General features: G+C 39.4%; 3 protein-coding genes across 53 annotated transcripts; 2 read left to right on the plus strand and 1 right to left on the minus strand.

The window, feature by feature from the left end:
• The first annotated feature begins 24434 nt into the window (after positions 1-24434).
• On the plus strand, positions 24435-78486 carry SLC35D1 (solute carrier family 35 member D1). 2 transcript variants are annotated; one of them, XM_051856391.3, is made up of 12 exons: positions 24435-24897; positions 25738-25771; positions 25864-25950; positions 26624-26691; positions 28306-28377; positions 28897-28965; positions 31004-31106; positions 34038-34130; positions 48749-48816; positions 49517-49595; positions 53613-53695; positions 73982-78486. In XM_051856391.3, the coding sequence occupies exons 1-12, from the start codon at positions 24455-24457 to the stop codon at positions 74088-74090; spliced, it is 1308 nt and encodes a 435-aa protein (XP_051712351.3). In that variant the 5' UTR covers positions 24435-24454; the 3' UTR covers positions 74091-78486. The 2 variants fall into 2 exon arrangements, with proteins under 2 accessions (XP_051712351.3, XP_089193370.1); XM_089337244.1 differs by having other exon boundaries at positions 24680-24897; positions 25844-25950.
• A 12216-nt stretch (positions 78487-90702) lies between these two features.
• Positions 90703-158924, minus strand: MIER1 (MIER1 transcriptional regulator). 46 transcript variants are annotated; one of them, XM_089337250.1, is made up of 17 exons: positions 158660-158905; positions 157469-157569; positions 157332-157373; positions 154437-154510; positions 143415-143439; positions 143226-143262; positions 137119-137264; positions 127185-127346; positions 125263-125395; positions 122574-122638; positions 119568-119640; positions 106269-106420; positions 105573-105654; positions 104057-104151; positions 100701-100828; positions 96404-96543; positions 90703-93694 (listed from the first exon to the last, which is right to left on the minus strand). In XM_089337250.1, exons 1-17 carry the CDS (start codon positions 158724-158726, stop codon positions 93366-93368), a joined length of 1851 nt encoding a protein of 616 aa, XP_089193376.1. In that variant the 5' UTR covers positions 158727-158905; the 3' UTR covers positions 90703-93365. The 46 variants fall into 46 exon arrangements, 39 of the variants coding, with proteins under 39 accessions (XP_089193376.1, XP_069934416.1, XP_069934420.1 ...); XM_070078315.2 differs by having other exon boundaries at positions 154437-154513; positions 158660-158805; XR_011390673.2 differs by lacking the exons at positions 143226-143262; positions 157332-157373 and adding an exon at positions 99137-99315 and having other exon boundaries at positions 154437-154513; positions 158660-158859.
• A 27-nt stretch (positions 158925-158951) lies between these two features.
• Positions 158952-243514, plus strand: DNAI4 (dynein axonemal intermediate chain 4). Of its 5 annotated transcripts, XM_008265088.5 has the most exons (17): positions 158952-159090; positions 169350-169527; positions 174435-174619; positions 175784-175896; positions 181890-182046; positions 195031-195170; positions 200720-200875; positions 205861-206055; positions 208148-208356; positions 222009-222095; positions 223324-223475; positions 225531-225688; positions 225963-226084; positions 227024-227122; positions 228955-229181; positions 231846-232002; positions 242185-243514. In XM_008265088.5, exons 1-17 carry the CDS (start codon positions 159044-159046, stop codon positions 242233-242235), a joined length of 2433 nt encoding a protein of 810 aa, XP_008263310.3. In that variant the 5' UTR covers positions 158952-159043; the 3' UTR covers positions 242236-243514. The 5 variants fall into 5 exon arrangements, with proteins under 5 accessions (XP_008263310.3, XP_017201696.3, XP_089193373.1 ...); XM_017346207.4 differs by lacking the exon at positions 205861-206055; XM_089337245.1 differs by lacking the exons at positions 158952-159090; positions 169350-169527; positions 175784-175896 and having other exon boundaries at positions 174482-174619.
• The last annotated feature ends 279 nt before the right edge of the window (positions 243515-243793 follow it).

Here is a 243793-nt window from a genome sequence, read left to right on the forward strand (position 1 = left end):
TAACTTTAAACACATATCCTATTTAATGCCTATTTTACTCTAAAGAAAACCTTGATTATGTATGTTGTCTCCTTAGAAAAGAGGTAGGACTGTGCATGCATAGCTATAGCAGTGAGGTAAGAGAGAAGCAAAGGAATAGGTAAGTGGAGCACAGTGGTATTTGCAAAGTGGTGTTTAGTTTTTCAACAGAGGCAGTAGGTCATTTGATCCAAAAGCTACACTTTGCTGTGATTCATACATTTAGAAACAGATTAGGGGCTCTCCATTTCAGACATGTCCCACACGTTTAGTGACTGTAGTTGGTCACTGGTACTTCTGAGGACAGTTCTAGTTCATCCTTTTGCATTGTTTTTCCCCCAGCATCCTTACTATCTTGTGCTTTTCCTCTTTTTCATTCATTGTTTTGCTTAGGACCTCAGAAGTAAATTGAGTCTTGAAAATCTTCCAAACTGGAATCATTTACTAGCATGTTCTACAGTGATAGAAGTGCTCTAGATATGTGCTGTTCAATATAGTGACTACTAGCCACATGTGACTACTATAACACTGAAACACTTTTCTAGGGAAGGATTTCTCAAATTTAGCACTATTGACATTTTGGATGGATAATTATTTGTTCTTTTTAAATTTTTTTATTTATATAAGGGGAGCAAATTTCATATGAAATACCATATGAGCATAATGATACTTACCACCCTACTCCCCTTCCTTCTTTTTTCCATCCCTCTCTCCTCCTTCCTTATTTTTCATTTTTATTATATACTTGTAATTTACTTTATAATCACAAGTCTAACCCTCCACTAAATAAAGAATTTAACAAGTAGCAAGTAGAAAAGCCACTGTTCTTAATGACATTTTCTGAGAGAATTCACCTACCGTACAGTTATCACATTTAATGTGAACACCATTCTTCCTGTCCTCAACGAGCACCTTATGAACTCCTGTTAACTTCCTCTCACATATTCCATAATGACTTTTTCAAACTCTCCCACTTTGTTTAAACTCTTGACCTCACAGTGCCCACCAGATCCAAAAATGGTAGTAAAGCAAAACCAGTTGCAGCTGTTATGTGTGATTACTTCCTGATGTAACTCTACAGCTTAAATTCCAGATCCCATGAGGTTGACGGAGAATTATGGTCAACTCTGAATTTTTCTGTGATGTCTTATTATAAGGGGGATTGTCTCCTTGGATCTAAGGGAGGCAGCTCAGAATAATTAAAAGAACATGGAATGGAGATACACAGGCCAGGGTTCTGCAATCAGTTCTATTAATGAATAAAGGTTGGATGGGCAAGACTGCAACTTCTTTTTTATTATTTATTTTTTTAAAGATTTATTTATTTATTTATTTATTTGAGAGGCAGAGTTACAGAGAGGCAGAGGCAGAAAGAGAGAGAAAGAGAGAGGTTTTCCATCCACTGGTTCACTCCCCAATTGGCCGCAATGACCAGAGCTGTGCCAATCTGAAGTCAGGAGCTAGGAGCTTCTTCCAGGTCTCCCACTTAGGTGCAGGGACCCGAGGACTTGGGCCATCTTCTATTGCTTGCCCAGGCCACAGCAGATAGCTGGATCGGAAGTGGAGCAGCTGGGACTCAAACCAGCACACATATAGGATGCTGGCACTGCAGATGGTAGCTTTTACCTGCTAAGCCACAGCGTGGGCCCCAAGACTGCAACTTCTTGAGACCTCAAATTCATCACCTGTGCAACAGGGGAAACTTTAGATGATTTGTTTTCTATGATTGTTGGTGATCTTTTCAGATCTATACCTTCAAGGTTTTATTTTCTTTACTGTTCACCTTTTAATCAAAACGTCTGTTGAGTAAGTGCTTATCATGTGCTGTCACTGAGCTACCTGCTGGGAATTTAACAGTGAATAAAACAGACATGACTTTTGTTCTTATGTAGCTTCAATGGAAACTGACTACATTCCCGATGCTCTACTCTGAGAAAGTTCAACTCTAGAAAGACAATCAATGTAAGCAAAAGACTATATCTAAGCTAACCAATTGGTACCAAGAGGCCGAAACCAGGTTTCCCCTCAGTTCATAGAACATTTCAAAATTCTACATACAGCATGGCCATATTGGTGCATTGCATGAATATCAGACCTAAGTAGAATTAATGAGGTAATATGGACACAGTTGTATGATTTATCAACAACGGGTCTTTCCAGGAAAGGGTCACCAGAAGAAACCTACAGTATCCTCAACATTTCTTAGAGGTGCCTCCTTGTATTTACATATGTAAACCTTCAATCTTTACTTTTCTCTTTTGACTATACCCAAATTTCTACCCAGGACTTCCCTCACCTGGCCCATATCATTGATGCTTCTATTTCAGAGTTCAAAGTAGACTCTAACATTACCTCCTCATTTTGTCATGCTATATTAATATGTTAATTGTTTGGAATCTTAGACTCTCTCATTTGGTCCAATGCCCTGTTCTTCCTTGGAAGTAACTCCAATGCTAGTTGTTTTTTGTCAGGTGCAGTGAAATATTTTCTTTCTTTAATCCAAACTATGCAAAGAATTACTCTTTTTCTTTTCACTTGTATCCACCCCTGTTTATGGAGTTAATATTTCTTGCAGGGAGAGACAGACGTTAAACAAACAAACATAAAAAACAAAAAGTGGACAAGTTAAGAATAAGGATGTGGCAGAATTAGAGGGCAGTGAGTTCAGGAAAAAAAAATCTTTTGTTGTATTTTTTTCCAAGAAATCATTTAGTAAAGGAACACAAAGTTCATATATTTCATAACTAGAACTTCATGAACATGATGATTCTTCCCACCATACCTGCCCTCCCACCCACTCTTCCATCCCTTTTCCTCCTCCTCCTTCTATTCTCATTCTTATTTTCTACTAAGATCTATTGTCAATTAACTTTATACACATATAATTAACACTATGTAAAGGAAAGAATTCAACAAATATATGGGGAAAAAACCTGTTCCTCAGCAGTTGAGACAAGGGCTGTTCAAAGTCATCACATCTCAGAGTCAATTTCACTTCTATAGATTGCCTTCTAGGTGCTCTAGTATTCTCACAGGTCAGGAGGAACATACGGTATTTGTCCTTTGCAGATTGGCTTATTTCACGAAGTATGATGTTTTCCAGCATCATCCATTTGTTGAAAATGACTCAATTTCATTTTTTTTTACTCTTGTGTAGTATTCTGTAGTGTACATATCCCATAATTTCTTTATCCAGTCTTCATTGACAGGCATTTGGGTTGATTCCATATCTTAGCTATTGTGAATTGAGCTGCAGTAAGTGTAGGGGTGCAGATAAATCTTTCATATGTTGATTTCATTTCCCTTTGGTAAATTCCAAGGAGTGGGATGGCTGGGTCATATGGTAGGTCTATATTCAGATTTCTGAGGTATCTCCATACTGTCTTCCACAGTGACCGTACCATTTTACATTCCCACCAGCAGTGGATTAGGGTACCATTTACCCCTCATCCTTGCCAGCGTTCGTTGTTTATTGATTTCTGTATGAAATCCATTCTAACTTGGTTGAGGTGAAACCTCATTGTGGTTTTGAGTTGCACTTTCCTGATGGTTCATGATCCTGAGTATTTTTTCATGTGTCTGTTGGTCATTTGTATTTCCTCTTTCAAAAAATCCTGTTTAAGTCCTTTGGCAATTTTTGAATTCCTCCTTCCCAATTTGTACCCCTTTGATTTCTTTTTCTTGCCTAATGGATCTGGATAAAACTTCCAGGGCTATATTAAATAGCAGTGGTGAGAGTGGCATCCATGTCTGGTTCTGAATCTGAGCAGGAATGCTTCCAACTTTTCCATATTCAATAGGACACTGGCCATGTTGCATATATAATAGTCACATCTCCCTGTTGAATTATCTCTTAACCATTACATAGTGCCCTTCTCTGTCTCTTTTAACAGATTTTGTGTTAAAGTCTATTTTGTCTGATCTCAGGATGGCTACAGCAGCTCTTTATTGGTTTCTGTTAGTGTGGAATATCTTTTTCCCTCTTTCACTTTCAATAAGCATGTATCTTTGTTGGAGAGATGTTTCTTGTAGGCAGCAAAGAGGTGGGTCTTGTTTTGTAATCCATTTAATCAGTCTGTATCTTTTAACTGGAGAGTTGAGGCCATTTACATTCAAGGTGACTACTGATAAGTAACAACTCAACCCTGCCATTTTTCCATTAGTATTCCTACTGTTTACTTTGGATTTCTTTTGTACTTCTGCTGGGAGATTTTCTGCCTTCTCATTCTTTCATAATGATGGCTATTTTTCTGTTTTTCTGTCTGTAGCACATCCTTAAGCATCTTTTGTAAGGCTGGATGAGTGGCAACAAATTCTTTCAATATCTGTTCATTATGGAAGGTTTTTATTTCATCTTCATTCATAAATGAGTTTTACAGGTTACAGTATTCTGGGTTGAGTGTTTTTTTTTTTTTCTTTTAAAATGTGGACTATATCTCTCCATTTCCTTCTGGCCTGTAGGGTTTCTGATGAGAAGTCAGCTGTGAGTCTAATTGGAGATCCTCTGAAAGTAATCTCATGCACATTTTAGAATCTTTTCTTTATGTTTTACTGTGGAGAGTTTGCCTACAATGTGTTGTAGTGAAGCTCTTTTCTGGTCGTGTCTATTAAGTGCTCTATGTGCTTCCTGTACTTGGACATCCCTTTCTTTCTCCAAATTAGAGAATTTTTCTGTTATTATTTCACTAAAGAGACCTTCTATTCCATTCCCTTTTCCACACCTTCCTAAGACCTGTATATTGGGTCATTTGTTAGTATCCTGTAGATCTCCAACAGTATTTTTTAGTTTTCTAATTTCTCCTTTTTTTATTTTTTTATTTTTAATTTTTTTTTGCTCAGACTGTAAAATTTCCAGAGATTTGTCTTCTAACTTGGATATTCTTTCTTCTGCTTTACCAAGTTTGCTATTAAGTCTTTCCACCACAGTCTTTATTTGTTCTATTGAAAAGTTCATTTCCAGGATTTCATTTTGATTTCTCTTTAAGAGCTCAATTTTGGCGCTGTTGCTGTGGCATAACAGGTAAAGCTGCCACCTGCAGTGCCAGCATCCCATGTGAGCACCAGTTTGTGTCCCAGCTGTTCCACTTCTAATCCAACTCTCTGTTATGGCCTGGGGAAGTGGTAGAAGATGGCCCAAGTCCTTTGGCCCCTGTTAAAGATCCTGGCTCCTGGCTCTTGGCTAAGGATCAGCGCAGCTCTGGCCATTGCAGCCAACTGGGGAGTGAGCCAGCAGATGGAAGACCTCTCTCTCTCCCTCTCTCTCTCCCTCTCTCTCTCACTCTCTCTGCTTCTCCTCTCTCTGTGTAAGTTTGACTTTCAAATAATAAGCTTTAAACAAAAAAAAGATCTCAATTTCATGGGAGAAATTTTTTTCATGTCATGTATGGATTTCATTAGTTTGTGGGTTTGCTTCTGATTACTTCTAAGTAATTGCATGATCAATATTTTGAATTCCATTCTGGCATTTCTTCAATCTCTTCATCTTCGCATTCTATTATTTAAGTGTTATGTTCTTTGGGGGGTGATGTCTTCCTTATTGTTTCTTGGATCACTGCATTTATTATTCAGCATTTGTAGAGATATTTGTTGGTTTCTTTTTTGCTTTGTTTTGGTTTTTCCCTGTGATAGCTTTTATCTTTGGAGTATGCCTCTGTGGTTTAGTGTCCAAAGTGACACCCAGGTTAAGCATGGTAAATCTCATTTTTTTTTTATGAGGGGTTTGTTCTGACCTGTTGGCATAGTCTCATGCGCACCTCCTCTCCTCAAAGGAGACCAATGCCTGGCTGATAGCCCCGAGTACAATATTCATCTGTGCTGCCCCAAGAACCACAATAAGGATCTGTGCAATCCTTGGTGTGAGGACGGATCCCAGAGCAATGACCCTCACCAGGGAAATAGGGGGCTCCGAGCATGTGGAGTTTCTCACAGTGACTGCCCAAAGTCCCAGCAACACCCTGCACCCTCCCACATAGCCACAGTGTTTTCACAGTCCTAGCAGACAAGCCTCCCACAGTCACGAGCATCCAGCCCTCTGTTAGTTCTTCCAGCCAGACTCAGGCGTCTCCCCTAAGCTGGTTGTTAGGCATGTAGAGATGAGCCAGTGCAACTGTTATGAATGTCCAAAATGATGCCCATCCTCTTGGCTTATTACAGGATGCCAGTGCAGGATGGTCGGGGAACAAGAAATGTGTCCCTTTTTTTCTCCTCTAGATTAACAGGTATACTGTTTCCCACAGGGCTCCAAGCCGGTCCCATGCCAGACTCACAGCTTTATCACCAGTGGTTTGGGCTGCTGTAGGCTGGTTTTGCCTCACTCTCCAAAGCTGGTGCTGAGGTTCTTGGCTGTTGGAGTCCTGAGTTGTGCGCCTCTACACCTTCCACGTAGGTCTACAGTATCCCTCTAGTTTGCATGAAGTTTCTTCTGTCATTTTCTCCCTAACTCTTCCCCGAGACTGCACTCTCTCATTTTTTTTTTTTTTACAAACTCTCTTCCCTTAGACTAGAGCAGTAAGCTCCCTCCTTATTCTGCTATCTAGGATCTTCCTCTCTATCATGTCAACATCTTTGATAAGTTGAACAAAGAGAACAACTTAAAGATAACATTAAGATTTTATTTGAATTATATCAGTGTTCCACAATGTTATTTTTCTTTCCAATATACAATTTAGGATACCACATTGAATTTAGTCACTTTGTTGCTTAAGCACCCACTGATCTGGGATAGCTGTTCAATCTTTCCATGTTTTTTAATAACTTTGAGAGTTTTGAAGAGTACTGACCAAGTATTTTGTTGAAAAATCCCAAATTGGGTATACTTGTTGATATCTTATGATTAGAAGGGTGTTCTGGCTTTTAGGAAAGAATTCCACAGAAGTACTGGGTCTATATCACATGTCAACAACATGATTATACTGGTGACACCAACTGTGATCATTTGGTTAATGTGGTATCCACCATATTTCTCCATTCTAAAATTGTTATTTTGTCCCTTTCTATAATTTATTTGTCAGGATATTTGGGGGAGTTACTAAGACTAGCACTCATTCAAGAAAAGGAGAATTGGGGCCAGCATTGTGGTGTAGTGGGTAAAGCCGCTTCCCGTGAAACTGGTATCCCTAATGGGCACTGGTTCCTGTCCTGGCTGCTGCACTTCCTATCCAACTCCATGCTGATGGCCTGGGGAAAGCAGTGGGAGATGGCCCAAGTGCTTGGGCAACCACCACACACGTGGGAGACCCAGAAGAAGTTTCTGGTTCCTGGCTTTGGCATGGACAGCCCTGGCCATGGTGGCTTTCTTGTGAGTAAACCAGCAGATGGAAGATATTCATTCTTCCCCCTGCTTTATCTCTCTCTTTCAAATAAATAAATCTTTTTAAAAAAAAAGAAGAAGAAAGCTTAAAAAAGAATAGGAAAATTAAGCTCCAGTTCCTGCAAGGGGGTGGAGATGGGAGAAATATCAACCAATGTAGAGATCCTGAAAAAAGAAAAAAATTCCATGTCTATGTAATTAAAACTCAGTTGATAGTGCCTCAAAATAGATTGTTAAAATCTTAAGGCATGGGGGCCAGCTCTGTGGTGCAGTGGGTTAACACCCTGACCTGAGGCACTGGCATCCCATATGGGTGCCATTTGGGACCTGGCTGCTCTACTTCCGATGCAGCTCTCTGCTGTGGCCTGGGAAGGCAGTGGAGGATGGCCCAAGTCCTTGGGCACCTGCAGCCATGTGGGAGACCCAGAGGAGGCTCCTGGCTCCTGGCTTCTGATTGGCGCAGCTCTGGCCATTGAGGCCAGTTGGGGAGTGAGTTAACAGATGGAAGACCTCCCCCACTCTGTGCCTCTCCTCTCTCTGTGTAACTCTGACTTTCACATAAATAATCTTTAAAAAAAATCTTAAGTCATGTATTTAAGCATCATGGTTACTACAAAATAAATATATACAGAAAACATAGAGAAAAAATGAAAATGGAGGGGCATGTGTGTGGTGCAACAAGTTAAGCCAGTGCCTCTAATGCTGGCATCCCATATTGGAGTGCTTGTTTGAGTCCCGGGTGTTCCACATCCAATCCAACACCCTGATAATGTGCCTGGGAAGTCAGCAGATGAAGGCCCAAGTGCTGCAGTCCCTGCCATCCACATCAGAGACATGGATGGAGTTCCTGGCTCCTGGCTTCAGCCTGGCCAGCCCCAACCATTTGAGGAGTGAACCAGTAGATAGAAGATTGATCAATCTATCATCTCTCTCTGTCTCTATCTCTCTATCTGCCTTTCTCTATATCACTCTGCCTTGTAAATAAATAAAATATTGTTTTTTTTAAAGTTTATTTAATAATCTGAAAGGCAGAGTTACAGAGAAGCAGAGGCAGAAAGAGAGAGAGAGAAGTCTTCTGTATACTGGCTCACTCCGCAAATGACTGCAATAGACAGAGTTGTGCTGATCTGAAGCCAGGAGCCAGGAGCTTCTTCCAGTCTCCCATGTGGGTCCAATTTCCTGCTAATGCCCCTGGGGAGGCAGCAGAAGATGGCCCAAGGACTTGTGTCCCTAACACCCATATGGAAGACACAGATGGAGTTCCCAGCTCTTGTCTTTGGCCTGGTCCACCCCTGGCTGCTGCAGCTATTTGGGGAGTGAACCAGCAGATGGAAGATATCTGTCTCTCTCCCTCTCTCTCCTTTGATTCGTCTTTCAAATAAATGAATAATCTTTTTTTTTAACAAATCACTTTAGATTTAAAGATTAGATAAGCTGAAAATAAAGGGATGAAAAAAGATATCACATGAAATTTTTAATTAAAAAGGAGCAGGTGTGGTCACACATAACAGAAAGAGAGACACTACATCAATTTGTCACAAAGGGTAAAAGGACATTAAATAATGGTAAAAGGGGCAGGCACTTCACTATTAAGATATAAAATTATATATGTAACAAATGTAAACTTGTTATAAGTTGTTTTATGTAGGCTTCATGCACAACTCAAACATCCAGAGAGCTGAAGAAATAGACAGCAACCAAATAATGGTAGGAAATTTAAATACTCTACTTTCAATAGCGCATAGAGCAAACAGAGGGTCAATAGAAAATACAGGACTTGAACAGCTCTAGACACCAAATGAACCTACGAGAACATATATAGTACATTCCATGAAAAGAGCAGGAGAATATACATTTTTCTCAAGTACAAATAAAACATTCCTCATAATAGATCACCTGTTAAGTCACAAATCAGTCTTGGCAAATTTGAGAGAATTAAAATCATGCCACATAAGTTTTCTGACTATAATGAAATGAAACTAGAAATTAATATAAGAGGGGAAACAGGCAACTTGTCAAATATTTTAAATTAACACATTCTTGAACAACAAATAGATTAAAGAAGACATCAAAAGGGAAGCTAGAAAATATGTTGAAACAAATGAAAATGAAAATGCAGAATACTGAAAGTTATCAGATGCAGGAAACACAGCAGGCTGAGGGAAGTTTGTGGCAAAAGGCTACATTTAAGAACTGATTTTGTATAGGGTGAGGGATGGTTTAGGGCAAGGTTTAATTTTTTTGCATTTAAATATCCAATTTCCTCAGGACAATTTATTGAAGAAACTATGTTTTCAGTATGCTTTTGAATGTTTTTGGTTCCTTTGTCATGAGTCAATTGGCTGTAGATGCATGGATTTATTTGAGGTATTACTATTGTTCTGTTGGTCTATGTATCTGTTTTTATTCCAGTACCAGGCTGTTTTGGTAAATATAGGCAAATACTATGTGTTGAAATTAGGTATTTTGTTGCCTCCACTTTTGTTCTTTTTGTTCCAGACTACTTTGTATTTAGGGGATGTTTTGTGTTTCCATATGAATTATTTTTTCTACTTCAGTAAAGAGTGTCATTGGTATTTTTATGGGGAGTACAGTGAATCTATAAATCACTTTGAATAGTATGAACATTTTGACAATATTAGTTCAAGTCCATGAACATGGGAAGCCTTTCCATTTTTTGGTGTCGTCTTCAATTTCTTGCATCATTGTTTTATGATTTTTATTGTAGGGTTTTTCTACTTCATTAATTTATTCCAATGTATTTTATTCTTTCTGTAAGTTATGAATGGGATTGGTTTCATGAATTCTTTCTCAGATAGTTATTAATATAGAAAGATATTACTGTTTTTTAAAAATGTTGGTTTTATATGCTGCAACTTCACTGAATTTATCAATTCGCATAATCTCTTGGTAGTCTTTAGGTTTTTATATATAAAGAGAATCATATAACCTGCAAACAGTTTTAATTTCTCTCTTCCTATTCATATGTATTTATTTGTTCTTGTGGGGAGCAGCTCGGACTAGACTAAGTTACTGGAATTAAGACTTATTCTATACATCTGCTCTCCTCTGTGGGGAGCAGCTCGGACTAGACTGTTACTGGAATTAAGACTTATTCTATGCATCTGCTCTCCTACAATATGGCGCTGGGAGAGGAGAAAACAGCTTCTACCCAGCTGCCTCCAGTTCAACCAATAAACTGTAGGACTTGCTCCTGATTGGAGAGCAGCGTACTCGGCGTGTGGGCAGCCGAGTTAGGATTGGCGGAGGGGGACTATAAAGGAGGAGAGAGACGGCATGCACCAGGAACATCTATGGGGAACATCTAAGGGAACCCGTGCAGCCCCCGACAGAGCCGGCCGGCGGTGTGCCGCTCCCCTGCGGAAGTGGGGAATGCGGCCAGGGGGAACTGCCCTTCCACGGAGGTGGAAGGGATAGTAGCCAACCCGGGAAGAACCAGCAGCAAACCCGGGGAGGGCCGAGCAGACGAAAGAACAGCGCAGGGTCCTGTGTTGCTCCTCCACGAAGAGGGGGAGCGACATAGTGGTGCCGTGACTCGGATATGAAGCCTAGGCAGGGTCCTGTGTTGCTCCTCCATGAAGAGGGGGAGCGACAGTTCTGTTGCCAAATTTCTCAGGCTACCACTTCCAGTATTATACATAACATAAGAAGTGACAGTGGGATACTTGTCTTATTCCAGATCATAAGGAAATGCTTTTAACTTATCTCCATTCAATATGATGTTGGTTGTAGGTTTATCATATATGGTCTTTATTATATTGATGGACAATCCTTCTATACCTAATTTGTTCAGGGTTTTTATTATGAAGCAATGTTGAATTTTACTGTTTTTTTCTGTATCTGTTGAGATGACCATAAGACTTCTATCCTTCATTCTGATGAAGTGATATATTACATTTATTGATTTTCACACATTGAACTGTCAAATAACAATGAAGTTACTTGAACATGGTGAATGAAATGTTTGATATTCAGTTGTATTCAATTTGCTAGGATTTTGTTGAGAATTTTGCATTTATGTTCACCAGAAGGATTGGATTTTTAGTTTTTTGTTGTTGCTGTGTTCTTGTCCTATCTAACAGATCAAAGGCCTATTGTACAATGGGTCAAGCTATTTCTTGAGATGCGGTCATCTCATATTGGAGTGACAGTTCAAGTCCTGGCTATGCCATTCCTGATACAACTGCCTGCTGACATACCTGGGAAGGCAGCAGAGGACAGCTGGAGTACTTGGGCCCTTGATATCCATGTGGGAGGCCAGAATGGAGTTACTGACTCCTGGCTCTAACCCAACCCAGCCTTAGCTATAGAAAGCTTTTGGGGATTGAGCCAGTGGATGATAGATCTCCCTCTTCCTGTGTCCCCTCGTTCCCTGTTGCATTTCTTTTCAAATACATAAAATGAAAAATTTTTAAATAATTCAATCATTTTAATAAAGGTAATTCATTTTTAAAAATACCATAATTCCTAGCCAGAAAAAGATGCAACAGAGAAAGAGAACTGTAGAACAATATCCCTGAAGAATATAGATGCAAAAATCCTCAACAAAATATTAGTCAATAGTATTAAGTAACACATCTGAAAGATCATTCACCTGGACCAAGTGGGGTTTATCCCCAGTGTGCAGGGATGGTTCAACATTCATAAATCCATAAATGTGATGTATCACATTAACAAACTAAAGAACAAAAATCATATGGTTATATCAATAGATGCAGAAAAAGCATTTGATAAAATACAACATTGCATCCTAAAGAAAATGTTAAGCAAACACAATCAAGGCAGTCTATGACAAACCCATGGCCAGCAACCTATCGAATGGGGAAAAGCTGGAAGCATTCCTCTTAAGATCCAGAACCAGGCAAGGATGCCTACTCTCACCATTGTTATTTAATATAGTACTGGAAGTTTTAGCTGGAGCCATAAGGCAGCTGTAAAAAAAAACAAAACAAAACAAAAAAAACAAAAACAAAAACATGAAATCCTGTCATTTGCAACAAGATGGTTGCAACTGGAAACCATTATATTTAGTGTAATAAGTCAATCCCCAAAGAACAGATATCATATGTTCTCCCTCATCTGAGGTAATGGTAACTAGTAGAGTACCTGAAATATAATTTATTGGAGTGAAATAGAGATCTTGAGAAGCAATGATTGCTTATAGCCCTTGTCTCCTTCATTGAGGAACAGTGTTTTTTGTTTTCTCTTCATACTATTTGTTGAACTCTTTTACTTAGGGTAGTGTTAACTATACAGTCATACTGAAAAGAGATCATTGTGAAAACTAAGAGTGGGAATATGTGAGGGAGGGGGAAGAAGGGTTGCAGTGTGGGTGGGAGGGTTGGTGGTGGAGGGGGAAGTATCAGTATGTTCCTAAAACAGTATAAAGGAAATATATGAAATTTGTATAATTTAAATAAAATATTTAAATAAAATATGTTTAAAACCCTTGCAGAACATAAAAATAACAATAAATTAAAATTGTAAGATGATGAAGAAGCATATCCATAAACGATCTGACTTTACATCTTATGGAACTAGAAAAATAAGAACAAACCATTACCACAGAAACCAGAAGGAAGGAAACAATAAAGATTCAAGCAGAAGTAATGAAATAAGAGAATTAGAAAATAATATAAAAATAATAGAAATTGCATTGGTTTTTTAAAAATCATTAACAAAATTAAAAATCTTTAGACTATAAAAATAGAAACATTGAGAAATTTTATTTTTATAAATGATAAAGTGAAAGAGGGGATTTTAGAACTGATGCCACACAAACACTAGTGATTGTAAAAGATTACTATGAATAATTGTATATCAAAAAATTGGCATGCTCATAGGAAGTAATTCTTAGAATCATAAACCATACCAATATTGAATTATAATGAAGTAGAAAATCTGAACATACTGATAACTAGTAAAGAGATTGAATCAATCATTGAAAAACCTCAATAAAAGAAAATCTGGGACAAGATGGCTTCCTTGGACAATTCTTCCAAATATTTAAGGAACAACTAATGCCAGCTTCTCTCCAACTCACCTAAATTGAAAAATGAAAGAAATTTTCCAAACTCATTTTATGGGGACCGCATTATCCTTATATCAAAGCCTGAAAAGGACACCACAAGAAAAGAACAGTGCAGGTCATTATCTGATTAAATAGATACAAGAGTGTTCAACCAAACACTAGTAAATAATTCAACACTACATTAAAAGTATCACTTACCACAATCAAGTAGAATTTATCCCTAGATTGCATGGATGGCTCAATATATGAAATCAATTAATGTGATCCAACATATTTTTTTTTATGGTGTTTTTTTTTAATTTTTTTTTAATTTTTTTTATCTTTTATTTAATGAATATAAATTTCCAAAGTACGACTCATGGGTTACAATGGTTTCCCCCCCCCATACCGTCCCTCCCACCCACAACCCTCCCCTTTCCCACTCCCTCTCCCCTTCCATTCACATCAAGATTCATTTTCGATTATCTTAATATACAGAAGATCAGCTTAGTATACCTTAAGTAAGGATTTCAACAGTTTGCTCCCACACAGAAACATAAAGTGAAAAATAATAGATGATTTTTTTTAAATGATGATGAAATCAGATCAGACCTATTGTCATGTTTAATCCCAGTGAGAGTCAAGTTGGGAATTGATAATTTCTTTTTTTTTTTTTTTTCACAGAAGATCAGTTTAGTGTACATTAAGTAAAGATTTCAATCGTTTGCACCCCCATAGAAACACAAAGTGAAATATACTGTTTGAGTACTCGTTATAGCATTAAGCCTCAGTGTACAGCACATTAAGGACAGAGATCCTACATGAGGAGTAAGTGCACAGTGACTCCTGTTGTTGACTTTACAAATTGACACTCCTGTTTATGGCATCAGTAATCTCCCTATGCACCAGTCATGAGTTTCCAAGGCTATGGAAGCCCCTTGAGTTCTCCGACTCTTATCTTGTTTAGACACGGTCATAGTCAAAGTGGAGGTTCTCTCCTCCCTTCAGAGAAAGGTACCTCCCTCTTTGAAGACCTGTTCTTTCCACTGGGATCTCACTCACAGAGATCTTTTTGCCAGAGTGTCTTGGCTTTCCATGCCTGAAATACTCTCATGGGCTTTTCAGCCAGATCCGAGTGCCTTTAGGGCTGATTCTGAGGCCAGAGTGCTATTTAGGACATCCGCCATTCTATGAGTCTGCTGAGTATCTCACTTCCCATGTTGGATCACGCTCCCCTTTATTTATTCTATCGGTTAGTGTTAGCAGATACTAGACTTGTTTATGTGCTCCCTTTGACTCTTAGTCCTTTCATTATGATGTGATCCAACATATTAACAGTACAAAGGATTGAAATCACCCAATTATCTCAACATATGCAGAAAAAGAATTTGACAAAATTCAACAATCTTTTCTGGAAAAAAAAAACACTGAATAGATTCAAAAAAACAAACAGAAGTAAATTCCCACAATCACCTGGGGTTGTGCTAGATTGGGGTAGTATGGAGTGAGGTTTGGGCTGAGGTCTGAAGCCACCTCTTCTTGAGATCTGACCCTTTCAACAGAAGCGGATGCTATCACCTGTCCGATGATCACAACTCCTCCTTCCCTCCCTTGTCTGTGACTCTACTAAGATCTTGCAATAATCTTGAGTTTGTAATAATCTTCTTCATGGTCAAGTTGCTTCTGTAAATCCTTAGTAACAGTCATAATTTCTGTTCTCACCCCTTTATCTCCTTGGGAGAGGCAAATTCTAGGACTCTGAGATTAGTCAAGATAGCTATGCAGAGAAGTTCAGCATTTATCTCCTCCTCTGAGAAAGGCAGCTACATGTAGAGGTGACTGCCTAAGAAAGAGCACTTGATGCAGTAAGAGAACAGCGGAAACACAGTGGGATACCAATAATAGGCACAGAGAGAAACGAAAGAGGAACTAAGCTAAACCAGGGGTATCTGAAGCCCCAGCCCCATAGCCAGGAGATTTTCTATTGTGAGGGAAAGGGAGAGCAGGAGAGTGTAGGCGGAGCCCATCTGCGCAAACAACTCACATAGGTGATCCTTCTTGGAAAGGAATCCAACCACAACAGACTACAACTCAGTGAGCAGCACTCCCTGGAAAACTTGAGGCTCCTAGGATTCAGAGAGGGAACCCACATGGCTCCCTCTCCCAGTCCTCAGAGAGGGATTTTGGCAGAGAGCCACCATATTGAGAGTAAACATTGCTTCACGAGGTCATTGCCTATCTTTTCCCCAGGGTTACAGGACAATGAAGGAGATCTCAGTTCTTGTCTCACATCGAAGAAGAATTTCCTCACAGACAGGGACAGTGAGCAAAGTGAGATTTATTGAAGTGAAAAACATCCAGACACAAAAGTCATGAGGGATCTCCAAGAAAGGAGTTGCCAGGAGTTGCCTGTAGGCACTTGTTCTTTTATGCACAAAATTGCTCTCTATGATTGGCAGTAGATTTAACCAAACAGGAGAAGAGCAGAATACCAGCTAACAGCCAATCAGAGGGCTAGAATACCAGTCAATCAGGAGGCAGGGAAAAGACCTATCAGAGGTCTGGGATTGATAATCCTGTCTGGTGATATCATGATAAAATTAAGTGTTAATAAAGGTAGCCTCTCATTCTAACAGAGATCTAACCTAACTCTTAGCCCATCTAACTGCTTTACACCAGGGATTCCAAAGACATTCCTGCATTCCAGCAGGGCAGACTGAACCCTAAGTGTCCAGCTGGGACTAACAGGGCAGTGGCAGCCCTAGAGGCCAGGCCCACACAGTGCTCTGCAGTGTGGTAACAATGAAGGCAGGGCAGCTGGGATAGGGACCTGCTCCATCAGAATTGGGTATCATTGGCCGGCACAGCAGCTCAATAGGCTAATCCTCCGCCTGTGGCGCTGGCACACCGGGTTCTAGTCCTGGTCGGGGTGCAGGATTCTGTCCCAGTTGCCCCTCTTCCAGGCCAGCCCTCTGCTATGGCCTGGGAGTGCAGTGGAGGATGGCCCAAGTCCTTGGGCCCTGCACCCGCATGGGAGACCAGAAGCACCTGGCTCCTGGCTTCGGATCAGCACAGCACGCTGGTCGTAGTGGCCATTGGAGGGTGAACCAATGGCAAAAGGAAGGCCTTTCTCTCTGTCTCTCTCTCTCTCACTGTCCACTCTGCCTGTCAAAAATAAAAAATAAAAAAAGAATTGGGTATCATCATTTTTCCTACTGCATCCCCTCCCCCAACCACGTGAAAAATTGCAGGTCATGGCTGGGTTCCCATGAAACCTCCCAGTCTGCCAAATGAGGAAGCTCAGAACTCCCTGCACACTGGGGTCAAATCTCCTAGTGGAGTAGAAGGGTGTAATGCAGAGTGCTTTGGTGCTCTGGGTGGAGGGCACATCTGGGTAGGTGAAGTGTGCTGGCACTGTGCGCTCACTCAGAGCAGTGAGTCAGCTGGTTCATTATTGCACAGTGTAAGCTGGGAATTGAACATACCAGTAGTAGTCAGAAGTGCTGCACCACATCCACCTCAGATATCACTCTGGATTCTTGACCCACAGACAAGGGCTCTCTGGCCCTGCCCAGCACACATCCCTGGAGTTCTGGCATAAGACTTAGGTTCTCTACCTATCTCAGCAATACCTTGCCCACTGGGACTTGCAACTGCACTCTGTCCTGAGTCTAACACAGTACAACACTACAGACTGCTGGGATCTCTGACTAAGCATGCGTCCTCTGCCCAGGCCCAGTGTGGGTCTCAGTGCTGCAAGCTCTAGCCTCTCTCACAGAAGCTGCCAAAATTTTGGTGCTGCTTCTCACTTGATGCTTGAGCCTGAGGAACCTGCACTCTATCCAAGGCAGAAAGCAGCACACAGAGTGGCACATACAGCTTGTCCTGCTATTACAGAGCCAAAGCCACTCTCACCAATCCAGGCACTCTCAGACAGCATCTGTGGGTCTAGCCTCTTCCATCCTGCATTAGTACAACTCTTCGAGCTCTAGATCTGGAAGCATCTGGGAGTCTCTAAGTCTATCCAGCTCCTAGAGCCAGCACTGATCTCACAACTACAGTGCCTGATTTGCATTTGGGAATCTATGTACCAGGCACAACCAAAACATGAGCAACACCAGCTCCCAACACCTATAAAGAGCATTACCCAAGTCCAGTCATTTCCTCAAGAGATGGCAAGAGACCTGCATAACAGGAATCTCAGTGACCACAGGAATGGCCCAGATACTTACTGCCACTACAATGAACTATAGCAAATAAAGGCACAGGGCAGGCTATGCTATAAAATCTAACTGAAACAAAAGACAAAGCACTCTACCAAACTAATACCCAGAGTTATATCTCCAGGAATAAAGATTTCCATCAGCAAAAATGATCCTTTAGAAGTGATAGAAATAAGAAGTCCCCCAGATGTGCAAAAATCAGTGTAGAAACACAAGGAATATGAACAAATGAGGCAAAATGATTTCCTGAAATGAACATGATGATACATTAACATTATACTGTGAAAAAAGGGGAGATTCATGAAGTGCCTGAAAAAATAATTCAAAAGAATGATTTTAAAGTTCCTGAACATGGGCCGGGGCTGTGGTATAGTATATAAAGCTGCCACCTGCAGTGCTGCCATCCCATATGGGCGCCAGTTCGAGTCCCAGCTGCTCCATTTTCAATCCAGCTCACTGCTATGGTCTGGGAAAGCAGTAGAAGATGGCCCAAGTCCTTGGGCCCCTGGACCTGCGTGGGAGACCAGAAGTTCCTGGCTCCTGGCTTTGGATCAGCCCAGATCAGGCTGTTGTGGTCAACTAGAGAGTGAACCAGTGGATTGAAGACCTCTCTTTCTTTTTCTCTTTCTTTTTCCCTCTCTCTCTCCCTCTCCCTCTCCTTCTCTTTCTGTGTAGCTCTGAATTTTAAATAAATAAATCAATCAATCTTTTTTTAAAAAGGTTACTGAACATACAGAGAAACAGTTGAATTAAATTAATAAATCAGTAAATGACATGGATGAAAAATTTAGCAGAGATAGAGGTATTGAATAAGAACCAAAGAGAAATACTCCAAATTAAGTACTCAATCAGTCAAATAAAAAAAAAATCCTTAACAACAGACTGGATAAGGCAGAAGAAAGAATATCAGATCTAAAACATAGGTCTTTTGAAATATGCCATTCAGATAAAAAAAAAAAAGGAGAAGAAAAAAAAAACAGAAATAATGAAAACAATGCTTGGGATCTTGGAGATACCTTTAAACAATGTACAAGCCTTAGGAATTCCTGAATGGACAAAAAATGGTTTGGAAAAGCTATTCAGTGACATAATTGCTGAAAAGTTCCATAATTTGGAGAAATATGTGGACATTCAAAAACAGTAATCACACAGAATCCTAAATAGTCATGATCAGAAAAGATCCTCATCATGACACCTTACAGTCAAAATTTCAAAAGTAAAACATGAAGATCTTAAAATTCACATGAGAGAAATGCTAGGTCACATTTAAAAGATTTCCAATCAGATTGACTACAGATTCCTCAACAGAAACCCTACAGAATAGGAGAGAATGGAGACAGATAGTACAACTCTAAAGACAAGGAAAACATCCTGCCAACTGAGAATACACAGTGAAGCTCTTATTTATAATTGAAGGTGAAATAAAGACCTTCTAAGATAAACAATTGAAAGAGTGCATGAACACCTTGCCACCCTTAGAAAGGGTACTTGATACACTATATGCAGAAGCAGAGAAAGACAACCAGCATCATGAAAGAATGTGAATAACCTTGAATGTAAATTTATAAAATTCCCCAATTAAAAGATACAAATTGGATGAATAGATAGAAACACAAAACCCAATTACATGCTGCCTACAAGAAACACACTTCACCAATAAATATACACACAGACTGAAAGTGAAAGGATGGAAATAGATATTCCATGGAAATCAAAAGCAAGCAGGAGTAGCTATTTTCATATTAGAGAAGAAAAACTTTTTAAAAAATAGACAAGGAAGATCACTATGTAATGAATAAGGGATCAATCCAAAAAGAAGTGACCATAGTAAATGTATATGCACCCAATCTAGGGTACCCAGTTTTATAAAACAAATGTTAATGGATCCAAAGGGAGACATAAGCTCCAATACAATAATACTGGGTGACTTCAATGGATAGATTAACCAGACAAAAATTTAAGAGAGAACAGAGGTAATCTACATTGTAGACCAAATAGACCCAATAGATATCCACAAAATATTTCATCCAACAGCTGCAGAATACACATTGCTTTCATCAGATGGAACATTTTCTAGTGTAGACTGTATATTGGGCTTATATCAGACAAGTCTCAACAAATTCAAAAAAGTCGAAGTCATATAATGTATCTTTTCAGACAGCAATGGAATAAAACTGGAAATTAAGAAAAGAAACTCTAGAAAGTATACATAGAGAAAAATATATGGAGACTGAACAACATGTTCCTGAATGAACAGTGGGTCAGAGAAGAAATCAAAAGGGAAATAAAAAATTCCTTGAAACTAATGAAAATGAAGACACAACATATCAAAATTTATGTAGCAGAACAGAAGTAGTTTTAAGAGGAAGGTTTAAAGCATTAAATGCCTACATGGAAAAAAAAAAAGGAATGCTACCAAATAAATAATCTAACAATGCATCTCAAAGACCTGGAAAAATAAGAACAAAGCAAACCTAAAAATTAGAGAAAAATTTTAAAAATAGAAATGAAAAACTATACAAATGATCAATTAAATGAAGAGACTGTTTTTAGGAAAAATAAAATTGGTTAAAAAATCATTGTCTCAATTAACCAAGAAAAAAAAGGGAGAAGACACAAATTAATAAAATCAGAGGGGTTAGCATTGTGGCATAGAGGGTAAAGTTGCGGCCTGTGACACTGATATCCCATATGGACACTGGTTTGAGACCCTGCTGCTCCACTTCTGATCCAGCACCCTGCTAATGCACCTGGGAAAGCAGTGCAAGATATTCCAAGTGCTTAGGCCTGAACTCAAGTGGAGGACCCAGAAGAAGGTCCTGGCTTCTGGCTTCAGCCTGGCCCAGCCTTGGCTGTTGTGGCCATTTGGGGAGTGAATCAGGAGATGGAAGATTGACTCTTTCTCTTTGGTGCGCGCTCTCTCTCTCTCTCTCTCTCTCTCTGTTTCTTGCCACCACTGTGGCTCTGCCTTTCAAATAAATAAATAATTTTTTTAAAGATTTATTTATTTATTTGAAAGGCAGAGCTACAGAGAGGCAGAGGCAAAGAGAGAGAGAGATCTTCCATCTGCTGATTCACTCCCCAGATGCTGCAATGGCCGGAGCTATACCAATCCAGAGTCAGGAGCTTCTTCTGGGTCTCCCACATGGATGAAGAGGCCCAAAGGCTTGGGCCATCTTCTACTGATTTCTCAGGCCATAGCAGAAAGCTGGATCGGAAGAGGAGCAGCTGGGACTAGAACCAGTGCCCATGTGGGATGCCAGCACTGCAGGCATCAGCTCTACCTACTACGCCACAGTGTCGGCTCCAATAAATCTTTAAAAAGTAAAATAAAACCATAGATGGAAAGGAGATATTACAACTGATATCACAGAAATACAAAGAATCACTAGGAATTATTATAATCAATCATATACCAGCAATTTGTAAAATCTAGAAGAAATGGATAGGTTTCTGGACACATCCAATTAGAAAACATGAATACAATAATAACCAAAGCTGAGACTGACTCAGTAACAAAGAGTCTCTAAACAAAGGAAAGCCCAGGACTGGAAGGCTTCACTGCTGGATTTTATGAAACTTCTAAAGAACTAACACCAATTCTTATTAAAGTATTCAAAACATTTGAAAGGAAGCAAATCCTTACAAAATCATTCTATGAAGCCAAAGTTACCAGAATCAAATTTCCCTTATGAGGAATCATGAGGGCTAAAAGCAATATTGTGATAAAAAAGCATGATCTAACTGCAGAGATTTTTCTGCTAGTCATTCTATACAGCAAGACACAAAACTTATCAACTAACAAAGTTGAACTTTCCAGAATAGCCTTGTATATCAATGAGAACATTTAATGCAGTCTTTCCAATCCCATAAATTTTTTTATATACATGCTTCAATATTTATTCAATTTTATCAAATACGCAAACCCTTATATGTCATTCTTTTTTAAAAAAAATTTATTTATTTATTTGAGATGCAGAGTTACAGATAGAGGGAGAGACAGAGAGAGAGGTCTTCCATCTGCTGGTTCACTCCCTAAATGGCCACAATGGCTGGAGCTGAGCAGATCCGAAGCCAGGAGCCAGGAGCTTCTTCTGGGTCTCCCACGTGGGTGCAGGGGCCCAAGCACATGGGTCATCTTCCACTGCTTTCCCAGGTACATTAGCAGGGAGCTGGATAGGAAGAGGAGCAGCTGGAACATGAACTGGTGCCCATATGGGATGCCAGCAGTTCAGCTATTATGCCACAGGGCTAGCCCCTTTGATATATAATTCTATGATTAATATTATTGAGGGAAATTCAAACAGTTCATCCAAAAACGGAATGAATAGATGTTAATTTTGGTATAAGAAAAATGTAAAATCCCTGCAGCCTTTTCATAATACGCACTTCCATGAACTTTTCAAAGTAACCTCATACCAAACATTACCTAACAGTCTAAGTACCTAAAGATGGGGGAGGGGTGAATTCCTATTCGAGTATGTATGTTATGTATGTTTTCTCTATATTACCTTTATGCTGGACTCCCTTAGATGCCATAGCATTTTGCTGAATGTACATAGCAACCCAATCATTACTGGTGTGGAGAAAATCCAATCCAGCTCTTAGTAGCTCTTAATAAATACTTGTTAATAAACAAGCTAATCATGCTGAGGAAAAACAATAGTAGCTGCTTGGATCATTACTCTTAGACTTATTTTCGTTGTGTGTAATTGCTATTGATTCATTGCAGAAATTTGTACCTGGCATTTCATGCCTCACAGGGTAGAACCTGAACTATTATCTAATTCTTTGTTTTCTCAACTGTTGCCATCTGACTTTATGAAACAGGGTTTCATTCCCGTGCAGTGTTAGTGGAAATACAGAATTGGTACAACCTATTTGGAGATCAATTTGTTAATTCTATTTACCATATATTATGGGTGAACCTGGAAAACCTGCTAAGTAAAAATATACCAGTTACAAAAAGGCAAATAATGGATGATTCCATTTACATGAGGAACTACAAAAGTTCTTGAAAAAAATGGAATTAAAAGATTATTTTGGGGGCCGGCACAGTGGCAGCCGCCTGCGGTGCCAGCATCCCGTATAGGCGCTGGGTTCTAGTCCCAGTTGCTTCTCTTCCAGTCTAGCTCTCTGCTGTGGCCTGGGAAGGCAGTGGAGGATGGCCCAAGTGCTTGGGCCTCTGCACCCACGTGGGAGACCCTGAAGAATTTCCTGGCTCCTGGCTTCAGATCGGTGTAGCTCTGGCCGTTGTGGCCATTTAAGGGGTGAACCATCAGAGGGAAGACCTTTCTTTCTCTCTCTCTCTCTCTCTCTCTCACTGTCTGTAACTCTACCTGTCAAATAAATAAATAAATAATCTTTAAAAAAAAGAGAGATTATTTTGGTGTAAAATATTTTTTGTAGTCTGTGCATAGTTTTTTTCATACTACATACTGAAGACTTATTGTACCTCAGGTAGTCAAATTCGTAAAGACTGGAAGCAGGACACTAATCTGTGGGGGATCAGGGTAGGGAATGGGGAATGGCTGCTTACTGGGTGAAGAATTTCAGTTTCAGGTGGTGGTGGCAGGCATGGGGAGGAGGCAGTGTTCTCAGTATTTGGATGCTGCTGCATCCTGTAGTGTAGTGCCTGGGTTTGAATCTTAGATCTGCTTCCAATTCCAGCTTCCTGTTACTGACAGGCCTCAGGTAAGGGCACAACTACTTGGGTCCCTGAAAACCACATGGGAGACCTGGATTGAATTCTAGGTTCTTGGTTTTACCTGGCCAAGCACTGTCTGCGGTGAGCATCTGGGGGAGTGAACCAGCAAATCAAGATCTCTGCCCACCAAATAAATAAATTAAAAACCATGACAAAAAAAAAGTTTTGGTTTGGGGTGGTGAAAAAGTGCTGGAGATAGATTAGAAGTGCTGGGTGTACAACAAGGTGAATATACTTAATGCCATTTTACTGTGCAATCCATAAAGGGTTTAAATGATAAACCTTATACCTTTTTTATACTTCAAAAATAAGGAAAAATATTTTCAAAGTTATCATCCAGGCACTTAGAGAAATAATTCAAAGTGTTTTTTTGCTATAAAATAGATTTCTTCACTTAAAAGTGAAGATCTGCTTATGTTGTGAAATAACGGCTCCCACTTACTGAGAACTAGCTCCCTGCTAGCTTTACATCATAGAGCTGGGCGCTCCAGGCTGAGAGATTTCATTGGTCCAAGGGCACACAGCTAAGGGTTGGGGACATCTCCAGGAATCTTACAATTGGAACTCAAATCTCCTAGGCACCAAACACCCTGCACTTCCACCAATCCCCAAGCTGCTTGTTTATCATGTTACTTTTTTTTGGGGGGGGGGGGGAGGCTCTGTCAACACTTTTCCTTAAAAATTCCTCCTTGATCTGCAAAAGCAAGCGCTGTTCGGTGTCTTCTGGGTTCAAAACGTGGGAGAAGGCCAAGGCACTGCAGACCGGAATATCTGAGTGCGTACAGTGAGCCGCATCTGCCACGACCCCAGCCGCAGCGGACCCCAGCTACCCACCCGGCCACCTGTTAAAGGAGGGCGGAGGGCTGCACTTTCGCGGGGGCAGTCATCTGGAGATTAGGGCCCTCCAGCCCCTCCGGTGGCCCGCACCGTCCCCTCAGGTACGCGTCCTGCGGAGACCCAGCGCGTACGCCCGCGCAGGCGCAAGGCGACCGCAGCGCTCAGCGTCCGTACTCTGCCGCCTGGCGCTCCGGTGCCCCCGTCCGGTCCCCGAGGCTTCTCCCTCTGCGTCCCGCACTCGCGATCGCCCCGTTCTCCAGGCCCTCACCAGCCCTTGCCCAGACCCGGGCGAGCGGTGGCGTCCCTACCGTGTGACCCCGCGTTGCACAATGCCGCGGAGCAAAGTCTCCCGAGGGTGTGAACCCCAGTGTCCCTGCCCCTGGGCGGGTCCGGGCGGCGGCAGTGCGGGGAGCCGAGGCAGCCAGCGTGCAGCCGCCCGGGTCGCGAGCCCCGAGCCCGCAAGTCCCTGGAAGCCGCCGCAGGCCCCCGCGTTGCTCGGCGCCGCCGCCAGGCCCGCGCGCAGCTCCCCTCAGGCCCGCGCCGCCGCCGCCGCCGCCGCCGCCGCAGCCATGGCGGAAGTTCATAGACGTCAGCATGCTCGGGTTAAAGGAGAAGCCCCCGCGAAATCCTCCACACACAGAGATGAGGAGGAGCTGGGGATGGCGTCGGCCGAAACGCTGACCGTGTTTCTGAAGCTGCTGGCCGCCGGCTTTTACGGCGTGAGCTCCTTCCTCATCGTGGTGGTGAACAAGAGCGTGCTCACCAATTACAGGTAGGGCCGAGGCGGCGGCGCCGAGGCCGCGGAGGAGGAGCGGGCGGCGGCGGCGGCGGCGCGCCTGCTTGCCTGGACTTTGGCTGCCAAAGTTGAAGCTGAACAAAGTTGGGCGGGAGCTGGGCAGGGCGGGCGGCGGACGCGCGCGGCCCGGGCTGCGGGGCCGGCTCGGTGCGCGGGCCTGGAGCGGGGGTCCCGCCGCTCGCGCCCAGCCCCGGCCGGCCCGGCGCGCGCGGCGGGGGCCGCTTTGGGGACAGCGCCTGCTGTGCCCTAGGTGCAAGCGCCCCGAGAGCCCTGCCTTTCGGGGCGTTCAGAGCGATGGAGCGAGTGGCTCAGTGACTTTCTGGTCCCGTGCTCGCCTGCAGGGAGGAGAGGCAGGGATGCCCTCCGTCCTCCGCAGCGGGGACCGGGCTCGCACGCGCGGGCTTCGGTGCCCACCTCGGCGGCTGACAGCCCCCTGGGGGACGGTGCGCATCCTCACGCTCTGGTGCGGTTTATCCTCTTGCTGCCCCCGGGACTCTGCAGCCGAAGTTGCTTTAGATTTTGTTTTTGAAAGGTGTGAGCCCGTTGCTGAGATCTGTCTTAACTTCCTTGAGGAATGCGTTGCAGGCAGGGACAGCAATTGTAGAGTGGGACAGGATGAGACAAGTGACCGCCCGAGGCTACAGAATCGGCGGTGTGGCCTCACAGCCCGCAAGGATTTTTATTTGGCGAAGCGGGTTAGCGGTTGGCGTGAATTGTATCAAGAGGCGTTTGGAGGTTGCCGATGTGCAAGTTACGATTCCAGAGCTACAACTGGGTTTTTCTAACTGTTTTTCTCTCTCTCTACTCTTTTTGTAGGTTTCCCTCCTCACTATGTGTTGGACTTGGCCAGGTTAGTGGGATTCTTCCGCAGGAGGGGTTGGTGTTGTCAGAACTTGTGTGTGTGTCTTTATGTGTGGAACAGTGAATCTGTGTTCTCTGCAGATGGTGGCCACAGTGGCAGTTCTCTGGGTGGGAAAGGCCCTCCGAGTAGTCAAGTTTCCTGACTTTGACAGAAATGTACCTCGAAAGGTAAAAAGAGAGAGAGAAAAAAAACCCACTGATACTCTATGAAAAGAAATCATTGTATATTTTGCATCCGTGTCTTGCATGTTTAAAAATTGCTGTCTCCAAATTGCCCTTCGCAGAGTGGGTATAATGAAGGTAAAGAATTGGTGTGTAGTGACATGGGTTGAAGGGGTCCCTCAATCTCTTTAAAATAAAGAGGAAGAGGAAAAAAAACCCTGAGACTTTTCTGTGGTAGTTGATGCAGACTTGTTGAGAGTAAACAGCTTTGCAGTTCTGTATCCCCCTAATCCATAATCCAGCCAGTGTATCCTGCACTGCTTCTCTGTGGGGTTTATTTTGGTATTATCTCTCCCCCTACCTGACTCTGCTTTCCTGCTGGCATTAAAGTCGAGCACTGTTATCTTATATGTTAAAGCAGATGATGTTTCTGTGCTGTGTTGGTCTTTTCTTGCCTGTCTTCCCCCCTCTGCCTGTTTCTGCCCAGGTAATGCTGTGTATTCACGAAAAGTTGATATGGTTTGTGAATTTCATGGGAGTCCAAGTTGTGTATGAGAACTCATCTTTTGTTTTAAGCAGAAAGAATTTGATCTTATAGCGGAAACTGTTTGTGTTTGAAAGGACCCTATTTGAGCTGTCTTTATTATTGAGTTTTGTTATCCCTTTTTAAATTTTCTAGACGTTTCCACTACCTCTACTATATTTTGGGAACCAAATCACGGGACTGTTCAGCACAAAGAAACTGAAGTATGGATAACTTTATTTTCCTAGTGAGGTTACTGTAATGTATTCTTAAAATTGTACTTGAATGTCAACTGTTTAATACGTTGTAATTGATCCTGAAAAAACCAAAAGGAGCAGAAAGTTTCTATTACTAAGTAATGATGTTTGCACCAAAGATTTTCGTTTAAACTCTTTTCCTTCGAAGAGAAAGAGCCATTGTTGGTTGGTTTTTGTCCCCTAACCCCATTTTAATGGTAGAAGTTGTAAAATGTTATAAAATGGTGTGGCAGGAGATTTTTTATTATTCTTCCAGATCTGCAGTAATGAATATGCTAGCGTTCTGAGATTTCATTTCTTTATGTAATATAGTTCATGCATAGTAATATTAGACCAGTTCCATACAGCTAAACCAGAGGGTGGGCACTAGAACTATCCTTTTCTCTTAACGTGAAGTAGTTAAAATCAGATGGAACCCTGATACAAGTCTGATTGATAGCTTCCTATGGCAGTACAACCATAGAGACTCTGTATTCAGTTTTTCAAAGAAGCAGTAGCTCTCCACTCCACGTCAACACTGTCTTATTCTCTTCGCACCTCGCAATCCCTGGCCTCTCCAGTTGAGGAGTGTAGTATGTATTGGGTGTGTGTGATATTAAAACTACTCACATAGGGAAACCATTTAACGTGGCTTCCCCACTTCCACATGAGCAATTGGATGATTGTAAAACAGACTGGGAAGATGTCTGAGGGTCAATTGTGAGACAGTTTTCATTTCTTCCTCTTTTAAACTCAAGAAACCCGACAGAATGACCAAGGTGACATCTCTGGAGAATGTTCCAAGGAAGGCAGATTTATCTTGGGCGGGGCATCCTTTCCCACATGCTGACCCACTTGCAAAGAAATGCAGGCCTTCTTCGAGGTGCTGCTGGTATAGAGTGTGCTTTCTTCCCATCCATTGTCATCCCTCCGTCGTTCATTCATACTCTACCTGTGATTGCCAGCTAAGTAGAAGGCATTTTAGAGTGAGATAGGGTATATTCAGAAATAATGACATCGTATGAGGCTGCGCATCTGATTAGTGCATGTAAGCCAAATGCTCTGGGGATTTACCAAAGGACAATCAAAGAACTTTCCATAGGCTAGGATTTTCATAGATGTTTTGGGTGGTCTAGGAGATGGGAAGGGAAGACAGTCCAGTGAATGCAGAACAAAGAAGTCTTTTTCAGTGCAAGGTGGGGAACCTTTTTTTTTTTTTTTTTTTTTTTTGCCAAGGGCCATTTGGATATGTATAACGTCATTCACAGGCCATGCAGAATTATCCACTTAAAAATTAGCCTGTTATACATATCCAGTCCCATCTGTGGTTGCCTTGGCAGGGCCAGAAATGATTTGGATGACCACCTTTAAAGACTGACATGGTTACAATTTAAGGTGTTTGCATAATTAGCAGAATAAAATTAAAACTTAGGTGTTATTAGTGCTTGATAATGGATGTATCAGCTCTACCATGCTATAGTAAACAGTTTAGTTAATATGGAATTTCCTAATGGAAGTAAGAGATTAACATTATTTTAAACTACTGATTTGGAAAATCTTGGCTTAAAACCTTATGTTACCTACTTATTTTTATTTCTGCAGCTTGCCAATGTTTACAGTTCTGAGGAGGTTCTCCATCTTGTTTACAATGATTGCTGAAGGAGTTTTACTCAAGTGAGCTAAATTTCTAATGTATCTATTCTTTGAACAATTTTAATCACCTTGAAAAGGTACCTACCACTATGTGAGGTACTAAAATAATTTGTCTTATTTCTACTCCAATTTTTGAAAGTTTAAGCAACTTTCTCCCTTTGGTGTTGGAATTGATAATTTGTGGAGCAGTAGTTGGGAGGGTTATGAATTTGGAGTTGGAAGCCTAACTGAACGTGAGATTTATTTCCTAGAATTCCTGCCACTGGGTCAGAATTGTAGATACAGGTTTTAAATAATATTCATGTCTTAGTACTTTTACTACACATATGTGTGACCTTTTCCTACTTAAAGAAATTCTGATTTATAAACATTCACACTCACTAATAATAACATAGGAAGACTAAAGTATATTTATATAACAAAAATGAGTTTTTGCTTCCTCAGAAGGTTCTTAAATATCCGATGTCTTAGAAATGTTTGTGAATCTATGTAAATAACTAAAGTCACGCCTATGAAAGTTTAAATTATTTTATTTTGTAGGAAAAGTTTTTCTTGGGGCGTTAAAATGACTGTATTTGCAATGATTATTGGAGCCTTTGTAGCTGCCAGGTAAGTTTGGGCTAATATATACCACATAATTGTCAGTAATTATTGCTAATAAATGATCATTATCAGTAAAAATAATTGTTTATAGTCTGAGTACCAAACATATCCTTGAAAAGCACACAAAAAAGTTTCAAAAAAAAAATCTTTCTGGTTCTATTAAGGTTAGGACTGATGACATTAAGATTCTTGGGATCTTAAGAGTTCGTTGAATACAATTAGAATTTGTTACTGTCTTCTTACTGAGTACTTTCCAAGTAGCACTTAATCTGTTCAGTGTTGCACATTTCTGTGTTCTCACAACCACTCCTGAAGTGTGGGTGTAATTTTGCTATTTCATAGCTGAGAAAACTAAAACTTAAGTCAGGAACTTGCTGAAGGTCGCACAGCTAGCCAAGGTGCAGAGCTGGGATTTGAGCCTGTGCCTGCCTTTGTAGCCTGTGTGATTTTATAACCCATGTGGCAGTCTTCCTCTTTGTATGCTGCAAAAGAAATTTAGCGTCTGCCCTTCTGTGAGCTGGAGAAAACAGCAGTGCCTCGTTTGCCTTGTAGAATAATGAATGACAGCATGCTTTATTTGGCTTCCCTTAAGATGTACCACAAATACCGTAACACTATTCGATTAAATGAATACTAAACGTTTCCCTGTGTTTCATAAGTTTCAATTTTAAATATATGGTGAAAGTTTACACCCCAAAACTCAGAAGATTGAAGTGGTGGCTAGAAGGCATCTATGTTGTACTCAGCTCAGGCCGTGCATATATGGCTTTGCTGATGCCACAGAGTCTGTCTGACACGCATTTCCTCTCTGAGAGCTCCAGTGTTCCTGCACTGGCTCATGTACCTTCCTCATGTCCCTGTGTTATAGGCAGCAGAAAATATTGTGAGTCAAATCCTGCTTTACCCCAGCTCTGCAAGTGAAATTTCATTCTAAAAACAAACAGCGGCACGACTGGTTACTAGAATTTAATTATATAGCTGACCGCTCCTCCTTCTAGATTCTGTTTCCTTTCTTCTTCTTCGAGACGCTCGGCTAACCTCTAAATGGTGTGCTTGATGCTGTTGGGATCCACACACGTACACAACAGCAGGGCTTCTTCAGGCTGACTCTGGCCTGGGAAAGCTTCTGAGGGGGATTGCTGTCTGGACCAGCCTTGTCTAATTAGAACCTTTGACTTGGGAAAGGGAATTGAAAGAAGTCAGAGGCTTGTGAGACTGCTTAGGGTAGGTGGCCTGTGCATTAGGCTAGCTCTACCTCGGACTGCAGTGGCGTTGAGCTCCTCAGAAGTCTTGGTTCTGTTTAACAGATTAGCTGGAAGTCTGTAGTATTATCACAGTCATCAGAGGTGAGGCCACTGTTGTAGTGAGGGTGCTAAAGAATGCCGGAGGCATACTTGTCTCAGATTTTCATTTATTCTGTTGAATTTACTGAGTTCTTGTTGTGTGCCTGGTACTCTACTAAGCACCAGAAATTTTCAGTTTTCTCAATCCAACCAGTTAAATCTTGCAGGTTTTTTGAGCAGTTATTTAAGTTCCTGCTGTGTGCTTAGACACTGCTGTAGCTTGATGAGATCAAGAACTAACCACAGTTCACGCTTCAGAAATTCCATCCGGTGACCCGGCTGCCTGTGCTGGATAGTCCTACCTTTTGTGTGAAGCTTTGCACGGTGATACTTAACAACTTCATCCTTTTGATTGCCTTATCTGTGAAATTGAAGCTTCTGTCTGTTTCACAGATTTACTGTGATGGTGGATTTGGTTGCTTGTTCTTTCCTGACTTTGACTTCAAAGCAGTGTTGTTAACTGATATGATTGATTATTGCTAATGCTCTGTTTCAGTGTTAGTGATTCTTGTTTATAAAACAATCCCTTTTTGAGCATGACATTGCAAACTGTGACCAGGAAGCAAGGAATACTAGCAGCTTACAAAACGTCTAATGTTCACTTAGATAAGATGTTCTTGCAGATAGTTTGGAGGTATTTAAAATGAAATGTGTGTTCTTTAAATCTAAGTTGTTCTTAAAGTGTTGCTTATGTTTTGCAGCTCCGACTTGGCATTTGATCTGGAAGGATATGTTTTTATTCTGATAAACGATGTCCTGACAGCAGCAAATGGTGCATACGTAAAACAAAAATTAGATTCAAAAGTACGTAATAATCTAAAGCTTATTTAATTGATGTTTGGGGAATGATAATGTCGATTCATCAAGGAAAAAACCAGGGATAATGAAAAACACTTAGGCATAGGAAAGACATGAGGGGGTCTCTGAGACTAAGATGCCAATACTTGGGTGCTCACAGAAGGAACTATTTTTAATTAATTAGCACTTTAGGCTTTATTGGTGGCTTTTCTAGAAGGGATTATGTGACTGTTGACTTCTTAAGAGTGGGGTAGGGGAAGTCAGGAAGTTCGTTAGAGAAGAATGTCATAAATGTTTGTGGCTGTGTTGTAGAGCAGTTTGCTAAGGAACCTGGAATAAGAAAGAGAAATGGCTGGAATCCCTCAGGTGATTTGAATGCAAGTGAGTGTTGGAAGCGGTTGCAGAGTGAGGGTGGCCTTTGTGTATTTTCCCTCGAAGAAGTGGGATGCTTTAGGCAGCAACCAGGATCTCTGTCCCCCTGTCTCAGGGCAACACTGAGTACCTGTTTGAAATCTCATACACGGGAACTTTGTATTCCTTAGTTCTTCGCCTTCTGCTTGTAGCCTGTGCACAAGGGCTTTTTAAGATTTTTTTGTGTGTTTACTTCGTATTTTGAATATAGTCACATTTAATTTTACTTTTAGATCAGAAAGCTAAGTGTTTGAGCCACACTGTTTTTGGAACATCACTTTCTGAGGTGGCTTCACTGTGAGAAACAGCTCTGGGAGCTCAGCTCTCTGTGTCATGGCTGGTTATTGAGGGAGCACTCCTTGACGTCATGATGTATCCTGTGTGAGGACGCAGAGGAAATGTTTATCATAACTGTCACTGCAGGTTTTCCTGAGTAGCTGCAAGGTTTTTATCTCATAATTAAGTCTTCTAACCATCTGTCTCATTTTGCTATCTGTATTTTCTCTGCAGTTGGATCACCCTCTCTGCTTAGTTTGCTCTGCCGGATGTATAGTGTTTTTTAAACTACTTCAGATCATAAATATAAAAGTCCTACTCAATAGCAGTGTTGGTATCAAGTTGGTGTTATCTCAGCCTGGGGCTTTGCCTTCTCTTCTAGAAAAGAACTGTAGATTGTGTGGCTGTCCCAGCCGATTTCATTATTCTCATAGAATTTTTGTTTTGGAATGACTGTGAAGAATCAAGGACAGTGTGATTTGTTTGCAATACAAAAGTACCCCTTTTGTGTCTTGTCCTATACTTACTTGCCTCGATGACTATGAGAATTGCATTAAAAGTTTTTTTTATTGACAGTATTTATAGATATTCATGGGCCATAGTGCAACATTTCAATGCATGTATACATTGTGTAGGATAATCAACAGTTTTGACATTTCCTTGTAGTTGTTCATGAAATATATAATAAATTATTTAAGGGAAGCTACTACTAAAAATTTTCATGTTGTTTAAATAGAGAAGAGAAAACAATTAAAAGTTAGAATTCTGTTGTTTTCTTTAAGATCTGTTGCTTTGGAAAGCAGATACTAATATTAGTATTTCATTTGTCTGGCAGCTTCAGCTGTCTAAAGCAGCTCCGCCCAGTAGAATTCTCTGTGCTGATGGAAATCTTCTATATCTCTGCTGTCCATTATCAGTAGCCTCCACATACATGGCTGTTGAGCATCTGAAAAGTGACTAATATATTGCTAGGAAAGGAGTTAGTAGTTTTATGTAACTAAGATTAAATTTAAATAGCTACCTGTGGCTGGTGGCTACTATCGTAGCACAGTCTAGAGTACTTAGAACCTAGGAAGAAGTAAAGAAGGTTTCTGTGTGTTTCACTCGTAGGAGAGCCCTTTAGTTCCTCATTCAGAATTGATTGATGACTGACTGGTGTCACAGCTCTTAAGGTCATGGATCTGCTTTTGCAAGCTTGCAAATTGGAAGTCACCAACTTGAAGGTGGAATTCTTTGTAGAGACAAGGCTTACCAACAGTATGAAAAGTCTACTAACGACAAGAAAAATAAACAGGAACACTATAAAAGACAGAAGTACTGAAACAAAGTACACAGGGGCTATTAAGCAGCATTCCAGGCAACACTGTAAAAGAACATAATACACTAACATGTCTCTGATGAAACCCTATGTCAGATTTTTGTCTGTGTAAAAGGTGGGGAGAAAGGCATTCAAAACAGTTACAGTGTGAGAGGAATAGCAGAACAGGTTCGGCGTTTATGGCTTTGTTGTGTGTCAGTTATCTAGCTGGTGCCTGTCTGTGCAGATGTGCCCACATGTACCTCCTCTGCCTCCTGGATGACAGTCATGGCAGGCTGATGGACAGGAAACCTGTTATTTTTCATTTGAGAAACACACACACCCAGAGGAAGTTCCCATCTGCTGGTTCACCCCACAGATGCCTGTCATGGCTGGGGGCTGAAACTAGAAGCCAGGCACTCGGTCCAGGTCTACCTTGTGGGTGGCAGGAGCCCAATTGCTTGAGTCATTGTTCCTGCCTCCCCGGATCTGCATTAGCAGGAAGCTGGATCAGAAGTCAAACCCAGGCTTTCTGATGTGAAGCAAGCATCTCAGTGACAGGCCAAAGCCCTGCCTGGAGCGCCCATTTTTAAAGGTTTTGTCCCAGTATGACTTTTCCTGCTGCCATACACCTGAGGCCCATTTTTTGATGCTTGTGACTAGAAGCAATCCATTGTTTGGTTTATCCTAGAAGCACCATGGCCATACTAAGATGCTCTAAATGAATTGGGAGTTTTATTACCTATGGTTTTACGACTGCACGAGACAAATGGCATAAAGGCATACTGCTGCATTTTAGAGCTAAGTGCAGCTGTTGAAGTTAAAAACACTTTAAACTTTGAAAAGAGTGACACAGAATGATGCATATGTGTATTTGGGGTGGTATTCTATATGAGGCTTTGTATATTTATCTGCCAGAACCAAATGAAACATGTAATTATTTACTATCCTAGGAGCTGGGAAAATATGGTCTGCTCTACTACAATGCACTGTTCATGATTCTGCCCACCCTGGCCATTGCATATTTTACAGGAGATGCGCAAAAGGTAAGACTTTCTAATTATGGTTTAATGGCTTATATGAATGAATTACATTATTGTTTATGATTTTGCAAGATAGACGTTTGGGTTGTTAAAAACAGAAATGTACTTATTAAGTGGTCAAAAGCTGAAAAGGTACTCGTTAGCTTGCTAATGTCTTGCTAACCTTTTTTCTTGGCATAAGCATTGGACTGTTCTAAAATAGCTCAAAACAGCTCTGGCTGTCAACATAAAAATAGTGCATGCTAACTCCTGCTCTTTTGTTATATGGCAGGATAGAGGCAGGAAGTTTTTGTGTTTCTGCTGAACTATAAAACACAAGAATGAGAGCAAACTATCCTTGAATCATAAAAAAAATTCTGAAGCAATAAAATTGTTTAAACCGTAAACAAAATGCTGCACATCACTAGCAATTCACAGTTTTTGTATACTGTTGTCTTTCTGGCTTAAATCCCAGGCTATTTTTCTCCCCCTTAGGAGTTATTTAGCACTGTGTGGTGAATTTAACTGTATAAATGCTGATGCAGTATATTATAATATAAATATAAATAATGTAACTGGTATAGTAGCTTCCTAGTTTTCTTCAAATGTTGAAGTAAGTAAACCCAGAATAGGGTGTCAAAATAAATGCGAAGCAGATTTTTTCTCTAAAATAAACCTATGTTCATAGGACAAAAATTGATACCCTATTAGGATTCACAGAATTTTACAAACTAAATAGAAATCCAGAATTCTACCAAAGATTTCTGCACCAGATGCTGTCTCATAATTCCTCTTACTAGTGGCTTCTTCAGAATAAATAAGTTGATCATTCATTCTTAAGACAGTGACAATTCCCATAAATCAGTGGGAGCTGAAATAAAAAGTTCTAGAAGGCAGTTAGGCTGTTGCACAATTGTTCTTGAACGCAAGGGCAGGAGATTGACAGCTCTTGAAGTTTTATTCATTCATTCTTCATCAAGACATCTTTTAAAGATCTGGCACAGGTCATCTTGAATATGTGTATAAATATTATAATAAATTAAGACCTGGCTACCAGCAGACCTAAACATGGGCCCAAAGTAGGAAAAAACTGTTGCTCTTAGAATGTTGAATATATGGGGCCAGCGCCATGGCTCACTTGGTTAATCCTCCGCCTGCACTTCCGGCATCCCATATGGGCGCCGGGTTCTAGTCCCGGCTGCTCCTCTTCCAGTCCAGCTCTCTGCTATGGCCTGGGAAAGCAGTGGAGGATGGCGCAAGTGCTTGGGTGCCTGTACCCACGTGGGAGACCAGGAAGAAGCACCTGGCTCCTGGCTTTGGATCGGCATAGCTCCAGCCGTAGCAGCTATCTGGGGAGTGAACCAATGGAAAGAAGACCTTTCTCTCTATCTTTCTCCCTCACTGTCTAACTCTATCTGTCAAATAAATAAATTTAAAAAAATTTAAAAAAAAAAAAGAATGTTGAATATATATTTTGTGACTGTGAAAAAAAGTGGAACAAGAAAGTAACATTTATTGAGTCTCTGTTATGTGCTCATCACTTTTGGATATGAAATCTAATGTCTGCCTAGCAGCTCTAGAAAGTTTGAACCACCCCTACTTTTCCAAGGTAAGTAGAACCTCAGAGAGAGTAGCAAAGTTGCTCAAAGTGATACTGTTGGTGCCAGTAGAGTCAGAATTTAAACCCAAGCCCAGTGCTAAAGACCCTGGTCTTCCCACAGTGTTCTGCCTTCTGGAAACCTTGGCAGAAGCACCCTTCCTTCTTCAGTCTGGGGGCAAGAAGGTGACGTGAAATAGCCCCTTCATGGCAGGACAGATGAGCCCAAATCTTGAGACCAATCTGTATGTGAGGAAGTTGGAAGAAGTAATATGGTTATGTATTCTAAGGACTTAGCCCGAGTTGAGATTTTCAGGTTGAAACTTTGACTAGTAGCTTGTAGCCACCTGAAGAAATTGGCCAGGGGAGACATTTCTTCATTCCAGAGTGATGATAGTTTATACTGTTACAGAAGAATTCGTGCTTATTTCAAAGTTCAGCAACTTACATTCCATTTGAAATGCTTTAGTATAATTAGAATTTTTATTCATAGTATAAAAAATTGCTTTGCCACTTATATTAGGATTAGATTTTGATTTTCCTTGGATTCTTGGATTTTTTTTTAGATTTATTTATTTGAAAGTCATAATTACATAGAGGAGAGGCAGAGAGAGAGAGAGAAAGAGAGGGAATTGTTCTTTTCTTCAGTTTTTAAACAAAGGAGTGGAATTTGAGTAGTCTGCTTTTCCAATGAATTTGTTAGAAAGGCTTATTTAGGGGAATGGCATTTCATCTAAATATTTTCCCGTTGGGATGACAGACTAATTATGGGAGCTGAGCTTATTGTTTTGTAGTCACACCCCATCAGCATTTTGGGTTTCACATAAATGTTTGCTCATCCTCACTCTTGCTACTAATTACTGTCATTTTTTTAAAAAGTTTATTGGGGTACGGATGGACTCACTGGCTTCCTTACAATCCCATGCTTTTTCTTTCAACATTCCTTCCTTCTTAACATGCTCTCCCTCAACATGCTCATACGATAATGAGGTGCTGTTGTGTGTCTCACTGTACAAGGCTCAAGAGATAAGAAACTAGATAATGAACCGTGTTCTTACCTTTGAGGACTATCTAGTCTGTCAGGAGAGCAGAACCGCCAGTCTAAGATCAGCCTATTGGTACAGGTTCTGTGGAAGAAGTGTTGTGAGGGCATTGTGGAGAAATCGCAGTGGGTTGGTCAGTTCTACCTCCTTGTTGGGTTTGAGGTCCAGTGTGTGTTCTCACAGCTGACGTGAGCCTAGTGCTCCCTGGTAACCCATGCTGATAAACTGCTGTCACCTGTTAGACCCAGGGCCACTGTGCATGGAAACTCTGTGTGTTGATTGAAAAGATCCAAGCATAAATGATGAAATGGAAAAGCCCATTGCAAAACAGTGTACATGGAATGCTACCTTTGGTTAAAATAAAGAGAGAAAAAAATCATCTTTCTGTATTTATCTATTTCATTCATGTGTTTAAGTAACCAAACTCTAGAAGAAGATACAGTAAACTAATTTTACCAGCAAATTTTTGTACAGGTTTGAGAGAACAGGGTAGGTAGCACAGAAGTGTGAGTGAGACTTTTCAAATTGTTTACCTTTCTATATTTTTTGATTATAGGGCCATGTGTGTGTGTGTGTGTGTGTGTGTATATATATATATATATATATATATAAGATTTTTACTATATGTGAAAGGAACACTAGAAAAAGATAGCACTTTTCTCTAAGTGATGACTGTCCTGTGATTGAGTGCCAAGTTTGGAAGTAACCAGAGGAGGTGGAGCAGATCCATTTGTTCTCTCATTATTCAGAGCTGCAGACTCTTGACCTGGGATGCAAACTGAAGCAAAATCAGACCCAGATTATTTTCTTAAAGTCTCACTGTTCACCTTAGATAAAGAGGGGAAACTTCCCTCTGCTAGTACAGGAATCCCGCAGGAGGCAAGTTTCAATTGAGCAACTCACCCTCGTGAGCCCATGGCACTTGTGTAAGTTCTTGGCAGAGCATTCTGATGAGAAACCAAACCCGTCTGTGGGTGTGTGTCCTTTACTTTTTTTAAAAGTATGCATCTTGAAACTTTCAAACGTTTCTCTTTTTCCTTTTTAAAAATCTGTGTATCCTGCAGAAGCCAGCTCACCGTTCACAGTAGGTGTCTGGTTAACATAGGTGGAGGTGGCATGGACCTCACCAGACCAAGGCCCTCTACAGTGTCAGCACAGATTGCATTTACATGTGTTCATTGCTGCCTCCAAAAGTACATGTTTGCAGCACAAAGACAGCGATTCAGAGTTGCAGGAGTTGGAGGTTGGCTTTCTGGCAGCACACCCTGCTAGGTGTTCTCATGTAGGGACAGGGGAACAGTCCCCTCGCTGTCAGTCTCACAAGGCTAGTACTGTAGGCACTAGTTCCCTGGATAATGTCTTCATTATATCACTCGTTATATTACGTGCCCAGAGGAGTTACAGGGCAAGTTGCCACACAAAATCGTCTACCTGGATGGTCTCTGACTAAGCGCTGGTGACTGAATAACAGATTTTGGGCTGTTGCTTTAGCCTGTCCAGGGTTATTCATCTTTTCTGGGTCACTCATGAGACGATACAAATTGGTTCTCAGACTCTGAATTATTCTCCCCGCATACAGAGATAGATAAATTACCATCTGCCTTTTGGGCCCTGGTGTTTTCATAGGTAAAACCAGTCAATTGGATCAGTCTTAACATTTGGATGAATAGATGTTTTCTCTTTGCCTGTGTATTGTTTAACTGACAGAGTAATGTGTTTAACCATGTTTACCTTTCAAAATATACCATTTTAAGTAAGAGCAAGTGACCTTGTTGGTAAGCTGGAGGCTGAAATTTCTTTTTTCAATGATTTATTTGAAAGGCACAGTTATAGAGAGAGAAATAAAGATCTTCCATCCATTGGTTCATTTCCCAAATGGCCATGATGGCTGGGGCTTAGCCAGAATGAACTAGGAGCCAGGAGCTTCTTCTGGGTTTCCATATGGATGCAGGTGCCCAAGCACTTGGGCCATCCTCTGCTGGTTTCCCCAGGCACATTAGCAGGGAGCTGGATCAGAAGTGGAGTAGCTGGGTCTTGAACTATCATTCTGGTGGGATGCTGGTGTAGCAGGAGGCGGCTTTTACCTGCTAAGCCACAACGCTGGCCCCTGGAGTGTGTAATTTTATCATCATACATAGGTTTTATCTGTGTGGCAGAGCCTACTGAAAGGTAGTGAGGATACCTGGGCTCCAGTTCCTACTGTGCCAGGAGCAGGGGACAGAGCAGGAGGGGTTGTGGCAGATGGTTATAGTAGTGAAGTGTGGGGTGGGTAGCAGCATCCCTGGCTTCGTGAACTCATCTAATTTTCCCAAGGTAGAGAGAGAATCAAGATGATTGTTTATACCACGGACAGTCTCTCTGCCTTACTAAGTTGCCTAGCAGTTTACTTTTGGAAGAGGATTCAGTTTTTTTTCCTCAATGGTTTTTTGGAGAAGAATTTAAAAAATGGAATGATAACTTTCACCCAGTTATATTTCTTTACCATTATGTTCAAAGATGACATGGTTTGCTTTTAGACTTTACGGTAAACAAGGAGGCCTCAAAACACTAAAAAAATAAAAGTCTTAGTTGACACTGGGAATTCAGATTTCAAGTTGATGACTCCCTGCTTAGCAGGTTCTCCTGGAAGTGGGACTGGTTGCACCTAAGACTGAAGTATACATTGAGGATATCATGCTTTTTACTAGAGTAAGGGCAGTACACTGGTGCTAATGTTATCCTATGCCTCTCATAGACATTGCCTAGAAGTCACAATACTGGATAACGTTATTGCTAAACCTAGATGTGGCCTCTGTCTGTTTACCAAGTCGGTGGTCTTGACAGCTAGAATCAAACCGTTGGCGCTGGTAGCAAAGATACAGTCTGATTGCAACTCTGGACTAGATATTAGTTAGTTATTGATTATATAGTTTTAGTGCCTAATCTTGCTCAAGTAACTCTCTCTCTTAATTTCCTTAACCTAGGCAACTAAAGAGCAAACATTTAAAAATTGTCCTTTTTATCCAAGTATTTTCATTTAGCTAAAAATCTTATTCACACCTGACATCTAGTTACAGAAGTTGTAGGCCCGAATAGCCTTTGACCTTTGCTCTGTGACCTTCTCTGCAGGCTGCAGTGTGTCCATGGCCTGCAGTAGAGCTCTATGCTACCAGTACTTTCCGAAAGAAGCCACATCTGTATGCTCAGTCCGCAAACACAGACTCCTTTCGGATGTGACTAAGTTTTCAGGCCTGGGGCAGAACCTGCTTAGTCCTGTGCTGCACACAGAATGACCAGGCAGGTCATTCTTTCCGCAGTGGCCCTTTACCAGAACTTTCCCCAGAGGAAGATGTTTTAATTCTTTTTTTACACGTGCTCTGTGCCTTATGCATTTCCTATTTGCTATGGTTGCATATGATATAGCTCCTGAACTTATAGAAGCTTAAGTCTCAAAACATGGATTGCTGATTTTAAAAGGGTGGTGGCTTGGTCTAGGAGGTGGCCCACTGTGAGGACCCGTAGTCACTGGAAAGTAGTTCTCATGGTTATGAAGCCGGAGCCAGGCCTGGCTGCTCGCGCCTGGTGTCCTGGCTCACCACATGAGCGTTCCTTCACACACGCTCCCACCATTGCCGTGTTCAGGCCACGGGGCCCTCCCCATCTTCCTCATCTTCGACCATGAACCTCTAAAGCTGTAAGCCGAGCACCTCTTTTCTCTTCTTAAATACTTCCTCTCTAATATCCTAGTGACAGAAAGACTCGCTGGCAGATCTGCCCTGAGCGGTAACAGTGGTGGAAGCTCTGGTGGACATTCTGCAAGTCCTGTATACCTGTAAAGTGTCTGCGTTTTGTTCTTAGTTGCTCCTTAGAGAGGGCTTATGGCACACTCTGCCTTCTACCTTTGTCATAGAGAAAGAGGCCCTTACAGGTCAATATTACAGCCTCACAGAAAGTTAAAGGCACAGGTGGAACTGCTCTTTGCTCTCTGATCTGGTGACTGTAACACTGTGGAACCATCAAGGAAACAACTCGAGAGTGTGTTGCTTTGCCTTTGTTTTTCGCAGGTGGCACATATGGAAAGGCTCTTGATTGTGGAGCTGGACAGGCACTGAGAAGCTAGAATAATTTTGCTAAGTTACTTGACATTTCTGAGTGTGGCACGTAAGACGCAGTAGATTTTAAAGAAGTTTTTTCTGCTGTCTTTATGGCAGGGGGAGTAGGCTCGTTTGTACTGTAGGGGCAGTTGTGTCATATTTATCCTACAGCCAGACCTGCACGTGGCTGCTGCTGGTCCTGTGGCAGCCAAAGATCTATGCCCATGGCAGTGAAGAGAATGAGCTGGCTGCTTGTGCCACTGTCGGCTTCTGCCAGAGACAGCCCAATACTTAGGGAAAGGAAAAACCACCTTTTGAGAATTAGTTTCCTATTTTTAAATCTTATATAAATGGAATCATATCAATGAGATCTATTCCTAAAAATGGCCGAAGTCCTTGGGCCCCTGTGCCCATGTAGGAGAACTGGACAAAGCTCCTGGCTCCTGGCTTTGGCCTGGCGTAGCCCTGTCTGTTGGCAGCCATTTGGGGAAAGAACTAATGGATGGAAGAGCTCTCTCTTCATCTCTCTCTCTGTAACTCTGACTTTCAAAATAAATAAATTAAAAAAAAAAAGAAAACAAGGGAGATATTTAGAGCTTCAGTGGCTTTGGAATACATGAATAGCTTATCCAAGATAGGAGAATGAGTTAGAGTTGGAGGAAAGTTATTAGACTTGAGATTCCTGTGATGTGTTTTAGCTCAGGTAAAATAAAGTCTCTGCCTTTCAAGCTGATCTAACATTCATGTCACCATTGAACAAAGCATACAGATGGCCACATCCATACACATACTTAGTCACTTACCTGATAAAAAGAGCACCTAATGTTCGGGATGTGCAACTTAGGTTTTTATTTGAACTTTCCTAGAGAAGCCTCATTTGAGATAGGTTTATATTTCAAATCAAGTATTGAATGGTCTTTCAAATCTTAGCCATTGTAGAAGTCACAGGAGAAGACTTATTTTCCTACCTTAAACTACTGGAGAACCAACCATGTATGAAACAACATAGGATGAGACTAGAAAGCTGTAACAAAGATCCAGTTGGAATTTTTGAGGAAGAAAAATATAATATCTGAATTAAAAAATAAAGCAGAAGGCATTTGAAGATTAGACACTGAAGAGAGAGTAGATAGTAATAGAAGATATCCAGGATGAAGCATATAGAGATAAAAAGACTGTAAAACAACTGAACAGAATTTTTGTGACCTGTGAGACACCATCAAGAGGTCAAACACACGTGTAGTTACAGTTCCTGGAAGGGAAGATAGCAGAAAACATTTTACCCAAATTTTATGAAAATTCTAAACCCACACATACAAGGAGTGCAGTGAATTTTAAGTAGCATACACATAAAGGAAACTATACCATAAAGAAGGACATTTCTTGATGACAAAAGGGTACATTCACCAAGAGGGCATAGCAAGCTTAAATATATTATTCTTGATTAGCTCTAAAATATGTGAAGCTGAAACTTATCAAACAGAAGGGAAAAGTAGACCAACCCACAATTGTGTCTGGGATCTTAGCATTCTTCTCTCAGTAATTGATAAAACCACCAAACTGAATGTTGGTGAGGACAAAGAAGAAGGGATTAACAAATTAACACTTTCAAAATTGATGTAACAGAACACTGTACCGAACATCAACACCAACAGAATATACCTCCTTTTCAAGTACACATTGAATGGAACATTTACCAATACAAATCTTGATAATTTGAAAGAATTGAAGTCAGAACAGAATTAAAATATAATAACGATAGTTGGAAAATCCTCCAAATCTGCCAGTAACGCACTTCTAAATAACTCATAGAAGAAAAAAGTCACAGTAAATATTTTGAACTGAATGAAAAGTAAAATGCAACACAGAAAAATTTGTGGGATGCAGATAAAGCAATGCTTAGAGGGAAATCCATATCTTAATTAAATGCTTCTGTTAGAAAAGAAGAAAGCTCTAGAATCAGTGATGTTAACCTAGAGGCTTAGACTTAACAGTCTGGAAAAGTAAGAGAAAATTAAATGCAAAGTAAACATAGGAAGGTAAGAGAAAAGCAAAAAACTAATGAAATAAAAACAAACTAAAAGCTGCCTTTTTTTTTTAGATTAATAAAATTGCTAAACTAGCCAACTGATCAGGTAAAAAAAGTGAGAATACACAAATACCCTCTCTCAGGAATTAAAGACAGACATCATTACAGAGCCACATAAGTTAGAATGATAAGAAAATAGTATTACCAAGGTTACGTTATTTTACTTGACAGCTGAGATGAAACAAATTCTTAAAAAAGACAAACTATGAAAGCTCACTTAAGATGAAATAGGTAACAAGAATATCCCTCTTCCAGGGGTGAGTTTTTGGCCTAGAGGTTAAGACCACTGTTAATACACCTGGTCCCATATTGAAGTGCCTGGGTTTGAATTCTGGCTTTACTCCCAGTTTTAGCTTCCTGCTAAAGTGAACTGTGGGAGACAGCAGGTGATGGCTCAAGTAGTTGGGCCCCTACCGACACATATATGAGGCCTGGATTGACATCTTGGCTTCTAGCTTCTGTGTGGCCCAGCCCAGTGATCAGAGTCATTTGGGGAGTGAACCAGCAAATGTGATCTGTCTGTGTATGTCTTTCTCTCTCTTTCTCTCTGCCTCTCTCTTGAAAAAAAAAAAAAAAACAACTCTCTATAAAATAATTAACAGACATTTTTTAATGAAAATTAATTAAAGCCCTAATTAATAATGGGGTTATTTAACAATAGTCCTATTTTCTATTAAGGAAATTGAATTTGTAGTTAAAAACTTTCCCAGAAAGAAAACTTCAGGCTATGATTGTTTCACTAGAGAATACTTCAAATATTTCAAGAAGTAATACTAGTTCTATGTAAATTCTTGCAGAAAATAGAAGAGAACACATCTCAGCTGGTTTATATGGCCAGCCTTACTCTCTTTCAAAAGCTGACAAAAATATTACAAAGGAGGAAAAACCATAGTCTAACAATATATAAAGAAGGGACCATACCATGACTAAGTTGTTTTATCCCAGAAATTAAGGATCAAATCCTACTTGATTTTAAGACTTCCTGTAGGCCGGCGCTGCGGCTCAATAGGCTAATCCTCCACCTAGCGGCGCCAGCACACTGGGTTCTAGTCCTGGTTGGGGCGCTGGATTCTTTCCTGGTTGCCCCTTTTCCAGGCCAGCTCTCTGCTGTGGCCCGGGAAGGCAGTGGAGGATGGCCCAAGTGCCTGGGCCCTGCACCTGCATGGGAGACCAGGAGAAGCACCTGGCTCCTGCCTTCGGATCAGCGTGGTGCGCCAGCCATGGTGGCCATTGGAGGGTGAACCAACGGCAAAAGGAAGACCTTTCTCTCTGTCTTCTCTCTCTCACTATCCACTCTGCCTGTCAAAAAAAAAAAAAAAAAAAAAGACTTCCTATAAAGCCATAGTAATTAAGACAGTACAATATTAGACTGAGTACACATAGATTTAGTGAACAGAACAGAGAATCTAGAAATAGAAGTAGGCCATGTAATGAACTGGTTTTTGTCAAAGGTACCAAAATAAATTAATGAGGTAAGAGTAATCTTTTCAATGAATGGTGTTGAACAATTTGACGTTTATATGCAAAATCTTGAATGTTGACCCTGACCTCATTAAGTATTCAGATATCAACCTGGAAAAGTTCTAGTTTGCATTATGTTCTCCCAAAATTCATATGTTCAAGTGCTAACCACCCAGTACCTTAGACTGTGACCTTATTTAGAAATATGGTATCTTTGAGATGTAATTAGTTAAGATGAGATCATAATATTGAGAGGGATTTCTGATCTGTTCCGTTGGTCCATGTGTCTATTTTTTGTGCTAGTACAAGGCTATTTTGATTATAACAGCCCTGCAGTATATCTTGAAATCTGGTATTATGATGCCTATGGCTTTGTTTATATTGTTTAACATTACTTTGTCTATTCAGGGTCTCTTATGTTTCCATATGAATTTTCAAATCATTTTTTGGCTGTGTCTGAGAAGAATGTCCTTTAACTGGGATCCCATTGAATCTGTCAATTTCTTTGGGTACTATGGACATTGTGATGATATTAATTTTTCAGTCCATGAACATGGAAGATTTTTCTGTTTTCATGTGTGCATATTTTTTTAAAAGATTTATTTATTTATTTGAAAGTCAAAGATACACAGAGAAAGGAGAGGCAGAGAGAGAGAAAGAGAGGTCTTCCTTCCAGATGGTCCACTCCCCAGATGGCCGCAACAGCTGGAGCTGCGCCTATCCGAAGCCAGGAGCCAGGAGCTTCCTCCAGGTCTCCCACGCAGGTGCAGGGGCCCAAGGACCCGGGCCATCTTGTACTGCTTTCCCAGGCCATAGCAGAGAGCTGGATCGAAAGAGGAGCAGCCAGGACTAGAACCGGCACCCATATGGGATACTAGTGCATCAGGCCAGGGTATCAACCCACTGAGCCACAGTGCCAGCCCCTCATGTGTGCATCTTAATCTATTTCTTCCACTAATGTTTTTAAATTTTTATTGCTCTTAGAGATCCTTCACATCTTTGGATAAATTTATCCCAAGTTATTAAAATTATTTTGTAGCTATTATGAATGGGACTGACCTTACATTCTCAGCAAGAGCATTGTTTGTGTATACAAATACTGTTGATTTTATATCCTGCAACTTTGCTGAATTATCTTATGAATTCCAATAGTTTCTTAGTAGAGTCTTTTGGTTCTCCTATATATAGAATCATGTCATCTAAAAATAGGGATAAATTGACTTCCTCTTTTCTTTTGTATCCCTTTGATTTATTTTTCCTAATGGTTCTGGCTAAAACTGGCAAAACTATATTGAATAGTAATGGTGAAAGTGGGCATCCTTGTCTGGTTCCAGACCTTAGTGGACATGCATCCCGCTTTTCCCCATTCAATATGATGCTGCCTGTGGGTTTGTCATGTATTATGTTATTGTGTTCAAGTATATTCTGTCTATACCCAATTTTTTTTTAAGATTTTTATCATGAAGGATAAAAAAGATGTTGTATTTTATCAAATATTTTCTCTACATCTGTTGAGATAATCATATGGTTTTTATTCTTCACTCCATTAATGTGATGTGTCATATTTATTGATTTGTGTGTATTGAACCATCCCTGCATCTCTGAGATAAATCCTAATTAGTCTGAGTGGATGGTGTTTTTGATGTTTTGTTGGATTCAATTAGCTAGTATTTTGTTAAGGATTTTTGCATGTATGTTCATCAGGGATATTGGTCTATAATTCCCTTTTTTGTTGTATCTTTTTCTGGTTTTAGAATTAAGGTAATACTGGCCACATCGAAGGAGTTTGGGAGGATTCCCTCCCTTTAAGTTGTTTTGAATAGTTTATGAAGAACTGGAATGAGTTCATTTAGAGTTTGGTAGAATTAAGCAGTGAGGCACTTTATTATTGATTCAGTCTCAGCCTTGGTTACTGGTTTATTCAGGTTTTTGTACTGCAATTTTGATAAATTATGTGCCTAGAAATTTATCATTTCTTCTGAATTTTCCAACTTGTTGCTGTGTAACTGTTTTTAATAACTCCTGCTGATTCTTTTTATTTCTGTTGTGGTAGCAATTGTAACATTTGCTATTTCATTTCTGATTTTATTCATTTGGGTCTTCTCCCTTTTTTCTTTTGGTTAATTGGGCCAGTGATTTTTCAGTTTTGTTTATTTTTTCAAAAAAACAACTCTTCATTTCAACAATCTTTTGTGATTTCACCATCTTATTTCAATTTTGTTTATTTCTTCTTTAATTTTTATTCTTTCTTTCCTCCTCCTAATTTTGGGTTTGGTTTGTTCTTGTTTTTCTAGGTCCTTCAGATGCATGGTTAGAACATTTATTTCATATCTTTCCAATTTCTTTTTTAAAAAAAGATTTATTTTATTTATTTGAAAGAGTTACAGAGAGAGCGTGAGAAGAGGTCTTCTATCTGCTGGTTCACTCCCCAGATGGCTGCAACGGCTGGAGCTGAGCTGATCCAAAGCCAGTAGCCAGAAGCTGCTTCTGGGTCTCCCAAATGGGTTCAGGGACACAAGGACTTGGGCCATCCTCTGCTTTGCCAGGTGCATTAGCAATGAGCTGGATTGGAAGTAGAGCAGTTGGGACTTGAACCAGTGCCCATATGGGATGCCAGCAATGCAGGCCGGGGCTTTAACCCACTGTGCCACAGCACCACCCCTTTCTAATTTATTAATGTAGGGACTAATTGCTATAAACTCTTGCCTTAACACTGCTTTTGCTTATCCTATAAGTTTTGATAGGTTGTGTTGTCATTTTCATTCATTTCTCGAAAATTTTTTATTTCCCTTTTGATTTCTTCTATGACCCACTGTTTATTCAGGAGCATGTTGTTCAGTCTCCATGTGTTTGTATATTTTCTAGATCTTAAGTTTTAATTTCCAGCTTCATTCCATGTGGTCAGAAAAGATACACATACCAAAAGAACCAGCAGTCCCATCTTTTGGGTATTTACAGACATATCCAGAGTCTTGTACTGAACAGATTCATTGTAGTTTTAGTCATCAAAGCAAGTTTTGGAAGCAACCCAAATAAATGTGGACTTGACTTGTAACTAAGTAAACAAATGATGGTTTAGTATACTCATAAGATGGAATACATTTTGACAATAAAAATGAGTTATTGATATACCCTCAGCATGGCTGAATGTCAAAAGCATCATATAAAGTAAAATTCTCAAGACATAAAAGAATACCTGTGATACAATTCCATTTATATGAAGTTGTTGAACAGCAAAATTATGGTAGCAGAAAGTAAATAGAAGTTGCCTGGCGCTAGCAGGTGGAAGGGACTGACTAAAAGGGCAGGGGATAGTTTCTCTCTCTCTCTGTGTGTGTGTGTGTGTGTGTGTAGGGATTTCTTTATCATGATTGTAATGGTGATGATGTGACTATACAGTTCTCAGTACAAATGGAACTTTCCATTAAAAATGGTGAATTTTACTTTTATATGTTATCACAACAAAGAACCATAAACAAACCGAATGTGTACTGTCTGTCCAGTGCTGTTAGGAACACAGAGAAATGTGGGCCCTCCCCACAGGGGGCTCACAGTCTGTGGACACATTGTAGAAAGGGGCATGGTGCTGGAGAGGAGTACTGGGGCGTGGAGAGGGAAGGCGCTGCAAAGGGCCCTCAAGTTGGAATTTGAGGGGAAGTGTGAAATTGTGCATTGGGCTTTATGAACTGCAAGAAGCCTGGTGTGGCTGGAGCCCTGCGGCAGTGAAATGTGCGTGGAAGTGGCAAGAGTGGAAGCTGGACAGGTTGGCAGAGAGATAAAAGGTGGAACATTTTTCACATTTGCTTATCAAGTTCATGTTGTAAAGGAAACTGTGTACTTGAGAGAGAAAGCCTTGCTCCTGGATGAGAGATGAGATACCAATGCACCCTTTCATTTCTCTTTATTCCTTTGCTTTGGATTTAACAAAGAAAACACATTAACTACACACACACACACTTTGCTTTTAGAATTAGCTATTTTTAAGCAGTGATTCCTCACGAATAGACCTCAGCTGGATTTAGCCTTACAAATACGTATTTGAATGTTTGAGCAATTCTTTCATGCCAGCACATCCTTCTGTGAGAGCTGCTGCAATTGGGCAGGTGTTGCTGGTGCCTCCTGGGAGTCTCAGTTTCTTTGCACGAGGTCTCCCCCACATTCCATTTTGGAAAGGAGAAAACCTTCTGAAACCACTTACTTGGTTCAGCTCCGTATCCTTGACATTCTTGAGCATCACTCTGTCATGGGAGTGACGGAAGGAAGTACACGGCTGCACTGTGTATGTCGGCGCAAATGCAGAGAAAGGACTCCCGCAGGTGCATGGGGCAGCTGCTAATGAGGGTCTGCTCTGAAACCGAATGCTCTCTTGTATATTACAGGCGATGGAGTTCGAAGGCTGGGCCGACGCTCTGTTTCTGCTGCAGTTTACCCTCTCCTGTGTGATGGGGTGAGCCTTTGCTGCCTTGTTAATAGATGGGTTTCCTAGAAAAGTTTGTTCTGGACTCCTTAGGGTATCTAAACCATGCCTGTTCTCACCTCCGTATTTTTCTGGTATTTTCCTCAACACATCAGTTGTCGCTGCTTGTGATTGAACCTGGCAGGCATTGGAGCAAGGTGCTTCAAAATAGAGTCGACCTGGGGCCTCAAGACGGAAACCTCAGTGCCAGTCTGAGGGTTCCGCCTGCTGCCACCCAGTTGTTAACTGGCATCCCTTCTTAAAGTGGTGTTAGTTTGTCTTTCGTCCTTAAGGATCACTCTGGCCTTCTTCCTGGCCCAGAGATCCGACTGCCCTCGTGGCATGTGGGCAGCTGAACAAGGGTCTCTAAGCCCTGTGCTGTCTGCCTGGCTCAGGTGGATGTGGAGGAAGCGTGATCTTTGAAAAGTACTCATTGATTACGAGTGATGCTTTCAGGATTTTGGTGAAGATGGCACAGCAGAACACCTGCTGTGGACATGTGTTTCTTTTAAGCAAAGTTTTTAAAAAATCTGAAGCTGCAGCCCAAGCAGCAGGGAGGTGGGGGAGCTCGCAGTTGGTCAGAGGCCAGAATGTGCTAGCTTGGGCAGTGCCGCTTGTTTCTCTTGGCCAGAGATCGTGGAGTAAGCAACTGGCTCCTTCTTCAAACACACTGTTTCTTTCTCCATTCCAGGTTTATCTTGATGTACTCCATAGTGCTCTGCACTCAGTATAATTCTGCTCTTACAACTACAATAGTTGGCTGTATTAAGGTGAGTTGGAAATAAAAAGTCCTGTTTTCTTTTTGGAACGTGCTTTATTTGAAAATTGTGCTTCTAAAGCTCATCTGGCTGTGGCCTCAAACCCCATGATCATGATAGTTTGGCTAATTTTGGTGACAGTTTCCAAAACAATGCTTAAAACCTCAGGCTAGACACAGTTTCTGCTTGCAGGCAACTTAGCTCTGAGGGGTAAGGGAAGAGAACATGGTATTATCTGAGAGTAGAGGACCAAGGAGAACTGGGCCTCCTCCTGCCAGGGCAGCGAGGTCACGTGGCACTGAGAGAGATGGCCCTGGAAAGGCCCAGTAAGACCGCTTCTGTCCTCAGCCTCGCTGAGTTCTGGCTGGCTTATAAGGAGAGGATGCCTGCCACGAGCTGATCGAAGGAGGTTCCTAGCCTGAGCCAGTCCTTCCACGGCCCACTTTTAAAAGCTGGGTCTGGCATTTCCAGTGATATCATTTCCTCCTGGTCCATTTTATTTGAGGGTGACTCGCTGGTCTTTAGCCAGGCAGCCAGGTTGACTTGAATACTGAGTTAGTGGCTTGAGGCCTGAGGACTTCTCGACGGACTTTGTGATTCTGGGGCTTTAGGATCGAAGAGGCCACTGCACATCTGAGTTTCTAATGAATTAGCAAAGTGGACTTGCTTTCCGAAAAAGGCAAGACAAAGAGAGAGGTCCTTGATCATTGGGAAAAAGAGGGCCTATGACGGCCTTTCGGGTGCCCACGCAGTCAGTAGTGAGAGAAGAGGGTTGGAGAGGTAGGGTTTCTTCTGGTGTGCTTCTCTCGGCGCCCCCGCTGCAGTGCTACCCGCTTCGTTACATTTTAGAAATAGAGTGGGTTAAAACTCCAGAAAATCTGTGACTTAAAAATCCTGGAACTGGAAGTGTTTGGCGTGAATAGCGTTCTGTATTAAGCTATAACAAGTTAATTGTGTGACTTCCCCCAGAAAACCTGAGGCCATCTGCATTTGGAGAACTGGGCTGGCCGAGACAGGGTTAGCCCCTAGGTTAGTTTTCAGCTGTGTTTGATTTTGCAGAGTGAATGCTTCAAAAACATAGTAGAAGGCTTGTTTTCACATGAAGAACAGTAAGAACCTAAGAGAGGGGCTGGCGCTGGCGCTGTGGCATAGCGGGTAAAGCCACTGCCTACAGTGCTGGCATCCCATTTGGGTGCTGGTTCGAGACCCGGCTGCTCCACTTCTGATCCAGTTCTCTGCTATGGTCTGGGAAAGCAGTGAAAGATGGCCCAAGTCCAGGAGCCTCACTGCCCAAGAGAAAGAGAAAGGTCTTCCATCCACTGGTTCATTCTCCATGGCCGCAATGGCTGGAGCTGGGCCGATCTACAGCCAGGAGCTTCTTCCGGGTCTCCCACGCGGGTGCAGGGGCCCAAGGACTTGGTCCATCTTCTACTCTCTCAGGCCACAGCAGAGAGCTGGATCTGAAGTGGGGCAGCTGGGATTCCAACTGGTGCCCATATGGGATGGCAGCACTGCAGGCGGCAGTTTAACCTGCTATGCCACAGCGCCAGCCCCAATCTTTTTTTTTTTTTTTTTCAAGATTTTATTTATTTATTTGGGAGGCAGAGTTACAAATGGAGAGACAGAGAGAGAGGTCTTCCATCCATTGATTCACTCCCTAAATGGCTTCAACGGCCAGAGCTGGGCCAATCTGAAGCCAGGAACCAGAAGCTTCTTCTAGTTTCCCACATGGGGGCAGGGGCCCAAGCACTTGGACCATCTTCCATTGCTTTCCCAGGCCGTAAGCAGAGAGCTGGATCAGAAGAGGCGCAGCCAGGACACAAGCTGGTATCCATATGGGATGCCAGCACTGCAGGTGGAGGCTTAACCACTATGCCATAGTGTCTGCCCATAGTTATGTTCTTGTTAACATGAAATCTATACTTTCCTTTTGATGTATGTTCCTCCTCATGGTAGTCCAAGAATTCCATGACTTAGTCAAACTCTAGAGGGAGTGGAAAAACTGGATTGTTTGGTTAGTTCACCGTTGCTCCTGTTTCTCACTGCTGCATGGGATCTCTGTTGAAGCATGGCAGGCACCTTCAGACGCATTGGAGCCACTGGTGCCCTTGCTGGGCCGTGGTGGAGCTTCTACCCTGGCCTCCCAGTCTCAGCCTGTTCTGAATCGTTAAGCCTCCTTCTGTGCTTGAGGGTCCCAACTCTGCAGACCCTGGGATCAGCATTGTTTGCTTCTCTGGCGTGGTGGGAAAATCCCGTAGGAAAACTAGCTAAAAGTGGCAGTTCTTAGGCTTATCCTAGATGTACTGAGACAGAGTCTCCAGATACAGCCTGGAAATCTGCATTTTAAACAAGGTTTCCAAACAGTGCATAGGTATACTGGAGTGTGCAATTTGTAATCTTTAATTTTGGGCCGGCGCCGTGGCTCACTAGGCTAATCCTCCGCCTTGCGGCGCCGGCACACCGGGTTCTAGTCCTGGTCGGGGCGCCGGATTCTGTCCCGGTTGCCCCTCTTCCAGGCCAGCTCTCTGCTGTGGCCAGGGAGTGCAGTGGAGGGTGGCCCAAGTGCTTGGGCCCTGCACCCCATGGGAGACCAGGATAAGTACCTGGCTCCTGCCATCGGATCAGCGCGCTGTGCCGGCCGCGGCGGCCATTGGAGGGTGAACCAACGGCAAAGGAAGACCTTTCTCTCTGTCTCTCTCTCTCACTGTCCACTCTGCCTGTCAAAAAAAAAAAAAAAATTAATTTTGAGCTACCAGGATAGACTCTTTAGGCTTCCTGATACCTGCTGTTTGGGGAATGTTGCTGTCTTGTCCTGGTAGCCTGTCTTGCGTAAGATGCCCTAGTATATATGTACAGGTTTTGTAACTTCTGATTCGGAGCACACACTGGACCCTGCCGCCTCCCTTTCTGAAGTTGTCTGGGCAGCTTATGTAAATTAATGTACTGTCTCCCTGGATCCCTGAATACACAGAGAGGTCTGTTACACACTTTCCCAGCTTTGCCCACTGGCCTGGTTTATGGTTACAGGAATTTTCCCTTGAAATAGTAAGAAAATCTGCTCTAAGGTAACTTGTGTCTTCATTCTTAGAGCCAGAGAGGCTGATGCAATTCTGAATGCTCTCAAAGGGCGCTCCGATATAAAAATAATTTTGAAAGTTGTTTTTGGCCTTTAAGAATGCCATAGCACTTTATTTTCCGTCTCTTAAGCCTAATCTGGAAGATCCCAGGTACTAAAAATGTTCCTGACATTTGCAGCTCATGGCGGTTGCAAGAGCAGAGGGGGAAGCTGTGACTTCCAATAAACATGAAAGAAGAGAGATTGAGAGGGATTGAATAATAACTTTGGAAAGCTGCTTTTCACTTTTGTGGTCTGAGGATGTCTACATGCCTGGCAGTGTTGGGAGAGGTGATTTGGGATGCACTATTTTGAGGCTTATTCCCATGCATTTTTTAAGATACTGAGGACAATTCCTCCAAAAATAAGTCTTCACGTTGATCAAGTCCTCTTTTTCCTTTTTAAAGAAAGATGCAAAGGTGTTGTCACACAAGCAGTTTTCCCATCCTCTGTCTCACAAGCCAACAGTTATCTCAGTGGAGAAGAAAGCTGACTTTCCTAAGACTGCTAAATATGTCTTTGTGTTTCCTGTCCCTGGTAACAGCGGTGCTTCTTTGTTCAGATTCATAATGTCAGCCCATACCACAAGGCAGGGAAAGTTTGATAATCTTGTTAGTATTTTTCATCTTGGTGAAAGCATTTATCTTTTGGAGGGCTAGATCGGGAACAGGTGAATGTCATTGAGTCCTTTAGTGTTCTTGCTCATCCTACACTCTTTCCAGGGTTGGTAGTGGTGGTAATGTGTGTTGATTTTTGTATTTTAAGGATAGGTATCTTGATCACCACATGGATGATTTTGTATATATATATTTGGAGGCCAATGCCATGCTCGTTAGGCAACTGAAGCTTCTGTATTTATATTTTAAAAGTTCAGCTAAATCTATGTGACAAAATATTGCCCTTTTCCATTTTAGAATATATTAATAACTTATATTGGAATGGTCTTTGGTGGAGATTATATTTTCACATGGACAAACTTCATTGGCTTAAATATCAGGTAAGTAAGAATTTTTAATTAAATATAACCATGTTGACTAGTAGAATTTAGATACGAATAGTGTCAAATAGTATCACAGTAAGGTTGCATTATTATTTTTTAAAATTATTCATTCCCATCTGCTGGTTATCTCTCCAAATGTCTGCAATAGCTCGTGGCTGAGGCTGAAGCTGAGAGCTGAGACCTCAATCCAGGTCTCCCACATGGGTGATCGGAACAATTACTTGAGCCATTACCTCTGACTGCCAGGGTCTGAATCAGCAGGAAGCTGGAATCAGGAGCCACAGAGGCATCAGGCATTTTGATACAGGATGCAGGCATCCCAACCACTTGACCAAACAGCCATCACTGGGCTGTTAGTTCAATGGCAGACTTGTTCATTTATGGAATGCCTTCTATGCACTAGATATTTAATGGCTCTACATAATGTATTTTATTTAAGAAGGAGGAGAAAATGCATTCATATGATATGCAACGTTTGGAGAACTTTTTCTGCAGGTTGAACTCCCAATGCTTACCCTTCAAAGAGCAGTCATCCAGTAGTTGTGCCAGATGGCAGTGAGTGTAGTATTGCCAAGAAGTTCAGTGCTAAATGATACTATCTCTGTCACAACTGCTTGTGTCTGACCTTAGACATATCACTGGCTTTCTTTAGACCTTACTTAGCTTTGTTAATGAAGGGGGTGACCTGCATTGTATTTCAGATCTTTCTCAATTCTAGAATTTTGAATGTCATTGCCAGAGATTTGCAAGCAAGGGAAGACAAGGAGTTATTGTTCATTGGGAGTAATGTTATATAGGATGAATAAGTTACACAAATCTACTGTACAACACAGTACTTATGGTTAACAATACAGTGTTGTGTGCTTAAAAATTTGTTAAGAGGGAAGATCTCATGGTAAGTGCTCTTACCCCCAAAAGAAAAACCTGCAGAGGGACATAGGGAACTTTTGGAAGTGATAAAGATGTGGTGACAGTATCACAGGTATGTGTGTATGCCCAAACTCAACAAACTGTATGCATTAAATATTTGCAAGTATTTTTTTATTTCAAACATAACTCAGTAAAACTGTGAAAAAAAATAAAACGGCTAGATGTATCTTTTTGTATTGTAGGCGATTTTTAAAAAAAAATTTAACATACATAAATATCATATTTATGAGATGTGATCTTTTGATACGTGTATAATATAAGGTTCAAATCAGAGTAAACATACCTTTCTTGGAACTGGCATTGTGGCATGACGGGTTAAGCCATTGCCTGCAACTGCAGTCTCCCATTTGGGTGCCAGTTTGAGTCCCAGCTGCTCCATTTCCTGTCCATGCTCCCTGCTAATGCTCCTGGGAAGGCAGTGGAGGATGACCCAAGTGCCTGGGCCCCTGCACCCATATGGGAGACCTGGATGAAGCTCCTGGCTACTGGTGTCAATCTGGCCCAGATTTGGCTATTGCTGCCATTTGGGGAGTGAACCCGAAGATGGAAGAGCTCTCTCTCTTTCCCTCTCTCTTCTCTCTAACTCTGCCTTTCTAATAAATAAAATAAATCTTAAGCCATATCTATCTCATCATGTATTTATCAGTTCTTTCTGGCAAAGAAATCCTTTATCCTAGCTTTTTATTTTATTTTTTTTTTAAAGAAAACTACATAGCCTATTTTTTAAAAAGATTTATTTATGTATTTGAAAGAGTTACAGAGAGAGCAGGAGAGACAGTGTTTTTCTATCAGTTGGTTCACTCCCCAGATGGCTACAATGGCCAGGGCTGGTCCAGACCAAAGCCAGGAACCAGGAGCTTCATCCAGCTCTCCAAATGGCTGGCAGAGGCCCAAGTACTTGGGCCATCACCTGCTGCTTTTCCTAGGCACATTAGCAGTGAGCTGGATTGGAAGTGGAGCAGCTGGAATTCAAATTGGTACCCATATGGAATGTCAGCACTGCAGGTGGGGCTTTGCTTGCTATGCCACATTGCCAGCCCCCACAGTCCATTCTTGTTTTCTTTGGTCACCCTAATATGTAGTAGAACACTAGTGCTTCTTCCTCTTATATATCTTCATATCATTAATCAACTTTCCCCATTCCCTCCTTCTCTACTCTCCACAGCCTTTGGTAATCACTATTCTACTATGAACTTCTAGGAGATTAGCTTTTTTAGGTTCCAGTTGTGAGTGAGATCATGCAATACTTGTCTTTCTGTGCCTAGCTTGTTTCACTTAATGTGATAGCCTTCAGTTCCATCCAGACTATTACAGATGACAAGATCATCCCTATCAGTGGCTGAGTAATTCCATTATATATATGTACTTCATTATCTTTTTAAAAATATTTTATTTAAGGTATACAGATTTCATGTATTTCATATATAAAGATTTAGGAACATAGTGATACTTCCCACCTTACCCTCCCTCTCAACCATGCTCCCACCCTTCTTCCTCCTCCCTGTCCCATTCCCACTCTTAATTTTTACAAAGATCTATTTTCAGTTTACTTAATACTCATAAGATTATCCCTGCACTAAGAGTTCAACAAATAATATGAAGAAAAAAAACCACTATTCCTCAACAGTAGAGACAAGGGCTATAAATAATCAGTGAATCTGAAAATGTCAATCTCACTCCTATATGTTACATTTTAGGTACTCTTAGTTACTATGATCAGGAAAACATATGGTATTTGTCTTTTTGAGACTGTCTTATTTCACTAAATATAATGGTTTCCAGTTGCATCCATTTTGTTAGAAAAGATAGGATTTTAATCTTTTTTTACTGCTGAGTAGTATTCCGTAGTGTATATATACCATAATTTCTTTATCCAGTCATCTATTGATGGACATTTGGGTTGATTCCATATTTCAGCTAATGTGAATTGAGCTGAAATGAACATGGGGGTATAGATAAATCTTTCAGATGCTGATTTCATTTTGTTTGGGTAAATTCCCAGGAGTGGGATTGCTGGGTCCTATGGTAGATCTAGTTTCAGATTTCTGAAGTATTTTCATTATTTTCTACACTTGTAACCCCAGTTTACATTCTCACCAACAATGGATTAGGCTACATTGTTCCCCACATCCTTGCCAGAATTTATTGTTTTATGATTTTTGGATGATAGCTGTTTTAACCGGGGTAAGGTTGAACCTCATTGTGGTTTTCATTTTCATTTCCTGAGTGGCTAGTGCTCCTGAGCATTTTTTATGTGTCTGTTAGCCACTTGAATTTCCTTTTTGAAAAATGTCTGTTTAGGTCCTTTGTCCATTTCTTAACTAGATTGTTGTTGTTGTTGAGTTTCTTGAGCTCCTTATAGATTTTGGATATTAGTCCTTTATCAGTTGCATAGTTTGCAAATATTTTCTCCCATTCTATGGGTTGCCTCTTCACTTTGCTGAGTGTTTCTTTTGCAGTACAGAAGCTTCTCAGCTTGATGAAATCCCATTTGTCCATTTTGACTTTGATTGCCTGTGCTTCTGGGGTCTTTTCCAAGAAGACTTTGCCAATGTCCTGCAGAGTTTCCCCAATTTTCTCTAGTAATTAGATCATATTGGGTTGTAGATTTAGGCCCTTGATTCATTTTGAGTAGATTGTCGGGTAAGGTGTAAGGTAGGGGTCTTGTATCATACTTCTACTTGTAGAGATCCAGATTTCCCAGCACGATTTGTTCAAAAGTCTGCCTTTCTCCAAGGGATGATTTTAGCTCCTTTGTCAAAAATAAGTTGGTTGTAGATTCGTGGATTGATTTCTGGGATTTCTATTCTTTTTTTAAAAAAGATTTATTTTATTTATTTGAGAGACAGAGTTACTGAGACATAGAGCCAGAGAGAGAGAGAGAGAAGTCTTCCATTCTGCTGGTTCACTCCCCAAATGACTGCAACAGCCAGAGCTGAGCTGATCCAAAGCCAGGAGCCAGAAACATCTTTTGGGTCTCCTCTGCCCAAGTAACTGGGCCATCTTCAACTGCTTTCCCAGGCCTTGGCAGAGAGCTGGATTGGAAGTGGAACAGCCGGGACTCAAACTGGCACCCATATGGGATGCTGGCAATGCAGGCCGCAGCTTTACTGCTATACCACAGCACCTGCCCTGTGGAGTTTCTGTTCTGTTCCATTGGTCTACGCGTCTTTTTTTTTTTTTTTTTTTTTTTTGGCCAGTACCAGGCTATTTTGACTCTAACTGCCCTGCAGTGTATCTTGAAATCTGGCATTGTGATGCCTCCAACTTTGTTTATGTTGTATAAGATTGCTTTAGCTATTTGGGGTCTCTTGTATTTCCATATGAATTTTATTTTAGTTTTTTTTTATTTTTTTCAAATTAAATATTTATTTAAAAATTTCATAATCTTCAAATCATTCATATATGTTAACAGCATATGCATTTTAAACTGAGATGTCCCCAAAATCAGTGATCTCAAATTTATGACTTCAGTCCATCATTGGTCCCGGATGGTAATAGTGGGATGATTTTGCTTTAGGATGGATAAAGGTTTTCTTATTTTTTTCCTGTTTAACCCCATTCCAGCCTGCTTACTTTATTTTTTTATTATTTTTTTTAACTTTTATTTAATGAATATAAATTTCCAAAGTACGCTTATGGATTGCAATGTCTTCACTCCCCCATAACTTCCATCCCACCTGCAACCCTCCCCTTTCCTTCTCCCTCCCCCCTTCCATTCACATCAAGATTCATTTTCAATTCTCTATATACAGAAGATCAGTTTAGCATATATTAAGTAAAGATTTCAACAGTTTGCACCCACATAGAAATACAAAGTGAAAAATACTGTTTGAGTACTAGTTACAGCATTAAATCACAATGTACAGCACACTAAGGACAGAGATCCTACATGAGGAGTAAGTGCACAGTGACTCCTGTTGTTGACTTAACAATTGACACTCTTGTTTATGGCATCAGTAATCACCCTAGGCTCTTGTCAGGAGTTGCCAAGGCTATGGAAGCCTTTTGAATTCACCGACTCTGATCATATTTAGACAAGGTCGTAGTCAAAGTGGAAGTTCTCTCCTCCCTTCAGAGAAAGGTACCTCCTTCTTTGATGACCTGTTCTTTCCACTGGGATCTCACTCGCGGAGATCTTTCATTTAGGTGTTTGTTTGTTTGTTTGTTTTTTGCCAGTGTGTCTTGGCTTTCCATGCCTGAAATACTCTCATGGGATTTTCAGCTGGATCCGAATGCCTTAAGGGCTGATTCTGAGGCCAGAGTGCTGTTTAGGACATCTGCCATTCTATGAGTCTGCTGTGTATCTCGTTTCCCATGTTGGATCGTTCTCTCCCTTTTTTATTCTATCGGTTAGTATTTACAGACGCTAGTCTTGTTTATGTGATCCCTTTGGCTCTTAGTCCTATCATTATGATCAATTGTGAACAGAAATTGATCACTTGGTGGACTAGTGAGATGGCATTGGTACATGCCACCTTGATGGGATTGAATTGGAATCCCCTGGTATGTTTCTTTTTTTTATTTATTTATTTTTTTGATAGAGTGGACAGTGAGAGAGAGAGACAAAGAGAAAGGTCTTCCTTTTGCCGTTGGTTCACCCTCCAATGGCCGCTGCGGCCAGCGCGCTGCGGCCAGTGCACCGCGCTGACCCTGGTATGTTTCTAACTCTATCATTTGGGGCAAGTCAGCTTGAGCATGTCCCAGATTGTCCATCTCTTCCCTCTCTTATTCCCACTCTTATATTTAACAGGGATCACTTTTCAGTTAAGTTTCAACACTTAAGAATAACTGTGTATTGATTACAGAATTCAACCAATAGTATTAAGTAGAACAAACAAAAAAATACTAAGAGGGATAACGTATTAAGTTGTTCCTCAACAGTCAGGGTGAGGGCTGATTAAGTCACCATTTCTCATAGTGTTCATTTCACTTTAACAGGTTTCCTTTTTGGTGCTCAGTTAGTTGTCACCGATCAGGGAGAACATATGATATTTGTCCCTTTGGGACTGACTTATTTCACTCAGCATAATGTTTTCCGGATTCCTCCATTTTGTTGCAAATGAGCGGATTTCATTGTTTTTGATTGCTGTATAGTATTCTATGGAGTACATATCCCATAATTTCTTTATCCAGTCTACTCTTTTCCATATGAATTTTAGCATCCTTTTTGCCAGATCTCAGAAGAATGTCATTGGTATTTTTTTGTTTATTTGTTTGTTTTTTAAAGATTTTATTTTTTTATTTGAGAGGTAGAATTACAGACAGTGCGAGGGAGAGACAGAGAAAGGTCTTCCACCTGCTGGTTCACTCTCCAATTGGCTGAAATGGCTGGAGTTGTGCCAATCTGAAGCCAGGAACCAGGTGCTTCTTCCCAGTCTCCCATGCGAGTGCAGGGACCCCGGGACTTGGGCCATCCTCCACTGCTTTCTCAGGCCACAGCAGAGAGCTGGATCAGAAGAGGAGCAGCCAGAACTAGAATTGGCACCCATATGGGATGCTGGCGCTGCAGGCGGTGGATTAACCTACTGCACCATAGCGCTGGCCCCTCATTGGTATTTTGATTGGAATTGCATGGAATCTGTAAATTGTTTTCAATAGCATGGACATTTTTATGATATTAATTCTTCCAGTCCACAAACATGGAAGATTTTTCCATTTTTTTGGATCTTTTATTTAATGTTTTATAATTTTCATCATAGACATTTTTTACTTGGTTAAATTTATGCCAAGATATTTGATTTTTTTGTAGCTATTATGAATGGGATTGATCTTAGACATCCTTTTTCAGGCATGGCATTTCTGTGTAAACAAAGGATATTGATTTTTCTGTGTCAATTTTATATCCTGCCACTTTACCACACTCCTTTATGAGTTCCAGTAGCCTTTGAGTGGAGTCTTTTGGTTCCCCTATATGTAGGATCATATCATCTGAAACAACAACAAAACGAACAAACAACAAAAAAAGAATCATGTCATCTGCAAATTGGGATAATTTGACCTCCTCCTTTCCAAATCACTTTAATTTCTTTTTCTTGCTTAATGGCTCTGGCTAAAATTTCCGGGACTGTGTTGAATAGCTATGGTTTGAGTGGACATCCTTGCCTTGTTCTGGGTCTTAATGGAAATGCTTCCAGCTTTTCCTCATTCAATAACATGCTAGCTGTGGGTTTGTCATAAGTTGCCTTGATTGTGTTGAGGAATGTTCCTTCTATATCCAGTTTGCTTAAGGTCTTCATCATGAAATGCTGTAATATTTTATCAAATGCTTTCTTTGCATGTGTTGAAATAATCACACAGTTTTGTTTTTCAGCTTGTTAATGTGATGTATCACGTTAATTGGTTTGTGAATGTTGAACCATCCCTGAATACCAGGGATAATCCAATCCCATTTGGTCCGAGTGAATAATCTTTGTAATGTGTTGTTGGATTCAATTAGCTGATATTTTTTTGAGGATTTTTGCATCTATGTTCATCAGGGATATTGCTCTATAGTTTTCTGTGTGTGTTATTTCTTTTTCTGGTTTTGGAATCAAGGTGATGCTGCCTGCATAGAAGAAGTTTGAGATGATTCTCTCCCTTTCAATTGTTTTGAATAGCTTGAGAAGAATTGGAATTAGTTCTTCTTTACCTGTCTGGTAGAATTCAGCAATTAAGCTATCTTTCCTGAGCTTTTCTTTTTTGAGAGAGTCTTTATTACTGATTCAGTTTCTGCCTTGGTTATTGGTCTGTTTAGGTTTTCTGTGTTTTTGTGACTTAATTTTGGTAGATCGTATGTGTCTAGTAATCTGTCCATTTCATCCAGATTATTTGATTTGTTGGCATGTAGCTCTTTATGGTAATTCCTGATGATTCTTTTATTTTTGTTTTATCTGTGTTACATTTCCTTTTTCATCTATGATTCTATTGATTTGGGTCTTCTCCTTTTTCTTTCTTTTTTTTTTTTTGTTGGTTAATTGGGACAATGGTGTATCAATTTTTTTTAACTTTTATTTAATGAATATAAATTTCCAAAGTACAGCTTATGGATTACAATGGCTTCCCCCCCATAACATCCCTCCCACCCGCAACCCTCTCCTTTCCCACTCCCTCTCCCCTTCCATTCACAGCAAGATTCATTTTCAATTCTCTTTATATACAGAAGATCAGTTTAGCATACATTAAGTAAAGATTTCAACAGTTTGCACCCACACATAAAGTGAAAAATACTGTTTGAGTACTAGTTATAGCATTAAATCACAATGTACAGCACACTAAGGACAAAGATCCTACATGAGGAGTAAGTGCACAGTGACTCCTGTTGTTGACGTAACAAATTGACACTCTTGTTTATGGCCTCAGTAATCTCCCTAGGCTCTTGTCATGAGCTGCCAAGGCTATGGAAGCCTTTTGAATTCACCGACTCTGATCATATTTAGACAAGGCCATGGTCAAAGTGGAAGGTGTATCAATTTTATTTTTTCAAATAAATAGCTCTTCATTTCACTGACCTTTTGTATTGTTTTTTGGTTTCAATTTAGTTTATTCTCTAATTTAAATATTTCTTTCCTCCTACTAATTTTGGATTTGGTTTGTTGTTTTTCTAGGTTCTTGAGATGCATTGATAGCTCATTCATTTGGTGCCTTTACAGTTTCTTGATGTAGGCATCAACTGCTATAAGCTTCCCTTTTAACACTGCTTTTGCTATATCCCATAAGTTTTGATATATTGTATCAAAATGTTACATGATACAAAATGTTGATATGTTGTATATGCTGTATAGCATTCATTTCCAGGATTTTTTTGATTTCTCTTTTGATTTCTTCTGTGACCCACTGTTTGTTCAGGAGCGTGTTGTTCAGTCTCCATGTATTTGCATGTGTTCTCCAGATTCTTGAGTATTTAATTTCCGGGTTCATTCCACTGTGGTCAGAAAAGATGCATGGTATGATTTCCATTTTTCTGAATTTGCTGACACTTGCTTTATGGCCTAGAATATGGTCAATCCTAGAGAAAGTTCCATGCACTGATGAAAAGAATGTGTATTCTGCAACTGTGGGGTGAAAGCTCTGTAGATATCAGTAAGGTCCATTTGGTCCACAGTGTAGATTAGCTCTGTTGTTTCTTTGTTGATTTTGTCTAGTTGGTCTGTCATTGGTGATAGTTGGTTTTTTGAAGATGACATGGTCATCCCTTTTCATGGATGATTAGTGTTCCGTTGTATAAATCCTGTATTTTTTTATCCATTCATCAGCTGATAGATATTTAGCTTGTTTCCCTTTCTCAGGTATTGTGAACAGAACTGCAATAAACTTGGGAATGCTGATAATCTTTCTTCAACAGAGTGAATTCCTTTCCCTTGGCTGTCCACTCAGCGGTGTGGTTGCTGGGTCACATGGTAGTTCTGTTTAATTTTTTGAGGAGCCTCCACCCTGCTTTCCACAATGATGGTACTAATTTGCACTCCCAACAGCGGGTTGGCAGGGCTTCCCCTTCCTCTACACCCTTGCCAGCACTTGTTAGCATTTGTCTTTTTGATAGTAGCTGATCAAACTGGAGAGATGTGATGTCTCATTGTGGTTTTGATTTTCATTTCCTGGTGGTCGGTGGTGTTGAGCCTTCTTTCAGGTCCCGGTTGGCCGTTTGCATGTCTTCCTTTGAGAAGTATCTACTTAGATCTGTTACTCCTGCAGCAGGTGTCCCACGTTGGAGGACCTGGATTTGATTCTTGGCTCTGGCTACCGACTTCAGCTTCCTGCTGGTTCAGACCTTGGGAGGCAGCAGGGATGGCTCTGGTGTTTGGGTTCTTGCCACTCACTTGGAGACTTGGACTGGGTTCCCTGCTCCAGCTTTGTTCCCAGCTTGGGGCTGTTGTTGGAGATTAGGGAGTAAACCAGTGGAGCAAAGCTGTGTGCGTGTGTGTGTGTGTGTGTGTGGCGGCGGGGCGGGGGGGGGGAGTGCTTCTCAGATAAAATAACAATCGATTTATTGCGCATCTTTCAATTGGACTGTGGCTTTTTTTGTTTCATCTTGTTTTTGCTATTGAGTTGTTTGAGTTCCTTGTATATTTGCAGGCTATTTAGAAAATAAAACAACTTTCTAGGAGCCTGAATATGTTGGAATATGACAACAAATGTTAAAGTAACATGTCAAAACGAGCATCTTTAAAATTCTTCTAGAACTTCTTTTTGTGTCATTCTCTGCTTTCATATTTTTAGTAATTTCTTATTGTTTTCATATTTTATTGTAATGATTTTGCATATCATATCTCCTTTTAAATTCCTGTTTTATTACAAATATAGAATAAGTGAAATGCTTTAGTCATCCAGTTAGCGTTCAGACTATTTGCAGAGTTTGGAGTTCGAATCATGGTATCTTTATTCAGGTATTGTTTTCATTACAGTGTACTTTTTAGCTTTTAACTAGAAGAGATATGTCTCATTTCTTTCCTACTTTTCTCTGTAAGATGAAGAATATGATTTTATTGTTGATAGTTCTTTTGATTTTCTTCCACTAGACAGAAAGCAGAATCAGAGGTAGGCATTCCACAACCCCACTCTCGGTCACTTTTTTATTTTTTAATGCAAATAACAGATTCATGAGCTACTGACTAGATTTCTCTTTGCTTGAAAATGATGTCGGTCAATTTCTGGTAAACTGTGCTTTGAAGGACATCTCTAACTGAACTCCAATTAAATGTAGACACATCTAACTCTCTGCCTCATTTTTTTGTTGTTTTAAGAAAAGTTCCGAAAGTCCTCTCTCTGGTAGGGTTCAAGTGCAGGAAACAAGAGCCTGCCTCTCGAGCTCTACCCAACTTTGTGCTTTATGGAGGTTTTTTTCCCATCACAGATCTATTCAGAGCTTGTCTTTCTCCAGCTCCCCTAAAGGCCTTCTTTCCAGTAGCTGATTCCAGAGTGCTCAGCCAAGCCAAAAAAAGCAACAGAGAAGGTGGAGAACAAACAGGAGCTCAGACCGAGCATGCTCCTGAGCGCCCATCACGCTCCGGGCCCTGGCCTGGGGCGAGGCCTGAGTAATGTTGCCTTTCCTGATGCTGACGTCATCGGCCTCTCAGCTGTGCCTGCTACACTTAGAATTTCTGGCACTCATCTTTGTCTGTGATTCTTTTCTTTTTACTCCACTGAAGAAAAATAATATATGGTTAAGTACAGTAAAAAATCATCCTTTCAAAAGTAGAGTTCTGTGCGTTTTGCAAATGCATACAGTTAACGTAGCCACCACTGCCATCACAAAGTAATTCTGTTACACACCTCAAACCTCTCCGTAGTCTCTGGATTGAACTGTTTCCACTTCCCTGGCGAAGATCTGTGTTCTGTCTCTATACTCTCCAGAATGTCATGTGGCTTTTGAGGCTAGCTTTTTCACTCAGCATACTGCACTTGACTTTCAATCTGATGTTGCATGTATCAGTTTTTACATTTTTATTGCTGAGTAGTAGTCTGTTATATAGATGTATCACAGTTTGTCCTTTTACCATTTGAAATATTTTTTTTTTTTTTTTTTAGTTTTTAGCTATTGTGTATTAGCCATAAACATTTGCTTAGATGCTAGTGGGTGAACCTAAGATTTAGTTTCACTTGGGTCACTGTGTTTAGTGTTGATATGCTAAGCGTATGTTTGATATCATAAAAAATTGTTTTCCAAATTGTCAGGACCATTTTACATAACTGCCAGCAACATGTGAGAATTTCAGTTTCCCTACATCTTGACCCATGGCATTGTCAGTTTTCTTAATTGTAACCATTTTTCTAGACCTGTAGTGGTATTTCATTATATTTTTAATTGAGTACTTAATGGTTAATGATATTGAGCATCTTTTCATGTGCCTGTGTATTTGCTATCTGTGTATATTCAGGTAGGATGGCTATTTAAATATTTTCCCCACTTTAAAAAAAATTTTTTAGCTAAGTTCTTAGAGTTCTATATATATTGTGGATACAAGTCCTTATCAGATATGTAATTTGGAAATACTGTTTCCCAGTTTGTGGCTTTTTTTTTTTTTTTTTTTTGACAGGCAGAGTGGACAGTGAGAGAGACAGAGAGAAAGGTCTTCCTTTGCCGTTGGTTCACCCTCCAGTGGCCGCGGCCGGCACACCGGGCTGATCCGACGGCAGGAGCCAGGTGCTTCTCCTGGTCTCCCATGGGGTGCAGGGCCCAAACACTTGGGCCATCCTCCACTGCATTCCCTGGCCACAGCAGAGAGCTGGCCTGGAAGAGGGGCAACCGGGACAGAATCCGGCGCCCCGACCAGGACTAGAACCCGGTGTGCCAGCGCCGCAAGGAGGAGGATTAGCCTAGTGAGCTGCGGCGCCAGCCGGTTTTTTCGTTCTCTTAACAGTCTCTTTTGAAGAGAAAAATTTTCGGGGGCTGGTATTGTGGTATAACTGAATAAGCTACCGCCTGCAATGCCAGCATCCCATATGGGTGCTGGTTTGAGTCCCAGCTTCTCTGCTTCTGATCCAAATCTCTGCTAATGCAGCTGGGAAAGCAGCAGAAGATGGCCCAAGTCTTTAGGCCCCTGCATCCATTCCGGAAACCCGGATGGGGCTCCTGGCTTCTGGCTTTGGTCTGGCCCAGCCCTGGTCATTATGGCCATTGGGGAGTGAACCAACAGACTGGAAGATCCTCTCTCTTTCTGTCATTCTGCCTTTCAAATAAATATCTAAAAGAATTTTTTTGGCCGGCGCCGTGGCTCAATAGGCTAATCCTCCGCCTTGCAGTGCCTGCACACGGGGTTCTAGTCCCGGTTGGGGTGCCGGATTCTGTCCCGGTTGCCCCTCTTCCAGGCCATCTCTCTGCTGTGGCCAGGGAGTGCAGTGGAGGATGGCCCAGGTGCTTGGGCCCTGCACCCCATGGGAGACCAGGAGAAGCACCTGGCTCCTGGCTTCGGATCAGCGTGGTGCGCTGGCCGCAGCGTGCCAGCACGGCAGCCATTGGAGGGTGAACCAATGGCAAAGGAAGACCTTTCTCTCTGTCTCTCTCTCTCACTGTCCACTCTGCCTTTCAAAAAAAAATTTTTTTTTAATTTGAAAGGCAAAGTGACAAAAAGGGGAGAGAGACCTTCCAAGTTTCCTGGTTTACTCCCCAGTGGCTGCAACAGCTGGAACTGAGCCAGGTCAAAACCAGGAGCTAGGAACTCTATCTGGGTCTCCTTTATGGGTGGCAGAGACTCAAGTACTTGAGGCATTGTCTTCCGCTTCTGAGACACATTTTCAGGAAGGTGGATCAGAAGCAGAGTAGCCAACATTCTAAGATGGGCAGTGGGTCACAAGCAGAGTCTTAACCACTGCACTACAATTTGTGTTACAATTTTTAAATTTGATAAAGCCCAATTATCTGAGAAACCTTTGCCTAGCACAAGGTCATACTGATTTTTTTGTTATGTTTTCTTCTAGATATTATTTTATAGTTATATATATAACCTGTTTTGGATTAATTTTTGTATGTAGTGTGAAGTATGAATCAAGGTTCTTTTATATGTGTTATAAGATAGTCATTTGTTCCATTACCTTTTGTTGAACATATGGTCCTTTTTCCATTGAATTGCCTGATTTCTAGTACTATTCTTTTGCAGTTTTTTGTAGTCACCATTTTGTAAGTGTGAGAGTTAGGGAGGCTGAGTAACTTGAATGCATTCCAAAGGTGTGTATCGAGCCTGTTTCTATATGCCAGGCATTCTGCTCCAGAAAAACTTGGTGATTTCCTTTCATAGATCTGCTGATGCTACCCAGCTAGCAAGTATTATAAACCTGGTGGGCTGGACTTGAAGCCCAAGTTCTCACCCATTAATGTGTTCCCCTTAAGTAAACAACTGAACAAGTGTAACGTAGCCTAGTAAATCATACATGTGTTTATTGTCACTTTAGATTCTCAGCTATATATAGAGGACAGAAATCACTTGTTTTATTTATATTTGTGCCCATAAATCCATGCCAGGTCCATAATAGGCATTCAAAAATAAGAATACTATCCTATATTTTTCATGCTTACTTTGTGCAAGGCACTATCATAAATGCTCCATGCTTCATATAGTTCTGTGAGGCAGATTCTGTGACTGTTCCATTTCACAGAGAAGCTAAGACGCATTCCCTGCGTTACCCAGCCATTTTGTCTTCTCGTTCTTCATTCTAAACCTCAGAACTGGTTAGTGAATGATGAATAGATGAATGAGTAAATTTCATTTTCATGTTCCTTCATAATTACGTCACCACATTGATTACAAACCCTTTTTTTAAATAAAAGATTTATGTATTTAGTTGAAAGTTAGAGTTAAAGGGTGGGGAGAGAGACAGAAAGGTCCTCCATCCCCTGGTTCACTCCCCAAATGGCCACAACAGCCAAGGCTGGGTCAACCGAAGCCAGGAGCCAGGAGACTTCTCCTGGTAGCCCACGTGGATGCAGGCACCCAACCACTTGAACCATATTTCACTGCTTTCCTGGGCACACCAGCAGGGAGCTGAATTGGAAGCAGAGTGGCTCAGATTTGAACCTGTGCCCTCATGGGATGCCAGCACTGCAGATGGTGGCTCAGTCCGCTGCACTACAGCGCCAACCCCTCATTAAAAGCTCTTAAGCTAAGATCCTTTTGTATAACATAAACCATTTTACTATAGTCTGTGTGACCAGACCAGGGTCTGCACAGTCTCTGGACTGGGACATGGTGCAGCTCAGACTGTGAGGTTGATAGAGCTGGCTTCTGAAGAGTTTGGTCTAGCTACCTCTGCCCAGCACCTGGACCCATGACTCCTTCATTTTTGGAGCAACTTTGCCTGTTCCCTGGAAGTGTATGCTACTTCCTAGCTCCAGACTGCTGCTCCCTGGAATAATTTGATTCTCGTGGGACTCTTCTGGTTCCAGCCTTCTCCTGAAGTGAAGGCTTCGGCTTTGCCATCACTTGGTGGCTGTCTCATTTGGAGAGAAAGAAAGACATCTTTTGTGTTATCAGTTAGTCGCTCTTGATGTAACATCTTCCAGGCTCATTTGTAGAGTTCTGTATCTGAGATCTCATCAGAAAAACTTGTACTTTTGAGAAGGTTGTAGGGAGACCAGCTAGCCCCTGAATTTTATCATAATTCATGACCAGAGAGAACTACTCCGAAATACAGCAAAACTAGTGTTGTTTCTGATGGTGCCACTAGCAAACCATAATTCACTTTTCATAAGCTCCGTTTTCTCATCTAAGTATATAAAACGTGGGGTCTGAACTAGAGTTGTATATTCTAATTCTACCACTAACCTTCTGTGATTCAGCCTGGAAGTCCAGTGGGAAATGTGTCATGTGGTCAGTAGGTGTGAGGCTATTTTTAGGGAGAATTAGCAATTTGAAGGAACCTTTTCCAAGTGTGGAAAACACATAAAATGTGTTCTCCTTCTAGTTGTAATGGGAATCCTCCACCCATGCTTAGTTTTTTTTGTTTTTTTTTTTTAAGATAAAGAGCACGGAGGAAAGGGAGAAAATGATGGAAATATATAGGTAGTTTAAAGTGTCAAAGATACCGGTAAAGAAGAAAACTGTTCCTAATCATTTAAGAAAACTTCTTTTAAAAAGATAACACTGAACAAAAGGATAAGTGGGGAACGTGTACTTAAACCCCTCATCATATGTACATGGCTATCTTACCAGAATTCTGATCTCAGCATTGGCTGACTCCTATCCATTAATAAAGCAAATCATATCCCTGTCAAGGGCTTTGAGTTCCAAAGATATCGCAGCAATATCAGGGAGTCTTTTTTTTTTTTTTTTCTAATTGTTGAGAAAACTTCTAAAACTACTGGCAGATTGAATGTTTCACATCCTGGCCAGACTTCTATGACTTAAAGTTCTTCTATTTTTAAAAGTATGTGCACCAACCAACCAACACGTAACCTTAGTATAGAGATGACATAAATGATAGATATCTGGGAAGGCAACAATATTTGTTGAACACCTTATATCTGATGACCATCTTTTTTTTTTTTTTAATTTATTAATTTATTTATTTATTTGAAAGGCAGAGTTAGAAAGAAACGGACAGACAGATAAGAGATCTCCATCCTCTGATTCACTTCCCAAATGACTATACCAGCCAGGGCCAGGCCAGGCCAAATCCAGGAGCTTAAAAGTCTGTTTGTCTCCCATATGGGTGACAGGGGCTCAAGTATTTGGCCATCTTCTGCTGCTTTCCCAGGCATTAGCATGGAGCTAGATTGGAAGTGGAGCAGCCAGGAGTTAGCCAGTGCTCACATGAGATGCTGCGCTGCATTCGGCAGTTTAACCTGGTAGGCCACAGTGCTGGCTCCCTGATGGCCATCTTTTGCTGTGTCATTTTGTTAAGTCATTGCTCATTTCACTTCATAATAAATTGAGGCTCAGAGAAGTGATATAACTTGGTCACAAAGCTACCATAGTTCAGAAGCAGAGCTGAGGTTCTGATCTTGGTCTTCTCCTTCTTGTCAGCATCCTGTTAGTCATGGGAGAGTTTATGGGATAAGAGATGAAAGTGACTTCTTGTTCTAAACATTTCGAGTCTCTTTGCTTGCCTCCTGCATGATTAGTGGTTTATTTTTCTTTTCTGATCTCCCTTTGCAGGCAGGGTGAGAATCAACTGAAGGAAGTAACTGCTTAGTGCATAGCCAAACTCTATACACATTTCCTTCTTGAGAGAATGTATAATCTAGCTAGGAGGATGTATTTAATCCTAAACAAGTATTTGCTGGGTGCCCTGCACACATCACACAATGTTTCAGGCAGTGGGTATAGAGTGGCCATGGAAACTGATTGGAATCTTTGCCCCCTGGATACTGATCTGCACCCTGAAGCCCTGGGGCTGTGTCCATCACTTGGTTTCATCTTTCTAGGCCTGGTACTACATCCTGGACTTAATCCCTTGTCCCTCCCCAAGTGGGAAGCATCTCTCTCCACACTGTGCTGCTTGGAGGTGGAGGAAGGTTGACATGACCAGCTCCTTGCTTTCTGCCTTCTTCAGTGCTTCTCCACCAAGACCAGGCACAATGGTCTCTAGCTCTTGTAGACTGGTGCGTGAATAGTTGCCCAAATTGGTGTCAGCAGAAGGTCTTACTAGCCACTCTCTTGCTCTGCCCTCCAAAAAATCTTTTATTGTTGCTAAGAGTTGACGTTCATGACAGTTGAACAGACTACCAATAGTCTCTGTTTTTCTGTTCTATAATTGATTTTATGTATTTTTTCATTAATATAAGAACAGATTTCATGTGGTTCATAGATATAATTCTGAGAATATAATGGGACTCCCCTCCCTGTGTTTTGTTTTTGCTGTGGTTCTTTGAGTACCTATGTGGCAACATTCTCCCTGTGTGTTTTGTGCTGTGTTAATTCCCCTTTGTTGGGTTTGAATGTTTGTGTCCCCCCAAGCTCCTTTGTTGAAATCCCAGCCCCTTGGGTGATGGCATTGGGAGGTGATTGGCTCGTGGGGCTGGAGCCCTCGTGAGTGGGATTAGTGTCCTCGTGAAAGGGATCCCAGAGAGCTCCCTCAGCCCTTCCTCAATGAGAGGGCTCGGTGCAAAGTCCCTGTCCATGAACGAAGAGGGTCCTCCCCAGACACCACATCTACTTTAATCTTAGACTCCCCAGACTATAGAACTGTACAAAATACATTTCCGTTGTTTATAAGCCCCCTGGGTTAGGGAATTTTGCTTTGGCAACCAGACACACTAAGACCCTTGTTAGTATAGTGCCCTGCCTTTGGTTAACAGTGCCTCTGCCCTGTGCTGTGTGACTGTCAGGGCTGACGAGGAAGGTGGTAGAGGGGGATGAGTATTCACTGACTGCCTGCTGTGTTCCAGATGTGGGGCCAGGTCCTTTGGCATGGGATTTCACTTAATCTCAGACAAGCCTGGATACATGGTAGTTTACTTATGTCATTTAGTACAGAACTGGAATCTCAGAGAGATTACTTAATTTCCTTAGGATTTCAGAGTTAGTAGTCTATTTAGGGTTTGAACCATCCCTAACAAGGGGCCATTTTTGTTGTTGTCGCACTGACTATAGTAGCATTGTGGGGTCTAGGTTCATCTGAAAAACTAAGCCTGGAATAAATTCCAGGGTATTCCTTGTCATTTTTCTTAAAGATTTACTTTATTTATTTGAAAGAGAGAGTGATATAGTGTGAGAAACAGAGAGAGAGAGAGAGAGAGAGAGAGAGAGAGAGAGAGAGAGAGAGAAAAGAGATCTTCCATTCACTGGTTCTTTCCCAAATGCCCTCAAGGGTTGGAGCTGGGTCAGGCAGAAGCCAGGAGCCAGGAACTTGATCCAGGTCTCCCACATGGTTGGCAGAGGCCCAAGCACTTGGGCCATCTTCTGCTGCCTTCCCAGGCACATTAGCAGGGAGCTGGGTTAGAGCAGAGCAGCTGGGACTAGGACCAGCGCTCTGATATGGGATGCTGGCGTTCCGAGAGGCACTTAAGCCACTGCGCCACAGTGCTAGTTCCTCCTTTGTCACCTTGTATCTTGTACTTCCCTGTGACCAGCAAAGGCTGTGTGGACAGGAAGAAGAGGACGTTGTGATACTTTAGATTGTTGTGGGAGGGGGGCACTAGAGAAGGAGCAGGCGAAAGAAAGCAGTGGCAGCCGTGCTGCTGTTCTGGAGGCAGGGTGGGGTTAGGGGGCTAAGGGCAATTGAGGATACACTGGAACTTCCCAGAATTTTTAGCTTCGGTTGGGCAGGTTTCAGGAAGACGTCTCCTGGGGCCCAGCCCAACTGCCAGGGAAGTCATAGGCTGGAGGCACCAGAAATTTCCAGGAGAGTCTGTCAAACTCCAAAAAGACCAAGTGGAAAAAACCTGCCAGATTAAGGAAGGATGAAGCCCAGTGAACACCAGTGTGTCAGGACTGGCTCCCGACGGCCCTTTGTTGAGTGGGCTCCTAAGGGACGGTCAGCTCGCCAATTACTGTGGTGCTCCAAAGTGCCGGTCCCTGTGCAAGAGACCCTGTGGAGTTAGAACAGGGACTCGGGGAATCTGCAGCCTCCTGGGGACAGAATAAGGCCAACTGATGGAAGTATCAGATGGAGTAGGGCCCATAAGGGATACAGCCATTGCCGTGGTGAAAGACTGACCTGTGTTTTATTAGGAAGCTTTGTGATCCTGAACAAGTTATGGCTCTGGGACTCAGTTTCCTCGTCTGTAAAGTAGGCATCTTGCAGGAGTAGTGACCTTACAGGAATATTGCAGTGGCAGGAAACATGGAACGTGCCTGACACATACCAGACTTGACTAAGTGGTCTCTGTTTGATTATTAAGGGCTGTGGGGTTCAGATAGGACGAGGAAGAACCTGGAGGTTGGAGGAAAGTTAGATAGTTAGGGTTGACCAGGGTCTTAGAGAAGGGGTAATAATTTATAGGCATGTGCAGTCCAGAGCCAGTACCAGCTCTCTCTTCCTTCACAGTGGGAGCAGGAGCTGCTCTGGGGTTGGACTGTCAAAGCCCAGAAGAAAACAGAACAAATTTCACTTAAGCAGCAAGTTGATGAGTCAAGTAGGCAGAAGATGAGGGCCAAACCCAGGGCACGAACATCCAAAAGCAGAGCGCAGCCCAGGCATCCAGCTGACTGGGTCCTGGGAAGAGGTCTCCCAGAAAAGCAAGGCTGGCCAGGCCGGGCCATGCCTGTCAGCTCTGGTGGCTCCTCCAGTTCACTTTCAGCACAGTGATTGGGGCAGGAGTCTGTGGATCCCAGGTGGGTTTAAGATCCCTGCAAAGAACAAACAGAATAATCACTGTCCCCGAAGATGATCCTTCATGGTGACAGGTGTGATGGGAAGTGTGGGAGACTGGAGACCAGCTGTCCAGTGCGCAAGGCTCAGATGCTGAGCTGTTCCCCACAGACCAGCCAGCTCTGGGACTCTCCCAGGGTCTGCGTGTTCACTCACTAGTTGCAGTGTTTTCCATTCTTAGTTTAAATAACTTTTATCTTGAGTCTTGACTGCTTACTTTTAAAAATTCCAAAAATACAAAAAAAAATCACCAGATAAAAGAAGTCATCTCCCCATTCACATGTAACCGCGGTTAATATTCTTGGTGTGTTCCTTCTAGACTTCTGTCTGTTCTGCTTCAGACTTGTGTACGTACTCATGTCTGTTTAATCAAATGGGATTAGACAGTGCTTAATAGTGTGTGAGGTTTTTCTCACTAAAGATGTCATTAGCTGTTTTCATTTGGTATTATTTTTAAGGATGCCTATTAATCCCATTGCAAGAACTTGTATAATCCCCTGCTGTGGGACCTTGGACCCTTTATCTAATGAATTTGCTATTTATGAGTTTTGGGGTTAACACTTTGTAGAGTGTTCCTCCTAAGATGCTACCGTCCTCCCTCTCTGATGGTGCTTTTCTGCTTTGTAGCATTGCTGGGAGCCTGGTGTATTCCTACATCACATTCACTGAGGAGCAGCTGAGCAAGCAGTCGGAGGCAAGCAGCAAGCTGGACACTAAGGGGAAGGGAGCCGTGTGACCAGAGGATTACTGCAGCTCCGTAGGCCCGAGATTGGGCCAGCAGACACTGGCAGTTCCTACGCAGAAACGGAGGTGTCTTGATCATGGAGAAAATACCATTCCTTTGCACTTGTACAATCTGAAGATTGATTGCTGCCTTTTAAATTTTTATGAGAGAAACTTATAATTGACTCTATTTTAAATATGTTGTTTGAATTAATTTATATTAGACGGGAAAATATCCTGGGCTTTTTAATTTATTTTTCTTCTATGCCGACAATGAAACATCAGTGTTTTGCAAATATTTTATTTCCTAGTTTGATATCCAGGGGTCCCTGAGAGCTGCATATTTTCATGTGCTCCAGCTGGAGCCTCGTCATTCAACTTGTCGCTGAGCCTGGAGACACAGCCTTTCTTCTGCTGGAAGTGCAGCCAGATTTTTGGAATTTCTCTGCTTTGAGTTTTATTTCCTACGGTTACGTTGTCTTCATGATATCATCACTGTGGCTGCCATAGAACACAACTTTGGCACTGAAAAAAATAGGTGGGGCTCTGAAGGGTATGGGCTTCCCTGAAAACTCAGGGGACGAGCAGAGTCCATTCCTGGAAAGTATGTGTTCCCTCTTTGTTGTGTGGATTGGGATCATGAAGGGACAGGAGTAGGTCTTTCACTCAGTTTTTGACCGACCAAACTCGCTAATCCAACTACAATGTGTCACGTTTGTGCTGGGCATTGTGCTAAGTGCCAGGGATACAGGGACGTCTTGGGAGGTGGCCGAACGCTGTTACTGCTGCCATAGTGACTGCCGGTAGGATAAAGAACTTGGCTCTGTCAGTCCATCCAGGAGACCTTGTGACTAGAAGCGGGTTGTTTCAGCTCGCAGAAACTGCAGACATGTACCTGGGCCTGGAAGCCCCTGCCCCAGCTCGTCTGCAGCAGCGGGCCTCCCCATCCCAGGAGCGAGGTGAGCGCAGGCGAGGAGCTGCGTTTTGTAAACCAGGGCAGCCCACCACTGACCCCCTTCTTCTCAGAGAAAATGGAGGACAGGCAAGGTGACCGCCATCTGTTTCCGCATGCCACCGTCCATCTGGGTTCCGTGGCTGCTGTTTCAGCCCCGTTACAGTTTAGCATGGCGATGTCCCATGTTTCAGAGCCTAGGGTTTGAGGAGGAAGGCTGTTAGGGTTGGCCTTTCTGTGGCCACGTGAGTGTTACAGCTGCCGTCCCTCCCCTCCTTCTCAGCGAGGAGCACACCTCTCTCCTTTGGACACGCCCGCCTGCATCCCGCGCCCCTGGGCTCACTTCATGAGCTTGTCAGCTTCTCTTCAGACCAGTTCTGTGTTCTGGGAAGGCAGCCTGAGTTGCCTCTTTGGAGGCAGGGGTCGTGAATCGTGCACAGTCTGTGACTTGGTGCTGAGCGTCTTTGCCCAGGCCCATTGTGCGGTCAGTATGTCCGAGGCTGGGTACCTGTAGGCTGGTGTGCAGGCTAGCTTCTGTTTTACTGGTTTTGGAATCCAGTGGGCTCAGCTGACCTGAACAGTTGGTACTTTGGTATCTCAGAAAGAAACAAAAAGGATTTTTTTTTCTATTTCAAAAGTTATATTGAGGTCATTCCTGTCTCCCTGGTTTTGGTTTGTCGCTGTGAAAGCCTGGCCAGTGGTGCTTTGTTCCTAGTGTGAGCCCTGCAGTCAACTCTGAAGTTCCAAGTTCCGTGTGAGAGCCATAGGCCCACTTTTTTTTTTTTTTTTAAAGCATCATCTGACTTGAGAATAGGATAGAATCTTGTGTCATGGATCCTGTTGCCCGTCTTTTACCTGTAAGAAAACAAGCCTCAGAGAAAACTGACTTATCAAAAACCAAAATCCGTGTGCTTGCCCTTGAACCAGGCTGTCATTTGATTAACTGCCCTTCCCCTCTTAGGGGGTCAGGAAACTTTGCAAATCCGAGTGAGTGACAGACAGGTCATCCTCTGTCTCGGAGAGTTCATCTGACTTCCAGGCCGACCTCAGCTGATCGGCATTTCTGGCTGTGCGTGTTGCCTGCCATGGCCTGGTTTTTGCCGAGGTGCACTGGAAGTGCCTGGTGAGAGCTAATTTTGGCCATCTGGATCCTTCTGTCACATATGTGAAGCAGAGAACTTTGACACTGGCAGTGATTTTTATTGAGGAATTTCTTACTGTTTAGGAGGTGTTGGCCTAGAACCTGACCGGGGGCTGAACTGCTTCTTAGGGGTCAGGTTCCCTTGAAGACCTGCCACGGCTCCAGGTTTACTTGGGAAAATCCCGAGAAATACAACTTCACTAAATGTAGGTGACAGGCTTCTATACCTCAGGGACCTTGCTGGGCTGCCCCTGCTGGCCGAACCAAGCCGTGCAGCAACGGGGAGCTTCTTCCCTGTCCCTGTTCCGATTCCTGGATGCCTCCTTCAGCTGCCACCAACGTCTCGAAATAAGAGAGTGCAGCCTGGGTAAGATGGAGATAAAACAGACTGGCCACTGGTTTTGGAGTTGATGTTTTCAGTTATGTGCAGGCCTGTGTAATATACTGGAGAGGTACCGGGTATTCTGATACCCCCCAGAATGTCTACATTTTGCCCCAAGTTTGGTATCTTACCTGGAAAAAAATTCTTTGACCTATTTCTCTGTTGGGGGAAAAAGAAGCAGGTTAAATCCTTGCCCATGAGACAGATGAGCCGTGGTGGGAATTCTGAAAGCCAGATTCTGTGACTATCGACTCCTCTTCCTTGAATTAGTGAAAGTGAAGTCTTCCTTAGCCAAAATGCTTTTGGCAATGCAGGAAGGATTAGAAAAACCCTAGCTGGCCTGACTACAAATAGCCAGCAATGTCTCATGAGTTTCCATTGCCCCACGTGGCTGTTACTCTGAGTCAGTCATTCCGAGGGTTCAGCCTGCAGCACACCTGCTTGTTTTCGGCAGGCCTGTTGTTTCAGGCAGCTGTGGACGGTTTTGGTCGGGGAAGCTGAGGCACAGTGCTCATGGAAAGAATGGCGGTTTCACATGGGATCGGCTTGGCATGGTACCGAGGGCTTTGGGCCTGCCTCTACTTTCCTTGTTACGGCCTCATTCGGCGGGCAAAGACTTGACAAGCAGCTGTTGGACGCATGCCAGGCGTTTTGCTGTGCTTGGGGGAAACAGCTGAATTGGCATCATTCTTATGCTCGAGGAGCGGCTAATTCTCTAGCCAGGGCTGGTGGCCCGAGCCCTGCGGGGGAGAACTGAGCCAGAGGCAGGGTGAGCTGTAGCCAGAGCTGCTGCAGCGTCCTCGGGGTCACTGCTTCTCGGGGTGCCTCACCCACAGAGCGAGCGCAGGTCTTCAGGCTTACTCACTGTTTATGTGGCTCTGAGATGAGCGAGGCGGCTCTTCAGATTGCGAGAAGTGCCTGAGCCTCCTCCTCGGCAGCTCAAATCCTGACTTCCCAGGAACCCTGTGATCCTGCCTCCTCCAGGGAACAAGTCCGTAATGTATTTTTCCCTCCCTGAGGAGGAAATGGAACAAATGAGATAACTTAGCACAATGCCCAGTACGTAGTAGACACTCAGCAGACGTGGCTACCAGCACTATTGCGTGGTGAGACTCCAGGCAAAACAAGGCTGTCCGTTTCTTCTAAGAGGCTGAGGCCTGGGACGTGTGTGTCACTTCCTGAAGGAGGTGGCCTGGACACGCTGCGTCCAGATGCTTGAAGGTGACAGTGGGCCTTCTCTCTTGTTTATTCAATACCTTTCCAGGCAAAATTGTGGCTGTGTTGTGATGTGGGTGATTGACTGTACCTGTTTTTAAAGAAAGAATGAAATTGCTTTCACGCTGTGATGGTAAATTTCAAGTGAGGAAAACTGTTTTCTGCAAAGTACTTAGGTTTCCGAATGGGAGCTCAGTTGGCTTTCCCTGTGTGTCATCTTCGGTAGCTCCTGCACAGCCAGCCACACAGCCCTTTGCCCTCTCTGAATTGACTGCTCTTGACTTGTGCTGCCTGTTCCAGGCTGGTCTCAGCTGTCGGAGATGTGAGCTCTGGTGTTCCACCTGTCTTCTAGGACTTACTGTTTGGGTGCCACGTTGTGATATAAGGAGATATTCTACAGTGTTTTGTTTTTTAAGCTTTATTTTGAAGATAACTTTTTAAAGAGAAATCTACTGGTTAGATTTATTGTCTCACAAAAATATTTTTAGAGATTATTTGTTCACAAATGTTTTCTTTCTCATGCAGATGATCAACTGATTTTTGTCTACAAATGGTAGTCTCTCTCAATATTTTTTCAATATAGATTCTATTTACCAAATGACCATTCTAGTGTTTTTAAAAGGTACTGAGGATTGAGATATGTAAATTGGGTGACATAAACAAGAAATTATGTGCCTAAATATTTTTGTAAGTGTTAAATAAATACTTTTTCCTGAAAACATGTATTAAGATTCCTTCCTATGGGCACACACAGACTACTCAAGAGCCAGCAGTCGGCCTGTGTGTGAGGATGGCGCTCTGGTATGTGATGGAGACCAGTAAGAGAGAAAAGTTGCTTTCCATATGAAAGTTTTGCACAAGTAGTACACACTTGTGGTGGACTGGAAGGAAAGAATACTAACCTTTCTGCTTTCAGCATGTGTCATCTGCATATTCAGGCTTCTTAGTCTCCGAATGATTTTACTAGGCAGTAACCCAAAGTCAAATATGCTCAGCACGGAGAGGCATTTGGCATAGGCAGACTCGGAGAGGCAAGTCAGAGAAGCACATTAAGACATGAATTTTTTTTAAATAAAATTTACTGCCTTAACCATTGTGTAAATTCAACAGTGTTAAGTATATCCACATGTACAAATGATCTCCAAAAATTTCTCATCTTGCAGAACAGAAACTCCATACCATTCAAAAAAACTCGTTTTCCCCTCCCTTAAGTCCCTTGAAACCACCAGTCTTTCCATTTACATGACTTTACTACTGCAGGTCCCTCCTACCAGTGCAGTCTCACGGTGCTGTCAGATAGACGTGCCCGGCTCACCATCATGTCCTTTAGGTTCATCTGTGTGGCATGTGTTGTGTGTCACAGTTTGCTTTCCATTTACAGCTGAGTGATGATTTCATTGTCCATAGACACCACATTGTGTTTTTCCGTTCAGCTACTGATAGATACTCGGGTTGCTTGCACCTCTCGGCTGTCGAGAACAACGCTGCTGTCCCCATGGGCGCACAGATCTCTTTGAGGTCCTGCTTTCAGTTCTGTTCGGAATGTGCCCGGAAGTGAGATTTCAGTGACTGTACTGCTAACTGAGGAACCATCGCGTGGTTTCCCACTGTAACTGAGCCGTTCTCGCCAGCTCTGCCCCCGACTCCTCTGCACCCTCACCAATGCTTGTTTTCCGCTTTTTAGATGGTAGCTGTACTAGTGAGTGAGACGTGATATAACCCCAGTATAGTTTTCATCTGTATTTCCCTAATGACAAGGGATGTGGAACATCTTTTCATATGTGTTGGACATATATATATATATTTTTGGAGAAATATCTGTTTAACTCCTTGCCCATTTTTTTAAAATGATTGGTTTTTGTTGTTGAATTGTAGGAGTTTTTTTTTTTTTTAAGATTTTTTTTTTTTATTTGAAAGAGTTACAGAGAGAGGTAGAGACAGAGAGAGAGGTCTTGCATCCGCTGGTTCACTCCCCAGATGGCCGCAATGGCTGGAGCTGCATCTCTCTGAAGCCAGGAGCCAGGAGCTTCTTCCGGGTCTCCCACGTGGGTGCAGGGGCCCAAGGACTTGGGCCATCTTCTGCTTTCCCAGGCCATAGCAGAGAGCCGGATCAGAAGAGGAGCAGCCAGAACTCGAACTGGTGCCCATATTGGATGCTGGCGCTTCAGGCCAGGGCTTTAACCCGCTGCACCACAGTGCCTGCCCAAGAGTTATTTATATAATCTGTATTTTAACATTTATATTGTTTGCAAATATTTTCTTATTCTGTAGGCTGTCTTTACAAAGGTGGATGATAACATGATGCATAGAGGCTTTAAATGTTGAGGTAACACAATTTATCCACTTTTACAATTGTTGCCTGTGCTTTTGGCGATATATCTAAATCCACTGTCATGGAATTTTCCTGGGTTCTTCCAAGAGTTTTGTAATTTTAATCTTCTATGTAGCTCATATATGCATTTTGAGCTAATTTTTAAAAAAATATTTATTTTAAAGATTTATTTATTTACTTGAATGTCAGAGTTACACAGAGAGATAAGGAGAGGCAGAGAGAGAAGTCTTCCATCTACTGGCTCACTCCCCAGTTGGCCGCAATGGCCGGAGCTGTGCCGATCCGAAGCCAGGAGCCAGGAGCTTCTTCTGGGTCTTGCATGCAGGTGCAGGGGCCCAAGGACTTGGACCATCTTCTGCTGCTTTCCCAGGCCATAGCAGAGAGCTGGATAGTAAGTGGAGCAGCTGGGACTCGAACTGGTGCCCATATAGGATGCCGACACTGCAGAGAGAGAGAGAAGTCTTACATCTGCTGGTTCACTCCCCATATGGCCTCAATGGCTGGAGCTGGGCCAATCTGAAGCCAGGAGCCAAGAGCTTGTTCTGGGTCTCCCACATGGGTGCAGGGGCCTGAGCACTTGGGACCTCTTCCACTGCTTTCCCAGGCCATCAGCAGGGAGCTGGAACAGAAGTGAAGCAGCTGGAACACAAATCTGCACCCATATGGGATGCTGGTACTGCAGGCTGAGACTTAACCTACTATGCCACAGAGCCGGCTCAACCTGGGCTAATTTTTGTATACAAAGAGACTTCAAAAATTCATTGAAAACTGGAATTAAAAAAAAAAAAAGAGTTTGTTTTGTTGCAAACCTTGGAGTCCGTGCATGGTTCTTTCCGAATAGTACTTTCCATGAACTTTTTGAAGTTCCTGCATACAGAAAGCTGAATGGCAAACAGAGCAGCTGGGACTTGAACTGGCCCCTAAATGGGATGCTGGTGCTGCATGCAGCAGCTTAACCCGCTGTGCCACCACACCAGGCTCGGTGCGTGCTCTTTGCTGGGCTATCTCACGTGGCTTCCTCGCAGCGGAGGGTTGTCTGCTTTGGGAACAAGGTGTCACTAAATGGAGCAGGATGTGGAGCTGGTGCCTTTGCCTCCTCATAGCAGGTTGGCAGCTACCGGGTGCCCCCAGTTCTTGTTCCCTACAGTTCTCATGACTTGGCGACATTCTCTCCAGTTATCCATGCATCAGGCCACAAGCATGTTTTACAGATTAAGCTGAAGGGGGTACAATTGCCCTGCATAGTGATGGAACCACATATAAACCTCTGACTCCAAATGCCTTGGCATCTCATGGGCAATGCGAGGTTCTTGTTTCTCTTAGTCTGTCTCTAACACGCTTGGTGGCACGTTCATCACCTGTGCTTGCTTGTCCGATGCCATTCTTCATTCAAAATTCACGAACCATGGGTTGAGCGCTGAAGCGTGGAGTTGGAGGCTGGGTGCATCTGCACGGCAGACAGCCGTGCCTTTCCTGCTGTGCTGCTGACGCCCTCTTGTGGCAACAGCTGGTATTGGGGGAGAAACGCTTTGCTAAGAAGGAAAAGCGGATAGTGTGTAAAGTAGGTTTGCCCTGAAATGAACTTTTGCGTGTTTGGTACTTACAGCCCTTTACTGACGCATAAACGGTAGCTTAAGCAAAGCTAAGGGATTTGTGTCCCTCAGCTGAGAACTTCAAAACCTGCACTTTCATCCAAACACCCTTTTCTTTCCAAAGAGAATACGTTCCCAGCAACATCCGGTGTGTTACAAGGTGGCAGTAGAGGGGTTTTGCAGGAGTGCCTTATGTCTGTGTACCCTCAGGCGATTTAGTCATTTATTTTGAGTGAATATTTTTGAGGACAGTGATAGGATCATCAAAGTGTATTGAGAGACGTGTAAGAATGGATGAGAGGAGAGATCCGGAAGAGATAGGGGAAGAGCAGGTTGCTGCTGAAGCAGCTGTGGCCAAGGAGGAATGTCCTGGGGAATGATCGCCCAGCTCCTGAGTTCACGCCGCTCACCCTGAGCCGCGGGCGGGGCTGAGGTGTGCAGGCGCCCTGCACCTGCTCAGCAGTTCCCACTGCAGACCCGGCTCCAGCTCCCTCTGCTCGGCCTCTGAGTGGGTCGGAGCAGCCACTGAGTGGTCTCGTGCTGCTCTTCAGTGGCTGAAGCAATAATGGAAACAAAGATGGTGGAAAATAAATACCAGTTTCTGAAAAGGGGAGGGGGTGGAATGTTTCGTTCTACCTGGGAATGCTGGGAGAGTCTTGGTGGAGATACGCCTTTTGCACTGTTTCTTGGAGGACAGCTGGGATTCGACTGAGAAGATCCTGGAGGGGACCACCGTCCGTATTCCATGCCTCCAATACTTCTCCCCGTCTGTCCACATGGCGCATGCCCACGTCGCTGGACTTTCCCTGAGCAGCCCCTCTGAAATGGTGCCTGTCCTCACCTCGTTCCCTGTTCCTCTCCTATGGTGCTTTCTGTCTATAGCATGCGTCTCTAATCACACTGAAGCTTTATGAAGGCAGAGATTTTGGGTTTTGTTCACTGCAGTATCTTTTTTTTTTTTTAAGATTTATTTATTTACTTGAAAGAGTTACACAGAGAGAGAAGGGGAGGCAAAGAGAGAGTCTTCCATCTGTTGATTCACTCCACAATTGGCCGCAATGGCTGGAGCTGTGCTGATCTGAAGCCAGGAGCTTCCTCCAGGTCTCCCATGCGGGTGCAGGGGCCTGAGGACTTGGGCCATCTTTTACTGCTTTCCCAGGCCATAGCAGAGAGCCAGATTGGAAGTGGAACAGCCGGGTCTCGAACTGGCACCCATACGGAATGCCGGCACTGCAGGCGGCAGCTTTACCTGCTACTCCACAGCGCCGGCCCCTGCAGTATCTTTGACAACTGGAACAGTGCTTAGCCCGTTCTAAGTTCAGAAATGGTTGAATGAGTAATTTTAGACACAGAGTGGGCAATTAATAGTTTTTGAACCAGCCAAGGCAGAAACCTGGCCTCGTTCACATTTTAGGATGATCACACCAGCTGGGGGACTTGGACCATGTACTGTTATGTCAGGTTGGCAAATTCGTGTGTCATCACAGGCAAGTGGTGGCCTTTTGGTTACACACCTGCTCAAAGGCGGCAGAATGAAGCAAAAAGGAAAAATCTGCCAGCAAGATGGGCTCCCTGGCTACCAGTGTGGCTAAGTTGAGGAACTACCCTAAATCAGATTGGCCCTAGAACAGGGTCACAGGACCGTGACCATTGGCCATGTGGATTATCATCAGCTGCGGCTCATGGAGGGCAAGACTGGAGGGAAGTGTGGCAGATACAAGGCTGCTGTTCACTGAGCCCAGCCACTCCAGTATGGGACGCAGGCTTCTTAATCAGCATAAAAACTGCTAGGCCATTCACTAGGAGCATTTGAAAGGTGCTCAAGAACTGTCTGCAGTTAGAAAAAGATACTGTTTGCAAAGTGTCCTCTCTACCACACAGTAAAGACAAATTTATTGAGCCTTGGCTAGGTGTTGGGTAGGTGTTTTTCTTAGTATTGTACATACTGACACATTTTACTCCCCTAAACAATCCTTTAAAGTTAGTCCTGGGGCCTGCACAATGGCACAGTGGGTTAATGCCCTGGCCTGAAGCACCAGCATCCCATATGGGCGCCAGTTTGAGTCCCAGCTGCTCCACTTACTATCCAGCTCTCTGCTGTGGCCTGGGATAGCAGTAGAAGATGGCTCAAGTCCTTGGGCCCCTGCACCCGCATGGGAGACCTGGAAGAAGCTCCTGGCTCCTGGCTTCAGATCAGCGCAGCTCCGGCCGTTGCGGCCAATTGGGGAGTGAACCAGTGGATGGAAGACCTCTCTCTCTCTCTCTCTCTCTCTCTCTCTCTCTCTCTGCCTCTCCTCTCTCTGTGCAACTCTTTCAAATAAATAAATAAATCTTTAAAAAAAAATAAAAAATAGTCCTATTACTGTCCTTACTTTAGAGGAAAGTAAGGAAGCAGGGGAGAACAGTGGGGCCCTGAGCAAGTCCTTACACAAAATAGACATTTGCCCTAAGGCCCACCTTAGAATAATAGTAAAGTATAATGCTTCAGTGTTAAGAAATGTAAAATTGGACCAGTTTGTGGCATAGTGGGTTAAGAAGTGTAAATTCATTCTTTTAAGTCAAATAAGATCTGAGTTCCTATCTTGCCACTTAGTGAGAAATCCAGTCCCAGTCCTTCCCTAAGATTACAAAAGATCCAGAGGAACTGCCTGGTGCCTGGAGAACAGAGGGACCTTCTAGTCCCTCATGGCCACTGCTGAACTCCCTAGTGACTCGAAGGAGTCTCTTGAAAGCAGACGCCGCCACGGATCCGACTTCGGCCTGGTGATGGTGCTGTTCCCGTGCCTGTTGAGCCCAGCCTGTCTTCCTCGCCCCTTGTAAGCCGTTCCTCTGAGATCTCGTTAGAGAGGGGCTTGCATTTCTGCTATTTTCAGAGCCTACTACCTCCATCTTTTTTTCCAATTTGAGGGAACTTCGTGTCTCCAGAACTCAGACTTGGGAGAGACAAGCGAAGAGAATAGGCTGTTTGCAAGCAACAGGGGTTTCCTACACTACAACACAAAGACCAGACTTGGGGAAGCAGGTAAACAGCATCCAGATCATTGCAGAGAGCAACACCTTTAACTTTTCAAGGCAGCTCCGTTTCCTTATTTGTGAATTAGCATAAATGTGAAGATTGGTTTTTACTGCACACTGAGCGCAGTGCCTGCAACAGCAGTCACTTACAATGGCAGGCAGTATTTGCAGCAGGTTTCTTGTGTCTGGCTCATGGTCCTTCTCTGTGACTAGCACATGTTCCTTTTGAGCAATGCTTCAACTTTCTAGCCAAGTGAATCAAAAGGGAGCTGCCATCTTGTGTCGAAGACCTACCGGCCTAGCCACAAAGACAGGTTGGCTGATGGGTAGCTGATACTCACTCACTTCCCTGGCCACAAGGACTTACTAGGAAAGAGCTGGGTTAGCCACGAATCCATGTCAACTGTTAAGTGCTGTGAAGAAAAAGGACAAAGGGATCTGGCCCTAGCGAGCTCAGCTAGAGCTGCTGAGCCTTGGACAAGTCATTTATCTGTTTTGTGGCTTAGGTTTTCCTTTTTGTGAAATAAGAGGGCTGGGAGGCTCCAAGGGAACCACATCTGGGCTTTGGCAGGCTCTCCTCATCCAGTGACATGGGTACAGGCTTCCTGTTGGCCCCACAAAAGACCCAAAGTGTGCATAGTTCTGTAGTCGCTCTATGTGTCAAAACGCACCTGCTGGTTGACTTGCTTCTCTGCTAGTTACATAACGTAAAGGCAGTTGGGACAAACTGCCAAAAAAGTGCTAGCAAGAATTTAGAGGCTGCTACAAGTTTGTAATTCTGAAATCCATAGGTCCCTGAAAACTGAAGTTCTTCTTGTGTGTGATGCTAATTTGGCACCAAATTTTGACCTAAGATTTGTGCAACTATGAATGCATTTTTTTCAACTACAGCTTTTTTGAAACCGTAGGGTCCTAGTCCTTGCTGTAGATGTGTGTGTGTTTTTAAAGATTCCTCTCCAGGCTGGCACTGTGGTGCAGTGGGCTAAGCTGCCACCTGAAACGCTGGCCTCCTGTATGAGTCCCTGCTGCTCCACTTCAGACCCACCTCCCTGCTAATGCACCTGGGAAAGCAGCGGATGTACCATCCATGGGGGAGACCAGGGTGGAATTCTAGGCTCTTGGCTTCCACCTAGCCCAGCTCTGGCCATTATAGCCATTTGGGGAGTGAAACAGATGGGAAATCGCTATATGTAACTCTACCTTTCAAATATATAATTTTTTAAGTATTCCTTTCAAATTCTGGCCACAAAGGTTTTGGATTAGGGGATTGTAGACCTGCACTGTCACCGGGTCTTCATCTAGTACCCCAGCAGATTTTCCCATTGTGATCTCATTTTATAATCTGTGATGCTGGCACAGTGGTGTCTTCCTAATTTTCTAAATCGGCAGTTTTTAGTAATTTTGTTTACAACAAGCTTACCAATAGAGGCCAGATCACGAGAAATTTTGAAACATGGCAAGACTTTGGATGAATGGGACTGGGAAAAGCTCTTCAGTATTTTGAACAGGGGGGTTCTGTTTTAGGCTGTCCCGCGGCTGAAATGGAAGTATGGTGTGAGTTCCTGGGAGAGTAGTAGACGCAAGGTTGGGCCCTGGAGGCTTGAGGCTTGTTCCTCAATGAGAGTATATAGATTCAGACACCCTGTGGAAGTGTGGGTGACCAAGGCTGGCAACATTCATGCTCTGATGAAATATTTCTTCTCTCCTCAGCCCTCCCACCGCGTAACAGGATGTAGGGAGTGGAGAATGTCTAGGTACAAGATTACACACTCCATGGAGGTGCCGTTTCCCGCAATTTAATCAGGGAACCATTTGGGAATGGTTTTCAAAACTCTAGAGGCAGCGCTCTAGGAAAGTTTTCAAAACTCCTAGAGGCAGAGCTCAAAAAGAAAAAACAAAGGTAGAAGTCTTTATTTTTTAATTGAAGCCAACGCTAGGGTTACTGCTGCAGCGCCTGGATCAAAGTGCACCTTTATCTTACTGGATACAATTAAAGAATGGGGGCAGCTCAGGATTGATCCCCAAAGGCCGAGCAGAGCAGGCAATCACTGGAGAGAGAAGGCCTGCCCTCCTGAGAGCAGACGAGACAGTCATTTTAGGAAACTAAAAATAGGGCTAGTATGTTCAATGAGCAGATGTTTTCTCTGTAAGAGGCACTGTGCTTGAATCCGGGAGCGTGACAGGGACAGAAACAAATATGGACAGCTGGAGGCTGTCAGAGTGGACCAGCCACGCAAAACCCAAAGTGGCGCCTGTGACGATGTGTTATTTAGAGATTTTGTTAACAAGGGGGCCTGACCACAGTTAATTCCACCACTCAGAAATAATTAGTACTTTTGGTACACGACCATTATTTTTGCTAATCACAGATACATGAAAATACACCTCTTCCACAAAATAGGTATCATCTTGTGCTTAACAGTATTACAACTTCCATCTGCCACAATTTTAAGTGGGCTGGTTTATTCTCTTTGGCTCAGTACTAGCATTAGTCATTGTGGTGCAGGCCTCCCCCAAGTCAGAGAAAAGACATTTTCCATAGAAATAATGAAATGTGGTCATTATCTGCTTACCTATTAAATGCTTCAACTGCTTCTAAGTAACCATTTCAGGTTCTGCTTGCTACTACAGAGCAATCGTGTTAACCCATTAGAGGTAGAGCTCAGTTATTGTGTAGGAAAAAAACCACCAGCAGTAACTATATATGCATGTGCAGTATGGTTTCAACTCCTGTGGCCGTCATATAACATTAGAATTCCAATCAAATGTATGCACATAGCCATGTAAGGCAAAGAAGCTAAAACTGTATGTAAGAAAACACCTGTCTTTGTTCCGGGCCCAGTCTTTTTGGCTATGAATCCAACTAAGTCTTATGCTGGCATAAACGAAGACCGCTTCCTGGCCATCGTATCTCATCTCTGTTCACAAACTCCACTATACACCTTACGACTTTAGTAGACATAGCGCAAGTGTGATTTGTAATGTCTTTTACATGGAAACTTCACTGAACAGTGGAAGAAAGTGCAGGCAACAAGGAGGTCACATAGCAGATCAGCTTATGAAGCTAATTCAAACTGTTTTAAAGCTCAGTACTAGTCACTCAAATTTCTATCACTTACAAATACATTCAGAAGAAAATAAGAGCATTTCTAAAATACAAAACCTAAAAGAATACAAACCTAAAAGAACATACTCAGAATTCTGAATGCAACTATTAGCTCCTACCAAGAACTTACTTATGTTCACGCAATTAAGCCACAGTTGGTGAAAAGGGTAGGCTAAGAACTGAAACGTCTCTCTTTTTGAAATGTTTGTTCCTTTAACCTAGATTTTCCTGTAAGGAATTTTAAACAGCTGAAGATTAGTCTACTCTGATGCCATTCTCTTCTTGATTTCTTATCAGTTTCTAGAAGAAATAATGTCCAACTCAGGAACTAGATCTCTTTTTTTCCTCATAAAAAGGCCTCACCTCGGGGGCCCATACCGTGGCTCACTTGGTTAGTCCTCCACCTGTGGCGCCAGCATCCCATATGGGTGCCAGGTTCTAGTCCCGGTTGCTCCTCTTCTAGTCCAGCTCTCTGCTGTGGCCTGGGAGGGCAGTGGACGATGGCCCAAGTGGTTGGGCCCTGCACCTGCATGGGAGACCAGGAGGAAGCACCTGGCTCCTAGCTTTGCATCGGCACAGTGCCGGCCATAGCAGCCATTTTGGGGGTGAACCAATGGAGGGAAGACCTTTCTCTCTGTCAAATAAATTAAAAAACAAAACAAAACAAAAAAAAGCCTCATCTCTTCCAAACTTTAGAAAGTCTGGGGGCCTGTGCTGTGGCACAGCAGGTGAAAAGCCCCTGCCTGAAGTACCGGCATCCCGTATGTCCTGGCTGGTCCACTTCCGATTTCAGCTCTCTGCTAAAACGCGTGCGCCCACATGGGAGACCAGGAAAAAGCTCCTGGTTCCTGACTTTGGATCCGCTCAGCTCCAGCCATTGCGGCCATTTGGGGGAGTGAACCAGCAGATGGAAGACCTCTCTCTGTCTCTAACTCTCTATATAACTCTTTCAGATAAATCTTTAAAAAAAGAAAAGTCTGCTAACTCCCCCACTTTACAGTAGTGATCACTGTACAGCCAATGAGAAGATACAGGGTGAATCCTGAAACATATACAACTGGTGATCACATCAGCTCTGCTGTTAATGTTAGAAATGGGATGTTCAGCACATACATTTCATGTTTTGTAATTTCTAACAAATGAGAAAAATCTTATTTAGCTAGAATTATATGCCTGAAGTCATATCCTTTATTTATTTATTTTTTTGGTCTTCTCTGCTACCTTCTTGAAGAAAACATACTTTTTTTTTAAAGATTTTTATTTATTTATTTGAGAGGTAGAGTTACAGACAGTGAGAGGGAGAAACAGAGAGAAAGGTCTTCCTTCCGCTAGTTCACTCCCCAAATGGCCGCCACAGTGGGAGCTGCACCGATCCGAAGCCAGGAGCCAGGTGCTTCCTCATGGTCTCCCATGCGGGTGCAGGGCCCAAGCACTTGGGCCATCCTCCACTGCCTTCCCAGGCCACAGCAGAGAGCTGGACTGGAAGAGGAGCAACCGGGACTAGAACCCGGCGCCCATATGGGATGCCGGCACCAGCACCGCCGGCAGAGGATTAACTCAGTGAGCCACGGCGCCAGGCCCAAAAACATACATTTCTAAAGCACTTGTGCACAGTACTTGCAAAAATAGAGGCTTGCAAATATTTGACGGCTAATAGAAACAAGAAAACATAAGGAAAATATTTAAATTTCAGGATAATTTCACTATCATTTTGATAAGTACTAGAATTTGGTTCAAATTTGTATGTTAAGTCTTCACAGAATAAGCAGGCTTTAAAAATGTGTCAGAAGGCCAGGCGTGTGGCATAGGGCTAAATCAACACTTCAGATGCCCACAACCTCTATCAGAGGGCTTGGGTTTCAGGCTTGGCTTCCTTTCTGATCCAGCTTCCTGCTAATGTGCACTTTTGGAGGAAGCAAGTGAAGACATAAGTCCCTGCATCCCCACAACCCACATGGAAGACCTGGATTCAGTTCTAGGCTCCTGGCTTTGGCCTGGCCCAGCGCTGGCTTATTGTGGTCATTTGGCAAGTGAACCAAAGATCAGAAGGCCTCTCCATCTGTCTTCCTTTCACATAAAATATATAGGAAAAAAAATCAACGTAATACTGAATAAATGAGCATTGCATAAATGGGCTCATAGAAAATAAGGAGATTAATCCAGACACTCAAATAAATGGAACCAGCCCATTCTTGGAGGAACTTGATTATAAAAGAATGGAGCTGGATTTCTGTAGTAAAAAAATCTGAATTATCGGAAGTACATAATACAAAATGATGAGAAAATAAAATGTTAAAATTTGGAAATACCTGCTCCTATGTTATATAGTTTTTCACACCGGCATTTGTCATGTATATGGACTATGGCTGGGAAAACCTTATTATCTCTGATTGGTACTTAGTGGTAACACACAGCCAGTTAAACTCCCTTGGGGTTCTCAGCACATCTCTAACTATTGCCTATGCAAATTCATAAACCCTTAGTTATTCGAAGTGCCCACTTTTATTTTTCCACTGATAGCAAAGCCAGTATGACAAAACAAGCTTTATTTTATGAAATACTATGTGATATGAACTCTACTGCAAAAGAAGAGAACAAATTATTTCTACTTATATAGTTCAAGAGGAAGAGAAATAGTGTGACTGGAGCTCCAGGAAATAAAAGATGTTTGAGTAGAGAAACAAGAAAAAATACATCATCCAAGATGAGGTAAACGGCACCAGGAGCCACTGAAAACTACTCAGTGCAATATGCCTAGGAATAAATGGAACAGAGACTGTATACATTTGCATTGTAAATAATTGTGCATCATACTAACTTAAAAATGTATAATTAAAACTTAATAACTAATCTAATGAGAAGCATTCACAAAGCATAATGTAGGCAAACATGTTTAAAAAAATATTTTAATAAGCATATTCAGAATGGCAGACAGGGAATGGGAGAAGGGAATTATTTTACAGTGCAAAATTACTATGCATAAATTTAAAAACATCTAATTCATAATTTTAAATTCCTATTTAAATATTACTTCAAATACATTTTAAAGGTCAAGAGATTTGTACTGAACTGAGTTGCAGATTCTGAACTCTGTTTAAAAACACATCAGGAAACAGAAAACCATTCCAAATGAGAATGATAGTGCTTTGCCAGGCTTGGGGATGGGGTGGCAGTCTAAGTAACTATTAACAAAAGCTTCTTTTCCCAATGCAATTTGTCAAGAGTTCAAAGGTTATGAAATGTACTAAATGTTAAGCAAATTAAATTCATGATATTACTAAACATTTTTAAATAGTGCAATGACTTATCAAGTTCTAGTGGCTGCATTATGAACAAAGTACTATGTAAAATACCTGTATAAACACAAAATACAATTAAATATTTCTTTATGAAAAGCTGAGAATTATGTATCATAGTGGAATGTCTTTAGGCATACTTTAAAAAGACAATAAAGTAAAATTTCCTAACATTTATACATGTGCCGTATTTGCAAACATGCCTGAGAATTTACTTAAAACATTCCTATAATAGTTTGCAAGAATTTTAAAAAAAACCTGCAAACAAAAATTCATCTTTTAATAAAAGGTAAAAATGGAAATTCTAATATTGCAAAGTTTGAAAAGTACAGCATCACCATTCTTTTGAAACATTTCTGTAGTTATCTTTGACAAACAGCTAGGATGCTTTGGATTCATTTAATAAAATTTGATTTAAAAAATGGATTGTGATCATCTGGTAAAACTGCTATTCTGGATAAATTAATGTTTTAAGTAAAACAAAACAACAACAAAAATTCACGTTTCTCAACACTTCCACCCAAAACTTTGATTTACTTGGATATGCATATAATGACAGTGAATGTATACTTTATGAAGTCAAGTGTTGTAAAGTGGCTTTTAACACTGTTTGGGAAAAAAAGTTGTTCACATTCGTGAAGGAAGCAGTCTGAACATATGTTAACAATAATACTTCATGGGGGTAAGGTCTAAACAATAATTTCTCAGTGCAAATCTCTCCTAAGTTGAATTAGATAGTTGAGCCATTAAAAGTAAGACCAGAGATTTATTTTCAAAAGGCAGTGGCTCTTGAACTGATGGCTGAAAATAAATCAAAGAAGCATTAGGGTATGCCTGTGTGAGAAAAACAAGAGTTAATAATATTTTATAAAAGTTGGATATAGATTGGTCTATCAGCTAGCTGTATAAAACTACATTTTTTAATAAGAATTTTGCGCTAAAAATAAAGTGGTACTCTTACAAGGCTATGAAGATGGATAATCCTATTCATAATCACACAGAGCAGTGGTTACTATGTATCTTCTTTTCATTTTGGAAAAACACTATCAAATCTGAAAAACTGGATTGTAACAGGAACGTATGCAAACTTTTCAAACTTCATCTCATGTTCCTCATAAAAATCAGTATCATCTGCCAACAATTACTTCTTGTGTGTGCCAAAATCTAAGTATCACTTGACCTGTTCCCCTCTGTCTAATGCGAAACTGGGAAATTTTATAATGCATATAAAAATAACTCAACCGGATTCTGGTCAGCATGACACATTTAAGTATTTTAAACAGACATTAAACTTCTGCTTCAAAAATAACTCTGAAAATTATAGCAAATGCAAAACAAACTGCAATCTAAGCATCATGCTTCAATTTCAGAATTCTCAAATTATCCATCTTTATGTAGAAATTTGGAAAAAAAATTTCACAATCCTTTATGAACGCTTTTACTACCTGGATAAGAAACATGACTTGGTTACTACACAAACACTTAAAAATTCATTAGAAAAACCTTAGCAAAATAAAATGAAAGCTGACAGACTCAGAATATCAATTCCTCTCATAAAAGTTTACCAACTGTACAAGTTAAGAAAATTATACAAGCTTTTGTATTAAGAAAGGACAGCTCAGTCAAGACATATGTACTGTAAAAATCTTTCAAAGGCTACAAAGAATCTGGAAAAATACAGAATGTATTTCTTAAGCCCAGATAAGAATATGGAAAGACATCATTGATGTCAACAATTTTACATATACAAACCTGACTTGGTTTATTTTTAAACTTCTATATATAAAAAATCATGCTAGCATAACTTTCAGGATTCATAAGGGTTTCCTTAAATAATGATGTTCAATTTGTATGGAGAGAAGAATATCTATAAAGATATTTGAAGCAACTCAGAAAAATTGGTGTTAAGCAGAAATTTGAATTTGGTGTTCTGCACTCCTCTGTATCAAACTAAGCAAAAATTACCTTGTAGTGAAATTTTATGATTAATATATCAAATCAGAATATATATATATTTTAGTTCAAATTTGTTAAACTATTTTTTATATCCTTGAAAGGGTTTTTGACTATTTTAAAGTAAAAAAATTCACAAAAGGCAGGATTATGAAACCTTATTTTCTAAAGTTAGGACTCAATTCAAATTTTCAAGTTTTCACTAACTGCATCAAGGAAATCAACTTTTTAAGGTAACCCATCAACCCTGAAAATTTTAGTCACACCAGAGTTTATTCCAAACAAAGTAAAATAGGTTTAAAATTTAGTCATCTGTGTTTTCAAGTTCTTCAAATTTTCCATGTGACATTGTTTCTTGGAAAAATTCAGAAGAACCCGGACTTTCTTTTCCATTGCTGTTTATCCTTCGCCTTTTGGCAGGTCTCTCATTTTTTTCATCAAAATCATTTTCGTTTCTTGCAGTCATATGGGCAAGTTTGGGGTCAGTGGTAAGGTTATCTGTTTCATAACCATTAGTATCCATATCTGCGTGAAGTGGCTTCTTATTCCCACCTGTTGGTCCATTTATGTGTAGCCCTTCTACTTTTACTTCTTCTTTGTTTAATATTTCACCTGGTCCATTAGATGATACCCCTGAGTTGGAAAGAAAGTAAATAAAATTGCTAATATGAAATTGTTAAATTATAAACTATCACAAAACAGCTACTGTGAAACAGCTTTCATTAAGAAAGTTGTCTCAAATTTGTTCAGACATACATACACACATAAAATCTGATTTCTGGCCCTGTTCCTACTGTGTGACTCTAGGCAGGTTATTTGTGCTTTCTGTCCCTCAATTTCTTTACATATACAATGAGGATCAGAGAGATACACCTCACAGGGCTGCTGTGAAGATTAAATAAGTTAATAAAGAGAAATGAAAGAATTTGGCATAATTTAAAAGCATTTTAGGTATTATGTGACAAAAAATTGGCATAGACAGATACGTATAAATTATTCAGATTTAGTAAAAGAGCTGTAACTCTGTAAAACCATGTAGAACCAAAATCAATGTTAAGTTTCCTACTGCTGTATAAAACCAGGATGCCATGAGTTTCTTATTCTTAATGTAAATCTATGGGTCTTGTGCATTTAAAAGATAACTCTATATTTATCTGAGTAGGCTGAAGTCCTATGTCTTACTATTAAAAAAGTTGATGCTGCAGCATCCAAAAATACACAACAGAACAAAAGTTTAGTGATAGCAAGTAAAATACAGGATATACCACTAGAAAGAACTAAAATGTAATTACCTGGGAAATATTTGGTATACAGCTGAATCTCAAATATTACATTTTGGTCAAAGAAAATATTCTATTTTCCCCAAGTCAAAAATACACTCAAATCATAAATGCAGAGATTATGCAGCATATGAGACTGGAACAATTCTATAGCAGCAAGCCCCCGAAAAGCTTAGGTGAGACAGTGATTAGGCTAAAAACGATTTCAAGGAACTAACTTCTAAAAAACTTCATTGTAAGGGCCAGCATTGTGGTGTAGTAAGTAAAGCCATTGTGGCGTAGTGGGTAAAGCTGCTGCCTACAACACCAGCATTCTATTTGGGCTCCGGTTAGAGTCCTGGCTGCTCTACCTCCAATCCAGCTCCCTGCGGGAGAGCAGCAAAGATGGCCCAAGTCCTTGAGTCCCTACACCCATGTGGGAGACCCGGATCAAGCTCTTGTTTCCTGGCTAGGCAGCCATTTGAGAAGTGAACCAAGAGGTGGAAGATCTCTTTCTCTCATCCTGTCTCTGTAATTGTGCCTTTCAAATAAATAAAATAAATCTTTAAAAAATAAAACCCCACCCCATTATAAATGAAATAAAATTGAGTTAAGAAGTTCTATCCTTTCTTTGGAAAATCTAGAGAACTGACTAATACCTGATGTAAGTGAAAAGTAAGTTCTCATCAAATACTAAAAGAAAAAAATGATTTGGTCCTAAGATGTTAAACAGGAAAAAAGAGACTCACAGTCAGAGTCTCAGCTTCTTACTGTACTTTAAAATGGATGCAGCTGGCATTAGACATCATGTCAATGAATCTTCTTGGATCAGCATACTGTTACTGGACCCTAAGTTTTTTTTTTCCCCCTGGCTTATTCTTAGAAGGGGAAGTAGTGAGGGGACAGAGAGCAGTCTTGACATGAACTAAGTATAGACACTCCAGTAGCAACGTTAAGGATGGGACTAAAGTTCAGAAAAAGGATCAAAGTTTTCACTGTGGGGCCAGCATTATGGGTTAAGCTGCTGCCTGCCACACCAGCATCCCATATGAGCGCAGGTTTGAGTCCTGACTGCTCCACTTCCAATCCAGCTCTCTGCTAATGCTCCTGGGAGCTCCTGGCTTTGGCCTGGCTCAGCTCTTGTAGTTACAGCTATTTGGGGGAATGAACCAGTAGACAGAAGATACCTCTCTTTCAAATAAATAAAAAAAAAGCTCTCATTACATTTCTCTTCCAGTTTCTATTAAGGGAAGGTTAGCTCTCCACTGGCCCTCCCCCATCTCTTATTCACCAGTTTCCTCCTACAGAGTAGTGCCTGGGGGTGGGGCTTATTCTTCTGCTTGGCTACTCTTACTTAGGAAGACCATTCTAAAGCAAAAAATCAGTTATTTTTTGACTAATTCTTGCTTGTAACTGTCAGCACAATGATTTCTGGTTTGTTGTATATTTTAAAAAAACACTATCTGAACCTCAAAACACATTGGTATGTTTTCTTCTCTTTTTTAAGGAGAAAAAAATCAGTGTTTCTGTGAAATATTAATGTCTAACACTTCATATTTTCTCATTCTTCGATGTTATAATGTTATCAAAGAAAAGTACTCAAGACAGTACCCTTGTTATCTACTTCTTTTCATCTATAAACTATTTTCCTGATTGTTAAAAACTTTCAAGGTATTTCATAAATACTTCTGATATGAAATGGCTGCAGTTTTCATATAAGAACTAATGGAAATACTTATATCCAGGTATCATGTCAGCAAGACCAAGACAAAAAACAAAAAACATAAAGACAAAAAAAATGCTCCTGAAAGAAAATCTTTCTGAAAAGAAATGATAGCTATTAACAGTAAGCTTCATTAAAGTTACTTCTTAGTGATGATGGTCAATGAGCAGTCTATCCAATCACTTTGTATTCTGCGGTAGTATTAATGTACAGTGATATTATATATGCTTCATCTGTTACTTGCAATTTTTATTTTCTGCTTTGGAAGCTTAAAAGGAACCCAAACTGAATATTCTTAAGCTACTAAAAGCACAGTGCCTCTTATTATGAAGCAATAGAAACATTTCTTTGGTTGCTTACCATTTTGATTACTACTGCTTGTAGTGCCATCTTCTTTCTCAGATTGGCTGTTACTACTGTTTGAAGCAGTTGGGGGAGGGGATGGTGCTCTGCTAGAAGCAGCACTTTCACTTTCATCCAGAAGACGATCCATGTAATCCCTTAAAATAAAATAAAATAAAAGCCAATTATCTTCTATTAAAAAAGCCTAAAATTTAAATTTCTTGAGGTTAAATTTAGAACTCTTTATTAATAAATGAGTATATATGACTTTAAATATTTTTACACCCAAAACTTATATTTTAATACTATTTTCCATGAACTTTTTGAAATACCTTCATATTCCAATGCCTCATCTACTGCACCAGCATCTGAACAGTTAAATGGAAAGCACCTTTTGATTACACTTTATAGGGGAAAATGCACAAAGGCTTTAAACTAGCAAATTTTAAAGAATTAAATGAAGTTTAAAACATTTTAAATTGTATGCAAATGCTCAAGTGGCCCAACTAAAACTGGAGGGTCTGTAAGGGAAGAAATAGGGATGATGTCATCAGGAATACAAAAGAATATGCCGACAGGATTTTAAGGATCTTAAAGGCATTACCTGAAAGACAAAGTAGGGCCTATAAAAAAAGGACTAATCACCTCCCAAAACCTTCCTAAATATATTCTGTATTACATTTGAGCTTTAATAAGCTAACTAAATTCCTAGGCATATTTGCTGGCTTTATCCTATCATTATCTCATTAGAGATTAGCTTATTTCTTCCCTAAGTCATTCCTGAACTACATAGTTATAAGTAAGTGACAACTGTCTTGATGTCAGAAGATCTGTGCCAAATGCGTCTCACTGATGTTTACTGTCTTTACCTATAAAATGCAGAGAAATCCCACCTGTCTTATGGTATTAGATATGTGCATGAAGTGCTCCTAAATCACTGAAACAAAGATCAGCAGACTATGACCTGTGGGCTGGCCATCTGTTTTATAAATATTGGACTCAGCCAATGCTGAGTTCAACTGCTTTCATGAAACAACCATTCAGCTGAGTAGTTGTGACAGATCACAAGGCCTTCAGAGCTTACAATATTTACTTTCTACCTCTTTACGGAAAAGTTTGTTGATAACAGCATTAAAAGTATAAATATGCCAGTAATTTTAGTCTGTTTTGTGTGCTCTGTGCCACTGGTACTTAAATTGTCCATGACACAGAAGAGAAGTTCAATAAAAACTGTATTTTAAAGTTCCTTCAGAATATGTACAATAGGAATCTTAGAATTCTGCAAGCAGAATAAGAATGGAGTAAGAAGTAAACAGTGAAGGCTCTTAGAACTTTTCTGCAAGTGTGGTAAGCTGAAAACATAACCTTAATTTGTAGTTAAAATCTCAAATTTTATGACCAGTGTCCCATGCATTATGAGAAGTAAAATAAATATAGGGACATGATTCCTGACCAAGAAACTCCTAATGGTCTGAAGTTTCAAACACGTATGCCAGAAATGCATGATAGTGACCTATCAATTTGACACTCTGTTCATTTTCCTCATCAGTAAATGGAGGGAATTAAATTTCATGATCATTAAGAGCTCTTCAGCTCTATCCATTAGAATTGTAGGATAATTACATAACAACTTTGAAAGATACAGAAACAAATGATTATGCTGAAGACCTCAGATACTAAGGTTAATTAAACAGGATACATATGATGAGGAATTGTTGGACAAAAACATGGTACGGTGGGAATGGATAATGGAGAATGTTAAAAGACTGAGCAAAGAAAGCTGGAGTTGATTAGACAGTAAATTACTTAAAATTCTGGAGTATAGCAATGACACTGTGACAGAATCACAGTAATTATTGTCATTATTTCCTAAAGATGAACGCATCCAGAAGGACAAACAAGAGTAAGGAAGACCATCCAGAAAGCTGGGGCAGTATTCAGGAGCTGGAGTTATGCCAAGGTAATTTTATCCCTGCCTCCATTTTGTTTTTTTTTACATTTGTAAGACTGAATATTTTACAGTACAATCTCCATTTTGCATGTGGCTCCCGACTCTCCAGGCAGTGAACAGGGACAATCTGTAGGAGGACCTTTCAAAGGCAGTTTGCAGCCAAGAAAGTGACAAATATGCTCCATTATGATAATAAATGGAATGTAATAATTAAATGGAAAATGAACAACTTTCCTGAAAGTGCTTTGAGCCAAGGATTCTGACCTTAGAAAGATGTAAAAATTCACTCAAATTTTCCTCTAAAAGCTTTAAGTTAATTTTTGATGTAATCACTAAAATGCAAATATTAACAGAAAATAAGAAATAAACCAGAAAAATTTCTCCATGTTTACAGAAAATCATGATTTCTTGCCATGTTGGAAAACAATGCCACCATTTCTTACAGAGGATATAACACAGCTAAAACAAATGAGCTTCAATAAAAAAAATTTTCAATTAAAAAAATCTAAAAAATACTTTATGAAAGACTAAAAGGGGATGTAACTGAAGGCTACAAAACCATGATATTCTTGCCTAAAGGGAAAAACATTTGTTCATGCCATACCATTAAACCAGGGGACCGCTGTTAATTCTTTAAGCCTGAGAACAAAGAAGATATGGATTATGTTTAATTGTGGCTACTCCATCTACAGAATACTTGAGAGGAATCAGAGTTACAGAGTGAAGTATCTTCAAAAAGGTTCCAGAAACTATGGAGAGATTTATTAGAGAAACTAGAAGGTTTGGTGGTACATCCCTACCTAACCTGTTGAGCTTGACATCACAGAGGACCAACTAAGCCAGCCCACAACACTTCCCTTGGTGATGCTTTCTGAAAGAGAAAACTGGATGAAGCATGGGTCTGACCCAGCATGGCAATTCTTATTTTCTTACTGCTGATGACGACAGATTGACTGTAGTTCGTGTGTAAACATTATTTCTGAAATGGGTGAAAAAAATGAAAGATATTACTATTGCTTTTCCCTATAGAATAGCTTGAAAACCGTGACTATTGTAAGATATACTCTGCAACTGGATCACTGTATCAAGTTCTACGTCATTATGCCTGAATACTATCAATGAATAATCCAGAAAAAAATATTTAACTATAAATTTAGTTACATTAAGCAATTAAATAAAATGTGAACTATTACTATATATCAAATTCCACTTTAGCCATCATCAGCTTTGAATAATGGGGAATATGGTACACAGTCTATTGTCCCCTGATTTTAAGGGGCCAATCATGTTCATTTATTCTTTCAAATTATTTTGCTCTGGGTTTTGGAGCATGTGATCCTCCTAGGAAGTAACCAACAGACACCTACCTATAAATTAACATGACCAAGAAACAGTCCAGCCCAGGAGTTTGAAAAGCACATCAAAAATACTTATATAAGCACATCCTTATAATCTGGCTAGCATTAAGAATATCTTTACTGGTACATACTGACCGAACTGAATCACAGCTTTTTGTATTCTGTAAACATCAGAGAATAAGGATAAGACTATACAGTGGTGGTGGTAGAAAGTTTCATTCCAAAATTAGACTGAATGAGATAAAGACAATTTGATGCACAGGAACTAAACTAGGCATATAAAAAACATTTCACACAGAGTAGACATAAAATCCTGTATCTGTCACTGGAGTAGGCTAGAATTATATTACTAGTTATTAAATATTACTCATGCTAGAGAAAAAGATTCAGGAAAGCTAGGAAAAGGGAACTCACAAAAGTTCATGTTCTTTCCTCTATACAAAGCTTGTAACAAAAAGGAAGACATAATCTGACTTGATGTATTATATCCCTATCTTTTTCTCCTTTTATTGTCATCTACATTCAACACTCAAATCTTACTTTGGTTTCTGAGACCAAAACGTACACTGACAAAGAAAAGCATTAATTTTCCTTCCTCATTAAAGAGCCTCTATTAGGCATATCTAATTGTAGAAAAGATAGTCTCTCTTCTTTCTAATTCTCACGTCTTTCAAAATACCTTTGATTTTACTGAATGGAATAGAATTTAACAAAACGTTATTTCACAGGTGTTCGGATCCATTTCTTCACAGGGGTACCCAATGAAAACATGTATTCCAAATCTTGCTTTAATTATACGTTTGTTGTCTCAAATAATATGAACTATGGTTCACAATGTTTTGTTAAGACCTTGAAAAGTCTAACTGCCCTCTGAATATATGTAATACCCAACTTAAACTATGGTATAATCTACCATAAAAATAATATTCTGAAAATCCTAATTCTCAAGAAAATTATTGGAATGCTTAGCAAAAATACATATATAACTCTAAAGAAATTAACTCACGTTACACCAGGATGAAGATTATATTTCTTTTTTCCAAATCGTGTTTGTTGCGCAAAGAAATCGTAACGTTCAGATTTTTTCCACATGTAATAGAATGCTACACATTCACCAACTGACCTTGTTCGGACCTGTAAGAAACAAAATGCATTACTTCGTTAATGGAGTCATTTCATGAAAATCATCTGAAGTTTGAAAGGAAATTTACTCCTTAACTGACATATAATACTGTGTATAAAATACAATACTGCAGCAGCTGTGTTGAAAGCTATCTTCCTAAACTTTCATTAGGAGAAATAATACAATGACAGCAGGTCTTCAGATATTTAGTATTCTGCTTTTCAAAAAGCTACTATCAAAAACAAACAAACAAACAAACAAAAAAAAAACAAAACACTACTATCATCCTAATTTACTATAAAAATACTCTTCTTCTTCAAATGCCTGGAAGTGTCATTCAGGTAAGAAGGAGCATCAGGCACAGTTGGCAAATACATTTTTACTCAAAGAGCACCTAGGGAATCTACCTTTAAGGTTCATTTCACAAGATTCAAAAGCAATATAGATTCCGTTAATTTACTTTCTAGGAAGTCTGAGAATATGCCACACTGGTGAGCAGCTATTAAGATAATGGTAATGCTCTGTTTACGAGGTTACTCCTGTGGCTTACTTACCATGCCCTCCTACTTGTGCAACTTGGATGGCTCCCTTCATGTTCAGCATCTATGGGATTAATGTGATGTTGACAAAAAAAATCTCATTTTTGCTAGCTTCAAGAGCTGGTAAGGTTGATATACAAAGTACTAGCAGTTTAGAAGGCAAAAAAAGCTATTTGCCTGTTTTGAATGAAAGATGGTATTGCTTTAAGCCCCAAATTTCTGATCTTGAAATAGGTAGCCTGTGGAACTGGTTTTATCTAAGAGCAATTGAAGCAATTGACGATGACATCCTTCCTTACCTGACATTTATTTTTCTTCCTTCCTCTCTGCTTGCACTTTACAACCTTGGCCCATGTTGCTGTGAGATTGACAGCAATGGGGCTTTTATATATATATATACATATATATAAAAATATTTTATAGTCTATATTTATATAATATAATATATACATATAAAACATATTTTATATATATATATAAAAGCCATATATATATATATATCTTCTCAAGCTCTTTTTTGTCTCCTATTAGAATTTTATTTCTAGATAGATTCAAGCCAAGTCAATTGTATCTTACTGAAAGCAAAAATGGAAAGACACTTTGGGACATGCAGAATTAACATTATGAAAAATCTTCCAGAAAATAAGCCATCATAATAGAATTTACGGTTAATATACAAACTTTATACACTGATGTTTTCACTGGGCTATTCTTCTCCTTCTTAAACAATTACTGTTCCTCCGATCCTTCACATACACATGCCAAATGACTTCTACTCTATAATAAAATATCAGCATCCCCTAAATTTATAAAGCAATCAATGTCTTATTTTTAATACTGTTAAATTTTTTTCTTTTCTTCGGCTCACATTTTTTTTTTCTTGGCTTAGTTTCAAGTCAACTAGTAAGTTCTTTTTCTTTCAAAAACAAACAACAACAACAAAAAATCACACTGATTGATTGCTGTTGCTACCTTCCAGTCCCACCTCCATCCCAGTTATCCAGCATGGTTTGGTTCAATAGTGTTTGAATTCAAACATGAATGCTTAGAAAAATCTTTGTTCCTTTTAATCATGAAACAATAGTGGGGGAAAAAAGAAATAATATGGCTAGGCATCAACATAATAAATTTGTTTTCCTAGAATTCTGATTGTATTTAAGGTTATCAGATAGATACTGCATTAGGAGTATGTATTATTGACACCAATGAAACTATTCTCCAAGTTACCCTACATACTAAAGACTCAAAACTTCTCTTAGTTACATCTAATCTCAGCTACAAAAATCCAACAAGATAATAAAGGCTGAACTAATATATATTAATGTTTGACAAAACTAAGAAAAATTGAACTCAGGATTTTTAAGTAACTACTTTATTCAATGAATATAAACTAATGCTAAATACTAGTCAAACAAAGCAATGAGATACTATACAGTCACATCTAGAAGTATTAACAAAAAATGTGGTAAAAGAATATTTAGAGCCTCAAATAACAACCTTACATCCTTTCAACATAGTCCTGGACAAGCTTCCACACAAAACATAAAGGCTATTTTTTTAGGAACTACAGAAAGCCAACCTCCCTGTCTTTGTGTTCAATAAAAAATAACACAATGTTTATAAGTCTAGGAATTAATGAACTATATTTAAGCCTTGAGACTTTACCTGTCCTAGTATCCTAAGGGAAGAGTGAATTTTTCTATATATTTGTATATTTATATGTTATATATGTATTTATAATATATATAATTTACATATATAAATATTTATATATTTTCTATATATTTGTTTAGATTTAAAATCTTATCTGGTTTTAGTCTAAGAATTAAACTCCAAATCAAATCTAAAATAATTATCAAGTTCTCTGGGGGTATATCCTGTGTAACTCACATTACCAATATGGAATGATAAGCATGTTAAATAAAATTATAAATCTATGACAATAATATACAATACTGCTAACCTACTTAGATACATGCTTCTGGAACAGACAGTGAGAGGGAGAGACAGAGAAAAAGGTCTTCCTTCCGTTGGTTCTCTCCCCAGCCAGCCACAACAGCTAGAGCCGTGCCGATCTGAAGCCAGGAGCCAGGTGCTTTCTCCTGGTCTTCCATGTGGGTGCGGAGGCCCAAGCACTTGGGCCATCCTCTGCTGCCTTCCTGGGCCACAGCAGAGAGCCGGCACAAGAACCGGAGCCCACATGGGATGCCCGTGCCACAGGCAGAGGACTAGCCTACTGCTCCACAGCATCCGCCCCATTATTAAATTCAATCTTGATTAAAACCAGAGTAAATCTAAAGTATCTGATTATAGATCACTCAAGACTTACGTGCTTTTAAAGTTTCAAAGTTAATGTAAAGGCTATCTTTAAAATATCTTGTTGCAGACTATGAAAAACAGCTACTATGAAAAACAGTAACTTCATTGCACATACACATACCTTACACAGAAGTTGATTGAAAGATGTAAATTAATCTAGTTCTTTAACACTTCCAATACTGTGCACTAAAAACAGACACCTGGCAAATTTATATCAGAAAATTCAAGTATGCTTATTATACTAATTTGCTATAAACTAAAATATTATATTACTCAACGTAAAACCTTTAAACCAGAAAACATAGCAAATTAAGATATACAATACAAAGGGACACCAGGCTAAATTTCTTTTTTGTAAGAAAGAAAACATATATTACTTACTTTATTAGCCTGAATCAAATGAAAATCCTTTCCATAGGCCTTCAGCCCTTGTTCAAAATTTCTGCACTCTTCTTCTGTCCATACAGACAATTCCTCTGACAAAATATGGAAGAAAAACTATTAAGCAATATTACTCTAAATATTGCATGTGACAAACAAAACTGCAAATAAAATTGTAACTTTCTGATAAAAATAGGGAAGCATTTTACTCCTTAGCTCTATTACTGATTAAAGAGAAGATAAAGTAAAAAAATTTTTGATTTCATAAAATTTTGAATGATATTTGATCCCTATCTCTCCACTTTACCTTGGGTCTCTCTCTAATTCTTTATGATCCAACTATATTAAAAATCTAATTCCTTAAATGCAGTAAATTTTTTCTTACTTCAAACTTTACCTGATGTCCTCCCTCCCCCATTTTGCCTTTAATTATTCCCTGCCTCCTATACCACATCTGCCAACACTGAGGTAAGTCTTTCTTAATCCAGCCGAAATATTTCATGCTGGAAGTTTTCCCTACAATGTGCATTCTCTTCCCCAAACTAGGTTAAGTTCCACTGCAACAGATTTTAATAGTACTTTCTAATTCTTGGAAGAATTCACCATAACTATTTTTCAGTTTCCCTCCCCATGCTTCTTGGCACCACAAAGGCAAGGATTTTATTATAGTTATGTCCTCAGAACTCAGGCTCTTAAATCTTTGTTGAATAAATAAATATCTTTCACTTGTTAATTATTTAAGAATAGTACTCTTTGTGAAGCAGGGTGGGAATCAGAATTAGAATAAAAAAGGAAAATCAGGATTTTAGTTATGGCTTCATAATTTATGAATTATGTCTGCATGGACCAAGACACTTTAGTTCAAAGTCTCTGATTCACTCATTTCTATTAGATTACTTAGCTCAGAGGGTTGTTATTAAGATCAACTAAGAAAATATTTATAAATATGCTTTAAAATTTTGAGATGTGGTTTTATATTTTTCTTAAATGGTCTTATTTTCTCTTTCTTTTTAAAAAAGATTTATTTGTTTATTTCAAAGTCAGAGTTACAGAGAGACAGAGAGATCTTCAATCCATGGTTCCCTCTCTATATGGCCTCAGTGACAGGCCAGGCCGAACCCAGGTACCAGGAGCTTCATCCAGGTCACCCACGTGGGTGGCAGAGGCCCAAACACTTAGGCCATCTCCTGCTGCTTTTCTCAGGTGCATTAGCAGTGAGCTGGATCACAAGTGGAACAGCTGGGACAAGAACTAGCACCCATATGAAATGCCAACATTACATGTGATGGCTGTATGCATTATGCCACAATGCTGGCTCCTGGCCTACTTTCTCATAGAAGGGTGGCTTTAATTGCATTCTTCAAAATACTTTATACAAATAATACTTATATTCTGTAAGTATTTATTGAATTCAGAAAGATCAGTATTATTAAACTCTTACGTATCTAAGTAAACTGAAAAGTTTTTTAATTTTCTGTCAAACCATGAAAGCAAAATTTAGTATATATATGATTACCTCTTGCTGCTTTTACATTGAATCTTAATCTTCTCAATGCTTCTTCTGTATCAAAATTGCATTTAACCAATTCATATAAAGCCTAGAAAATTAAAAAGTTTCAAATATAATTCAGACTATGAACAGTTCAATAGTGTAGTTTCTTAAGAGAGTAAAGGTTTTTCCAATATCCAGTGTCTGGTTCCATCCTCTCTTGAGGGTAAATAATTTTACTAAATACAACATATGGAACACCAAGGAAAAATAAACATAAAATTTAATCTTGATAATTAGTTACCTTTAAACATATACAAAGTAGGATGTATAAGTACCCAAACGTTGGAGCCACATATTTCAGGAATTAAGAAATAATAATCTCTTCTTTGTGGCTGTTTGAGCTTTCCATTGTAAGATAATTATAAACAAATTAAGAAAAGAAAAACAATGATTATAGGTTTGTGAAGACACTGGTTTTATCTCAAATATAATTAAACATTACCCCAGATGAATTCCACAACTTGAATATATACATACTCAAGGATAGCCACAGTAGATAGTATACAGAGGAAACATGAAACATCAGTGAGTGTGCAAACAGTATCTTATGTAGATATTAACCTCAGATTCTGTCAATTGTATTATAGGAATTGGATTAAATCTATAAATGTGTCTAATTTCTCTGAGAGCAATTCTCACTGTCATTTCTTACTCACACACCTGTTCATTGTCTTTTATGTGAGATCCCTCAGGAATTGCTTCAACTCCTTTCTCATCCCCTGTTCTCCTCGAGGCATCCTTAAGAAACACAATCACTTTATCTTCTGGTAAGTACTCAGGGTCCCACAGGAGCTGATCATCATTTTCATAAACTGAAATAATAAAACACATTATCAATAAAAACTGCCAATAACTGTGGCAGTTTGCTTTAACATACCACTGAAGAAGTAACATGCTTAATAACCAAATGTTGAAAACCAAGAGGTCAAGTGTCCTACTACCTGCTTGATTTCCTTACTGGGAAAAGTATGGTTCTGAGGGTAGAGAACGGAATTAAAGTGAAGCAGAGTTGAAGAAAGTTTTATTTTGCTTTATTTTTCATTATGAAAAGGAATTAAGTTACTTCCTAAACATCCTATGTACCAGGCAATATGTTTATTTTCACATAAATTACCTTGGGCTTCCCTTCTCCTGCCAAAAAACATTACACTTTGAAACCTTTTACTCTTGCACCTTTCTCTGAAGGGAGGAAGGAACCTCCACTGTGATATGGCCTTGACTAAACAAATTCAGAATCGGTGAACTCAAGGGGCTTCCATAGCCTAGACAGCTCATAGCAAGAGTCTTGGGTGATTGCTGACATCATAAATAAGAGTGCCAATTGTTAAATCAACAACGGGAGTCACTGGGTTCATGCTCCCCACGCAGGATCTCTGTCCTTAATATGTTTAACTATGAAACTCAAAAACAACACTACTAGTCGAACAATACCCTATACCTGGTTCGGTTGTGTGAGTGCAACCTGTTGAAATCCCTGCTTAGTATATACTAAGTTGATCTTCAGTATATGAAGGTAATTGAAAATGAAACGTGATGAAGAGCGGGATGGGAGAGGGAGTGAGTGAGGGGAGGGCCACGGGAGGGAGGGAGGTCGGGCGGGGGGGGAAGCCACAACAACACAAAAGGTGCATTTTATATTCTACTTAAAACTATTGGTTGAACTCTGTAATTAATACACAATTACTCTTAGGTGTTTAATTAATGCTATAACTAGTACTCAAACAGTATTTTACACTTTGTGTTTCTGTGTGGGAGCAAAATGTGGAAATCTTTACTTAACATATGCTAAATTGATCTTCTGTATATAAAGATAATTGAAAATTAATCGTGATGTGAAGGGGAAGGGGAGAGGGAGTGGGAGAGGGGGGCGTTGTGGGTGGGAGGGAAGTTACGGGGGGGAGGAAGCTATTGTAATCCATAAGCTGTACTTTGGAAATTTATGCTCATTAAATAAAAAAAAAATGCAAAAAAAAAAAAAAAAGAAACCTTTTACTCTTTTCTGTTTCCTAAAATAGATATACCTATAGTACAGCTTAAAGGATGATACCTAGAAAATTTTGTTTAACAAATGTTACTCCTATTCTATTGGTACAATTCTGGTTAGACTCTAAATTGTGAATACAGTAAAACTCCAATGGTAAGGGAATCTGGGTATTCTGCTATCGACTTCTGGTCTGGGCTCCTGGGCTCAACCTCTATTTTCTAAGGGGAGCAGACTGTGGTTTTCATATTATTACAGTGGTGGGTGCATGATGAACGAGGCCATACAAGGGGAACCTACTTACATTTGGGCCCTACGAAACAAGCACACACTACTTGGAAGATGTGAGTATTTCTGTAATCACTACCAATATTCTCCAAGTCCCAGTAAGAATAGGAAACAAATATCCCTGCTTAAGCCTGGAAGACAACCAAAGGCCAGAGGACACCAAATATCATATCAGATCCCTGGAACTGTGGCTAGCTAGACAGGTTAAGAATAGCCCTGAGTATTTCATTAACCTGAGAATAATATACAATTTTATGTAACTACAATACATTCAATAATGACCACAAGATGAGAACAACTAGCAATTCCACAGAGTAAGCCACACTGCTTTTCCTGGTTCTAGACACAGACCAACTGAAAAATATTTCAGTTAAATTTGCACTCTACATAGAATATGGACCCTGTGCCTTTGATCTTAATAGGCAACAGCGGTTTTAAAATTATGATTAAACCAAAAAATACAGGAAAAATACCACTTACATATGATATGAAGATGAGAACTCTGAATAGCAATAGTAAGAAAAAAATAATGTCATATTAAATGACATGAACATGCTAGATTTTCAAAATCTCAATTACTGTAATGTAATGGAATTTTCTGAAACTATTTCACACTCTAAATCAATTACCAAACCTAAATATTAGAACTTTTGAGAAGCAATCAGAAATATACCCATCTAATATTACCAGCAGATAATTTTTATGTGATTAGAGCTTAGAATGCAGGAATTCACTAGCAAGAAGTGCTCTTAAAGCATCTTGTTAAAGATTCTGACTCCACAGGTATGACAGGTCCCTATGTCTGCAGTTCTTACTGATTCACAAGTGAATATGATGCTGCTTGTTTTAGACCACACTTCAAGTAACAAGGCACTGATATATTGACTTTTCTATTTTATAATCCAGAATAATACTAGAAAATTCAAACTAAGCTTATCAAATAAGCAAAATGATTTGTCAAAATAGTTTCACGAGATCCACTGTAAGTATCTAGTTAGGGGAAAGAATGGAAGGTGGGAGCTGCATGCAGGATGCAGGTTTATCACACATTTGACCAGAGAAATGAAAAAATGATGTAGGAAGAAGCTGAGACAGACTAACACCAAAAAACCAATAACAAACTTCCACAATATGCAAAATTAATTCCCAATGAATTATTATTAGCTACCAGTTTTACTATATGCAAAATTAATTCCCAATGAATTATTATTAGCTACCAGTTTTACTAATGTCTAAGGAAATTCTCTAATCAATATATGAGGAGATTGGGTCCCTGCCACTGTGTGGGTGACCAGGATTGAGTTCCTGGCTCTTGGCTTTGGCCTGGCCTAGTCAGGCCCAGCTGTGGCAGGCCCTTGAGAGTGTGAACCAGCAGATGAGAGATTTCTGTTAGTCTCTTTTAGCCTTTCAAATAAATAAAAATTTATTATAAGGATGAAAATGCTGATGTATATAATTAGCACTATGGTGTAATAACGTGGCTTACAACAGAAATCTCCATATTCTTAAAAGGTAATACTCTGAATAATGACATGACCTTTAACTTGCCTAGCTGAGTTTTCACACATAGGTTAAATGAATGTTGCCTGTTTGAATAGTGCTTTCACAGACTGAGCATGTCTGCCTGAAATCTAAAATACTCCAAAACTGCTCTGGTCTTAGCTTTTAATATCAGCGCTATTTAATCAGTACCAACTAAGGATACTGAACTTGTTCATTTTTCAGTTAAGGAATGTAAGAACTATAATAACCTGCCAAACATTCATTAGAAACAATTCACATGGTCTTTTCCAAATCACCACCTAATCCCCAGCAATTTAAGGTTTACGTCACCCAAGCATAAAAATTTGGGAATATGGCTAATCATATCTTTCCCTTGACCTTTTTCCTTTTCCCTAAATAGCCCATTTAATTCTCAATTTATCTACTACAGGGTTTTCAATATTAGCTGTACTGACCTTTTGGTCAGATAATCCTTAGTGGTGATGGGGGACAGGGGGGCTGTTCTATGCATTGTAGCTTGTTTACCAGCATTCCTTATGTAGTTTTGTCACAAAACATCAGTTTGAGTATATGAGAGAAACAATGAAACACACATAGAACTGAAAAACCAGTTACATTAAGAAACAGAATGCTTTTCATTTGTCTAGTATCACTTTCAAAATTAAACCCTTCTCAAATGGTCTGGTTGGGGTTGACACTACCCCCAAGAGTTCCAGGAATAAATAAATGACCCATGGCAAGTCAGAAAACTCATTCATCTTTCTGGTCACAGTGAATACTTCTGGCTTGGCACATGACTCAAGATGAGTCAACAGGGGCTCTCTCTAGGACTTTTGGGGAATGTACTCTAATTTTAAGGACTGTGTAAAGTATAGCCATCTTAGTCCATCTTACAATAAAGTGAGGGGTAGGGGGTAGCCTTATAGCATAAGAGACCCTAAATCCAATTATATCTGAAGCCATTCAGGACAGATTTCTAGTAAATTCTTGTTTGCTTAAGGTGAACTGGATTTTTGCCACCTGCAAGTAAAAAGGACATCACTAATATTTTCTGAAAATCTGATTAATAAAACCTAAATACAATGTAAAGACTAGCTGAATATTATTGCTGCTCACTAAGCACCTACCACATCAAGACACTATACTATATGTAAAAATATTACATGTAACTCTGTAAATATATGCTATTATTATTGTATTATAGATGAAGAGAACAAGTTCAGTAAGCATTACTAAGGTCAAATGCCTGAGTACTAATTCAAATTTACTGACTCTATTATCAGTTCTGTTACTGTATTAACTCAGGCACCAAATGTTTACTAAGTTCCTATATGGCAAGGATCAACATAGTACTAAGGGTACAAAAATGGATTTTAAAAAATGGTTGTAAGGGCTGGCGTGGTAGAACAGGGTAAGTCATCACTTACATCCTGAATCCCATATTGGTGTCTCACTGCAAATGCATATGCTCTAATAACTTAAGCCCCTGCCACCTATGGGGGCTCTAGGCTCCTTCCTTAAACCTGGCCCAGCCCAGGCACTGTGGCCATTTGGGGAGTGAACCAGCAGATGAACAATCTCTATCTCCCTCCCCTGTCACCCTGCCTTACAAATAAATCTTTTTAAAAATACAGCTATAATGTAGTCGGCCCTCTGAATCTATGGGTTCTATATCTGAGGCTTTACCAACTGTAGATTGAAAATATTTAAAAAAAAGAAAATATTCAGAAAAATACCTTGTCTGCAATAAACTTTTTTTAGAAATTATGATTCCCTAAACAATATGGTGTAAAAAGTATTAACATAAACATTTACATTGTATTAGACAGTGTAAGAATTCTATAGATGACAAAGTACACAGAAGGATATGCCTAGGTTATATGCAAATTATGTCATTTCCCTAAGGGACTTGAGCATCCACAGATTTTGGTATGCACGGGGCAGAGGGGATCTTGGAACCAATCCCATATGGATACCAGGGGAAGACTTAAGCTTTGGCATAAATGATAATACAGATATACTGAAGAAAAACTTAATAAATGTACAGTTAATGAGATTTTAGTAACTAAAATACAGCTTCAAAGAAGCATAACTGGAATGTTTGTGTAACAAACAAATCCTGTTTGTTTGAATTAGGACTGATTGCTAAGGAGGAATACAGTTTGCATGGGACCTAGTAAAAAAGAAATCAGATGGCAGAGAGAAAAATGTCTGTCGATGTCCTTCTAAGACCCTCAGAGAGCGTTTCTTTTTGTTTTTTGTATTTTTTTTTTTTTGACAGGCAGAGTGGACAGTGAGAGAGAGAGACAGAGAGAAAGGTCTTCCTTTTTCCGTTGGTTCACCCTCCAATGGCCGCCACGGCCAGCGCACTGTGCTGATATGAAGCCAGGAGCCAGGTGCTTTTCCTGGTCTCCCATGCGGGTGCAGGGGCCAAGCACTTGGGCCATCCTCCACTGCACTCCTGGGCCACAGCAGAGAGCTGGACAGGAAGAGGAGCAACTGGGACAGAATCCGGCGCCTCAACTGGGATTAGAACCTGGCGTGCTGGCGCTGCAAGGCGGAGGATTAGCCTATTGAGCCGGGGCGCCAGCCAAGAGCATTTCTTCTATTATTGAAAAGGAGAATTTTGACTCATCTATCAAGTAATTCTTAAAATAAAACTATGAAGATACCTGAGGCTCACTGATGGATTCCTTATATCACCAAAAGGAGAATTTTGATTCATCTATCAAATAATACTTATAATAAAAATATGAAGATATATTAGTCCTATAGCACTTTAACTAAAAAAGTTTATGCTTATAAAACTGATGAAAAATACCCTGTGAAAATTCTCCATAAGAATGTGCTAATCAGCCCTATCCCTTTGACAACCTTTATTTCTTTTATTTATTTACTTGAAAGTCAGAGTTACACAGAGAGAGGATAGGCAGAGAAAGAGGTCTTCCATCTGCTGGTTCACTCCCCAGTTGGCTGCAATGGCCGGAGCTGCGCCAATCCAAAGCCAGAAGCCAGGAGCTTCTGGGTCTCCCAAGTGGGTGCAAGGGCCCAAGGCCATCCTCCACTGCTTTCCCAGGCCATAGCAGAGAGCTGGATCGGAAGTGAAGCAGCGGGGACCTGAACTGGCACCCTTATGGGATGCCGGCACTGCAGGCGGTGGATTTACTTGTTATGCCATAGCACCAGCCCATTGACAACCTTTATTTCTAAAAGTATGGTTTACATAACAGCATCACAAGTTTGGTTTGTACGTATAAGATATCCTAAGTACATGTGAATTCTTGTTATCTGGACAGCAACTCCTGAAACACAATGTCAACTCACTAAGTCAAATCTGATCTTCCTCACATGATCTAACATGCTTAAATGAGAAAGATCTATACATCACACCTTTTCCTAAAAAACAAAACAAAACAAAAGACAATTGCTTTTCAAAGTCAAATTATCATTAAAAACTTAAACCAGAAATGAAATCACTAAAGAGCTAGAACCTGGTGTAAAGCCACTGCCTAAGAAACAGCATCTCTCAGCCAGCGCCGCAGCTCGATAGGCTAATCCTCCGCCTGCGGCACCGGCACACCAGGTTCTAGTCCCGGTCGCTCCTCTTCCTCTCCAGCTCTCTGCTGTGGCCCGGGAGTACAGTGGAGGATGGCCCAAGTGCTTGGGCCCTGCACCCGCATGGGAGACCAGAAAAAGCACCTGGCTTCGGATCAGTGCGGTGGGCTGGCCACAGCGGCCATTGTGGGGTGAACCAATGGAAAAGTAAGACCTTTCTTTCTGTCTCTCTCTCTCACTGTCCACTCTGCCTGTCCAAAAAAAAAAAAAAAAAAAAAAAAAAAAGCAGCAGCAGCATCCCAAAAATGCACTAGAAATGTAGAAATGCACTAGTTCGGATCCCAGCTGCTCCACTTCTAATTCAGCTCCCTGTTAATGGGAAAGTAGTGGAGGATGGCCCAAGTGGTGCTTGGGCCCCGACACCCATGGATCCTCTTTAGTGAAGCAGCTCAGAAGACCAACTTCATCACCTCTGGTAGATACTGGAGAGAGGTTCTTGCTGTGGGGAGTAGGACATAAAAAGCAATTTGGGAATTTTCCTTGTAGTTCAAAGCTGGGCCAACCATGGTGAGATCCAGTACCTGATAAAACCTAGACCAGTGCTTGCAGATGGGGCCTCCAGACTACTCCAGCATCAAGTAGACACACCTGTGCCTCTTTGGGACCAACTTCTTTTTGGTGTGTATCACTTTCAGCCTTATATAAACATGGCATGCACCCCCAAGACTTTGTAGGGACTAATGACTGTGAGACTCAACTTTAAGCCTTGGTGAACAAGGGACTGCCTTTACAACCCTTCCCTGAAACGTGGGCAGACAGCAAGTACTGTGTTGGAACTTAGTGCCAAGTTAGGAAAGCCCAACAGTGGACAGATTCTAATGGCTCCCTTCCCCATGCGAATGCCTGAAAATGAAGCCTTTGGAACTGCCCTATTGCCAAATGGACTCCTGTGGCCTCACTTGATTGGAATTATAGCCTCTAAGGCTGAGACAGCAACACACCAACAATGACTTACAGAAAAACCTCAAACAACAGCCTGATATAGTGCCTAATAGCAGAAGTGTCTACACATGTAGAGAAAACAAATTGTTCAGAATTATAAGAAGGACAGGCACAAACAAAACCAGATTATGAAGACTTCAAATAAAACCAGATTGTGATTCTTCTCTGTGGAGATGACATTGTAATCCAAGAAGTATCAACAATTTTCAGGATACCATGACCTCACCTAACAAACAAAATGAGTGCCAAAATCAAGCAGATAGTAATGGACATTTGCAAATTCTTGGATAAAGAATTCAAAACATGGGGTGGGAGCAGGGGTGGGAGGGAGGGTATGCTGGGAGGAATCACTACATTCCTGATGTTGTGCTTATGAAATCTGTACTCATTAAATAAAATAAAAGGTTTCTATGAGGAAAAAAAAGTATTCAAAGCAACCATTTTAAGGAAATACAATGAATTTCAGGAGAAAAAAAGAGAAATAATTTAATACTCTTCCACATTCTTAAAGAGAGGGAAGTGATTTTAAAAAAACAAACAGAAAACCTCATACTGAAAAATACATAAAAGAAATGAGAAACTCAGTAAAAGGCATCAATGGCAAAATACATCAAACAGAAGAATCAATAAGCTCAAAGACAGATTCTGAAATACACAGAGAAGAAAAAAGACTGAAGATAATGAAAAAAGCTTACTGCAGCATTGGGATAGCATTAAAAGAGGAAATATCTAAGAGTTGGGGGGTTCAAGAGGGACTAGTGAAAACTTAAAGAGGCAGAAAGTACATTTGAGAAATCTTAAAGCAGCAATTCACCTTTGTAGATATGTATAAATTCAAGGTGGAAGAATGTAATAAAACTCCATGAAAGTGGGACCCAAAAGGAAACTGGAATAACTATACTTACATCAGATAAAACAAACTAAAAACAGTAAAAAGAAACAAAGGATGTCATTACATAAAAATAAAGGGTTCAACCAAGTAGGAGAAAAATAACAACTGTAAATATATACACATCAAGTATCAGAATATACGAATATTAAGAAATATATTAAGATATTAACTATATTAAGAAATAATAATTGACCTATGAGAGACAAACTCTAATACAACATTGTATAGGGCAATACAGCAAAGTATAGGACTTTCATAGATGTCACAGATGTACAGATCATTTAGACAGAAAACTAAGAAACAGCAGAGTTAAAGTGTTCTCTACATAATTTGGATGTAACTAACATCTACAAAGCATTTCATCCAAGAGCTGCAGAATGCACATTCTTTTCCAGAGCATACAATTCTCATAGATTCTGCAGCGTAGATCATATGGAAAGTAACAATAAGCTTCAACAAATTAAGCAAAATAGAAATCATACTGAGAATCTTTTCTAACCACAATGCAAACACTACCAAGCAATAACAAGAGAAACTCTGGAAATAATTTCTGATGCAAATTAAACAGTTACTCCAGAACAATCAATAGATGAAGGAAGAAATTAAAAACATCAAATGCTATCATGAAATAAATTAAAATCAAAACACAACTTACAAAAACCTATGGGATACAAATAAATATAGTACTCAGAGAGACGTTTAAAGCAATGAATGCTTACATCAAAAAAGCAGAAAAATCTCAAACTTATCACGGCACCCCAAGAGATCAGAAAAACAAGGGCAAATTAAACTCAAAAGGGAAGAAATAATAAGGAAAACAGAAGAAAAAACCTCACAGTAGAAAAAATAAAACAGACTAAAAAATACCAAAAAAAAAAAAATCAATGAAACAAACACCTGGTTCTTTGAAAACGTGAGCAGAACTAGCAAACCCTTAGCAAAAGAAAAAAAAAGAGGAAACAAAAATGAACGCAGAAAAAGAGGCATTAAAACTGACACTACAGAAATATAAAGGATCATCAGATTCTTTTGAACAATTCTATGCCAAAAAATTTGATAACCTAGAAGAAATTGAAAAATTCCTGCATAAACAGACCTTATCAAGACTGAATTGACTACACCACACTAACACAGATTAATAGCAAGTAACAAAATGGGAAAAACTCAGGATCAGGTAGCTTCATTTTTTAACTGTACCAAATATGTAAGAATTTAATGGGGCCAGCACTGTGGTGTAGCAGGTTAAGCCACCATTTTTAGACGCAGCATCCCATATGCATGCCGGTTCAAGGCCTAGCAGCTTCGTTTCTGATCTAGCTCTCTGCTAATGAGCCAGGGAAAGCAGCAGAAGATGGCCCAAGTACTTGGGCCTCTGCACCCACGTGGGAGACCTAGAAGAAGCTCCCAGCTCCTGGCTTCGGATCAGCCTACCTCTGGCTGCTCATTTGGGGAGTTAATCAATGAATGGAGGACCTTTCTCTCTCTCCCCGTCTCTGTCTGTAACTCAGCCTCTCAAATAAATAAATAAAATCTTAAAAAAAAAGAACATAATATTGTAGAAAGAACAGTTTTTTAAATAAATGGTGCTGGGAAAACTGGATAGCTACCTGCAGAAAAATGCAATCAGATCCCTGTCTATCACTGTGTACAAAAGTCAATTCAAATGGTTTCAAGACCAAAATTAAGACCTGAAAGTTTGAAACTAGCAGAAGAAAGAACTTCAAAACATTGGAATACACAAGGATTTTTTGATCAGACCTCAAAAGCATTGGAAACAAAAGCAAAAATAAACAAACAGGATTTCAGCAAACTAACAGCTTCTGCACAGTAAAAGAATCAACACAAAAGAGTGAAAAGACAACCTGCAGAATTGGAAAAATTATTTCCTTTTTTTGCTTTCTTTTTAATAGAAAACTTTAACCACCCTCCCACCTGCAAACCATCCCATCTCCCATTCCCTCTCCCATTCCATTCTTAATTAAGATTTTAATTACCTTTATATACAGAAGATCAATTTAGTATATACTAAGTAAAGATTTCAACAGTTTGCACCCACGGACACAAAAAGTATAAAGTACTGTCTGAAGACTAGTTTTACTGTTAATTCTCATAGTACACCTCATTAAGGACAGAAGTCCTACATGGGGAACAAGTGCACAGTGACTCCTGTTGTTGATTTAACAACTGTCAGTGTTATTTGTGACATCAGTAATCACCCGAGGCTCTTGTTATGAGCTGCCAAGGCTATGGAAGCATCTTGTGTCCACAAACTCTGTCCTTATTTAGACAAGGCCATAATCAAAGTGGAAGTTCTCTCCTCCCTTCAGAGAAAAGTACCTCCTTCTTTGACGGCCCCTTCTTTCCACCAGGATCTCACTCACAAAGATCTTTCATTTAGGTCATTTTTTGCCACAGTGTCTTGGCTGGGAAAAATTATTTCTAAGTTACACATCTGACAAGGGATTAGTAAAATTATGTAAGAACTTAAATCTACTCATAGCAAAAAAATAAAATCAAACATCCAAATAATACCATTTAAAACTGGAAAGTAGATCTAAACAGACAATTTTCGAAGAAAGACATACAAATGGCCAACAGGTAGATGAAAAAAATGTTCACTATCACTAGTCATTTGGAAAATGGAAACCCAAACTACAATGAGCAGGTAGGCACTGGGTACAGCAGTTAAGCTAGTACTTAGGATGACAAACATGCCAAAATGTGCATCTTAGGAGGCAGCAGATGATGGCTCCAATGGTTGGGTCTCTGGCCACCCACATAGAACTGGGTAAAGTTCCAGGCTCCGGCTAGACCAGGCCTGATGCTGTGGAAATTTGGGGAGTGAATCAGGCAAAGCAGCCTTTCAGATAAATGAAAACATAAACACAAAACAAAAAAACAACTCACAATGAGGTATCACCTCACACAAATTAACTGGTTGTTATGAAAAATATAAAAGCAAGTATAGTGCTGGCAAAGATGTGGAGAAAAGGGAACCTTTACACAGATACTGTGGAAAACAGAAATGGAAGTTCCTCAAAAATTTAGAACTACCAGATGATCCAGCAATTCCATTAGGATATACATACAAGGGAAATAAAATCAGTCTGTCCATGAGCCACCTGAATTCCCAAGTTTATTATAGTACTATTCACAACAGACAAGAAATGCAAACAACCTAGGTGTCCATCAACTGATGGATGTATAAAGAAAGTGTGGCAAATATATACATCAGGTGCTTAGCAGACCCACATATCATATCAGAATGCCAGTTGGAGTCCCAACCCTTAAGTTTCTTATATAGCTTTCTCTTAATGCGTTCTGGGAGGTGGCAGATGATGGCCCAAGTGCTTGGAACCCTGCCATCCACAAGGGATATCTGAATGGAGTTCTGGGATCTTGGCTTTGGCCTGACCCAGCTCTAGCTGTGCAAGCATTTGTGTGCAGAGTAACCAGCAGATGGAAGATCTCTCTCTCTCTCTCTCTCTCTCTCTCTCTCTCTCTGCCTTTCAAGTAGATGAAAAGAAACAAGCAAAAAAATATCTGATCTTCCGGGCCAGCGCTGTGGTATAGTGGGTAAAGCCACTGCTTGCAGTACCAGCATCCCACATAGGTGCCGGTTCCAGATCTGAACGCTCCACTTCCAATCCAGCCCTCTGCTGTGGCCTGGGAAGGCAGTGAAGGATAGCCCAAGCCCTTAGACCCCTGCACATATGCGGGAGACCTGGGGGAAGCTCCTGGCTTTGGATCGGCCCAGGTCTGACAGATGCGGCCATCTAGGGAGTGAACCAGCGGATGGAAGACCTCTCTCTCTCTCTGCCTCTCTGTAACTCTGCCTTTCAAATAAATCTTTTTTTAAAAAGTTGCTAAGTTGAGAGTAGAAGGGTGGTTACCAAATAAAGCAGGGGAGAGGGAAAAAAGGAAGAAAAGTTAGTTAACAGGTACCAAATTATAGCTGGATAGGAGTTAGAAAGTAACTCTGATGTTCTACTGTATAGCAGGGTAACCATAAATAGCAAAAATGTAGTATATATATTTCAAAAAAGGAAAAGCTAGAAGAAAGGGTTTTATATGTTTTTGTCATGAACAAATGATAAATGTTTAAGAAAACAGATGCTTTCTGTTTTCTTATTGGACATTATGCAGTGTATGGAAACATTACATGATAATAAATATGTACAATCTTCATCAGTTAAAAATAAAAAGAAAACAAATTAAATAAACACAGAGCATTCTTTCTGTACCTCTCTCAAAGTCAATACTATGAAACAGACTCTTAAAAACCTTCAAGAATTTTCTTGAAAGTATGATTTACCTCAGGACTTTCAGATTAAAATGATTAAAAAATCATGTAAAATTTAAGTACAAGTTGTTTTTCCAAATTACTTTTAAAAATACAAACATCAAAGCACTCTTTAACAAATAAATTAAAACTTTTGGAAGCGAATAAGCTTTCTGTGTGTTACTTACTCTGCAGTTTGTTTTTAAACCTATTACACAAATAATTTGCTTTTTAAAACTAAATTATAAAGGTTAGAAAAGAGTACAGATTAGAACATTTTAAAAAATGGGGGAAAAACAACAATGAAAAAATAGTGAACTTTTTTTTTCGTAAATACAATGCAGGGTTCAGCCTACTTAGTAGGCTGTCATGCTCTTATTATCTTAGACACATAAAACACAGTTCTCTTCACTTCAAAAGTTTAAGTTCAGCTATGTAACTTTACTAATAACCCACCTTTTTCATTTTCTTTGTATCTACAAATGCCAACTGGAATCTCTGCTTGAAACATGGAGCCCACCATAATCTCCTATTTTAAAAATAATACAAAACATTAATAAGATCTAGTAACACATTTTACATCCATTTTCTAGCTTTACCATCCTCATGGGCAAACTGTCTCTGGTTCCTGTCACAAAATGCAAATACAAACTACCTCACAGAAGCATTGTGAGGATGAATGAGTTAATAATAGATAAGAGCATAGATATGATTGGATGAAAGTACTACTAATAGTAATGGGGTGAAATGTAATGTGGACAATGAATATAAACCTTACTTCAAATTATGGAGAAAAATAAAAGCAAAGTCCAAAATTTTTATTAGGATAATTGCAAAACACTTTGAAAAACATAAATCAAACAAATATTTTCAGAGTGTCTCCTTCTAAGAAAGTGGTCTTAAAGTATGGTCCCTCCCTGCATTTCAATATCAGTGTCACCCAGGAAACTTTAGAAATACAGACACTCAGGTCTTAATGCAAACATACTGAAAAAGAAACTGGCGGGTGCAATTCTGTAATTGGTATTTTAATACTCTCTAGGTGATTATGACACATATTTAAGTCTGAGAAGCACAGCCTAAAGGTAAGAGAAGGAATAAACAGTTTGTAGAAAGTTCAACAGGGGACAAATGGATATAACTCCAAACCAAATGGATAAGCAGGTTGGTCCTTAATTTCCATCAAAACAACATAAAATACAGAAGGGACTCCCTTGTCCCCCTAAAAGAACTGAAATTTTATAGGAAAATCTGGTAATCAAATCTACATAATCAAATCACAGATGAGTTGAAAGTGGCTATCCAGAAAGGCAACTTGAAATCACTACTGATAAGACTTCATGGTGCCAGAATTGTGATATAACAGGTTAAGCTACCGCCTGAAATGCCTGCATCCCCTGCATCCCCTAACGGCACTGGTTTAAGTGCCTGCTGCTCCACTTACAATCTAGCTCCTTCCTATTGTACCTGTGAAAACATCAGGAGATAGCCCAAGTGCTTAGAACCCTGCCCCCATGTGGGAGATTCAGGTTGGAGTTCCACCTCCTGGCTTCAGCCTGGCCCAGCCCCGACTGTTGCAGCCATTTGGGGAGTGAACCAGCAGACGGGTATTTCTTCATCTCCCTGATTCTCCCACACTCTATGTAACTCTCTGCCTTTCAAATAAATAAATAAATCTTAAAATAAATGATTTCACAACACATGAGAACCAGGATTACATGGATACTCTTATCTGGTGGCTAAATGTTAAGAACAAACTTACTGGCATTTCAAAATGAAGACTTGGGCAGAAGTAGCATAAAATTAACCTTCCTTCTAGGAAGGTTAAATAGCTCTTAGGATTTGAAAAGTTCCTCTCTCCTATGTTATCCTATCTCATTTTACCTAGTATAACTCCAAAAATAAGTTTGAAGTAATAAAGTTATGACTGTGTAGAGAAGGCAGTCTTTTTTCATGTTCAGTTTTCTGAAAAGAGTATCATAAATGACAAATTTTCTCCTCTCCTTGACAGTTATTCCCTGCAAGTCTTTCACTATAATGAGTCCTTACAGAAAACCTCTTTTAACTTTACTCACCTATGACTACTAAAGTGGGATTCTAGAAGTATCCATTAATACTAGATCTGTATACTCCAGATCATTTAAACTAGCAGTGTTGAGTTTTTCTTAACATAAAAATAACACATTTCTTTTTTCCTATTGCATTCAGAACACTTTTTTTCAACAATCTGTTCTGTAGTATATGGCAAGGAAGGGAAATAGCATTTTAGATTATATACCAGGATCTCACAGAATTTTCATTTCATCTTCACCAAGTCCCATAAGGCCGACATTCTAATTTCCATATTATATATAAGGAGATGGATCTCAAATTAATTTTCTGGAGCCAGAGTTGTGGTGTAGCAGATGGCTGCTGGTTCAAGACCTGGCTGTTCCACTTCCAACCCAGCTTCCTGCTAATGCACCTGGGAAAGCAGTGGAGGATGGCCCAAGAAGATCCTGGCTCCTGACTTCAGCCTGGCCCAACCCTGCTGTGTTTGTCTGTCTCTCCCTCTCTCTCTTCCTCCTCACACCCATCTACCCACTCTCTCTGAAACTCTCCCTTTCAAATAAATTAAATCCTTTTTTTTTTTTAAGAGCGTGTTCACAAAGTAACTTACACACTAAATTTAAAATCAGACCAACCAGGAACAAAAAACAGTAATTTTTTTTAAAAAAAAGGCTAGATCAGTGGATCTCTCATTAAGAATATCATTCCTTTTATAAAAATGATTTGTTTTAACCAATTTACCTACTTTGATAGTTTATTTAAGAACTCAAAGTCAACTCCTTTGCAACAACTTAAAATTGATTAACTTAATACTGAATTGAAGTATATTCTATAATGTAAGAATAATGCCAGTGTTATTTTGACAGTCATTTTAAAAATTTACTTATTTAGTAATATATAGTTATAAAGAACTCAAACCTCTCTCTTCACACAATATGCTTAACAGTTAACCAAATTAAATTTAATCATTCTGTGTTTTCCCTTTTAATTGTAAGAAAATGAAAAACTTACAATCTGAATTATTAAACAAAATTTACTTACATATTATAGCTACCATAACTGCATCCTCTTCCCACCCCCCGAAAAAAATAACATGTGATACTTTCACAGTGTAATAAAAGTCTAATTTAGCACTAGTTCAGGATTAGAAAAGAAATTTGAATTTCTAATCTTGGTTTGAGTCCTGTTTGTTCAACAAAGTCGAATTCTTTCAATACATCGTTTTATTTTATAAAGATAAATCTGTTTCTCACCTGAATGTATTCAGAAGGAATTTGAACATTCACTAACATTCACTAAATACTTAAATGTAACAAAAGAGTTTACATCAATTTAGTAATATACATAGTAACAATAATTATACTTGGTCCTCTTATAAATAAACAAGTTTTGGGAAAGTATGTTTCAAACTACCTTTTTCCAGTCTTCAGATGGAATATAATCTTCATCTTCTTCAGATTCTTCTTCTATTTCACTATCTAAAACAAACAGGAAAACAACTGCTTATCCTGTCCGTATCTATATATTTGCATTTTTACATCTATCATCAATATTTATATATGCCAAAAGGTATCTAGGGTGAGTTAGGCAAAGATACTTTTAATTAAACATCGATACTCTATCTCTTACAAATACAAAAAAAAAGAACAATAAAAAAAAACTATAAATTGGGGAGGTATATGCTTGGTGCAGTGATTACAACACTGCTTAGGACAATGTCTCTCTTATCAGAGTGCTTGGGTTCAAGTCCCAGCTCATGTTTCTTCTTCAGTTTTCTATTAAGGCACACCATGGAAGGCAGCATCTATGGCTCAAGTGTATGGGTCCCTGTCACCCAGGTGGAACACACAAATTGGGTTCCAGGCTTCTGGGTTCAGCCTGGCCAAGCCCTAGCTATTGCAGGTATTTTGGGGAGTGAACCATGGGACAGACCTCTGCCTGTCTCTCTCTCTCTTTCACATAAAAGGAAAATAGATAAATAAAAGTTAAAAACAAAAACTTGGGAAAAAACACTATAAACTTTTGGCCGGCGCCGCGGCTCACTAGGCTAATCCTCCAACTTGCGGCGCCGGCACACCGGGTTCTAGTCCCGGTCGGGGCGCCGGATTCTGTAATGGTTGCCGCTCTTCCAGGCCAGCTCTCTGCTGTGGCCAGGGAGTGCAGTGGAGGATGGCCCAAGTGCTTGGGCCCTGCACCCCATGGGAGACCAGGAGAAGCACCTGGCTCCTGACATCGGATCAGCATGGTGCGCCGGCCGCAGTGGCCACTGGAGGGTGAACCAACAGCAAAAGGAAGACCTTTCTCTCTGTCTCTCTCTCTCACTGTCCACTCTGCCTGTAAAAAAAAAAAAAAAAAAAAAAAAACACACACTATAAACTTTTTAGAACAGGTTTCTCATCAAATCATTTCTTCCAAAAACTTCAGGGAAAAATGTTGGTTCAGAGGCGAAATAATCTGTTTCTATTGTTCATTCTGTTCTTAAAAGCCTGTTAACGGGATAAATGATACGATTTCAATTTCCTCACTTAGAAAATGAGGGTCTGCATAAAACATGATTTCCAAACAGTACTCTTTGGAGCACTGGGAATTCTACGGCATCACTTTAAAGGGAACAAATGAGTTGGGCTAGATATACAAAGCCCTCCACTCTATTCAGAGCAGCCAAGTTGTTTGCTTTCATTCTGGAATAAAAAAATATTTACCTATAAAAAGGTAGAAATGTGAAAGCTATTAGATTGTTAGCATCTTCTTAAAGCAAAAAATTACACACACAGTTCAAAACGACACTACATAAATTAATCTCTACAGAAAAGCTGTTATAGATGGTGTATGTGTGTGTATATGGTACATGGTATAATACAGATGATATACATATGTATAGCTTCCACACAAATCAAATACCAAATTAGAAGTATAAGATAAACATTGTTTCAAGAAGCAAAGCAGTGACTTAGCATCCTACTTTTAAAAAACTATTTATTTGAGAGGCAAACAGAGAAAGTTCTCATCTTTTGGTTCACTCACCAAATGCCCAAAACGGCTACAGGGCTAAGGCCAAGAATCAGGAATTCATTCCAGGTATGCCAAGCAGGTGGCAGAAACACAAGATACTTGAGACATTATCACTGCTTTACTAGGGTCCACACTAACAAGAAACTAGCATTAGGGGCCAGATGCAGGGACTGAACCCAAGTACTCCAATGTGGGACATGGATAGCCTAATGAGTAGCTTGACCAGAAGGCTGTATTAAATCACTACCCCCAAATCACACTTTAAAGTGCACTGGCAACAGACCTGTTCTTCTTCTAAGGGGGAAAAATACTAACAGATTTGCTCCAAATTTAAAATTAACACTATTATTTTAATAACGAATCCCTCTTTGCACTATTCACTTGGGTAAAATATTTTATCAAAACTCCTAGTATTATACAAAAATTGTTCCTTAGCAGTATTACAATCATGTCTAAACTGTGCTACAAATAATTCACACAAATAATAGGTATATTTATATTCAGTAATTACATTACTACATTTTACAAAAGGTTATTTTTTTTCAAGTGTTTTTCTTCCTTTTCAACTATGGAAATTAGACCATAAATTTAATTATTATTTACACCGGTGGCTGACTTGCTTTTCCAAGAGCCTCTAGAGTAATGACTCATGCTTAGAATGAGTGTGACGGAACAGGTGGTACACACAAATATTTAATTTATACATTAAATTTTGCCTTGACTACTGGGCATTTCTGAACAGAAACTAACTGTAAAGTAAATTAGGGAAGTTCCTTCTAAATGTAATGCATTTCTTCCTCAAGAATCAAGCACTTTTTTTAACAAAAGAATCAATTAATTAGAGAAAGCAGTGCTTATGAATATATTGCCATACACTGCTTAAAATGTTTTCGGCAATGACGGACCACATATAATGTTGGTGGTCCCATAACATTATTTCATCTAATGAAGTCACAGAAATCTTGGTTTGCATAAGTACACTAAAATGTTCCCAAATCATATTTAAGTAATTTAATTTTAAGACACGGTAGTTTAAGTAATACATAAAATAGTAAAAAATATCCAAACTATAGCAACCAACAACACTTACTTGTATCAAAATATTTACATCGACGTGGGCGGATTATCTCTTGGGCATCCTGAGAAGCAACAGACTGCGACGGATCATCATTGGAAGACTGAGTTTCATCCTCCTGACCAGATGAATCCTTTATATTCTCTTCCTATGAAATAATAAGGTTATTCATGATATAAAGAAAACTCTTGCAGAAAAAAGGCTACAATGTTAAGATTTTCTTCTTAACATATCTAAAAGACTAAAAATGAATTCACTCAATGCAACATGGTGTTCTGGGCTGGTTCCTAAAACACGAAAAAGGATATTAGTGGAAAACCTGGTGAATCGAAGCAGTCTATAGATTAGTTAACAGCACTGTAGCAGTGCCAATTTCTTAGCCTTGATAAATATACCAAGGTTATATAAGATATTAATACTATAGGGAGATTGCAGGGGAGTACATAAGAACTTTCTGTATCATTGAAAATCTTTTATAAATCAAATTATTTCAAAACAAAGGAAAATGAACACAGAACTGTCAATTATAAAAGGATTAGAATCTTTTTAAAAGTTTTGGAATAAACCTTTTAGAACAAACGCAAAGTCTGGAAACACACAAATCAAACTACTACCTCTCACAAGTGGACTACAGGGAGATTTCCAACGTTTATGATGTATTTCTATGATACCTTAACTTTTGACATTTAGACATATTACTTTCGAAGCGGAAAGAGTAATGACTAGGCGTGGCTCAGTGGTAAAGCAGGTTAAAGCCCTCGCCTATAGTACTAGCTGCAGCCGGTTCGGGTCCTAGCTGTTCTACTTCTGATCCTGCTCCTTGCTGATGTACCTGGAAGGCAGCAGAGGATGGCCCAGGTCCTTGGGCCCCTGAATCCACATGAAGGACCTGGAGGAGGACCCTGGCTCCTGGCTTCAGATCGGCTCAGCTCCAGTCATTGCAGCCATTTGAGAAGTGAAACAGCAGATGGAAGACCTCTCTGTCTCTACTTCTATCTATTAACTATCTCTATCTGTAACTCTTTTAAGTAAATAAATTAATACAATCTTCAAAAATTACAAATAGAAAGAGTAATTACTGTAGAAATAAGTAATCAACATGAACATATTAAGAAACTGTAACTTCCGTAAGAATAACACTACAATTTTAAGCATATACAAGTCCCAACCATCTGTAGCTTCACTTTCTGTAGTTTTTTCCTATGGTCAACCACTGTCTGAAAATGTCAGTGTTTATCATGACTCTTTCAAGACACAGAACTTCACATGTCTTTTATTAAACTACACTGTTATAATTGCCCTATGTTATTATTAGTTATTGTTGTTAATCTCTAACAATGCTTAATTTATACATTAGGCTTTATCATGGCTATCAATGAGAATACTTCAAAAGGTTCATGGAAAAATCTAATTAAAACATGAGTTTATTTTGGTGTAAGATTTTTTGAAATCCTTGCATGGTTTGTTTCATAATATGTACTTTCCACCAACTTTCTGAAGTAATCTTATATCCACAGAAAAAATAAGTATGTTAAGAGTTAAGTACCATGGCTGGCGCCGTGGCTTGATAGGCTAATCCTCCACCTTGTGGCACCGGCACACCGGGTTCTAGTCCCAGTCAGGGTGCCAGATTCTGTCCCAGTTGCCCCTCTTCCAGGCCAGCTCTCTGCTATGGCCCGGGAGTGCAGTGGAGGATGGCCCAAGTCCTTGGGCCCTGCACCCCATGGGAGACCAGGAGAAGCACCTGGCTCCTGGCTTCGGATCAGCGCGATGCGCCAGCCGTGGCGGCCATTGGAGGGTGAACCAACAGATAAAAAGGAAGACATTTTTCTCTGTCTCTCTCTCTCATCTGTAGTTTCAGATATGTACTGAGAGTCTTGGAACATATCCACCACACTTAAGAGAGATCTATTATTTATGTATTTTTATAACCTTACTTTATTTTCCCCACTACAGCCACTGTTGTCATCATTATCAGCGTCTTCATCATCTTCCCCTTCTTCTTCCTCTTCCTCCTCTTCCTCATCTTCTTCAGGTAATCGAACAGTACTGTCATAACCATAAAGGCTGAGAAGTTCATGAATTGGCATGTCGCCTTCCTAAACAGACAAAATTAAAAGTTAATTTCTAAGTCAGTAATTTCCTATTTCCAAGTTATAGTTCACAAATATATAAAGTATTTATTCTATAAAGAACACTTTTATAACTGTGCCAAGAATTTTCAAATCAGAAAATAAAACTGAAAATATTTCTGAAATCTAGGAACTTTCCAGTCTTTGAAGTATTACTAAAAACCTGACCAATTATAATTGCTGGTAACAAAACACTTAAGTGTAACAGAAAGTGTCCTTATGTTCCCAGTCCTTAAGATGCTGCCCAGGATACTTGTATCCTTTATTGGAGTGCCTGAGGTCAAGTCCCAGCTCTGCTTCTGGTTCCAGCTTCCTGCCAAAATGCTACCTGGGAGGCACAAGATGGCTCAAATAATTGGGTCCTTGCCACCCATGTGGTAGACTTGTATTGATTTCCCAGCTCCCAGCTTTGGACTGGCCCAGTTCCAGTTGATAGGGCATTCTTGCAGTGAGTCAGTGGATCAAGGCTTTTTGTTTCTTTCTCTCTGCTTTTCAAATAAATACATTTTTTAAGTGTCATTGGTCTAAAACTGACTTCTTTTTACTATCAATTCAGTATATGTATATGGATAGTTACATGTTGACTAATTATCAGGAATATCATACTTAATTTGAGGGAAAGAGAATAACTGTAAAATAGATAGACTATAAACGAAGTTAACAACCCATAAAGGGAGAAGAAATTCACAGTCCAGTCCAAATACATTAAAAGAGAAATGAAGATGATATACAGAAATAACACTGGATTACATCAGCCAAATAACTTTTTTCCATGGTTACTTCCATTTCCATTTAAAATCATCTCATGCAATCTTTATCATCTGCCTTACAGAACAGTTATATTATTTCCATTTCACAGATGAGGAAACAGGCTGAAAGACTAAGCAATTTAAATCTTAAAATTTACACAAGTTTGGGGCTGGCGCTGTGGCGCAGTGGGTTAATGCCCTGGCCTGAAGCGCTAGCATCCCATATGGGTGCTGGTTGGAGATCCGGCTGCTCCACTTCTGATCCAGCTCTCTGCTGTGGCCTGAGAAAGCAGTAGAAGATGGCCCAAGTCCTTGGGCCCCTGCACCCACGTGGGAGACCTGGAGGAGGCTCCTGGCTCCTGATCGGCGCAACTCTGGCTATTGCGGCCAATTGGAGAGTGAACCAGCAGATGGAAGATCTCTCTCTCTCTCTCTCTCTGACTCTCCTCTCTTTGTGTAACTCTGACTTGCAAATAAATAAATAAGATTTAAACAATCTAATGTGTACTCCATGGTGTCTCAGCCAGGAATCTCCTTAAACCTCTCCAAAATATGTATCATCTGCAAATGAAGCAGTATCTACATGCTTTAAAATCAGTTTTCTGCAGAATGTACTCACTCTAATCATAATCAAGTCACGCAAAGTCTCAGGGAAAAACAGATTAGAATTCTGGTTATACAAAAAAAATTTGACCCAAATCATCTGAATATATTCTATACAAACACACCACTGCACACTACACATAAACACATGCTCTGAAGAAAAACAAAAGAAACGTCAGACAGTTCAGAACCTGAAAGAACCATAATTATGAATTAAGACATAATTTCTCCAGCATTCTGTGCCTTATCAGGGACAGAAATAAATCTAGCCCATACTGCTATGATGGAGATGGGCATGACAGTCCCCAAATATAACCTGATGACACTATCCCTTAGATCATACAATCTAATCTTCTTCATTCATAAATCATACACCAGGAACAATTTCCTGATTATAATTTGGATAGATTTTCTTATAGAGAGAAACTTCCATTCAACATTATAACTGGGTATTCTGGTTATAAATCAGTAAATCTGTTTCTGAACAAGAAATAGATTATGAAAGCTCCAATTATTTGGACAGCAACAGCCTGAAAAGTGGCAGCATGACATACTTGACAGCTCTTATAATTTAATCTCAAAATACATCAACAGGGGGCCCAGCATTGTGGTATAGCAGATTAAGCCTCTGCTGTGGCACCACTATCGCAAATGGGTACCTGTCTGAGTCCTAGCTGCTCTACTTCTCAATCCAGCTCCCTGCTAATGTGCCTGGGAAAGCAGCAGAAGATGGCCCAGGAGCTTAGGCCCCTGGAACCACCTAGGAGACCCCAGCGAAGCTCTTGGCTCCCAGCTCCAGCCTGGCCCAGCCCTGGCTGTTTCTGCCATTTGGGGAGTGAACCAGTGGATGGAAGACACCTCTCTTTCTCTCTCCCTCCCTCCTTCCCTCTCTGCAACTCCAACTTTCAAATAAATAAAATAAAACTTTAAAAAAAAAATACCAACACTGATCAAGGTCTTCAAGGATCTAGTCATGGCAATAAATTAGAAGTTAGTATTTAACAAGATAGATATAGGTAGAACTAGAGTATGAAAAAGGTTTATTCACACTGACAGCAAATAGCCACATAAAGTATCTTCAATGATAGATGCTTTGATTTCACTTATTCTCTTATCAGAACAAAAGCAAAGTTAGTGCATTCACAGTCTTTTTAGATCTTTGGAAGTATCATATGGGAGTATTCAGAGAAAAATATCACACATTGATAGAGACTTTCCACAATACCTATACCTAATTCCAGTTTATATAATTTTTCTTAAGCTCATCCTGCACCCAAAATTAGATGCAAGTTTAACAAATTAAGTCACAAGTATGAATATGGGCCAAGCCAGAAAAAATAAGTTCAGCATTAACAGTTTGCTGCTAATGTTTACTGCCCTTAAGAATTTTTGAAGAGCTTCTTTCATATTTCATCCTCAAAACTATTTTTTTAAAGATTTTATTTGTTTGACAGGTAGAGTTACAGACAGTGAGAAAAAGAGAGAAAGGTCTTCCTTCCATTGGTTCACTCTCCAAATGGCTGTAACAGCCGGAGCTGCACTGATCCGAAGCCAGGAGCCAGGTGCTTCTTCCTGGTCTTCCAAGTGGGTGCAGGGGCCCAAGCACTTGGGCCATCCTCCACTGCCCTCCCGGGCCACAGCAGAGAGCTGAACTGGAAGAGGAACAACCGGGACTAGAACCCGGCGCCCATATGGGATGCTGGCACTGCAGGCGGAGGATTAACCTAGTGCGCCATGGCGCCTGCCCCGAAAACTATCTTAATATTTGTTACTGTAACCTCTAATTTTTTCAGTTAAATGATACTTTAAGATCACACTACTATTTAAATAGCAGTGCTCGATACTGAACTCATCTTTTGCCTAGACCATGGCATGTAAATAAACATATAAATGCCCTTGAGTCATCTTATTCAAGGGCACTAGAATCACCTTAGGGGCTTTTTTTTTTTTTTTTTTAAGATTTATTTTACTTATTTAAAAGGCAGAGTGACAGAGTAAGAGATCATTTAACCACTGGTTCATTCCCTACAAGGTTGTAATGGCCAGGGCTGGGCCAGGTCAAAGCCAGGAGTCCAGAACTCCATCCAGGTTTTCCAAGTGAGTAGAAGAGGCCTATACACTTGAGTCATCTTTCTGTTGTTTCGCCAAGTGTATCAGCAGGGAGCTGGGTTGGAAGCAATGCAGCTGAGATTTGAACTGCCACTCCGATTTGAGATGGTGGCATCTTAAGTGGCAGTTTAGTCCACTGCTCCAAAACGATGGCCCCACCTTGGGGGCTTATTGAAACAAGGTGTTGGGACTTACCTTAGTTTCCTACCTAACAGGGCTTAGATTGGCCTAAAAGTCTGCATTTTTTCAAAGTCCAAAGTGCTGATTACTACTGGCAAGGAAGCAACCAGAGAACCACTAATCTCAAAGGCGTAGGATAAGATATCTACAAATCAGTGTTTCCAGTGGGAAATAATAAAGCTTCAACATTATTTTTAATAAGGCTTATCACTAACATGACAGCTAGCTCAGGCATCTGTCAAAAAGAGGAAAAGATAGACTAACTGCATGCAGAGATTTTTTTTTTAACCACTATCAAGACGCCTGACATTATGGTTAGATCAAGATTTTTCCCTCTTTGAAACACAGATGAGAAATCTGACTCACTTTAAAATTCATTTCTCTAAGAAAAATTCACCAACAATACAAATATTGACTAAGCAAAGAACAGAGTCAAAAATGGTCCAATCACAGTGCATCTGGAGAAGCTGAATTAAAATAAACAGTAACAGAATTGGCACAGATGAAAAAAAAACCCTTCAGGTCAGAGGAGATGATAAATGCACAAGAAACAAAAATGAATAATCAGGTCACTCAGCTTAAAGCTCAGATACTGACTGTATTAACTAAAAAGGGAAATATAATTCCAGAAGACCATTACTGAGAGATTATAGATTACTGAAAGGTTGGTGTTTTTAAACCTAATTTTTCTAGTTACCTAGTTTCTATGGAGATATGCTATATTCTTTAGATAAATTTGAGAACAGGTGTGGAGCAGCTACTGACACTATGCAAGGGCTCAGGGAAAATTACACACACAAGAAATGTTCAACATGGACTTAAACAGAGGACAGCTTTATTTCTGTGCCAAGGAGGCAGAGCAAGGTGGGAATTTGCTGCTATCATTCACCTGTGTTATGATCAGAACCCAACCCAACTGAGTAGTTACAGAAAAGAAAAAATTGAAAGAGATTTCTTCTGCAGGATTTAACCAGGGTAAGGAGTGATAAAGGTCCTAACAAGGCTGAATCCCTGGTTCTATCTATGCATTCCTTAAAAATAGGAGCACATATTCAGGTAACTTCAAACAGTTTATTTTCAGTCATAGTTATCTTTGAGGTGGGTTCTATCATGTGTAAACAAATATACTTGCCTATCTAATCAAATTGATTAATATTAAAAGTGAGTAGTATATGGTGGTATTATGCTTTTAATTTTTCTTTAAAGTTTTTTAAATTTATTTATTTGAGAGGCAGAGTTACAGACATAGAGAGGGAAAAGAGAAAAAGGTCTTCCATCTGCTGGTTCATTCCCCAGATGGCCCCAACAGCCAGAGCTGGGCCAATCTGAAGCCAGGAGCCAGGGGCTTCTTCCATGTCTCCACATAGGTGCAGGGGCCCAAGCTCCTGGGCCATCTTCTACTGCTTTCCCAGGCGATAGCAGAGAGCTGGATCAGAAGAGGAGCAACAGGTACAGGAACCAGCACCCATATGGAGGCCAGCACTGCAGGCAGAGGCTTAACCTAGTATATCACAGCACCAGCCCCTTAGGTATGAATTTTTAACTGCTATCACTCATCATGTAGTTAATAAGCAACAAGGAAAAAACAAGTATTACCACTGAGAATATAAGTCAAAACTTGACGGTAGTACAAAAAAGTATTTTATTTGATGTGTAAAGTTGGGATCTTAAAAGAAACATGAGGCTTCAACAAAAACCAGCAACTAATTTTGCTGAGGAATTTTGTTTCAAATTCAAGTAACATTTACTGTGTCCCTACTTTGTGCTAACTGAAATACTTAATTTAGCAAGCATAAAGAATTAAGTAGATCATTTATTGTAATTTGTCCCCAACCCTGTCCTACTATCTTTTATTCTGCACCATCTTTTCCCAGTAAATATCCTTTCCTGCTTTCCAAGAACCTATTTTGATTACAAGCTGTCCTCTTGGACCATAGCACCTGAATCACTGCATTCCCTGGCCATAGTTTTGAAGTGGGCATATTGCCCACACCTCTGTTTCTTGAATTATATCAACAGGAATTAAAGAAATAGACTTTTTCTTAAGCAGTAAATATTAGTGATATGACAGCATCTTCAGAAAGTTGGTCTGAAAAAGGAAGTCCATCATGTAGGAAAGCAGAAATGGAGGAAATATATTTTGATGGCACTTGAGTCCCTGAGGCTTGGTTATATCCCCACACTTCACGAAATCCCACGAGCGTTACACTAATTTATTTATTTTGACTAGGTAGTTCAAGATGGATTTCTATCTCTGTACTTCCAAATTCTGATGCTTTAACAGTAACAAAATCCTATTAAAGCAAATGTAATTTCCTTCTGAAAAGACTAAGGTATGAATAAAACTTGGCCAACAGTACATATTATATGAGGGCCTGTTAGTCGCCTATTCCAGAGAATCTCTCATCAGTTTATATTAATCAAAGTCTCTATTATACCAGGTACTAGGAGGGATTCCTTCAACTTAAATTTAAACATCACAATAAAGTAGCACAGTGTTTTATTCCAGTCCTACAAGAATTAAGAGTATACAAATGGGAGAGCAAAGTAAAGTAAAACTATGGGTCAAGTCTGGAATTTTCAGTTTTGGGTTCCACATATCTTCGGGTTCCACGTATCTATGAATGATGTAACCTCTCATATATCAGACATCGTGCTAAGTGCTTCAGATATATTATCCTTGTAATAACTAAAGCTTAACAATGTTAAGTAACTTATCCAAAGTCACAAGCTGATTAAGTACTATAGCCGGATCACAGACCTAGACCAACTGCTTTCCACTGCCTTTACATTTAAGAGCAAATTTCAAAAAGTTCATGGAAAAGTGGAATTAAAAAGTCTATTTGGGGGTGGTCACTGGGCTTAGGACACCCACATCCCAAATTTGTAGTACCAGGGTTTCATTCCTAACTTTTGCTTTTACTCCAGCTTCCTGCTGATGCACAGAAAAGGCAGTCGTGTAAATTCGTACAGTAATCGGGTTCATACCTGCAGAGTTTATAGGAAATCCAACATGTTGACCTTGAAGTAGCTTATCTTCAGGTTATAAATGAAAGCAGTAGCAGTTATATGCTGTTTAAACTTAAGCTTTAATTATTTCTAGGAGAAGTTAGAGAAGAATCTAAGTGGTGAAGGGGTGATTAGGGATTGGCCCTTTTGTCTTTTTCCTCCTTTGTATATCCTCAATAAATAGTTCTATTTTTTTTTTTTTTTTGGACAGGCAGAGTGGACAATGAGAGAGAGAGACAGAGAGAAAGGTCTTCCTTTTGCCGTTGGTTCACCCTCCAATGGCCGCCATGGCTGGCGGGCTGTGGCTGGCACATCGCGCTGATCCGAAGCCAGGAGCCAGGTGCTTCTCCTGGTCTCCCATGCGGGTGCAGGGCCCAAGGACTTGGGCCATCCTCCACTGCACTCCCGGGCCATAGCAGAGAGCTGGCCTGGAAGAGGGGCAGCCGGGACAGAATCCGGCGCCCCAACCGGGACTAGAACCCGGTGTGCCGGCGCCGCAAGGCGGAGGATTAGCCTATTGAGCCACGGCGCTGGCCACAGTTCTATTTTAATTAATATGTTCTAAGAAAGGATCATTTGAAACAAATTTAGGAACTATGAGGATCTGGTGAAAAAGGTGGAAGGAGAAATAGCAAAAGGAAATGATATGCTTCAAATGAATGTTTTATGTTAGGTATAAAGGTCATTTTCTGAAAGAGAAGAAAACAACCATCATCCTACCCCACAACCTAGTACAAACCAAACTTGATTACTTTCTCTTACTAATCTGTACTTGAGTTAAAACAGAATGTGGTAAGATGGAAAATATAATATTTCCTCCTTTACATTTTATCCCATCGATGAGTTATTCAGCAGAAAAATGTATCTGAAGTGACAAAAGTTCCCGTGAATTTAGGCAAATAACTGAAAATAAGTGCCTTTCTACTTTACAAATCTGTTAAGTGACTACATTAAATCTATAGTTCTCCTTGATGTTCACCTAAATTCTGAGTCATTCAAGCAAATCTGAACAGTTTTCAAAACCTCTTACTTTTAAAGAGTAATGCTGACTCAAAGGCTTTTGTGATAACCAATATACACTATTGCCACAAACACCAAGTCTATTCTCCAGCTCAAAATAATAAAATATTAAGTATCTTAGGCATTGTACATTAGACTAATCATTAAATGATCCAAAATGAGACCATCTGACAAAATATTCAAGCTCTTTAAATCTATCCATCTTTAAAAGTTTCTAACGAAAATTCTAAAACCTGCATTATTTTCTTACTATAAAAAAAGCACTCATTTTTTCTGTATTACATATTCAAATCCTTAAAAGGCGGCACTATTTCATTTTTCATGTTCCATTTTATCAGAGGTCCAGTGTATCAGATCATATGTGCAATAAATTTTATCAGAGTACACACGACATTGATTTACCATTCACTCATTCAACACTTAAATTAAGTGACTAGTGAATAAAACAATCATGGTCCCCCACCCATGAAATTAATAGATGATACAGTTGATGAATTAGACACATAATTACGAACTGTGTTAGGTATAAAGGAAGCACTGAAAAGGATAAAGTAGTTAAAAGCCACATACGCACATAACAAATGCTAATTATACCCAGGAAAGGCCATTCTGAGGAGGCAACAGCAAACCCAGAGGACAAGAAGCTAGTCCTGTGAAGCATGCACCAGAGAGTGAGAATCAGCTGAGAAGCCTTGAAATAGGAAGTAGGTTACCAAAGAATGAAAGCAGCTTAGAATAAAAGAGGCAGTACAATACATGGATAAGAAGTTGTATCATGTAGGTGGCTTTGCTAGACACGTTAAGTCCAGATTTTCTTTGGCGGTAATGGAAAGCCAAAAAGGTTGATATAAATTGATTTATATTTTGAAAAGATCATCATAGTTATTGGATGGAAATATATTGGGAGAACGATGGTGAAAGAGAAAATTGGAAAAGCAGTTAGGAAACTACTACAGTCGTCTAAGCTAGAAATGAAGGCAAACTGAGAAGACAAGGAGCAAAACAGTAAAGTAAGATATTTGTGTGGACAGAAATGACAAGCTTATTTAGGAACTGGATATTAGTAATGAAGGAAAATGCCTGGTTCCTAAGTTAGTTTCAACAGGGTAAAACAGTCATGCTATTTTTAAGTGACATAGAGAAAGCAGGGAAGGAACAGGTAGAGGGAGAACAACAATCAGCAGTTCTGTTTGGGACATTTAAAATTAAGAGTTATCTGTTGAAATATCCAAACAGATTTGTCAAGTCAGACAACCCAAACAGAAGACAGTGAACAGCGTAGTGCTAGAAATATAAACTAAGAAAAACTGAGCATACAGAAATCATGGAAATAAATTAGATCTCATAGCTTAGTAATTTTATAATGAGAATTTCTCCAGGTACCTCTGAGGGTACCTTCAGGCAGAGGAATTTGTTTTTTAAAATTCCATGTGTGAGTCTAACATAGCTGACCTTCATACTATTTTTTGAAAAATATTGGTCTACACAGAGACAGGAGAGAAAGTAGTCCAGAATTGACAATCAGAAAATGCCAATGTTTAAACTTAGGTAAGGGGAAAAGAATATGCAAAGGATACTCAACACAAGAGAGACTGGAGAAACAGGACAGTGCAATACTCCAAAATCGAGTAAGACAGTAATGGTAAACTATATTGAATTCCACTGAAAAAAAAATTAAATCCAACAAGGAAAGTCATTGGTCACCTGGATAGGAAGGGGTGGAAACAATGTACAGCACTTTAAGTAGTGAATGGGAAATGATGCTCTAAAGGGGAGTAAGCGAAAGGTACTATAATTGGGAAAGGATAAACAGTGCATGAAGACAAAATTTAGGATCATTTTATAGTCTGTTGTTAACCCAGATTTGTGATGTTCCACTGAATAGCTTTTTTTTATATGCCTTCATTACAAATTTTAAATATACCACCTAAACAGTATTGAATTTTTCAGTACAGGCTATATATAACATAACTCTTCCCCCAAAAGAGACAGCAAACCAAGACTTCAAGTTGCCTCTCTCCAAAAAGTTTTAACTACTGTACCCCCTCAATCTATTTAATATTATTTACCCTTGCAAGATCCTCTATTTCAGAACTGAAGTTTGTTTCTCCTTCCATCATTTCTTCCTCTTCTAATGTTCGTTCATCATCAAAATCATGTACCAGCATGTCAGCTGATGGATCAAATTCATGGTCATCTGATGTTGCTGAACCTCCTGGTAAAGAATATTTTAAAAAAGTTTGGTAAACCAAATCAAATGTGTCTTATCAATATTAGTGTCTATGCTTTACTAATGTGAAATTGGATATAAGTTGCAACTACAAGAAAAAATATGTAAATATTTATCAATCTTAAAAATTCTTGCCCTTATTCATCATCACCCAAAAAAAAATATTTCTTAGGGATTATTTCTGCGTCTCTCATCCCTAGATATTCAGTTAAAAATGCAAAAGAGGGGTAGGAATGTTGATAGCTTTTAAAAAAGTGTGCTGCAATCCTTGAAATATGAAAGATAAGCTATGAGTAATAAATCATATCAGGCAGGAATGGCTTTTTTGCGTACAAAAAAAAAAAATCACAATTTCTAACCATTTGATGCACTCGGAGTATGAATTCCTGTGACCGCTGAGGAACTTAAGAAAGTTACAGTCATCTGAACACTGTCATGAGTCACTTAATGACACTTTTTCAATGATGGACTATATACACAACAGTGACTATATCATAAAGGTACACCATCTCGGTTTGTGTAAGTATTCTCTATGTTTATACAACAAAATGATCTAGTGATTCATTCCTTTCTCAGACCACATTCCTGTCATCAACTGCCACATGACTGTACTGAGGATCTTCAAAAAGTTGATGGAAAATAGGTATAAGAAAAAGTGAAGCATGGATTTCAAATATTTATGCAGTAAAATAAACATCTTTTATTTTCATCTTTCAATGAACTTTTTGGAGAATCCTTGCATATAGTCTAGAAAAATGGGAGATGCATTCAAATTGCATTCCTCTTCCTTTACGGTACCTTCTAATATTTGAGCAGCTGTTTTTAGTTGACTTTGATTTTAATTAACGCCAAACAGGAGAAAAGCAAAATTTAGTAAAATTGCATGCAGAATTCTTATTGGTAGCATTAAAAGTAAACTAATAGATAACTGATGTGTAAGCTAATCTAACTTACTTTCAGCCTGGTGGTTGGGGAATATGGCTTTGTATTAGTAAATTGCCAAGGCTGGGCATATATATCCTGTAAAATGTCCTCACATTTGACCATCACTAAATCTAGATGTAAGTTTCCAAAGCATGGTTTACTAATAAACAAGTGAGTTGCTTACCATCATCCTACCTCAAAGAGTATTTCAGCAGTCTATTTTTTAATCATTTATTTGAAAGAGATACACAGAGAGAGAAGGAGAGGCAGAAAGAGGTCTTCCATCTGCTGGTTCACTCCCCAGTTGGCCGCAATGGCTGGAGCTATGCTGATCTGAAGCCAGGAGCCAGGAGCTTCTTCCACGTCTCCCATGTGGGTGCAGGGGCCCAAGGACTTGGGCTATCTTCTACTGCTCTCCCAGAACATAGTAGAGAGCTAGATCTGAAGTAGAGCAGCCAGGACTAGAACCAGCACCCATATAGGATGCCAGCACTGCAGGCAGCAGCTTTACCTGCTATGCCACAGCACTGGCCCCTCAGCAAGCTATGTTGACTAAAATGATGATTCCAAGCCAGTACAAATGGCAAAGCACTTAGTAGTCATTGAATTCTTTGAGGCATACACATTTACACATAAAAAATATATTAAGCTGTATTTTAAATATAAAATAATTACATAACTGCCAGACAAATCAGATGTAATCTTACATTAAATTACAGTAAAAATGAGTTGCTAATAGTTATCAGAGTTTAATAATTATTTGTAAAATAAAAACATTTAGAAAAGTACAGGCATATTACCTTAACTTTTCCTGGAAATAATAATAAAAAAAGGCAATAATTTAGTAGAGCACTGTTACATTAGTTGAGGGACTGGACAGGGTATTGTGTAGGAGCACCAACTTGACAACCAGTAAGTGAGCTGTCATTTGTCTCAACTGGTAACTATTTCTTTCTAGGTTTTCAATGGAAAATTCTCATAAAATTTCTCGGACTTTTAGTAGTCTGTAATTGTGTATTCCTCCAGAGTGTTATCTATACTTTTCTTCTCCCTGTTAGCAGAAAATCACTTTAAAAAAAAAAAAGGGTGGAGGGACGTGGTGGGTAGTGCATGATGCAGCAGGTTAATGCCCTGGCCTGCAGTGCCAGCATCCCTTTTGGTGACTGGTTCAATCTCAGCTGCTCCACTTCGATCCAGTTCCCTAATAATGCACCTGGAAAAGCAGTAGAAGATGGCTCAGGTGCTTGGACCCTTACACCGACATGGGAGACCCGGAAGAAGCTCCTGCTGGCTCCTGGCTTCAGATCAGCTCAGCTCCTGCTGTGTGGTCATTTGGGGAGTGAACCAATATATGGAAGACCTCTCTCTCCGTCTCCACCTCTCTCTATAACTCAGTCTTTCAAATAAATAGATAGATCAATCTTTATATACTACTATCTTAATCATAATTTTTGTTGGATGCAGGTATTGTCAAAAACAAGTATTCTCAATTCCTAATTTATTTTTCTACTATCATTTATCAGCTACTTAAAAGAAAAAAAATCAAGCTTTTATTAGTACACAGTATTAAATCATGTTACATGCGTAACCCCAAGTTCCCATATTTTATTATGTGCAAAGCCAATTATATTTGAATACTACCACTCTATTTCTCACTATATTAAATAACAAAGCATAAATACATTTTTTTCTTCCTTCCTCTATACACATCGCATTTGTTTCTATAAACATTCAAAATTTTTCCTTGCCTTAATTTAATCTCTGTTTTATCTGACTTTGCCTTTTTCTTTAGGACCAACTAACCATTTTATTCCTTTATAATTGCTAGACCCATTGTTAGGTGTCTCCTAGGTGGAAAAAAAATCTATTTAATAAATTATTAGGGGCAGGGAGCCTCATATTTTGTGTAAATAAGTATCTTGCTTCACATTCAGAACATAGATCACTGCTTTGTCTTCAATTCCCACCCTACTACAGAATTGCTAAAAGATATACCATTTCAAAAATTCAAAGATAATTTCATTTTACAATGTATCACATGTACTCATTTAATTGCATCTGATTATCTTTCCCTCCCTTAATCTCCACCTCCAATGGCTACTAGTCTTGCAATGGCTACTAGACCCTGTATTATGTCTCCACTATGTCTTACCCAGGTGGAGCCTAAGACAAATCACTTATCATGGTCATGTGACTACCATTAGTAGCACTGGTTCCAAAGTACAGATGCTACAAAGGGCACAGCCTTTTACCAGTGGACCAAAGGCTTTTTTGCACAAAGCCTCAACTTTTAATTTTCTTCACCAACTTCTTTAACTGCCTATAACCAGCATTACTTGTAAGAACAGTAGGAATTCCCTTGGGCAAAAGCTTCATATTATAAATCCTATCTAACTCTGAGACCTTCCTCAGTCTGAAAACAAAGCATAAACATTCAATCTGTATGTATAAATATTCAACACATAGCAAGTGATATTAAAGATGTTTGAATATTTCAAACTCCACTATTTTTTCCAGTTCTGCTAGGCTGATTCAAATGCAATAGAAACTGAGAATGTTTGTTACTAGTATCATTTTCATTATTTGTATATACTTATGCATAAGAAAAACAACTAGAACTGATTTTTTCAATGAAAATGGTTCTTCTGCGTAAAACAAAAAAAAAATATTGAAGCAATTCCATCCTAAAAAGGTTTCAGTGACCAGATTACTTCCAACATCTATCACTCAGGATGTACTTATAAGCCAGGAAGAAGAAAAAAAAAATGCTGAGTTTGAGAAATGCCACAAAGCCTAATGTACTTTAATTTCAAGCATACTGAAGAGATTTTTCAGCTGAAATAAAGACAAAATCAACTATCAATTTAGTACACTGATCTGGTTTTGTTTTTTTGTTTGTTTGTTTTGTTTTGTTTTACAGGCAGAGTGGACAGTGAGAGACAGAGCGAAAGGTCTTCTTTTTGCTGTTGGTTCACCCTCCCATGGCCACCGTGGCCGGCGCGCTGCAGCCAGCGCACCGCGCTGATCCAATGGCAGGAGCCAGGTGCTTATTCTGGTCTCCCATGGGGTGCAGGGCCCAAGCACTTGGGCCATCCTCCACTGCACTCCTACTGATCTTTTAAAAGGGATCTGGAGGTAATCTATTCTAAAACCCTCACAGAGTACAATGATTTGTGGCTATGAAAAGGACCCAGAAGAAAGAAAGGGAAGAAAGGGGGAGGGGAGTGGACGGGAGGGGAGGGGAGGGGAGTGGACGGGAGGGGAGGGGAGGGGAGGGAAGAAAAAGAAAAAGAAAAGCCGGCGCCGTGGCTCAATAGGCTAATCCTCCACCTTGCGGCGCCGGCACACCGGGTTCTAGTCCCGGTTGGGGCGCCGGATTCTGTCCCGGTTGCCCCTCTTCCAGGCCAGCTCTCTGCTATGGCCAGGGAGTGCAGTGGAGGATGGCCCAGGTGCTTGGGCCCTGCACCCCATGGGAGACCAGGAAAAGCACCTGGCTCCTGGCTCCTGCCAGGATCAGCGCGGTGCGCCGGCTGCAGCGGCGGCCATTGGAGGGTGAACCAACGGCAAAGGAAGACCTTTCTCTCTCTGTCTCTCTCTCTCACTGTCCACTCTGCCTGTCAAAAAAAAAAAAAAAAAAAAGAAAAAGAAAAAGAAAAAGAAAAAGATAAAGAAAAAGAAAAAGGAAAGAAAAAGAAAAAGAAAAAGAAAAAGGGAAGGGAGAAAGAAAAAGAAAGAAAGGAAGAAAGAAAGAAGAGAAAAGAAAAGAAAAGAAAAGAAAAGAAAGAAAAAGACTTATATCCTGTTAAGCTGTTAAGCATTTTTAAAAGTTTTCTTCCTAAAACTTATAAATGAAGAAAGGTAATGCTTCAATAATCTGAAAACTCAGTGACATGGAAAACACTGTATCTGCATATCCAATATATATGTGACTTATTTTCAAACAAAACATTACTATGCTTCAGAGGACTCCATTTTTCAACCTGCCATACCGGACTGTTCTTTAACCTGTATACCTCATGCAGAGGACAACTCTCACTTCTCTTGGTAAACTAAGTAAACTTGGTAAACTTCTCTTGGAAACTAAGGCAAGAGACTAATTCCTAACTCTTTTCTCACTGCTATTTAAATTCAACCAATTACTGCCATGTAAAAATACAATATTCAGTGATGCCAGTGATGCAATTGATATGAAAATCCTCAACCTTGATTTATATGAAATATTTTAGGCCGGCGCCGTGGCTCAATAGGCTAATCCTCCACCTTGCGGCGCCGGCACACCGGGTTCTAGTCCCGGTTGGGGCGCCGGATTCTGTCCCGGTTGCCCCTCTTCCAGGCCAGCTCTCTGCTATGGCCAGGGAGTGCAGTGGAGGATGGCCCAGGTGCTTGGGCCCTGCACCCCATGGGAGACCAGGAAAAAGCACCTGGCTCCTGGCTCCTGCCAGGATCAGCGCGGTGCGCCGGCTGCAGCGGCGGCCATTGGAGGGTGAACCAACGGCAAAGGAAGACCTTTCTCTCTCTGTCTCTCTCTCTCACTGTCCACTCTGCCTGTCAAAAAAAAAAAAAAAAAAAAAGAAATATTTTAATTTTTAAATAATATTGCAATTAAAAATATTTGTGGTCCACATTGGTCCAAAGCTCCCAAGTTTGCAGTATCTAAGTTAAGGGAAAATAATCTGTAGATTATGTGAGGAAGAATAAAAAAAATCATAGAAACATGATCAAAGGTTAACCTTGATCATTTTCATATTTGAGAATAATGTCAGTGATTTAGATCATTATTGACTTGATGAATTTTTTATTTTCCTCTCCCTCAGTAAATACACTGATTTTTTTCTCAAAAATAAAAATTCCATTTCCTACACAAGTAGGTATTACTAAGCTGATCTCCTAAAAAAATTCATATATACTTCAAACCAAGTAACAATTTAAAACTGTAAGAAATACATATGGCAATTCATAGAAAGAAAAAGAAAAAAAGAGAACCCAAAAATAGTCATGACGATGAACTCACAGCAGCCTCACCTGTACTTTCATGGGCTGTCAAACATTTCATCCATTTCTTTTTCCCCAGAGAAAAGAAGCATTTGGAAGAAAAGCAAGTCAGATGATAGTCTAATGCCTCTAGCCTTTATGCAACTAATAGGACAAATGTTAGCCAAATATATATATATTTATATATGTATATATATAAAAATCCAGGAAAATACTTACCTGGACTTGAAGACTCAACAGATGGCTAATGAGAAGAGAAAAGAAGAAAAATTAGCATTTTTGTATTGTGTATCTTCACAAACAGTAAAGGAATCATCTATCTAGATTAGGTAAGGCATATTAAAACTTCTTGCATAAATCTTTCATTACATATAAACAGAACTCAAAAACATTTCTAAATTTAGAAACTAAGACAATATGAAATTGATTCAGATTTTTAAAGGCGAACACAAGAATGTGGTTTAAGAGGTAGGATTTTTAGATCTTCAGAATATTTTTGAAATAGACTTTCTCCTTTCAATTTAGAAAATACTGCATACACTTTGCAATCAAACTGGTCTCTGGCTTACAAAAATGTGTGTCAGAAGGGATAAGAACAATTTAAGAAATTATTTTAACTAAAAATTAGATTGTAAGAAAGTGGCTGAAAAAATTAAAATGTTATTTAAGCACTGAACACTATATTAAAGTTGACCTTAGGAATAAAAAACATACTTTTAAACTACCGTTAGCAATCATGCAAGCCAATGCCTAGAGAAGTTAGATTATCTAATAAGGAAGCTTGCACAGAATCCAATTTCAATGTTCCTTCTACTACTTTGTCACTCTACTTGTCATAAAAGTTAACTAAAAGCTACTGGAAAATTTAAAGAGTAAACTGGTAGCAACTTATTTTAGTTCACACCACTTGACAGTGTGTGGCTGTGTTTTATCTTAATCCAGTTAATCCACAATTACAAACAAATCAACCACAAACACAAACACCTTAAGGACAAATTCAATAACTCAAGATGTTATCCTTAGAAGTAAAATTTTGCCAATTCATTCAGAGCTATATATTTCATGCTTATTAGAAGACAAAGATGATGGAGGGCCAAAAGCACTACCAAAGGGAGAAAGGGATATTACCAGTATTTTCTTTCTGCTAAACAATGGGGCACAGAAGCAAGGAGAACAAAATAGAAATGAGGAAAATACCCAATTCTTTAAAATTTAAAAATCAGGTCAAATTCCAATGTCCTAAGATTCCATTTTCAAAATTTTTTGTGATGCTACTACATAATAAAACATGTAATGGTATGTAGTAAGAATGGCATGGTGATTTACATCAAGTTCTTGAGGCACACTTTCTCAAAGGTCCTATTTTTTGCTTTAAATTCTTCTATTCTAAAAGAATGGTTCTTTCTTGCAGCATTATCATTCTAATGAAAAGAGAGTAGCCAGTATTAAATATTTCCAATGTTACACCACTATCATTATTTACAAATTATTCTGCCAGAGCACAGTCAATATAGTCCTATTTTTTAATTAAATTCTTTTAATGGAAAGCTGAAGAGTAGGGTGATGCAAAGAGAGTAATGTAATCATTAGGGTTTCCAACTTGCTTAACATCTTTTAGGCAGAGCTACACATTTCCGGCTTAAAATTGATTTAAGCACCAAACAAACTGTTACACAGGAAACCAATATTTAAAAATATTAACTCACTTATATTTCAGACAGTTACAGTGTATTTCCTAAGTGTAAGCAAAATCATTGTGCAAGGCCACAGCAATGCCGATGACCACCTTCACCTGCTCCCAAGTTCACCATCCACGGAAAGCAGCTTTACAATGCTTTTCTTGTTTTCTTTCTTTTTTATTAAAGATTTATTTATGTGAAAGGCAGAGTTACAGAGGGAAGGCGAGACAGAAAGAAATCTTCCATCTGCTGATTCACTCCGCAAATGGCCTACAGCCAGGGCAGGGACAGGCTGAAGCCAACAGCCTCATTCATCAGGGTCTCCCATTTGGGTGCAAGGCCCAAGCACTTTGGACTATCTTCTGTTGCATTCCCAGGCCCATCAGCAGGCAGCTGGATTGGAAATACAACAGCAGGGACTCAAACCAGAACCCACATGGGATGCCCGCGTCCCAGGTGATGGCCTAACCTGCTATGCCACAATGCCAGCTCTTTAATAAACTTTTGGAACAGTCCTGCATGGCATAAAAAACACTGGTATTTCTTAGAACTTAGGAGCTTAAAAGTTTGAGAATTGTTTTTTTTTAGAACTCCATGATTATTCTATTTAACATTCTTCTGATAAAAGACTTTGATTAAAAATGACTATTCAAAAAAAGGTATGTTTCTACAGATGTTAGGTATTAGAAACAACAGGGATATTGAATTGCAAAGGGCATCCCTACACTTCAGTTTGCAGAAGGCCTCACAGTACCAAATGCCAATAAATCTCACACTGATTGTTTTTTTATTAGTAAATAGTTACCAAAGTTCTGAAAAAAGCTTCAACTACTTTCCATTCATAAGATATCAAATATTTTTAAGATTGGTAGCATTTCTAAGTATAACCAGCATAGGGAACAGCCTGTGTTCAAAGAAAACATGAATGTGGACTAGCATTTAGCCTAGTGTTTAAGATACCCACAACCCACATCAGAGTACCTGAATTTGATACTCAGTTCTGGCTCCTGACTCCTTTCCAAACCCTGAGAGGCTGCAGTGGGAGACCTGGGTTGAGTTCCTGGCCTGGTCACCATCTCAGGAATTGAGGCTGAGCCAGCAGTAGGGAATTCTCATTTTGTCTCTCCAATCAATTTAGAAACTTTCTTTAAGGATACAGGAATCTTTCAAACTATGACCTGACTGAAGGTATGTGTAGACACAGAAGAGAGGAAAAGGTGATGTTTGGCCCATGAATACACTTAGTATCTACATACATTTCAGTATTTCATGTACAAAATAAATTCTACTGTATCAGCAGGAGAGTAAGAGTGAGCTAAGTTTCTTGAGAGTGAACTATATTCAATTAAACCAAAGGTAAGCTTCTGGAAGACTGGCAAATGAAAATAACTCAAATTCTAAATATTAAATTGTGCAACTGGACAACAACATATTTCAAGACAAAAGTTGAATATAGTTACAACAGAAGGTTTCGGTGTGCAAAGAGGGCAATTTTTATTAGGTATAAAATAACAGCAGCACTAGTTTATGTTTATACGTGCTACACATCTTCAAATGCATATAGTCACTGGAGCACAATCATAAAACTGACAATAATACCTACCCACCTCATTTTATAGATTAGTAAACTCAGGGAGATAAAGTGACTAGACCAAGGTTCGGTGAAGCAAACCTGAAACCCACAACTTCTGACTCCTCAGCGTTCCTCCCATTATCTACTAGAAAAACAATACAAATATTTTTCTCTCTGTGCCTCTCTCCTCTTTCTCACTTTCTCTTTCTTTTTAAAATGGTATTCATCAGTTCAAAGCATGTTTAAATGTGAATGCAATTTACCTGCTAAGCGACACTGTTAGCTATGTCTTTTTAGAAGCTGGTATCTAACAATACCTTCCAGGAAGACATGCAAGATCTACTATTAATTACTAAAGTCAATCAGAAAGGGAGAGAAAGAGGTAAGAACAAAATAAACAAATACTTACAGCAATAGCTTTTGTTCCCCCCCCCCAAAAGAAAGACTAAAACTGTAGAGTTTAAGCAGAAAAGAAGATTAAAATTTGGGATCAAAATGTATTCAAGAGGCCAGTGTTGTGGCACAGTGGGTTAAACTGCCTCTTGCCACACCAGGATCCTAAAGAGCACTGGCTATTCAGCTTCAGATCTAGTTTCCTGCTAATGCATCCAGGAAGGGAGAAGATGGCCCAAGTACTTGTGTGGCTGACACCCTTGTGGAAGACCCAGACAGAGTTCCTGGCTCCTGACTTCAGCCTGGCCCAGACCTGGTTGCTGCAGCCATTTGGGGAGTGAACCAACAAATGGAAGATCTCTATGTCTGTCCCTCTCTCTGTTGCTCTGCCTTTCAAATAATAGCAAAAATAAATCCATAGTCATATGCTGTTAGAAAAAACCTGAGTTGTTTCAACCACTCTGGAAATAATTTTGATAACATGAACTTATCCATGAATTTACCTAAAAAAGTATATCAACATGCTTATAACATTCATTACAACAATGCTGCTTAGAGCAAAACGGTAAGAAATGTAAAGTCTATCACTTAACAATTTAGAAATTACACTTATTTCAAATAATGGAAGATTATGAAACAATTATAAAGAATAAGAAAGATTTCTTAGTGTTTTAAGAAAAAATATGAAAAAAATTAGCAATAAAGAAAAAAGTATAGAATCAGGGAGTAAGTTGGGATAGAATATGTATTTAAAATGTCCCCCAAATGAACACACACAATACACGAATAGGTACCTCTAGGGGAGCATGTCAGGGAGAGGCAGCTCCCCCTCACCTCCCATGTTAGACCTTTCTGTGCTATTGGGCTTTTCTAACCATGCTCATACATTACTCGGTCTTAAAAAAAAAAAAAAAAAGGCAGTGGGGATTATCTTGGGGAATTCTGAACCAGTTTTATTTTCTTTAGGTTGCAACTTTTAAGAAAACAGTACTTGCTGTTTTTTAAGTATAATTTTGGAAAATTAATTTTCTTTGGTACACTTTTATCTCAGATGGAAAACACTACACATACACATACGCAGACAATCAAAAGATAAATTCCAGTCACTTTTACAGCAAGTTACCTTCACCCACATATTTCACACATTTGTATCATTTAGTTGATAAAGTTCCTAACAGTTGTAACAAACATTCAATGCCTGATACTTTCAAATGTTTCTTTCACAATTTTCTACAACATGGAAGGAAATTTCTCATACCAAAAAAAAAAAAAAAAAAACCAACCTATAATTTGGGACAGAGTGAAAGATTAACTAGCGTATTACCTTTACCTCTTAAAAAATTAAGGTAGTAAAACCACAAAGTAATCAGGAGACCCTTTTATTCCAGGAAATCCAAAGCTCACTTTCAGTGAGTTAACTGTCAAAATGATTTCTTCCCCTCAAACCACTTCAACTATCACATCTTTAAGCGCTGCTATCACCCTCTCTAAAATCAGATTCTCATAGTTCTGAAAATGGGCATACAGAAGTCAGGAAGCAGCTATCTTACTCCAAATTGAAAGGTGAAATGTACTGTGCCAAGGGGCTTATTCCCCCCCGCCCCACAGCCCTCATTCAAGACTGTCACTTGGATGTTATACTCAAAAAAGCTTAAGTATAAAAAAGTTAAGCATGCATTGGAGGGGGCCAGTGTTGTGGCTTAGGGGGTAAAGCCTCCACCTGCGATGCTGGCATCCCATGTAGTAGCAGATCTGCTGCTTCACTTTCAATCCAGCTCCCTGCTAATGCAGCTGGGAAAGCAGCAGATGATGGCCCAACTCCATGGGCCCCTGCAGCCAAATAGGAGACCCAGAAAAAGCTTCAGGCTCCTTCCTGGCTTCTGCCTGGCCCAACCCTGGCTGTTGCATTCATTTGGGCAATGAACCAGCTGATGGAAGATTCTCTCTCTCTCTCTCTCACTCTGCATTTCATATAAATAAATAAACCTTAAAAAAAAAAAAACAGATTGCCAATTTGGAAGATACTGTTTTAAAAAAAAGGATGCATATGAGCTAAGATTAGCAAATTTACCATAGTAGTTGTAATTTAGAGACTAGAATGGCATTATGGAAAATAGGCACTAGGAATTAAAAGTCTTAATCATATCACACACTAATTGTGCAACCTAAGACAAATTATATAAACTCAGTTCAGTTTCATTTTCTCTGTGATGAAAAAATTTAGTTTCTTCAAGTTTAGTTCAATTTTCTGTGAGACCTAGGTATTTTATTTTTATTATGAATTGCTCAAAAAATCAAAACACTACTTAGGAGTACTCAGCTAAATGGATGGGATGTAGCACTATGAGGAAAAAAACCTCAATTTGCAAAGAAGCTTTTGGGGTTCTACTTTATAAATAATTTCATATCAACTACATAAGCATAACGACAACAGTCTGACTTATTTTAAGTCACAAAATTAAAAAAAAAAAAAAGGTGCTCCAAACAAGGACTGGTACTTAAAAAGTGCAATCACTCCAATGAATTTCAAAACCGTTTGAAAATCTTTTAAACATTAACGGCTGTGTTTATTCCTGAATTATTTGGCAAACTGATAAGTCTCGCCAGAATTATTTTACAGTAATTCACTTCGTTATTTCTCCAACTAAACCTTTCCCACCTTATCAAGTGCTTTGACTTTTACTCTGAGTTAAACTTTTCAGAGTTCTCATGGAAGGGTATTTTTGAGTACTTTGGATTAAAACCTTATTAACTCTGAAATATAAATACTAAAAAAAGAATCATTACCAGTGTAGAGAATTATTTAAAGCTTAAACTCACTGCAGTGAAACAAATTTTGCTTAATAAGAGTTAAAACATTTTAAAGAATAACATTCAACATTTCCTACTTCCTTAAAGAACAAAATCCAGGCACACTCAAAAAAGTGCTAGGGAAGGAGTCTGTTTTTAAAAGAAATGAATGGACAGATGTAATAATGAAAGTAGATTATCATTTTTAGAAATATTAAAATATTTAAAATGATTATATGAACTAAATACATTAAACTTTTTTTCTTTATACCAGAGAATTGTGACCTAGGTGAAAGGTAGGTCTTGCACTGTGCTATGGCTTTTTCAATTTTTTTTTTCCTATAGAAAAAAGTCCCTCACATGTTTACAAACTCTGAAATAAAAGACAAATTGTTCACTCCCAAACGTCCCTATACTACATTCCTTATAAGACCCAAAGGACCAACCATTTCTTCCTCTTATTTTTTTCTATCACTCATTGCGTTCTTAAAATTCTGAATAGCCTGTAATTTTTTCTCTTTTAAAAAGTGTGACTATGAGAGCCTCCTTTAAGAAAGTCAGTAATAAGTTTAGGGGATAAAACAATGAGAAGTATGACCAGAAAGTATTCTTCTAAGCGTATTAAATATTTTCAATGTTACCACAATTTAAGAACAAATATTTTTACATACTAACTATCATGGACTGAAATGATCAGATCAAGTACAAAATCAGTACACCCTATTCAAATCTAAAGTAATTTGTATGCAAGAACTAAATATTTTTCTAGAAAAACAAAGTCAGGGTCATACTCTCAGAGGAAACAGCAGCAACAAAAACCCCAGAAGCCTAATACCTGTTTTTTCTCTGGAGACATGCTTCTTCAATAACCTGTTTTTCCCCTCAGATTTATCAAAGAAAAGCATATTATGGCTTTGCCCTTACTCTTATTTCACCAGTCATCTTCAATCCTCACATCTACTGGATCCAAAGTGCAACAGTTCAGCATATGAATTATTTTGCCACATGCTTTACATTGGCATCACAAAAAAATCAATCTACTGAGAGCTCTCACTAAGGTAAGTAAAAGCACTCTATAAACCAAGTGCTTCCCCCTTCATCTAGTTTATTGAAATTATTGGTTTTGAAAATCATTCTAATTATGAAAGTACTGAGACCAGGAAAAATATAAATTAATTCTACTTTTTCAACTATTCACCAGTTTTACATTTTTTTTCTAGGATATAGAGCAAGAAGTTTATACTACTCTGCCTCCAAATTCAGTATAAATAAAACATCTACAGGTAACTGAAGAATTCGAAAGATGAATTATGTAAAGATACCAAGAATTAAATAAATACACTGAAAGCAAAATCCAGGCTTCTGCTTTTCTGAATTGAACTACCCATGCATTTCTACAAAACATGAGAGCTTCATTCTTCAAGTATTGAAATGTTTAAGAAAACTAAAAAATATACTAGGAAATATTAGGAAATGACTAGTGATCTTAAGTATTGCTTTCCTTCTATCTTACCCTAAAGCAATCATCTTTAATTTCTGAAATGAGAAAAAAATGTTAACACATATACAAAGTTCCTAGTACTCTGGGCAGTAACATTTGTGATGGTTTCCCTAAACTGAAATTTCACTGTATTTTCACACAGTAAGTTATTTTCCTTCAACTGTATCTTGCCTTAGAATGACTATACAGCTTAAAGCTCAAACCACCATAAGCAGCAGCATTAGGGAATGAAACACTACCTACATAGCATAACACTGCTTATCTAATGGGCACTCTGGAAAAAAAGGCCCACTGAAGACTAATTAACAAAATATATTTAAATTTAGCTGCCCACTATTTCTCCCCCTTACATATGAAAGAAATAAATCAAGAGTAAGAACTTCACCAAGACTAAAATCTGGGTCTCTACTCTCAAGACTAACAAAATGAATCTAATCACAGAAATGAAACAGCAATACTATTCTCCAACCCATAGGCCTTTAACTACATTTTTATAACCACGAAGAGTCAAATCTAAGACCTAAATTTAGCTGCAAATTAGAAATATCAAATATATTTAAAAAGTATTAGCAACAATCTACTAGAGCAAAATTTCTCCTTAAACAGTAAGTAATCCCGGACATAAACATAAAGCCAGTTTTGATAAAGAAAGCAGAAATAATACCATAAGAGCCACTCCAGAAGAATTAACCATTAGGTTTCTTCACTCAACAGTCACATGAAAAGGTTTCCATAACTAAACATGTTTCTGTATCTCAAAACTTAAAAGGGATCACTGTGTTGACAAAAGCAGCCATCACTACATAAAATTACCAACTTCCTGAATCTGTTTTGGGTGCCTCTAAAACCATGAAAATAGCAATTCAAACAAGAAAAATATTTATAGAGTACCTTAGCTCCTAAGAGACCGAAAAGTCCAAATATATAATTTCCAACTCCAGGGGATAACGAAAAACGAAATCCTTCCACAAGTGAAGGAATAAAAGTAAACGAAACAAAACAACTCCACAAAACTTCCTCTGTTTATTTAAAGGCTTAAATCAGACGCAAAAACTTTAAAATTTTCAGTAGCACATACAGATTCCAACTGATCACACACCAACAGTAATTCTTTACCCACGGATCTAAGGTCCAAACACGTAAAACACCTACCACTGAAGAAAGGAGCTTTGGGAATTTGCCTACTAGAAGAGGAAAGAGACCAAAACCAAACCAAACAAAAAATTATACATATATATGTATCTCAAAGAAGGAAAACTTTTATTAGAGGGGAAAAAAAAGTTTTGACTTGGTAGAGTGAAAAGGCAAACAAAAACAAGCCCGGAAAGTGGAGAGGGGAAAGGTGGAAAAGCAACTGAGCTTCTACCTTTGCGCGCTGAAGGCGCGGGGGGGGGGGGGGGGGGGAATGAAACTGGAGAAAAGGGGGCGACTCCCCACCCTCCAGGGCTGGCCGGCGGCGGCCAGGTTAGCTGCTCCACTATCAAGAAAGTAAGTTCTCACAGGCCGCTCCGCATTGGGTTTTCCTCGCGAAGTAAATGGGTGGCTGCGGGGGTGACGCGGAAGGGCGCAACAGCATCTCGGCCAGGGAGGGAAGAAACTTCGCAAGAGGAAGCAGCAGCTCCGCTCCCGGCCCCTAGCACCGGCCGGCCAAGTTGCGCCACCAGCACCCCTTCCCCTACAGGCTGGCCCTCCTCCGCCGCCCGCACTGCTGCGCAGCTCCCGACCCTTCAAACTGCCCCCCAAGTCCAACTACGCCTCCGTTTCCTGCTACCCCCGGACCCTTCCCAACTAAGTTCCCGGCAAAGCTCGCGCCCACAGCGTGGCCTGTTCCGGACAACAGGTGGGCAGTGGCGCCGGCAGGGCCGGGCCTCTCCTGGCCAGGCCCACTCCACTCCTCCCCGACCAGAGCCCGGGGGCGCCCCGCTCCGGGACGGGGAGGGGAGCTCGCTCCCTTACCTCCGCCATATTTGCCGTACTGCCGGGTCACATCTCCGCGGCGGCCGCAGCTGGGTCACGGCCAGAACCCGGATGTGAGACTCGGCAACGGGACTCCAGCCGCTGCCGTCTCCGCCGCTCCCGCCGCCGCGGCCTCGGCGGGAACGCGCAGGAGCCGCCCGAGCGCGCCCACCACACCACACTCCGCCCCCTCGCGGCGCCCCGGCTGTGCAGCACTGGAGGGAAAAGGCCAGCGAGCACGCGCGGCAGCCAGGACGCGCGCCCGCGCGGCCCCGCGGCCAGCCCTCCCGGCCGCGGCAGAGCGCGCGGGGCGGGGGGAGTGGGCGGAGCCAAGGTGGGTGTGGGGGAGGCGGGCATCCGCGCGCCGACACCGACACCGCCCCCGGCCGGGCTGAGGGTCGGCCCCGGCGGGCCGGGAGGGCTCGGGGGAGCCGGCGGCCCCGGGAGCCGCGTCAGGTGCTGACGGAGTTCGGGGGAAACAGGTTCTCTTTGACGTCTGGGGCTTTTTTAAAGTGCATTTGCAGGAAAACGGATGTTGCTGTGATGCAACAGCGGCACGAACTGCACTTTGAAATGACAAATATTCCTCTCCTGGTTGACTCCCAACAGGAAATGTTAAAATCCCAAGTCCCCAAAACCTTCAGGGGGGTGAGATCAGAGATTAAGGAGTTTTTTTTAGGTATTCTGTCACCCTGGCAAAATAGTTGTGCAAGGCTCAAATTTTGCACTAGACACAACTTGAAACTGTAAGGTACTGAAATGCTCTTCTTTGATGAATATAAAATGATCTAGTTGACTGTAACCACGGAGAAACTATTTGCAATGCCGCAATTTGAAGTTTAATATACTGGCTCAATGGCCTTGATGTAACAAAGATGTTTCACTTCCATGACTAGGGCAGATACTGGCCAATACAAAAGCGATACTCAAACAAGCACTGACAAGTTTTACTAAACCAAAAATTAAAATGTCTTACTCAAAACACCGTTTTTCCTTTTTTTTTTTTAAATTTCTAAGGGTGGTTCTTAAAGTAGTTTCAAAAATGACTATCAAATTTAATCAGTTAATTATGAGAATCATTAATTCCCTGAAATAATGTGATGCCAGGGCTATGGTATGTTGCATAAATGTGTGCATACATAATTTTGCTTAAAATCCATACCTATAATGCAATATAGGGGAGGTTTTCTTAGATTACTTGTATTCTCTTAAAATGCTAGACTCCATCACACATTTTGCTATTTCTAAAAATTCAACAATAACTTCACACTCTTGCCCAGTAATAATTTGTGCATGAATACACTGCATGTACAGGCATATGAAGTAGCTGCTAAGTGAAAGGACATTACCTGGTAATTTGACAGGAAAAGAGTCCACAGACAGTCTGTAAACCAATTAAATATAAACATCTGATGCACATTTTCTACTGAAAGAAAAGGAAAGGAAAGAAGAGAAAGGAAAACTTTAAGGTTCCCAAGTCTACAAACAATTTTTACTATTTACTGTATCGTATTTTCATTTCATTTTTAAGAAAATGTGTTTTTCAGAATTCCTTAGCAGGGGTAAATATCTTAGAATGGTTATATAGTTTCTAACAGTTACTCTGTTGAATTATGTTAGTCCTTTGGACTTGAAATAAAAATGCCTTTTTTTAAAAATTAGTTCATATCCAAACAGTTTTCACTTGATATACTTGCTGAAAAGAGCTGAAGGCAAAGAACAATGGATGCGAATGGACCTGAGGTGGGTACAGATAAAAACAGTAAGGGGCCTAGAGGTTTTAGAAACTTGGGTTGTATACCGAAGGGATGGAGGAAGATTTTCCAGTAAAACACAAAAGCTAATATATGCAGTATATAGCTAGCTACCAAAAGGAAAAATGTTTAAGTGCTATTAAGATACAAGACACAGCAACAACTTGCTGGCTTAAGTCCAATGAATCTTTGATAATTCACTTAAGCCATCAACAAAAATTCCAACTGTGATAAAGAGCAGAGGGCAGCGGTCCCTTAAACTATTGAATTAATTCTGAAACTGTCAGGACAACTGAGATCTGAGCAATTTTTGAACGAGTATCCACCTTACTACTAAATGACTTATAAATTTATTGCCTATCAATATTTCTAACTTTAGATGGCATCTTTCAAAGAAAGCTTCCCTCTACATTTTTTTCCTCCCTTTTTTGAGAAATGTTGGTTCAGTGGTTTTCTTAGATTTAGATATTGTAAGGGTAAACAGACACAGCTCTAAAACTGTAAGTCAAGGTACACATTACTACTGAATTTGTATACATCCACTCATTATATTGCAGTGATATATTTATCTGTAAAAATTTCTGGAGCCAGCTTAAGAAAGGCAAAGTCTTTCTCCAAATTCTTGCTTACCTTCTTCAATACCAACTACATAAAAAACTGGGGTGGGTGTTTGGCCTAGAGAGGTTAAGCCCATGTCCCACATTAGACATCAGAGTACCTGGGTTCAATTCCGAGGTCTAGCTCCTGATTCTAGACCTGGGAGGCAGTGGTGATGGCTCCAAGTAGCTGGGGTCTTGCCACCCACATGGGAAACCTGGACTGAGGTGACCTGTTGCAAGCATCTGAGAAGTGAACTAGCAGATGGGAATTCTGTCTCTCAAATAAATAAAATTTTAAATAAGTAACTACTTGTTAGTCATAGAAGCTTAGTGCTGGGTGGGCTCTTAGGGGTTTCTACTCAGTTCTCTACCTTGATGAGTGGGTATCCCCATCGTGATTTCCTACCAGGCTTGTCTGTTTAACACACTCTCTAACTGGGTCACTGCATCTCATGAAGAGGCTGCTCTTAAAAAAAAAAAAAAAAAAGCCCCAAACATTTGGTTTGGAGCATTCTTCCTTTTATTAAGTCTGAATATACCTCCTTGTTAGTTCCATCCATTACCCTTAGTTCTTCAGCACTTTGGATTAATTCAACAGATATTTCTTTGTATTCAAATGCAAACAGTAAATATTTATACGTGGGTTAACAAAAAGTGTATCTTTAAAGCCTAAAAGAGTTGAAAATAGGGCATAATAGAGCTAAAGGCATAAGAAAATTCACCATTAAATATGATGTTTAAATGATTACACTTCATATTACTTAATAATATGATACTCAAAATGGCAATTCTGTTAGATAGTAAAATGTTTAAAGTTAAACTAAAAAGGTGGCTAATTCCGATTTTATATGAGGTCTGTGGTTTATGTCCCAAAACAAAAAATCACTATAAAAAGCCTAAATAAATGCCTCTTTTAGCTCATATTTCCCATCTAAAGGCCTCATTTTTTTCCTTTCAGGCAAACTAATATGAATTTTTATTGCATCAAGCTATTCAAAACTGCTATTACATTGGAAAATTATTTTTAAGCAATTTACTGAATCCTCCATTCAAAAATCATTAAATAATTTTATAACAGCTATAAGGCATGCACACGCCCACACACAAACACACACAAACACAATCAAAGCTGTTATTTCACTGTTAACAAAAGCATTTTGGGTTACAATTTTACTTCAGTGCCTTAGACTAATCAATAAAATTCTTTAGCAATTTACATATACCCAAGAAATACAACCTTTTATTCAGTACCAATACCTGACTCAAATGCAAGTAATGTATACACTATACAACCCTGTCTGTTATGCAACTCAAAAATTACCTACACTTTTAACAATTTAGAACTGCAGGGCTGGTTGAAATAGATAAAAGCAACACATTAAAACCATTAACACAAATTCTATAGCTAATGATTTTCAGGGTCCATGAATCATTTAAGGTTTTTTTGTAAGCTATTTCCTGAAATTTTTATTTAAAAGTGACAGTCTATGCCCTATCTGCATGACGGTGGCAGTTAAAATCTATGGATAGTTACCACTTTGGTTCAAAATACTCAAGTACCAAAAAACTTCACACTGTTTTTAAAAACGACATTTTAGATAAACTGAATTGACCTTTATTTTACTAGGCAGAGTGCAGGATGCAAAGCAGTAATGCATGACATTTGGAAGACTCACACCTATGCGACAGTCAGCATCTTTTGGTTAGTAGGGTTTGTATTATTAACACCACCCTAAAACACTAATAAAACCTTTGACTCTTTCAAGAACAGGTGTAGCTTTCTTTTCAGAATTTTTACCAAGAGTTTTATTCACTGGACCCATTTTATCAGGATATTACAAACTGATGTGTTTACAGTTCTTATATTACTGATATATAATTTTCATCTCACCCAAATTCTGGAAATTACTGGCCCATCAGAAGTTCTCAAACCCTGGAACATGTAAGAAGAGCAATAGGATACTTATAATGACTTGAGGGAGTGTGGCTTTTTCCCTCCCTTCATCTCCAAGTGTGCCCCCTGCCTACCAGCATCACATCCGTCTTGTCTGCATTGAACCTCAACCAGTTGGTTCTTAACCACGTCCGAAACTCAGCCAGGCACTGGGAGAATCGAGCCACCACACCATCTGGATCAAAGGAAAGAAAGCCTCAGTAGCAGTGAGACAGAAACGCAGATACCACAAGCTCACCATTCACTCCCTGTCACCGCTTGAAAAAGATGGCCGGGAATTAGGACAAGGATCCCATGGCAAATTTTAAACATCAATGAGCCTTGAGTCCTGCACGTCGTACCCGACGGTAGGGGATAAACGCGACTTCATCAATAGGGTGCCTCATTCCACCCCTGATTTGACGAAAGGCTCACTCGACTCCGGGCTCATTTCGGTTACGTGGCCTCTGGTAGCCAGGCCAGTCTTGGAATTGCATACATTTTTCTGCAAAATTGCAGAGTTTCAGCGTTGCAGGAGGCTTTAAATAGCGAACACTATTGCCCAGAGAGGTGTAGTGACTCGCCCAAGGTCACAAAGCATGCGAGAACCAGAGGCGGGCTCCAGGCCCGGGACGGCTCCACTACCAGCTGAAAGAACAAGGCTACTCAGAGGGGGGCCGGCGTCTGCTCCGGGGGCTCCTCCCGGGCGCTGGGAACACCCTGTCCCCTCACAGCGAGGCCCTGGGCGAGTCTCTCTTCCCTCCCTCACTCCCTCCGAAAAGGGCAGCTTGGCCCAGGAGCCTGCTCACCACAGGGGCTGCAGAGCGAGACACAACAGAGGGAAAAACGGAGGAAAAGAGGAGGAGCCACGGGTCAGGGTGGTCAGCTTAGCCCCACCCCGCCCGGGATCAGGGGCCGACCGCAGACACGGCCGGATGCGAACCGGGCGAGGCGAACTCACTCCGCAGCGGACTCGCAGCGCGCCGCGGACGCCGGGGAAGAGCCGCGCCGCCGCCACAGCGCAGGCAAAAAGACTGGGCTGGGAAGGGGCGGGGAGGGGGGAGGGAGCCGGTGGGCGGGGGAGGCGCGCTGCGCATGCGCCACTCCGCGCCGCCAGCGAGCCGGGCGCGTTCTCCGGGAGCCCCGCCCCGGAAGTTCAGGGTCTTCCGGGCGGTACTCTGCGGTGGGGGAGGGGAAGGAGAGAAAGGGGACTGAGGACACCTCAGGAGTCCGTCACCCCAAACAGGAGTAGGAGGGGAGAGATGGTTTGTGGAGGCTGCACTTACAGCCGCTCCCGCTGCTGCCGCCGCCACCTTCGCTGCTGCCGCCAGCGCCTGAAGAAGCCCCATCCATCCGCCTGCAGCCGGGAGATTCAGAGCCTGGGAGGGGCCTGGGGCCCGGGCCGCCCGCCTCCTCCTTCTAGTCGTCGGCCGGAGCTTCCTCCCGCTCCACCAACCCTCTGCCCTCCCCTCCGCCTCCGCCCTCCTCCTCGGCCTCATGCCGCCAGCCAACCGCGCGGCCGCTTGTTGGGCCGGGACTCCGCCGTCTCCATGACGCCCGGCAAACATTCCGGTGCTCGGCCGGAGCCGCCGACGCCGGGGGTCTGGGGACGGGGACTCCCGGAGCAGCCAGGGCAGCGGTGAACCACCGCTCCCTCGCCAGTCGCCACCATGTACTTCTCTCCGACAAACAGCCGTAAGCAGCCGAACCTCGGGATGTAAGTTGCGGCGCTGACACCGAAGCCCACCCCCGCGGGGCCCGGAGCGACCCGCCCCTGGATTGGGGAAGGGGTCACCTTACCTTTCCTCTGGGTTTCGTCAAAGGCTCCTGGCCCTACCGGAGCCTTTTAAAAACGAACTGCTGCGCTTACCCTGGGAAAAGACGAGTTCTCTTTGGGCTGCGCTCGCAAGTTGAATGCCTTCGTTCTGTGAGCGTCTTGGCTTGGGAGCCACCAGACCGGACGATTATTCTCTGCCCTGCCCTCACACTATCCCACTTTAAAACTCGTTTCTTGTCGCAACGTTCTACTCTTCTGCAGCAGTTGAACAAGACTAGAGAAAAGCACGTAGCTCTTGGGATTTGTCGCGCTCGCTAGTAACTGAAGGATCCCCTCGTGCTGCCCGGGAAATTACGCTGAAGTTTCCCATTTCATTCACTCGACCCACACTTCTGGATCTCTTTTGTTCTCTCTTCTGAAACCTTCAACATCTCTCCAGTCTCCCCCAGCTCAGTCTTTCTTAAGCGCAGTTTGTTGAAATCTCTTGCGAGAGAACTGTGTGTTCTTTGTACAATAAGATACTCAAGCTTTTTGTCAATCCTGCCACTCCACCAAAACAGCTTTTGTGAACGTCCGCAATAGCTGGTAGCCAAGTGCAGTGGCCAGTTTACAGTTGCATTCTAAACGGGCTCATCAGCTATTTTGATCTCATTATCACTTAGTTTTGAAACCCTCTGTCTGGTGTCTGCAGCACTACTGCTCCCCGTTTTCTTTCTGATACTTCCTCATCTCTCCTATAACTAAATATTGGAGTATTCACTGGGGTTACTCCTCAAACCTGTTCTTTTCACTATTATGCCTTTGAAAATCACCTATACCAGTAATTTACAAGTCGTTAGTCAAAGCCTCTCCCAAGAAAACGGACTTCAAAAAAAAATCTATTGTTAGTAGACATCTCAATATTCATATCCAAAACTGAATTTATTTCCCCCTCTTTTCCAGTTTACTCTGCTGTTGCTTCCCATATCAGTAAATGGCAAATTCCATTCTTTAGTTACTCAGGTGAAAAACAGAGTTACCCTTCACCTCTCGCTTATATCCCACTGCATCAGCAAATATCTTTTTTATCTGCAACATAAATTAGACTATCACTCCCAGGAAGTCATTAACAAGTTGCAGTAGCTGCCTAAATGTAATCCTTTTGCCAAGACCATATGTAATCTCTGGTTTCCCTGCTCAAAATCCTTAAGTCTTTCCTATTTCACTCTAGTAAAAGCTCCCATTCTTAAAGGGCCCAGCAGGACTGACTTTGAACTCTTCACCCTTGGCTAATTATATTGTTCCACAGCACATCAAGCACAGTATGTTCCCATTTCAGGGTTTGTGCATTTGCTGTTTGGAATATTTTGCCTCCAGAAAAATCTCATAATTTACTTTCTTTTAAATGTCACTGTTTCAGACTCTTCTAACCAATGTACATAAAAAAGAATTTCTTCCCAACATTTTAATCCTTTGCCTTTGCTTTAATTTTCCAATAAAATCTATGCTTACAGGTATATACTTGTTTAAAAATACATCTCCAGTGAAGGAATGGTAGTCCTTGAGGGCAAAGATTTTTGTTTTATTTATTGCCTAGAATGAACAGAATGTTCTGTCACCTATAATGAAGAAATACTCAGCAAATATTTGTTGACTGAACAAAGAAATGGATGAGGATGTGGATCAGTAATACTAGTTACTTCTCACTTTGTGTGGTTTTTTTTTTACCTTTAAACATGGAAATATATAAAATTTAGTTCAATTTGTATAAATTAAAAATCATACATTTCTCATAGTAGCTAAGAGTATTAGGAAAACTCCCTTTAAAATTTCTAAAATATTAGATTAACTATTATTGAAGTATAAAGTAGGAGATGGGAAATAATATAACACTTACTTTTTGAGGCAGCCAAGCTATCTAAAATTTCATAGAAACTGAAGTTTATAACCTATTAGCTTGACATAATATTGTTATTTCTTATCTTTCTCCTTTTAAGAGCTAATTCAGATGTTTAAAAGAACTTCATAAAGCATGTATTTATCAATTTTCTCCTTAATTCAGTTTTTCTTGTTGGTGTAATAATATAGGATAAATCTCCCATTGTGGTTTACAAAAACAACAGATTCCTTATTCAACCATTTATCCCATTCCTCTGACCAATTCTTTTATTGCAATTCCTTATATTTCACATTTCCTTTTGATTCATTCTAAGTTTTCATCTGTTTATGTTACCCATCTGTTCTTTAACATTATCTACTTTTTTCATTACAGCCCTTAGCACATTAATCAATTTTTTTTAAAAGGTTTATCAGGGAGGCCAGCGCTCTGGCACAGTGGGTTAAAGGTCCCACCTGCAGTGCTGGCATCCCATGTGGGCACTGGTTTGTGTCCCTGCTGCTCCACTTCCCATGCAGCTCCCTGCTAATGCACCTGGGAAAGCAGCAGAAGATGGCCCAAGTTCTTGAGCCCCTGCACCCATGTAGGAGACCTGGAAGAAGCTCCTGGCTCCTGGCTTCAGATCATCCCAGCTCCAGCTGTTGCAGCCATTTGGGGAATGAACCAGTGGATAGATATTCTCTCTCTCTCTCTCTCTCTCTCTCTCTTTCCTCGGTTTCTAACTCTTTCAAACAAATAAAATAATTAAAAAAAAAAAAGATTTGTTGGGATGGGCTTTGTGGTCATCTTTAAGATTAGTAAAGAAACAAAACAAAAAGAGGAGTCGAGTGAGAATGAAAGGTAGATTCCTAATGATTTCTCGAAATTCTCAGAAAATTGACCCTTTTTAAAGAGAGGAATGAGCAGGAATGGTGTCATGATGGAGAAGGGGAAAATCTCTCAGGTATTTTCTGCTAAAATTTGGCTAATGTTATGAGAACACTCTTATAATAAGCATATGACATCATTCTTTGGCCCTCTGGAATATCAATAACCAAAATGCCTGGAGCATTACAAACAACTATTGCCATGACCTTTGCTTTTGACTAGTCTGCTTTTGCTTTGACTGAACCACTTCCACTTCTTGGTAGCCAACACATGGCTTGTGCTTTGTCTTTAGGATCCTAATAGTAAAGCCATGTTTTACTTCTTATAATTATTTGAAGAAATTCTTCAAGGTCTTGATCATACTTTTTGGAAATTTCCATAGAAAACTCTGATCTTGTCTGCAGCTGATCTGGGAACAATAGTTTTGGCCCCCATTGAGCAGAAAGGTTGTTCTCTTAAATCTTTTAGTCATAATTGTGAACCAATGAAGATCTCCATGATATTGGTTGCTGTTTCTGCTGTTAATCATTAATCTTCTTCAATAAAGGCATGAACAAGGTTAATTTCTCCCAACATCATTTCGTCCTTTTTTAAAAAATGAATTAACCATTCATTAGCTGCTGATTTCTTTCAGGAATTGTCCCACCAATTTTTTTGTAAAGCATCAAAGATTTCACCTTTCTTAGACCCAAACTTCACCACAAATTAACTGTTTGTTCTGCTTTATTTTTTTTTAAAATTCATGTTGCTCTGATGGATCACTTAATTTAGTTCCTTATTCTGCTTAGTGCCTCAAACTTTATCCTGTCCAGACATGTCATAGTGAGTTGGTACTTTATTTAAGTCAAAAAATGGAAGTCATTTTTTTCATAAAGTACATTTTCTATCAACATATTCAAGACTCCTCGATTTATGGGTCCAAGAGTTGCTGTAATTAAAGGGAACATAAGTGAGTGATAGCTGAAGGGATATATTAAGTCAAGATTTTTTTGTGTGTTTGTTTAAGATGGGAGAAATACCAGTATGTTTGCTGAAAGGAATAATCTAGTAGAAAGATAAAAAACTCTTAGAGAATTACTAGAGCAATGTCCTTGAGTAGGCAAAAATAAGAAATGGAATCTAGAGAACATATAGAAAGATTGACCTAAGCTAAAATAATGAATTTATCCAGAGTAACCAGAAATACAGAATATAGACACAAAGGCAGATCCATAGATGTGACAATGAGCATCTGTAGAAGTTAGCTGATTAAGTCAGTGTTCTCCTTTAATCAGCTGAAAGCAAAAATGGGATAAGAGATATCAATATTTGAGGAAAAAGGAGGTACAAAATAATGACTTCAAGAGTATAGTAGGAAATTAACAAAGAAAATGCAGATTGCTGCTGGCACATTAAGGATGCAGGTTAAGTTAAAGATCATAATTTAAAGTGGACCTACTCATCATAGTTTGGTGCTTTTTTTCTACTTCATTTAGTTGCACACATTAAAATATAATAATTTATCAATGTGGATTTTAAGGTATACTTAGAGGTTAGGTCCAGAGATGATTGCCATTGAAAAAAATAGTTAATTACTGTTCTCAGAAGGAAGAGGCACGTCACACCACAGAAAGCCACACAGGGCAGCACTGAGGTTTGTCAAGAGGCAGAGGGATGTGGTAGGAAATGTGGGGAAGAAGCTTTATTGTGATTTCTGCCAAAAGGAATGGGTGTGTCTGGATGAACAGGTTTAGAATTGGCTGCTTTGAGTAATTTTAGTAGGTTCTGGGGCTTATGTGCTGAACATATTGGTCTAGCATTTGGCAGATGTAGGGACCTGGAGTACCAGAGAGCCCCATAAGGGAGGTGGTTGGGAATGTAGACTCCGGATTTTGGTTGGTTTGTATTTTAAAAGTGGACCACTGGGAGGAGGACTTCTCCTGAGTTTGGGGAGAAGAGGGCAATGAGGGAGGCAGGAGGCTAAAGTAATTTGGCATTTTATCAGGTTGTCCAGAATGAGATGTGTGTGACCTATTTGTGTAGGGCACATGTTCAAACATCAGGTTTAGAGAAGCTAGAAATGTGGTTAATACAAAGATATAGGCTCAAAGTAAGAAAAAAAAATGGTATTAACCACAGTTTTGGTTTTACCAACAAGTATAGTTAAATAACAGAGAGGAGGCGTGATAATATAAGTTAGAAGAGATTATAATTACTATCTGGTTGGGGCTTTGTGGTCCAGCAGGTTAAGCCACTACTTGGGTTGCCCATACCCCATATCAGAATGTCCCAGTTACTCCACTTCTGATCCAGCTCCCTACTAACGTGCCTGGGAAGTGGCAGATGATAGCTCAGTTACTTGAGTTCCTGGCTTCAGCCTAGCCCTGCTGCAGCTGGTCAGGCCATCTGGGGAGTAAAGCAGCAGATAAGAGATATATTCATATTCTCTCTCTCTCTCTCTCTCTCTCTCTCTCTCTTCCTCTTTCCTCCCCCCCTTTGAAATAAACACATAAATCTTTTAAATATATTTTAAAATAATTACTATCAAATATAATATCCTTAAGCCAAGAGGGAAGAGATGGCATGAGAGGGGTAGATGAGGGAGTAAAACATGCTAGAACCAAGGGCTTAGAGGTTATAATAGGGTTAAAAGATAGTTGAAGTTGAGATTTAAAAGGGTGTATATGCTAGGAAAATAGAAAGCGATGGTTGACATTTCAGAAGACAAGGTCAAGTGTATAGCTAGGGAAATAAGTGGCTAAAGTAGCAAGGCAAGCAAAATCCTTTATGTGAGAAGATTTCAAAGAGCTAAGAAGTCAAAGTATTACAATGAAACCTTCACAGATGTTGAAATACTCAAGAATTGTGACATTAGTTGTTTTGGAGAGAGATCCAGTGATTCAGCCTGTAAAATCATCAGAGGATGGGAGAAAGGAGGCTGTAATTAAGCTAACCTGCCATTAGGAAGCAGAATAAGGGTGATCATTGAAAACATGGATTCTTAGTAAATTTACCCAGATAGTGTACATAGTGGAAGAACAGATTACAGATGTGAACCTATGTAATCTACAAAAGATGAAACTAATAAAGGAAAAAGAGACTAGAACAGGATTTTGTAAGGACAGTAGAGCAAAATTTTAAGGAAAAAGAAAAGAGAGGTGGAGGTAATGGTGAAAGAATAGTTCAACAGGTGAGTTGTGAATCCTGGGTTAACTAGAGAATCTGTAAGGTACTGGTTAGTTATTAGGAAATAGAGAGTCAGGTGATTAGAGGTATGAAGAAGATTAAAGAATAGGATATTGCAGTATAATTGAAACCAATTTCAGAAGTCAATTTGCAGAAGGAGGAATAGTCAACTATCAAAGGCTACAGTGGTAAGTTTTTGAAGATTTTTATTTATTTATTTGAAAGGCAAAGGGAGAGACAAAGAGAGGTCTTCAGTCCGCTGGTTCACTTTCTAAGTGGGCACAACTGTTGGGGCTGGTATAAGCCAATTCCAAGAGCCTGGAACTCCATCTTGTTTGCTCACGAAGGTGGCAGGGCCTCAGGTATTTGAGCCATTCTTTGGGAGCCGGGTTGGAAGCAGAACAGCCGTGGTCCCATCCAGGACTCTGATATAGGATGCCACTGTCACAAGTGAGAGCTTAACCTACTGCACCACAATGCCAGCCCCAGAAGTAGATGATTTTTTTTTTTTTTTTTGACAGGCAGAGAGAGAGAGGTCTTCCTTCCATTGGTTCACCCCCCAAATGGCTGCCACGGCAGGTGCGCTGCACCGATCTGAAGTCAGGAGCCAGGGGCTTCCTCCTGGTCTCCAATGTGGGTGCAGGGCCGAAGCACCTGGGCCATCCTCCACTGCACTCCCAGGCCACAGCAGAGAGTTGGACTGGAAGACGAGCAACTGGGACAGAATCTGGCGCCCCAACCAGGACTAGAACCCGGGGTGCCAGAGCCACAGGCAAAGGATTAGCCCAGTGAGCTGCGGCGCCGGCAGGAGTAGATGATTTTAATGACACTGTGTAATTGGAGAGGAGAGAGTGGAGCTAGATTGTTGAGAATTATAGAGCAAAAAGATGAATAAAGAAGTAGACAGTATTATTGGCTAATATTTTTAAGAAATTAGACTGTGAAAGGAAGGGGAGATACTATATTAGGTAGGAGTGTATTAGTCAGATTTTTGCCATTATAACAGATACCTGAGAGAAGCTTCTTATGAAGGAAGAAGGTTTATGTTGGCTCACAGTTTTGGAGGTTCACCCTCCTAAATCAGGTAGGCTCCATTGGTTCAGCCATCTGGTGAAAATGAAGAAAGTAATAGCAGAGTGTATATGAAGGAATAATAACATAGTGAACAAGGAAGCAGACAATAGCTTGGGCCACCTCATGAGAACCACCTCAGAGGCAGACCCTCAGTGACTAGGGCCCCTTCCTAAACATCATAATTGGATCAAGTCTTCACTCAACTAGCACCACTAACTCATGACATAGGGGTTCAAATATCTATTTGAGTTGGATAGCCAAATTCTGTTCAGACCATAGCAGGAAGACATAGATAAAGGAACACATTTTAAGTTGAAGGGAGAACTGTAGCATAATTATATGTTAATGGGGAACAGCCAGAAGGAAATAAGATACAGGAGACCTGGAATTATTGGTGGAGAGTGGGTTCCAGAACATAGATAAAATATGAGTCTTAGATAAGGATGGTAGTTCTTTACTGAAATAGGAAAGAATAAAGGATTGATTGAAATGAATTTGCAGTAGTCTAAGGAAGAGTTTAAAGAAGGTCAAAACATAATTTGATGTATTTTTTACATGATTGATATTTTTATTTCCTTAGAGATGTTGGGGATAAAGTCCTTCAAAAACAGAAGGAAGGAGGATAGGGTAGGATACTTAAGAAGAACATAAATTTGGGGCTGACGCTGTGATGTAGTGGGTAAAACTGTCACGGGCAATGCCAGCATCCCATATGGGTGCTGGTTCAAGTCCTGGCTGCTCCACTTTCCATCCAGCTTCCTGCTAATGACCTGGGAAAAGCAGCAGAACATGGCCCAGGTGATTGGGCCCCTGCTACCCCCGTGGGAAAACTGGAAGAAGTTCCTGGCTACTGGCTTTGGCCTAGCCCAGTGCTGGCAGTTGTGACCCATATGGGGAATGAACCAAGAGATAGAAGGTTTCTCTCTCTGTCTGTCTCTGCCTCTCTCTGTGTAGCTATGACTTTTAAATAAACAAATAAATACTTTTTTTAAAAAAAGACATAAATTCAAAATAGTACACAAATGAAATTCATTAACTCATTTTTTTTGTAAATATGTATGTGTTTATTTGAGAAGCAGAGTTACAGAGAGGGAGATAGAAAGAAAGGTCTTACATACACTGGTTCACTCCCCAACTGGCCACAATGGCTGGAGATGGCTATTCCAAAGCTAGGGTCCAGGAGCCTCCTCAGGGTGCCCCACGTAGGCACAGGGACCCAAGCACTGGAGCCATCTTCTAATTTTTTTCCAGGCTATCAGCAGAGAGCTGGATTGGAAGAAGAGCAGCCAGGACATGAACCGGCACCCATATGGGATGCCTACACCACATGTGGACACTTAACCTACTATATCACAATGCTGGCCCCCTTGCTTATTTAAAAATATTTTGTGTCCATGATATACTAGTAGTCATTGTGCTGAATGCTAGCAATAGAGCAATGAATAAGACAAAGTTCTTGTCCTAAACATGCTTATATTCTATTGAGTTAAAAGCAACAAGCAAAATGTCAAATAGTGCTAAGTGCTATGAAGAAAAATAAAATAGGAGAACCTGATTGTTGTAATTTAGGAATATTTATTTTATTCTTGTCTGATCTTTTATGATTTGAAACAAAGTGTTGCTGAAAAGGTTTTATTTGGAAGCGTAGTTGCTTTTTTGTAATCTAAGGGAGTGTCATCCTTGTTTTATAGAAATCCTCAGTACCAAATACTATTAATGAATAAATGATAAGGTTATTCCTGTCTGAAGAAACTTACAGAGTAAACCTAACAATAAATTATTTTTTCTCTGGGGCCAGCATTGTGGCATAGAGAGTAAAGCTGCCACCTGCAATGCCACCATCCCTTATGGGCACCAGCTCGTATCCCAGCTGCTCCACTTCCAATCCAGCTCCTTGCTAATGGTCTGGGAAAAGCAGCTGAAGACGTTTCAAGAGCTTGGGTCCCTGTCACCCACAAGGGAGACTTGGAAGAAGCTCTTGGCTCCAGGCTTCAGCCTGGTACAGCACTGGCTTTGTAGCCATCTCTGTCTCTCCCTCTCTGGGTAACTCTGACTTCAAATAAATAAATAAATAAATATTTTAAAAATATATTTTTCTCCTATGTACAAATATTTTGATTTTAAATTCCTAGCCATAATGCATAAATTGATTTATATTTAATCCTCACAATAACCTATGAATTGGATACTGGATTTTTCCAATTACATAAAGAAACTAAGATCTAGATAAGTTAGTGTAGACTTTGGATCTGACTATCTGATTCAAACCTTTACTGTTATAAATGTTTCCTTTTAGGTTTCTGTTATTTAATGTAAAATAATATTAAAACAACAGAGTTGTTGCAAGAGAAAAAGTGACATATTACTATTTACAACTTTGGTTCACATAATAAAATCTCAAGGAACTTTTTTTAAAGATTTATTTACTTTTTATTGGAAAAATTACAGAGAGAGAGAGAGAGTGAGCGAGCGAGCTTCCATCCATTGGTTTACTCTCCAGATGGCTGCAATAGCCAGGGCTGGTCCAAGCTGAATCCAGGAGTCAGAAGCCAGGAGCTTTATCTGGGTTTTCCACATGGGTGGCAGGGGACCCCAACACTTGGGCTATCTTCTGCTGCCTTTCCCAGTCCATTAGCAAGGAGCCAGATCAGAAGTCAAGCAGCCTAGTGGCCTGCATTGTGGAGCAGTGGGTTAAAGCCCCAGCCTGCAGTGCCAGCATCCCATATGGGTGCCAGTTCAAGTCCCAGTTGCTCCACTTCCGATCCAGCACTCTGTTGTGGGCTGGGAAAGCAGTGGAAGATGGCCCAAGTTCTTGGGCCCCTGCACCCACATGGGAGACCCAGAAGAAGCTCCTGACCCCTGGCTTCAGCTCAGCTTAGCTCTGGCCATTGCAGTCATTTGGGGAGTGAACCAGTGAAAGGAAAACTTCTCTCTCTCTCTGGCTCTACCTTTCTCTATGACTCTTTCAAATAAATAAAATAAATCTTTAAAAAAAGGAAGAAATGGAACAGCCTGGACATGAACTAGTGCCCATATAGAATGCTAGTATCACATGTAGTTGCTTTATCCACTATGCCACAACACCAGCCCTTCAGCTAGCTATTTCATGTCTGTGTTTAGAGATTGTTCATGTTTCTAAATAAAGGTATTCATTTTTATTTTTGGTACAGTTTTCAGTTTTGGATTCTCTGTATTATATTTTGTTTTCCTTTGCTAGGAACAATGGTTCACAAACAAGAAAGTCTATTAGCTTTATTGGCGCAGCCAGAGGAATGCCAACGAAAGGATTTATTACTACAAATCAAAGCAGAATGGCTCTGTCAAAAACCACACTTACTCAATCTGACGTGAAGACACTAGAAAAAATGAATACTCCTAGCACAAAGACAATACAGGTAATACTCCTTTAGAATTCTGTTCATTTTAAAATGTTTCCATGAACAAACTGTTTGGAGTGTTAAAATAGAAAATATGCTGCTTTCAAATAAACAATGACATCTAATGTTGAAAAGCTGATTTTCTGTTTGCCATATATCATTCCTTATAGCATATATTTTTAAAAGATTTTATTTATTTATCTGAGAGGTAGAGTTATAGCCAAAGAGAGGGAGAGATGGAGAGAAAGGTCTTCCTTCTACCAATTCACTCCCAAAATGGCCACAATGGCTGGAGCTGGGCCAATCTGAAGCCAGGAGCTATGAGCTTCTTCAAAGTCTCCCATGGGGGTGGGCCATCTTCCACTGCTTTCCCAGGTTATAAGCAGTGAGCTGGATTGGAAGAGAAACAGCTGGGACACAAACCAGCGCCCATATGGGATGCTTGCGCTACAGGCAAAGGCTTAGCCTACTATGCTACAGCACCAGCCCCTATTACAACATAGTTTTGTCATCTCCTGTAACTCATTACTGGTAATAAAAATATTAGAGTGTAATGAAGAAAATCTACTCATGACTTTAACAACTCTAGTAATTTATGGTATTAATTATGGCTAGTACACTACTATTACCATACACTCCTCTGAGCACTGTGTGGACATTTCATAAAATAAATTCTCAAAGAGTTTGTTATTTTACCTCATTAGAAAACTTACAAAATTAAGATTAAATTTTTAGATTTTTAAGCAAAGCATTATATATACAGAATAGTATGTAATATAGAACTTTAAATGGATTTAGGCAATGATTTTCTTTTCTTTAAAAATCAGAGTTACGGTGGTGGGGGGAGATAGATATATATATTATATTTCATTTGCTGGTTCACTACCCAGATGATCACAACAGTCAGATCTTGACCAAGTCAAATTCAGGAGCCAGGAGCTTCATCTGGGTCTCTCACATGGGTGGCAAAGGTCTTCCTTTACCGTTGGTTCACTTGGGCCAGCTTCTAGTGCTTTTCCCAGGCCATTTGCAGGAAGCAGGATCAGAAGTGGTGGCACAAAAACCAATGCCACATTGTGTTTTTACATAGAATGTTAAAAGCACAGCCAATAAAAATAAAATTGGTAAGCTGGACTTCATAAAAATTAAAACTGCTCTTTAAAAATATTTGCTAACAGAACGAAAAGAAAAGCCACACTGGGAAAAGCTTTTTATTAAGTATATTCTGATAAAGTACTTATAACTAATATATATAAATAGCCCCCAAAATAATGTAAACTCAATGTAAATAAACAAGCAAAATGTTTAAACAACTATTTTATCACAATAGGTATACAGATGACAAGTGGGGATATGAAAAGATGATTGACATTAATCATTAGAGAAATGCAAATTAGAACCATGAAATACTGCTGCATACATATCATAATAACTAAAATTAAAAGATTTAACATATCAAGTATTTGCAGGTGTGTGGAGGAGCAAAATTTCTCATACCCTACTAATAGACAGGAAAATTAAGATACTTTAGCAGATTATTAAATGTTGAACATATACCCACTATCTCATTCTACTGTCCCAAGAGAAAGTATAATTTATACAAAGACTACTACTATGAATGTTCATAGTAACTTTAATTATAATAGCCAAAAAGTAGAAACAACTATAATGTAATTTCAGGGAACTAATACTATGTACTTAGACATATAAAATATGGACCTTTCTTTTTTTATTTTTATTTATTTATTTATTTATTTTATTTTTGACAGCAGAGTGGACAGTGAGAGAGACACGCAGAAAGGTCTTCCTTTACCGTTGGTTCACCCTCCAATAGCTGCCGGGCTGGCGCGCTGATTTGAAGCCAGGAGCCAGGTGCTCCTCCTGGTCTCCCACACGGGTGCAGGGCCCACGGACTTGGGCCATCCTCCACTGCACTCCCGGGCCACAGCAGAGAGCTGGCCTGGAAGAGGGGCAACCAGGACAGAATCCGGCGCCCTGAATGGGACTAGAACCCGGGGTGCTGGTGCAGGCGGAGGATTAGTCTATTGAGCCACGGCGCTGGCCAAAATATGGGCCTTTCAATGGTGAAAGCCTGAAAGGTTTTCTCTTAACATTAGGAAAAAGAAAAAGATGACTGCTTTTTCCACTTCTAATTTGACCTAGTAGTGAAAGCCCGGATCAGAAAAATTAGATAAGACAAAGAAAATAAATACATCTAAATGGAAAGAAATAGAACTGTTAACATATGACGTGATCTTACATGTAGAAAACCACAAAGAACACACAAACACAGACACACACACTGTTAAAACCAATTGCTGAATCTTGAAAACATTTTCTTGTTGGAGACAAACCAGTCACAAGAGTATATAAGTCACTGTGGCGCAGTGAGTGAATACCCTGGCCTGAAGTGCCCGCATTCCATGTGGTTGCCAGTTTGAGACCCGGCTGCTCCATGGCACAGCTCCAGCTATTGCAGCCAACTGGGGAGTGAACCATCAGATGGAAGACCTTTCTCTCTCTCTGCCTCTTCTCTCTCTGCTGTGTAACTCTGACTTTCCAATAAATAAATCTTTAAAAAAAAAAGTGTATCTGAGTCCACGCATATGAAAGTCTAGAATAGGGAAATCTGTAGAGGCATCAAATGTATTAGTCGTAGCCTAGGGAAGGAAGGGGAGAGCAGGGTTTGAATTGGTCATAATTAAAAGGTGTAGGGCTTGTTTTTGAAATGACAAAAAGGTTTTAAAATTAATTATGGTGGTAGTTGTATATATCTATGAATGTATCAGAAACCACTGAATTGTATACTTTAAAAGGTAAGTAATGCATGATATATGTAATTTTATTCCATTATTGAATTTGAAAAGTTAAGTAAAATGGAAAAATCATCTCAAAAATTATACTTCACTAAAAGGAACAACCAAAAACTGAAAATTGGAAGGATTAGTCAAATTTATATAAGTAATTTAATATCCTTCCTTCAAAGGTAATTCCAAACCCAGATGGCTTCACTTGTGATATCAGAAAGTTAGGAAAATGTGTATTATGGAAAAACTATTCTCCCAAGTCATTGGCAGGGAGCTGGATTGGAAGCTTAACAGCCAGGAGAGGAATCTGCACCCATTTGGGATGCTATGTCTCAGGCAGTGGCTTTACCTGCTATACCACAATACCTATCCTTTAAGTACATTTTTGTTACATTTTAAATTTCATAATTCACAGGATTAAAAATGAACCCAAACCAAAAAGCTGAAAATATGTAACACTTTAGAAAATATTAATAAAATATTAAGTGAAAAATAGTGAGTTTTTAAGAAAGCTTACACATATAACATTAAATACACCAGGATATAACTAATCTGAATGAGTATCTTTAGACCATTCTAATTTCCTGAAATTAATACAGTCATGTGCTACATAATGACTTTTGAATCAAAGATGGACAGCACATATATGACAATTCCATAAGACTGTAATGGAGCTGAAAAATTCCTATTACCTAATGATACTGTAGCTGTTGTTATATCTTAATGAAAAGCATTACTCACATAATTATGGTGATGCTATTGTAAGCAAATTTGTGCCACTATGCAAAAAATTATTTATAGAACATAATACTTGATAATAAATGACTGGTTTACAGATTTACATATTTACTAATCTATGCTTTCTCATCATTATATGGAGTGTGCTAATTTTACTCATTCAAAAAATTTTGCTGTAAAGCAGTATGTCATGTTATGCCAACAGCAGTCTAAAACATCTGCGGCTTTATGCATCTCCTGATTGCATCAAGAGGCCATATCAAGTAACTGACATGTACCATCTAGGTTTGTGTAAGAATACTCTATGAGGGGCTGGCACTGTAGTGCAGTGGGTTAAAGCCCCAGCCTGTTGTGCCAGCATCCCATATGGGCACAGGTTCCAGACCCAGCTGCCCCACTTCCGATCCAGCTCCCTGCTAATGTGCCTGGGAAAGCAGGTGGAGGGTGACCCAAGAGCTTGAGCTCCTGCACCCGTGTGTGAGACCCAGAAGAAGCTCCTGGCTGCTGGCTTCAGCCTGGCCCATACCCGGTTGTTATGGCCATTTGGATAGTGAATCAGAGGATGGAAGACCTCCCTCTTTCTCTGTCTCTACCTCTCTCTGTAACACTGTACTTCAAATAAATAAAATAAATCTTAAAAAAATACTCTCTGATGTTTGCACAGTGACAAAATCATTTAATTATGCAGTTCTCAGAACATATATCTGGTGTTAAGCAATGTATCACTGTATTTCTTATATGCAGGTACTTTAAAAATTATTAAAAGAATGGAATTAGAAGACAGTACACATTTTCCATAAACTTCTTGAAGTATATAGGTAAAACAAGGAAAAAACAGAAATTACATCTAGGTAATTTTTAGGGTCCTCCATTGTACCACAGTGAGCTAAGCTTTTGCCTATAATGCTGGCATCCCATATCAGTTTGAGTCCTGGCTGCTCCACTTCTGATCCAGCTCCTTGCTAATGTCTGTGGGAAAGCAAGAGATGATGGCCCAAGTACATGGGCCCTTGCCTCCCAAATGAGAAACCAGGATGGAGCTCCATACTCCTGATTTTGGCCTGGACCAACCCAGGCCATTGCAGCCATTTGGGGAATAAACCAGCAGATGGGAGATACCTTCCACACTTTCTCTTTCCCCCGACCCTTCCTCCTTCCTTCACTCTCCTCTCTCTCTGTGTCATGTCTTCTTTAAGTAAATAAATATATTTTTAAAAGACACTTTTAAGCATACATTTTTATATTTAGTTTTTTGTGTTTACCTAACCTGGGACATTATACTTATTTTTCTCTACTACATTTATTTATATTTCCTGTGATATATTCTTTAGAAATCTAATCATTTTTAGTTAACTCATTTTAAATAACTACTTCCCACAGGTTTTTGATATAAATGGAGTTGATGTTACTCCCCGGCCTCTTTACCATCCAGATCCACATGTTAGTGCGACAAAGCCGAGTAAATTGTTGACATCACAAGAAGGATCACTTGGATCAGACTTTATAGCTTCCTACAGTCTTTATCAGAACACATTGAATCCTAGTATGTTAGGACAATTTACAAGGTAAAGACTATTGTCTATAGTTCTTTTTAAAATATGTATGTTGCCTTTCCATTTAAGTTGTGTATATGTAACTTGGGTATCAGTTGTCTCCAGCCCCCCCAGCTTCAACTTGTCTTCCTAGTGTGCTATTTCTAAGTTCCTCTCATGTTTTAATTAGGTGCAGAGCTCTGCATTTTTCAAGAGTTCCCGTATACACACAAAAAAAGTTTGTGGAAAAAAAATATTTTTTAACTTAATGTTTCCTGAGAAACCAAAAGATGGGGGTAACATCACATACCCAGAGTTCATGGCAAATCCTTATTAGACATTTTTCTTCAGCTTCATTTGTTCTCCATTTTTGTGGAAAGGGGTAGCTTCTTCTTCTTCTTCTTTTTTTTTTTTTCTTATCTCCTGTGCTAACCTGTGTTCTTTCAGGGTTTGGTTTCTGTGTTATTTCCTAGTACTGAGTAATCATATACTGCTCTAGAGCCTACCTCCAAGTTTGCATACAGAAGCCATTGGAGTGCTAAGTAAAACAAAAGATGTTCCAATACACTTGACCTACTGTTAGTGGGAAGCTGAGACTATAAATAGAAAAGAAAAAGTATGTAATATTACAGGGTAATGTTAAATTGTTAAGTTTAAAGAAATCATTTTTGGATTATTCCATTGTTTTTCTGCTGAGTACATAGATTTGTTTTAAATTAAATATTCAGAGAACCTTTATAAAACTGAACAAATTACATTAAGATGGGATTTGAACAATGAGCGGAAATCAGGTGAAAAAAAATGAAAGAAAGAGTATTCTACACGGAGGCCCTGCAGTGATAGCTCTGTAAGATTCAGGAACTAAAAAAAGTGAATAAAATGCTAAGGGAAGAATGATATGCAGATAAAGAGGCTAAGTTTTGGATTTTTGTCTTGAATATATAAATAGCAAGGTTTTTGGACTTAAGTAATAAATTATTTTAGGTTTGACATGCTTTATTCTAAAATATATTTTAAGTTTTTATTTAAAGAATATTAAAAATCAACTCACTGTTTAAAATCTTTTTTATATTTGTTCCTTTATATATGATTATATTATATTTGATTTCTACATATGCTGACATGTTCTAATTTATATATTTAGTTACACATAAGGATATTTAAATAAAGAAGTAATGATATTAATTACTCTTAAAGGTCAATTTTAGGAAGTAGTACAGTATCTAAGTCAAGTGTATCAACAACCGAATCAATAGCAGAAGACATAGAAGAACCATCCTTTAAGCGAGAAAGACTGGCTAGTTTTACAGGTAATTAAAATATGTTTATCTCACAGTCAATTATTTATTTAGCCATTATTCTAATTATTGTTGAAAAATTGAAATTAAAAATATGAAAATGATTTCCAGTGCTGAATTATTACATAGCTACATGATAATTACCAAATGAATATCTCTACTTTTTTTTTTCTTAATTCCCAAGATGAATCTTATGAACCATCAGGCCAATGAACTACTGGTTCTGTTAGGACACAACAGACAAATCATTCTGACATATTTATGATTAGTTCCACAGTAAGATTTATATAGAATGTGATAGGAGTGCTTAGAAAAACATAATTAAATTATTTGACTTGCCAAAAAAAAAAAGACTCACAAGCAAATTATTGACTTTTGAATTGGATTTTCAAAGATGATCAGATACTTTTCAAGAGAATAAATAGGGGAAGCCCAATCCAGGCAGAGGGTAAAATATGTGATAATGCAAAATATTATGAAAATGCAGATACCAGGAATGAAGAGAATGGATGATCAAAAGCACGGTAGAAATAGGTGTGTATTTGCTTTGGTGTGCCGTAAGCACAAAGGCACTTCAGTGGAAAAAGAATTATCAGTTCAATGAACTGTAATGGAAAAATGGTGGAAAAATTTTTTGCATAGACACAGATTTTACATCTTACCCAAAATGGATAACAGAACCAAATGTAAAATGCAAAACTATAGAACTTCTAGAAAGTAAAACAGAAGGATATATATGATTTTTGGCTTTGTTAATGAGGGTTTTAAACCCACCAAAAGTAACATCCTGAAAGAAAAAAATTGATAGAATGAATGTTATTCATATCAAGAATTTTGCTCTATAAATGGCAATGTTAAGTCAATGATAAGACGTCACAGAATGGAAGGAACTATTTGCAAATCACTTATATGATAAAGGACTTCTGGCTATATAAGGAAGTCTGTTTGTTTATGGGATAGACAAGCAGAGAGCTCCCGCAATGATTGGGCTTATAAACTCTTAAATTCAACAATAAAATAAGCAATGAAAGTAAACAAAAGACTGGAATAGGCACATCACCAAAAATGATATACAGATAGCAATAAGCTTATGAAAATATTTTAACTGGTTGTCATTTGGGAAACACACATTAAAATAACAATGAGGTTAAATGGCTAAAATCCAGAAAACTGATGACAATTACTACTAAGGTTATGGAGCAATTAGGACTGTCCTTCCTTCCTTCCTTCCTTCCTTCCTTCCTTCCTTCCTTCCTTCCTTCCTTCCTTCCTTCCTCTATCCCTCTTCTTTCTCTATTCCTTCCTTCCTCCCTCCCTCCCTCCCTCCCTCTCTCCCTTTCTCTCTCTCTCTTTCTTTCTTTCCTTCTTTCTTTCTCTTTTAAGATTTATTTGAGAGAGAGAGACAGCGAGCAAGAAAGAGAGAGATCATCCATTTGCTGGCTCACTCCTCAAATGGCTTGAGCCAGGCCGAAGCCAAGAGCCAGGAGCTTCCTCCAGGTCTGTCTACCTTGTGTGTGCAGGGGCCCAAGTATCTGGCCCATCTTCTCTGCTGCGTTCCCAGGCACATTAGCAGGGAGTTGGATCAGAAATGGAGCAGCTAAGACTCGAACCAATGCCCATATGGGATGCAGAAAATTAATCCTAAATACTATAATTGTATTTAGGAATAAGGTCTTTGGGAAGTCTTCACACACTAAATACATGTGTCAATCATCATATTGTACCCTATAAATGTGTAACATATTTTAAAAAGGTAAAGAGCAGCCACCATTGTGTAGTAGATAAAGCTTTCACCTGCAATGCCAGCATCCTATATGCATACTGGTTCATGTCCCAGCAGCTCCACTTCTGATCCTGCTCCCTGTTAATGGCCTGAGGAAAGTAGCAGAAGATGACTCAAGTGTTTAGGCCCCTGCTACCCACATAGGAGACCGGAATGAAACCTTAGCTTTGGCCAGCCCCCTTTGACCATTGTGGCCATCTGGGGAGTGACTAGCTGATAGTTCTCTCTCTCTCCCTCTGTTTCTCCCTCTCTCTCTGTAACTTTGACATTCAAAATGAATAATTAAATTTTAAAAAATAGAGAAGAAAAAGAAGGTGAAGCTTAACTCCGTATCCTGTGAGGGCTTTGGATTTTGACTTTCTTCTAAAATGTACAATGTTTGAAATAGAGAGAATAATAATTTAAAAGCAGATGGTCAAGGTCATGTTGCAGCATGTACCCTTGAGATGATATGATGATATGATAGGAATGACTCCTTATCTCTGGTGTCTTCTCCCAGAAACTTATAACACTTGTCTAACATCAGAGAAACCCAAACTGAAGGAAATTCTACAAATACTTAGTCCTGAAAATTAGCAAACCTTGAGAAGCTGTTACAGTCTAGAGGGACCTAAGAAATCATGGTGACTAAATATAAGGTGGTATCTTAGATGGGATTTCTGGAACAGAGAAATGATACAAGTTAAAAGCTAAGGAAAAAAAATAAAAATTAAATATAGACTTCAAATGTAACAAAGAGAATGGGCATTCAAGAACTTTCTGTAAAATTCCTGAAGCCTTTGCAGCACCTAAAACTTTTCTACAATTACAACTTTATTAAATATTTTAAAAAGTATAGATATAGGTTCAAAAAACTTTGTTTTAATGAATCCTATGAATGATATTAATGCATACTTAACTCTGAGAAACATTGCTTGACTGTATAAACCAAAGGAGGCTTATGCTTAGAGAAGCTTGTGGTTTTAATTGCAAAGTAGGAGCCAAATGATTGTTTGGTAGAAAAACAGATTGTTTCTGAGTGGCCTAAGCAAATAAATGAGTAAATAATTTGAAGATCCCTTTTACAAAACTCATAAAGTATGAGGCTAGTTTTAAAGTTAATGAAAAATTGAATTAAAAGATAAGTTTATTTTGGTGCAAAACATAAAATCCATGCACAGTTTTTCCTAATACACATATTTTCACGAACATTTTGAAAACCCTTTGTATGCAAAGTATCCTTATGTTTGTGTACATATATATATATATACATGCATACATGTATAACTTTTATATAAACCATTTGAAAATGGAAGAAAATAAACTGTTTTGTTATACAATTGTACTGTAATTTTATTGTACCCATTGTAGCATATGTAGTAGCCCAGAAAGTCTTCATAAGTTGCTCTTTATCTTATTTATTTATTTTTTTTGACAGGCAGAGTGGACAGAGAGAGAGTTGGTTCACCCCCCAATGGCCTGCTACGGCCGGTTCACTGCGCCAATCCGAAGCCAGGAGCCAGGCGCCTCTCCTGGTCTCCCATGGGGGTGCAGGGCCCAAGCACTTGGGCCATCCTCCACTGCACTCCCGGGCCACTGCAGAGAGCTGGCCTGGAAGAGGGGCAACTGGGACAGAATCCAGCACCCCAACCGGGATTAGAACCTGGTGTGCTGGCACCTCAGGTGGAGGATTAGCCCAGTGAGCCGCAGCACCAGCCCATAAGTTGCTCCTTATTAAGGTCTCTTAAAGTAGCCAAATGATTGTATCCCATTCCTGAATCCAGTTCTGAATTAATTGAAAAATGTGATAAGAGTTTATATGCTAGATTGGAGTCAAAGCATCACATTATAGATGGAAATCTTCTGTTAAGCCCCTAAAGTTGACAGATTCATCCACCCAGTCGCTAAAGATTCTCGACCACCTCAAACCTTTTTCTACCCTCTCAAGGGGCTTTATGAGTTAGTTGTGGAGAGCAGCCAGGATTGTCATACTAGTCTGGAACTCCATCCTAAAAGGACCCTGGAAGTGCAGAAACTTGTGTTTCTTCCATCACTGTCAGTAAAGACTTGCAGACAAGGCAGATTGGTAGATTTATAATTCTTTTCTAGGTTGAGACAGAGGTGCAGTTAAGTAAGGTATGTTGTAAAACTCGTATAGAGCTAGGAAATCTGACCCATAAAGTGGGCAGATTCTATAGCTACACAGTATAGTTTGAAGTAGTTTCACAACATATATTAAATTCAAGTAGCATTCAGGAAATGATTGATACAGAAATCCAGGAAAATCCTATTTGCTAACCTAGGGCCATGTCTCTGACTATGTCTTCTGCCATTGAGAAGGTTGACTGCAGTTCAGTGTTGTAGCACAGTGAGTGAGACTGCTTGAGACACCCACATCTTGTATGAGTCTCAGCTCGAGTCCCAGCTGCTCTGCTGGATTGGAAGCAGAGTCCCAGCTGCTAGTACTTCTGGAAAGGCAGCAGATTATGGCCCAAGGGCTTGTGCCCCTGCCAACCCACATGGGAGACCTGGGTGGAGTTCCTAGCTCTTGGTGTCTGCCTGGCTCAGACTTCATATTGCAGCCACTTGGAGAGTGAACCAAGAGATGGAGGATCATTTTTTCTCTCTGTCTCTTCCTCTGGTTCTGTCACTCTGCATTTCAAATCAATAAAATAAATCTTAAAAAAAAGGCAGGTTGACTACACTATTACTTTCCTCAACAATAACAGGTAACTGAGATGTTACTACATTAGGTTTTAGATATGCGATATGTCCAATAAAAGATTAGTTATTTTTATAATTAGCATGTCTGTGCCACAATGTTACTTTGAGGTGTATGTAATTAAATCATAAATGAAGATTTGGTGGTCTAAAAGTAAGAAAGGTCCAAATACCAGGAGCATAAAATTCTAATCTCAAAACTGTCGATATTCCTGTATGGCCTTAGACTTCTCATAAACTCTCTATTTCTCATTTCCTTCATTAACAAATAAAATATTTGGCTAGATACACCTCCTCTTATGTCCATGTGGACAATTCATTTACTTTTTTACTTATCCTGTTTATCTTAGCCAGATTTCCCTATACAAATCACATCTTTCCCTTATTTGTACAAATAATAAAAATTGAAAAGTGAGGACCGACGCTGTAGCATAGTGGGTAAAGCTGCTGCCTGCAGTTTTGGCATCCCATATGGGCACCGGTTCGAGTCCCAGCTGCTCCACTTCCCATCCAGCTCTCTGCTATGGCCTGGGAAAGCAGTAGAAGATGGCCCAAGTGCTTGGGCCCCTACACCCACGTGGGAGACCTGGAAGAAGCTCCTGGCTCCTGTCTTCAGATCAGCGCAGCTCCAGCCATTGCGGCCAATTGGGGAGTGTATCCTTGGATGCAAGACCTCTCTCTCTCTCTCTGCCTGTCTCTCCTCTCTGTGTGTAACTCTGACTTTCAAATAAATAAATAAATATTTTTAAGTCATCCTAAGAGAAGACTGAGCCTTAGTCTGGAAAATGTTACATTCTTTAAGTCTTATTTTCTTATAGTTACTCAGGTTTGCTCCCATATTCTCCCTGAACAGTGCTAACAGTCACTAGCCTCAGTCTCACTATAAACATGTGAGCATGTCCTTGGAATTTTTTTTTTACTTTATTTTTTTTTTTTGACAGGCAGAGTGGACAGTGAGAGAGAGAGAGAGAGACAGAGAGAAAGGTCTTCCTTTTGCCATTGGTTCACCCTCCAATGGCCGCCACGGCAGGGGCGCTGCAGTTGGCGCACCACGCTGATCCGATGTCGGGAGCCAGGTACTTATCCTGGTCTCCCATGGGGTGCAGGGCCCAAGTACTTGGGCCATCCTCCACTGCACTCCCTGGCCACAGCAGAAAGCTGGCCTGGAAGAGGGGCAACCAGGACAGAATCCGGCGCCCTGACCGGGACTAGAACCCGGTGTGCCGGCGCCACAAGGTGGAGGATTAGCCTAGTGAGCCGCCGTGCCGGCCTGTCCTTGGAATTTAGACAATGGATATAAGACTGGGTAGACTTGACATGTTAGGAAGGACATATATTATGGACTATAAGATCCATCTTAGTTTCAGAGAAGTCAAACAGACTATATCTAACAATGTGGTATGGTTCTTATTCACATAGAATCACATGTAATGTATTACCCATTATGGTAATTTAGTGACTTTAAAAATGCAAACTAAAAATAGCAATTAGTAAATTGTGTTTATTAAATGATGTGTTTTAGATTTACAAGTTATGAGGGCAATACATGAAACAATTATAACAAAAGAAGACCTGGAGAAAAATATAGATATAATACTCACAGAGACAGAAACACTGAGATTGTTTGACCTGCCAACAGTCATGATCTCTGTAGAATCGGATGAAGCTGAGGAAGTGAGGTATGTATGGTTCAACAGTCTATATTTCTTCCATGATTCAGATGCTCAGTCAGTGGTCTGTTCCTTATTTTTGTATGGATTCCTAGATGTACACTGAGGATGCATATACCCTGTGAGGTTATGTATAAATTTATAAATGTGTTCTGTGAAATTACATGGGAAGTGTTTATGTTGCATGTAAATTTTTCTAGTGGGATAGCCCCCAGCTTTACTACATTCTTTAGTAAGTTGGTGACTTTTAAGGGAAAAAGGAGAGACACTAGTCACCAAGTACAAAGTTATGGTTAGATAGGAAGAGTAAGTTGTGGCACAGTAAGATGACTATGGTTACTAGTAATGTGCATTTCAAGAAAACCAGATAAAGGATTTAGAATATTATGATCACAAAGAAAAGATAAATGTTTGAAGTGATATATATTCTATTTACTCTCATTTGATCACCACAAAAGGTATGCACATATCAAAGAACCACATTGTACCCCTAAATATGTACAATTCCTATTTTTCAATTAAAATTAAACTTAAAAATAATTTGTTCAATTTCTAAGTCAAAAGGAAACTTTCAAACCTCATTGTCAGCCTTGATTAATTTTTCTTTTATGCTTATATAAATTATTTTCACTTTAAAAAGGAAGGACTGGCATTTTTAAAATTTAAGATGGTAATATATGTTATAAGGAAATAAATTTATAATGTTACAGCAGATTTTAGATTTCTCTATTAATGAACATAAATATATTATTGTTTCTTGCTTCATGTATTTTGATAGTCTGTTAGATGACTACATAGTATTATTATGTCTTCTTAAAGAATTCTTTATTATTTTGTAATGCTCCTCTTTATCCCAGGTAAGTTTTCTTTCACTGAATTCTTTCCTGTCTGAAGTTTTTAAAAAAGATTTTATGCAGGAGCAAGGATAGCTGAATAGGGAAGGATTTACTGCTCTAGGCTAGGGGTAAATAGTAGAAAAAAATAGTGGAGGGAGAGTACATTTTCAGGGGAAATTTAATGGAATGAAGAGGTATGCCACAGACTGGTGTGGAAGGTGCTGATGTGCAGCATAAGCACAGACAAAACACATGACACCAGCAGCCAAGAGCCAGAGAAAGTGCAAGCTTTGGAGACTGAGGTGAGATAGGACTGCAGCAGCCCATGACAGTGCAGATGTAGCTGGAGGGAGAGCATGGGCTGATTCCGACCTGTAGCCCTGAGCAGAATAGGGTACCAGTGAACCCAGTGCAAAAAAAGGGGCAGGTTTCTCTGCTCATCCACTCCACAACAGTGCCTGGCAACTGGCTGGGAGAGGGCAGGCACCATTTTGGGCATAAGCAGCAACTGCAGAAACGCTTGTGCGTGGGCCCAATAGCTAGCCATCTTGTAAGCAGTATTGTGGCAGCAGCTTGTGTGCATGTACCCTACAACCAGTGGGAAGAAGCCAACATTCAGCCTATGGCTCTTGGGCATGCATGTAATTGAGAGATTCTACCAGAGGGAAAAATCTGTATTCCTATTGACTCTGAGTCTGACTGGGAGGATTAACAGGGGGTTTGGCACACACGAAGAACTGTGATGTGCCCCCACCCTCTCAACATATCTCAGGCTACCGGGCTCAAGATGCCTAGGTGGAGCACCAATAGGAAGCTGGCTCTAGGAACATCTCTGCCTCTCTGTGGATTGGACAGGCTAGCAGGGTAGAGTGAATCTTCTGTACCCTGTGACTGTGGGAGCCTTGTGTGTTGAGACTGGAGGAACTCTGTGACTGCGCAAGAGGGCACAGGGTGTAGCTGGGTCTCGGGGCAATCATTGTGTGCTGCTCCATACATTCAGAACTCCCTCATTGCCTGGGGTAGGACATTGCAATGGAATCTGTGCTCACACTGAGAATTTCACAGATCCTTTTTGTGGTTCATAAGGCAACACAGGTGAGCTAACACTTGGACATTGATTACCTAGAAAGAGAGGAGCTGAGGGTGTGATTACACCAATACAGGTGATCAGATCCTCCCCTTCTGCTAAAAAGCAGAAATCAACCATGCCCAACTTGGGTGTTACCCTGAATACTCACCCCACCCTGGAGTACTGACCAGAACTCCTTGGCCTAACACAGCACATCTCTGGGTATTCACTGAAAGAGCAGACATTCCACTAAGCCACAGAAGAATAGGTCATATATAAAAGCCATCAGAGGAAAAAAAAAACAACAAGTATTTCCACAAATATCTAAAAATAAACACAGAAATTCAAGAAACAAGAATAAGGAGACAACATGACCCCCCAAAGGAACACAACAACACTTCAAAATTACAATGTGAAGATGAAGAGATTCATGAAATGCTTACAATGGAATTTAAAAGATTTATCATAGGATTACTCAGAAGCAATGACAAGCAAATCCACGAGTTAAAGAAATCCATACATAACATGAATGAATATTTTTCCATGAAATTGAAATTATGCAGGGAAATCAAAATGAATATTAGAAATAAATAATTTAATATTTCATTTAAAAACATAGTGGAAAGCCTCAACCACAGACTTGGTCATGCAGAATAAATAATATCTGAGCTAGGAGACAAATCTTTGGAAAAAGAAAGGGACATCCGAGTACACAAGACACATAGAACTCCTTACAAACATGACCAGAATATATCTTTACTACAACACATTGTAGTCAAAGTTTTAACTGTAAAACATAAAAGATTCTAAAATGGGCACAAGAGAAATGCCAGATTACTTTCAGAGGATCTCTAATCAGACTCACAGCTAACTTCTCATCAGAAACACTACATGCTAGAAGAGAATGGAGAGACATAATCCAAGTCTTTAAAAAAAAACTGTTAACCCAAAATCTTATAATTTGAAAAGCTGTCATTTATGAATGAAGGTGAAATAAAGGTCTTCTATAATAAACAGAAATTGAAAGAATTTGTCACCACTCATCCAGCCTTACAAAAGATGCTTAAGAATGTGCTACACACAGAAACACAGAAAGATAATCATCATTATGGAAATACAAAGAAAACAATGGGAATATTTGCAGAAAAATAGCAGGGTCAAGTCATGATTTACCATTGGCAATCTTGAATGTAAATGACCTAAATTCTACAATTAAAAGATACACGCTGGCTGAATGGATTAAAAAACAAAAAATAAGAGTGAGAATAAGAGATGGAGGAGGAAGTGTGGGTGGGAGTGGGTGGGAAGGCAGAGTTGGTGGGAAGAATCACCATGTTCCCAAAGTTGTTATTATGAAATTTGTAACTGTAAAGCTGTAAAGTTCTGCATACATTCCTATGGACTTACTTCTAAGGGTACAATTTAGGAACTTGACATGGGACCCCAAATCCCATTAAGCTGGGTGTTAAAGATGTCATCTTAGGTGTTAAAGTGATCATATGTATAAGATTAAGTGTTAAACTGATCATATAGACATAATTAAGTGTTAAAGTGATCATATAAATAGGACTAAATGTCTGGTAGTAATAATAATAGAATTAAAAATGAGTGAATTCTCCAACATGGAAGCAGTCCATACAACAGACTCATAGAATGACAATCTCTTTAAGTAGCACTTTGACCTCAGAATCAGCCTGTAGGGCATTCTGGTCTGGCTGAAAAGCTTATGAGAGCATTTCAGGCATGGAAAGCCAAGACACCATGGCAAAAAGTGTCCTATGTAAGTGAGACCTCAGTGGAAAGAAGTGGTCATCAAAGAAGGATGTACTTTTCTCTGAGTGGAGAAGAGAACTTGCACTTTGCGTATGGCCTTGTATAAATACTGAAGGATATTGTGGATTCAAAAGGCTTCCATAGCCTAGGCAGCTCATGTGAAGAGCCTTGTGTGATCACTGATGTCATACACAAGAGTGTTAATTGTTAACAACAGGAGTCACTGTGCACTAATTTCCCATGCAGGTATTCTGTCCTAAAAGAGTTGTATTGTGGGAGTTAATAGTAAAACTTGAACTTCTTCTGAAAGATTTAATACATTTTATTGTATTAAGTGGAGGATGATCTTTTGTCTCACAAGTTACAGTTATGTCTAAGTGCTCACAAAAGATATATCATTCTTGTATTCTTCTTTAAAGTTAATTAAGTTTCTCAAAAAAGATTGCTTAAAAAGAAGTGAAAGCAACTTCAAGATGCAATGACTTTGAACAGCCCTTGTCTGGACTGTTGAGGGACATTTTTTTCATACAATTTGTTGAACTCTTTACTTAGCAGAGTTAATCTTCTATGTATAAAGTTAATTGAAATAGATCCTAGTAAAAAAATAAGACTGGGAATAGGGAAGGGAGGAGGAAGAGGCATGAGAGTGTGTGTGTGTGTGGTGGGAAGAATCACTATGTTCCTAAAGTTGTATTGATGAAATGCATGAAGTTTGTATTCCTTAAGTAGGAGGTATCTTTGGGGAAAAAATACCCATCTATTTGCTGCTTGCAAGAAACACATCTCACCAACAAAGATACACACAGGTTGAAAGTGAAAGGATGGAAAAAGATACTCCGTGTTGATAGAAAGCAGAAATGAGCAGGTATAGCCATTCTAACATCAGACAAAATAGACTTTAACACAAAAAACTGTTAAAAAAGACAAAGGAAGGCACCATGTAATGATTAAGGGATCAAACTGAATAGGAAGATGTGACTATAATAAATGTTTATGCACAAAACCACAGGATGCCTTGCTATTTAAGACAAATGTTAATAGATCTAAAGGGAGAGATAACACTCCAAGACAATAGTAATGGGGGACTTCAACACCCCACTGTCATCAGTGGACAGATCAACTAGACAGAAAATCAACAAAGAAATAATAGAGCTAATCTACATTATGGACCAAGTGGACCTAACTGATAGCTATAGAACCTTTCATCCCACAGTTGAAGAATATACATTGATTTTATGAGTGCATAGAATATTCTCTAGGATAGACCATAAGGCAGACCATAAAGCAAGTCTCAGCAAATTCAAAAAAAATTGAAATCATATCATTCATCTTTTCTGACCACAATGAAATGAAGCTGAAAATTAAAACTGAAGAATCTCAAGAACTTATGCAAACAGATGGAATCTGAACAACATGCTCCTAAATTAACAGTGAGTCATAGAAGAAATCAAAAAAGATATCAAAAACTTTTTTGGAAATGAATGAAGGTGACAATATAACATATCAAAACTTATGGGATACAGCAAAAAAGTGTAAAGAAGAAGGCTATAGCAATTGCTGCCTACATCAAGAAATCAGAAAGGCACCAAATAAATTTACTGTTAATGCATCTCAAAGACCTAGGAAAAAAACCAAAATTGGTAGGAGAAAAGAAATAATTGGGGCCAGTGCCATGGCTCACTTGGTTAATCCTCTGCTTGCGGCACCAGCATCCCATATGGGCGCCGGGTTCTAGTCCCAGCTGCTCCTCTTCCAGTCCAGCTCTTTGGTGTGGCCTGGGAAGGCAGTGGAGGATGGCCCAAGTGCTTGGACCCCTGCACCCGCATGGGAGACCAGGAAGAAGAACCTGGCTCCTGGCTTTGGATCAGCACAATGTTGGCTGTAGTGACAATTTGGGGAGTGAACCAACAGAAGGAAGACCTTTCTCTCTGTCTTTCTCTTTCTCACTGTCTATAACTCCACCTGTCAAATAAATTAAAAAAAGAAATAATTGAAATTATAGAAGAAACAAACAAAATTGAGACCAAAAATAAAGATTAAATGAAGAATTGGTTTTTAGAAAAAATAAACACAATTGATAGAACATTGGCCCAACTAATAAAAAAAGAGAGAAAAAACACAAATCAATAGAATCAAAGATGAAAAACAAAATGTAGCAACAGATACTACAAAAATAAAAAGAATCATCAGGAAATACTACAAAGAACTATATGCCAACAAATTGGAAAATCTAGAAGAAATGGATAGATTCTTGGACAAATACAATCTACAGAAATTGAGTTTTGAAGACATAGAAAACCTAAATAGACCAATAACCAATATGGAATTTGAATCAGTAATAAAGACCCAACAGAAAAAAGCCCAGGACTGGAATGCTTCACTTTTGAATTCTACCAGACATTTAAAAAATATCTAATCACACATTCTTTTCAAGTTGTTCAAAACAATTGAAAAGGAGGGAGTCTTCCTAAACTCCTTCTATGAAGACAGCATAACCCTAATTCATAAACCAGGAAAAGAAACAATAGAGAAAGAGAATTATAGACTAATATCCTTGATGAACATGAGTGTAAAAATCCTCAACAAAATACTAGCTAAGTGAATCCAACAATACATCAGAAAGATCATTCACCCTAACCAAGAGAAATTTACCCCTGTTGTGCAGGGATGGTTCAATATTCACAAATCAATAAATATGTGATACATCACATTAACAAACTGAAGAACAAAAACTGTATGATTCTCTCAATAGATGCAGAGAAAGCATTTGATAAAATGCAACAACCTTTTGTGATGAAAATCTTAAGCAAATAGGGTATAGAAGGACCATTCCTCAACACAATCAGGCAATCTATGACAAAACCACATACAACATCTTATTTAATGTGGAAAAGTTGGAAGGATTCCCACCAAGATCCAGAACCAGATAAGGATGCCCACTCTCACAATTGCTAGTCAATATAGTCTTGGAAGTTTTAGCCATTGGACAAGAAAAAAAAATCAGAGGGATACAAATTGCAATAGAGGAAATCAAACTTAACCCTGTTTACAGATGACATGATTCTATATATAGGGGAACCAAAAGACTGCACCAAGAGACTAATGGAAGAGTTTGGTAAAGTGGCAGGATCTAAAATTAACACAAAAATCAATAGCCTTTGTATACACAGACTGCCAAGGCTGAGAAAGAACTACTTTCCCACTCACAATAGCTACAAAAACTATTAAATACCCTGGAATAATTTTACCAAGGAAGTCAAGGACCTCTACAGTGAAAATTTCAAAAAATCAAAGAAAGAAATACAATAAGACAAAAAAAATGGAAAAATCTTCCATTTTCATGGATTGGAAGAATTAATATCAAAATGTCCTTACTATCAGATTCAATGTAATCCCAACCAAAATACCAATGACATTCTCCTCGGATCTAGAAAAAAATGATGCTAAAATTCATGTGGAAACACAAGAGACCTTGAATAGCTAAAGCAGTCTTATATAACAAAAACAAAGCTGTGGGTCTGGCACTGTGGCATAGTAGGTAATGCCAATTCTTGCAGTTCTAGTATCCCATATAGGTACCAGTGCAGGTCCTGGATGCTCTACCACCTATCCAGCTCTCTGCTATGGCCTGAAGAGCAGAAGACAGCTCAAGTCCTCAGACCCCTGTGCCTACCCTGGAGACCCTGAAGAAACTCCTGACTCCTGGCTTTGGATTGGCTCAGCTCTGGCCATTGTGGCCATTTGGGGAGTGAACCAACAGGTGAAAGATTTCTCTCTCTGTCTCTGCCTCTCTGTATCTCTGCCTTTCAAATAAAATAATTATCTTTAAAAAAAGCAAAACTGGAGACATCACAATGCCAGATTTCAAGACATATTACAGGCAGTTTGATACTGACAAAAATTACACATGTAGACCAATGGAACAGAATAGAAACTGCAAATGAGTCTGCATGTCCACAACCAAGTTGTCTTTGACAAAGGAGCTAAAATCAACTCCTGGAGCAAGGATAATCTTTTCAACAAATTGTGCTGGGGAAACTGGACCTCTGCCTGCAGAAGTATGAATCAAGAACCTTCCCTTATACCTTACACAAAAATCCACAGCACTGTGATGTAGCAAGTAAAGCCACTGCCTGTATTGCTGGCATCCCATATGGGTGCCAGTTTGTGTCCCATCTGCTCCACTTCCAATTCAGCTCTCTGCTATGGCCTGGGAAAGCAGTAGAAGTTTTCCCAAGACCTTGGGCCCCTGCATCCATGTGGGAGATCCAGAGGAATCTCCTGGCTCCTGGCTTTGGAGCAGCACAGCTCCAGCCATTGTGGCCATCTGTGGAGTGAACAAGCAAGTGAAAGACTCTTCTCTCTCTCTCTCTCTCTTTCTCTGTCTCTCTCTCTCTCTGGCCCTGCCTCTCTGTATCTCTATCTTTCAAATAAAATAAATAAATCTTTAATTGATCAAAGACTTAAATCTATGACCAGATACAATCAAATTACTAGAGAACCTTAGGGACACCCTGTAAGACATTGACATAGGCAATGACTTCTTGGAATAGATCCCAGAAACACAATCAAAGCCAAAATTGACAGATGGGTTACATCAAGCCAAGAAGCTTCTCCACTGCAAAAGAAACACCCAGAAAAGTGAAAAGGAAGCCAACAGAATGGGAGAAAATATTTGCAAACTACTCAACTGAAAAAGGATTAACATAAAGAATCTATAAAGAGTTCAAGAAATTTAAGAACAAAACAAATAACCCAGTTAAGAAATGGACAAATGATTTGAACAGGCATTTTCCAAAAGAGAAAATTCAAATGACCAATAAAAACATGAAAAATGGGCAGGATCACTAGCCATCAGTGAAATGCAAATCAAAACCACAATGAGGTTTCATATCACCCCTCTTAGAATGGCTTTCATACAGAAATCAACAAACAATAAATGCTGAGGAGAATATGGAGGAAAAGTTACCCTAATCTGTTGATAGGAATGTAATCTGTTTCAGCCATTGTGAAAGACAATGAAATTGCCTCAGAAATCTGAAAATAGATCTACCATATGACCAAGAAATCCCATTCCTGGGAATTTATGTAAGCGATATGAAAACAGTATATGAAAGGTTATCTGTATCCCCATGTTCATTGTACCTCAGTTCACAATAGCTAAGATATGCAATCAACTCAGATGCCCATTAACCTATGACTGGCTTATGAAATTATGGTGTATATACCCTATGGAATACTGCACAGCTATAAAGCAAAATGAAATCCTGTCTTTTGCAACAGTGAATGCAACTGGAAATCATTGTACTTAGTGAAATAAGTCAGTTCCAAAAGACAGTTACCATATATTTTCCTTGATCTGTGGTAACTAATAGAGTACCTAAAATGTAAAGCATTGGACGGAATTGACATTTTGATATTCCATGATTGTTTACAACCTTTATCGCTACTGTTGAAGAAAAGTAATTTTTTTTTTGACAGGCAGAGTGGACAGTGAGAGAGAGAGACAGAAAGAAAGGTCTTCCTTTTGCCGTTGGTTCACCCTCCAATGGCCGCCACGGCCGGCGCACCGCGCTAATCCGATGGCAGGAGCCAGGTGCTTCTCCTGGTCTCCCATGGGGTGCAGGGCCCAAGCACTTGGGCCATCCTCCACTGCACTCCTGGGGCATAGCAGAGAGCTGGCCGGGAAGAGGGGCAACCGGGACAGAATCTGGCGCCCCGACCGGGACTAGAACCCGGTGTGCCAGCGCCGCTAGGTGGAGGATTAGCCTAGTGAGCCACGGCGCCGGCCGTAATTTTTTCTTCATACTATTTGTTGAACTCTTTACTTTGTGTAGTGTTAACCTTATGAGTATAAAGTAAACTGAAAATAGATCTTTTTAAAAATTAAGAGTGGGAAAAGGAGAGGAAAGAGGAAGAGGGATGGGAGTGTGGGCAGCGTAGGGGTGTAGGGTGGGCAGTATCATTGTGTTCCTAAATCTGTATATATGAAATACATGAAATTTGTATACCTTAAATAAACTTTTAAAAAGAGGGAAAAAACAAAGATTTTCTTATTAATTGATTCAAAAGGCAGAGTGAGAGACAGAGACAGAAATTGAGAGATCTTCCATCCACTGGTCCACTCCCCAAATGGTTATGACAACTAGAGCCAGACCAGTCAGAAACCAGAAGCAGGAACTCCATCTGGGCCTCCCATATAGGTGCCCAGAACTCAAGTACCTGAGCCATTATCTGCTGCTTGTCAGACCCATTCTCACCGATTGGAACATATGCAGAGTACCTGGGACTCAAACCAGGCACTCCAATATAGGTTGTGGGCATTTCAAGCAATGGCTTAATCTGTTGTGTCACAATGCCTGCCCTTTCTGCCCGATATAACTACTACAAATAGATTATTAATACAGTTATACATATGATTTTGTCTCAAATACTATTTGAATATGACTCATAGTACTAAAAAGCCAATCACCAGTATATTTTAAGGTATTGTCCCTACCCAAAATATAAATTATTATAGAGTTATTTGAACTATGAAATATAGTACAGTTAGATCATGAATAACAGGCCCTTAAAAGCTCATGAGAAATAAGGGGGTGCTCCTAGGGTTGAAAAAAGGAGAGGGAATGGGAAAGGAGAAAAACAACAAAAGGATACATAATGCATCTCAAATCAGAGGATGAGAGATTCTGGAAACAAATGTTAATATTAGCCCATGAACCTAGAGACCAATGATCAGTTTTGGGTCATCCTCAAATAAAAGCTGAAAGACTCTTGTATTAATCCAAAGCTCTCAAAAGAAGTTCAATTATCTTTAGTTGTCCTTGATCAGAAGGGTATCCTGATGATAGCATCAGAAGCAAATACAGGGGCCGGGGTTGTGGCACTGTGGGTTAAGCTGCTGCCTGCAATGCTGGCATCCCATATGTGCACCAGTTCAAGTCCTGCCTGCTTCTCTTCTGATCCCTGCTAATGTGCCTGGGAAATCAGCAGAAAATGGTCCAAATACTTGAGCCCCTTCCCCCATAGGGGAGACCTGGATGGAGTCATTGTAAATAAGAATAAACAGAAATAATAAACACTGGATCTAGACCATGAAGACTATGTTAAATGATATTATTAGATATAGGATGTAAAATATGTGTGAAATGTTTAAACAAAACTATCAGAGGGTGATCTTTGGCCTAGCAATTGAAATGCTGGATTCAATGCCTAGATGTACTCTTGACCCCAGCTTCCTGCTAATGTGGAGCCTGGGAGTCAGTAATAGTGGTAGCTCCCAACTTCACTACAGGTATCTGAAAAGTGAACCCACAAGTGGAGAGCTCTTTCTATCCCTGTTTCACTGCTTCTCAAAAAAGCCTTTTTAAATGTTCATGGAAAAATTGAACTGTAAGATATGCTTTTAAAATAATAGAAAATATACTATCAAAATAATAACTCATATCTGGAAAATATCTAAATAGGACTTTAAAATAATGCATATTTATGCAATTATTGAAAATAAAAATAAATGATGATTTAACATTATGTTAGACATTAAAATGGAGATTTAATGAGTTAGAAAAAAGGTCTGGATAAATTATACAAAATGAAGCTTGGAAACAAAAATGGGCTATAAGGTATGAAAGAGAATTAAAAATATGTTGACAATAGAATAATGTTATAACACATTATATTATTTATTTAAAAAGTATAGAAATGGAATTACAAGATTATTTTATTTTATTTTGAAATATATATATAGTTTTTTCATAATGCATTTCAGGAACATTTCCAGGACCCCTTATGTGCATAGATTTCAAGTTTTTTGCACCAAAATAAACTTACCTTTTAATTCAGTTTTCCACAAACTTTCTGAAGTACCTTCATATATTCAGAGTTTCAAAGGTACAGAATAGTAAGAATGGAGGCAACATACTAATCTGGGCAAACACTTTCCCAAATTATTTTTTTATTTTTTATTTATTTATTTATTTTTTATTTTTTGACAGGCAGAGTGGACAGTGAGAGAGAGAGACAGAGAGAAAGGTCTTCCTTTTGCCGTTGGTTCACCCTCCAATGGCCGCCGCGGCCGGCGCACCGCGCTGATCCATTGGCAGGAGCCAGGAGCCAGGTGCTTTTTCTGGTCTCCCATGGGGTGCAGGGCCCAAGCACCTGGGCCATCCTCCACTGCACTCCCTGGCCACAGCAGAGAGCTGGCCTGGAAGAGGGGCAACCGGGACAGAATCCGGCGCCCCGACCGGGACTAGAACCCGGTGTGCCGGTGCCGCTAGGTGGAGGATTAGCCTAGTGAGCCGCGGCGCCGGCCTACTTTCCCAAATTATTAAAGACATCATTCCACAGGAATAGGAAAAAATAAAAAGAAGTGCATAAAGCATAAATTTACCCAAGTGCACTGTGCTGGCATTCCAGAATACAAAATATAAAGAGACAATTTTAAAAATTGGAGAAAAGATATAGGACAAAATCACTCAAAGACAAACAAACTAATATTATTAGGGATAAAAGTCATTTGTGATAAGAGAAAGTTGTAATAATTACAAATGTGAATATTATCAATAAAATAGCTTTAAAATATATGAAGTGAAAATGTGAAAATTTATAAATATCTTTTAAAATAGAGGATTTAATGACACCCATCTTAATTAGTAATAGGTAAACCAGGGAGCAAATTAATAACCATAAAGAAAATTTGAACAAAAAAGTTAATGGTCATATACAGACCTTTGTACTCAATCATTAGAGAACATATTCTGTTCAAACAAACATGGAGTACTTCTAAAAATCATCTATGCACACAGCAATCAAGCAAGATCACAAAAATTTCAAAGAAATAAAATCATACTCAATAAATTCTCTGATCGCAAAGCAATGAAGTTAACAATTACCAACATAAATCTCAACTAAAACAAATACACATTTGGAAATTAAAAACATTTCTAAATTTTCCACGGATCAAAAAAATGATAATGGAAATTTAAAAGATAATTTTAGCTGAACAATTACAAAAATAATATTTCACAAAAGTAGTACTATGAAAGAATGTATAACTTTAAATGTTTATATCAAGGTTCATAAAAAGCTTTGTGGAAGTAGTACTAGCATACTATTAGGAAGTATTGAAAGCAATAGGAGTATTTGTAGGTATAGTTTAGATGAGTTCTTTGGAGGTTATTTAATACTGTCTCTTTCTCAAGATTTTTTAAAATCTAATCTCAGTTAATAAAAGTAATTTAAAGGAAAGGAGTAATATAAAATGTGATATTGTAATAATAGCAATTATTAATGAGTGGGTACATTTTATTGTTATAGGAAGAAAAACAAGAATTATGAAATGCTTTGTAGAAATAGACTAGGCAATGACTTATATGTTGAAAGGATGATGCAGACTTTCAATGGAGCACCAAAGAATAAAGACGTTCAATGTGATAAAATTGTAATGGAAGACAAAGGTAATGTTAATTTGTTTCATAAGCTATCATATATTAGTATTTGTTATGCTGTCTGTCAATCAACACATGTTTAAATAGATAAAGCAAAAATAGAAATAATTGTCTATTTTAATCTACCTACCCGGAATACTGATATAAAACACTTGTTTGGTTTTGACAAGTTCAGAACTCTTGTAAGTCAGTAAACATATGACATTCCTGGGCCGGTGGCACGGCTCAATAGGCTAATCCTCCACCTGCAGCACCGGCACACCAGGTTCTAGTCCTGGTCGGGGTGCCAGATTCTGTCCTGGTTGCCCCTCTTCCAGGCCAGCTCTCTGCTGTGGCCAGGGAGTGCAGTGGAGGATGGCCCAAGTGCTTGGGCCCTGCACCCCATGGGAGACCAGGAGAAGCACCTGGCTCGTGGCTTCTGATCAGCTCAATGCGCCGGCCGTGGCGGCCATTGGAGGGTGAACCAACGGCAAAAGGAAGACCTTTCTCTCTGTCTCTCTCTCTCTCTCACTGTCCACTCTGCCTGTCAAAAAAAAAAAAAAAATTTTTAAAAAAGACATTCCTGGAAAACATTTTAAGGAAAATGAGCAACTTATTGTTACTTGAGACAAGAGAATACAATAGGGTCAAATAAGAGACATGCTGAAAGCCTAGAATGGAAAACTAAGGAGTGTTTCTTTGGGAAATTAGTGTATTGAAACTATGCTGCACATACAGGAGAGTTTAAAATGTCACATGCATGCCTAGACAGGATATGTGATCAGAAAAGGGCTAAAAATACCCTAAGTTTTCACCTCTGACTGATCTCTAGGTTCAGTACACACAGGAAGAAAAGGCCAAGGCACAGTTTTAAGTATCCTAGCTAAGTATTGAAGGAACACCCAGCATAGAGCCAATCTGCAAAGACTGGGAAGTTAACATCCAGTTTCTCAGCAGAAATTATTGTGTACAAAAGTCATTGCAATGACATATAAGCAACTGTCAAGCATTCTATCTCCTTTAAAAGTGAAGGAGACATCAGAGTATTTTCAGATTATCAAAACCTAAGGAAATTCATTGCTAGTAGAACTGCTTCACCAAAAATACTACAGGGAGTCCTCTAAACGGACATGAAAAGACACTAGACAATAACTGGAAGCCATATAAAGAAATATGTAACTACATAGGCAAATACAAAAGTCAATACTGTTGTAATTTTGTTTTGTAATACGTTTTTTGAAATATGATTTAAAAGCAATATATAGGCTGGCGCCGTGGCTCAATAGGCTAATCCTCCGCCTTGCGGCGCCGGCACACCAGGTTCTAGTCCCGGTTGGGGCGCTGGATTCTGTCCCGGTTGCCCCTCTTCCATGCCAGCTCTCTGCTGTGGCCCAGGAAGGCAGTGGAGGATGGCCCAAGTGCTTGGGCCTTGCACCCCATGGGAGACCAGGATAAGTACCTGGTTCCTGCCTTTGGATCAGTGTGGTGTACCGGCCGCAGTGCGCCAGCCGTGGCGGCCATTGGAGGGTGAACCAACGGCAAAAGGAAGACCTTTCTCTCTGTCTCTCTCTCTCTCTCACTATCCACTCTGCCTGTCAAAAATAAAAAAATAAAAACATAAAAAAAATAAATAAAAGCAATATATAAAGGGCCAGCACTGTGGCATAGCAGGTAAAGCTGCCATCTGCAGTACCAGTATCCCATATGTGTACAATTTCGAGTCCCGGCTGCTCCACTTCAGATCCAGCTCTCTGCTGTGGCCTGGGAAAGTGGTAGAAGATGGCCCAAGTCCTTGGGCCCCTGCAACCACGTGGGAGACCCAGAAGAAACTCCTGGCTCCTGGCTTCAGATTGGCACAGCTCCAGCCTTTGTGGTCATTTGGGTAGTGAACTAGTGGATGGAAGATCTCTCTCCCTCTGGCTCGCTCTCTCTCTCTGGCTCTGCCTCTATAACTCTGCCTTTCAAATAAATAAATAAATCTTTAAAAAAAGCAATATACAAAAAAACTAATTATAAGGTATACAATGTATAAAAATTTTTCAAAGTAGATGCAACAGTATTGTATAGGAACAGTTTTTTTAATACTATTGAAATAAGGTGCTATTACTTCAAAAAATTATAATTTTAAGAAGTGAATTGTAATCCCCCAAGGTAACTACTAAAGACATGACTAAGACGTTATACAAAAGATAATTAACAGAGTGGCACACCACAAAAAGATCATTTAGATACAAAAGAAAGCAGTAATGGAGAAACTAAGGAACAAAGAAGATACAAGACATAAAAAAACAAAAACAGCAAAATGCCAGAAATAAGTCCTTCTCTATCAGTAATTAAATATAAATGGATTATACTCTCCAATTAAAAGGTAGAGATTGAAAGAATAGATGTGAAGCAAAACATGATACAACTGTGTATGGCTTTCAAAAGATTCATTTTAGATCCAGTGATGCAAATATGCGTGAAAGAATGCAAATACTAAGCAAAAGAAAGCTGACGTGGCTGTACTACTATCATACAAGATGGACTTTGCAAAAATTGTTACAAGAGATAAAGAACATTTTACAGGCACATTAACAAAATATTTGAACTATAAAGAAGATATAACAGTTATAAACACACCTAAAAACAGAGCCCCTAAACATATGAAGTAAAAATAGATTTGAAGGACAAAATAGATAATTCTATAATAAAAGATGAGATCTCAATATGTCACTTCCAATCATGTACAGAATAACCATATTGAAAATGAAAAGGAAAATGTGGTATTTGACTAACAATATAAACCAACTAGATCTAACAAACCATATGCAGAACAATACACCCCAAAACAGAATCTACATTTTTATCAAGTTCAGATGGAAATTTTCTAGGATAGACTATTTTAGGACACAAAACAAGAATTGATAAAGTTATAAATAGTGAAGTTACGCAAGGAGTCTTTTCTGACCATTGTGTAGTCTAACATACATTAAAAAAGGAATTGTAGACAATTCACAAAATCAAGCAATATATGTCAAAGAAGAAAGTGCAAAGGAAATTAGAAAATACTTTGGACAAGTAAGAATGAAAATACAACATACCAAAATTTGTGAAGTGCATTGAAAATGCTTAGTGGGAAATTTATTCCTGTAGATACATTTAAAAAGAAGAAAGATATCAAAACAATGACCTAACTTTATACTTTAAGTTAAGAAGATCTAAATAAGATCACACTAAATAAGATTACATTAAATTCAAAGCTGGCAGAAGGAAGTAAATAAAAAGTAGATCAGAGATAAGCAAAATAGAGAATAGGTAAACAAAAGAGAAAATCAACAAAACCAAAAAGTAATGTTCTGAAAAGATTGACAGAATTGACACAACTTTTACTAGATTGACTAAGGAAAAATATTAGAAGACTCAAATTGTTAAAATTAAAAGTGGGACTACTGAACTTACAGAAATAAAATGGATTATAAGGAAATATAATAAACAATCTATGCCAACAAAATTAAGAAAATAAATGAAATGGAAAAACCCCCAGAAACATAAACTGCCAAAACTGATTCAATAAGAAATAGTAAATCTGAACAAACTCTTAAGTAAAGAGACTGAAACAGTAACCATAAACTTCCCATTAAAGAAAATTCCAGGACCAGAGGGTTACATCGGTGAATTCTACTAGCCACTTAAAGAATTACCATTAATCCTTTCCTCAAAACTCTTTCAGAAATGGAAGATAAGGGAACACTTCCAAACTCATGAGGCAACTGTTATTCCAATGTCAAAAATCTGACAAAGACATCACATTAAACAAATCTATGGAGCAATATCCTTTATGATTATGAATGCAGAAACAATACACTAATAAACTGAATCCAGCATATTAAAATGGATTACACACTATGATCAAGTGGGGTTATCTCAGTGATGCAAAAGTGAATCAGCATATGGAAATGAATCATTATCATAGAACATCATTATAGAACATTATTATTATAAAACATTATAGAACATTATTTTAGAACATTAATAGAATAAAGAAAAAAATCACAAAACTATCTCAATTGAAGCAAAAAAAAAAAGTCATTTGGCAAAGTCTCATAATAAAAGCACTTGACAGACTACAAATAGAAGGAAATTGCTTTAACCTGAAATAGGACATTTATGAAAAACCTGCCACTGACATTATACTCAGTTACTGGAAACTCTGGGTGTGTGTGGTGGAGGTGGAAAGATGTTGGTCAAAGGGTAAAAATTTCCAATTGTAAGAAAAATAGGGGGCTGGTGCTGTGGCATAGCATGTAAAAGCCGGGCTGTGATGGCATCCCATGTGGGCTCCAGTTCGCGTTCCAGCTGCTCCACTTCCAATTCAGCTGTCTGCGAATATGCCCGGGAAAGCAGTAGAAGATGCCCCAAGTACATGGGCCCCTACATCCATGTGGGAGACATGGAAGAATTTCCTGTCTCCTGGCTTGGGTCTGGCCCAGCCCTTGCTGTTGCAGCCATTTGGGGATTGAACCAGCAGATGGAAGATCTCTCTCTCTGCACCCAACCCCGCCACTGTAACTCTGCCTTGCAAATAAATATATATTTAAAATTATTATTTGAAGATAAATAACATTGCTATTTATGTTTAGTCATCACAGTTATATTTCATGATTTGAATATGTTTACTATCCTACACAAAAAATTTTGAGAAGATAATAACCATATTACTTTATAAGTTTCCTGAGAACAGTCTATCATTTTCCCAATAAGAGCAATCTTTTCATATGATAGGTAAATAGGAAATTTTACTTTATAAAAATGGAAACATATTCTTGCAAATAAACTGATCTTTAGAATATAACATGCTATATGTTAGATGTAAGGAAAAGAATATAAATATTTTGTTATAGCATGGTTGTCCAGGTCCGTATTTCACCAAAGCATCCCAATCATGGCAACTGATGAGATTATTTTGCACCAGATCATGGTAGAGGGAGGTTAGTGTGGAACTCATGGTGAGGAGAATTTGGAATTGTCCCTTAAGCACTATGATATTTGTAGGTACGGTAGTGTAATGACTAAGGATTTCTTGAGGTGTCCCTCTGATTTATTTCTTTGTTCTCTGTGTCTAATTAAAAGTAATAGTAGGGGCTGACACTGTGATGCAGCAGTGCCAGCATCCCATATGGGTGCCAGTTCAAGTCCCGGCTGCTCTGATCCAGCTCTGTGCTATAGCCTGGGAAAGCAGTGTAAAATGGCCCAAATCCTTGTGTTTCTGCAGCTACCTGGGAGACCCAGAAGAAGCTCCTGGCTCCTGGCTTTGAATTGGTGCAGCACTGGCCATTGAGGCTAATTAGGGAGTGAATCAGCTGAGGAAAGACCTCTCTCTCTCTCTCTCTCTCTCTCTCTCTCTCTGCCTCTCCTTTTCTCTGTGTAACTCTGACTTTCAAATAAATAAACAAATCTTTAAAAAAATAAAAGACAATAGTATATGTTGTTAATAGACAGTGTATCCTATTTTCTTGAATTTTGATATCACTATGTATGAAGCTAAAATATTGGAATCTAGCTTAAAATACTTTGTACCTTTCTTTTTCTTTATTTAGGTATAATGTCCACTGCCTGGGATTTGTATGATTCCTATAATGCTCTGGAACTTTCAACTTCAGCAGCAAAACGACCTGCCATTGAATCAGCTAGCAAAGCAAGTGTTCTTTCTAAAGACCGGGACCAAAGATTGTCAGGGAATACTGTGGAAAGAAGTAAGGTTTCATTTAATTCAGGTTTTTTGCAATATGTTTTCATATAACATTTCAAATTCTTTTTTAGCAGTTACAATATTTTGTTTCTGATTGAACAAGAACATTACAACTTTTACTCAGAAATAGGACTGCTACTCTCTCACACTGTCATGGACTCTGAATAGAAAAAAAAAAACATTTTTTTCCAAAGATTCTGTCTTTGTCTAGTGTTTTGTTTCATGTTCTTCAGCTTTCTTTCATACATGTGAGTTCTATCATTTACTCTCGACACTCCCCCCAATAGATTCGATAACTTAAAAAAAGAAAGATTGTGGGTTAGCTACATTACCACTTAAAAGGAAGATGCATTAACACCACTGACTCAACTGGAGAAAATTTTACCTTCACAGGGGACTTTAAGCAATGTCTGATGACATTTTTGGTTGTCATGACTATAAGAGAGTCTATCCAGGGATACTGCTAAAATTCTTTTCAAAACTCAGGGCACTCCCCACAACAAAGAATTAACCCAACCAAAATGTCAATACTACCATTATTAAGAAACTGCATTACAACTTGGCTTTTAGTATTCTGTGTTCTAAGATAAAATATTGTAGTTAAAATCAACATAAAATTATATCTTTCTAGATATACTTACAATAAGGACAAAGTTTACTAAGTCCAAGTTACAAGAAGTTTAAATTTCACTTTTGAATATTTTGACTTCAGATTCATTACATGTACTCCATTCCTATTAAAGCCATTGACCCCCCAAATCAAAACAAAACGAAAATAAAAAACCCTTAGTTTCAAAGTCTCAAAAGAAATATAAATTTTAGTTTGTATTTTATTTTTTGTGTGCATAGTGTGTTTTCAAAAACAAAAAGAATTTATTGATATACTTTATTTTAGTATTATGTCCACTAAAGGGCATAGGAAAAAAACAGACTTAGAATTTAGTGAGAAAATAAAAACTACAAATAGAGCTCAGTGATCAGGTTGTTAGATTGTTTATTAAGACTGTGCCTAACCTTTTAAGAAACTACCAAACTATCTTCCAAATTGGTTGGGCCTTATGCTTTCTACTTTGGAAAACTATTAATTATTGATTCGATTTCTTTAAGGTTTATCCAGATTATCTATTTCTCCTTATGTGAGTTTTGATAGTTTGTGTCTTTCAACAAATTGTTCCATTTCATCTTTTATAAAACTTACAGGCAGAAAGTTGTTCACATTATTCCATTATTCTTTTAGACCCATGGAATCAGTAGTAAGATTACTTCTTCCATTCCTCATTCTGACGATTCATATATTTTCTCTTCTCCTCCCCCTTTTTTGTTACAGAGGCAGAGAGAGGGAGGGAAAGAGAGGAGGGCTAGAGAGCAAGAGACCAAGCTCCCATATTCTGATTTATTTCTCAAATGTGTGCAATAACTGGGGCTGGAGCCAGAAACCAAGAACTTTATATATGTCTCCCCTGTGGGTGGCAGGGTCTCAACCACTTAAGCAATCATCTGCTAGCTCTCGGGGCTTATATTGGCAAGAAGTAAGCAGGGTGCTAGAATGAGGTACCAAACCCACATACTGTGATACAGGTCACAAATCATCTTGGCCAGCTTAACTGCTAGGCCAGATGCCCACCTGTTTTTTCTTTCTTTCTTGGTTAGTTTGGCTAAAGATTATGAATTTTATTAATATTTTCAAAGAACCAATTTTTGACATCAGTGATTTTTTTCCCTAGTGATTCCCTGTTTTCAATTTAATTGATTTCTGCTCTAATTTTTTTTTCTGTTTGATTTTAGGCTTACATTGTTTTTCTTCCGTACTGTACTAAAATGCTTATATGGCTGATTTATATCTTTCTTCTCTTCTAATATATGCATTCAGTGCTATACATTCCTCTCCAAGAATTGTCTTTGGTACATGCCACAAATTTTGATAAGTTGTGCCTGGTGAAGTCTTGGTTCACATTTGGCCTTTGTGGCATGGGTGGGGATATACTTTGTTTGCTTGTTTGTTTCTATGGTATTTGGTTGGAACACAGTGGTTCCAACTTTTATTCCTTCTTCCCTCTCTCCCTCCTCCCCTCTGTCCCTCCCTCTTTCCCTTCTTTCTTTCCTCTTTCCTGCCTGTCTGTCTGCCTTCCTTTCTCCCTTTGTTTCCTGCTCCTTTCCGGGATCCCTTGGCTAGAGAAAGGAGGCTTCTTTGGGATTTAGTTTTCTTTTTCGTCCTTGCTCATTAGTGTTTCCAGGTTGCTGGCTTCTTCAGCTCTATGACTAGAACACATGAGACAAAAGAAAACCCACAAGATCCCAGTGCGTGGCACAGGGGTTAAGCTGCTACTTGTGACCCCAGCATCCTACATCAGAGTCCAATTCAAGTCCCAGATACTCCCTGCTAATCTACCTGGGAGGGCAGCAGATAATGGCCCAAATATTTGGGCCTCTGCCATCCACATGGGAGACTTGGATGGAGTTCTTGGCTCTTGGCTTCAGCCTAGCCCAGACTTGACTGTTGGCAATCATCTGGGGAGTAAATCAGTGGATGGATGATCTACTCACTCTGTCCCTCTCTCTCTCTGTCAAATAATAAACAAATCTTAAAAAGAAAAATAGGAAACTCACCAATGTGTTGTTTCCTGAGTCCCAAGGACCCTAGTAGCTCTGCTTTTAGTCTCCAGTTTTCAAAGTATTCTTTTGTTTGTTTTTTTTTTAATATATAATTTCTAGTGTTTTTAGTTGGATTTAGCATGTGGTATAGGGGAAAAGGTGCTTCTACTCTGTCTTCATGGAAGAGGGATTCCCCTTTGTTCAGTATTTTTTTAAAGTATAGTTAATCTATTTTTAAAAAAGATTTATTTTTTAAAGAGATTTATTTGAAAGGCCGAGTTACAGAGAGAGGTAGAGACAGAGAGAGTCTTCCATCCACTGGAATTATTCACTCCCCAAATGACTGCAATGACCAGGGCTGGGCCAGGAACCAGGAACCTCTTCAGGGTCTCCCACTCCTACATGGGTGCAGGGACCCAAGCACCTGGGCCGTCCTCTGCTGCCTTCCCAGGTGCGTTAGCAAGCAAGCTAGATCAGAAGAAGTGGAGCAGTGGGGACTCAAACTGCCATCCATGTGGGATGCCAGCACTGCAGACCAGGGCTGTAACCTACCCTCTTTGTTCAGTTTTTAAAGTTTACCAAGTAGTATGGAAAGCGGAATAATAGTCCCTGAAATTTGTACACATCCCAATTCCTGGAATCTGTGAATGTGTTACCTTTTATGGCAAAAAGATTTTTCAGGTGTCATTACAATAAAGATCTTCAAATGGGGAGAGTATTGTGGATAATCTGATTGAGTACAATGTAATCACATGGGTACTTAAAAGCAGAGCACTTTTCTCAATTATAGTCTGGCAGAGAGGTGCAATTACAGAAGGAGGTGAGAGAGTTTCAATGTTGCTATCTTTGAAGATGGTGAAGAGACTATGAGTGGCTTCCAGAAGCTGGAAATACCAAGGAAACAAATTATCTCTAGAGTCCTCAGAACGGGGCATAACCCTGTCAACTTGGTTTTAATTCAGTGATGCCTGTGTCAGTCCTATCATCTGAAAATTTTTTTTATAAATTATTATTATTTTTTAAAGATTTATTTATTTACTTGAAAGTCAGAGTTACACGGAGAGAAGGAGAGGCAGACAGAGAGAGAGGTCTTCCATCCACTGGTTCACTCCCCAGATGGCTACAACAGCCAGAGTTACACCGATGTGAAGCTAAGAGCCAGGAGCTTTCTCTGGGTCTCCAGTGCGGGTGCAGGGGCCCAAGGACTTGGGCCATCTTCTGCCACTTTCACAGGCCATACCAGAGAGCTGGATCAGAAGTGGAGCAGCTGGGATGCAAACTGGTGCCCATATGGGAAGCTGGGACTGCAGGCGGCAGCTTTACCTGCTATGCCACAGTGCGGCCGCTCATCTGCAAAATTATAAGATCATATATTTGCATTGTTTTTAAGCTGCTTTAATTTATTATAGCAGCAATAGAAAACTAATACAGTGGTGTAGTATCCTTATAAAACAGTCATCAAATCAGACCTTTGAAGATAATCTTATTTAAATTTTAATAAGAAATAATAGAGATACTGTTATGATTTGAATGTGTTATCCAAAGATCATGTATTGGAAACTTAACACTGAAAATCATATGTCGATGGTGCTCAGAGGTGGGACCTTGGGGAGGTTTAGATGAGGTCATGGGAGTGGATCCCCTGTGATGGGATTAGTGGCCTTCCGAGAAGAAAAGAGAGACTACTTGCCTTATCCGTGTCTTTGGTCATTTTGATGCCTTTTACTATATTATGACACAGCAAGAAAGCCTCACTGGATGAGGCATCTTGAACTTGGTCTTATCAGCCTTCAGAACTGTAAGGAAAAAGTTTCTTTTTTAAAGAAAAAGCTCCTAGCTCCTGGCTTTGGACCTGGTGCCCATATGGGATGCTGGCACTGCAGGCGGTGGTTTTAACCTTTATGCCACAGCACTGGCCCCAGCAGTATTTTTTTTTTTTTATGATTAAAAATAGAAATGACAGGGGGCTGATGTTGTGGCACAGTGTGTTTAACCGTTGCCTGCAACACCACCATCCCATATGGGCGCCTGTTCTAGTCCCAGCTGCTCCACTTCTAATCTAGCTCCCTGCTAATGTGTCTGAGGAAGCAGTGGAAGATGGAACAAGAACTTGGACCCCTACAACCCATGTGGGAAACCTCGATGAAGCTCCTGGTTCCTGGCTTCAGCTTTGCCTTATCCTGGCTGTTGTAGTCATTTGGGGAGTGAAACAGCATATGGAAGATACCTCTCTCTATGTGTCTCTCTTGTTCACCCTCTCTGTAATATTACCTTTCAAAAAATAAATAAATTTTTTAAAAAATAGAAATGGCAGAATGTCATTTTTACATTTTAGAAGGTGTGTGAATCATCTGAAGTTATTTAGATATTTTATTACCTCACATTTATATTTTATAGATAGTGAAGCTAGCTCTCTAATGGATATAGAAAATGTAATTCTGGCTAAAGTCCATGAAGATGAGGAGGACCACTCAGAAGCAATATTAAAATCTGACAAGTTTCACCAGGACTTATTTTATATGGAACGAGTAGTAATGGAAAATATATTTCAGCCAAAACTTGCAGCTTATCGTCAGCTTCCTATTTTTAAAGGTATTTTTTTTTAAAATCATGCTTAGACAAACTCAAATAATTATAATGCATTTCTAAATGTAATTTACAGAATGGGTTGTTGTTTATCAGGGGATGTATTTCTATGTTTCAGCACTAAACATTTGAGTGGCCGTAGAGTCAGGACTAGGGAGCTCTCAGAACATTGACCCTTGGACTCAAACCTTCATAAGTGTCCATGGCTCTTTTTTTTTCTCTCTTGTCCCTACATTCACTTAGTTAACATACATTTATAGTGTCTCATATTCAATCCCCCTTTTGCATTGCCATTGACACATCCCAGGTTCTGGCTTATATTGGTAATACATGTGCTGTCACATGATAGGAAGTAAAACCTACTAAAATTCAGAGCACTTCTACTTTAGTGAAATCCCTAGCATCTAATAGTGTGGGGCATGTAACCATATCCTATCTAAAGAAAGGAAAAGTTGCTGCATCTGGATCCCCTACAACCAAGAAAGAAGCATAATGGTTAGTGGGCCTATAAGGAGTTTGGAGAGAAGGCATTCCTCATAGGGGTGTTTTATTTCAGTCCATTTACCGAGCGTCTGACAAACTTTTAGCTTTGCAAAGGGCTCAAAACAGGAGTAGGCTATGCAACAGGTCCAGGATGCTGTGCAAGCTGCTCTACCACTTGGGCCATATGTTCCAGAGGATCCAATGGAATTTGAGGTGTCAGTGGCAGACAGCAATGCGTCTAGAGTCTTTGGCAGGCCTTTAGGATTCTAGAGCAAGACTCTGTCATTATATATAGAAACCTCTTCTCTTGAGAGACAGCTTTGGCCCACTACTGGGCCTTAGTAGAAACTTTATACTTGACCGTGGACCACCAAGTTACCATGTGACCTGAGATGCTTATCATGAACTAGATATTATGTTACCCACAAATCCATGGAATTTGGCATATAGCAGGATTCCATCATTGAATGGAAAAGGTATATATATCTACACACATATACACACATACACCTTGAAGGCACAAGTAAGTTGCATGATGAGGTAGCCCAAATGCCTGTGATTCAGACTCCTGTTAACATTGCCTTTTCTCTCCCAGCCTGCAGCTCTGGCATCATGGGTTATTGTAAATCAAAAGCAATAGCACAGTTTTGGAGGGATTTCAGAGACTAATGCCAATGCCAACAACTTGAAATATGCAGGATGTTGATTCCCACCACATCTTCTATTCAACTCCTATTTGGCTTTTACAGAAAACAGATGGATCTTCAAGAATGACAGTGGATTATGACAAACTTAACTATAGTGACGCCAACCACAACTGCTGTTTCATATGAGGTTTCATTGCCTGAGCAGATTAACACGTCTCCCTTGTACCTGGTGTATAACTATTGATAAGGCAAATGCTTTTTCCTTCCAACTACTGTTGGTAATTAATTAATTAGGTAAAACAAACAAAAAACACCAGAAGCCATTTGTTTTCAGCTGAGCAGGCCAGCAATATACTGTCACTACCTTACCTCAGGAATATATTAGTTCTTCAAACCTATGTCATAATTTATTCCTTCAGGGATCTTTCCCTTTAACAAGACATCAAACTGGCCTGTTATATTGATGATGTTATGCTAATTGGACCCAGAAAAAAAGTAGATTGGCAAGACATTTGCATGTCAGAGGGTAGGAAACAAATCTTATAAAATACTAGGGGACTTATAGTTTAGTGAAATAGCTAAGTGTCCTGTGGTTTGCGCTATGTTGAGATATACCTTCAAGGGTGAAGATTAAGATATTGCATCTGGCCCCTTTTACTACCAAAAAAGAGGCCCAGAGTCTAGTGAGTTTCTTTATATGTTGGAAGCAACATATTCCACATTTGAGCGTGCTACTATCACTCATTTACCAGATCACTCAAAAAAGCTGCTATCTTTGAGCAGAACCTGAAATTACAGACATAACAGATTCAGGCAGCCACTCAAGGTGCCCAGTCACTTTGGCCATATGGTCCAGTAGATCCAGTGGGGCTTGAAGTGGCAATCAGGGATGAAAATGCTGCTTGGAACCTTTAGCACACCCCTGTACGTATAATGGACAAGACCTTTTTTATCTGGTTTACTTTTAGAACCTGAACCTGAACATCTTAGAGATATTTTAGCAGGTGAAAAGCATGAAGAGGTAGAAGAAGATGTTAAAAAGGAGGAGGAAGAAGAAATAGAAATAAGTGCAGCACAATCAACAATACCAGCCAATTTGGAACGACTTTGGTCTTTTTCTTGTGACTTAACCAAAGGCCTGAATGTGAGCAGCCTTGCCTGGAATAAAACAAATCCAGTAAGTTATCAAACATTTTAATAAGTCCATCTCTAGCATTTAAGGGTAACTGCCGAGTTTTAATAGTAAAGTTTTTTTTGTCCCCCTCTGATATGGGGCAAGAAATTTAAATTGACAAAAACCATTTGTTTGAATGCCCCTAAAACAAATTCATGTTTCAAAAAAGAGAAAATATGAATAGTTGCAAAAATAATACTTTTCTACTTTAATATAAAGACATTACCATTTTTACTTTAGAAGCTATACTTGGAATATGGCAGTCTCTGACTCTCAGATATTGAGAAATGAAGTAGAAGATGTTACAGGGTTGATTTTTTTTTTTTTTTGACAGGCAGAGTGGACAGTGAGAGAGAGAGAGACAGAGAGGTCTTCCTTTTCCGTCGGTTCACCCCCCAATGGCCACTCTGCGCCGATCCGAAGCTAGGAGCCTGGTGCCTCTCCTGGTCTCCCATGCGGGTGCAAGGCCCAAGGACTTGGGCCATCCTCCACTGCATTCCCGGGCCATAGCAGAGAGCTGGATTGGAAGAGGGGCAACTGGGACAGAACCGGCGCCCCGACCAGGATTAGAACCCGGTGTGCCGGCGCCACAGGCGGAGGATTAGCCTATTGAGCTGCAGCACCGGCCACATGGTTGACTTTTAAAACATTTACTAAAACTCACCTACCCAAATTTTGTATTCTCCTCAAAGTAGTCATACTTGAAAGTGTATACTTAATTCAGTGACCTTGCAAATGTGCTAAATATTTTGTAGATTCCTTAAAACACTGTTACTACCAACATTAGCAAATACTTAGACAGTGCTTAGCGTATACCAGGCACTGCTGTTTTACCTGAATTAACACAACAACCCTATGAGTCATGTACCATTATTTCCACCATTATGTTGATGAGGAAACTGAAGCACAGGAAGGATTGATAACTTGTTCAATGTTCCCCAACTAGTAAGTAAAAAAGCCAGAAATCGGCCGGCGCCATGGCTCACTAGGCTAATCCTCCGCCTTGCGGTGCCGGCACACCGGGTTCTAGTCCCGGTCAGGGTGCTGGATTCTGTCCCGGTTGCCCCTCTTCCAGGCCAGCTCTCTGCTGTGGCCCGGGAGTGCAGTGGAGGATGGCCCAAGTGCTTGGGCCCTGCACCCGCTTGGGAGACCAGGAAAAGCGCCTGGCTCCCGGCTTCGGATCGGCACAGTGCACAGGCTGCGGCGGCCATTGGAGGGTGAACCAACGGCAAAGGAAGACCTTTCTCTCTGTCTCTCTCTCTCACTGTCCACTCTGCCTGTCAAAAATAAAAAAAAAATTTAAAAAAAAGCCAGAAATCATATTCAACTTCTGTCTCCAGAGTTCTTGTTCTTTACTGTACTGCCAAAAATCGTTTTGAGGCAAATGAGGGGAATTGTCGAGCTAGGGAATTGTGTGTTTGCTTGTATAAAAGAAATAATAAAAAAGAAATGAAAAATTTTCTCCTGGGAATTATCAACTGATTCTGAAAGTATTTTCCAGTTAACAATTCCAAAATCTTCTGGATAATGGCAATACCTTTGGAATAAATATTTCGTGTATTTTAAGGTAGTCAAAAGTAATTTGTTTAAATGTAGTATTGTGTATGTTTAATATTTAGCCTAATAAGGCTTTATGCCTTTAATGCCACAGGTATAAGTTTCTACATGTAAACATGATACTTGTCATGATTTTTTTTTAGAAAATAGAAAGTTGGGGGCTGGTGTTGTGGCACAGCAAGTTAGGCCACCACTTGTGGCACTGGCATCTTATATCCGAGTGCAGGCTCTATTACCAGCTACTTGGATTCTGATTCAACTTCCTGTTAATTCACCAAGGAAAGTGGCTGAAGATGACCTACATACTTAAATCGCTTTACACGTGTGGGAGACCTATATGGAATTCCTGATTCCTGGCTTCAGCCTGGTCCAGATCTGGCTGTTAGAGCCATTTGGGGAGTGAACCAGTGGAGGGAGATAGCTCTCTCTCTCTGTCTCCCTTTCTCTCTGTTGCTCTGCCTTTCAAATAAATTAAAAAAATATTTTTTTAGAATAGAAAATTTATAGTAATTTTGTTGAAACTTAAATAGCACGTTATTTAATTATGTGTAATATTTTTAGCAAAATAAAGTACTTTTACTATGAATTTATCTTTATAAAACTATATTAGGAAACATAAATAGGATTCAATTAATCTGTAATCTATAATAAATATATATCTTTCAAACATTTGAAGTAATAATTTGCTAACATTTTATAAATTAATACATTATAATAAGATTGAATCATGTTGATTGAAATTAAATAAAAGCATATTATAAAATGCATCTATAATATTTATTGATTCATTCTACAAATACTTATTGAACATCCACTCTGTGCCAGGCATTCTGTAGAGGAACTAGAGATAATGTAGTAATTAAGACATACATAGTCTCTGTCCATAGGATAATTTTCTGCATACTTTGATAAGGAAAATGAATGGTTTTGTGGGAACAAGTAAGAGAAACTCTTGCTTGCTTCTTAGAGATGGTAATGCCTATGCCAAGTATAGAAGAGGAGAATAGGGGTTTGTCAATGTCAGGGTGAGAAAGGTATTATGAAGACTATCTTATGATAGAAGCAATTATGGAGAAATGATGTTGGTGTGAAAGTAGGTGATGGTGACAAGAAAATACAATATTTTTAATGTAAAGGAATTCTGATTACATAAAGGAAGCTGTGTTTGATAAATCATTAAATTTTTGTCTATATGTTTTTCCATATGCATTTCTTAAAAGGACCTACTATATCAGTCAGTTTGGACTGCCATAACAAAATATCCTAAGCTGTTTAGTATAACCAACAGAAATTTACATTTCTGTTTTACATTCTGAAGGCTGAGAGGCTCTAGATAAAGATGTTGGCTGATATGGCTCCTGGTAAGAGCTCTCTTCTGAACTTTTCTAGTTGTGTCCTCTAATGGGAGAAAGAGAGAGCGCTCTGGTGTCTCTTCCTTCTTAGATAATGGATTAGGACCCCACCTTAAAGGCCTCATATAACTTCAAGTACTTCCTTAAATACTTATCTCAAAATTCATTCATATTGGATGTTAGGGCTTCAGCATGAATTTTGGGGGTAAAAAACTCAGTCCATGGCATCCCTGCCTTTAACTTAGGTGTCTTTCATTTAACATTTGGAGTGATTGGGTTATCCTCAGGAGCCCATAGATGCAATATCATAATATAATTGTCAAAGATTACCTCAATCTATAAAAGAACTTGTTAGCAATTGGTTCTTTTTAGATACTTATTTATCAATCTGAAATGAGATACATTATACTAATTTTATTTCTTAGGAAAATGGAGGAATAGAGTAAAAATAGTATACTGGGAGCTGGCACCGTGAAGTAGTATATTAAGCCTCCACCTGCAGCACTGGCATACCAAATAGGTTCCAGCTCAGTCTAGGCTGCTCCACTTCCAATACAGCTCCCTGCTAATGGCCTGGGAAAGCAGTGGAAGATGGCCCAAATGCTTGGGCCCCTGTACTCATATGAGACAGCTCCAGCTGTTGTGACCATGGTGGGAGTGAACCAGCAGATAAAAGACTTCTCTCTGTCTCTCCCTCTCTCTGTCTATAACTCTGCCACTCAAATAATTAAATAAATCTTAAAAAACATAGTATACTATGAGGTTCTAAGAAGGCAGAGTAGGGAGGGAGCTTACTGCTATGGTCTAGGAGAGTATAGCTTAAAAAAAGTGGAGAGAGTGCAGTCTTAGGGAAGAGTTAGGGAGAAAACGGCAGAGGAGACTCTATGCAAATTAGAGGGACACAGTGGACCTACGTGGAGGACGTGGATGCCCATGCCTCAGGACTCCAGTATCCAAGAGCTTCTGCAGCAGGGAGGGAGAGGGAGGTGAGACCAGAAGGCAGCAGCCCAAGCCACTGGCAATAAAGCTACAGGAGGAGCCTAGAGGGAACCCAGCATGGAGCCCCATGGGGGACAGTGTACCTACCAAACTAGAGAAGAAAAAAAGGAGAGACACCTTTCTTTCTCCTTGATCACCTTTAATGGTGTCCTGTAACTAGCCAGTAGAGCGGGCATCATCTTGGACATATGTAACAGATGTACCAGCTTGTGTCCATGCCCAGAAATCAGCGAAGTGGAAACTCTTGACTCTGGTGGAGAGAACTAACAGCGAGCTGAATGTTCATGAATGTGGGAGGCTTGTGTTCCAGAACTGTAAAAAAAAAAAATGAAGCTATCTGGGGGGACTCACAGTATGGCTGGGACTTTGGGAAGTCACTGTGGGAGACTCAACATGCTCAGGGCTTCCAGGTTACCTGGTACGGGACATTGTTGGGGAATTTGGTGTTGTGGCACAGCAAGTTAGGCCACCACTTGTGGCACTGGCATCTTATATCCGAGTGCAGGCTCTATTACCAGCTACTTGGATTCTGATTCAACTTCCTGTTAATTCACCAAGGAAAGTGGCTGAAGATGACCTACATACTTAAATCGCTTTACACGTGTGGGAGACCTATATGGAATTCCTGATTCCTGGCTTCAGCCTGGTCCAGATCTGGCTGTTAGAGCCATTTGGGGAGTGAACCACTGCACAGATCTTTTGTGTGGTGCTTGGGACAGAGCAGATGAATATTACACCCACTGGGGCTAGTGCTCAGGCACTAGTCTCCTTTAAGGAGAGGAGCTCAGCTCAGCAGAATAAATCTCCCTTCTGATAAAAAAAAAAAAAAAAACAGATTTACCATGCCAAACCTGGATGTGTCACCTTAGTCATGCCCTTTCACCCTGGAGGACTGAACAAAACTCCCTGACCATACCCACTACAAGCCTCTAGATATTCACTGAAAGCAGACACTCCACATATCTACAAAGGCATAGTACAAAGATAAAAGCTGCCAGAGTGGAAAAAAACAAAGAAGAGACTGAGTATCTCCTCAAATGCCAAATAAAAAATGTACCAATTCAAGAAAGAAGAATAAGAAAGACAACATGAAGCTCCAAAAAGAATGTGACACTTCAATACTAGATTGTGAAGATGATGAGAAAGAAGAAATGCCAGAAATGGAGTTAAAAACATTGACCATAAGATTACACAGAAGTAATCAAAAGGAAATACATGAGCTACTGAATTCTGTACATGACATAAAAGCAAATTTCTCCCATGAAATTGAGATCTTAAAGAGAAATAAAAATGAAATTAAGAATGCAATAGAACAAATAAAAAATGCAATGGAAAGCCTCAACAACAGAATTGGTGAAGCAGAAGAAAGAATATCTGTCCTAGAAGATGAAGCACAGGAAATTATACAGTCAAACCAAGAATAAGAAGAGGAAATTAGAAACTAAAAAACACTATTAGGAATCTACAGGATACTATCAAATGACCCAACATATGGGTTCTAGGAGTTCCTGAAGGCTTGGAAAGAGAGAAAAGATTAGAGGGCTTATTAGTGAAATAATAATAGAAAACTTCCCTAATCTGGAGAAAGAAAGGGACATCCAAATACAGGAAGCACATAAAACTCCTAATAGACATGGCCAGAAAAGATCTTCATCAAGACACATTGTGGGGTCAGCGCTGTGGTGCAGTAAGTTAATCCTTCGCCTGCAGTGCCTGCATTCCATATGGGCACCGGTTCTAATCCCAGCTGCTTCTCTTCCAATCTAGCTCTCTGCTATGGCCTGGGAAAGCAGTAGAAGATGGCCCAGGTTTCCTGCAACTGCATGGGAGACTGGGAAGAAGCACCTGGATCCTGGCTTTGGATCAGCACAGCTCTGGCCATTGCAGCTATTTGGGGAGTGAACCGGTGAATGGAACATGTTTCTCTGTCTCTCCCTCTCACTGTCTATAACTCTACATCTCAAATAAATAAATAAATAAAATCTTCAAAAAAGACACATTGTAATCAAACAATAAGAAAAGATGCTAAAATGTGCACAAGAGAAATGCCAGGTTACTTTCAGAGGATCTCCAATTAGACTCACAGCAGACTTCTCATCAGAAACCCTACACGCTAGGAGAGAATGTTAAGATATATTCCAAGTTTTAAGAGAAAAGAACTATCATCCCAGAATACTATACCTTGCAAAGCTCTCATTTATGAGGAAAGGTGAAGTAAAGACCTTCCATAACAAACAGAAACTGAATTAGTCCAGCCCTATAGAAGATGCTTCAGGATGTGATACACACAAAAACACAGAAACATGGCCATCACTATGAAAGAACATAAGGGAAGGGAATCTCCCAAGTAAAAGTTCAAAGGAAATTCAAAGTGAAAAAAAATAGGAATACATTTGGAAAAATGGCAGTGCAAAGTTGGTACTTATAAATAGTTACCATGAATGTAATTGGCCTCAATTCTCCAGATAAAAGACACAGACTGGCAGAATGGATTGAAAAACAAAACCCATCTATTTGCTGCCTAAAAGAAATACATCTCACCAACAAAGATGCATGCAGACTGAAAGTGAAAGAGGGAAAAAGATATTCCATGCCAACAGAAACAAAAAAAGAGCTGGTGTAGCCATTTTAATATCAGATAAAATAGACTTTAACATAAAAACTGTTAAAAGAGACAAAAAAGGGAACTTTTAATGATTAAGGGATCAATCCAACAGGATGATGTAACTATTATAAATGTATACGCACCTAATTATAGGGAACCTGTCTATTTAAAAGAAATATTAAATTAATGGGGGACTTCAATACCCCACTTTCAAAAATGGACAGGGCCGGCGCCACGGCTCACTAGGCTAATCCTCCACCTAGCGGCACCGGCACACCAGGTTCTAGTTCCGGTCGGGACGCCGGATTCTGTCCCAGTTGCCCCTCTTCCAGGCCAGCTCTCTGCTGTGGCCAGGGAGTGCAGTGGAGGATGGCCCAGGTGCTTGGGCACTGCACCCCATGGGAGACCAGGAAAAGCACCTGGCTCCTGGCTCCTGCCATCGGATCAGCGCGGTGCGCCGGCCGCAGCGCGCTGGCTGCGGCGGCCATTGGAGGGTGAACAACGGCAAAAGGAAGACCTTTCTCTCTGTCTCTCTCTCTCACTGTCCACTCTGCCTGTCAAATAAATAAATAAATAAATAAATTAAAAAAAAAATGGACAGATCAACCAGACAGAATATCAACAAGGAAACAGCAGAGTCAGTTGACACTATAGACCAAATGGACCTAACCAATATCTATAGAACTTTTCCTTCTACAGTTGTGGAATATACATTCTTTTCATCAGGGCACATAACTTTCTCTAGGATTGACTACATGCTAGGCCATTAAGCAAGTCTCAGCAAATTCAAAAAGTCCAAAATCATTCCACACATTTTCTCTAACCACAATGGGATGAAGCTGGAAATCACCAACTCAGGAATTTCTAGAACATATGTAAAGACATGGAGAGTGAGCAACATGTTCCTGAATGAACAGTGGGTCATAGAAAAAAATCAAAAGAGAAATAAAAAAAATTCTGGAAACAAATGAAGTTGACCGTACAGCATATCAAAACCTATGGGATACATAAAAGCAGTGTTAAGAGGAAAGTTTTAGTAATTGGTGCCTACATCAAGAAATTGGATAGGTATCAAATAATGAGCTATCAATTCATCTCAAGGATCTAGAGAAACAACAGCAGACCAAACCCAAACTAGGAGGAAAGAAATATTCAAAATTAGAGAAGAAATCAGCAAAACTGAATCCAAAATAACAATACAAAAGATCAGCAAAACGAAGAGCTGTTTTTTTGAAAAAAAAAAAAAAAGAAATTGACAAACCATTGGCCCAACTAACCAATAAAAAAAGAGAAGACACAAATCAATATAATTAGATTTGAAAAAGTAAATGTAACAGACACCACAGAAATAAAAAGAATCATCAGAAATTACAAACAGCTGGATGCCAACAAACTGGGAAACGTAGAATAATGGATAGATTCCTGACACATACAACCTACCTAAATTGAGCCATGAAGACACAGGAAACCTAAACAGACACATAACCAAGATAGAAACTGAATCAGTAATATAGGTCCTCCCAACAAAGAAAAGCCCAGCACCAGATGGCTTCACTGCTGAATTCTACCACACATTTAAGGAATAATTACATTTTGTCTAAGGTTATTCAAAACAATTGAAAGGGAGGGAATCCTCCCAAATTCTTTCTATGAAGCCAGCATAACCTTAATTCCTAAACCTGAAAAAGATGCATCAGAGAAAGAGAATTACAGACCAATTTTCCTAATGAACATAGGCACAAAAATCATCAGCAAAATTCAGCAAATTGAATCCAACAACACATCAGAAAGATTATCCACCCAGACCAAGTGGGATTTATCCCTGGCATGCAGTGATGGTTCAACATTCACAAATCAATTGATGTGATACACCACATTAACAAACTGCAGAATAAAAACCATATGATTATCTCAAGCAGAGAAAGCATTTGATAAAATACAACACCATTTCATTATGAGAACTCTAAGTAAATTGGGTATAGAAGGAACATTCTTCAACACAGACAATTTGTAACAAACCCATGACCAGTGTCCTATTGAATGGGGAAAAGTTGGAAACATTCCCACTGAGATCAGGTAACAGACAAGGATGCCCATTCTCACCATTGCTACTCAATATAGTACTGGAAGTTTTAGCCAGAGCATTAGGCAAGAAAAAGAAATTAAAGGGATACAAATTGGAAAGGAAGAAATGAAACTATCCCTGTATACAGATGACATGATTCTGTATATCGGGGATCCAAAGGACTCCACCCAGAGATAATTGGAACTCATAGAAGAGTTTGTTAAAGTAGCAGGATATAAAATCAATGCACAAAAACCAACAACCTTGTAGACACAGACCATGCCAAGGCTGAGACTGAACTTCTAAAATCAATCCTATTCACAATAGCTGCAAAAAAATCAAATACCTTGGAATAAATTTACCCAAGGATATCAAAGATCTCTATGATGAGAATTACAAAACATTAAACAAAGAAATAGAGGGGCCATCACTGTGGTGTAGCAGGTAAAGCCACTACCTGCAGTGCCAACATCCCATATGGGCACCAGTTCAAGTCCTGGCTGCTCCACTTCAAATCCACCTCTCTGCTATGGCTGGAGAAAGCAGTAGAAGATGGGCCAAGTCTTCGACCCCTGCACCCACATGGGAGACCCAGAAGAACCCCCTGGCTCCTGGCTTTGGATCAGTGCAGCTCTGGCCATTGCGGCCAATTGAGGAATGAACCAGCAGATGGAAGACCTCTCTCTCTCTCTCTGCCTCTCCTTCTCTTTCTGTGTAACTCTGACTTTCAAACAAATAAATAAATCTTAAAAAAAGAAATTTAAAAAATGGAAACATTGTCCATGTTCATGGATTGAAAGGATCAATATCATCAAAAATGTCCGTTCTTCTGAAAGCAGTTTACTGATTCAATGTGATACCAATCAAAATACCAGACATTCTCAGCTATAGAAAAAGTGATTCTGAAGTTCATTTGGAAACGTGGGAGACCTTGGGTAGTTGAAGCAATTTTATACAACAAAAACAAAGCTAGAGGCATCACTCACAATAGAAGATTTCAAGACATACTGTGAGGCAATTATAATCAAAACAGCCTGATACTGGTACAAAAACTGATGGATAGACCAATGGAATAGAATAGAATCACATAAAATCAATCCAAGCATCTACACCCAACTTATATTTGACCATGGAGCTAAAACCAATCCCTGGCACAAGAACAGTCTGATCAACAAATGGTGCTGGTAAAACTCGATTTCCACATGTAGAAGTATGAAGCAAGAGCCCTACCTTACACCCTCCACAAAAATACTCTCAAAATGGATTAAAGGCCTAAATGTATGACATGATATTGTCAAATTATTAGATAACATTGGGGAAACCCTACAAGACACTGGTACAGGAAAAGAGTTGGAAAAGACCCCAAAGGTATACGCAGTCAAAGCCAAAATTAACAAATGGATTACATCAAATTGAGAAGTTCCTGTTGTGTAAAAAAGAGGTAACCAACAAAATGGGAGAAATTATTTGCAAACTATACAACTGATAAGGGATTAATAAACAGAATCTACAAAGAGATCAAAAAACTCCGCAACAACAAAACAAACAGTGCAGTTAAGAGATGGGCAAAGAACTTACACAGACATTTTTCTCTTTTATTAACTTTTATTTTATTAATATAAATTTCAAAAGTACAGCTTTTGGATTACAGTGGATTTCTCCCCCATAAATTCCCCCTCACCCACAACCCTACTTTATGACCCAACCATCCAACTCCTGGGAATTTACCCAAGGGAAATGAAATCAGTAAATAGAATAGTTATCTGCACCCCCATGTTTATTGCAGCTCAATTCACAATAGCTAAGACATGGAACCAACCTAAATGCCCACCAATGGAAGACTAGATGAATAAATTATGGGATATGTACATTATGGAATACTACACAGCAGTAAAAAAATGAAATTTGGCCATTTGCAACAAAATGAATGAATCTGGAAAACATCATACTTAGTGAAATAAGCCAGTCCCAAAGAGACAAATACCATATGTTCTCCCTGATCTGCATGAATGAAAGCACCTACAACAAAATCTGCACAAGTGAAATTGATACTTCAAGAAGTTATGATTTGAGCTGCCCATGATTTGACTGTCAAGGAACAGTTTTTTTTTTTCAATTTTTTTTTCTTGATACTATTTCTTGGACTTTTTACTTAACAGAGTTAATCATATGTGTATTAAGATAATTGAGGATGGATCTCAGTAAGAAATAAGTGTGGGTCTATGGAAGACAGTTTGGAGATACCTCAGAAATCTGAATATAGCCCTACCATATGACCCAGCCATCACACTCCTTTGAATTTACCCAGGGGGAATTTAATAGGCAAATAAAAGAGCTATCTGCACCTCAATGTTTATTGCAGCTCAATTCACAATAGCTAAGACATGGAATCAACCTAAATGCCCATCAACAGAAGACTGGGTAAAGAAATTATGGGATATGTACTCTATGGAATACTACACAGTGGTAAAAAAAAAAAGACATCTGGTCATTTGCAACAAAATGGAGGAATCTGGAAAACATCATGCTGAGTGATATAAGCCAGTCCTAAAGGGACAAATATCATATGTTCTTCTTGATCTGTGACAACTAACTGAACACCTAAAAGGAAACCTGTAGAAGTGAAACTGACACTATGAGAAGCAATGACTTTATCAGCCCTTGTCCTGACTGTCGAGGGATAGCTTACTATTTTATTCTTTTTAGTATTTTCTACTTCATACCATTGATTGAACTCTTTATTAACATAGATTATTCTCAGGTGTTTATAATAATTGATAGAATTAAAAAGGAGAGAATGATCCAACATGGGAAGCAGGACATACAGCAGACTCATAGAATGACAAATGCCCTAAACAGCACTCTGGCCTCAGAATCAGTCCTTAAGGCATTCAGATCTGGCTAAAAAGCCCATGAGAGCATTTCAGGCATGGCAAGCCAAGACACTCTGGCAAAAATGACATAAATGAAAGATCTCTGTGTGTGAGATCCCGGTGGAAAGAAGGGGCCATCAAAGAAGGAGCTACCTTTGTCTGAAAGGAGGAGAGAACTTCCACTTTGATTATGGCACTGTCTAAATAAGGTCAGAGTTTTTGGACTCAACAGACTTCCATAGCGTTGGCAGCTCATGACAAGAGCCTCAGGTGATCACTGATGTCATAAATAATAGTGTTAATTGTTAAAGCAACAAAAGAAGTCACTGTGCACTTGCTCCCCATGTAGGACCTCTGTCCTTAATGTGTTGTACTATGAGACTTAATGGCAAAATTAGTTTTCAAACAGTTCTTTATACTTTGTGTGTCTGTGTGGGTGTACACTGTTAAAATCTTTACTTAGTATAGAGTTGATCTTCTGTATATAAAGATAATTAAAAATGAATCTTAGTGAAGATCGGACTGGGGGAGGGAATAGGAGGTGGGATGGTTTGGGGGTGGAAGGGTGGGTATGGGGGGGAAGAATAGCTATAAACTGAAAATTGTACTTATGAAATTTATATTTATTAAATAAAAGTTTCTATAAAAAAGAGAGAGAAAGGCAAATGAACATTTAAAAACAGAAATAAGTGTGGGAATAAGAGAGGGAGGAGGAAGTTTGTAACTGTAAAGCTGTATAGTTGTGCATACATTCCTAAGGACTAACTTCCAAGGGTACTTTTTTTAAAATTTATTTTTTTTTATTTGAAAGACAGAGTTACAGAGGGGTAGAGACAGAGAGAGAGAGAGGTCTTCCATCCACTGGTTCACTCCCCAGATGGCCACAATGGCCGGAGCTGCGCTGATCCGAAGCCAGGAGCCAGGAGCTTCTTCTGGATCTCCCAAATGGGTGCAGGGACCCAAGGACTTGGGCCATCTTCTACTGCTATCCCAGGCCATAACAGAGAGCTGGATCAAAAGAGGAGCAGCTGGGACTAGAACCGGCACCCATACAGGATGCCGGAGCTTCAGGCCAGGGCTTTAACCCACTGTGCCACAGCACCGGCCCCCTAAGGGTACATTTAAAAAACTTGTCATGGGACCTCAAACCCCAGCTGAGTGATAAAAATGTCATCTTAAGTATTAAAGTGATCATATTAAGTGTTAAAGTGAACATATAGATAATATTAAGTGTTAAAATGACCATATAAATAGGATCAAGTGTGGGGTAATTATAGTAGATAGAATTAAAAGGAGAGAATGTTCCAACAGGGGAAGCAGTCCACACAGCAGACTCATAGAATTACAATTGCTTTAAGTAACACTCTGACCTCAGAATCAGCCCTTAAGGCTTTCTGATCTGACTGAAAAGACCATGAGCGCATTTCAGGCATGGAAAGCCAAGACATTGCTGCAAAAAGAATTGGTCATTCATTCTACATGAAGGATCTCTGTGAGTGAGATCCAAATGGAAAGAAGTGGCCATCGAAGGATGTACTTTTCTCTAAGGGGAGGAGAGACCTTGTACGTTGCTTATGGCCTTGTCTAAATACTGACAGAGTTTTTGCATTCAAAAGGCTTCCATAGCCTAGGCAGTTCATATCAAGAGCCTTGGGTGGTCACTGACATCATACATAAGAGTGTTAGTTGTTAAATTAACAAGAGTCACTGTGTACTAACTTCCCATGCAGGACCTCTGTTCTCAATGAGTTGTATTATGAGAGTTAAATTTTATACTTGTTCTTAAACAGTTCTTTTTGTGTGTGTGTATGTGTGTGCAAATTGTTGAAATCTTTTCTTAGTATAGAGTTGGTCTTCTATGTACAAAGTTAATTGAAAATTAATCTTAATGGAGAATGGGACCGGGAAGAGGAAGGGGGGGGGATGGGAGTGTGGGTGGGAGAGTAGCTATGGTGGGAAGAATAACTATATTCTTAAAGTTGTACATATGAGATCTGTATTCCTATAAATTTAATTAATGAATGAATTTTTTAAAAAGCTTTTAGAAAAATAAAACAAACAAACAAAATAGTACACTGGTAGTTTTCCCTTTCAGCTAAAATGTACTGCCACTAGTTTTATCACAACCCACTAATAAGTGTCTTTATACATGTGCAGTATTTTTGTACCATGTTCTCTTATTTTAAATGTGCTTTTTTTTTTAGGATCTTTTGGCTATTGGTTATGGGCACTTTGGATTTAAAGAACAAAAAAGAGGATTGGCTTGCTGCTGGTCAATAAAGAATCCTATGGTAACCCAAACCAGAATAAGAATGATTTTTACTTGATGAAATGTTGACAAAATTCTTAGGAAGTATGCAATTTTATGTAATAATTAAACAAAGTCAAGAAAATTTGATCAATCAAGACTTTTCTTCTTTTTTTTGTTGGTTAAAATCCATAGCAATCACAATTTGTTCTTGTTGACATAAGGTAAAGGGAATTCATTCAATAAATATTTATTGAACACCTACTATTGTTGTCAGATGTGATAAAACGGAGTTGAACCATTATTGATTCTCTGATAATTTTAAAGAAAAATGAATCTGCGAAGTGAAAATTCTTTGAAAATTATTTATTTTCATGCTTAACTGTTTTTAAATAGCTGAATAGCGCTTTATCCTTGTCAGCTGACCTCTGCTCTCCTCACTAGATGTAAAATAGATTAATATGACCTTCTTACTGCCATAAATTTTTAAAGAGAATGACTAAGAATCATAACAATATTTTTTGTTTTTTGCTAAATTGAGCTAGTCAGTCTGTTACTGTAAAGTTTTACATTTAGTTTTAATTCAAAATTGCAATGTGAAGTGTAATACATAGAGAAAGGCCAGAAATAGCTAATAAAAATGATTGAAGTTTTTAAAAATAGCCCCAGTCTGTTAGGAACCTGATTTTATATAGCACAAAGAAATTTTAAATGTAGAAGGATTGATATAGGATTTATAATTAGTAGCCTATCTTCTTTACCTTGTAGGTGGTTAGAAACAAGAAAAGATTTGGTTTAGACTTCATGAAGTTATAGAACAGTGTAGCTTAGAGAATATTGAAACTTTTGTTATTCATTATTTAGAAATGATTAAATAGCCCAAGGCATCTAAAACAAATAGTGAACAATAGGAATATATGCTAAATGGTTGGTTTGTATCTCATTACTTATTTCCAAAAGAAGGTAGATATTTGATAATCATATTCATATTAATCATGTTGAAATATTACCAAAATATTATAATTATTTTAGAAGTCCATGATGTATTTCTTAAAGTTATTGTGTGCTGAGGATTCATGGTTTCATCAAAGTAAAAGAAATGAATAATTGAGGTTTGGTTTTTGTCTATACTGGAAGACAGAAGGACAGGAGTAACTGCATGTATACTAATTCTCAAGTTCTCACTGCCACCAGACTAGTCTCCATTACCATTGTACCTTACCCTACTGTATTCTACAAAAACAAGTTTAAAATATAATTTTTTTATTCAGTGGCCAGAACGTGTTTATCAGAGTCCATGTGGAGTTACAGCTGTGGATTTTTCAATTGGAGCACCAAATCTTTTAGCAGTTGGCCTTCACAATGGTACAATTTTAATTTATAATGTGCAGAGCAACAGTAGCACTGCAGTTCTGGATAGTAGGTGAGAATCCAACAATCAGATAAACATGTAACATATGTTTTTACTGGAAACTTTATTCTAATATTTGGTTCCTAGTGATACTTGTTATTTTATAGAGAAGAACACCATTATTTGTAAAATGTTTACTAATTATTCATATGTCATTCCAGCTAAAATACTGTATCCTAATATCTTCATCATTTTCTCTGCCCAACTCCCCAGCAGTCTTCCTTCATCTTGACAGTTTATGTTTTGGTATCACCTATTCCAGGACAAATTCCTTTCTTTTGTGCATTCTGTACATTACCATAGCACAAATCACACTATATGTAAATTATTCATATATTTATAATTTGTTTCTACACACACACACACACACACACACACACACGATTAATCTTCTTGAGGTGATATAAGCTCCTTAAGAGTAATGATTGAATCTTCCTTACTTTTGTAGTCTAAGTATGTTGCACATTATTGAGTTTGTTACAGGAATACAATGTAAATGAGTTACATTGAGAAAACCAAAAAGTGAAAGGTGAAAGATATTCAGATTGGTTAAGATTTTGAAGTAGATCAAATACTCATGAAGTGAAAATAAGGTAATATATTTGTATCAGTGTTTAAACTTAGTTACAACTGAAAATAGTTATTAAATCAGGGGTTCTTAAACTTTGAAATTGTCTACATAATTTTGAAATCTCAATTCCTTTTGCTTGTTTCTGGACAAAAGTTCAGAATTTTTACCACATAATCAAAGATATCTATGATTTTTAAGTGTTCATAAATATTATATTTGAGTGTCTGCATGAAAAAATCAAGAGAAACAGTACTAGGAACAGAGAAACCATTAAAACCATTAAAGAGTCAGTAATCTAGGGAGTGTATTTTTTAAATTAATACGAAGAGAACACATTTTATGTATTTCATATATACAATTTAAGCACATAATAATACTTCCCACATCACTCTTCCCTACTCCTTCCTTTTGATAACATACTTTCAATTTACTTTATAATAACAGGATTAATCCTCCACTAAATAAAAAAATTCAACAAGTAGAAAGTAGTAAGGCCATTTTTCTACAGGAGTATAGATGAGGCTATAAACAATAATCAAATTTTAAGATGCCAATTTCATTCATATACATTACCTTTTTTGTACTCTATATTATTTACAATAAATCAGAGAGAACATGATATTTGCCTTTTTTTTTGGTCTGGCTTATTTCACTAAGCATAGTGCTCTACTGTTTCATTCATTTTGTTGAAAAAGACAGGATTTCATACTTTTCAAAAAAGAAGATACTTATATTAAGCATGTCGAAAATGAAGTGAAAGTTAGTACTTACACACAATTTACACTTTCTTTAAATTAAGAATGAGTGAATGGGGGCCAGTGCTGTGGCATTGCAAGTAATGCCTGCAGTGCTGGCACCCCATATGAGTACTGGTTTGAGTCCTGGCTGCGTCAGTTTCAATCCAGCTCCCTGCTAGTGCATGTGGGAAAGCAGTGGAAGATGCCTCAAGTGCTTGGGCCCCTGCACCTATGTGGGAGGCCTGAAGGAAGCTCCTGGCTCCTGGATTCAGGCTGGCCCAACCCTGGCTGTTGAGGCCATTTGGGGAGTGAACCAGCAAATGGAAGATCTCTTTCTCTCTTTCTCTCTCTCTCTCTCCCCCTCACCCTCTCTCTCTCCCTCACCCTCTCTCTCTGTTACTCTGCCTTTCAAAGAAGTACATCTTTCAAAAAGTATGAGTGAATGAATGATAGTAAGAAAAGTAAATTCAGAAGAGAAATAAAATATTTACTCTTGTGTTACTCTTATGATAGCTAAAAATCATTATAGACCAGTAAAATTTTCCTTTTGTAACATAGGGAAAATAGCAATGACCAGTAGGTATCTTTCTTTCAAAGTATTTGAAGTAGACATAGAGTTTTGAACAATGGACTCATCACCAAACTCATAGAACTCATTATCCTTTAGGTAGCTGTCTTTATCACTTATACTCCAATGCCTTTAAAAATTCTATAACTAGTACTTGATGATTCTATACTTAGTATTTTCCCCTGTTTCAGTGAATCACCTCAGAAACATTTGGGACCTGTATGGCAACTACAGTGGATAGAACAAGACCGAGGAACAACAGGTGATGACAAAAGAGAAATACTAGTGTCTATATCAGCAGACGGAAGAATCTCCAAATGGGTTATTCGGAAAGGACTGGACTGCCATGGTAAAAGAACTAATCAAATTATATTTCTCTTGTTATACATTGAATTTAAATTTTCTAGTGAACCATGTGTGAAAGGATACATATTTTTGTTTGACCAATAAAAAGAAATCTGGGTTTGGTCATTGTTTTTCAAATATCTAGGTCTTCTGGTATTTGGTATTTGCCAAAGATTCCAGAAATCATAATATTTTTTGCAGAAGGAGCAGACATGATATTTTCAGTGCTTTTTCATGTGGTAAGTACCAAATTACACATGTTTTTTCTTTAAATAAAGATTTGATGAGATTGAGGCGAACTACTTCTGGCAGCAACAAAAGAGGAATAGAAAAGGAAAAGAAAGGAGAAGCCTTGATATCTCGCCAGGCTCCAGGAATGTGTTTTGCTTTTCATCCCAAGGTAAATTATCTCAACCCATTACTTACTACTGCATATAACAGTTTCCCAAGCTTGGAGTGTATTAAGAAAATGTTAGCATGCAAGTTTTGCCTTGTAAGTTTTAAAAAAATACATAGATATAACTAATGTAAATAGAATGGCAGTAGAAGGAAGATAGCTAGCTCACTTGCTCCCCTGCCTCCCATACTCTCCATGTCATTTTGCCTTTAAAATAAATTTTTAAATCTTAAAAAAATTTCTTGGGAAAAGCATTGTGGTGTAGTGGGCTAAGCTGCTGCCAGTGACACCAGCATCCCCTGTGGGCACCAGTTCATATCCTGGTTGCTTCACTTCTGATCCAGCTCCCTGCTAATGGCCTGGGAACAGCAGTGGATCATGGTCCAAGTGTTTGGGCCCCTGCACCCACGTGGGAGACCCTGATGAAGCTGCGGCTTCTGCCTAGTCCATGCTTGCCATTGCTGCCATCCAGGAAGTGAACCAGCAGATGGAAGTTCTCTGTCTCTCCCCCTCTCTCTGTAACTCTTGCTTTCAAAGTAAATAAATAAATCTTTTAAAAATAGTTTCTTCTTTTAAGTCAAAGTTTTTCATGTAGTTTTTTATGCTCTAAACCATTTATAATAATATTTTAAAAAATTTTATTAATATGAAGAGAAGATTTCATGCCTTTCATAGGTTTTATGTAGTTTTGAGACAGGATATTAAGTGTTAGCCTCTATTAAAGCAAAAGACAAATCTATAGCTTTTTCCTGCAGTAGTCTTTCATGTAGTTTCATTATTGGAAGATTGTAACAGAAGCAAAAGGACAACAGATAACTATATTGAAGGCTTATTGTTTTGGCTCTTGAATTGATTTTAATGGTTCCTGAATTGCCTAATATTCTGTTTAGTACACTTAGTAATATATCAGAAATTAGTGCATTTTGATTTTTTGTGTTGCAGGACACAAATATCTATTTGGCTGGCACTGAAGAAGGTCATATTCACAAATGTTCTTGTTCATATAATGAGCAATACCTAGATACCTACAGAGGGCATAAGGTTAGTTTTGTTATAGTAGGTATGACAAATTTGTCTTATAGTATTTTTGAAAAAATAATATCATTTTACATTGTATAGTTAACGTGACTACATTTACAGTTGCAAAGTTAAAAATACTATTTGGGCCAGAGGTTAAGAATCTGCTTGGAATGCTCACATCTCTTGGAGCTCAAGTTTAAGTCCCAGCTCTGCTTCTGGTTTGGCATCCTGGTAATGCACACCTTAGGAAGCAGCAGATGATTACTAAAGTACGTGGGTCCCTGCCACCCACAAGGAAGACCCAGACTGAGTTCCCAACTCCTGCTTCAGGTTGGCCTAGCCCCAGCTGATGTCAGTTTTGGGGGATGAATAAATGGATGGAAGAAAGCCCTCTTTCCCTCTCTGTTCCAAATAAATTTTTAAAAATAGTAAAATAAGCTTATCAATTGTTAAATTTTAAAAAAACATTAGTTTGAAGTAAGTGCTTTCTTGTAAATTAGGGCTTTTTATTTGGCTTCTTGATACCCTTGATGTTTTTTCTTGAAAATTATGGAAATCACAACCTTTATTTATTTGTAAAAATACTTTGCGAAGGAGATACCTTTCTCTGAAGGGAGGAGTGAACTTCCACTTTGACTATGGCCTTGTCTAAATAAGATCAGAGTTGGCGAACTCAAGAGGCTTCCATAGCCTTGGCAGCTCAGGACAAGAGCCTCGGGTGATTATTGATGTCATAAATCAAGAGTGTCAACTGTTAAATCAACAGCAGGAGTCACTGTGCACTTACTCCTCATGTAGGATCTCTGTCCTTAATGTGTTGTGCTATGTGAATTAGCTGTATAACTAGTACTCAAACAGTACTTTACACTTTGTTTCTGTGTGGTTGCAAACTATTGAAATCTTTACTTAGTATATACTAAATTGATCTTCTGTATATAAAGATAATTGAAAATGAATCTTGATGTGAATGGGATGGGAGAGGGAGTGGGAGATGGGATGGTTGCGGGTGGGAGGGAGGTTATGGGGGGAAAAAGCCGCTATAATCCAAAAGTTGTACTTTGGAAATTTATATTTATTAAATCAAAGTTAAAAAAAGAAAAAAATATTTTGTTTATAAAAATATCTAATCCCAAAGAAAATGGCCTTTTTGTCACATTTAGTCTTTATTTTTATGATTATAACATTCCTGCTTTATTTTCTATTTTCTTTTTTTTCCTTTTTTTTTTTTTTTTTTTTTGACAGGCAGAGTGGACAGTGAGAGAGAGAGAGACAGAGAGAAAGGTCTTCCTTTGCTGTTGGTTCACCCTCCAATGGCCGCCGCGGCCAGCGCGCTGCGTCCGGCGCACCGCGCTGATCCAAAGCCAGGAGCCAGGTGCCAGGTGCTTCTCCTGGTCTCCCATGGGGTGCAGGGCCCAAGCACTTGGGCCATCCTCCACTGCACACCCGGGCAATAGCAGAGAGCTGGCCTAGAAGAGGGGCAACTGGGACAGAATCCGGCGCCCCGACTGGGACTAGAACCTGGTGTGCCGACGCCGCAAGGCGGAGGATTAGCCTATTGAGCCATGGCGCCAGCTCTTTTTTTCTTAATGTTCTTTGTTATCTTTTTAAAGTAGGTGAAATATATATGGATATTTAGTGATTTTTGTAATAATTGTATGTTTATGTTTCTATATGAGATAATTTAAGGAAGATTCAATTTATAATCTTACTCTCAGTTAAGTAATACCCACGAAAATGGATGGTGTGTAAATATTCTAGAAAAAAAGTTTAGTATTTTTAATTTGTTGGTCAAGCTTAAAATATAAGATGTTAAATATTTACGTAGGTATTTTGCTTTATTTGTCTATTTCCAGGGTCCAGTGTATAAAGTAACATGGAATCCATTTTGTCATGATGTATTCTTAAGCTGTTCAGCAGACTGGGGTGTAATGATATGGCAACAGGAGAATCTCGAGCCATTTTTGAGTTTTTATCCAACCACTTATGTTGTTTATGACGTTGCCTGGTCACCAAAATCATCTTATATATTTGCCGCTGCAAATGAGAGCAGAGTGGAGATTTGGGACCTTCACATAAGCACGTAAGTGTTAACTATTAATGATTTCTTGGTGACATTTCTAATAGGATCAGTTGAAACTAACTGATACCTGATAGTTTTGACATTGGTTAGAGAGTATTGTAGTTAGTTTAAAACAAATAGTTTATGACAGGCCTTTATGAATAAAGATAAATGTCAGGATGCTATATTAATGCTGGTTATTTATACCACATGCAGTTTTTAACATATTTGAATGAAAATAGTTTTTCAGGCCTGCACTGTGGTATAGTAGGCTAAGCCTCTGCTTAAAGGACTGGAATCCCATATGGACACAAGTTCAAGTCCTAGCCGCTCTTCTTCCAATCCAGCTCTCTGCTATGGCCTGGGAAAGCAGTTAAAGATGGCCCAAGTCCTTGGGCCTCTGCACCCATGTGGGAGACCCGGAAGAAGCTCCTGGCTCCTGACTTCAGATCAGCTCTGCTCCGGCCATTGCAGCCATCTGGGGAGGGAACCAATAGTGGAAGACCTTTATCTGTCACTCCTTGTTTTTGTAACTCTAGTTCTCAAATAAATTAAAAAAAAATAGTTTTTCTTATCTCTTCAAATTTTTACAGGCTCATGTAGGATATTCTTAGTCATTGCCTGATTTATAGAGGAATAAAGAGGCATGATTACATTTTAGCTGAAGATTCTCTATAATAAGATAAATAAAACAAAGTAATTATTTTTGCAATATTTACTTATTCTCTTACTTCATTTCAAAACATATTTAAAGGAATATGCACTTAATTAAGAATTCTGATTTAGGATGTTAATAAAGTTATTAGAAGTTCATCTATATCCATATATTCTTATGTGAAAATTTATATGATTTTGGAATAAAAGGATTACTGATTCTACTTCAATTGGAAAATATCATGTACCTGTGCTAGTTGTTAGCATAATTGTTAGCAGAAGGAATTAGGAAAATACATTCTTTTATAAAATAGCATCAATCCAGACTTCAAATATAATACCAAATAATATTTTTTAGTATGACTACTGTATAAAATTGCTACTTAAATAATCCTACTTTTTTAATTTTTAAGATATATTTGAAAAACAGTGAGACAGAGTGAGAGAGAGAGAACTTCTCTCTGTTGGGTCACTGCCCACAACAGCCAGGGCTGGTCAGGCCAAAGCTAAGAGCCTGAAACTCAATCTGGGTCTCTCATGTGCTGGCAGGGACCCAAATACTTAAGCCATTACCTGCTGTCTCCAAGGGTGTGCATTAACAGGAAGCGAGAAACAAGCAGAGCTGGGACTTGAACTGACACACTCTGATACAGCATGTTGGCATCCCAAACAGCATCTTCACCGCTAAATGCCTCAAATCTACGTCTGATTTTAATTTTTCTGGTAACATTGTGGCTTTGTATACTTCACTAGAACTATACAAGTTTTCTGCTTTTGTTTTGTGTTTTAAGGTCATAGGTGATTTCTCTGAATGATCAAGCCTGGGAAAATTTCCTGTTCAAAATATCCTTCTGCATCCAGAGGTTCATTTTGTTAGTGTACACAAGGGGTCTGTTTGATTGGGGAATCACCAAATAAGCCTAAAGCAAGAGTTACTCAAGGAAATTTACTTGTCTCAAGAAAAGGATACAGTGAAAAGGCATAGTTCTCTAAAGAAACTGCCTCCCTGAAAAGCTGTTTGCCAGTGCTTTGATAGCAAGGTTTAGAGGAGTGTCCTGGATGTACAAAGAGGAAGCTGAAGGGCCCTTTCTGCTCCAGCAGGATGTGTCTTCATGCATTGTATGTTCAAAAATCTGACTCATACTAGTTTCTTGTTAGTGGTGGTCTAGTCTCCTGCTACAATATTTCAAGATAAGTTTTCCTGGAAAATCCTCTGAAAAATTAGCTCAAGGACTTCATATTCCCTACTCATGTTCCTATTGCCTAAATCCTACACTCTTGGTTACAATTTGTATGAAAGCATTATTCTGTTAGAAGAGAAGTGTTGTTAATAAATTGTGTTAGTTAGCATGCTGCAGACAAACAGAACCAACAGAATGTAGGTATCTATGTATAGGTCTGCTCTGTATCCATATTTAAAGATATCTACTTTAAGGAATTAGCGCACACAATTATGGGTCCTACCAAGTCTGAAGTCTGCAGAACAGACTGGCAGACTACAGTTTCTGGTAGGAGTCCGGTTGTAGCTTTGAGTCCAAAGGCATTCTACAAGTGGAATCTTATTCCACTTTGGGAGAATTCAGCTTTTTTCTTGTAAGACCTCCAACAAATTGGATGAAATATATTTTATGGAGAACTATCGTCTTTATTTCATGTTCTTCTGATTTAAATGTTAATAGCATCTACAAAATATCTCCTAGCAATGTGTAAAATATTTGACTAAACAACTAGGTACTATAGCCCAACTAGGTTGACATACAAAACTAATCATCCCAAAAATTAAACTTATGAGTTCACATTTTAACTGTGAAGTACCTTTATTTACCTTATTGAAGTTAGTTCATTGAAGAAATGAAGATTTTCCATGAGTAATGTGTGAGAACCCGTTATTTTGAATTTGGAACCAGTTTAAAAAGTCCTTGATTTTAGTTACATGAAATAAAGAAAATATATCAAGCTTTTCTTAGTCTGTGTATTAAAATGATTGTTTCAATATTATAACTGAATGTATAAGTAAATATTTCATTACAGTTTGGACCCTCTGATTGTGAATGTGGCTAATCCTGGGATTAAGTTCACGACTGTTCTCTTTGCCAAACAAACTGATTGCCTTCTGGTGGGTGATAGTGATGGACAGGTCACTGTGTATGAACTGAAAAATATGCCTACTACTATGGATTCTGGCCGGGTAAGCCTCAAAACTAAAAATTTATGTCACTTTATGAATCTATTAAATTGTAATTTTGTAGTATGCTGGGGATTAAATTTCTCAAGTTTCTTACATGTAGTATAATGGAGAGAATATAAAGTTGCATGAGTTCCTACCTACTAAGCATGGGTACCTATTAGGCTTATTTTATTTCAGCTTTACTTTCTTTATCTGTAAACAATAACTAGTAAGAATGATAATATTGTGAGCATAATGATTACAGATATTTTATGAAATAATTTTACTGCATGTATTCCAAGATTTTTGATTATGATATATCAAATCATATATATAAATAATCATAATCATATTTTAGATATTTTATAATGTTCCTGAAATGAGAATTTATTTCTATTGACTTAGCATTATCCTATTTTGTTACCCTGGTCTTCAAATATCAAAATTTTTTTTTAACTTTTATTTAATGAATATAAATTTCCAAAGTACGGCTTATGGATTACAATGGTTTCCCCCCAACAATGTCCCTCCCACCTGCAACCCTCCCCTTTCCCACTCCCTCTCCCCTTCCATTCACATCAAGATTCATTTTCAATTCTCTTTATATATAGAAGATCAGTTTAGCATACATTAAGTAAAGATTTCAACAGTTTGCTCCCACACAGAAACATAAAGTGAAAAATAATAGATGATTTTTTAAATGATGATGAAATCAGATCAGACCTATTGTCATGTTTAATCCCAGTGAGAGTCAAGTTGGGAATTGCTAATTTCTTCTTTTTTTTTTTTAACAGAAGATCAGTTTAGTATACATTAAGTAAAGATTTCAACAGTTTGCACCCACATAGAAACACAAAGTGAAATATACTGTTTGAGTACTCGTTATAGCACTTAGCACTAAGCCTCAATGTACAGCACATTAAGGACAGAGATCCTACATGAGGAGTAAGTGCACAGTGACTCCTGTTGTTGACTTTACAAATTGACACTCCTGTTTATGGCATCAGCAATCTCCCTATGCACCAGTCATGAGTTTCCAAGGCTATGGAAGCCCCTTGAGTTCTCCGACTCTTATCTAGTTTAGACAAGGTCATAGTCAAAGTGGAGGTTCTCTCCTCCCTTCAGAGAAAGGTACCTCCTTCTTTGAAGACCTGTTCTTTCCACTGGGATCTCACTCACAGAGCTCTTTCATTTAGTTTTTTTTTTTTTTTCCCTAGAGTGTCCTGGCTTTCCATGCCTGAAATACTCTCATGGGCTTTTCAGCCAGATTGGAATGCCTTTAGGGCTGATTCTGAGGCCAGAGTGCCGTTTAGGACATCCGCTATTCTATGAGTCTGCTGAGTATCTCACTTCCCATGTTGGATCACTCTCCCCTTAATTTATTCTATCTGTTAGTATTAGCAGGTACTAGACTTGTTTATGTGCTCCCTTTGACTCTTAGTCCTTTCATTATGATCAACTGTGAACTGAAATTGATCACTTGGACTAGTGAGATGGCATTGGTACATGCCACCTTGATGGGATTAAATTGGAGTCCCCTGGTATGTTTCTAACTCTACCATTTGGGGCAAGTCAGCTTGAGCATGTCCCAAATTGTACATATCTTCCCTCTCTTATTCCCACTCTTATGTTTAACAGGGATCACATTTCAGTTAAATTTCAACACTTAAGAATAACTGTGTATTAATTACAGAATTAAACCAGTCATATTAAGTAGAACAGACAAAAAAAACTACTAAGAGGGATAATGTATTAAGTTGTTCATTACCAGTCAGGGCTATGCTGATCAAGTCACCATTTCTCATAGTGTTGATTTCACTTCAACAGGTTTCCTTTTTGGTGTTCAGTCAGTTGTCACTGATCAGGGAGAACATATGGTATTTGTCCTTTTGGGACTGGCTTATTTCACTCAGCATGATGTGTTCCAGATTCCTCCATTTTGTTGCAAATGACTGGATTTCGTTGTTTCTTACTGTGGTATAGTATTCTAAAGAGTACATATCCCATAATTTCTTTATCCAGTCTACCGTTGATGGGCATTTAGGTTGGTTCCAGGTCTTGGCTATTGTGAATTGTGCTGCAATAAACATTAGGGTGCAGACCGCTTTTTTGTTTGCCAATTTAAATTCCTTTGGGTAAATTCCAAGGAGTGGGATGGCTGGGTCGAACGGTAGGGTTATGTTCAGGTTTCTGAGGAATCTCCAGACTGACTTCCATAGTGGCTTACCCAGTTTGCATTCCCACCAACAGTGGGTTAGTGTCCCTTTTTCCCCACATCCTCTCCAGCATCTATTGTTGGTGGATTTCTGAATGTGAGCCATTCTAACTGGGGTGAGGTGGAACCTCATTGTGGTTTTGATTTGCATTTCCCTGATTGCTAGTGACCTTGAACATTTTTTCATGTGCCTGTTGGCCATTTGGATTTCCTCTTTTGAAAAATGTCTATTGAGGTCCTTAGCCCATCTCTTAAGTGGGTTGTTTGTTTTGTTTTTGTGGATTTTCTTGATCTCTTTGTAGATTCTGGTTATTAACCCTTTATCTGTTGCATAGTTTGCAAATATTTTTTCCCATTCTGTCGGTTGTCTCTTCACTCTCCTGACTGTTTCTTTTGCAATACAAAAACTTCTCAATTTGATGCAATCCCAATAGTTGATTTTGGCTTTGACTGCCTGTGCCTCCCGGGTCTTTTCCAGAAATTTTTTGCCTGTGCCAATATCTTGAAGGGTTTCTCCAATGTTCTCTAGTAACTTGATGGTGTCAGGTCGTAGATTTAGGTCTTTAATCCATGTTGAGTGGATTTTTGTGTAAGGTGTAAGGTAGGGGTCTTGCTTCATGCTTCTGCACGTGGAAATCCAGTTTTCCCAGCACCATTTATTGAATAGACTGTCCTTGCTCCAGGAATTGGTTTTAGATCCTTGATCAAATATCAATTGGCTGTAGATGTTTGGGTTGATTTCTGGTGTTTCAATTCTGTTCCATTGGTCTATCCATCTGTTTCTGTACCAGTACCATGCTGTTTTGATTACAACTGCCCTGTAGTATGTCCTGAAATCTGGTATTGTGATGCCTCTGGCTTTGTTTTTGTTGTACAAGATTGCTTTAGCTATTCGAGGTCTCTTGTGCCTCCATATAAATTTCAGCACCATTTTTTCCAGATCTGAGAAGAAGGTATTCAGTATCTTGATTGGTATTGCATTGAATGTATACATTGCTTTTGGGAGAATGGACATTTTGATGATGTTGATTCTTCCAATCCATGAGCATGGAAGATTTTTCCATTTCTTGGTATCCTCTTCTAGTTCTTTCTTTAAGGTTTTGTAATTTTCATCATAGAGATCTTTGATATCCTTGGTTAAGTTTATTCCAAGGTATTTGATTGTTTTTGTAGCTATTGTGAATGGGATTGATCTTAGAAGTTCTTCCTCAGCCATGGCATTGTCTGTGTATACAAAGGCTGTTGATTTTTGTGCATTGATTTTATACCCTGCTACTTTGCCAAAATCTTCTATGAGTTCCAATAGTCTCTTAGTAGAGTTCTTTGGGTCCCCTAAATAAAGAATCATATCATCTGCAAAGAGGGATAGTTTGAGTTCTTCCTTCCCAATTTGTATCCCTTTAATTTCTTTTTCTTGCCTAATAGCTCTGGCTAGAACCTCCAGAACTGTATTGAATAGCAGTGGTGAGAGTGGGCATCCCTGTCTGGTACCAGATCTCAGTGGAAATGCTTTCAACTTTTCCCCATTCAATAGGATGTTGGCTGTGGGTTTTTCATAGATTGCTTGGATTGTATTGAGGAATGTTCCTTCCAAACCCAGTTTGCTTAGAATTTTCATCATGAATGGGTGTTGTATTTTATCAAATGCTTTCTCGGCGTCTATTGAGATAATCATATGGTTTTTCTTCTGCAGTCTGTTAATGTGGTGTATCACATTGATTGTTTTGCACACATTAAACCATCCCTGCATACCAGGGATAAATCCCACTTGGTCTGGGTGGATGATCTTTCTGATGTGTTGTTGCATTCTATTGGCAAGAATTTTATTGAGGATTTTTGCATCTATGTTCATCAGGGATATTGGTCTGTAATTCTCTTTCAGTGCTGCATCTTTTTCCGGCTTAGGAATTAAGGTGATGCTGGCTTCATAGAAAGAATTTGGGAGGACTCCCTATTTTTCGATTGTTCTGAATAGTTTGAGAAGAATTGGAGTCAGTTCTTCTTTAAATGTCTGGTAGAATTCAGCAGTGAATCCATCTGGTCCTGGGCTTTTCTTTGTTGGGAGGGCCTTTATTACTGTTTCAATTTCTGTCTCAGTTATGGGTCTGTTTAGGTTTTCGATGTCTTCCTGGTTCAATTTAGGTAGGTTGCATGTGTCCAGGAATCTATCCATTTCTGATAGGTTTCCTTGTTTGCTGGCATACAAGTCCTTGTAGTAATTTCTGATGATTCTTTTTATTTCTGTGGTGTCTGTTGTTACGTTTCCTTTTTCATCTCTGATTTTATTGATTTGGGTCTTTTCTCTTCTTTTTTTAGTTAGTTGGGCCAATGGGGTGTCAATTTTGTTTATTTTTTTCAAAAACCAGCTCCTCGTTTGGCTGATTTTTTGTAATTTTTTTTTTATTCAATCCTGTTGATTTCTTCTCTGATTTTAATTATTTCTCTTCTACTAGATTTGGGTCTGGTTTGTTGTAGGTTTTCTAGATCCTTGAGGTGAATTGAAAGCTCATCTATTTGGTGCCTTTCCAATTTCTTGATGTAGGCACCTATTGCTATAAACTTTCCTCTTAACACTGCTTTTGCTGCGTCCCATAAGTTTTGGTATGTTGTGCTGTTATCCTCATTTACTTCCAGAAAATTTTTGATTTCTCTTTTAATTTCTTCTATGACCCATTGTTCATTCAGGAGCATGTTGTTCAATCTCCATGTGTTTGTGTATGCTCTAGGGATCCCTGAGTTGCTAATTTCCAACTTCATTCCTTTATGGTCTAAGAAGCTGCATGGTATGATTCTAATTCTTTTGAATTTGCTGAGACTTGCTTTATGGCCTAGTATGTGGTCAATCCTAGAGAAGGTTCCATGTACTGCTGAGAAGAATGTAAAATCTTTAGCTGTAGGATTGAAAGTTCTGTAAATATTTTTAGATCCATTTGGGCTATAGTGTCGTTTAAATCTACTGTATCCTTGTTGATCTTCTGTCCTGTTGATCTGTCTATTTCTAAGAGTGGAGTATTGAAGTCCCCCAGTACTATTGTATTGGGGTCTAAGTCTCCCTTTAAGTCCCTTAACAAATCTTTTAGATAAACCGGTGCCCTGTAGTTAGGTGCATATACATTGATAATTGTTATATCTTCCTGTTGAATTGATCCCTTAATCATTATATAGTGTCCCTCTTGTCTCTCTTAACAGTTTTTGTGGTAAAGTTTATGTTGTCCGATATTAAGATGGCTACGCCCGCTCTTTTTTCATTTCTGTTGGCATGGTATATCGTTTTCCAGCCTTTCACTTTCAGTCTGTATGGATCTTTGTTGGAAAGATGTGTTTCTTGTAAGCAGCAAATAGATGGGTTTTGTTCCTTAACCCAATCAGCCAATCGGTGTCTTTTAACTGGACAGTTCAGGCCATTAACGTTAAATGTGACTAATGGTAAGTGGTAACTTTGCCCTGCCATTTGCCAAAGATAAGTTCTAATATATGCTTTGAATTCCCTGTGATCTTTTGCTGTGAGCTTTCCTTCCTTCTTTCATATTGATGACCGTGTTTCTGTGTTTCTGTGTGCAACACATCTTTAAGCATCTTTTGCAGGGCTGGACGAGTGGCAACAAATTCTTTCAATTTCTGTTTGCTATGAAAAGTCTTTATTTCACCTTCATTCACAAATGATAGCTTTGCAGGATATAATATTCTGGGCTGGCAGTTGTTCTCTCTTAGTACCTGGGCTATATCTCGCCATTCCCTTCTAGCTTGTAGTGTTTCTGATGAGAAGTCAGCTGTGAGTCTAATTGGAGATCCTCTGAGAGTAATTTGACATTTCTCTCTTGCACACTTTAGGATCTTTTCTTTATGTTTCACTGTGGAGAGTTTAATTACAACGTGTCGTGGTGAGGATCTCTTTTGGTCGTGTTTATTAGGGGTTCTGTGAGCTTCCTGTACTAGGATTTCTCTGTCCTTCTCCAAACCTGGGAAATTTTCTGCTAATATCTCACTAAAAAGGCCTTCTAATCCTTTCTCCCTCTCCATGCCTTCAGGAACTCCTAGAACTTGAATGTTGGGTTTTTTAATAGTATCCTGAAGATTCCTGACAGTATGTTTTAGATTTCTAATTTCCTCTTCTTTTCTTTGGTCTGACTTTATCCTTTCCTGTTCTCTGTCTTCTAAGTCCAATATTCTCTCTTCTGCTTCACCCATTCTGTTTGTAAGGCTCTCTATTGTGTTTTTCATTTGATCTATTGAATTCTTCACTTCATTATGATTTCTCGTCACTATCACAGTTTCCTGTTGTACTAGTTGTTTTGTTTCATTTTGATTCCTCCTTAATATTTCATTTTCACGAGAGAGATTTTCTATCTTGTCCATTAAGGATTTCTGTAGTTCAAGAATTTGTTTTTGAGAACTTCTTAATGTTCTTATCAATTTTTTGAGCTCTGCTTCTTGCATTTCTTCTATGTCATCATCTTCATAATCTTGAATTGGGGTGTCTTTTTCATTTGGGGGCGTCATGGTGACTTCCTTGTTTTTATTACCTTGGTTTTTGCGTTTGTTATTTGGCATATTGGAGATATTTGGTTTCTTCACTGTGGTGCTTTTTCTTGTTATACTATGACTCTAGATTAAGTGGACTGTCTGTTTTTGATGGAGCCTTAGAGGCTTGAGATGGGTGTGGCCTGAGAGCTCTGTTTGGTGTGCCAAAGGTGACACTCCCAGGTTAGGCGTGGTAGATCTCTCTCTCTTTCTTTTTCTGATTCAAAAGGGAAGTAATTCCACACAGCTGAACGAAGTTGGAGGTAGTTAGCAGGCAAATGATATACCCACAGGAGCCAGAGATCGGAAGCTCTTTCCCAAGGACCACACAGGGAATCTGTTCTGCCCTCAGAGTGGGCTCAAATTCTCCTTCAGTCTCCCACTGGGTTGCCAAAGTTACGGAATTGTAGCGTCTCTGGAGTACTCACGTGAATTCTGTGAGTTCTCTCCCCCACCGTCTCTTTTTTCACAGTCTCAGTTCAGTAGCACCACAAATTTACTAGGTCCTAATCTCCTGTTAATTCTCCCCGCCCAGAGTCAGGTTTTTCTGCTAGGCTCAGGGCCGGTGCAGACCTGAGGTCGCTCTGCTTATGACGTATGTCCAAGATGGTGCCTGCTCTTTGTCTTGCTCGCCCTTGAGAGGTGAGCAGAGAGAGAGAAACCCGTGTCCGTACCAGTCACCTTTTTTTTTTCTCTCTCTCTCTCTACCAGTTAGCCTGGTGAACTTCCCCCCCGCCCCCGGGGTCATTCCCTCTAGTCTCCTCTCTCCGCTTGTCTGCTGGTGTCTCGGGCTATTGAGGTTCGGCTCACCTCACGTTCCAGCGCTGGTGTGTTGAGTCTGCCGCTGGTGTCCCGAACTGTGGGCTCCCACACTCTCCACGCAGGTCCACTGTGAATCACGTGTTCCAGAAGAGTTTCTTCTGCTGTTTCCTCCCCTACTCTTCCTTGAACCTGCAGTATCTCCACTTTTATTAAACTGTCTCTCCCTGGACTATCAGTGTGCTCCCTTCCTATTCCACCATCTTGCCTCCTCTCCAAATATCAAAATTTTGTGTCCAAGCTTTGACTAGGAACTCAGTATCATGGGATGTCCATTATTTTAAAAATGACTTCTCATTTTTCAGTGTTTCTTATGTTTAAATTGTTGCAAACAGTAATCTGGTAAATACTATCACATAAATGAAAAACTTGATAAAATATTCAAAATATACGCACATCAATAAAAAACCATTAAGACGATAATAAAAGAGTGGGCATTGTTCAGGAACAAGTCATTCACAAGAAATGACTACTAAGTATATTTTAAAATTCAACCTCAAGAATAATTAAAGAAATAAAAATTTATTGTTTAAAATGTGGTAGCATTCTCATGTATCAAGATGACAATGTTGATTTAAAGTTTTTTGTGGGAATATTTAATATTGGCAAATATTTGATCAATTCTGTGATATTGATACTTAGAATACAAATTATTATAACTTCTTTGGTTATAGCAATGTAACCAAGACAATTAGAAATGTTTGGAGAATATTAATTCCTTGAACTAGTAATTCCTCTTCTGGGACTCTATCCTACAGAAATATTGATAAATGTAATCAAAGACATCATAGTATTTCCTGTGACAGCACAGGAAAAGAAAAAGGAAAAGGGAACAATCTAAATATCAAATAAGAGAGAAATAAGGCCCTGGAAATAAGATGGTTGATTAGATCTGGGTCACACGTTGGAGGTAGAGTCCTAACCAGCCAACCATATCGTTAAATAAATGTTAAATAAGTAACTAAATAAAATGCATGCGACTCTAATTATCATTGCACAGGCATGTTCCTCCACCCATTTCAAATCTGTGTTCAGTGTCACTTTCTCAGTCAAATCTTCTATGACCATCTTATTTAAAATTTCAGCCTCTACTCTCCTGCACACTTATCCTTCAATATTCTTCCATGACTTATTTTTATTAACAACACTTATCACCTTTGAATATACTATATAATATACTTATATATTTTGTTAATTGCCTGTGTCCCACAGTATTGTATAAACTCCATGAAAACAGTGATTGTTGTCTCTTTCACACTGCGCTATATACCAGTGGCAAAATATAGTATCTGGCTTATAGTAGCTATCTAATAAACAGACGTCTATAGAAACACAGTGCAGCAAATTAATTATTAATTGACTTTTAAAAGGGAAATGTAAAAAGGAAAATGAAAAAAATAAGAAAAGAATACTTTAGGGAAAACTTTCACAAAGGAGATTAAATTTCAACTATAATTGATAGTTTAGGATCTTGCCTTGCAGACAAAAAAAGGTAGGTCTTATTCCAGACTGAAAGGCTTAAGCAAAGATTTGGAATTGGAAATATTCAAGGAAATGGTGAGTGGACCTTTTAAACTAGTTAACAAGTTACTTGAGAGAAAAGTGACAAAGGAACCAACTGGATTTTTTGTCACTAGAAAAATTATAGCTTTCATGATGTTCTGTAAAAAATGATGGAAAAATCATTTAAGGTTCACAATTCTAGGAGTGACACAGAGAAAAAAATAAAATTAAATCTGTATCTCACACTTTGTGAATTGGCAAATGCCAAATGGATTGAAAATCTATGTGAAAAATAAAATAAACTTTAGAAGAAAATACAAGAATATGTCTTCATACTATAAATGTAAAGATAGTTTTTTTAAAAATAAGTAAAAAAATCTAATTTTTATGTTTCCTTATTTGTAAAACAAACATAATAATGGTTCCAGAATTAAAACTTTATAAAAAGAGTAAATGAGTTAATAGGGTCAGAATAATTAGAACTTTTCCAGGTGTATATTAAATTCTTAATATACTTCAGCTATTCTTTGTATAATTATGTCAAAGTTAAAATTTTCCATTCAGATTTTAAAAAAATTCTATTCAGGATTTCATATATCAAATTAAAAATATCAGATTAGAAGAAGAGATTTCCAACATAAATAGAAGACATTTTTATACAATATGTATTAGAAACTCTTATATGTGATTTCATCCCTTTTAGTAAAACTAAACTTTTAACAAAAAGATTAGTGTTATTGAGTGAAAACACAAACTCACATGAAAATTGAGAAGTTCTACTCTCTTAAATCAAGTGTTATCAGATCTGGAAAGAGCTTAAGATATCATGCAGTTTAATAGATATTTTACAGATGAGAATGTTGAAACATTACAGCTAAGTAGGAGCTGCCAAAATTGCCCTGTGAATCATTGTAAAATTATTTATCAAACTTTTTTAAGAGTCTTTCATAGGAAAGAACAGGTTTACACTAGGAAGTACCCATGACTGTTCAAACTTGTCTTTGTTTGTTCCCTTTTTACAGACTTACTGGATGCCTTTTATGTATGTATCACTAAGCTATAAATTTTAAATGACACCTTAAAGACTACTTTACCTTTTAGGTTGCATATTATGGCATTATAATTGTGACTTTTTTTCTTTCCAGGGAAATATAATATGTACTTTGCTTGGACCAAAATCAAACCAACCAGGATAATTCATCATTCTTAATATCTTTCTGTTGTTGTTTAAAGAAAAAGGATCAGTGTTTAACGTTCATTCATTTGTATTGTATGCAGCAAGCTGAGATTTTGATTTTTAAAAACAATACTTGATGCATAACCTCCATTTCAATTTAAAGAAATTTTATTTCACATATATATGATTAGTTTGTAACATAAGTTAACAGTGGTTCTAAATAAGAGTTTTGTTAGATTTTCTTAATTTTTCTAAAGATGTTTCTACTGTATTTCTTGGTCACATTCCAACTATACATAAGGACACTTATGACTTATACAATGTCCAGATATGTTAGAAAATCATTCCCTTAGAAGTAAAACTTGGAAATTATTAAAATTACTTAAACCAAAATCTTTTTGACAAAATTGGACTGACTTTTAAATCTTCTGCTTTTCAAACTCTATTTTCAAGAATTTATATAATTACTATATAATAATGCAGTCAGTTATTATTATAATAAGAACAGCAGATTCTCATACCCAACTTTTAATCAAAACTTTATCCTCCTAGATCTGAGAACTGAAGCTGTGGAACTTTATTAGGCTATTTTAACAAGCACAGGTTATAACTGCAAGTATTAGAATTGTATTGTTTAGCCAACAGGCATTACACTAACAGTTAAGTGACAAAAGTAAATCTGAGTCACATCAGGACACCCTTATCTGCATGCCTAAAATCTGCTGTAAAATTTAAGCCCGGATTTAAATGGACTCAGAGAGAAATTAGAAAGTCTGTGATCTACAGGCCACATCAGGATGTTATTTCAGGAAGGGTTTTAAAGAGAGGTGGTGGAAATGGGGGTGAGAGTAGGGGGCAGTGACTCCTCCAAATATAGATTGTTAGCAGGTTATTCCCTGGAGTTTGTTTTAGCAAGTTCTGAGTTTGTTATTTGAGACCATAGGACATTATGGCCTATTCTACAAAGCATTCTAAGTGCTGAGGAGAGGATAAGACATACAAAACTCTTAATGCTCTGGAAAAAAATATTATGTATTAGAAACTGCAGATGGAATCAGTTTAATGGTAGAAACTACTATTTAAGAATATCCATTTCTTCAAAATCTCCATTTCCTTGAAGCCATTCTTTAAATAAAAGCAAGGCAATTTTTAAATGACTCACGATGGATGAAGTCAGTTTTAAAGGATTTTGAATTTTCTACTGGTGTAAGTCATTGTGATTATCTTTGTCTTTCTGAAGGGTTGTACTTTCCACAACATTTTGTATAAGAAAATAAAAACCTGATTTGATTGAAAAAGTGTGTTTCCTGTTACTATATTTTTTAAATTTTTTAAAAATTGTTCCGTGTTCTCCTCTCGTTGTTTATCAAACCTAAATGAGATGTAAAGTATTCTTTTCAGATCCTGGGCAGCTGGTTGTAAAGCACTGAGCCTATTCCATTGCACTCTTCTCACCTGCTTCTCCAGCTGTCTGAAGCGGTTTTCCCATGCCTGTAGAGTAGCATGATTTTCACTATAAGATCATTTACGTGGGGGTTTCAGAAGGAATCATGTTTCTTGCTTTCTTAGGCTGAATG

The sequence above is a fragment of the Oryctolagus cuniculus genome, chromosome 7, assembly GCF_051225735.1.
Source record: "Oryctolagus cuniculus isolate XC-2025 breed Fujian yellow rabbit chromosome 7, ASM5122573v1, whole genome shotgun sequence".
In the NCBI taxonomy this organism is placed as follows: domain Eukaryota; kingdom Metazoa; phylum Chordata; class Mammalia; order Lagomorpha; family Leporidae; genus Oryctolagus; species Oryctolagus cuniculus.

Coding starts and splice junctions, on each gene's coding strand:
- DNAI4 (XM_008265088.5), top strand. CDS start 159,044: ATGTACTTCTCTCCGACAAACAGCCGTAAGCAGCCGAACCTCGGGAT. Junction 174,620..175,783: donor ATGTTAGGACAATTTACAAG/GTAAAGACTATT, acceptor TTACTCTTAAAG/GTCAATTTTAGGAAGTAGTA. Junction 232,003..242,184: donor CTACTATGGATTCTGGCCGG/GTAAGCCTCAAA, acceptor TTTTCTTTCCAG/GGAAATATAATATGTACTTT.
- MIER1 (XM_089337250.1), bottom strand. CDS start 158,726: ATGGATGGGGCTTCTTCAGGCGCTGGCGGCAGCAGCGAAGGTGGCGGC. Junction 127,347..137,118: donor AAATAGAGGATCTTGCAAGG/GTAAATAATATT, acceptor TTGTCTGTTTAG/GAAGGCGACATGCCAATTCA. Junction 105,655..106,268: donor ACATAAAAGACAATGAACAG/GTGTGTGAGTAA, acceptor TTAATTTTCTAG/GCTTTATATGAATTGGTTAA.
- SLC35D1 (XM_051856391.3), top strand. CDS start 24,455: ATGCCGCGGAGCAAAGTCTCCCGAGGGTGTGAACCCCAGTGTCCCTGC. Junction 25,772..25,863: donor TATGTGTTGGACTTGGCCAG/GTTAGTGGGATT, acceptor TGTTCTCTGCAG/ATGGTGGCCACAGTGGCAGT. Junction 34,131..48,748: donor TTACAGGAGATGCGCAAAAG/GTAAGACTTTCT, acceptor TGTATATTACAG/GCGATGGAGTTCGAAGGCTG.